General features: G+C 39.5%; 7 protein-coding genes and 2 long non-coding RNA genes across 16 annotated transcripts; 8 read left to right on the top strand and 1 right to left on the bottom strand.

Annotated features, from left to right (window-relative positions):
- The first annotated feature begins 35,624 nt into the window (after positions 1-35,624).
- On the top strand, positions 35,625-60,602 carry YBX3 (Y-box binding protein 3). 2 transcript variants are annotated; one of them, XM_043881115.1, is made up of 10 exons: positions 35,625-36,126; positions 39,971-40,034; positions 41,054-41,087; positions 43,913-44,002; positions 46,049-46,171; positions 49,125-49,328; positions 54,872-54,969; positions 57,355-57,526; positions 58,086-58,185; positions 60,036-60,602. In XM_043881115.1, exons 1-9 carry the CDS (start codon positions 35,847-35,849, stop codon positions 58,149-58,151), a joined length of 1,131 nt encoding a protein of 376 aa, XP_043737050.1. In that variant the 5' UTR covers positions 35,625-35,846; the 3' UTR covers positions 58,152-58,185; positions 60,036-60,602. The 2 variants fall into 2 exon arrangements, with proteins under 2 accessions (XP_043737050.1, XP_043737051.1); XM_043881116.1 differs by lacking the exon at positions 49,125-49,328.
- Positions 60,603-71,321: 10,719 nt separating this feature from the next.
- STYK1 (serine/threonine/tyrosine kinase 1) lies at positions 71,322-121,493 on the top strand. 5 transcript variants are annotated; one of them, XM_043882509.1, is made up of 11 exons: positions 71,322-71,700; positions 100,568-100,669; positions 104,094-104,242; positions 104,914-105,048; positions 107,673-107,939; positions 109,242-109,423; positions 109,909-109,992; positions 113,684-113,892; positions 115,753-115,793; positions 116,680-116,776; positions 118,856-119,032. In XM_043882509.1, the coding sequence occupies exons 3-11, from the start codon at positions 104,179-104,181 to the stop codon at positions 118,866-118,868; spliced, it is 1,092 nt and encodes a 363-aa protein (XP_043738444.1). In that variant the 5' UTR covers positions 71,322-71,700; positions 100,568-100,669; positions 104,094-104,178; the 3' UTR covers positions 118,869-119,032. The 5 variants fall into 5 exon arrangements, with proteins under 5 accessions (XP_043738444.1, XP_043738439.1, XP_043738441.1 ...); XM_043882504.1 differs by lacking the exon at positions 118,856-119,032 and adding an exon at positions 120,407-121,493 and having other exon boundaries at positions 71,323-71,700; XM_043882506.1 differs by lacking the exons at positions 71,322-71,700; positions 118,856-119,032 and adding exons at positions 72,028-72,047; positions 120,407-121,493.
- Positions 121,494-126,236: 4,743 nt separating this feature from the next.
- On the bottom strand, positions 126,237-128,682 carry LOC122680544. Its single transcript, XR_006336715.1, has 2 exons — positions 128,519-128,682; positions 126,237-127,262 (listed from the first exon to the last, which is right to left on the bottom strand). It is a non-coding gene; the product is annotated as an uncharacterized LOC122680544 (long non-coding RNA).
- Positions 128,683-129,026: 344 nt separating this feature from the next.
- LOC122680543 (protein mago nashi homolog) lies at positions 129,027-139,353 on the top strand. Of its 2 annotated transcripts, none has more exons than XM_043882038.1 (5): positions 129,027-129,192; positions 135,092-135,150; positions 135,816-135,926; positions 138,158-138,240; positions 138,997-139,353. In XM_043882038.1, exons 1-5 carry the CDS (start codon positions 129,099-129,101, stop codon positions 139,094-139,096), a joined length of 447 nt encoding a protein of 148 aa, XP_043737973.1. In that variant the 5' UTR covers positions 129,027-129,098; the 3' UTR covers positions 139,097-139,353. The 2 variants fall into 2 exon arrangements, with proteins under 2 accessions (XP_043737973.1, XP_043737975.1); XM_043882040.1 differs by having other exon boundaries at positions 129,143-129,275.
- A 146-nt stretch (positions 139,354-139,499) lies between these two features.
- LOC122680541 (killer cell lectin-like receptor 2) lies at positions 139,500-161,677 on the top strand. Its single transcript, XM_043882036.1, has 9 exons — positions 139,500-142,099; positions 146,830-146,930; positions 148,425-148,541; positions 150,747-150,836; positions 152,380-152,613; positions 155,339-155,481; positions 157,455-157,561; positions 160,906-161,053; positions 161,138-161,677. The coding sequence occupies exons 3-8, from the start codon at positions 148,427-148,429 to the stop codon at positions 161,042-161,044; spliced, it is 828 nt and encodes a 275-aa protein (XP_043737971.1). The 5' UTR covers positions 139,500-142,099; positions 146,830-146,930; positions 148,425-148,426; the 3' UTR covers positions 161,045-161,053; positions 161,138-161,677.
- Positions 144,768-146,080, top strand: LOC122680542 (putative ubiquitin-like protein FUBI-like protein ENSP00000310146). Its single transcript, XM_043882037.1, is given in 3 exon segments — positions 144,768-144,787; positions 145,617-145,954; positions 145,957-146,080. Coding segments are annotated over 3 exon segments (453 nt in total). The 5' UTR covers positions 144,768-144,782; the 3' UTR covers positions 146,067-146,080.
- Positions 161,678-171,174: 9,497 nt separating the features above from the next.
- On the top strand, positions 171,175-217,950 carry LOC122680460 (C-type lectin domain family 7 member A-like). Of its 2 annotated transcripts, XM_043881837.1 has the most exons (9): positions 171,175-171,258; positions 174,832-174,924; positions 200,692-200,784; positions 205,383-205,496; positions 209,919-210,014; positions 211,771-211,920; positions 213,568-213,719; positions 214,658-214,764; positions 217,245-217,950. In XM_043881837.1, the coding sequence occupies exons 2-9, from the start codon at positions 174,834-174,836 to the stop codon at positions 217,360-217,362; spliced, it is 921 nt and encodes a 306-aa protein (XP_043737772.1). In that variant the 5' UTR covers positions 171,175-171,258; positions 174,832-174,833; the 3' UTR covers positions 217,363-217,950. The 2 variants fall into 2 exon arrangements, with proteins under 2 accessions (XP_043737772.1, XP_043737773.1); XM_043881838.1 differs by lacking the exon at positions 205,383-205,496.
- Positions 217,951-234,308: 16,358 nt separating this feature from the next.
- On the top strand, positions 234,309-253,404 carry LOC122680741 (C-type lectin domain family 7 member A-like). The gene is made up of 7 exons (XM_043882405.1): positions 234,309-234,370; positions 240,455-240,568; positions 245,491-245,586; positions 247,342-247,491; positions 249,136-249,287; positions 250,145-250,251; positions 252,736-253,404. Exons 4-7 carry the CDS (start codon positions 247,371-247,373, stop codon positions 252,851-252,853), a joined length of 498 nt encoding a protein of 165 aa, XP_043738340.1. The 5' UTR covers positions 234,309-234,370; positions 240,455-240,568; positions 245,491-245,586; positions 247,342-247,370; the 3' UTR covers positions 252,854-253,404.
- Positions 253,405-284,433: 31,029 nt separating this feature from the next.
- LOC122680475 lies at positions 284,434-288,094 on the top strand. The gene is made up of 3 exons (XR_006336702.1): positions 284,434-284,566; positions 285,422-285,528; positions 288,012-288,094. It is a non-coding gene; the product is annotated as an uncharacterized LOC122680475 (long non-coding RNA).
- Positions 288,095-288,358: the final 264 nt, after the last annotated feature.

Genomic DNA, 288,358 nt, shown 5'->3' with positions numbered 1-288,358 from the left:
TGCAGAAATGAACCTTAAAAAAAAAAAAAAATTTACAAAGCCTCAAAGACCTTTGAAAGAAAAGCATAAACATTACTGAAGTACATAATGAAGGTATAATAAATGGAGTGATAAAACATTTTAAGAATGAGAAGAATAAACATTGGGAAGATATTTTGTTCCTGAATACTTCTATACATTCAGTGAAATCTCAATCCAAAATCAGACAAGAATTGTTCCATGAAATTTACAAATTAATCCTAAAATATATCCGAAAGATTAAGTGAGTGGTCATCATGTCCATTAAGAATAACCATCTCAGTTCAAAGAATTAAGAATTCTAGATATGACATGAAAAGTTTTTTTCCAGTGCATTGCTGAGCCAGCAAAAATCAAAAGAAGTGCTCAGAAATTTAACAAAATAAAGTGGAAGCAATCATGGAGACAAGTAAAGCCTGAAATCAGAGTCTCACTTAAGGGTATCTGTCCAACCGGGGGAATCTTGAGCTTCTATTTTATAGCCCACGAATAAAAGGGGCTGACTCAAAACCAAGCACTCACTCAAGTTCATTGTGAAAAATCAAGGGTCAACCTGGAGATGAGTTAATGGGAATACAACCCTCCACATGCACAGGCACCTGAACTATGAGAAAGCTCCACTCACATTGTACTGGTGAACTGCAAACAAACAAACACAACACAAAACAAATGAAACAAACAAACAAAAAAACTTCCCTCCTCAGAAAAAGGATGGACATATTTATAATAGGTTGCAACCTCAGAAATGAGTGGAGAGAAAAAGTACTCTCCACTGGGAACTCATAATCACAAGTGAAAGTTTCTCAGTTGTGTTGGACTCTTTGCGACCCCACGGACTCTAGCCTGCCAGGCTCCTCTGTCCATGGGATTCTCCAGGCAAGAATACTGGAGTGGGTAGCCATTCCCTTCTCCAGGGGATCTTCCCATCCCAGGAATCGAACCCAGGTCTCCCACACTGCAGGTGGTTTCTTTACTGTCTGATCACCAGGGAAGCCTTAACCACAAACCAGCCTTCAAACACATTTGCTACATTTTGTCCTCAAAACCTCAACCTGAGAATTTATTTAAAGAGATAGCTTTAGTTGCCTCTAAGAAACAAAAAAGAGAACCTCTGTGGAGGAAAGTAACTTGAACACAGATGCCAGAGAATACCCATAGATGAATTGTTTGGAACTGGAAGTTATGGAAGAAATCACACACGCACATATGCAGGCACACAGACACACACACACACCACTGCACAGAAGAACTAAGTTGCCACAAGTAAACAACCAATGTAAATAAAAGGCAATAGTCTAATATTTATTTTTTTGGCTTTTTAGATAATTTATTTATTTTGGCTGCACTAAGTCGTCCTTGCTTTGTGCAGGCTTCTCTCCAGGCGTAGCTAACTGGGACTATTCTCTAGTTGTGGTGCGAGGGCTTCTCATTGTCTTGGCATCTTGAGGGGCATTTGCTGTAGAGCATGAGGACTTCACTAGCTGCAGCTCCCAGGCTCTAGAGTGCGGGCTCAGTAGTTGTGGCACACGGGCTTAGTTGCTCAGCAATATGTGGGATTTTCCTGGATAAGGGATCAAACCCATGTCCCCTGCATTGGCAGGGGGACAGTTATCCAACGTGCCACCAGGGAAGTCCCTGTTTTTGTTTTTTCCTGCTTGCTTGGAAGGATGGAAAGATGATAGAGAAGGGAATGAAGGCAGGAACACCATGATGGACCAAGAAATGTGTATTAACTATGTATCCATTGGGAATGCAGATGCTCCAGGTAAGACATCTTTGCTTTCAAAGAGATGATCATTGCACTAAAGAAATAATAATGCACATGTTAAAATAACATAGAAGTCAGAGATATGAGCCCCAAAGGATGTAGCATGAACTGCTGTGGCCTGCAAGACTCAGAAGAAGCAAGAACTTGATTTGTGCCCAGAAGACATAGGATTTGCACAGTATCAGAGAAGTGGGGGAATTTTTCAGGAAGTAGGAGGATAAAAGGTGAAAATTCTACAAGAGTAGGGACATCTCTTGAACTATCACTGGATACTTCCACAGAAAAGCATGGCCAGAAAATGCTTCTAAAGGAGAAAAATTGGCAACACCCAGGAAATAGACTAGAAGAGAGCAGGAAACCATATTTATACATGTATATACAGAGCTATACATACAGTGCTCCACAGCAAACTAATTAATTAATCACTTAAAGTCAGCCTATAAAATAAGTAAATAATGGAAAATAATCACCAGCTAATTTTTTTTAAAGGCTCTATTATGCAACTTACATCTCAGCTGTGCGGTGTTGGAGTGGTGGTTGTGTAGCACAGGAGCATCTTTGAGGAGATACCCCACATCCAAGCACAGAGGAGAAGCCTCAGCAAGTCAGTAGGAGGGGAAAAATCACATTTAGAACCAAACCGCATACCCACCAGAGACACTCAGAGGGCTCAAACAAACCTTGTGTGCACCAGGACCCAGAGATTCCACAGAGACAGAATTGTGTTTGAGTGTCTCCTGTGGAGGTAGAGGTCAGCAGTGGACTGCCACGGGGGCAGGGGCTCTGGGTGCAGCAGACCTGGGTGTGGCATAGCCCTGTTGGAGGAGGTCACCATTAACCCCACCATAAAGCCACCAGAACTTACACAGGACTGGGGAGACAGACTCTTGGAGGGCACAAATAAAAGCTTGTGTGCACCAGGACCCAGAAGAAAGGAGCTGACCCCACAGGAGACTGACCCAGGCCTGCCTGTGAGTGTCCAGGAATCTCAGGCAGAAGCATGGGTCGGTGGTGGCCTGCTGCAGGGTCGGGGCACTGAGTGTAGCAGTACACGCATGGGACCTTCTGAAGGAGGTCACCATTATCTTCATTACTTCCACCATAGTTTGGCCCCAGGTAAGTAACAGGAAGGGAACACAGCCCCACTTATCAACAGAAAATTGGATTAAAGATTTACTGAGCATTGCCCCGCCTGTCAGAACAAGACCCAGTTTCCCCTTCAGTCAGTCTCTCCCATCAGGAAGATTTCATAAGCCTCTTATCCTTCGCCATGAGAGGGCAGACAGACTGAAAACGACAATCACAGAAAATTAACCAATCTGATCACATGGACCACAGCCTTGTCAAACTCAGTGAAACTATGACCCATGCCGTGTAGGGCCGCCCAAGACAGACGGGTCATGGTGGAGAGTTCTGACAGAATGTGGTCCACTGGAGAAGGGAATGGCAAACCTCTTCAGTATTCTTGCCTTGAGAACCCCATGAACACTATGAAAAGGCAAAAAGATAGGACACTGAAAGATGAACTCCCCAGGTCGGTAGGTGCCCAATATGCTACTGGAGATCAGTGGAGGAATAACTCCAGAAAGAATGAAGAGATGGAGCTGAAGCAAAAACAACACCCAGTTGTGCATGTGATTGGTGATAGAAGTAAAGTCTGATGCTGTAAAGAACAATACTGCATAGGAACCTGGAATGTTAGGTCTATGAATCAAGACAAATTGGAAGTGGTCAAACAGGAGATGGCAAGAGTGAACATTGACATTTTAGGAATCAGTGAACTAAAATTGACTGGAATGGGTGAATTTAACTCCAATGACCATTATATCGACTACTGTGGCCAAGAATCCCTTAGAAGAAATGGAGTAGCCATCATAGTCAATAAAAGAGTCTGAAATGCAGTACTTGGATGCAATCTCAAAAATGACAGAATGACCTCTGTTTGTTTCCAAGGCAAACCATTTGCTATCACAGTAATCCAAGTCTATGCCCCAACCAGTAATGCTGAAGAAGCTGAAGTTGAATGGTGCTATGAAGAACTACAAGACCTTCTAGAACTAACACCCCAAAAAGATGTCCTTTTTATTATACGGGACTGGAATGCAAAAGTAGGAAGTCAAGAAATACCTGCAGTAAAAGGCAAATTTGGTCTTGGAGTACAGAATGAAGCAGGGCAAAGGCTAATAGAGTTTTGCCAAGAGAATACACTGGTCATAGCAAACACCCTCTACCAACAACACAAGAGAAGACTCTACACCGGACATAACCAGATGGCCACCACCAGATGGTCAATTTCAGAATTCATTATATTCTTTGCAGCCAAAGATGGAGAAGCTCTATACAGTCAGCCAAAACAAGACTGGGAGCTGACTGTGGCTCAGATCATGAACTCCTTATTGCCAAATTCAGACGTAAGTTGAAAACATTAGAGAAAACCAGTAGACCATTCAGGTATGACCTAAATCAAATCCCTTACAATTATACAGTGGAATTGACAAATAGATTCAAGGGACTAGCTCTGAAAGACAGAGTGCCTGAAGAACTATGAACAGAGGTTCATGACATTGCACAGGAGGCAGGGATCAAGACCTTCCCTAAGCAAAAGAAATGTAAAAAAGCAAAATGGCTGTCTGAGGAGGCCTTACAAATAGTTGAGGAAAGAAGAGAAGCAAAAGGCAAAGGAGAAAAGGAAAGATATACCCATTTGAAAGCAGAGTTCCAAAGAATAGCAAGGAGAAATAAGAAAGCCTTCCTCAGGGATCAATGCAAAGAAATGGAGGAAACCAATAGAATGGGAAAGACTAGAGATCTCTTCAAGAAAATTGGAGATACCAAGGGAACATTTCATGCAAAGATGGGCACAATAAAGGACAGAAAATGTATGGACCTACCAGAAGATATTAAGAAGAGGTAGCAAAAATACATGGAAGAATTATACAAAAAAGATCTTCACAACCCAGATAATCACGATGGTGTGTTCTCTCACCTAGAGCCAGACATCCTGGAATCCAAAGTCAAGTGGGCCTTAAGAAGCATCACTATGAACAAAGCTAGTGGAGGTGATGGAATTCCAGTTGAGCTATTTCAAACCCTGAAAGATGATGCCATGAAAGTGCTGCACTCAATATACCAGCAAATTTGGACAACTCAGCAGTGGCCACAGGACTGGAAAAGGTCAGTTTTCATTCCAATCCCAAAGAAAGGCAATGCCAAAGAATGCTCAAACTACCGCACAATTACACTCATGTCACCCACTAGCAAAGTAATGCTCAAAATTCTCCAAGCCAGGCTTCAACAGTACATGAACTGTGAACTTCCAGGTGTTCAAGCTGGATTTAGAAAAGGCAGAGGAACCAGAGGTCAAATTGCTAACATTCATTGGATCATCAAAAAAGCAAGAGAGTTCCAGAAAAACATCTACTCTGCTTTATTGACTATGCCAAAGCCTTTGACTGTGTGGATCACAACAAACTGTGGAAAATTCTTAAAGAGATGGGGATACTGGACCACTGGATCTGACTCTTGAGAAACCTGTGTGCAGGTCAAGAAGCAACAGTTAGAACTGGACAGGGACCAACAGACTGGTTCCAAATTAGGAAAGGAGTACGTCAAGGCTGTATATTGTCACCCTGCTTATTTAACATATATGCAGAGTACATCATGTGAAATGCCAGGCTGGATGAAGCACAAGCTGGGATCAAGATTGCCAGGAGAAATATCAATAACCTCAGATATGCAGATGACACCACCCTTATGGCAGAAAGTGAAGAAGAACTAAAGAGCCTCTTGATGAAAGTGAAAGAGGAGAGTGAAAAAGTTGGCTTAAAACTCAACATTCAGAAAACTAAGATCATGGCATCTGGTCCCATCACTTCATGGCAAATAGATGGGGAAACAATGGAAACAGTGCCAGACTTTATTTTTTTGGGCTCCAAAATCACTGCAGATGATGACTGCAGTCATAAAATTAAAAGACACTTGCTGCTTGGAAGAAAAGTTATAATCATCCTACACAGCATATTAAAAAGCATAGACATTACTTCGCCAAGAAAGGTCCATCTAGTCAAAGCTATGGTTTTCCAGTTGTCATGTATGGATGTGAGAGTTGGACTATAAAGAAAGCTGAACACTGAAGAATTGATGCTTTTGAACTGTGGTGTTGGAGAAGACTCTTGAGAGTCCCTTGCACTGAGAGGAGATCCAACAAGTCCATCCTAAAGGAAATCAGTCCTGGGTGTTCTTTGGAAGGACTGATGTTGAAGCTGAAGCTCCAATACTTTGGCCACCTGATGCAAAGTACTTACTCTTTGGAAAAGACCCTGATGCTGGGAGAGATTGAAGGCAGGAGGAGAAGGGGACGACAGAGGATGAGATGGTTGGATGACATCACCGACTCAATGGACATGAGCTTGAGTAAACTCCGGGAGTTGATGATGGACAGGGAGGCCTGGCGTGCTGCAGTTCATGGAGTCGCAAAGAGTGGGACATGACTGAGCGACTGAACTGAACTGATTATCCAACTTTGTAAATTGAAATATGGCCAATTGCCAGAGAATATCGCAATATTCTCTTCCTAGATTTGTCCATTTGGTGATGGGAAGGGAAGTCTGACATGGTGCAGTCCATGGGGTCTCAAAGAGTCGGACATGACTGAGCGACTGAACTGAACAGAACTGAGCCCTGAAATTCAAATTATTTGGGATTCCGCTTTAATATTTGAAAACTGGGGGAGAGAGGAGGGGTGTCCATGAAAGAAGGCAGATCTCATTCACGCTGTGGCAGGATCTTCAGCTCTACAAACACTAATGAAATAATGAGTGTGGTCTTCCCTCCAGCGCTGGGAAGAGGACACACATTGACAGCTGAGATTTATTAATACTAAAGGAACCGGCTCAGGCTGTCATTACCAAAGACATCCACACGGTGGCAGTAACACTGAGTTAAAAGTAAATTCACAGTTGAATTCTAAGAAATGCTTCTTCAATGGCTAGTGTTTACATATTTCTCTTCCCCCGCCTTTATGATGTCACCAAGGCCAGAGAAGCTGGGAGAACAAAGGCAGTATAAACAGCAGAACAGTGACGACGACTCCCACGAGGGGAATGACTAGGAGCTACTGCCTTTGCAATCCTCCAAGTCCTGCGAAGGAGAGTTTTACCATCCTTGTCCTCATTTTACATAAGAAACTAGCAAGAGAGAAATGAATTATCTAAAGTAGCAGAGATAGTAAGTGATCCAGCCAGAATTCAGAATTTTGTGCCTCTGGCCAAAGTCCAGGGTCCCTTCACCACACTTGCAGGGAGAACTGAAGAAAGCCATTTTGATTGACAAAGGGACCTTCCTTCCTAACCACCCTTCAGTGATACAGAAATGAGATGTGGGATCCATTTGTTTATAACAAAGGGGCTCTTAAAAGATTTGATTCCGTTTTAGCAGAGTTCAGTTCAGTCGCTCAGTCCTGTCCGATGACTCTTTGCGACCCCATGGACTGCAGCACGCCAAGCCTCCCTGTCCATCACCAACTCCCGGAGCTTGCTCAAACTTATGTCGATTGAGTCGATGATGCCATCCAACTCATCCTCTGTGGTACCCTTCTCCTGCCTTCAGTCTTTCCCAGCATCAGGGTCTTTTCCAATGAGTCCGTTCTTCACATCAGGTGGCCAACACACTGGAGATTCAGCTTCAGCATCAGTCCTTCCAATGAATATTCAGGACTGATTTCCTTTAGGATTGATTTTTGTTTTAGCACAAGACAGTACAAATAACTTTCCCAGACACTGTTAAATAGTATATTGATCACTATAGTGATTTAAACTTTTATGTTTGAGTCACTCATATTTCTTTCCTGCCACTTTGATGGAGCAGGAACATTTTTGTCATTGCTGTAAATTTAATCAAGGTACTTTGAGTTAGAAGTAAAAGAATTTCATTCAAACTTCACTGGGGTGGGGGGGGGGGGGGGTTGATTTTTCAGCAGAACAAAGGTGTATTTTAAAGAATCCAAAGACGAGTTGTTTCCATTGTTCAATCGGTCAGTAGTGTCTGATTTCTTGCAACCCCATGGACTGCAGCACACCAGGCTTCTCTGTCCTGTCACTACATCCCAGAGTTTGCTCAAACTCATGTCCATTGAGTTGATGATGTCATCCAACTGTCTCATCCTCTGTCTCCCTCTTCTCTTGCCCTCAATCTTTCCCAGCATCAGAGAAGTTTTTTTGTTTGTTTTGGTTTTTTCTGTTGTGTTTGTGTGTGTGTGTGTGTGTGTGTGTGTGTGTTTAGGTGATACAGAAGGTTAAAGTCAAGAACCAGAAAACCATTAGGGGACTTCCCTGGCAGTCCAGTACTTAAGACTTTGACTTCCAATGCAGGGGTGGAGGTTCAATCCCTGGTTGGGGCCCTAAGATCCCATGTGCCCTGCTGCTCAAAATAAAACAGAAGCAGTATTGTAACAAATTCAGCAAAGACTTTAAAAATGGTTCACATTTAAAAAAATCATTTTTAAAAAATGAAAGAAAAAGAAAATCATTAGGAATTATGGCAATCACTCTCGTACTCATTCTCTTTCTCTCTACTTTCTCTGGCTCATGGTTTTCTTGGCATGTCTGGGCTACTGCCTTTTTTTAAATTCATTTATTTTAATTGGAGGATATTTACAATATTGTGATGATTTTTGCCATACGTCAACATGAATCAGCCACGGGTGTACATGTGTCCCGCCCATCCTGAACCCCCATCCCACCTCCCTCTGCATCCTATCCCACTGAGTTGTCTCAGGGCACTGGCTTTGGGTGCCCAGCTTCGTGCACTGAACTTGCACTGGCCATCTATTTTATGTGTGGTAATGTACATGTTTCAATGCTATTCTCTTAAATCATCCCACCCTCTCCTTCTCCCACTAAATCCAAAAGTCTATTCTTTACATCTGTGTCTCCTTTGCTGCCCTACATGTAGGATCATGATTACCATCTTTCTAAATTCCATATGTATGTGTTAATATACAGTATTTGTCTTTCTCTTTCTGACTTACTTCACTCCGTATAATTGGCTTTCCCTTCTCTAGACCCCACAGCTCCTGCACTCACATACGCTCAGCTCCAGTGGCTAGCAGAGACTGGCTCACATCTTTCAGTTCAGATTCCTAACCTCTGAGAAAAAGAATCTAACTTGGTGGGACTATGGCTATGGCGTAACTAAGTACAAATAAGGGTGATGATTATCTAAGAAGGATGCTCTGAGCCAAGCAGCTATCCTAGAAAATGAATGTCATCACTGGCTAAATAACTTTCTGGGGAATCTGAAAGAATATCAGGATGAAATTCTAAACCATTTGGCACTTTCACACTTCCCTCTATGTAGATGGTGATAACTATCAAACCATAATTTGGGACATAGATTTCTATAACTTTTCAAAATACTTAAAGATCAAAGTTAGAAAATTCCGAATTTAAACTTACAATATCTGTACCTCAACCTGCCCATTTCAAGAATGGATTGTAAAAATTAAAATGTACTTTGACCATAGATCAAATAGCAATACACTTAAAATGGCAAAAGTTTCATTTAAATTTGACATACAGAAAGATGTCTGACTAAAGTTGGCATTACTGACTAAAGCTGGAGTCATTGACTAAAGTTGGAGTCATTTACAACAAACACATCTTTCCTGGAAAATGATGTTTAAATAATAAGATGGATCTAACAAGGATATTTAATACCTTGATTAGAACCAAGTTAGTGAAAAAATTTTAAGTCACACTCTTAGGTTGTTACCAACCAACACTTATTCTATTTAGTAAAAGGAAAAGGTACCAATTCATTACAAATGTGCAGTACTATCAAAAGCTAAGTTAAATGCTGTTTATACTCTATATCAATGATTTTCAAACTCTAACGCTCTTCAGAATTGGCTGGATTTCTTGTTAAAACAAGAAAGGCTGTCTGCACCTCCTTCCCCAGTTTCTGACTGTTTAGGTCGGTCTAGGGTCTATACTTTGTAATTTGCATTTCTAAAAGTTCCCAGATGGTGGTGATGCTGCTAGTTTAGGGGTTACTCTTTAAAACCTCTTGCTCTAAACTCAGGAGTGAAGAACCACTTCTCCTTTCCTTTCTCCCTTCTTTTCTTTTCCTTGCCTTCCTTCCTTTCTTTCTCACGTGTCTTTTGGTGTATGTGAACACATGTAAGTCCTCCTCCCTGAGCAGATTTCACCCATCCAAGACAGATGTGTGTCTGTGTGTGCTCAGTGGTGTCTCTGTCTGACTTACTTCATTTAGTGTGATAACCTCTGGGTCCAACCATGTTGCTGCAAATGGCATTATTTCACTCTTTTTTATGGCTGAGTAGTATTTCATTATGTATACATACCACATCTTCTTTTTTTATGGGCTAATTCATTTGGCAACTTTTAAAAAAAAAAAATCAAAACCTTGTTGGCAGACCTAATTAGGGAAAACTAAGATGTGGGGTATTTTTTTTTCATAACATAGTCTCCATCTTTTCCCCACATTGCTTGAATAATTTTTTAGTCCTTCTGCTATTAGATTCTCCTCCCAGGGTAGGGATGGGAATCTGACCCTGAACTTTTATAGCATCATTGCTCATCTTCTCTGACTCTGCTTTATAAAGGAGTCTGTTTTGTAGTATAAGGTATTCTGTGCTGTGTTGTCAATGATTTAAATGATAACAACCCTCCTCGGCTGTTTGATCATCTGCCTTTGAATTGCTATTTTGAATTTTTTTGTATCACTCTTTATTCGATTCTGCTTAGGCACCTGTATATTGTTCCAGGAATTATGTCCCCAAATAATAACAGTAACTTGTACCTTTACTGGGCTTCCCAGGTAGCTCAGCTGGTAGAGAACTCATCTGCAGTGCAGGAGACCCCAGTTCAATTCCTGGGTCAGGAAGTTTCCCTGGAGAAGAGATAGCTACCCACTCCTGTATTCTTGGGCTTCCCTGGTAGCTCAGATGGTAAAGAATCTGCCTGAAATGCAGGAGACCTGGGTTCCATCCCTGGGTTGGGAAGATTCCCTAGAGAAGAAAATGGCTACCTACTCCAGTATTCTAGCCTGGAGAATCCCCATGGACAGAGGAGCCTGGCAGACTACAGTCCATGAGGTCACAGAGTCAGACATGACTGAGCGACTAAGTTACACACATACCTTGACTGTCACGATGTTCACAAGTAATATCACATAAAGCTCTTTATTGCTTCTGGAAGGTAGATCTTTAGAACACCCCTGTACTCTACCCTTGATATTCAGAGACTACTGTGCTGTGTGGAGCAGAGATGCCCTGTCATTACTGACTTAGTTTTATGAGGTTCTCCTAAGTTATTGAAGTCTTGTCACACTCTTTTACAAGCTACTCTTGGAACAATACTGAGAAATGGGTCAGCGCTGTCATGAAGTTTACCAGATTGGAAGAAGAGAAGACCTCCATTTACAGGTTATTTTCTGATGGATTGACAACCAACAACAAAGTCTTTTTTATAAATAGATTTTAGAATCTCTTTTGCCTTTTGGTCAAGAGCATTGTAACTGGCCAGAAAGCATTAATAAAATAAATTTTTTTAGTGATCTTGGAATTTAGTTAAATTGCCACACAGATCACAACTCAGACACATAGTAAGATGGGCAAGTGACACAATATGTCAAATGAACCATGTATTGTTTATATTTATCTGTAATGTGCTGCAGATTTTCATTTGGGTGCTTGGACATGGTAAGATACTCACATGATGCTCCTTTCTTCATCACTCTCATTTTGACCCCTTCCCCACCCTGCCCTGTGACCATAATAATCACAATCATTTACAAAGATGCCATAAGGTGTGCTTCTTCACCTTCTCTTCCTTGGTGCAACCCTGAGGACTACTCCAAGTTCTCCTTGGTTGTGCCTAGCTCTGTGGTTTTCCATAGCAGTTAATAGATGAAGAAATTTTAAATTATTTTAAATATATTTGATTTGTAATGACAGAAAAATATATGTGAGTATGTGATATACATATTATAAACATTGAAAATGTATATTAAAAATAAGAAAGTATAAAAAGTATGTCTTAAAAATTATTTTAACTTTTTTTAGTAGATAACATTTCAAACATTCAGAAAGATTGCAACTGTAAGAAAAACACAAAACTAATCCACATACTTTCACTCAGATTCACTTAATAACATTTTACCCCCATTTGCTTTGTAGCTCTCTCTCTTTTTGCCTGAACTGTTTAAGGGTAAATTACATACATCATGGCCTTTTACCCCTAAACTTCTCAATGTATATTTCCTAAGAATCATGACAATCTCTTAACATGACAATAACCACAGCACACTTATCAACTTCAGCATAAATTCATTTAAATTTTATAGTCATCCTCATCAATTCATTCAGTCTCATACTATTAATTCTTCTCCTGCTTGAATCCAGTTTTTCCATTACAGTTCTGGAAATTCTCACCCAATTCTGTGGCATGATCTTAAAGTACCAAAAACTTGTATTATAGAGTTCTTGTCTGAATCTTTTCCATGATTCTCTCCGAAGATGAAGCATTTTTGCAAAAGCATCAGTATAAAACAATAACTGTCTTTAAATGATCAAAAGACTTCTAAAATGGCCAAGTTCAAGATCTGATAGTGTGAGGCGAGCAGAAGTAATGCAGCTTAGATTAGGAGTAGGCCTTCCTACTTGGTAAGATTATCAGGCCACCTGGATACAACCAATTAGCCAATTAGGACCAATTAGCTTTCACTTAATACTGACCGCTGTTTGTCAATTAAGAAATTAGGAACGGGGCGGAAAACCCCAGGAAAGTCCCACGCGCGCGAAAGTATTGACCAATGAAATTGCTTTGCAAACGTGTAACCAATCCGTTTCTCACCCTATAAATTTGTGTAACAGCTTGGGCTCGGGGCTCTCTGACCCACACCACTGCATTGGTTGCGGCAGAGAGTCCTGGCTCGAGTCAGTAATAAACTTCCCTTTCTGCGAGTTGCATTGTCTTGGAGGCCTTCTCTGTTCCCGCTCGGGGATTAGGACATCGGGCATAACAATAGGAGTTCATTTGATAAGAAAATTCAGTTATTTTTGTGGCATACAAATAATTTAAGACAATAATTAGACAATGAGGGTACTGATATATTCCTCTGAACTTCAATTTCTGGAATACTTACCTATATCAGTAACTTATATCCATTCACATATAACCTAAGATTTATTATCACTTCTTATTTGACAATGTTTCCCATGTGATTTAACATGCCAAATCCAAATAAACCTAATTAGTTTAGCATTTTCTTTACAGAGTGAGAGACAAACCTTTTGAGAATTCCCAGGGGCCCTCTGGGAAATCTCAAAGTTAGTTTGAGGTAAAAAAAACTCCATTTAGATCTGATTTGGGAAGTCATTAAAAAAAAAAATGACAGAAGATTTGAACATTCAATTAAATAGGATCACAGGTCATGAAATAATGCTTAATTATCTATTTAGTGAAAGTGACAATAGAAGATATTAAAGGCAAATATGGACAGTTACATAGCTGTGAACAAAATTTAGCTTTTTTAGTATTAAGAAGACTCATTTTCTAAGGTAATCAAAGATCTAATAAAGACAACAAGAATCACAGGAAATTATTTTGTTAAGACACAGAATCTTTGCTTTCCAGGCTGAGTACCCAAAAGGCAACAAAACAAAAACAAAAAGCTTTCAACATCTTTTAATCAGAGAAAATAGTCTACCAATAAAACTGCCTTTTAAACAGACAACTCTTTAGTTGCTCAGTCGTGTCCAACTCTGTGACCCCTTGGGCTGTAGCCTGCCAGCCTCCTCTGTCCATGAGATTTCCCAGGCAAGAATACTGGAGTGGGTTGCTTCACACCCTTCTCCAGGGGATCTTCCCGACCCAGGGATCAAACCCAGGTCTCCTGCACTGCAGGCAGATTCTTTACCATCTGAACCACCAGGGAAGCCCAGAAACAAATACATATACTAATTTTGTACCAGTGAACTTTTGATATTTTGACCAACACTTTGGCCACCTTATGTGAAGAGCTGTCTCATTGGAAAAGACCCTAATGCTGGGAAAGGTTGAAGGCAAAAGGAGAAGGGGGTGGTGAAGGATGAGATGGTTAGATAGCATCACTGACTCAATGGACATGAATTTGAACAAACTCTAGAAGTTAGTGGAGGACAGAGAAGCCTGGTATGCTGCAGCCCATGGGGTCGAAAAGAGTCGGACATGATTTAGCAACTAAACAACAACAACTTTTGATATTAAGGCTCATTCTTTAAAAACATAATTCCAATCATAGCCAGGTTTACCACACATAAAATTCATTTCCAGGATTCCTTTTCCACAAACCTTCTATGAAGTTTTTCTATCCATTTACGTTTTGTCCTATATTGTCCTTTCTTTTTCTCTAACGGCCAGTCATTCTACTTCTGAACAAAATTTCTTCCTTTTTCTTTTAAAAAAAGTATATTCTTCATAGCTTTCCTTATCCTAAAAACATTCTACTTTCCTAACCACTTTTTGTTATTAATGTTTTCATTTATTTATTTGGCTGCACCAAGTCTTAGCTGTGGCATGTGGGATCTCTAGTTGCAGCATGTGAACTCCTAGTTGAGGCATGTGGGTTCTAATTCCCTGACCAGGGATCAGACCTGGGCCCTCTGCATTGGAAGTGTGGAGTCTTAGCTCCTCGACCACCAGGGAAATACCTCCTGACTTACTTTTTATACACAGTTGTTTTCTTTCACTATTATTACTTCTAGTATTTTTAATTAAATATATCAATTAGCATTCTTAACCCTTAGAAGCCTTACTTTCTAGTGAAAACTGAAAGGTAAGCAATAATGGACTGGTTGTTACACCAGCATTCTATGCACTGGAAAACTTATAAATACTCTTAATAATTTCTAGAAGTGGAGTGGTCTTTTCGGTAAACTATTCAGTATGGCAGAAGATGTGTTTACTATTAGAATCTTTAGTTCTTCTATAATAAGAATCCCAAAGTAGATAAACGTATATTCAATTTTTAACATTTCAGTGTTTTATTTGGAAAGGATGTAGATCTTCAATGACTATCCATCATTTAACTTAACTCAGTGTAACTATGGGCTTCCCAGGTGGCTCAGTGGGGAAAGAACCTGCCTGCAAGGCAGGAGACACCAGAGATGTGGGTTTGATTCCTGGATTGGGACGATCCCCTGGAGGAGGGCACAGCAACCCACTCGAGTATTCTTGCCTGGAGAATCCCATGGACAGAGGAGCCTGTCAGTCTACAGTCCATGGGGTCACAAAGAGTCTGACATGATTGAAGTGACTGAGCGCAGGACAGCACAGCACATTATAACTAGAAGGTTTCAGGCTCATAAACATATTTTGGAAACTATCTTTAAGCAATTATGTTTAGATTACTCATGAAAATTTCACAAGACATTAAACAGCTAACCATCTTCTTATCTTTTTTGCTGACAAATTCTGGAATGGTGATAACATAAGCTTTTTGGACTTTAATAAACCTAAGTAGAATAAAAGTTCTACGTCTGTATTATGATGTTGACAGCTCTGAGTACATGTTTGCTTTAACTAAACAAACAAAACTTAAAGTAGCTTTTATTTATTAAAGATTATCCTTTATCACTTGAACTTGAAAAACATTTGAGTTAGTTTCTATATTTCTGAGAAGACATACTTGATTTGTATAAACACTTTTCTTCAAGCTGATTAAATAGAGCTCCTTTACAAATTCATGTTGGCAAACCCTCTACAGGTAGAAATTTCATCTATCTATCTAAATATATATATATATATATATATATATATATATATATATAACATACAGAAGGATACAAAGATCTTGTAGCTTTAATTTTAAAATTTTAACCACGAGACAGGTCCTTTTATCCCCCCACCCCCCAGCCCGATCAGGATCATCTCCCTGAAGTTTGCATTTCAAACAGATGGCTCTGGATTCCTAGAGAAGACAGGGTCAAAATTTACACCTCAAAGGCACAAAGAAAAGACTTTTTCTCCAAGAAAGAGTTTTGTTTCCAATGTCCTGATCCTTTACAGTATCTGCAAGCTTTCTGAGTTGAATGGGAAAGGTTTGGGGAATGTTTTTAAAAAAGGAGCGAGATTGGTTGGCTTTGAATTGTTTCTAGTGTTGCATTTCTATTATTGTAAAACAAAATACAGTTGTTTCTAATTCCTCAAAGAAATGGGTTGCAACCTGAAAGGTATCAAGAGGCTGATTCAACCATTCAACTTACTTCTTTATATCTGGCAGAAGATTTCCAATAAAGATGGAAATCGAAAGAATCCTATGTTCTAGAGGTAGAGTTGTGTGTCTTTTGACTGTTTTACTAAATCCTTTCACAATAGCTTCAGGATGTTTTCTTTCCTTCTGAATACATTATTCCATTTTAGCTTGGGAAAGAAAACCTTAAAAAGTTTCTATCAAGCTCTGAATATCAGTTTCCATCATCTGATTGTAAAGCTCATTTTATGTTTCACATGATCTTTTCATTTTTGATGTCCAGTATTAGTAACACATAAAACATCTACCACCTTTTGTATCAGATAAGACAACACTGACATAGATGCTGACAGACAATGTAAACAGATGATGCAAACTTACAGTATCAATAAGCACAGTACAGTACTATAGAAAAAATTTAAAATTCTTTCAAATATCTTATTATCTGGTTTAGCCTGGACAAACAGTAAATATTTCTGGCTGTATTGAACTTCTTAACTTTTTTTTTTTCCTTTTAAACCAAGGGCATACTCATAAAGTGACTCACAACCAAAACCAATAAGCCTTTTATGGCCTAACCATGAATACAAGAGTTGTCCCCAAAGAAGGCTGGAAAGTTACCTCTTCCAAGATCCAGAACCACTCCCAAGGATAACCAAAAGAAAGCAAAGGCTTAGACAATTCCCATGAGAGCGGGAAACAGTCAGTAGGATGCCACTGCAAGTGGGGTGCAATCCACGTTTCTATCCAGCCATATTCCTGGGGCCCCAAGCCTTCTGGATGAGCTGCCTACACACACAAGAACTGACCACCTACCTCCCTCTCTTTCTCTTGACCAAGCACTACAGACAGAGATCCAGAAAGCTGACTTTGGTAAGAACTCTTTCCCCTTGTCAGTTTCTGCCGGTTTCCCCAGGATCCCATCTGCAGGCTCCAGAGTGAGTAGCGTTCCCTCTGAATGACCAGAAAGTGTAGGAGAAGAAAAATAATCACCCCACCCCCTCACCCCCCTACCGCCCTTCTGGGTTCTTGGCTGAGAATCCCTATTCTCTAGAGCACCTCATAAACAGATAAGCTTATCCAGGTTTAAAGTTTTCCACTGTGGCTGCTATAATTCAAGATTATCTTTCGTAAGATTAACCTACTTGTTCAAACAAAGACAACTTCTGGGCCAGTAATTTTTATATGTAGAGCTAGCCAGAGACCCAGATGGAGGAGTCCCAGATTCTCTGGACTTGAAGGAACCCCTTTTCTCTTCTTCTTCCTCTTGAAAAAAAAAAAACAATTAAAAAAAATTAATCTAGGACCTCACACTGGACTCAGTCTGGTTTAAAATAGACTCAGTTCAACCCCGGACCCAGTTGGGTTTAACTGGGATCCAAGCCAATTTCAGACGCAGACCAGTAAAAAGAAAGAGTCTGAGAGCCCATAATGCAGAAGTTACAGAGTTTATGCATCTTGGATGGACCTGCCCACAACCACTCTCATGTTAGTGGAGGTCACATTCAATTGACACCTCTTTTTCTGGACTTAAAACCCCTTCAATCCACCTTCTAGTGATCTAATTTCTGTGCCTATGAATCAAATAGCATTAGCTCTACATGCTCAGAAAATGGGTTATTCTTTGTTACCAGGTAAGTTCTCTTCACTTACCGCAAAAGCAGGGAGTAGTGACTAACACACGCAGTGGGCTCAGCACGTACCCATGCCTGCTTACTGCCCTTTGCTCCCGACGGCTATTGTAGGTGTGTGTGTGGGTGGGGGTCTCCTTCAGATTCCACAACTGACATCAGAACTGTTAAAAGATACACCGAGGCAGATTAAAAATGTTCAGAGTTTATCTGGGAAAAATTCAATTCAAATTTGGCAGTGCTAAACCAGAAATGGTTAGGACCTGTCCATCTACAAGGAGCTGGGGAAAAAACTTTTACAGAGAAGACCCGGAAACAAAGCAAGGAAACTGATCGGCTGTAGCTTTAGAGGTTGTCTTCTCAGAAAAGTCTAGGTGGCTGTTTGTGATTGGCTATGTTAGGTTTTAATTTCTTAATCTTGAGGTGCGTCAGGCTTAAGTTTTGGTTTGCTTACATTTATTTGTTGTTATTCAGTCACTAAATCGTGTCCAACTCTTTGCAACCCCATGGACTGCAGCATGCCAGGTTTCCATGTCCTTCACTGTCTCCTGGAGTTTGCTCAAATTCATGTCCATTGAGTCAGTGATGCCATCCAACCATCTCATCCTCTGTCACTCCCTTCTCTTCCTGCCTTCAATCTTTCCATGCATCAGGGTTTTTTTCCAGTGAGTCAGCTCTTTGCATCAGGTGGCCAAAATATTGGAGCCTCAAATTCAGTAAGGCATTAAAGCCACTTCAGTCTAATGGTCTGTATGTTTAGGGACCTTAAGGGGCTTAAGCATAAACATTGGGTCAACAGGTGGGAAGTGATGTGAGTTGCTCACCTGTCAAATCTTCATCCTTAGAGGCACCACCTTCTTCCTTTTCCTCTCACCCCTTGGGTCACCCATCCATGTTTGGGGGAAGAGTGAGAAGGTGGTATATTCTTCCCTGTCCTTTACCCACCCTTGACCTTCACCCATTATCTGGTGAAGGATTAGACTGTAGCTCCCTCCCTTTACAAATACCAGTTTATTTATTATTTCCTAAAAACCAATTCCCAAATAAAGCACAGAAAGTACTCCAGTGATGAGCCTGTTGTTACTTACCCAGTAACAACAAATAACCCATCTTCTTGGCAGACTTGTAGAACTAATGCTGTTTGATTCATAGGCAGAGATTAGATCACTAGAGGGTTGAGTTAAGGGGCTGTGAGACAAGAAAAAGAGGTGCCAATTGGATGTGACCTCCACTAAGATGAGAGTGGTCCCTTTGGGGTTCCCTTGAGAACTTCAAAGCATATGTTAGGTTTTTCATCACAAGCACTCATGGGGAGCTCAGTCATGGAATGTTGATCTTCCTCAAAATCATGATGAAAGAAAAGCAATCGTATTGCTACCCCTTAAACTGTAAACACGTATGTGTGTATGCTCAGTCGCTCAGCCATGTCTGACTCTTTGCGACCTCAGGCTCCTCTGTCCGTGGAATTTTCCAGGCAAGATACTGGAGTGGGTTGCCATTTCCTACTCCAGGGGATCTTCCTGACCCAGGGATCGAACCCACATCTCTCGCAACTCCTGCATTGGCAGGCAGATTCTTTACCACTGGGCCACCTGGGAAGCACAAAGAAAAGTAAACAGCTGTCCTGTAAATGTGTCCGTTCTGGTGAGGAGGGGGATAGACAGACATTTACCGAATACTTTACCTGTGACAGGTATTACTCTAACCCTTGTGTACCTATCTTGTTTAATCATCACAACAGCCTTAGAAAAGCAGTACTACTATTAATCCCATTTTACAGAAAAGGGAACTGAAGCTTCGAGATGTGAATTTTCTTAAGGCTGCACAGCTTGTAAGATTGAAATTCCAGCAAATATGGCTCCAGATTTCTATTCCAGTTTTTTTTTTTTTAATGGCATTATACTTGACTTACGATACTAGTTTATGGTGTACAACATAGGGGTTCAATTTTATAGATTATGAATCATACAAAATTATTATAATATTATTGAATATGTCCCCTGTGCTGCACATTACATACAGATATGGACTTCTTTACAAATTTGTATGTCATTTTTGTGCAGGACCCAAGCCAATCTTTGTTGTTATTTAGTCGCTAAGTGTTGTCCGACTCTTTTCAGACTCCATAGACTGTATTCTGCCAGGCTCCTCTGTAAATGGGATTTCCCAGGCAAGAATACTGGAGTTGGTTGCCATTTCCTTCTCCAGGGGATCTTCGTGGCCCAGGGATCAAATCCAAGTTTCTGCATTGCAGTTGGGTTCTTTACCACTGAGCCACCAGGGAAGTCCAATCTTCTCTGTATCGTATATATACTGCCTAAGTGAGCAACAGACCTCCATCCTTCATACCAAAGATGCTGGAATGTTAGTCTCATTACTGGGTCCAGTCTCTTTTAAGTGGGTGCCTTTGGCCACCATACTGATGGCAGGTTAAGGTCAATGACAGTTTGGTGGGAGCACCAGTTTTACTCCTTATAGAAGCTGGTTCTCAGGGAGAATGGGAGAAAGAGATCTGCCCCTCGTTCTCTGCAACTTTGGAAAGTGCCCCGGACACTCGGAGATTTTAAGTGCCATGTTAACTATCGATCTACTCTAGCATTTGCTTTATGCTGTGCTCAGGCGTGCCTGATCCTTTGCGACCCCAGGAACCGTAACCCGCCAGGCTGCTCTGTCCATGGAATTTTCCAGGCAAGAATATTGGCGTGGGTTGCCATTTCCTACTCCAGAGGATCTTCCTGACCCAGGGATTGAACCTGCATCTCTTGCATCTCCTTCATTGACTGGTGGATTCTTTACCCTCAGTGCCACCTGGGAAGCCCACTCTCACACGATTTGGACCAATCAACTTAAAAGTACCCATATTCCTGAACTTTCCCTCCCTGTTGTGGAAGAAACCAGCTGCTTCTTCTTCCCCCTTTTCACCAGCTTCCTGATTTGGGGGAAGTTTGGAAAGGAGTTGAGCTCAATCAGGCTAAGCTTTGTGCAGGGAACGATGCTCATCTTTGCTCATGCCCACATCTGCGTTGAGTCATTTCCTGTCTTCCCCAGGCTCGTAGGGAAGGCTCCTCTGAAATAAAGTCTCTCCTCTATACTCCCTTACCATAAACACAGTCAGCCTTCCCTAACTTTCTGGCAATACTCTAGGAGGTTTACCTACCACATTCTCAGAATTTAAGTCCCTTGAAACCAGCGCTCCAGCTTCCCTAGTGGCTGATGGAGTAAAGAATCTGCCTGCAATGTGAGAGCTATGAGTTCTATCCCTGGGTCAGGAAGATCCCCTGGAGAAGGAAATGGCAACCAACTCCATTATTCTTGCCTGGAGAATCCCATGGACAGAGGAAGCTTGGGGTTCCTACAGTCCATGGGGTCACAAAGAGTAGGGCACAACTGAGCAACTAACACACACACACAAAACTAGCTCTCAAGTACCTTCAGCCACAGCCACTGAAACATTTCACTTGACCCCATAAGTGTCTTCATCAGGGTGACATCCTCAGACATTCTGTATCTGTTCATTTTCTCAACTCCCTGTCATCTCAATATTAGCTGTATCTAAGGTAGTGGTGGTGGTTGAGTTGATAAGTCATGTTCCACTCTTTTGACCCCATGGACTGTAGCCTGCTAGGCTCCTTTGTCCATGAGATTTTCCAGGCAAGAATACTGGAGTGGGTTACCATTTCCTTCTCCAGGGGACCTTCCTGACCAGGGAGGACTCAGCGAATTGAACTCTGGTCTACTGCATTGCTGGCAGAGTCTTTACAGACTGAGCTATGAGGGCTTCCCTGGCTCACCTGGTTAAGAATACGCCTGCAATGTGGGAGACCTGGGTTCGATCCCTGGGTTGGGAAGATCCCTGGAGAAGGGAACGGCTACCCTCTCCAGTATTCTGGCCTGGAGAATTCCATGGACAGTATCCAAGGCAGATATAGGGAGAAAAGAGAAAGAAAGGTCTTTTCTGTTGGGATGAAAACTGTATCTCCTAAAAACATTCTCAGTGGCTGATAATCACAAGTTAACTGGTCTTTTTCTAGCTCTGTTTCATCCATTCCAATAGGTTAAGCCACACCTCTGATGCCATGTCCTGGTCTGAGGAATAATTTTTACCTTGTGTTCTGAATTTTTACCACACTGTTCCTCCATCTGTGAGAAGTTGCTTATTTTTTTAATAATTCATTCTGAAATGAGTGTCTTGTATCTATACCCCACTAAAACATTTTCTCAAAACAATTATTGAGCAGTGTTGTATTTACCCCAGTTTCCTTCATCTCCTTCTGGAAAATCTTATATGTAGAATTATGCAGTAATTTTCAGTTCTGTCACATTGCAGTCCACTAGACACAAATCACTAGGGACTTCTGAGAGTGCACACCTAACTGTACATGAGAGTCCTAAGCAGGTTGATTAATCATCCTATTTGCCTTGGGTAGAGTCATGTCACAGGATGTGGGGCTTTCAATGCTAAAATCTCAAGATGATTTGGTTTTAGTGTTAGGAGTTATAATCTACCCATGACTCTGATATAGACTGCATGAGGAATTTTGGTAATTCTGATAAAAAAAAAAAAAGCATATGGTATAAGGGTTGCAAAGTCACTCACTCTTGTGTGGAAAAGTAAAGCCACATAATGCATTAGTCAGGGTCCTGGCAAAAAAAAGATACCACGATAAAAGGTAATTAATTGAGGAGGATTTAGCAAAGATACTACTTGGGAACTGTACTCAATATTTTGTAATAACCTATAAGGAGAAAGAATCTGAAAAAATGAGAACGCTTCCAAAAATCATAAGTTAGAGGGGGCAAGGAGAAGCAATGGTTACTAGAACCCAACCCAGGGAGAGCAACTAGAAGAAATTGCCCTCAGACAGGATCTACTGTCTTCGAGGAAGGGACCCAGTCAACCCATAGGGAGGGATCCTTGGAAATAAATATCCCAATTTATTCTCCTCCGTTTCTCTGATCTCCTGCCAGTGCCTCCCAATGGCTGAACACAACTGGAATCCAGAGGTCAAAGAAGTCTGTAGAAGCCATTGATAAAGGCATGAGAAATGTGGTGCTTAGTCGCTCAGTTGTATCAAGACCCTTATCACATACAGCAAAGTTTATTCATGCTTTCTGCTGAGATGAGCATTGTCTAAGCTTGCGAGAATGCCCAAGCCTGGTGCTCCTGTGGCTCTGTGCCACAGTGTCCACAGGAATCTTTGGCAGAGTCGAGAATGCCAAGGAACATGGTGCATGTGTGCTCAGTCATGTCCAACTCTTTGCAAGCCCGTGGTCTGTAGCCCACCAGGCTCCTCTGTCCAAGGGATTCTCCAGGCAAGAATACTGGAGTGGGTTGCCATTTCCTCCTTCAGGTGATCTTCCTGACGCAGGAATCAAACCCACATCTCTTATGTCTCCTACATTGGCCAGAAATTTTTTTTTTTTTAACCACTGTGACACTTGGAAGCCTGCCAAGGAACATGATGCAACCCAAATGTGCCCACCCCACAGACAACCCCAATTGATGGAGTCCCTACAGGGGGCACTAGAGGGAGCAGGTTGAGGTCCCAGTCACAGCAACCTAACATCCCTCTCCCAGGCTTGAGAATCTTCTTTCCTTGGCTTCTGCTTTTGCATATCTCTTTACCAAGATACTAGCTCTTCTCCCCTTATGATGTAAAATACTCAAGAATATTATCTTTAGCCAGTTTAAATTTTCATGATAGAAAGAGAGGTCTTGGATCAGCTTCTGTCTTTGGTCCTATGGAGCTAACAGCCAAAATCTTGGCTTTCTTTTTGGAATAAGGCAGAAGAAAATACCAGAAACTGACCCAGTTCTTCAGAATTCTCCCTGATTCTTTTATTGCAATGTAAATAAATGCAACTTAATTTACATAAATCAAATTGAAAATTTAAATGGTGTTGGGGTACTATAGCAGAAGGGAAGATTGAGATTAATCCTAGCACATAAAAGAGAAACAAGAAAAAAAATACTATAAAAAAGAAAACTAGTATATAAAAAGACAGAAGAACAGTCATAGTCTTGTCCCTTATTTCACTCCTATGTACCTTTTCCTCTTCCTCACTCTGCTTCCATGCACCTAAGTCTTTAAGTTGGATAGAAATGGAGGGACCTGAGAAGATAAAGGTAAGCAAATGGTGATAAGACTTCCTCTACAATTTTCAAACAAACTCACCTCTCTGAACGAATGCTAGATAACTTTCTAGTGCTAGTGGCCTCACACACTGTGTGTGGAAAAGGGCCTGAGGAAGCATCAAGGCAGATTTGAGAAGATACTCTTGGCTTTGGACCTTGAAACACCTGACTCTGAAGCTCTGTTCTGTGATCTACCAGATCTATGACCCTAGACGAGTCACATAACCACTTTAAGTTTTGGTTTCCTCATCTGTAAAATTAGGATCATGAAACTTAATCTTGCAGAGCTGATGTAAGGGTTAGAAATAATAGCTGTGAGACTCAAGTTTAGTACCTAGACCATGATAGCTACCAGATAAGTGATGCCTCCTTTTAATATTTAAGTAACTGTGTCACCCTCAATACTACAGAAAATAACAAATGAGAGAAAGAGCCACGAATTTGATGGACTCAAACATGAACTGGACTAAAGTTAAGGACAAATGAAATTAAAAGAATGGCAACTGGAAAGGGTCAAGTGAAGAGAATAAGAAATCTCTACCTAAGAGCTATTTTCTATCTCTTCTTTCTAGTTTTTGTTTGAGAGGAGGTTGGGAGGGATCCTCTGATGGCAAAACTTACTCTCAATAGGAGTTTGGCCCCCATCTGGAGGCAAAGGCATCAGTAATCACAATCCAGCATTTTCTTGACAGACTTCTGTTTCAAACACCACTATGGCCTATTTATGTAGGCATGTACAGCTTGCTTAAGAGTTTCAGCCAAAAAGGAGGTCAGGAAAGTGCCAGCTAATCTTGAGGGACGAGAATATACTGAGATCAGAAATTAAGGCTAAGGTGTGCCTAGTTATACCTGTTGAACAGCCATAGTAAGTCTCCCCAAGTTACAAAGGGAAGTGATGAATTGAGTTGAGTGATGAATTGACATGAGTGTTACCATCCAGAGCAGACTCCTGCTCCTGTCAAATCCAGGTACTAAAGTACCAGTTAAGACCATCCCTCTGGTGTGGAGAAAACAGAAGCCTTCTATACTGTTGGTGGGAATGTAAAATGGTACAACCATTATGGAGAACAGTATGGAGGTTCCTTAAAAAACTAAAAATAGGCCTACTGTATGATCCAGTAATCCCACTTGTGGGCATATATCTGGAGAAAACCATAATTTGAAAAGATACATGCACATTCATTGCTGCATTATTCACAACATGGAAGCAACCTAAATGTCCATTGACAGAGGAGTGGATAAAGAAGATGTGGCAGATATACACAATGGAATATTGTTGCTGTTTAGTCACTAAGTTGTGTCTCTTGGTGACCCTGTGGACTGTAGCCTACTGGGCTTCTCTGTCCATGGGATTTCCCAGGCAAGAATACTGGAGTAGGTTGCCATTTCCTTTTCCAAAGGATCTTCCCAACCCAGGGATTGAACCCGAGTCTCCTGCATTGGCAGGTGGATTTTTTTTTACTACTGAGTCACCAGGGAAGCCTATAATGGAGTATTACTAGGCCATAAAAAGGACGAAATTATGCCATTTGCGGCAACATGGATAGATCTAGAGATTGTCATACTGAGGAAAGTTCGTCAGACAGAGAAAGACAAATAACACATCAGTTCAGTTTAGTTGCTCAGTCGTGTTTGACTCTTTGTGACCCCATGAACCGCAGCACGCCAGGCCTCCCTGTCCATCACCAACTCCCAGAGTCTACCCAAACCTATGTCCATTCAGTCGGTGATGCCATCCAAACATCTCATCCTCTGTTGTCCCCTTCTCCTCCTGCCTTCAATCTCTCCCAGCATCAGGGTCTTTTCCAAAGAGTAAGTACTTTGCATCAGGTGGCCAAAGTATTGGAGCTTCAGCTTCAACATCAGTCCTTCCGATGAACACCCAGGACCAATCTCCCTTAGGATGGATTGCTTGGATCTCCTTTCAGTCCAAGGGACTCTCAAGAGTCTTCTCCAACACCACAGTTCAAAAGTATCAATTCTTTGGCATTCAGCTTTCTTTATAGTCCAACTCTCACATCCATCCATGACTACTGGAAAAACCATAGCATTGACTAGACAGACCTTTGTTGACAAAGTAATGTCTCTGCTTTTTAATATGCTGTCTAGGTTGGTCATAACTTTCCATCCAAGGAGTAAGCATCTTTTAATTTCATGGCTTCAATCACCATCTGCAGTGATTTTGGAGCCCCCCAAAATAAAGTCAGCCACTGTTTCCACTGTTTCCCCATCTATTTGCCATGAAGTGATGGGACCAGATGCCATGATCTTAGTTTTCTGAATGTTGAGCTTTAGGCCAACTTTTTCACTCTCCTCTTTCACTTTCATCAAGAGGCTCTTTAGTTCTTCTTCACTTTTTGCCATAAGGGTAACATATGATACCACCCATATGGGAATCTAAAAATAAATGGTACAAATGAAACTATTGACCAGGTGGGAAGGGGGGAAGCATAAATTGGGAGATTGGGATTGATATATACATATTACTATATACAAAATAGATAACTGTATAGCACAGGAAGCTCTACTCAATACCCTGTAATGACTTATATGAGAAAATAATCTTAAAAAAGTGGATATATGTACATGTATACCTAATTCACTTTGCTGTATGGCAGAAAGTAACACAACATTGTAAATCAAATAGGCTCCAATAAAAATTATTTTTAAAAATCCCTCTGGCCTTTACACAGTAAGTCAAAACTTCATCCAACCACCAAACAACCACCTGCCTGTAAAGACTGACTTTAGAAACTTTCCAAGCAGGGCTGCTTGAAAGTAATTTGTCTCATGATTGAATTTCTCACCACCTAACAGTTAGATGTTATTAAATTGAGATCCTCCTTGGTACAACTTAACATGGGTTCTCTTAGTTTACTTTCATTAAAGAAATGAAATAACTGGCTAGCATTATTATACATTAATGAAATTAAAAGAAAATGACCTTCTTCTATTTTCATAGGCTCTGACACACCTTCTCAATCTTTTTAAATGGCAGGTTTTATACTTTAGCTTTAGGACAATATTTCATTTTATTACAGTTATAGATTATGCAACTTGAATCTGTTTCTATATAACAAATATCGATACTTTATGGTAATTTTTGCATATATATGTATATATTATATATGTATACATGTGTATTTGTGTATATATATGTATACATATATTTTTCACAATATTATACCCTTGTCATACAGAAGTCCCTTGAAGGGATTTGACTAATCTTTCTCTCTTACAATCTTATTAGGAACTAGTTTCTTCCTTACCTTCCCAAATTTTCTTATTCTCAATTTCTACCTTAAAGTCATGATCTGAGCCACAGTCAGCTCCTTGTCATGGGGTTCTCAAGGCAAGAATACTAAGTGGTTTTCCATTCTCTTCTTCAGTGGACCATGTTACAATTATACAGTGGAAGTGATGAATAGATTCAAGGGATTAGATCTGCTAGACTGAGTGCTTGAAGAACTATGGACAGAGCCTCGTGACATTGTGCAGAAGGCAGTGATCAAGACCATCCCTAAGAAAAAGAAATGCAAAAAGTCAAGATGGTTGTCTGAGTACTTACAAATAGCCAAGAAAAGAAGAGTAGCTAAAGGCAAAGGAGAAAAGGAAAGATATACCCATGTGAATGCAAAGTTCCAAAGAATAGCAAGGAAAGATAAGAAAGCCTTCCTCGGTGGTCAATGCAAAGAAGTAGAGGAAAATAATAGAATGGGAAAGACTAGAGATCTCTTCAAGAAAATTTAGATACAAAGGGAACATTTCATGCAAAGATGGGCTCAATAAAGGACAGAAATAGTAGGGACCTAACAGAAGCAGAAGATATTAAGAAGAGATGGCAAGAATACACAGAAGAACTGTACAAAAAAAATCTTCATGACCCAGATAACCACGATGGTGTGATCACTCACCTAGAGCCAGACATCCTGGAGTGTGAAGTCAAGTGGGCCCTAGGAAGCATCACTATGAACAAAGCTAGTGGAGATGATGGAATTCCAGTTGAGCTATTTCAAATCCTGAAAGATGACACTGTGAAACTGCTGCACTCAGTATGCCAACAAATTTGGAAAACTCAGCAGTGGCCGCAGGACTGGAAAAGGTGTTTTCATTCCAATCCCAAAGAAAGGCAATGCCAAAGAGTGTTCAAACTACCACACAATTGCACTCATCTCACACGCTAGCAAAGTAATGCTAAAAATTCTTCAAGCCAGGCTTCAATAGTATGTGAACCGAAAACTTTCAGATGTTCAAGCTGGATTTAGAAAAGGCAGAGGAACCAGAGATCAAATTGCCAACATCTGTTGGATCATCAAAAAAGCCAGCGAGTTCCAGAAAAACATCTACTTCTGCTTTACTGACTATGCCAAAGCCTTTGACTGTGTGGATCAAAGCAAACTACAGAAAATTCTTCAAGAGATGGGAATACCAGACCACCTTATCTGCCTCCTGAGAAATCTGTATGCAGGTAAAGAAGCAACAGTTAGAACTGGACATGAAACAACAGACTGGTTCCAAATTGGGGAAGGAGTACGTCAAGGCTGTATATTGTCACCCTGCTTATTTAACTTATATGCAGAGTACATCATGTGAAATGCCAGGCTGGATGAAGCACAAGCTGCAATCAAGATTGCTGGGAGAAATATCAATAACCTCAGATATGCAGATGACACCATCCTTATGGCAGAAAGCGAATAGGAACTAAAGAGCCTCTTGATGAAAATGAAAGAGGAGAGTGAAAAAGTTGGCTTAAAACTCAACATTCAAAAAACTAAGATCATGGCATCCAGTCCCATCATTTCATGGCAAACAGATGGGGAAACAATGGAAACAGTGACAGACTTTATTTTCTTGGGCTCCAAAATCATTGCAGATGGTGACTGCAACCATGAAATTAAGAGACGCTTGCTCCTTGGAAGAAAAGCTATGACCAACATAGATAACATATTAAAAGGCAGAGACACTATTTTGCTGACAAAGACCCGTCTAGTCAAAGCTACGGTTTTTCCAGTAGTCTTGTATGGATGTGAGAGCTGAACCATAAAGAAAGCTGAATGCCAAAGAATTGATACTTTTGAACTGTGGTGTTGGAGAAGACTCTTGAGAATCCTTTGGACAACAAGGAGATCCAACCAGTCCATCCTAAAAGACATCAGTCCTGAATATTCATTGGAAGAACTGATGCTGAAGCTAAAACTCCAGTACTTTGGCCACCTGATGTGAAAAACTGACTCTTTTGAAAAGACCCTGATGCTGGGAAAGATTGAGAGCAGTAGGAAAAGCGGACAGAGGATGAGATGGTTGGATGGCACCACCAACTCGATGGACATGAGTTTGAGCAAGGTCTGGGTTTGGTGACGGACAAGGAAGCCTGGTATGCTGCAGTCCATGGGGTCGCAAAGAGTTGGACATGACTGAGTGAGCTGGTACTGATACCCTAAAATTGCCATACTGGGGAAGTATCAAAATCAAACTAAGAAGATGTCTCTAGAAAATGAGTACTAAATGAATCATAACAGTGAGCAATTAGGGATGCTAATAATAAAGATAAAATAGAAGTCTGACTTAGGAGAAGATTTCAGATTAAAGAGGAGAGCAGAAAGAATTTTGAAGAGCAAAAATTGAAAGAGATCTGTTGGCAGTTTTTCCTTTTTTCTTTTGTTCACTGAAGATTTATTTCTCAGAGTTATCATCTCCACCAAAAAACATAAGATATTAGAGTTTCTAGACAAGAATTTAGACTAAATGTCCCATGAGATTTAATTCCTAAACAAGTGAGGACATAAAGGGAAGTAATGAAGAAGAGGAAAATAAACAGAGAAAGATTAAAACAGGAAAAAAGAGAGAGAGAAGTAGTATGCAGAAAAAGACAGAAGGAAACTTTTTCAGGAAAAGGAGACTATGTTTTATTAATTGTTTCAGAGAGTTAGTTCCAAAATGCTAGAAAATAAAATTGCACACAGCTGCTTGGTTTCCTATCGAGGACTCCTAATTGAGAAGACATGAACCTCTTCCAGTGTCCAGAGAGCCCTGCTCAGTTTCCTGTTGCTGAGGTGAAGTCAGAGTGGTTACAGGTTTCTCTGCATTTTTCTTACATTTTACCAGATTCCAATCATTGTGTACTTAATCAAAGAGGAGAGTTGAAATACTTTTACTCTCACCAGACCAGCAGATTTTTTTTAACCAGAATTATATACGTTGTAAAAAGAGCACTGGATAGAGTGTAAGGAGACTCAGGTTTGGGTTCTAGCTTTTCCATTAAATGAGTTTGAGAAAGTTGGTTAATCTGTCTGAGTCTCATTTGTAAAATGGGTGGAGTTGTGTAACTGGTAAGATTTCTTTGCAGTTCTTATTTATCTATCAGATGCTTTTTTCAAGTTCTTCAACCAAAAGTATGCCAATTTGCTAGTCTTTAGAGAAACACTAGTTCAGTTCAGTTCAGTTCAGTTCAGTCCAGTTCAATCGCTCAGTCGTGTCCGACTCTTTGCGACCCCATGAATCGCAGCACACCAGGCCTCCCTGTCCATCACCAGCTCCCGGAATTTATTCAAACTCATGCCCATCGAGTCAGTGATGCCATCCAGCCAGCTCATCTTCTGTCGTCCCCTTCTCCTCCTGCCCCCAAGCCCCCCCAGCATCAGGGTCTTTTCCAATAAGTCAACTCTTCGCATGAGGGGGCCAAAGTACTGGAGGTTCAGCTTCAGCATCAGTCCCTCCAGTGAAACCCTAGGAACTTAGCTAAATAGTGGAGGAAAAAACAATGGAAACAAAACCAGTACAATGAAGACTTTTAGAAACTGGAACTTTTATATAAAATCCAGAGATGCTAAACTAATCAGATGTTTTAAAACCTGCTTTTTATTTAAAGTTATCAGGAATTGCTTCTCCCCTCTCAGTCATCTTAGATCTAGAAGTGCAACACTTTCCAAATCCTAAATCCAGTTTCCCATAGGACAGAGTTAAGCCACAATCAATCTCACATCTACTCTTAGTTCTCATAAAGAAAATGAAGAAGGCCCACAATATATCTTTACTTTGTTATACCCATATACATTAAAGAAGGAGAGTGTATTTTGTAGAGGCAGTGGTGACATGGAATGGATATTATAATTTTACTTAGACACTTTAGAATTTATGACTACCATACAGAATTATGGTTCATGTAAGTCCTTTGGGATACATCATAAGGAAGCTCAAGTGAGTGTTATAGGTAGCATCATCTTAATGGGTTACCACAGACTGATGCTACAGGACATTTTCCATGATGGGCTGCTAGAGAATTAGCAGGCTAAACTTCTAGCTGTCTAGAGGACTTGTGTAACTCTTCTAGAGGCAATACTCTATTTAGCCACTAGACATGTTGAACACTTTAGATGTGGCAAGTACAAATTGAGACATGCTGTAAGTTTAAAATACACACCAGAGTTTGAAGATAGTACCACAAGATAAAAAGAAAATATACCATTAATAACTTTTATATGAATTAAATATTGGAATGATAATATATTTTGGATATATTGGGTTAAGTGAAATGTATTAAAATTAATTTCATCTGTTTATTTTTATGTGTTGTGGCTGCCAGAAATCTTCAAATTACATATGTGGCTCATATTTGGGGCTCAAATTATATTTCAGTTGGACAGTACTGGTCCAGACCATAAACTCCTTGACTACAGGGCCAATCTGGTTTTAATTTGCATGGTATCCTTGGCACCTAATATGACTAATCAATACATGCATTGAATGCATTATTGGTGGATGACAGACTTATAATCAGGGCCCCCATTCCCATGAACATTGCTTGAGAAAATGAAAACATTTGCTCTCTTATTCTCCTACTTTAAAAAAATTTTTCAAACTTTTTATTTTATATTGGAGTATAGTTAACTAATAATGTGATAATTTCACATGTAATAATTTCACTTTCACAGCAAAGTGTCCTTTGCATTTTTATTCCAAATTCTGTATTGACTTATTAATCAACGGGTGTTGATTGATTAATACGTCACTACTTTCCAGTTTTAGATATGCTCATACAGCAATGCTTTCATATCTAAGCTTTAGTCTCTTGAAGGGTTTGCTGTTGTTCAATCACTTAGTCATGTCCAACTCTGCGATCCCACGGACTGCAGCAAGCCAGCCCTCTCTGTCCCTCACCATCTCCCAAAGCTTGTCCAAGTTCATGTCCGTCGTTTTGGTGATGCCATCCAATCATCCCATCCTCTGACACGCTCTTCTCTTTTTTGCCCTCAATCTTTCCCAGCATCAGGGACTTTTCCGATGAGTCAGTTGTTCACATCAGATGACCAAAATACTGGAGTTTCAGCTTCGGCATCAGTCCTCCCAACGAGTATTCAGGGTTGATCTCCCTTAAGATTGACCGATTTAATCTCCTTGCTGTCCAAGGGACTCTCAAGAGTCTTCTCCAGCCCCACAATTCAAAAGCATCAATTCTTAAGTAGTCAGCCTTCTTTATGGTCCAGCTCTCATGTGACCACTGGGGAAGACCATTGCTTGACTATGTGGACCTTTGTCGGCAGAATAATGTCTCTACTTTTCAACATTGTTTAGATTTGTCATAACTTTCCTGCCAAGAAGCAAATGCCTTCTGATTTCATGGCTGCAGTCACCATCTGCAGTGATTTTAGAGCCCAAGAAGAGGTTTAAACTCTCCTTCATCTCTTTAGTCAATTAACTGCACTGTCTTCCTTAGGGTGATGTGCTGGGTGGTCTCTTGTCAACTCAGTATCATCCTCAAGCCCCCTGAAAGGCAGGACTACATTTCCCAGAATCTCTGGAAACTGTCCACGAGAGGCACTAATTTAATATTTAGAAGGCAGAAGAAGATATCTTTTTTTTTTCCCCAGTCAGTTACAGAAAGACTTATGGGCAGGTGGAGGTTCAAAGCTGCTTAAACTTCTTGAGGAATCCCAGCATCTCCTTTGCCGACTGAGATAACTGGTGCAGGTGGACTCATGAAGAAGCCAATGAAGTTTAAACTTCAGGGCTCTTTTCTTGCATGGGCTCTTTCTAAGAGTCTGGAAGTGGCTAGCAATTTTGTGTTCATACTTTTGTTTATTTATTCTCAGAGATAGCTCTCTAAATCATGTAAACTTTAAGTCTCATGAAACCTGGCTCTAGCCCAGAGAGGTTGGGGGCCTCCCAGAGATCCTGTGACTCCAGTGATCTCAGGAAACCTTTTGAGAAGCGCCACATTGGTGGGGCTGGAGTCTGAGATCCGCCACGGATCCCTCCGACTTTCTCTCCCACAGCCCTTCCAGCAGTTGTGGACGTGCTAACTCCCTTCACACTGGAACAGAGTGCCTTTTGTCTTCATGACCAAACCAGTCATGGCTTAAAAATGATTGCTGTCAAACAATCAGATTATGATTCTTTTTCATTGTTCCACTTAATCTCAAATTTCAGACATGATGTTTTCTTTCAGTGTAAATGACAGTGAAAAAAAAATGATTTCACATAAAAAAAACACAGTGTAAGCTTCATATTGATCAACATCAGATACTCATAATGTAGCAATTTGACACATAGTGTGTAGTTCAGTAAGTATGTGCTAATGAGCGAGCGCACAAGTTAATGAAGAAATGGAAGACTCCGTGTGCGTCTACATCAAAGTTGCTCTCTTGTTATGATTATTAAAACAACACAAATCATGTTTGCTCTAATTAATTCTCTCTAGATTTATTTAGCACAGTACCAAGAACTCCCAGCTGCTCACTGCTGTTTTTGGATGAAAATGATGAGTAGTTTGGGGAACCATTCCAGCACAAAATTCTAGGAAATCCCAGGATGCATCTGTAATTAATTTTAGGGTCTTCCAGAGGTTGGAGACCACACCTGTTAGTTATGAATTATTTTCCAAGGGTATATATATATATATAAATATATATATATATATATATATATATAATATTTTAAGGATTTGGCTATTAGATTAGCCAAATTAGATTTGGCTATTAGATCATTTCCCCCCCTTGCAATCCAGTTCTGCATAGCAATGATAATCATCTTGTTAGATAAGAAAGTCAATGGTTAGTCCTCACCAGAATAAAATCATGCATATTATTTAATTGTAATTAAGGCTCCCTCTTTAAAATTAAGAAATAATTTAATCACATTTAGAATTGGACCAGCAATTTTTTTAAACACATCTGCATATAGAAAACATCACTATATGGTCCATATTGTTGTCCAACTAAAATATGAATCTAGCATTTACATCTTTATAATTTTAAAAATATAGGTGAGTTACATTGAAAAGTCAAATATTCCATATTTTGCTTTTTTTCCCCTGTCAAGTTTAACTTTTATGTTTTTTCATGGATAGAGTAAGAAAGTAAAAGGGCAGGATAGTTTTATAATTATTGACAATGAATGTGCTGATGAGTAACTGAGTTTGGAAAGTGTGGTCTTTTGTTCTCATTTAGCAAACATTTCATGTGTTCTACTTCGCCGCTAGGTACTCTGCTAACCAGTGGAAATTGCAGTAAGGAATTATACTTAGTTGCCACCCTCCTTATGTAGCCACATGATACACAATTCCCAGGAGAGGGGGGAAGGTAAATGGTTTAGGAGAATGGAGAACGAAAAGGAGATTTTGTTGGACCAGACACTGGAGTTACATACGATAATCCCATCTACTTTCCAGGGTACCTTGGAGAATCCCTCATAAAGGAGGAAATTGACTCTGGGACATTGAATATCTAGTCCAAGTTGACTCCATTAATTAAGAGCAGCACTCGAGTGTATACCTAGGGCTGTCTGGACCGTGGAGGCGAAGAACACCTAACAGCCCTGTATTCCCGTGGTTCTTGAGTACAGGCCCTTTAGCCTGTGTTTCGCATAATCCAGTTCCATTCTCTTAAAACCAGGTGGACTCCTTAAACTGAAAATATCGTTTATTGGGTGATCTGCTTCTCTGTGGCCCTCCTCTTAGCCCTCGAGGCTAAGAGGCTCGACTGCTTGTTTTCACCAGCTGGCAGAGGCAATTGGAGCAGAAAGTGGGGTGTGGATTTATTCTTCTCCCTCCAAGTTTAGTATTATTCTATGCACATTAACAGCTCGCTGTTTGTTGTCCTGTGTGTGCTTCCTCTCTCAGTCGTGTCCGACTCTGCGACCAGGCTCCTCTGTCCGTGGGGATTCTCCAAGCAAGAATATTGGAGTGGGTTATCATGCCCTCCTCCAGGAGATCTTCCCAACCCAGGGAAAGAACCCAGGTCTCCCGCACTGCAAGCGGATTCTTTACCGTCTGAGCCTCCAGGGAAGCCCTTACATTGCTGTAAACTGACGTTTACATGAATTCACCGAGGGCTGGACTTCAATATCCTCACCTGAGGCTCATACACAAGTCATCCATAACTTTTCTTTCAGGAGGAAGTAGCCAAATAGCCTGAAGACGGTATTATTCCAGTTCTTCATTGCTGTATCAGAAACAGTTTATGGTGCTTCAGAAATGTTGAACGGTTTCACTAGAAAGGACTTAAAAGCGTACATCTGGGGAGAGAGAAGCGCCGCGTCTCCTGGATGCCCCAACGTGCCCCTCCTGGAAGACGTGGCGAGGCAGGGGAGCCCGGCGGCCCCTGCTCCAACCAAGCGGGGCGGCAGCGCGCGCTGCGCGGAAAACTCTGGAGCAGCCAGCCAAGCCCCGGCGCACCCTTGCTTTCCTTCCCTGCGCCCCATCCCGGCCCGAGCGGCGAGGGGGTGGGAAAAAGGGCAGCGGGCGCCTTTAAATGCTAATGAAGTCGATGCCCCAACTCCGGAGCCAACCCTCCCCACCCTTTCCCCTCCCCGGGCCCGCGCGCCGCCTAGAAGAACTCGTGCGGGGCCATTTTTGGGGCAGTAAGACCGAGCGCGGAGCCCCGGAGCGAGCGCGCAGCCCGAGAGCGCGAGCCGCCTCCGCCGCGAGACCCCCCCACCCAGCCCGGCCTCCGGGAGAGCGAGCCCCCGGCCGCCGCGCCCTCCAGCCGCGCCAACCGCCGACCAACCGCCACCGAGGTGCCCGAGGGACAGCGGAGGAGGCGGCATGAGCGAGGCGGGCGAGGCCACCAGCACCACCAGCACCGCCGCCGCCGCTCCCAGCAGCAGCGCCCCCATCACCACCGCCGCCGCCCTCGCGCAGGCTCCGGCGGAGGCGGCCCCCCAGGACCCTGCGCCTAAGAGCCCGGCGGGCGGCGCCGCGCCCCCGGCCCCTGCCCGGGCCGCCCTGGTCGCGGGCAACCCCGGTGGGGACGCGGCCCCGGGCACCGCGGCCCCTGCCTCTTCGGCCGCCGTGGGCAGCGAGGACGCGGAGAAGAAAGTTCTCGGTGAGTCAGGCGGGGAGGATGAGGGGGCCGCTCCGGGCTGGGGCCGGGGCCGCCGAGCACGTGTGGGCAACTCCAGCCGCCTGTCTGGGCGGGACGGAGCGGGGCGGGATCGAGGACGGCACGGGGTCCCCGCGGATATGGGGGTCCCCCCGGAAGTGGGGTTCCCCCACCTCTGGGGCCTGCGGCCGCCCATCCCGCTGGCGCTGCCGGGCCAGGGCGCGGCGCTGCCGGCCGCCCAAGCGCCCCTGGGCTCGCAAGTTGGGGGTCTTAACTGGGGGGTCCCCTAGGAGGGCGCTGTCGCGCAGTCCCGTGGCGAAGCATCCCTGCGTGCGGAGGGGAAAGAAGCGGCAGTCGGGAGAGAAGATCCAGGTTGGGATGGAAGTGGATGTAGGAATGGGACAGGCACCCACGTGGCACGGGAACTTTGGAGTCCTCGCTTAGGATCTGGGCGAGGAGAGCATTTCCTTGGAGGGAGGAGGAAGGCGCCCGGAGTAGACAGGGCAGGGGTGGGGGAGTTGGTGGTGGTGGAAAGGCTTCTTGCTCGGAAGGCTCAGGTGTCCGTCCCAGACGCCCTTCTCACGGGGGCGCGGGAACTAGGCCAGGCTTCTGTCGGCCACATGCTGGCCGAGGGGTGTTGCAATCCCTCTCCGGGAAAACTTGGGTCTCGGTCCCGCGTCCTCCTCCCTCGCCCTGCCCGCTGCTGCAAGAAACACTTGGTGTTTACCAATCACTCTCGTCTTCCCGGATTGTGGGAAAGCGCTTGGTGCAGCAGCTGAAAAAACTTGGTCGGAAGTGAGGGGATGACGTTAGTTCGCAGCCTCGGGTATCTTGGGGACTTGTAACTTAGGAAGGGGAATCGGAAGAGGAGATGTTCAGGTCCCGGGGGCAGAACGTTACAAAGGATGTCTGTAGTCATTGTTGGTTTTGTCACGTATCCCGGCGTCCTCTCATTCAATAACGTTAACGCCCTGTGTGAGGCCTAAGCAGTGGGTGGGGAATAAGGTCTCTAAAGGGTGTGTGGTGTGTGTATCTCATTCCCGCCCCCCCCCCCCCCCGCCTTTTTTTTAAAACCAGGGAAGGTTAAGAAATGGTGTAAGATGCTTCTGAGAAATTTTCAGTATTTTGCATGGGGCATGCTTGGTCTCTGTGAGCCTTGCCTGCCCAATTTTCTAGGAAGAAAATTTTATAGGCAGAAACTTGGAGGAATCATATGAAGAAAGTTTAATACGATCACATTTTCCCTGCCTTGAGAGGCCTGTGTTCATTTTTTTTTTTAAGGGTTAGATTTTACTCAGTTACTGTCAAACGAGTTGCTAAATGTAACATGTGCAGGTTAAGAAATAAAATAGCCTTCATTTCTCTGGGCTAAAAGTTGCTCCAGTCTAGTCCAGGTTGTATTGTGATATTGTTTTCAACAAGTGTTTTCTTGGAACACTTCCCATGCCAAATGTCAACAGAGACAACCTTGGTTTATCCGAAGCAGTGTTAGGATATGTTCTTAATTTGATTTATTTTCATATAAAGGAAATTTCTCAGTTTTTCACTGGATCCCTGTATCTTTCTTGAATCTAAACTGAACTTTAAACTGCAGTAGATATCTTTAAAGATGAAGGAAATAGATAAATTAATTTACTCAGCCACCAACTGCTCTGACAGTCCCAGCACATCCCCGGTGGTGAGGTTGTAGGTCTTGGGTCTTTTCACTGTCACTCCCAAATCTCAACAGCAAGGACAGCCTTCTGCCTGACATTTCAACACTGTCTCTGTCCAGTATGTTCTGCCATCTCCTGTCCTTAGCCAAGCGGACACATGGTACTTACAATGTGCCAGGTGCAGTGCTGACTGAAATGGAATTCTGGTTTGGGATTCTTGCATTCTAGTTCTTAGAAATGGTTCTAAACTTCGGTGTATAGACACAGGCCAGGGGAAGCAGTTGCCGTGGCTGAAGGAAAACTTCCCTCTTAATGAACCTCATGGAAGCTTGTTGGTCTTCCTCCTTTCCCCATCCAGCTCTGTGTATGTGAAGTGAGTTTATGGGCTTAAACCAAGAAGAGAGGATGACTGTGTTTGGCCTTGTGAGGTCACTGGAAATATTTGTGAAATTAGGAAAGTTTTAAAAACTAAAGTGGGAATAAAAATAACCTTCCACCTGGATTGAAGTTATCCTTGAAAATCACTTTCATCTTTCTCTTTATTAGTGTTGCTTTTCTAATCACGATTATGCCTTTGACGGTGCCAGTAGATGTTAATTATATGAAAATGAATCAGAAAGAGTTCCTACCTTTATATTTTGCTTATGTTTTTCTAGATCATTAATTTTGGGGCAAATGAGACAAACAGCATATCATTTGAAATAATGTGAGATTTAAAAGTACATGATTGATCAAAACCAGTCTTCTGTGTACATTTAGATCTAAAATATATATTTTTTTCCCTCTTTGCCCTGTTGCTCTAATTAAAATGCCCTAAAACCGAAGGTATTAATAGTTTAGTCTTTATTGGAGAGAGATCTTCTTTAGTTGGCATAAAAACTGGAGATTGCTCAGTGGATGGTGGGCCGAATGACTTTGAAGGCAGAAAGAGTTTTTCATTTGTGTTTTCTTTTTACAAAGAGAGTTAAACTATTTCCCCAAGCATATTCATGTAGCAAAACTCAGAACTAACCCTGCCCATAGCAAAGTAAGCCCTAATTACTGTTTTCCTCTTGAATTTAAAAGCTGAATCTTTATTATTTTTCCTTGGAAATTAAAAATGTTGTATCTTGTGGTTAATTGTTATTTTCTCCCCTAAGCTTTTTTCTTTATTAAAGATACTCTATTGCCACATTTCCTGTCTCACTGAATTTTGATAATTGCTTTATGCTTCCTGAATTTAGACCTGGGCATTTCATAGAGGTACTGGATTTGGTATTCACAGTTGATTCAGAGGAGTAATCTAAAATCATAAATGCCTAAAATAAACATAAATCTGTGAAGTACAGGTTCCATGACCATACTATTGGTTTAGATTTCTTCTCTTGAGTTCTGTTAAGACCTTACATTGTACAGAAATGGTCCTGTTACATGGGCAAGTAGAGTCAGCAATCACATTGGGAGGGTTATAAGAAAATGCTAATAAGAATTTGGTTTATAGGAAAAACCAAAATCAGTTTGGTTTGATTCCCACCAAATGGAGAGAGCAGGATAAACAATGAAACAGAATCCCAAATTCATCACAGGTTTGAAAAGGCCTGTTGCATCATGTCTCAGGGTGGTAAGAACAGAACTGGCCTGAGCCCGCCTCACTTCTATTATTACTCTGGACTCCTCTGATGGGCCCCCGTCTGGCATCAAGACAAGTTTCTTCAGGTCGCTGTAGATTAGCTATTAACAAGGAGCTACTCTTTCACTATGTGGAGTTTGCCGACTGTTTCAAAGTGTGAAAGTGATGTGTCAGGTCGTCGGGGCTCACCTTGCTAATGTGTCTATAGTCACTTTCATCGAGAGCTGCGTTCAGCACTTAGAACATTTTTCTGCTGTAAAACTTTAAAGAGTATGTTTTCATTTTTTTTCCCTTCAGCAGTGTTTCTCAATTTTAATCACTGCAGAATCATATAGACTTATGACAACACCTTATCTCAGGGCTTCACTGAAATATTTCCCAAGGAAGAAAGGTTTAGTCTTCTGAAGTTCCCTGTGACAACTTCACTTCCTCCATTTTCTTCTCTCGGTAAACTCTGGAGTTAAGCTTTTAATGGTTTCCTCAGGTATATTTAGGCTTTAAATAATGCTATCAAGACCTTAGTGGTATGAGCTTTATCTCTTTGTAGGTCAGATACTAATTTATCTGCTTAATCCTATTTTAGCCACCAAAGTCCTTGGCACTGTCAAATGGTTCAACGTCAGAAATGGATATGGATTTATAAATCGGTATGTGTGTGTGTATCTCTGCATGTTTTATTTAAATATGTCCTCGTCCTGTGGCACCTGCTGTTGGTGTCTTTTCCCATACTTTATTAATGATTTGTGTAAGTTTTCAGATTTTCGAGCCGTGTAAATACTCTCATTTCTAAGCTACTGATCATTAAACATTAATTGGAATGCATTTCTAAAACACGGATAACTAACTTATTTTATATAATCTGGTCATTAAAAGAAAAAACAGTGGCGGTGGGGACAATAGAGACAGGGGAAGGGCCTTAAGATAATTGAGTGGGTATCCACAATTTCACAGATGGAGCAGTGGAATCCTAGACTGGTTAAGCAACTTTCCTCAGGTCACACAACTAGTGAGTAATTGAGCTGGATCTGTAACCCAGGTCTGGTCCAAGTCCTGTGGAGAAACCACAGTGTTTTCTTTAAACCATGGTAACTTCTAACCATATAGGAATGAGAAGACAGCTGCCAGTGGTGAGTGTTCTGATGTTTTTATATGATGCCATCATTTTCTCTAGCCCTCCTAGCTAGGACCCCGCCTCCTTAAAAAAAGAAAAAAATTCCTCTAAATTCTTCCTTGTATGTTTTGGTGGGCAGTGGGGGTGGGGTGGGGGTTTAGGGTAGGGTGGTGGCAGAGAGGGGGTTGTTTTAGGTTTCAGTGTAAGGAGAGCCTAGTTCACAGCTGTGCCCTGTCCTTTTAACTCTCTTGCTTTGCTTTTTGCTGGGAGGGAAACCTCGGGCTCTGGTTACGCATCATGTGATTTAGAGAGAGGAAGCGGGTGTTTCGGCAGGTTGACTGTGTGTGCATGAAGCCAGGCACCACCGTCGTGGAGGAGTGAGGTGGGTCCCTTTGGGGTTTAGAAGTTTTTAAGGAAGATTGACTTGAGGCATCTGAGTTTAGAGGACAGACAGACATCTATGTTGTGTTTTGAAGTCCTAGGCTCTAAACTGTTGTTTTAAGTTTTCCCACTTAACCTAGTCCCTTTAACTGTGAGCTTTTTGTCTTCCAACAGAAATGACACCAAAGAAGATGTCTTTGTACATCAGGTAAGAGGGACGATAACTGTGACCTTTGCTCTCTGAGGAGAGGGGCGTCTGTAATGTGCTATTATTATCCCTTTCCCAAAGTGAAGCCCTGCACGTTGCTATTCTGCTCGAAACTCCTTCTGGGGTTTTATTTTGGCAAGAGGGCCCAGTTGCACATTTTAAGATTAGCACTTAAGCTCTTCTCTTCCATCACATTAACTGTTTTCAGACGGTTTTTATTTTTTGAGCTTAATGAAATAATAATCAGACCACGTGCTAATTTTTAAAGCCTTCGAGTCTTTAGCTAAAGCACTTCTATTTCCATGTTAGCAGCCTGTGCGCCCGACTGTGTTTCCTCCTTGTGTTTGGCTGGGCCCCACCTTACCTTCACCCAGGTGGGTGCTGGTTAAAACCCCCTTCATCAGAGCAGCTTGAACTTGGGTAAATAGCACAGCAAAGCAGATGGCTGGAATGGGTGTATCCAAGACATGGGGGCTTTCCAGGAGGCTCAGGGGTAAAGAATCCACCTGCCAATGCAGGAGACTCGGGTTCAATCCCTGGGTGGGGAAGACCCCTTGGAGAAGGAAATGGCAACCCACTTCAGTATTGTTTCTTGCCTGGGAAATCCTATGAGCAGAGGAGCCTGGTGGGCTACGGTCCGTGGGGTACAGAAGAGTTGGACATGACTTAGCAACTGAACACAAGCAAGATCCAAGATATAAGGAGACTCCAACTCCCAGGCCAGTCCCCTCCTCTGTCCTGCTTAGCGCATGTCCAGATCAAATAGGCCTGTAGTCCCCTGTATTCAAAGGAGATGTAGAAAAAGTGTAAAATATGGAAAACATGGACTTCTGTGTACAGGAAGCTCAGTCTTTTTCTACATTATTGACCTAGGATGTTATTCTGTATCCTGGACTTGCTTGGCAAAAGAGGTTAAAAGCATTACGTGCATTTAGTTTTCTTTTTGTATGGTTAGTTTTCAGTGAATTGTCTCACATATGTGTGGTTCTCAGTGAATAACAACGAAGAAGTACAGAGACAGGTCCGAAAACCAGCACGGTCACCTCCAGGGCTCTGTCGAGCATCTGGTTTTCTGTGTTTTAATGTTATTTAGGATCCTCTGCACCATGGGGTAGAGTTCGGTGACTGGAGAGAGTGCTATCTCAGGAGAAGCTCTCCCCTTGTGGTTTCTATCAGTTACATTCCAGTTGTGCCTGGGTAACTGGAGTGGATTACTTTGTTCAGACACAGTGACTTTTAAAGTCAGAACAGACCAAAAGGGAGTGTTGCTTATAACACCTAGAGGGTAATAGAGTTTTTTGGGGTAAGCACTCTGCCTTCTGGTGACTGCTGGCATAAAGGGACCTCAGGAGGGTCTGTGCCAGCGGCCAGCCTCACTGGCCTGTGAGTGTGTGACCTGATTCCAGCCCCCCGTGAGGCTGGGCGGTGAGTCACCTCGGTGTGCTGAGGCTTGCCCAGTTTAACAGGAAAAAGGGAACGAGCCGGTAGGGAGGGGCTGTTTTTGGACTGGCTGAACAGTTCAGGCGGCCTGCGCGTATATCCTGTCCTGAACTGCCTTTTTCCTCTGTGGGTGAGGTCTCGGCCTACTGGCTCATTCTTTTTTTTTTCCCTCCCTCCTACTCAGGGTAAGGGAAGGGCTAGATTACACATGCCTAATCGCTTTATAAAATAAGGCTGACCTAGTTCCACAGAAACCCGGAGCCCCTTTAACTGTTTAGAGATACCAGCCGACGAAATGGGAATTCATTGCAGGAATTATTTTCTTCCCTCCATTGATTGAAAAAGAGAAGCCTGTTCATAAGCAGGTATTTAGGTACCCATGTTCACTGCAGAATAACGTCATTAGCCTTTCAGTGTTATTTATCAGGGAGCGCATAGGGATGAGCTGACATGTGAATGATGTGATGAGAAAAATTTGAATAAATATCACACAGTTATAGTATAGGGTATACACTACCCCACCCACCTGCCTCCTTCCCTCAGGCTGTATTTTTATAAACTCAGATAAATCACTTATCAGCCTCCAGTTGGTTTCCTCATCTGTAAAATGGGAGAGGAGAAGGTTATCAGCAGTGTTTTGTTCTTGAGGTATTTTCATATATTGTCAGAAATATTTATCCTCCCTTGGATTTTTAAAATTTCTTTGGAGGTTAGCAGTTTCTCTTGTCCACTGAAGTCTCTATCCCCATATTTCTGTGTTTATGTGCATCTGTAAAATTTTATGGAGGTATCCCCCATCCCACAGCCCCCACAATGATAGAAAATAGAGCCTGATCCAAGACACTTCATAGTGTGAGGAAACGCATCTATCCAGTATCTATCCAGCACCTATCCAGTATCACGGTTAGTTCATCAGTATAACTGCACTTTCTATTTGACCCACCGACCAAGATGAATTTTGAAGGATAACATGAAATCAAGAAAGTAATGTGGAACATAGTTGTATAGTGTTTTTTTTGTTTTGCTGTTGTTGTTTTGAAGATGCAGGTTAGTTGGGAGAACAGATCAGGGTTTCCCTGGTGGCTTAGTGGTAAAGAACCCTCCTGCTCATGCAGGAGACAGAGGTTCCATCCCTGGGTCAGGAAGATGCCTAGAGGAAGAAATTGCTACCCACTCCAGTATTTTTTCCTGGGAAACACCATGGACAGAGGAGTGTTGTGCATTGCAGTTCATGAGATCACAAAGAGTCTGACACGACTTAGCGACTAAACAACAACAACGTTAGATTAACAATTTCTTCAGTAGAGCCAATAATCTTGAAAGGGATGAACTCTGTGGCCAGCTTTGACTTATGCTTCATTCAGAATTTTTTTTAATCTTGACAGACTGCCATCAAGAAAAATAACCCACGGAAATACCTGCGCAGTGTAGGAGATGGAGAAACCGTAGAGTTTGATGTGGTTGAAGGAGAGAAGGTGAGAGGAGATTGTGGTTGGGTATCCAGGGTGCTGGCATTATTTTCTCGCTTAGTAAATGGTCTCTCAGTCCTTTATGAGTTAACAGTACTTTGGATTTTTACTATGACAGAAAGAAGTGACTCTTTAAGTAAAAGTATTTCTGATTATTGACTGTCATAGGCATTGTTTGACGCAGTATTAATGGATATTTTAATTTCCATTTTAATAAATGATGAACCCTATTTAATCATGGAAGGAAAAGCTAATTTCTGAAGATTTAAAATGACAAATCTTATTTTAATCTTATTTTAAATCTTATTTTAAAATGACAAATCTAATACCAAATGTATTTTCAAGTGAAATTTAAAATTAAAACAGGGCTTTCCTGGTGGCTTGGTGCTAAAGAATCCACCTGCCAGTGCAGCAGACATGGGTTCGATCCCCGATCTGGGAAGATCCCACGTGCTGCAGAGAAACTGAACCTGTGCACCACGGCTGTTGAGCCTGTGCTCTAGAGCCCTGGAGCCGAAACTGCTGAAGCCCGCACACCCTCTGGAGCTCATGCCCTGTAGCAAAAGAAGCCACGGCAACGAGAAGCCCGTGCACAACTAGAGCTTAGCTGCTGCTTGCTGCAACTAGAGAAAGCTCATGTGCAGTGATGAGGACCCAAGGCAGCCAAAAATAAATACATAAGTAAAATTTTAAAAATTAAGATAGTTTTATAGTATTAAAAATTGATAAAAGCTGTTTTGGGGTGAAAGATACCTTTTTTTTTTTTTAAGAATAAAATCAAATATAATCATTATGTTTTCTCTTTGGCTTGGGTTTTGAAAAGCCAGAGGCATCTTGACAGACCGTATAACCGTTATCTTCAGATGAAGAATAACCCAGGAAACTAAAAGGATCATTTTGATGTGCATCGACAGGTTTTTTATGCTGTGATATGTTTAATTCTAATATTAGTAATGTCTTTTATGCTCTATTTTTTAATTATAAGCTGACTAGTTCACTCCCAGATGATTGTTCTGATATACACACCATTCATTCCATAGTCCCTATTCTTAGCAGCTCTCAAACTGTTTCCTGTTTTAAAAGAGAAACACTTTATTCCATCTCGTATAAAAATTTAAGTGATCTTTACCAATGTGATCCCAGGGTATCTTGCAGATCTTTCAGAGTTCCAAGTTATCTACCAGCAAATGCTGACCTGTAACGACCCCTAATGTCCCCATCCAACTATTAAAATTTTGTTTAGCCAGGTTAATTTTACTTCTGTGTATTTTCAGTATGTGAGGTTATACAAATGGACTTAGAGTGGAGTTTCACCCTTTGAATCTCCTATGCCCGGACTTTTTATATTTTTGAAGCATTACTTTATCTGCTTGTCCATAGAGAATCTGAAGGCTCTGTCTGTTTCAACAATAAGAAGAAGATTTAAAGAGGGACTACTTTCATGGACACTGTGTATGAAAGCAGGAGCTGAGTCGAGGGCCCCTCATTCCTGCCCCTGCCACACTGGGAAGAATTTCCCTCTCACTAGCTCAATGCTGGGCAGACCACATGAGCCCATGAGTGGATTGTCTTGGTACCGCACAGAGTAACAGGTTTCAGTATTTTCCAGGAAGAGAACATTATCTCAGTTATTTCCAGTGAAGAATATTCTTCCTGGTCTAGCATTCCTTTGCTCCAGTTGCTTTATATTTACCAGTTTTATATTTCTTAAAGATAAATATATATACTTATTGCTCTTGAATCAAGAGAGTAAAGCTTGTGGAAGCAAGCAAGCTGTATGTACATCTATTATTTTTTAAACTTTTTATTTTACATTGCAGCATAGTTGATAAACAGTGTTGCGTCAGTGTCAGGTGTCATGCTGTATACATTTAAATCAGGACATCAAGCATCTTGCTCACCTTATTAAAACCAGGGTGTGTTTTTTACGTCACTGGAGGAACTTCTAGTACCTCCTGCCGGTCTTAAATCCTCTGGCTGTCTAAGGCTGTGCTTTTGGTCGTTTGGCTTCTTTCTGACTCCAAGGCCATCTTTGCTTTCTTCCTTTCTCAGGGTGCAGAAGCAGCCAATGTAACTGGCCCGGATGGCGTTCCAGTGGAAGGGAGCCGATATGCTGCTGACCGGCGTCGCTACAGACGCGGCTACTACGGCAGGCGCCGTGGACCGCCCCGCAGTGTACGTTGTCTCTTTCATCATCAGTGACCCAAGAAATGTGCACATCTAAAATTAAGTGTGTATACTTGGAGCACATAAATGCTGTATCTTCTGGAAACACAGTGATTTTTTTGGATGGGAAATTTTTCGTGTTCAGAATTTATCCACACTGGTCTTATGGGACATTTTTGCCATTCAGCAGTTTTATCAGTTTGTTTGCATTTGGCTGCAAGTAATAGCCATTTAATTATCTTGTAACAAGAAGGCTTAATTATGGTGGGCCGTGCCAAAGTTGTCAAAATGGTTTTCTCTTCTTTTGGCTCCTTTATTGGCCAGAACCGAACTGGGTGGGGTAGGGGGAAGGGGCCAGGGACTTCTGTAATTGGCTTACATCTGTTGTTCATCCCTTGGCGCTGACCCTGTTCCTTTCTAAGAAAGTCAGCCTTTCCTTGGCAAGGAAGAATGAGGAACAGCTCTGGAGTAAGTGATGGGCAGTGCTGGCCACTGAAATATTAAGTGATTTGCCTCAATTATGTAGCTGTTATATTTAGCATAGCATTTCCCATTATTTCAAAGTTAAGCAATAATTAACTGTCTGGACTTTTAGTCCTGTAGATTGGTACCAATCTAAGTGAAAGGGTTTACAGCCAAGTCTGGCTGGAGCTTTCTTAGGAGGCTCAGTTTAAAATATTCTCGAGGCATCCAACTTGTGGTCGTGAGGAACCTCTTAGATATGAGTCATTTTTTGATGTTTCTAGAATTAGTACCTGGGATTGATTGGTACTCTGGAATAAAACTCAACATGCTTTGTGAACACAGGATTGTGGCTATGTGCATCATCCAGGGAAAACTTTTGAAAAAAATCTCACCAGAATGAAGTATTTGCAGATTGAGAGTGGTTTATATCTCTACACTTGGACATAATAGTATTTTTCTGCTTACCTAAATGCTTCCTCTCTTCATTGTGTCATCTTAAACATGCAGCCAAATTGTTTTTTTTATCAGATTCCATATGGTATCTTGTTTTTCTTCCTGTATTTCTCTTACCCATGTTTTGCTTATCCTGTTTGATTTTAATAACAAACTGTGTCAGAGACAGTAGGAATAGGCCTACCATAGCATTTACTACATCATGTTAACTCTTTCAGGTTCACCAGATTCATGGAACACTAGTTGTAATTGTCTTGATTTCTAGGTTAACTCAGAAGTACAAGTGGTAAAAAGCCTTTAGTGAAAAAATTTCCTTCAAAGACGGTTCTCCTCAGCTCGAAATTCTGAAGTCATGTATGTGATGTTTAGAAACAAAATTATCAAAATTCTGAAAATAAACATAAATGAAGGTTTTCTGTTGTGATGTCTTGTAGGTCCTGACAGCTTTCTGAGTGTGTTTGGCAATGGTGGTGCCATTGTTCTTATTTTGTAAAACTAATCTTAATGAAAGATTTGGCTATAGAAAACTCAGACACAGAGAAACCTAAAGAGAAAAACAATGTACAGTTTATTCAGTCACACTATTTGGGGGAACATTTTCTATGCTAATATGCCTTTAAATCATTGGGGATTATATCTGATACAGATTTTATGAAATACAGAGTTACTTGGATTTTCTGAAATTAGACTGGTTGAGGCTATACTTGAAGCTTTTCCTCTTTGAGAATTTCATTGCTCATGTGGGCTTGGTTTTCTGGAGGGTTCTAAATCTTAAATACTCTCACCCCCAACATCAGTCATTTAATTTTCTTCATTCTAAATTTGTTCATTTTTTAAAAACTATAGTTACTTCCCTTAAGACTACCTTTGGCATTGCAATCCCCCTTTAAAGTAAGATTTGAAATAAAAAATTCTTTAAGGGATGTTTAGTTATTTACTTATATTTTTTGATATAAAATGTTAGTATGTGAAATGGTAGTTTAAATATAGGAAAAAGATAAAATGATTCAATAGTTCCTTGTGTTAAGAAGGTTTATTATATTCAGAAACTATTTATTACTTGCTATTATGTATTAAAGTGCAATTAAAACTTTAGTCCTAAACAAATAAAGAGAGGTATGCCATAAGTCATTGGTTCTCAAACCTTCTGGTTTTTGGACCCATTTATATGCTTAATTATGGGATCCCATGTATGTTTATATCTATTAATATTTATTGTATTGGAAAGTAAAGCAGAATTTAAAAGATTTAATTTATTTTAAAATAAGCTATTACTTGTAAATACAAATAACTTTTTTTAAAAAAAAAATGAAAGCTATTTTTTAATTGAGTGAAAAGAGTGGTGTTGCTTCAGGTTTTTGCCAATCACTGATGTTGGTTTAATAAAAGACAGCTGGATTCTCACAGCTCCTTCTGCCTTGGGGCTACGAGGGACCACGTGTCACTGTAGCTTATGGGAGATCCAACCCCCCTTCTGCCCCCAACTCAGGAGAGAATGAGATGGGAAAAGACAGCATCCTGCCAGCCTTATGAGAATAGTTTGACCTTGATGACCCCCTAAGAAGGATCTCAGAGACCCCCATCCACACTATGAGAACCCAGCCACTCCAGGAAGCAAACTACTTAGGATCAACCACAGAATATACAAAATATATTTTTCTTGACTTTGCCCCAGTGTTGGGGAGACATATTTGGTGGAGCCAAATATTCTAAACTGTGTAAATGTTTTTTGGGTGGTTAGTCAACTGATACTGACCAATTCTAACTAGATGCAAACTAAATTCTTTAGCAATTAATTGCACTTGCTTTTCCGCTTCTTGGTATTTTATCTGCACAGATCTGCTTTAATCTTAATGTAGCTTATCTCAGGTCATCGCCTGATGATCAGGGGTAAATGCATTTTTGTGAATATACTAGAAGGGATCATTCCTTTTGGGGGGGGGGGAATTTTTTTTCTTTCGTTGATATACTCAGCTTAAATGGTATTCTTTGCTTCTTTCCCTGCCGACACCTCCTCTGAACCTCTGTTTCTTTGCTTCGCTAGTACGCTGGGGAGGAGGAGGAGGAAGGGAGCGGCAGCAGTGAAGGACTGGAGGCCCCCGCCGCTGCCGGGCAGTTCTCTGGGGCCCGGAGTCAGCCGCGCCGCCCCCAGTACCGCCCCCAGTACCGGCGGCGCTTCCCGCCTTACCACGTGGGACAGACCTTTGACCGCCGCTCCCGGGTCTTCCCCCATCCCAGCAGAATGCAGGTAAACCAGCACCTGGGACTTCTCTCCGGCAGTCCTCACCCCTCCGTCCTTCCTCTGCCTCCTCTTCCTCCTCCTCTTCCAATACCAGCGGCCGGAAATCAAACCTTGCTTTTGGCTTCCCGATGCTGATGCTACTTAACCCAAACAGACCTGTCTGCTTTCTGAGAACGTTCCTTCTAGTCTCATTTCTAAAAGCACGACCACATGAACCTTGAGCCTTGCCTATACCCAGGGACCCTGGTGGACAAAGTACAGTCTCAAGTTTATGGAAAAAAAAATGGAAGACATAAAGTAGGGACAAGTGAGGGTGTCTAAGAGCTGAACTCTGAAGTCAGTCAGGCCTGGGTTTGAGTCTTATCTCTGCTGCTTACTGTGAGCTTGTGAGATTAATTTGTCCATCCATTAAATGGGGATAGTTGCCTCCAACTTGGGGCTGTGATGATAAAATCCAAGATAAAGACTGTAGTGTGTGACAACTCAGGATGGAGGGTGTCTATAAAGTCCTTAATTTAGATGAGATAATATTGATGATTAAGGAAACCTCATAGGAAAGTGGAGATGATTGTCCCTTTTTTTCTGTTTTTACTGCAAAATACTGATACAACTATTGTGGACTTGACCTGTAGTTAATAAGCCTTTCACCAACTTTGCAGTTCCCAGGAAACTTGGAAATCTTGGGAGAGGACCTCATTTTTGGTACCACTAGCTTACACCTTCTTCCTCTTAGTGTCCTTGGTTTTTGTTTGTCCACTGAGTGTTTTTACTGAACATTGTGTTCAGTCTGTTCTTTGCTGCCCTTTTCCTATCCTATCATGCATGACTGTGTTCTTCCTACATTGCTTCTTGTTTTTTTTTTCCCCTTCTACTCTTTAACAGCTGTCCCTGACAAATGTGCTAAAAATAGCAAGTAGCCTTACTTATATGGAGACATTGGGTACATGAGGCATAGTAGGTTTCTTTAGGGCAGCACCCTGGGCCTCTAGGAAATGAGGACAGGAAGAGTCAGGGAGACAACGACACACATTTATTTTTAGGGAGTCAGTAGTGCCTTCCTAAAATAATCCTTTTTCATGTTTAGCATATATATATGTAGCATTTTTTTGAGAATATGGTTTTTGAGAATATTGGTTCTTTCAACCAATATTTCAACCAATATTGGTTGAAAGAAAAGTATATTTCACCTTAGGAATAGGAGGTTCAGAGCAAAGGGATGCTTGTGTACTATGCAGAAAAGCAGGTTGAAAACTAATTTTGAAAATGTGTGCATATTCAGGTAACTGCATTTTAGTTGTCTTAACCTGGGTTGAAATTCTTATTTATTTAGTAGCTAAAATAAGAGCCTCAGCCGCTTTTCCTGAGCACCCTTCTAATACATACTATGTTGATTGACAGAAGTCAGCTTAAGTCAACCAACAGCACCAAATGAAGGTTTCTAAAACTTTCCAGGTTGTCTGTGTTCAGTTCAGTTCAGTCGCTCAGTTGTGTCCGACTCTTTGCAACCCCATGAACCGCAGCACTCCAGGCCTCCCTGTCCATCACCAACTCCCGGAGTTCACCCAAACTTATGTCCATTGAGTCAGTGATGTAATGGCTTAAAAATATGGAGAGATCTCTGAAGTGGTAAAGATTGTGGAGATCAAATAGAAAAATCTTTGCCCACACTTGTACAAAACCGTGAAATTTATTGGACACAACAGAAAGAAAATGATAATTTGCCAGCCAGTAGTATTTCCCTTGTGTACCGAGGATGTCGTTATAGCGTGATATAGCCGTGTCCAAATGACTTCCCTTTTTCAAAGATAATAATTCTCGATATTTGGCAAATAAGTCACGGCAGTTACTGAGCTGATATCAACTGTTTGTCATCTTCGAGAAGAGAATTATATGACAGAGGAAAAGGAGCAGCATTGTTTGGCCTCCACCAAGAGACAGATGTTTGAAATCAGTTCTTAGTTTTCCCTACAGCTTTATGGAATTGGCAGTGGCATCCATATTTTTGTTGTTGTTGTTACAAGTGAAGGGATTTGAGTAGTTTAAGAAATTAGCAACTTTTACCTAAGGTCACATGGATGGTAGACTTTGGTTTAAACTCGATCTGTCTAGTCTCCTGTTCTGTCATTCTAGTATATGTTCATCCTTTATATGTGTTCCTTTCTATGTGTGTGTGTGTGTATGTGTGTGAATCGAAGTTCTGAAGAAGAATTCAGAGAAATAAGGGAGGCTCATGTGGTTGGGATGTTACGGGTGAATAGAGGGGTAAGTAGACTAAGGTAGCATCAGGGGGTAGCATCAGGGCAGATTAGGCATGCGTACTGTAGACCATAATAAGAATTGTTGACCTACCCTCAGTGTGATGAAAAACTAGTTAAGGGATCTAAACAGGGGAGGAAACGTATTTGAGAAATCACCAGTTTAAGGAGGCTGGACCACAGGAGGCAGCAGCAGAATTAGGGAGACCAGCTCCCTCATTTGCCCTATGGAGGGGCAGTCAGGGCAGGAATTAAGAGTGCTAGTGGTGGAGGTGTGAGGAGTGGTCACATTTAGGAAGTGACAGCATCTGATGATGGAGTGAACGTGTGGTGTTAGGAGTAAGCAAAGGAAGACCAGGTTTGGGCAGAGAGACAGAAGGCATTTGGAGATCTTCTGGACACATTAAATATCACCTCCAAGGGGAGAGAAGTCAACTTGGCAGAAAAATAAAAGAGGCAAGAGGCAGAGAGTGGCTTGAGTTAAGAGGGTGTGATTTTAGATGAGGTGGGAGACAGTGTCTTTGAGGATGTTTCAAAAGTGACCTAAAAGAGGCAAGGGAACAAGGCGTCCACACAGTGGAAAAGGCATGAAGGGTGGAGGGAATGGCCAGGACAATGCAAAGGCTGAAGGGAGCCGGGAGGGTAGAGGAGACTGTGGCTGCACGTGTGGAGACATCAAAACGTAGGTAAAGGCCTGGGCCAGGGAGAGAGGGACTGGTAAAACGAGTGTAGGTAGAGAACTGAGCCAACGGCTGAGTTTCGGGGTTCAGCAGCAGCGAAGGATTAGGGAGACAAGGAGTCCGGTAGAGGACAATGGGAAGGAGCAGATGGGGAGAGAATGTCCTGGAAGGAAGTGCTGTGTTAAGTGCTATTGAGGAAGGGAGGGAGGGAGACTGACTAGGTTAGTAGGTTTGGTAACTTGGAGGTTAGTGGTATGTGAGGACCAGAGTCTCTGAATTCAAGAAAGAGCTAAGAGGCGGTGTTATAGTCCCCTTTGAGGAGGTTCTGTGCTGGCAGAGGGGGTCTTCCACCTCTCTATGTATGGATGTTGTAGAGGAGCTCGGAGAAATGGGGCCATGGCTGGTGGAGGATGTAGGGTCAGGGCAAGGTTTTTGTTTGATTTGATTATGTTTTTACATTGAATTCTCTCCTGGCCTTCCTTCCTTCACCAACAACCTAAAGTCATTTGGTGGGCAGATCAAATATGCCATACATCTACAGACATCACACACATGTAACTTACGGTGTATGTATGTGCGGTATGTATTTGTGTCTGTGTATTATTTCTGCCTACTGAAATGGCCTGAAATCAGTCACACGTTAATAGCACTGAGTGTGCCTGGCCCCCAATTTTTCATTTAGGAATACCATTCTCCAATAAAAAATAGAAGCCCTTTTGGAGAACTAGCCAATTTCAGAGCCAGACCAGAGAAAGTACAATATGAGCCTAGAACATCTTGTTGTGCCAGAAAACAAGGAAGTGCTCAAAGAATGCTGGAGTCACATCCAGAGGACCCAAGCCAGCTGGACAGGGCTCCCATTGGCCAGTAATGATAGTAACAGATTACAGCTCATTGAATAAAGTAGAAAACCAGGAGTTTTCTATATAAGATATAAACAAATATAAAAGTCTACAGATATAAACAAATATATTTAATTTGATGAAAAATGAAACATTTACAGGCTTTTGAAAGGAGGCTGGACCACAGGAGGCAGCAGCAGAAAATCCTCATACATTGCAAAGGGGAAAAGCGTAAACTTCCCCCAGGGTTCTTCTCAGTGAACACTGTCAATAACAATAGGAATTAAGTAGGAATTGACACCATATGCTGGCCAGCAGGATGCGGTGAGAAGAATCCAGAGCACTGTTGTGGCTTCCTTCCAAGGATGTGTAAGTTTAATCATGTGGAGACCCTAAACAACCCCAACTGAGGAGTATTTTGCAAAATAACTGACTTGTAACATTTGAAAGTATCAAGATCATGAAAGCAAAGTAAAGACTGCAGAACTGTTCCAGTTAAAGAGACAACTAAATTTAAGGTCATGGTTCTAAGTGAGTCTTTTTATTGTAAATGACATTATTGGGACAAGAAATCAAATGGAGTTTGAGGTTTTGAGTCTATACTCTCAACCACCCTGTTACTTTGTGATAATTTAAAGAACACAGTTGGAAAAGATGGATGTTATTTCAGCATGTTTATATGCCTGGATGGAGCTGATGGAGGAGAGGGGGATTGAGAGTTCAAGTGTCCTCACAGGCCAGAGAGAAGGGTTGACTTTGTCTGTGGGCATGGGCCACTTAGTCAGTTGAGTGAGAGAAGAAAAAGCAAATGTAGGTATGGGGTGGTAGATTTGATGGTGAAAGAATAGAGAGATTCTTCTCTGACTGATTCTCTTTTCTTAGTGAAGTACGGAGAAGGAAGGGATATTACCTTTGAGTGGGAAAAAGCAGATTGAGATGTGTCTGTATTATGAAGAAAATCAGAGATTTTGAATGGGTTGGTTTGTTTGTTAGTTTTTTGTTCTTTCTTCCCCTGGAAGTTCTGTAATAAATTAATTCCCCCAGCTTCAAATAAATTTCTAAAGGAAGTATTTTTTTATTATATATTGTTATACTTCAATAAATATGCAAACAGGTTAAAGGAAAAAATTGTACAAAGAAGGAATCAGAGGTGAAGGTGTGGTTAAGAGACATGGGGTGACCTTTGAATGTAGAAACCATTACTGTATCAAAGGGGTACCCCATTTGTAGAATGAGTGGGTTTGAGTTTGAAATTCTCAGACCCCCTGAAGATTCTCATTGCTCTAATATAGTATATCATTCCATTTCCTTTGGCAATAAAGGTTTTCTTTCAGGAGACGAATGGAACATCTTAACATGTTTAATATTTTCACTTTCATGCATTGGAGAAGGAAATGGCAACCCACTCCAGTGTTCTTGCCTGGAGAATCCCAGGGACGGCGGAGCCTGGTGGGCTGCCGTCTATGTTGTCGCACAGAGTCGGACACGACTGAAGCGACTTAGCAGCAGCAGCAGCGGCAATATTGTAAAATAAATTTAGGTGCACGGGGATCAGGAAAAGACTGTCTGTCTAGTGGGACTGAGTCTGTCTTTCTTTCCTATCATTCACACACATTTAATCAGAACACAGTTCACTGATAGAAGTGAGTCCCCAGCTTTGTAATGAAGCCTTTCTTTTTTTCCTTTAAAATTTTTTCTGAATGCAACTGTGTGCTGTCTCTCTCATATCCTGCATTCTGACACTCACTTCAGCTCTCCTCGCCTCCCTCCAGGCCGGTGAGATTGGTGAGATGAAGGATGGGGTCCCAGAAGGAGCGCAACTTCAGGGACCAGTCCATCGGAACCCAACTTACCGCGCAAGGTACCGGAGGTAGGTGACGTTGCCTACTGACCACTGACCAACTGAAGAACTTGCCAGTGACAGTAGGGTGGTTGGGGTTGTTGCAGGTCTGTTTGTTTTGGATTTATTATGTAATGAGAAGATGCGACTGCTTTGACCATATGTCCAAGGTTTGGTGGGGCTCTGCAATATATGTGTTTTTAGATGGCTATGTGACATTTCCCCTGTTCCGTAACAACTAAAATTTCTAGTTATCCCTTTACCAAAGCATTCTTTCTGATTCATTTCTGATAACTTTCACATGATGTAAATTCACACTTAATTTTTATTTTATTATATTTAATGAGATGAGAGCAACAGAAATTAACTGACAAGTTATTCAGTGGTAGCGCTACACATGGAGGAAGAATTGGCTGCCAGCATGTATTTGTGATACAGTAAGTCCCCTACATGCCAATGAGTTCTGTTCCAAGAGCATGCCTATAAGTCCAGCATGCTTCGTTCATAAGTCATAAAAAGTTAGCCTAGGTACCCACGTAACACAATCAGCTAGACAGTACTGTACTATAATAGGTTTATAATACTTTTCATGCAAATAACGTGTACATAAAACACTATTTATTTACAGGGCAGCAATGGAGAAACAGATATAGAGAATAGTCTTTTGGACGTGGGAAGAGAGGAGGAGAGGGTGAGATGTATGGAAAGAGTAACATGGAAACTTACATTACCATATGTAAGATAGACAGCCAACAGGAATTTGCTGTGTGGCTCAGGAAACTCAAACAGGGGCTCTGTAGCAACCTAGAGGGGTGGGGTGGGGAGGGAGATGGGAGGGAGGTTCAAAAGGGAGGGGGATATATGTATACCTATGGCTGATTCATGTTGAGGCTTGATAGAAAACAAGAAAATTCTGTAAAGCAATTATCCTTCAATAAAAAAAATAAAAAAACATTTTTAATCTTATAGTACAGTACCTTAAAAGTACAGTAGTCCAGTCAGTACAACAGTTGGCGCACAGGGGCTAGCAAGAAGTGACCAGGCAAGAAGAGTTACTGACTGGAGAAGGGCGAGGAGGTGGGAGATGGTGGAGCTGAAGGACCGTCAGCAATAGGAGAGGGAGGGCAAGCACATTCGCATCTTTGAAAGTTTGCAACTCATAGGGGACTTGCCCTACTGAATGTTCTGATAATGACGTGGTCTAATGCAGGGGTTGAATCAACTAACTTCAGATCCAGTTGTCTGTGTTTAAATTCCCACCCTGTGACCAGCAGCTCACTGGGTGAGCTGTATCTCCTTCTCATAAGTTTCAGGACTCCTCTTAGACGGAGTCACCAGGTTTATAAAATGGACAATAAGGAATATTCCACAGTTGTCAGTAAGGTTAGATGTACTCTCAGGCATTTAAGATAATCAGAATGTTGCCTGATATATAGTAAGCCCTCGATAAATTGATTATTACTACTGCCAAGGATGTTAAGAGTAGTGAAAGGAGTGTTGTTTTATTTCTGCTTTATCCCTTGTGAAAATCAAATTGGCTAGACTCTCCAAGGTTCATTGTAAGCTTTTTATATTGTAAGCCCTTTGCCCTCTCCTTGAAGAGCTTCATTCGCAAATGACATCCACACCCCCTTGAAGTTTGGCAAAATGGGAATATTGACAGGAGGGTGAGGATATTACTCGAGCTCTCCTGATTGGCAGCATTCTACATTCTTTTTTCTCACAAGATTCCTTGTAATTTTAGATGCTGTCATTCTAATGATTCACTACTAAGGACTTTGGAAATAAAAGAAGCTTCATAAAAATGTCTTAAGGAAAACAGGAAAAAGATCCTGCGGATCCCAATTTTGTCAATCTCTAGCTGTGTGTGACCTTGGGAAGGTTATATTCGACCTTTTTGACCTATAAAAGCAGCAATCCTATGTGGTTCAACCAAATACTCACCTTTAAGCCTCCTGGTTTTCTCACTCTAAATCTTAAACTCACAGAATGAGCCTTGACGTTAAATGAGATAATTAAATGAAAGCATAGAGCACAGGCCTCGGCACACAGTGACCAATGTTCGTTTTCTTGCTGTGTCGAATCCCCTTGGTCTCCCCGTCTTCATGGCAGGCTGTCCACAGAGGGCAGATATCAGGCGCTTTTCTTAATTTTTACCCCCACAGTGCCTGGTAGGATCAGAGCGTATGTTCTGGAGATGTTTGTTCACTGTAAATAGTGTTCAGGTGAAGGAGGAAAATGATTGAAAAATAGTTTTGTTTTTTTTTTAATCTCATCCTTTTGTTCCATTTGCCACATTAGCCTTGCATAATAGGAGTCAGTCTCGATCCCTTGACTTTTTAGACCTTTAAAGAGAAAACCTGCTGTTCTTGAAGGCCCTTTCCAATTGCACATGTTCTCTTTTCTCTGCTCCAGGGGCCCTCCTCGCCCCCGACCTGCCCCAGCTGTTGGAGAGGCTGAAGATAAGGAGAATCAACAAGCGGCCAATGGTCCAAACCAGCCACCTGCTCGCCGTGGATACCAGCGCCCCTATAACTATCGGCGTCGCCCCCGTCCCCCTAACGCTCCTTCACAGGATGGCAAAGAGGTGAGGCCAGCTAGTCAGAGGAGATGCTGCCAGACCACCCTGGACCATGTCAGCCTTTACTATTCTCTTCTAAGAGTGGTTTCATAGTCTGAAAACTGAGGCCAAAAATATGTGTCATATATGTATCTTTATGTATAATAACATTTTCATAAAGGTATTATATACACAGAGAGGGTGAGAGAGAGAAAGAATGCCTTGCCCATATCGCAAACCAAATATTTGTATTCAGCCAGTTAACACTCTAGTCAGAATGGTTAGAGCTCTCCAAACAAAGGACAGCGTTTATAGAGAGGAACCTGCCTCTCAGCATGTGTTGAAAGTGACTGTATATTTTTTATGACTCTCAGCTGTGGAGAGTGATGGGGTTTAGTTGCCGTTTGGAAGCCATTCTTCGGTGGTTCTAATTTTTGACTCCAACTTTAAGAGTAGTTAAGAGTTTGCACAGTGATTTACCTCCGCGGGCAGGAAGATCCCTACTTGTGAGAACTTTCAGTCTTGAACTCTCCGCTGCAGTGGAAGTCGGTTCATTTCTGGTTTGTGGTTTTACTGTGTGTTTCAGACCAAGGCAGGTGAAGCACCATCTGAGAACCCTGCTCCGGCTCCCGAGCAGAGCAGTGCAGAGTAACAGCCGGCTCCCCAGGCACCTTCACCATCCGCAGGTAGGCGGCTCACGCGGAACCGATGTTCTCTTTAAATAGCGCCGACTTCTCAGCGGTGGCACAGATCAGTCTAAACTAATCCTGCAGTTCGTCTGGGCCAGCCTCTTCTCTCCATCAGGATTCTGAGAAAGAGCTGTTTCGGTGGTGAAGTATCTCTGAAGCTGATCTTTGCTTGGTTTCGGAGACATAAACGTGCAGACAGAGTTTATGAGTGTCAAAGTCATTTTTCTAGATAGACAGTTGTCCGCTATTAACACCACTTATTTTTTGAAAGTTTTACTTTTGTGACACCTAGTGGCCAGTTTGAGAATTTTAAAGTGCCTGCGTGCTTGTTCTGTGGCTTCAGCCTCTTTGGACGACCCTGTGGACTGTAGCCCATCCAGCTCCTCTGTCCATGCAATTTCCCAGGCAAGAAACTGGACTGGGTTGCCATTTTGTTCTCCAGGGGATTTTCCCAGCCCCGGGATCGAACCTGCATCTCCTGCTTGACAGGTATATTCTTTACTACTGAGCCACCAGGGAAGCCCAATGTGCCTGACAAGGCTTCATTTTAATAACAGAGGACTGTGATCTGTGGAACAAACAGGAATATTTTTTCTTTCCCACTTCCCTTTGACGCCGGCATTATTTATGTGCAGTGCTTGAGAGCCCTTGGGTTTCCACACCCGGTGCAGGATCTACTCCTCATTTGCTTGAATGCTCTTGGGCAGTTAGATTATCCTCTGCCACAGTTCTGTCTGCTGCGGGTAAAATAGGGATATTGACTGGTCTGGGTATTGCAAAGGCAGACGTAGTGATATTACACATACGAAGTACCGAAGCAGGGTGTGGCAAAGAATAACCTCTCCATCAAGTTAGCTTGTTTTTCTTCATTATTGCTTCCTGCTTTTTTTCTGTCTTCTTGCTAAAAATCTTGGAAATTGTATTTGTATAGGTTGAAATATACTGGAAAGACTGACTCAGCGAGTCTTAAAAGAATATATAAGCCATAGTTGGTTTCAATCTGGGTTTTTCATCTAATAAGTCCTGAGAATTTGATTTTTTTAGTATTTCTTGGTTGTTGCCCTTTTCATGAAATAGATAAGGAAGTAGCTTTTAGTTAAAAGGGTTTTAAACTTATAATAGTAGTGTTATTTTTTCAAAAAATTAATATTTCATAAAATTTTAAGATTTTAAATTTCTACATTTTAAATGCCATCTGCTTTTACATGCAGAGGTTTGGATTTAAATTAGCCTTTCACAAGGTAGACAAGTGCTATGCTGAAAATATTCTGTTTTATCTCTAGGTAGCATGGGCAATTTATCATGGAAATAAATTCCATATTCAAAGTTTCTTGTAGTAATTGACAGGATTATATGTTAATCATTTGGCCATAACCTTTTACTTGGTAACATTATTTCTAGGTATTGTTCCTAAGGAAATAATCCAAAATACGGGGGGAAAATTTCTATTATAATCTAGTATTGGAGGAGTGGTTAAATATTGAGATATATCCGTATTAGGAGATACTGTATAACCACTAAAATGGTTATGAAGAATTATCAGTGTTATAGTATCATTTATTTGAAAAGGCTTCATGATGATAATTTTCTTTTTTATAATTTTGCAGAATTTTTACCATTATGCACTGAGTGTTCTTATTTATAAAAATGTTTTATTAGAAAGTTTCCATTAAATTCATATTTCAGTTTACAAATCTCTAAAAGGTACACATGTACGATTTTGTTTTGAGCTTTTTGAAAGTTATTTTTTGAACTGCATAAAAAACAGGTAATTTGTGCCTTTTTATTCTTTAACCCTTGGTCATCTTGTCGCTCTTAAATAAAAGTCTGATGTGAATATTTTCCAGGTGACTTAATTAATGACCGTTCAAAAAATAAAGCAAAAAGCAGACCACGAACGACCTTATGAACACCAAAGAAACGTCCAAGCAATAAAGTGGAAGATTAATAACCAAGATGTGGACATTAAAATGTTTACTACACTTCTTTACAAAACAGACAACTACACAAGGAAAGTGTCAGCCATTTTTTCCAGCAGCTGAGATCCTGGGAATGCCTGCACATAACAAGAGAGCCACCTCCCTAGTTTCAGCAACCACTAGTTTATATTTTTTTCCTGGTTTTTACTGTTTTGGTAATATGAATTGAAAGAAGAATTATTAATACCGCATGGGGAGACCCCCCCCAACCAAAGAAATCTGAAATATATAGTAAATGCTTTTTTTTTCCTTTTCTGTTCATTTTGGATGCTGGTGCTAAACTTCCAAGTGTCATGATTTAAAAAAGAAATTTTATTCCCTTCTTATTTATTTCTAGGATAAGGGGAGGGTAACATTTTGCTTTCTTATGTAACTCTCTTTGAAAATGTGCAGTACGAAGTTCCGCAAAAATAAAATTTTTACCCTTGAAGGATATATAACTGGAGTATGTTTTTCTATCTGAGCACATGTTTTTGTTTTTTTTTTCCTTTCTTCATTCACTGAATAGTAAGCTCAAAGCCAAGTGTACAGGTAAATTTGTGCTCTTTAGTAAATGTAGCGGCCTGAGCTGAGAGCAGACGAAGTGGGATTCTTTTTGGAATGAACAGATTCACGTGTGAACTCGGCACTAGGCTTGTCTGGTGCTCTCAGCTCCTGAGTCGTCCTTGTTGAGGTGGTTGATGACATTTCAGTCAACAACTTCCTTTAAATTATTGAAGGGGTTAGTAGTGCTAACATCTTTGAACTTCTAACTGAAACGGCTTTCCACACCAACTGCTGTGTCCTAGTTGTCTGCCTGTGTCTTTCCGAAAAGAGGAAGGGGGCCTCTTTGCAGCCTTCCTACAAATTTCTTCCCCCAGGGAGTAGATGGCGCCCCCAAGTGGAGACACACTGCGGCACTACAGTACGTGTCAATTCTATGTAGTCACTTCTCAGATCTGCTGTACCTATCAAATGATTTATTCCCTAAATCAAGTACCTCCTGAGTCTGGGTTTGAGTCAAGCACTGTTCTAGAGGCACAAACCCACAAAAGACCCCCTGAGTTTGTGTGTGAGTGAAGTCTTCTGTTACTGGGTACTGAAAGTTCCGAAAAACTGCAGTTATAAGCACTTTATCATTCTAACACCCTTACCTCTAAACACCATCCATCAGGGTTATAGCTATTCTAGAAAAAAAAAAAAGTAACAAGAAGTGCAAAGAATTGGAGAAAAAAGTCTAAACTTCAGTAGTGTGTATAACTACAACCCTAAAACACACTGGTTGGAGGTACAGAAGACAATACAAACTGGATGTGATATAAGGATGGGCCTACATTGTTTTACAGCACAAAATCAGGGAGTTGAATTTCTTTGCCAAGAGATACGTGGTGCCTGGGTGGAAGCACAGCTAGAAATTAATCAAAGGCTGTCATACCGCAATTAACAAACTATGATTGGTATTAACTTGAAGCTCCAGAGTTTTGCCTGTTTGAAACAGCACTGACTGGGAAAGTAGCCTACCCAACTCAAAATATTTGAGTGCCCGCTCTGTGCCGAGTGATACCAGATCTCTTCACATCACAAATGAACTGCATCCCCATCATTGAGGTTCCTGGGCTTATTGCATAGATGCGGTTTTCAAAAGTACTTTTCCCCTTAGGGGAGTGAAGAGATGTATTTGTAAAGACTAATATTTAGAGATTTTGAAGTAATAACATTCTCTGAATCTTAGAATTTCACACATTAAATCCCAGAGGAGTACTTGGTTGTGGTTGAAAAGAGGAAAACATCTCTTAACTTTGTGTGTTAGTCGCTCAGTCTTGTCTGACTCTGTGACCCCATGGACTGTAGCCCACCAGGCTCTTCTGTCTACGGAATTCTCCAGGCAAGAATACTGGAGTGGGTTGCCGTTTCCTTCTCCAGGGGATCTTTCCGACCCAAGGATCGAACCCAGGTCTCCTGCACTTCAGGCAGGTTCTTTACCATCTGAGCCACCAGCAAAGTCTCTGAATCTTAGAACTGACACTCTAAATCCCAGAGTAGTACTTGGTTGTGGTTGAAAAGAGGAAAACATCTCTTAACTTTACAGGAATGACTATATATATAAAATCATTGTATATAGGCATCATATATTTATGTAATAGGTAATATATATGTATATATAGGCATCAGTGTCTTACTTAATAGGAAATGTCTAAAAAGGAAGCAGGAGCTGATAGAAATCTCTGAAAACGGGGTAATCTTGCCAGAGGAAGTGGTAAAGACTTTTTCACCTTTGTGATTTCCTTAGGGTGAAAGTATTTCATTTTAGCTGATAAGCTAGTTCCAGAATCATCCTGATTTTGGGGATGGGGGATAGGAAGCTCTAAGGGAGCTGAAACCCGCGTGGGTAACGTGAGCTCTCCCCCCGCTCCTGTAGTGTGGGCAGTGTTCCTTTAAGAAGGGTATGACGTAGAAACATGTAATGATGTGGAAGCCTGAGATGAAAAATGGCATTAACATGTCTGCATTCCTCAGGGTAGTTAATTCAGGCCGCTGTAACACACCATCTTACATTCCAGTGGCTTACTACAACACATTTTCTTCTTAAGGATGAGTTTGAGTGGGTGGCTCCCCTGGACAATTTTCTTCCCAGTGGCTTTTTTACCACCTGAACCACAAGGGAAGCCCTTCCCAGTGGCTCCTTAAAGGAATAACATCTCTTCCTGTGCTATGGGTCTGCTGTCCTTAATACCTAGTTTCAACTTGTCCTGCTATCAGCCAGCCAGTAGATGGAACAGTCTTCACTGTTCTGAAGAATTAAAAGGAAGGTCAGTAAAAATAAGATACTAGTGAAGGGGCAGGGGCTCCACGCAATCAAGCACAAATTTTGGCAGAGGGTTGCTGCTAATCAGCAGCAAATGTCTCAAATGATTTTAGCACTTTTCTAGATAACAGAAGATGCAAGAAACTGGGCTCATAAAATCATCTGAAAATATCTAACTATGTGAGTCCTGTTTGCTAGTTTTTCCCAGAACATGGAGAGCCTCATTCCTGGTGTCCACCCTGGACTCCTTTCAGGTGTGTGGAAGGTCAGGGGACTGCTGTGGTCAGGGGCTTCATCCTTGTAGAGCCAGATGGTGAGTGACAGTTTTTGGTTGGCAACATCTACTGTTCTTTCAGGGCTTCCCAGGTGGCTCAGTGGTAAAGAATCTGTCTGCCAATATAGGAGATGCAGATTTGATCCCTGGGTCAGGAAGATCCCCTGGAGGATAAAACGGCAACCCGCTCAAGTGTTTTTGCCTGTAAAGTCCCATGGATAGAGAAGCCTGGTGGGCTAGTCCCTGGGGTCGCAAGGAGTTGGACATGACCGAGCGACTGAGCGTGCACCCATCGTTCTTTCAATGCCTGTGTATGTTAGTCGTGTCCGACTCTCTGCTACCCCATGGACTATATAGACTGCCAGGTTTCTCTGTCCATGGAATTATCCAGGCAAGGATACCAGAGTGGGTCACCATTTCCCCCTCCAGGGGATCTTCTTGACCCAGGGATTGAACCCAGGTCTTCTGCATTGCAGGTGGATGCTTTACCGACTGAACTACTAGGGAAGCCCTTCTTCCAATGCCCAAGACACTTCATTTAGGTGTGAGGCATCGCCACAGCGAGTCTCTTGTGAACTCTGTTTATAGCTTCCATCAACATTGTTCTGCTTTCATGTGCCATGCAAATCTTCTCCATAAGCCTCAGGGCCTGCGAAGCTGTGTACTATCCCCTGCTGCCCTCCTATGGTGAAGAAGGATTGTTTTCAGATAAAGTTGGAAGAATCCATTTGCCTCACTTTTCTGTTAACTTCCCCTAAAACAGCTCTAAAGCAATGTTTGGAGCAATGTCTAGCAGTGTCTTAGGTAGACACAAGGTCTATGGTAGCATTTTTACCTTTGGTTTCTTTTTTTTTCCTGTTTTGTAAAATAACTATACAGTCATATTCACAGTTGCCTTTCCTTTGGCTAAGGTATTAGTTGTGAGGTCTTGGCCAAAGGACACAGACACAGGACTGAACATGGATCTATTTTCATTGGACAAAGCCTTCTTGCTCCCTGTCTCATGTAAATAGATTTCAGGAGGTCCATCCCACCAGTCTTCAAACTGGAATTCCTCAGTCATAGAATCAGACAAAATACACTAAATAACATGTGCTTGAGTGCTGTTATAGGTATTTAGAGGATCTTGTGAAGATTTGTGTGGACTAAACTACAGAATGAAGAAGCCCCTGGTGTATATTTCAGTGTGACTTCCCGTTGTTCAATACTTCAGTTCAGCCACTCAGTCGTGTCTGACTCTTTGCAACCCCATGGACTGCAGCATGCCAGGCTTCCCTGTCCATTACCAACTTCCGGAGCTTGCTCAAGCTCATGTCGATTGAGTCAATCATGCCATCCAAACATCTCATCCTCAGTCATCCCCTTCTCTTCCTGCCTTCAGTCTTGCCCAGCATCAGGGTCTTCTCCAGTGAGTCAGTTCTTTGCATCAAATGGCCAAAGTATTGGAGCTTCAGCTTCAGCCTCAGTCCTTCCAATGAATATTCAGGACTGATTTCCTTTAGGATTGACTGGTTGGATCTCCTTGAAGTTGAAGGGACTTTTTTTTTTTTTTTTCATTTATTTTTATTAGTTGGAGGCTAATTACTTTACAATATTGTAGTGGTTTTTGTCATACATTGACATGAATCAGCCATGGATTTACATGTATTCCCCATCCCGATCCCCCCTCCCACCTCCCTCTCCACCCGATTCCTCTGGGTCTTCCCAGTGTACCAGGCCCGAGCACTTGTCTCATGTGTCCAGCCTGGGCTGGTGATCTGTTTCACCCTAGATAATATACATGTTTCGATGCTGTTCTCTTGAAATATCCCACCCTCATCTTCACCCACAGAGCCGCTATGGAGAACAGTGTGGAGATTTCTTAAAAAACTGGGAATAGAACTGCCATATGACCCAGCAATCCCACTTCTGGGCAAACACACTGAGGAAACCAGATCTGAAAGAGTCACGTGCACCCCAATGTTCATTGAGGCACTGTTTATAATTGCCAGGACATGGAAGCAACCTAGATGCCCATCAGCAGATGAATGGATAAGGAAGCTGTGGTACATATACACCATGGAATATTACTCAGCCATTAAAAAGAATTCATTTGAATCAGTTCTAATGAGATGGATGAAACTGGAGCCCATTATACAAGGTGAAGTAAGCCAGAAAGATAAAGAGCAATACAGTATACTAATGCATATATATGGAATTTAGAAAGATGGTAACGATAACCCTATATGCAAAACAGAAAAAGAGACACAGATATACGAAGGGACTCTTAAGAGTCTTCTCCAATATCACAGTTCAAAAGTACCAATTCTTCGGCACTCAGCTTTCTTTATGGTCCAACTCTCACATCCATATATGACTATCGGAAAAACCATGGTTTTGACTAGACAGACCTTTGTTGGCAAAGTAATGTCTCTGCTTTTTTTTTTTTTTTTTTTTTTATGTCTCTGCTTTTTAATATGCTATCTAGATTGGTCACAGCTTTTCTTCGAAGGAGAAAGTGTCTCTTAATTTTATGAATGCAGCCACCATCTGCAGTGATTTTGGAGCCCAACAAAATAAAGTCTGTCACTGTTTTCATTGTTTCCCCATCTATTTGCCATGAAGTGGTGGGACCAGATGCAATGGTCTTGGTTTTTTGAATACCGAGTTTTAAGCCAGCTTTTTCACTCTCCTCTTTCACTTTCATCAAGAGGCTCTTTAGTTCTTCTTCACTTTCTGCCATAAGGGTGGTATTATCTGCATATCTGAGGTTATTGATATTTCTCCCAGCAATCCTGATTCCAGCTTATGCTTCATCCAGCCCTGCATTTCACATGATGTACTCTGCATATAAGTTAAATAAGCAGGGTGACAATATACAGCCTTGATGTACTCCTTTCCCAATTTGGAACGAGTCTGTTGTTCCATGTCTGGTTGTAACTGTTGCTTCCTGACCTGCATACAGATTGCTCAGGAGGCAGGTCAGGTGGTCTGGTATTCCCATCTCCTTCAGAATTTTCCACAGTTTATTGTGATCCACACAGTCAAAGGCTTTGGTGTAGTCAATAAAGCAGAAGTAGATGTTTTTCTGGAACTCTTGCTTTTTCAATGATCCAATGGACGTTGGCAATGTGATCTCTGGTTCCTCTGCCTTTTCTAAATCCAGCTTGAACATCTGGAAGTTCTCAGTTCACATACTGTTGAAGCCTGGCTTGGAGAATTTTGAGCATTACTTTACTAGCGTGTGAGATGAGTGCAATTGTGAAGTAATTTGAATGTTCTTTGGCATTGCCTTTCTTTGGGATTGGAATGAAAACTCACCTTTTCCAGTCCTGTGGCCACTGCTGAGTTGTCCAAATTTGCTGGCATATTGAATGCAGCACTTTCAGAGCATCATCTTTTAGGATTTGAAATAGCTTACTGGAATTTCATTACTTCCACTAGCTTTGTTCGTAGTGATACTTCCTAAGGCCCACTTGACTTCACATTCCAGGATGTCTGGCTCTAGTTGAGTGATCACACCATCGTGGTTATCTGGGTCATGAAGATCTTTTTTGTATAGTTCTTCTGTATAGTCTTACCACCTCTTCTTAATATCTTCTGCTTCTGTTAGGTCCCTACCATTTCTGTCCTTTATTGTGCTCATCTTTGCATGAAATGTTCCCTTGGTATCAATAATTTTCTTGAAGAGCTCTCTAGTCTTTCCCATTCTATTATTTTTCTCTATTTCTTTGCATTGGCCACTGAGGAAGGCTTTCTTATCTCTCCTTGCTGTTCTTTGGAATTCTGCATTCAGATGGGTATTCTTTTCTCAGTTGTTTGTAAGGCCTCCTCAGACAACCATTTTGTCTTTTTGCATTTCTTTCTCTTGGGGATGGTCTTGATATCTGCCTCCTGTCACAAATGTCACAAACCTCTGTCCATAGTTCTTCAGGCACTCTGTCTATCAAATCTCATCCCTTGAATCTATTTGTCACTTGCACTGTATAATCATAAGGGATTTGATTTAGGTCATAACTGAGTAGTCTAGTGATTTTCCCTACTTTCTTCAATTTAAGTCTGAATTTAGCAATAAGGAGGTCATGATCAGAGCCACAGTCAGCTCTCGGTCTTGTTTTTGCTGACTGTATAGAGCTTCTCCATTGTCAGCTGCAAAGCATATAAGCAATATGATTTCAGTATTGACCATCTGGTGATGTCCATGTGTAGAGTCGTCTCTTGTGTTGTTGGAAGAGGGTGTTTGCTATTACCAGTGTGTTCTCTTGGCAAAAGTGTTAGTCTTTGCCCCGCTTCATTTTGTACTCCAAGGCCAAACTTACCTGTTACTATAAGTATCTCTTGATTTCCTACTTTTGCATTCCAGTCCCCTATGCTGAAAAGGACATCTTTTTTTGGTGTTAGTTTTAGAAAGTCTTCTAGGTACTTCATAGAATCATTCAACTTCAGCTTCTTCAGCATTAGTGGTTGGGACATAGACTTGAATTACTGTGATATTGAATGGTTTGTCTTGGGAATGAATAGAAATCATTCTGTCATTTTTGAGATTGCACCCAAATACTGCATTTCAGACTGTTTTGTTGACTATGACGGCTACTCCATTTCTTCTAAGTGATTCTTGCCTACAGTAGTACATAAATGGTCATCTGAATTAAATCCATTCCAGTCCATTTTAGTTCACTGATTTCTAAAATGTCGATGTTCACTCTTGCCATCTCCTGTTTGACCACTTTCAATTTACCATGATTCGTGGACCTAACATTCCAGGTTCCTATGCACTACTGTTCTTTACAGCATCAGACTGTATTTCCATCACCACTCACATCCACAACTGGGCATTGTGTTCACTCTGGCTCTGTCTCTTCATTCTTTCTGGAGTTATTTCTCCACTCTTCTCCAGTAGCATATGGGACACCTACCAACCTGGGGAGTTCATCTTTCAGTGTCATATCTTTTTGCCTTTTCATACTGTTCATGGGGTTCTCAAGGCAAGAACACTAAAGTGATTTTCCACTCCTTTCTCCAGTGGACCATGTTTTGTCAGAACTCTCCACCATGACCCATCCATCTTGGGTGGCCCTACATGGCATAGCTCATAGTTTCATTGAGATAGACAAGGCTGTGGTCCATGTGATCAGTTTGGTTAGTTTTCTGTGATTGTGGTTTTCATTCTGTCTGCCCTCTGATGGAGAAGGATAAGAGACTTATAGAAGTGTCCTGATGGGAAAGACTGACTTTGGGGGAAACTGGGTCTTGTTCTGAAGGGCAGGGTCTTACCAGTAAATCTTTAGTGTTATTTTCTCTTGATGGGAGGGGCTGTGTTTCCCCTCTCTTGTTTGGCCTGAGGCCAAACTATGGTAGTGGTAATGAGGATAATGTCGACCTTCAAAAGGACTTTTCATGCACTGTTGTATTCAGTGCCTTTGACCCTGCAGCAGGCCACTGTCGACTCACACCTCTGCTGGAGACTCCTGGACACTCACAGGCAAGTCTGGCTCGGCCTCTTGTGTGGACACTGTTCCTTTCTCCTGGCTCCTGGTGGGCACAAGATTTTGTCTGTGCCATCCAAGAGTCTGTGTCCCCAGTCCTGTGAAGTTCTGTAATCAAATCCCACTGGCCTCCAACATCATATTACCTGGGGCTTCTCAGTCCCTTTGGCAGATCCCCAGGTTGGGAAATCTGTTGTTGGTCCTAGAGCTTTCTCAACAGTGTAAGAATTTATTTTGTGTAATTGTTCTGCAGCTTGTGGGTTGTCTGCTCAGTGGCTCTATGTTGGGGGCTAATGGTGACCTCCTCCAAGAGGCCTTATGCCACACACTGTGTGACCCAAGTCTGCTGCAGCCAGAGCCCCTGTCTCCACAGCAGGCCACCGCTGACCCACGTCTCCGCAGGGACAAACACTCAAAGGTCTGGCTCAGTCTCTGTGGGATCCCTGGGTCCTGGTGTGCACAAGGTTTTGTTTGAGCCCTCTGAGCATCTCTGGCAGGTATGGGGTTTGATTCTAAATGTGATTTCATCCCTTCTACCCTCTTGGTGGGCATCTCCTTTGTCCTTGGACGTGGGGTATCTTTTTTTGGTGGGATCCAACATTTTCCTGTCGATGCATGTTCAGCAGCGAGTTGCAACTTTGCAGTTCTCGCAGGAGAAGATGAGTGCACGTCCTTCTTTTCTTTAATATGACAAAACTTTTTATCAATTAAGGTAGAATTTAACTTAAAATCAAACCCAGGTCTCCCGCATTACAGGTGGATTCTTTGCCAGCTGAGCCACCAGGGAAGCCCAAGAATACTGGAGTGGATAGACCTACCCTTCTCCAGAAGATCTTGCTGACCCAGGAATCGAACTGAGGTCTCCTTCATTGCAGGCAGATTCTTTACCAGCTGAGCTACCAGGGAAGCCTGTTCAATACTTAACACTCAATAAATGCTGGCAGAGCAGAAAATGGGCATTCAATAAATGCTAATTGGGATTTCCCTGGTGGTATAGTGGATAAGAATCCGCCTGCCAATGCAGGGGACTGTTCAATCCCTGGTGTGGGATCCCACATGCCTCGGAGCAACAGAATCGGTGGGCCACAGCTACTGAAGCCTGCATGCCTAGAGTCTGCTTTGCCACAAGAGAAGCCACTGCCATGAGAAGCCCATCCACCCCAAAAAGGAGTGGCCCCCACTTACCGCAACTGGAGAAAGTCTGCATGCAGCAACGAAGGCCCAGGGCAGCCAAAAATAAATAAATCAGTGTATTTTAAGCTGATTGAATTAAGGGTGAGGTAGAAATAACCATCTGGTAAGGATGGATGAACTGAAGATTGCTGAAAATGAATAAGAGGGCCATAACTGTGAGTCAGAGGTAATAATGGAAATTATAAGAGAATGAACACTTGGAGAGAAGAGCAAAATAAGAATGATCCAGTCACCTTATTCACATGTAAATGTGTGGAACCAATCACACATGGATACCTCCTGCTTATATCTTTTGTTTAATGAGGATTTTCTATTTAGTATGTATGTTGGTGTTTCCATGTCTGAGCATTATTATTTCCAGAGTTCTCTCTATCTCAGAAAATTTAAAAATTCACCATTTATTGAATTGTTCATTAAGATTAGAGTATACATTTTTTAATCCCCTTTTGTTCTATCTATATATATTTAAAATTTTTTCTAGGTCTTAGAGGTTATAACTTTTGTGACTATGGTGACTCCTTTACAAAAAGGAGATATTTAAACAAAATTCTGTGTATCAGAATGGGTATTCAGCAAGATACGCAGGTGTTGCAGGAATTACAAAAATGAGTATGCCACGGTCTCCACTTTGAGGAGATCAGGGTCCATGGGGAAGCTGAGTAGAAAAGGCCATATAACATAAAGCTCAGATTTGTTCATTTGGCTTTTATTCATCAGATATGACATAAAGGATGGGAAGAAAATTTGACTGATGAGACGTCATTCTTTCATTTTTTTAAATTGAGGTAAAATTCACATAACATAAAATTAACCACCAACCATTCTTAAATGTACACTTCAGTGGCATGCAGTACAGTTCTTCCTATTTTAAAAGACCTCTGAAGGAAATAAAACTATCAATAGCAAAGACTCCAGAGAACTGAAGTACCCCAGTCTTCAAATGCTCGACTTCACACGGTACCCAAATTCTTTCTAAGGATTCCCAGTTTCTGCTTGGTTTGCTAACAATGCTGAGCAAGTAAGCCATCTATACACAATGTGACCTATATTTCTTGAGTAGAACGTGTATTCGGTGCTAGTATCAAGTTTGGAGTTCTCCCAGCTGAGTATATTCTTCAGGGTCTCCTATGATTGTAAATTCCTTGTGGGCCAGTAACCTAAGTAGGTTGCTCATCACTGTATCCCTAGAGGAGAACCCAGCCATAGATTATTTTAAAAGCATTTGTGAATGATTGATTACTTACTCCTGAGATTTTTATGTTCAATTGTTCCCTGTCTATTGCCTCATGGTCAGTATTAACTGGTGCACTCAGTAAAGGTTTGGGGTTGCGATTGTCCCGGAGATCAAGGTCAAATCCTGGCCATTTTGAGTACCGAAGAAGGCAACTGTTATTGAGTCGCACAGAAGGTGGCGCTATTGCGCGTTATCGTGACTACATTTTCACCTGGACAGGCAGGTCTTCTATACCTGACCGTCCAGCAATCGCTTGAGAAGGAAATGAATAGGTTGATCAGCAACAATCCAGCTTTTACAGTTTCGGCAGAGGTTTCCTGCTGGTTCAGGTGTGGTGAGGCCCGGAAACCTCAGTGCCCACAGACTTTTCCTCTTGTGGGGAGCCCGCCCAAACTCCATCCTTTGCCCGCGGCCACGCCCTACGGTGGGAAGGAGGGACTGAAAAGCACTTCCTTGGGGCCGGCACTACTTGCCCTACCCAAAACGAGTTGTTGTTTGTTTTTTTTTTTTTCCCTTCCCTGGCTGAGCCAGTTTCCTCTGAAATACAGAGTGACCGGAGGAGGAACCGGAGGAGGGACAAGGTAGTGGAAACGGTTTGGGGGTATGAAGGGTGAGAGGAGGATGGTAGTGATGCAGTCAGGGGTGGACTTCGCTGTTTTGGGAAGAAAAAGAGGGAGGCGGCCGAAAGGGGGATGGCTGTGAGTGGCTGTTTGTATTTTGTGTGAACAAACAGCAATCACCAGGTGAATGAATCTGTACTTCTTCGGAACAGGCATCTCGCGGGTTTTGGCTTCTGTCTTTTTTTAAGACAGAATTTTGGCGATTTTCAGCAATTTGGGCAAGGAGAGAGACAGCCAGAAAGCGAAGGGATGAGGGGTCTCTGTGTATTCCTGGAGAGGAAGCCATCCAGAGAGGGGAGATAGAAACAGTTAAGTACAGGAATTACTTGTCAAAGGCCAGTAAGGTCGTTCAGCCCGCCTTTGGGCTCAGCTCAGGTCCTCTTCTGCTAAGCACAATTAAGAATGGTAATTATCTCTTGGAGTTGTTGTGATATTTAAATGAGATAATACCTGTAATTATGCTTAAAAATTGTATAGTGTGATATGCTATTCTTTGTTTACCGGAATTTCGGTTTTCTTCTTAATTTGTTTTCTCTTTTTCTTTGTATTGAAGTGTAGTTGATTTAAAGTACTGTATTAGTATCAGATGTGCAGCATAGTGATTGATTTTTTTATAGTATTTTTATAGGTTTCAATTACCTCATTAAAAGTTATTACAAAATAATGGCTATAATTCCCTGTGCCGTGCAGTATGCTTGTCTATTTTATACTGACTAGTTTGTGTCTCTTAATCCTCTACTCCTGTCTTGACCTTTCTCCCTTCTCTTTCCCCACTGGTAACTACTAGTTTGTTTTCATATCTGTGGGTCTGTTTTGTTTTGCTATATACATTCATTTGTTGTATTTTTTATATTCCACAAGTAAGTGTGAATACAGTATTTGTATTTGTCTGACTTATTTCACTGCATAATATTCTCTAGGTTCATCTATGTTGCTGCAAATGGCAGAATTTCATTCTTTTTTATGGCTTAGCAATACTGAGTAAAATTACTCAGCTATATATCTCTGTGTGTGTGTGTGTATTTATTTATTTATACCATGTCTTTTTTATCCACTTATCTGTTAATTGCCACTTGGGTTGCTTCTATTGCAATATACTTTGTATATTGTACTTAATGCTGCCTTGAACATTGGGGTACACGAATCTTTTCAAATTAGTGTGTTTGTGTTTCCAGATAGACACCCAGGAGTGGAACTGCTGGGTAATATGGTGGTTCTAGGGCTTGCCAGGTCTCTCAGTGGTAAAGAATCCACCTGCAAATGGAGAGGTAGGTTTGATCCCTGGATTGGGAAGATCCCCTGGAGAAAGAAATGGAAATCCATTCCACTGTTCTTGCCTGGGAAATCCCATGGACAGAGGGGCCTGGTGGGCTGCAGTTCATGGGGTCACAAAATAGTCAGACATGACTCAGAGACTAAACAGCAAGAGTGTCAGTCTATGTTTAGTTTTTTGAGGAACATCCATATTGTTTCCATAGCAGCTACACCAATTTTTGTTTCTGCCAAGGGTGTACAAGAGTTCCCTTTTTTCTACATCCTTTCCAACATTTGTTATTTACAGCCATTCTGACAAGTGTGCGGTTATAATGATTTTGATTTGCATTTTCCTGCTGATTAGTGTTGTTGGGCATCTTTTCATGTGCCTCTTAGCAATCTGTATGTCTTTGGGAAAATGTCTACTTAGGTCTTCTGACCATTTTTTGATAGGTTACTTTTTAATATTGAGTTATGTGAACTGTTTGTATATTTTGGATATTATTAAGCCTTTGTTAGCTGTATCATTTTTAGACATTTTCTTCCATTCCGTACATTGTCTTTTTGTTTTTTGGTGCTTCCTTTGCTGTGCAAAAGCCTCTAAGTTCAATTAAGTTCCATTTTTTTTTTGCTTTGATTTCTTTTTTTATTTTTATTTTTGCTTTTATTTCCTTTGTCTTAGGAGAATGATACAAGATAATATCATCATAATTTGTGTCAAAGAGTGTTCTACTTATGTTCTCTTTTAGAAGTTTTATGATTTCAGGTCTTACATTTTGGTCTTTAAACCATTCTGAATTTATTCTTGCGTGAGGAAATGTTCTGATCTCACTGCTTAAAGTTGTTGTTATTCAGTGTCTGATTCTTTGTAACCCCCATGGGCTGCAGCAGGCCAGGCCTTCTCATCCCTCACTGTCTCCCACAGTTTGACCAAGTTCATGCCCGCTGAGTCAACGATACCGTACTATTTTGATTACTATAGATTTGCTGTCTAGTCTAAAGTCAGGAAGAGTGATTCTTCCAGGTCTGTTCTTCTTTCTCAAGATTGGTTATTTGGGCTCTTTTGTGTTTCTATAACAATTCCTTAACTATTTGTTCTACTTCCATGAAGAATGATTTGATGGCATCACTGATCAATGGACATGAACCTGGGAAAACTCCAGGAGATGATGAGGCACAAGGAGGCCTGGTGTGCTGTAGTCCCTGGGGTCACAAAGAGTGGGACATGACTTGGTGAACAACAATTGTAAAAAATGCCATTGATATTTTGGCAGAGATTGTATTGAATCTGTAAATTGCCTTGGTTAGTATGGTAATTTTAACAATATAAATTCTTCCAATTCAGGAACATGATATAGCTTTTCATCTGTTTGTGTCATCTTCAGTTTCCTTCATCAGCATCTTATAGTTTTTGGAGTACATTTCTTTTGTCTCCTTAGACAGGTTTATTCCTAGGTGTTTTATTCTTTTTGAAATGATTATAAATGAGTTTTGATCCCCTTCCCTCTCTCTTCTCTCTCTGGAAGCCCTTTAATGCAAATATTGTTGCACTTAATCTTATCCAAGAGACCTCTTAGGTTGATTTTATTTTTTTAAATTTTCTTCCCTTTTTGCTTTTATGATGGAGTGATTTCCATTATTCTATCTTACAGATCACTTATGCATTCTTCCTTACCACTTAATCTGCTATTTATTCTTTCTACTGTGCTTTTTGTTATTGAATTCTCCATTTTTTAGAGGTTTTAAAAGTATTTTCTAGTTAAAATTCTCACTGTGTTCATTTATTCCCTTTCCTAATTTAGTTAACATTCTTATTACTAATGCTTTGAATTCTTTCCCTGGTAATTGCCTACTTCTTTTTTTTTTTTTTTTCAGAGTATTTTTCTTGCTGTTTCAGTTGAGAGCAGTTCCTCTGCCTTTTTGTTTTTTTTTTGGTTTGACTTTCTCTGACCTAAATTCAGGTGAAACAGTTACCTCTGCAGTCTTAAAGGGGTGTTCTTGTGTGGGAGCATTTCTGTGTAGACTATGCCCTATGCCTTTGGTGGGAGAACTGGATTTAGTGTGGATGTAATCACATCTTTCCTCCGGGTGTGCTGGAAGCTGCCATCCTGAGAAGAGGTCAGGCTGGACATGGAGGGTATGTCCATGAGGTATGAGGGGGCACTTCCCCTCCTCCCAGTGGCCATCACTGCTCTATTGTGGATAAGGACTGATTCCAAGTTGCTGAAGCCGAAGCCCTGAGGGCTGGGCCAAGCTGGCTCTCTTTCCTTTTGTTTATTTTCTAAATGTTATTTATTTATGTATTTCGGCTGTGCTGTCCCTCTGTTGCCTCTCAGGCTTTTCTCTGGTTGCAGCGAGCAGGGCTAGGCTTCGCTGTGGTGTTTGGGCTTCTCATTGCGGTGCTTCTCTCATTGAAGAGCAAGGGCTCTAGGGCGCTTGGGCTTCAGTAGTTGCGGCTCGTGAGCTCAGTCACTGGGGCTGCCGGGCTCTAATCACAGGCTCCGCAGAGGTGGCACATGGGCTTAGTTGCTCCACAACATGTGGTATCTTCCTGGACCAGGGACTGAACCCGTGTCTCCTGCATTGGCAGGTGGATTCTTTACCGCTGAGCCACTAGGGAAGCCCCTGTTTCCTGTGAGTGTGTGTTTTCCCCTCTCTTTTTTCTGGGACCCTTGTCCTCCAGGGAGTAGTGCTGAAGCAAGGGGATCCATGGGGTCTGTCCACTCATTCCAGTCAAGGACAGAGATCCGAATTGTCTCTGGTGTGCTGCCTGGGCCGATGCCTGCAGTCCTTTCCCTCATTCTGCTCAGATGTAGCTTTGGGTTAAAGTCCCTTTGTCCCTCACGGCTGATACTGCCCCTCCCTGTTGTGGAGCGTCACCTCAGGGCAGGCAGGGCTCACAGGAACCTGAGGTATTTACTGGGGAGTGAGCTGGGGCGGGGGCTTCCCTGGTGGCTCAGTGGTAAAGAATCCGCCTGCAATGCAGGAGCCTCAGGCTCGATCCCTGAGTTGGGAAGATCCGCTGGAGGAGGGCATAGCAACCCACTCCAGTGTTCTTGCCTGGAGAATCCCATGGACAGAAGAACCTGGCAGGCTCAGTCCCTGGGGTCACGAAGAGTCGGACGTGACTGAAATGACTTGGAGGGCAGGCAGGAGCTGTGGTGGGTTGGCCACCTCAAAGATCTGGGCTGCTTCTGAGGTACTGTTGAATAAGCTCTGACAATGGCTCCTGCTGCCTCACCCAGGCTCTGCCCCACCCAGGTCACCTCTGAGTTTCCCACAGCTGAACTTGCCTCCTGGTCATGGCCACCCATATCTAGTGTCACGCTATGACCCAGGGTAAATGGTGGCTGGCTCGTTCTCTCTGCTTCAGCTGGGGCATGCACCCAGGCTATCTCGGGAAAATTGGGGCCACTGCACCTCCACTCCACCTGTGGGGGCAGGCCAGCACATGTGCATGCCTCATGAGTAAGTCCAGGTTCCTCACTGCTCTCCTGTTAGTCCTGGTGGTCTTCCCACATGCCAAGGGGACTCATCTTCCCCACAGAAGACCCCAGGACTGGGGTGCCCATATGTGGCTTGAACTGCCCACTCCCCAGCATGGCTGTCCACCCGTGTGATCTTCCTTTTCCTCCCAAGTCCTGATCTGATCACTTTTCCTCTCTTCTTACTGGATTAAGTGTGATTCTTTCTTATAGCCTTGGTTGTGCAGGAACTTGGTTTCTGTCAGTCTCTAGTTTTCAGTGAGAATTGTTCCATATGTAGATGAATCTTAGATGTGTTCATAGGGGAGGTGCTCTCCACTTTCTCCTACTCCACCATCTTGATGCCATCTCTTTCTTCCCTTTTGCTGTTTTTTTTTTTTTTTTTTTTTTTAAGATTTTTAAAGATATGGACCATATGTTTAAGTCTTTATTGAGTTTGTTATAATATTGCTTCTGCTTTATGTTTTGACTTTTTGGCCTCGAGGCATGTGGGAGCTTAGTCTCCTGACCAGGGATTGAACACACACCCAATGCATTAGAAAGTGGATTCTTAACCACTGGGCCACCAGGGAAGTTCCTCTTCTTCTTAATTTGTTATTCCTTTTCATAAGTCCCTCAACCTTATTCCCATTTTGTCTCCTTTCTTACCTTTTTATTTCTGTGATTGTGGACTCTTGTTATGAATCCTCTCCTCCTCTGAGCTGTTCACAAATTTGAAACCAAGCTTTCTTCCCACTAGTTACTGACAGTTATTGGTAGTTGTGGTGATAAAGGCATTAAGCTACTGTAATGTGTAACAAACCCACACTGAAATTCACCTGGAAAAAGCCCTGTTTCCAATTGTTAGGGATAGAGCTAGGAGGAAAATAGCCAAAGTCCCCAAATTCTTGTTTTCATGAAGACTTCCATGCCTCTTCTAGCTCCCCACCAGGCTACCTCTCTGTGTCTGCTTCCAGGCTGTGCTAATGAAAGGGCTTGGGCTTCTCTGGTGGCTCAGTGGTAAAGAATCTGCCTGCAGCTCAGGAACCACCGGAGATGTGGGTCTGATCCCTGGGTCAGGAATATCCCTGGAAAGGGGCATGGCAACCCACTCCAGTATTCTTGCCTGGACAATCCCCATGGATAGAAGAGCCTGGCAGGCTACAGTCCATAGGGTCGAAAAGAGTCACACAGGACTGAAGCAACTTGGCATGCATGCACTCAGGCAATAAAAGGGCATAGAGAAGCTGAGTGGGCCATCAAGGGAATTACTATCTGGTTGGAAAGAAACTGGTGACTGTAGGCAAACTGATTAAGTACTGAATAAGTAGGGGAGGTATTCAGTCTTTGTATTAGCCTATCATCTGCAGAAAATAAAAGTAGAAGGGAATAAGTGTACACAAAGGAAAAGGAGATATCACACAGATACCTGTGTAGCGTGGAAAGAGTCTTGTGTAGAATGGAAGGAGTCCAAGGACCTGAAATCTGTTTTAAGCACTGGCACTCGTTTTGTGAGCCAAGAACAAGGTATTACGTCAGTGTGCTTTATTGTTTTATTGTGATTATTATCTTTCTGTCTTAGAAAATGAAGGGTTCAGATAGACTGGCAAATCTTGGGAGCTTCTTCGATTAAAAAAATTAGTCTTTTATTTTTGAATTTCTTGTAAGTTCTCTGAGTTTCCTAACCAGAATGACCATGAGGCGAATAGGTTAGAATTTAGCTGCAGAGACTGTCAGCTCTGGATAAGGAAAAGGAAGTGGGGATGAAGTGAAGGGGTTCCTATCCATGCTTTGACTTCAGCTCAATTTCCTAAAGTTACTGTTATGCTTCTAAGCTCAGGGGGTCTTCTCCACAACTTTCCCCTGCCTACAACTCCAGGTGAACTGGGCAATGTATACTCCAGCTATACCATGCTGTGAAAGTCACTTCTAAAGAGTGAGATTCCAGGAAACCAGGGTTTCCTTGATGCTCATGCTTTTTTTTACCCTCATCAGTCTAAGTTATATCTCAGATTTTAAGTATTAGGTTTGCCCCCTCCACATCTGCTGCTGCTGCTGCTGCTAAGTCGCTTCAGTCGTGTTTGACTCTGTGCCAACCTCACAGACGGCAGCCCACCAGGCTCTGCCGTCCCTGGGATTCTCCAAGCAAGAACACTGGAGTGGGGTGCCATTTCCTTCTCCAATGCATGAAAGTGAAAAGTGAAAGTGAAGTCGCTTAGTCGTGTCCAACCCTTAGCGACCGCATGGACTGCAGCCTACCAGGCTCCTCTGTCCAGGGGATTTTCCAGGCAAGAGAACTGGTGTGGGTTGCCATTGCCTTCTCCGCCACCACACCTAATCTGCACTTAATTTGTTTTCTAATTTATAATAATAACCCTTTCTGGCATTGAGGTAGCCAGTTGCCAACATAACTAATTATTTTTCTTCTTAATTAAAGTATAACTGACCTACAACACTATGTTAGTTCCAGGTGGACAAAATAGTAATTTGATAATTCTATGCATTTCAAAATGATCAATACAATAAGTCTAGTTATCATACAAAGTTATTACAATATTATTGACTATATTCTCCATGTTATATATTTCATCCACATGACTCATTTATTTTATAACAGGAAGTCTCACCTATTTCACCCATCACCTCATCCTCTTCCCCTTTGGCTACTACCTGTTTTTGTCTGTATCTGTGAGTATATTTCTGTTTTGCTAGGTTTAGTCATTTGCTTTCTTTTTTAGATTTCACATATAAGTGAAATCATATGGTATTTGTCTTTCTCTGTATGATTTATTTCACCTACCATGATACCTTCTATATCCATTAATGTTATCATAAATGGTAAGATTTCATTCTTTTCATGACAGAGTAATATTCCATTCTCTGTATCTATCTGTGTATCTATCTCACATATTCTTTATCCATCCACCTATTTAGGCCTTCCTTGATAGCTCAGTTGGTAAAGAATCCACCTGCAGTGCAGGAGACCCCAGTTCAATTCCTGGATCAGGAAGATCCACTGGAGAAGGGATAGGCTACCCACTCCAGTATTCTTGGGCTTTCCTTATAGCTCAGCTGGTAAAGAATCCACCTGCAATGCAGGAGACCTGGGTTCAATCCCTGGGTTGGGAAGATCCCCTGGAGAAGCGAAAGGCTACCCACCCCAGTATTTTGGCCTGGGAGAATCCATGAACTGTATAGTCTATGGGGTCACAAAGGGTCAGACAGGACTGAATGACTTTCACTTTCACTTCCATACACTATTTATGGACACTTAGGCTATTTCCATACCTTGGTTATTATGAACAATGTTGTAATTAATATGTGGTGTGTATATCTTTTTGAATTAGTACTTTTTCCCTCAGAAAAATACCCTGGAGGGGAATTGCTGGATCATATGGTAATTCTATTTTTATTTTTTGAGGAAACTCCATACTATTCTCCATAGTATTTGTACCAGTTTACATTCCCATCAACCATGTAGAAGGGTTTCCTTTTTTGCACACTCCCTCCTTACTGATTCTCTAGATGATCTGTCCATTGATGTAAGCAGGGTGTTAAAGTTCTCCTGTTATTGTTGATGATCAATACCCTAAACTATTGGGTATATATTGCTTATCTCCATTTAGTTTTGTTCTTCTTCTGGTGTTTTATTTTGTTTCTTTATTTGGAGTGTATTCCTCTGTAACCTCATTTTGTCTAATTCTCTGTGTTTATTTATATAAACTAACACAGCATTTGTGTGTTAGTCGCTTAGTCATGCCCAACTCTTTGCGACCCCATGGACTGTAGCCTGCCAGGCTCCTCTGTCCATGGAATTCTCCAGGCAAGAATATTGCAGTGGGTAGCCATTCTCTTCTCCAGGGGATCTTCACAACCTAGGAATTGAACCTGGGTCTTCTGCATTGCCGGCTGATTCTTTACATCTGAGCCACCAGTGAAGCTATGAAAGTGAAGTAAAAGTCATTCAGTCATGTCCTACTCTTTGCGACCCCATGGACTATACAGTCCATAGAATTCTCCAGGCCTGAATATGGAATGGGCAGCCTTTCCCTTCTCCAGGGGATCTTCCCAACCCAGGGACTGAACCCAGGTCTCCCACATTACAGGCAGATTCTTTACCAGCTGAGACACCAGGGAAGCCCGACTCCAAGAATACTGGAGTGGGTGGCCTGTCTCTTCTCCAGCAGATCTTCCCAACCCAGAAATCAAACTGCAGTCTCCTGCCTTGCAGGCCGATTCTTTACCAGCTGAGCTACCAGGGAAGTCCTACCGACCTTGAAAGCCATATATTCTGGGTACTTGTCTTTCTAGTGGTTCAGGAACCCTAAGCTTGGGAGCCTTGTTTGGGACTCGGAACCCCACTGCTTGGTAAGAAATTCTGTAATAGTTACTATCCTCCAGTTTGTGGGGTACCCAGTTAAAGGCGTGGGTCTTGACTTCTCCTACTCTGCTTCTCCTACTCATCATCCTTCTTGTAGCTTTAGTTGTCAAAAACCTTTCCTGCTCTTCCTGAGGTCATTTTTATCTATAGTTGCTCTGTAAATAGTTATAATTTTGGTGTCCCAGTGATAGGAGGTGAGTTCAGGTTCTCTTACTCTGCCCTCTGGGCCTCACCACCTGAATAACACCAGTTTCTGGTTTGTTTGTGTGTGTGGTTTTGTTTTTTTTTTTTTTGGCTATACCATGCAACATGTGGGATCTCCCATAGTCTCCAACCAGGGATCAAACCCGTCCCCACATGCACTGTAAGTGTGGGATCTTAGCCACTAAATTGCTACAGAAATTCCTCAGTAAAACCAATTCTTAACAACTGAGTGATCACAGCATCTTGAATTTTTTATACCTACAGATTTACACTTTTATGGACTAAATTACTGGTAAGAATGATAAATGAGAAGAAATCCTGCTTTCATTTTTTTTCTTATACAGCTGTTAACATCTTTCACCTCCAGTCATAGTAAACTACCCTATTTTTACGCGTGTAACAGTGTGTATATACATAACTTGTATTTTGTCAGTTAACAAAATACATAGAAATATGGTGCTGCTTTCAGAACATTGGTCTAAATTAAAATTATTGTATGTATGTAATTCTGGGTTATGTTAGAATTCTACTAAGAAATTGTAGGGGATGCTAAAGTTTAAGGAAAAAAAGTGCTTCAAAGGGCCATTGTTGTTTAGTTGCTCATTTGTATCCAACTCTGAGACCCCATGGACTGCAGCCTACCAGGCTCCTCTGTCCATGGGATCTGGTATGAATACTGGAGTGAATTGCCATTTCCTTCTCCAGGGAATCTTCCTGACCCAGGGATTGAGTCTGTGTCTCCTGTTTGGTAGGTGGATTCTTTACACTGAACCACATGCACTGTGGCCATAGGAAAATGTCAATAATACATATATAATATTCATATTTGAAGTCAGTTAGCTTCCTGGGGAAAACTTCAAAATTATTAGGTTTCACCAGAGCATCAGTTTTGAATGATTTAACCAAATGTATTGTCTTGTTAGGTACACATGGGCTGTTGTGTTGAACAACTCTGGGAGACACCGTAGATGTTATATTCATATTATGCTGTCACCTGAATGATGAAAAATATTTGCCAAAGATGATAATTTGGAGTTTAGAGAAGATGACTCTAAGCAGGTTTTGGTTTTTTTTTTTCTGATACTAATCAGTTTTCAAGACCCATCGTAGACCAAACCACCCTGAGTTTGTGTCCTTAAGATCAGCTTCTCCAAAGTCACTTTTAAGTCTGATAGGGTTGGCTTAGCCCAGACAGAGCAAGTGTCCACTGCCCCTTGCTTAAGTGTTGTGTGATGTCGCACCAGCCAGAGGCCAAAGTCAGTGCTGCCTCAGACTAGTTAAAGGCTACAGCAGCAGGGAAGGGCTTGTTTATCTGAGTAGAAGTGACAGGCTTGGCTTGTGGTTCAAGGAAGGGGGCGGGGAGCTAAGGGAATGCTGAAAATCTGTCTTGACTGCCTTGCTTTCCATCAGATTTATAAGCAAACACCACAGATCCAACCAGTCTGGTTTGAAGCTGCCCTGCTACCTCCATGGTCTTTCCCCAGGGGTCCCAATCCCTGACCCCTTTAGTGTTCTTTGGGGCTGACCTCTTAGTATGAATCAAAATGAGTTTTGGTGGAGGAATAAATAAGCAGAATATTCACTGGAACATTCTTAAAGCCCTGCAGTGCCAGCAATGAAAATACAACTGGAATGTAAAGTCTCTTCAACCTCAGAAATGTATGCGGTAGATTTCCTGAGGTTAATTCAGACACATATACAACCCAAAGGCTTGACAGGCAGAAGAAACTATGAAACTGTAGGCACATGATGAATTCTAAGAACTACGATCATCTTCCTTATCCTCATCCATACAAAACTGGATAAATAGAGATCCAATACCCAGTCAGCCCTTTTTTTTTTTTTTTCCCCAGTCAGCCTTTTAAAGGGTGGAAAATTGTAATGAAAGAGGACCAGATGAACATTCAAGGTACACAAGGCTAGTCTTAGCTCAAGTGCTAATTAGCTGTTGGAAAACACCTGAACCATGGGCCTGTTTCCTCATCAGCTAGTTACGGAGGCTAGGTTTTTTTGATTGATTTCAAAAGGCTCTTCCGATTGTACATGTTTAGAATTCATTTGTGGGATTCATGTTGCATCTCATAGTGTTCTTGTAAAGCAGACTAAGAAATGGAAGGCAGTGTTGCTCTTTTCAGAGTTTCTTTAGCAGGGAGGTGTGTCTGAAGTGGCCCAGGAGATAGCGCTGGTTTCTTCAATTATAGTATGGGAGGAGAATGATTTTTTGACACTGAGAGTTGAACTTGGCATGTTTGCATCCCTTCTTTTATTTTTATTAATTAATTTTTATTGCAGTAGAGTTGCTTTACAGTTTTTTGTTAGCTTCTACTGCATAGCAAGATGAATCAGCCATATGTAAACATATATTCCTTCTTGAGGCCCAAATAGCTCCCTTAACACTAAATGACCTCAAAGTCTCATCCTGTTTTTCTTGTCCTCACCCATGTTCATTAAGGGTAATAATGGATTCATGATCAGAAAGTCCCACATCCGATTAGATCTCTGATTTATTTTCTGACCCTAGATGAGTCACCTTTGCACTTAGACCTTATTTTCCACATGCGCTATGAAGTTGTTAAAATGGTCATGGGTTGTTCTGAAGTGGCTTTCTTTCATAAAACTGAAGATAACTTTGAAGAACACGCCAAGTTTTCAGGATTGGAAAAAAATGCAGATAAATGAAATGTGATTCTATAGTTATCTGTAAAGCACCTCCTCTTCACCACCACTACCTTGATCTTTCTAGATCTTCTCATCTTGGGCTGCTATTTTTTTTTCTTTTTTTAAAAAAATTCTTTTTAATTGAAAGATCATTGCTTTACAATGTTTTATTGGTTTCTGCCGTACAACAACATGAATTAGACATAAGTATACATATATCCCCTCATTTTTGAACCCCCTCCCACCCCTTCGGGTTGCTATTAAAATTATTTTTAATTGACTGAGGTAACATGGACTGGGAAATAGAGGCAAGCCAATTTAAAGGTATGAGCTTAGATTATCTACAAACAGATGAGCAATAAAGCTTTGATAGTATCAGCAGGCCACAAGTTGTGGGTTTATATATATTCAGATAGTGTGTGAGATAAATCCTTGAGACAAAGTTCACTGAACCCTGGGACAGGACTCTGTGCTGGTTGAAAGTCCCTGTATCTTCATAACTGAGTTATGTGGTTTCATAGTGATATTAGGTGCTGCACTTTTGTGATTTTTATTTCAACATTAAAGAAATTTTGGGTGTCTGGGGAGCAGTGATTTCCATAGGTAAGGTATATAAAAACTTGCAGGATCTTAGTTCCCTGACCAGGGATTGAACCTCAGCCCTTGGCCGTGAAAGCGCTGTGTCCTAACCGCTGAACCTCCAGGGAAGTCCCCAGAATTAATTATTTTAAAATGTACTACAAAGCTGCGGTGATTAAGACCATGCACTATAGGCAAAAGGAGAATCTGGACTTCAGATCCTGGGATCCCTATAGTCCCAGATTTCCTGACTTTCCAACTTGCAGATGGCAGATTGTGGGACTTCTCAGCCTCCATAGCCTTGTGAACCAATTCCTATAACAAATTTCCTCTTATATATATGTGTGTGTGTGTGTATATATATATATATATATATATATGTCCTACTGGTTGTTTCTTTTATATATATGTGTGTGTATATATATATCCTATTATATATGGGATAAATTTCCTCATATATATATATATATATATATATATATCCTATTGGTTGTTTCTCCAGAGAACCCTCATTAATACAATGGATGAAACTTGGAAACTTGCTAAAGCCAAGCACAGAAGGTCACAGATTATATGATTCAATTTGTAAGAGATATCCAAAATAGGCAAATCCGTAAAGATGATGGATTAGTGATTGCTCAGGAGCTCGGGGTGGGGAGGTGGGCGCTGGGCAGGGGCTGCTCTTGGTACAGGTTTTTATTTGTTTGTTTACTTTTGGCTGCACTGGGTCTTCACTGCTGCCCAGGCTTTTCTCTAGTTGTGGCAATCGGGGGGCTACTCTTCATTGCAGTGCACGGGCTTCTAACTGCGGTGCCTTCTCTGGGGAGCGCCGGCTCTCGGGTGCTCAGCTTCAGTAGTTACAGTTCGTGGGCTCAGGATTTGCGGCTCCCGGGCTCGACAGCACAGGCTCAATAGTTGTGGCTCATGGGCTTAGTTATTCCTCTGCACTTGGGATCTTTCTGGACCAGGGATCAAACTGGTGTCTCCTGCATTGGCAGGCGGATTCTTTACCACCGTGCCACCAGGGAAGGCCCTAGAACAGGGTTTTTTTTAAGGGATGTGATGAAAATAGTCTAAAACTAGGTAGCAGTGATGGTTGTACAACTTTGTGAATATACTAAAACCCACTAAATTGTCCACGTTAAAAAGGGTGCATTTTATGCTTTGTAAACTTTATTTCCCAAAAAAACCCCACAAAAACAATATTAAAGGCAATTTTAATTTTTTAAATAATTATTTTTGAGAATCTGTTAGGGGAGCAGTGTGTAGTATAAAGTAAAAGCACTGATTCTAAAACCATACAACCTGGGCTGGAGTTCCAAATCTCTGCTTACTAACTGTGATCCGGAGCAAGTTACCTAACCTCTCTGTGACACAGTTCCTTCATCTTTATGTGAAGTGTTTAGAACAGTGCCTGACAGGTGGTGAGCATTGTATAAGTGTTTGTCGTTTTAACTATATGCCATAAAATGTACCAGGCAGTAGTAGGAAGCACAAACCAGTGTCAAGAAAGCTGTGCTAATTTGTATCAGTTAAGGGTGGAGTCCAAAGCAGATTGCTTCACTTGGTTTATTGTCTGAATTCCGCTCCATGCTCCTTCAGGGAAAGAGCCTGGGTTTATCGGGAAAGGAGGGAGATAACGTGGAATGCCTAAACTGAATCTTCTTACCTGGGGTCTGGAAAAAGGTCCAAAAATACATTGTGTGCTCGGTCGTGTCTGACTCTTTGCTACCCTATGGATGGTAGCCCGCTAGGTTCCTCTGTCTGTGGAGTTTTCCAAGCAAGAATACTGGAGTGGGTTGCCATTTCCTCCTCCAGGGGATCTTCCTGATCCAGGGATCGAACCTAGGTCTCCCACATTGCAGGCGGATTCTTTACCACAATGCTGCCTGGGAAGCTCAAATGGAGGAAACCGGAGCAAGGGATGGTAAACAGTACTTAATGTATTTTTGTTGTTCAATTAAATAAATGTTAGGCAAAAATTCTGAGGCTTTTCCTCTTGAGTGTAGACACAAACCTCATGATTTTTGTTCTCTTGTCTTCTCTTTGTTTTAATCCTTTTTTGCTCTTTTTAAAAATATTTATTTTTTATTTATGTGTTTGGCTGCATCAGGTTATAGTAGAGGCATGCAGGATTTTTAGTTGTGGCATGTGGGATCAAATTTGGGCCCCCTGCATTGGGAGCTCAGAGTCTTAGCCATTGGACCACCAGGCAAGTCCCATCTTTTGTTCTTTCATTTCAAAAAGTAAGATCAAGCAAAATAAGATCAAGGAAAGTTCATGTCACTGCCACATTTTTATTCCCAGGATGAATCAACAACCCAGGAGCAGGTGTTTCAGGCAACATTTGCATCACTTTGCTTTAAACTGCTTTTTGCATCTTTGTGGAGGTACACTTACATTTGTTGATTTTCCTATAGATCTCAATCTATTGACAGCAAACCGAGATTCTAGTAGAAGGACTTGTTTACATAGCCATTTTGAGGGAAAGATGCACAAGTGCTGCTTGGTTGTGTCCAACTCTGCGACTACAAGGACTGTAGCTCGCCAGGCCCTTCTGTCCATGGACTCCTCCAGGCAAAAATACTGGAGTGAGTTGCCATTTCCTACATCAGAGGATCTTCCTGACCCAGGGATCAAACCACAGTCTCCTACAGCCCCTGCATTGCCCCAGGCAAATTTTTCACCACCATGCCTTCTGAGAAGCCCCAGTGATGTATGAAAGGAGAAAAAGTATGACTAGTAAATGATGGGGCAGTGAGCAGACTTGTCTTGAAGTTCTCTGGAATATATAGACAAGGCTTAACAGTTCCCCAGGTCTTACTATAGAAAAGCTTTACCTGTGGGGAGCCAGGATTCTTCAGAAGAGATGGCAATGGGCCTGTGTGTATGTGTGTATATATCTGTATGTATGTACATATGTTTATGTATGCATGTGTACATGTGTGTATATATGAGTATGTATGTGTGTATATGTGTATGTGTGTGTATGTATATGTGTGTGTGTGTGTGTTGGGAGGGGAATAATTCTACCTTGGGTTTCTGAAATCCTTTTATTCTAAAACTTTAAAAGTCCTTTCACATGTTTTATCTCATTTATCAGAATGTCTCTAATTAGATAGTGCAAGGATAATCGTAATCCATGATGTTAGAGATTAGGAATTAAAGCACAGGGAAGTGATAAAATTTGGCCAGAGAGAGAGAGAGAGCAAGAGCGAGAGAGAGGATAATAAACCCAGCAGCCAATCTAGAACTTTATTATTAAATTAGAGCCTGATGGATTACATCTGTATTAAATAAGAAAGGAAGGTGATGAGGGTTTAAGGCAAAGTTCCCGAAATTGGATCCATGTTGGAATTAACTTTTGGAGCTTTAACAGATCCCAGGACTCGGCTCCCATTCCCAAGACTGTTTCTTGATTCTGACTTAACTGATGCATCATCTTGGGCTTTGAAACTTTTACAAAGTTCCTTTGACCACACTGGTTTTAAATTGGGGGTGGTTAGAGTCTGGAAAAGGAAATCTGAAATCTGTTTTATTTACTTTTATTCTAAGTATATGATATTTAAATTTCAAACCATGTAGCAATTTTTAAAAGAGAGCAGGAGAGTTGAAAATTTAACATTTATAAAAAGCAGGTACTTCTCAGAAGGAAAGTGAGAAAATTGTAGTAGAAACCTAGGTAATATTTACTGTAAGGATATTTTTTAAAATATTGGTTTATTTATTTGGCTGTGTCGGACCTCTGGTACAGCATGTAAACTCTTAGTTGTGGCATGTGGATCTAGTTCCCTGACTAGAGATTGAACCCAGACACCCTGCATTGGAAGTGCAGAGCCTTAGCCACTGGACCACCAGGGAAGTCCCTTCTGTAAACCAGGGAAGCCCATATTAAATTTACATTTCAGGAAGTAATTTTATTATTCCTGTGATCCATAGACATATAAGTATTCTAATTGTGGTATTATGTCATTATATTAATACTGCCTAGGATGAAAATCTTATCCAAAAGGAGAAATCACTTGTAGATATCATAATTTGAAGAATAATAGTAGTAATTATTATGGGAATATTTTATTTATATAATTATTACAGGAATAATTAGTAATAAATATTATTTGTTATGTGCTAGGTATTGTTCTAAGTATCATTTAATTCTTACAGTGACTCTTGGAGATAGATAATACTATAAACTCAGTTTAACAGATAAGAAAATGAGATTAAGAGAGATAAGAGAGATTAAGTAATTTGCTCAAGAGAACACAGCTAATTAATGGCAGAAACAGGTATATTGGAGTTTCCCTGCTGGCTTAATGGTAAAGAATACGCCTGCCAATGCAGGAGACAGGGGTTGGGTTGGGAAGATCCCCTGGAGTATGGACTGGCAACCCATTCCAGTATCCTTGCCTGAGAAATCCCACGGACCGAGGAGCCTGGTGGGCTACAGTTCATGGAGCTGCAGAGTCAGACATGACTGAGAAAATAACCAACAACAATATGGGTATATTGTGTTTCAAAATTCACTGGGCTATACTTCTGAGACTTGTAATAGAAATACTGAAAGGTAGCCAAAGCCTAGGGTTATGCCTTTTGGGTCTTTATTGTGGAAGATATAAATGACTTCAAGCAAAGATGCATCTGAAAACAAAGCACCTTTCTCATGCATGTAAGTTCAGAGCAGGAAGCACAGCTGAGGTGGGGCCGCTGTGGGCCTGCACTGAGGCTATATTAAGATAACAAGCCAGTAGAACTGTTCACTGCTATTTAATAAAATACATGCCTACATACTTTCCTCATCCACACCCACATTCGTGACCACACACAGTGGTTCTGCATTTTTTGCTCACTGAATTTATTTTCCAACTATCCTCCATTATCCTGCCAACAAAGGTCTGTCTAGTCAAAGCTATGGTTTTTCCAGTAGTCATGTATGGATGTGAGAGTTGGACTATAAAGAAAGCTGAGCGCCGAAGAATTGATGCATTTGAACTGTGGTGTTGGAGAAGACTCTTGAGAGTCCCTTGGACTGAAAGGAGACCCAACCAGACAATCCTAAAGGAAATCAGTCCTGAATGTTCATTGGAAGGACTGATGCTGAAGCTGAAACTCCAATACTTTGGCTGCCTGATGCGAAGAACTGACTCATTGGAAGACACTGATGATGGGACAGATTGAAGGCAGGAGGAAGAGATGGTTGAATGGCATCACCGACTCAATGGAGATGAGTTTGAGTAAACTCCGGAAGTTGGTGATGGACAGGGAGGCCTGGTGTGCTGCAGTCCATGGGATTGCAAAGAGTCAGACACGACTGAGTGACTGAACTGAACTGATCCTCCAGTAGGTTCCTTGGTGGCTCAGGCTATAAAGAATCCACCTGCAATGCACGAGACCTGGGTTTGACCCCTGGAGAAGGAAAGGGCAATACTAAGGAAGTCATTCAGCACTTTCATTATATGGTGCCTGTGTTAGAGGAAAGGGAATATATCCACATTTATGCCAGTGCTTTGAAGGAAAGTCACACTGTCTTGAGATCATCATGGTGGGGCAGTAGAAATTAGTTCGAGACTGTCAGGTAGAATGTGCTATTTAGGAACACTGAGTTGGGACCTTTGGTCTGAAAAGTAATTATGTCTACATAATTATATAAAAGTAATTATGTATCCAAAAGTAATTATGTATACAAAGTAAACACTCATGAATTCTTGCTGGAAGAGGAAGGTGTAACTATCACTTTTTTTTTTTTCACTTTAGAAGCTTTATTACTCTTACCTTTTTAGCATCAGGTTTTTTTTTTTTTTTTAATCGGAGGCTAATTACTTTACTTTACAATATTGCGGTGGGTTTTGCCATAAAAATTACTGGAGTATAGTTGCTTTACAATGTGTTATTTTCTGCTGCACAGCGAAGTGAATCAGCTAGAGGTATGCCTATATCCCCTCTTTTTTGGATTTCCTTCCCATTTAGGTCACCACAGAGCCCTGAGTTAATGTTAGTTGTGTATTTTATACATAGTAGTATACATAAGTCAGTCTCAATTTCCTGATTCATCCCAGCCCTTTCCCCACCTGGTGTTCATTTGTCTCTATGTCCGTGTCTCTATTTTCTGCTTTGCAGATATATTCATCCGTACTGTTTTTCTAGATTCCACCTATATGCTTTAATAAACAATGCCATTTTTCTGTTTCTGACTTTGCTTTGTGTGACAGTCTCTAGGTCCATATTAGTCTCTGCAAATGGCACAGTTTGTTCCTTTGAAGAACATTTTCTCATTCTCATTAATTCTCACTAGAATCCTCTGAGGTAAGTGCTCATGATAATCTCAGATTAAAGATTAGAAAACCAAGACATTGGAAGATCGAGATAAATCTATCTTGCATTCCTGACCTTGGTGCCTATGTTCCTTCTACTTGTCACAGTTGAATGGAGACAATATACTAACTTTGTTTCCAGACGTTCCAACTTAGCTCTCTCCCAAGTAGAAAATATGATACCATCAGCAAGCAATTCGGACTGTGGTTCCTCAATAGGTTCCTCAATGTATTGGATTTCTTAGGCAAGAATACTGGAGTGGGTTGCCATTCCTGTCTCCAGGGGATCTTCCCTACTCAGGGATTGAACTCAAGTCTCCTGCATTGGCAGATGGGTTCTTTACCATGGAGCCACTGGGGAAGCTCTTCTGATTACCCCATAGGAAATTACAGGCAGATAGAGGACAGGAATGAAAACTGGTGGGGCTACCATGATGTGGGTCACAAGATACAGTTGCAAGCGAGCCTTTGGAATTAGAGAGTTGAGGGGGAGAGACTAGGTGTGTGGACTTCTTAGCTGGCCCACCCCTTTTCTGGTGTCATTCATTTCCTCCTGCTGTCTGTAGTTCTTTACTGCCCCCAGGAGAGAAGCAGGTGTCCTGGTCCCAAAATTAGGATGAGAAGGAATGACAAGGTCAGGCGATATGGTAGGTGAATCACCTACCAACACAGAACTAGAAATTGAAACCTCTGCCTCTGTAATCATAGCACCAGGTCAGTGCTGGTGCTCCCCATCCAACCATCTCATCCTCTGTCATCCCCTTCTCCTCCTGCCTTCAATCTTTCCCAGCATCAGGGTCTTTTCCAATGAGCCAGTTCTTCGCATCAGGTGGCCAGAGTATTGGAGTTTCAGCTTCAACATCAGTCTTTCCAATGAACACCCAGGACTGATCTCCTTTAGGATGGGCTGGTTGGATCTCCTTGCAGTCCAAGGGACTCTCAAGAGTCTTCTCCAACACCATAGTTCAAAAGCATCAATTTTTCTGTGCTCAGCTTTCTTTATAGTCCAACTCTCATATCCATACATGACCACTGGAAAAACCAGAGCCTTGATTAGACGGACCTGTGTTGGCAAATTAATGCCTCTGATTTTTAATATGCTGTATAGGTTGGTTATAACTTTCCTTCCAAGGAGTAAGTGCTTTTTAATTTCATTGCTGCAGTCACCATCTGCAGTGATTTTGAAGCCCAGAAAAATAAAGTCTGACACTGTTTCCACTGTTTCCCAATTTATCTGCATGAAGTGATGGGATTGGATGCCATGATCTCAAATTTCTGAATGTTGAGCTTTAAGCCAACTTTTTCACTCTTCTCTTTCACTTTCCTCAAGAGGCTCTTTAGTTCTTCTTCACTTTCTGCCATAAGGGTGGTGTCATCAGCATATCTGAGGTTATTGATATTTCTCCTGGCAATCTGAATTCCACCTTATGCTTCCTCCAGCCCAGTGTTTCTCATGATGTACAGATAGCTCTGAGAGACTGTTCCAAAGCGGCAGTGGGGGAAAGTCAATATATAAGGTTTTGGTGCAGGGGGAGTTCAATACCATGAAGCACTCATTTTACAAAAGGTTTTTTGTTAGTCATGAGGATCTGATGTCACCATGAAGGGATTTGACGCTTCTCTAGATATGAGGAGATGCAAAGATTGAGATCATAAAATCTGTTCCTAAAAGCATCCAACTATTTAAAGACCTGTCCCACCAGATTCCCTGGAGCACAGAGTGCCTCACTCCACCCTTAACTCCCTCAGGAGTTGTTGAAGGTCAACAGCTATAGCAGCATGGGGTTCAACCTCCATGGAGGCAGATGGCAAATGCCTTTGCTGTTCAGTTGTTGGCAATGTTCTTGGTAAGTGCCAATTTGTAGTTGACATTCGGAAGCCCCTCTTTTAGAAGGACAAACCAAGCAGGGTGAACAGCTAAGTGGGGACTGGTCCTTGGAAATGCAGTGTGAATGGCAGTGGCAGAAGCCAGGCATGTGAAACAAGTTGCCAGCAGCAGATACAGGCATCTTCGATCTCAGGTAGGAGAAAGTGAACACGGATGGGTCAGAGGCAGCTTTGTGCTGAGAGCAGGCAGTGGTTGTGTGTTCTTGGCTTTTCTTTCTTATCACTAACCCTTATTCTGTGCTTGGGGTGCAGCATTAAAGAATCTGCCTGCAGTGCAGAAAATGCTGGTTCAACCCCTGGCTCGGGAAGATCCCCTGGAGAAGGCAACCCACTCCAGTATTCTTGCCTGGGGAATCCCATGGACAGAGGGGCCTGGCCGGCTACAGTCCATGGGATCTCAAAGAGCAGGGCATGATTTAGCATCTGAACAACAGTAATCTCAGGAAGAGAAAATAGCCAGCATATATTTTAAGATATATTATCTTTGAACTTTTGAGGTTTGCATGTAGTAGATGGAGGGTTATGAAATCAGCAATGTTATAAGTAAAATGATAATTATATTAAAAACCTTTTGAATTTATATAACACTTGAAAGGACATAAAATGTGTTCATGTCGGTAATGATATTTAAAATCTGATGCTATTTGATTTCCCTAGGTGTCCCGGGGCTCCCTATCTTGGATTCCATTTCTTCCCCTATGGAGCAAGGTCTTCAGGAGGAGCCAAGATAAAGTTTAGAACTTTCTCATCTCTACTGTATATCACATGTATTTCAGGAATTCTGAAAGAGGTGAAAATTCCTGACATGTAAACGAAGCAAGAAAAGCTGATAACGTTCTGTCTTACTGTCAAAATAATTTGTTTGAATGTGGTCAGGACTTTCAGGCAGCATGATGGAGCGCCCCCCCCCCCCCCCCCTTTTTATGGTCCAAAGGGCATTTCAAGCCCCAGGTCTCTAGGAGGAGGGTGGAGATCAGAAGAGTCATAATCCTTCCTATCTGAGAAGAACCGGAGGGTGAATCATGTGCCGGTAACTCCTCTTCTCTCCGCCTCATCTCCACCAGGAGATATCGCTGGGTAGAGAGGCGGGTTATCTGTGCAAGTCTCTTGGGCTTAAAGAGAGCCGCCACTTCTGTCCATTCGTCCACTCCGGAGCGTGCGTCAGGAGGGTGATGGAGCAAGAGGCTCTCTGATACCTGGCAGGGCGTCTTGAATGATTTGTGTGCTCTGTCCCCTGGGGGTTCTGGCCCCTTCCTGACTCCCTACCTCAACCCCTCCGGGGCTCACAGTGGAAGTCTGAATTCAGGTCCTTCCCCCTAAAACGGAAGATAGAAATAGGCTTGGGCTCAGATCCAGGAAAATGAACAAACAAAGCAAGTGATCCCGAATTCCATCATTTGGTGAGTACTGGAAGCAAATTTGGGCTTCCCCGGTGACTCAGATGGCAAAGAATCTGCCTGCAATGGAAGAGATCCAGATTTGATCCCTGGGTTGGGAAGATCCCCTAGAGAAGGAAATGGCAACCCACTCCAGTACTCTTGCCTGGGAAATTGCTTGGACTGAGGAAGCAAATGCTGATTTATGCTTATTTTCTGAATGCATTCTGAAGACAGACATTCAGACATGCTCCTAGGTAACAGGGAAGAACACAGAGGCAGATTCTGCTCACATGTTCTTTCCAATTTATGGTGTATTTGTTGGTGAAATTTAGTTTCAGCGTTGTGGTTTTCATGATTGCTTTGGATTCTGACATAACCCCTTTGTGACGCTATGTGTCTTGTCCATTTGAGTGACAAGGACATACTTGTAATGAAGCAGCTTAAAGAACACTGGGTTTGTAGTTAAAGGGCTGGGGACTGGGAATTCCCTGGTGTTCCAGTGGCTAGGACTCTGCACTTTCACTGCTGAAGGGGTGCGGGTTCCGTCCTTGGTCTGGGAACTAAGATCCCACAAGCAGCATGGCCAAAAGGAAAAAAAAAAAAAACAACCAACAAACTACATATGAAACCTTTCTTGGAAGTTTACTTACTTTCTCTCTCTCTTTTTTTAAACTCAGGCTAAATCAGAACTTAATCTCTCTGAACCTCAGCTTCCTCCTAGTGTGAAAGTGCCTAGCATGATACATGCACTTTGTACTTCATCAGTATGCTTATTGGTCCTGAAAACAGGAAGGACTGCTCAGTTAAAGTAAGCAGTCAGTAAAGTAGCTCTGGAGTCCTCTAGATTTGAGCAGTTCTTCTCTGTAGTGATTTCAACTTAACATGGTCACTCTATTTATTAAGTGAATTATTTTTGGCTAGACAGCTCGGGGTGAGGGTGATGCAGAAGAGATGGGAGGGCTGAGCGACTGAACCAGAAGACAGAGGTCCCCATCTCAGGGTGTCATCTCTGTATATTTTATCTTCCTCACTTTGGATCTTTTTGTCTTCTGCCCCTTGCCTTCACAGGTGGCACTATTGGTAAGGAACGAACCTGCCAGTGCAGGAGACAAAAGAGATTTAGTTCTATCCCTGAGTTGGGGAAGATCGCCTGGAGGAGGGCATGGCAACCCACTCCAGTATTCTTGCCAGGGAAATCCCATGGATAAAGGAGCCGGGTGGGCTACAGTCTACAGGCTCACAAAGAGTCTGATACAACTGAAGTGACTTAGCCTGCGCACACATCTTCTGCCCCATAGCCCACAGCTGTTAATAACCCCCTTAACCCAGCGCGGCCACTTGTCTATAGGCCACAGGTCACTTGTCTATATGGAAAGAATGTGATTGGCAGATCCACTTGCGTTGAAATGTGGGTGGTAAGCTTGAGGGCGAGGCTGGCATAACAGATTTAACTAACACCTTACAAGATGGGACCAGGTGTCATACAGTCTGTTAAGGAATTTCTCACAACATGTAGGCAGACAGAGTACAGGAGCATGTGTCAAATTTTTAAAGTTCTATTTGCAGATATATTTTGGTAAGAAGAGTTTCTTCTGGACATTCATGGGTGAATTGCTGATTGTATCTGTGACATCCCTGTGCTAACTGAACAGAAATGTCACCAGGGAGAGTTGTGTTATTGTTGCAAATAAACTGTCTTTGTGTGTAATAAAACAGATATGCATTGTACTTGGATTGTAACTATGTATGAGTTGGGAGAACTAATATGAACGTTTAGTTCAATACCAGTTGTGATTATTAACTTTTATTGTCTCTAGACTGCAGTCTTGCAAACATTTGGGGTAGATTTTACTTCCCATTTTATTCTCATTCTCTTCCTATTTGTATCTCCTTCTTCATAGCTCTATTCCTCCCTTTAGATTCTCAGTTCAAGGAGGAAAAAAAAATTTTTTTTTTGGCCATTTCACACAGCATATGGGGTCTTAGTTCCCAGACCAGGGAATGAACTGGTGTCCTCTGCATTAGAAGGTAGATTAAAAAAAAAAAAGTTTAAGTAATTTACTTATTTTTGATTGTGTTGTGTCTTTGTGCTATGTAGGCTTTTCTCTAGTTGCAGCAAGTAGGGGCTATTCCTTAGTTGTGGTGTGTGGGCTTCTTTCTCATGGTGGTGGCTTCTCTTGTTGCAGAGCACAGGTTCTAGGTGTGCGGGCTCAGTAGCTGTGGCTCCCTGACTGTAGAGGACCAGTTCCATGGTTGTGTGCACAGGTTTAGTTGCTCCGAGGCCTGTAGGATCAAATCAGTGTCTCTTGCATTGGCAGGCAGGTTCTTTATCACTGAGCCATGAGGGACGCTCCCTCCCATCTCCCCCACCCCCCATGGTGGAAGGTGGGTTTTTAGCCACTGGACCCCCAGGGAAGTCCCAAACTACACTTTTTAATATGTGAATAGAAAGTCAGAAGCAAACGACAAGAGAAAAAACAAGGATGGATAACCACAAATGAGGCAGTAATGTTGTTTTAATTAGAGTCCTGCCTGGGAGATTTGGCACCATAGGTATGTATAAACTGTAGGCAGGCTATGTACATATTTTCCAATCACCAAATACAGTTATCAGAATTAACAGTTTCACAGCCTCCCTGGACCCTTGATTCCAATGCCCTACATTTAGCAATACATGGCACTGAAGAGAGAACTTGAAATCTTCCAGCTCTTTATTCATTGTCTGAAATACTTTGTATAAAAATGAAGTTAGGGATTTCCTTGGTGGTCTAGTGGCTAAGACTCAGCATTCCCAATGCAAGGGGTCCAGGTTCGATCCCTGTTCAAGGAACTAGAGCCCACATGCCACAACCAAAGATCTTGAGTGCCACAACTAAGACTTGGAGCAGCCAAATAAATAAAGAAATATTAAAAATGAAATTAAATGTTTTGTTTAGGAAAGAAATGAGACACAGTCAAAGAAAACTAGACCAACTTAACCCACTCCAGTATTCATGCCTGGAGAATTCCAGGGACAGTGGAGGGTGGCAGACTACAGTCCATGGGGTCACAAAGAGTCAGACATGACTGAGTGACTAACACTTTCACTTTCAAGGACTATAGGGAAGGTATACTTTTCCACCATAAACCACTGACCACTGTTGTTCAGACAGGGCTGTTTACTAGAGCCCTGGAGCTGGAGTCGTGGATGGGAAGAGAGCCTTTAAAAATAATTTGAGAGGTAATGGCATGAAAGCATAAGGCATATAGGAGTGTTTTATATTCCTAAGGATTTTATAGTCCAATTAAGAGATGAAGCAGTAGCCAACATACTTTTTTCTTTTTATATGACTTCCCTGATGGCTCAGATGGTAAAGCATCTGCCTACCATGCAGGAGACCCAGGTCCGATCCCTGGGTTGGGAAGATCCTCTGGAGAAGGAAATGGCAACCCACTCCAGTACTCTTGCCTGGAAAATCCCATGTACGGAGGAGTGTGGTGGGCTACAGTCCACGGGGTCACAAAGAGTTCGACACGACTGAGTGACTTCGCTTTACTTAGTGAGATATAGTTTGAAGGAGACAGAGTTTGGTCACAGATTTAGAACATTCTTCTAATAGTCAGATGGGTTAGAATTGGACCCACAGGAAGGGTCATCCCAGGAGGTTTGGCATCCAGCTGTAACTCTTCCTAGCTTGACACAGAATGGGCAAGCAAAGTCAGGTGATAACTGAATATTGTTTAGTTCCTGAGTTGTGTCCCACTCTTTGTGGCCCCATGGACTGTAGCCCATTAGGCTCCTCTGTCCATTGGATTCTCCAGGTGCAAATACTGGAATGTGTTGCCATTTCTTTCTTCAGGGGAGCTTCCAGATCCTGGGATTGAACCTGCATCTCTTGCACTGGCAAGCAGATTCTTTACCACTGAACCACCAAGGAATTTATATATTAGTATTCAGAGAGAATTGCAGAGACAAAAATGATGTAGAGAGAAATACTATTGTTACAAGTGAATTAAGAATTTTGTGATCTGAGTGCTTTGGTAGGCTTTGTGTGGTAAAGTTTCCTGTAGGTTTTCATGGATGTATGAGTATTATAGGTGTGCATTCCTTAAAAATTATATACATTTATTTGGTATATTATAGATTTCTCTGGCCAAAGTGTAATCATTGGAAAGAGCTTACTGTACAAACATCTGGAAAGCAATTTATTTATTCATTTAAAAAATATTTGTTGTTTATTTGACTTCACCAGGTCTTAGTTGTGGCACATGGACCTTTTAGTTGTGGCAAGAAACTTAGTTGTGGCATATGGGATCTAGTTCTCTGGCCAGGGATCAAACCTGCACCCCCTGCATTGGAAGGTGAAGTCTTTAGTCCCTGTTGGTAGGAATTTAGAGCTGTGATTCTTTGGATACCCTCTCTAGTCCCACTGATTCATTGCAACCTAAGAAATTTAAACCAACTCAAGACAGTCAAAAAAAAAAAAAGAAGAAGAAAGAAACTGGGTTCTGACCTTGACAGCCACAGAAAGTGGTGCTCTATAGTCTCCATAATTATCCAGATATGAGAAAGATCAGTAGTGGGCTGCTATTATCTTATATATGGCATGTCTGGCCAGCCTCTAGGAGGCATGTACTGTCCAACCTGTTTTAGAACTGATTTTCTCAGAGACAGAACTTTCAGTGGTATCTCCCAATCAAACACAGATTCTAATTATCCTCTCAAGGCCATGGAACTGTAAATGCTATCAATAGCAAATGAGACTGGTACACTGAAAATTCCAAAATATCAATGAAGGAAATGAAGCAAGAACAGAATAAATGGAAAGACATCCAATAGGAAGTAGGAAGACTTAATATTATTAAGACAACAATTTTCCCAAGTTGATATATGCAGTCAATGTAGTCTCTGCCACAATTCCAGATTTTTTTTTTTTAGGGATGGTGAGGTTGATTCTAAATTTCATTTAAAAAGGAACACAAGGGATTGAAAGTATCCAAAACAATCTTCAAAAAGAGAACACTGTAGGACTCAGAGTTAATAATTTGAATTTTTTTGAGGGGGGCCACACTGAGCAGCTGCTTATAAGATCTTAGTTCCTCGACTAGGGATTGAATCCAGACCCTTGGCAATGAAAGTGCTGAGTCCTAACTACTGGACCACCAGGGAATCCCCGCAACTTAATTATTTTAAAACATACTGCAAAGCTTCAGTGAAGACCATGCGATGTTGGCATAAGGAGAATCTGGAGTTCAGACCCTGTAACCCCTGTTTTCTGGCCTCCAGCCTCAGGTTGAATTACGGCCTCAGATTTCCTGGTTTTCAACTTACAGGCAGCAGACTGTAGGACTTCTCAGCCTCCATAGCCTTGTGAGCCAATTCCTATTTTAATTTCCTCTAATATATATACATATACATATAGGTATATATAGGTTCAATCCCTGGGTCAGGATGATCCTCTGGAGAAGGAAATGGCAACCCACTCCAGTATTCTTGCCTGGGAAATTCCCATGGACAGAGGAGCCTGGCGGGCTACAGTCTCTGGGGTCTCAAAGAGTCGGACATGACTTAGCAACTAAACAACAACAGAATATAGGTTTATCTCCTTGCTCCAGTGTCCAATTTCGTCTGATTGCTACTTGTTATTAAGCTGTGTCTTTAAACTCTGTGCTGTGTGTGCTGGACTAAGTCATTCAGTTGTGTCCAACTCCTTGTGACCCCATCGACTATAGCCTGCCAGGCTCCTCTGTCCAAGGGATTCTCCAGGCAAGAATACTGGAGTGGGTTGCCATGCCCTCCTGCAGGCGATCTTCCTGACCCAGAGACTGATCCCACATCTCTTGCGTCTGTCTTCCGCACTGGCAGATAGATTCTTTACCACTAATGTCACCTGGGAAGCCCTTAAACTGTCTAAGGGCTGATCAAATAAAACTAGTGGTGAGAACCTTGCTCTGGAAATGAAATAGAAAGTCACGTTGCATCCAAAGGTGAATGCTCTGTATAAGTGTGACGTCTAAGTGAAAGGGTATGAGCATGGACTTGGGTCTTTGGACACAGGTGTGCGTGGCTATGTGTTGTCATTGGGGGTTTCCACCCTGAGCAACTCCACGTGGGGACACACACACAGAACTTTATGTTTTGTGCTCAAGTATGTGTCAATGGGTGTGTAGTTTGGTTTCTGGGCAGAGCTCACTAGCTGGAGCTGGCTGTCACCTGCCCCTTTCTTCCTCCTGTGTCTGGTAAGAGAGGTACTCACAGAACTGACTTCCCAGAGTCAAACTTGTTTAACTGGCTGCTCCCTGAATAAAAATAATTACCTCTGATAATGCACCAAAAAGGAAGTAAGTAGAAAGAAGAATCAGAATGACATTTTCAAATTATGTTTGGTTGTCTTGGCTGAGCTAACGTTTTATTTTTAGGAACTTGTTCTCGCCACCCTCTCAAGGCTTGCTGTTTCTTGCAGAGTGTTTTCCCTTTTGTGTGATCTTGTGGAATTGTGGGAACTCTCACCTTACCTTTTTGCCTCACAAACTAGATCAGAGGGACTTTGCTATCTTACAATTTGTTATCTTCATAGATCCCTTGCTATTTGCAAACCCACAGATAAGACTTTCCTTTTCTCTCTAAGATGTTTCTCCTGCCTACTCCTCTGTTGACTTAGGCTTCTGTCAACCAGTCACTCACCTGCCTGTCTTCTGAGTTGTAAGGAAATTGTTTAATTTTCATTCCCTCAGACAAACTCATGGAGCTCCAGAAAGAGTGAAAAGAAGATTCAGCTGGCTGGGAGGTTTCTTTGCATACGTGTTTCCAGAACTGAGACACTCTGCCTCAATAAGGTATTAGTGGTTCCCCCCCTCCCCGCCCCAGTTTTATTTGTTTATTTATTTATTTACTTTACAATATTGTATTGGTTTTGCCATACATTGACATGAATCCACCATGGGTGTACATGTGTTCCCCATCCTGAACCCCACTCCCACCTCCCTCCCCATCCCATCCCTCTGGGTCATCCCAGTACACCAGCCTCAACCCCTTGCATTCCTATACACTAACAATGAGAAAACAAAGAGTAATTAAGGAAACAATTCCATTCACCATTGCAACAAAAAGAATAAAATACTTCGGAATAAATCTACCTAAAGAAACAAAATACCTATATATAGAAAACTATAAAACACTGGTGAAAGAAATCAAAGAGGACACAAATAGATGGAGAAATATACCATGTTCATGGATTGGAAGAATCAATATAGTGAAAATGAGTATACTACCCAAAGCAATCTATAGATTCAATGCAATCCCTTAAACTACCAACAGTATTTTTCAGAGAACTAGAACAAATAATTTCACAATTTGTATGGAAATACAAAAAACCTTGAATAGCCAAAGCAATCTTGAGAAAGAAGAATGGAACTAGAGGAAGCAACCTACTTGACTTCAGTCTCTACTACAAAGCCACAGTCATCAAGACAGTATGGTACTGGCACAAAGACAGAAATATACATCAATGGAACAAAATAGAAAGCCCAGAGATAAATCCACACACCTATGGACACTTTGTCTTTGACAAAGGAGGCAAGAATATACAATGGAGAAAAGACAATCTCTTTAACAAGTGGTACTGGGGAAACTGGTCATCCATTTGTAAAAGAATGAAACTACATAACTTTCTAACACCATACACAAAAGTAAACTCAAATGGATTAAAGATCTAAATGTAAGACCAGAAACTATAAAACCCCTAGAAGAAAACATAGGCAAAACACTCACTGACATAAACCACAGCAGGATCCTCTATGACCCACCTCCCAAAATATTGGAAATAAAAGCAAAAATAAATGAATGGGAACTAATTAAAATTAAAAGCTTCTACACAATGAAGGAAACTATAAGCACAGTGAAATGACAGCCTTCGGAATGGGAGAAAATAATAGCAAATGAAGCAATAGACAAAGGATTAATCTCAAAAATATACAAGCAACTCCTACAACTCAATTCCAGAAAAATAAATGACCCAATCAAAAAGTGGGCCAAAGAACTAAACAGACATTTCTCCAAAGAAGACATAAAGATGGCTAACAAACACATGAAAAGACGCTCAACATCACTCATTATCAGAGAAATGCAAATCAAAACCACAATGAGGTACCATTTCACGCCAGTCAGAATGGCTGCTATCCAAAAGTCTACAAGCAGTAAATGCTGGAGAGGGTGTGGAGAAAAGGGAAGCAACCTAGATGTCCATCAGCAGATGAATGGATAAGAAAGCTGTGGTACATGTACACAATGGAATATTACTCAGTCATTAAAAAGAATACATTTGAATCAGTTCTAATCAGGTGAATGAAACTGGAGCCTTTTATACAGAGTGAAGTAAGCCAGAAAGAAAAACACCAATACAGTATACTAATGCATATATATGGAATTTAGAAAGATGGTAACGATAACCCTGTATGTGAGAAAGCAAAAGAGACACAGATGTATAGAACAGTCTTTTGGACTCTGTGGGAGAGGGTGAGGGCGGGATGATATGGGAGAATGGCACTGAAACATGTAAATTATCGTATGTGAAACGAATCGCCAGTCCAGGTTGGATGCATGGTACAGGGTATTAGTGGTTATCAGTATCAATAATAGGGATTCCTAGGTGGCGCTAGAGGTAAAGAACCCGCCTGCCAATGCAGGAGATGTAAGAGACGTGAGTTAGATCCCTGGGCCAGGAAGATCCCCTGGAGGAGGGTGGGGCAACCACTCCGGTATTCTTGCCTGGAGAATGCCATGGACAGAGGAGAGCCAGGAGGGCTTCAATCCATAGGGTCACACAGAGTCAGACATGATTGAAGTGAATTAGCACACATGCAAGCAGTATCAATAATAAAGCAAAACATATGATGTAACAGAAAGGAGCATGAAATGACTAATGTCATATTGTATAATATAGTATTTATCATATAAGCTACAATTCTGAATTTCTAAATTTTACCTTGTAATTAAATCTTTACAGAACTAGATCATCTGTTTAGAGTTAACCTAGGCAGTGGGAAATCACCATATTTGTTTCAGACCAATCAGAATTAAAGAAGTTGGCTTTGCTGGCCACAGAATCAGGTTAACCAAGGGCAAAATTAAGTTTTTACATGTATGCAAGAGTGGTAACCACTAGTTCTCTTCAGAAAGAAAAGACTGGATTTTTGGAACTGTGTGCTGATAATATGGAATTATTATTATGGAGGAGGGCATGGCAACCCACTCCAGTATTCTTGCTTGGAGAATCTCCATGAACAGAGGAGCCTGGCAGGCTACAATCCATGGGGTTGCAAAGAGTTGGACATGACTGAGTGACTAAACACAGCATATGCTGATTGTGTAGAGTACAAACATATAAAGAATCTCTGGCCACGTTAACAAGAAACTTGTAACCATAGTCTCCTTGAAGGAGAATTGGGAACTGGATAGACAGAGAAGGGTGGGGTGGAAAAAAGATTTTCATAGCATACCATTTTGTAGTTTTATTTTTGAATCATATGAATATATTTCCTTTTTGTTTAAAAAAAGAGAAGACAGCTTAGCACTGACACTTTCTTTAACCCATAAGTTAAAGAAACTTAAAGAACCCATAAGTTAAAGAACCCATAAGTTCTTTAACCCATAACTGGTAAGAATGAGGGTCTATGTCTATCTTTATATGAAGAACAGAGGAAGCTTCAGGAGCTGCAAAACTAAATAGTTTTATTGATAGCTGCTATCTGCTCATTAGTAGTGAGAATGCAGTGTAGGGGTATGTTAGAGAAGGAAAGCAAATGTATAACTCATCTCTCTTGAAATCCACCAACTATTTGTTCATGGTCTGAATTAGGTTTGTATAAAAATGAAATTAAGTGTTTTGTTTAAAAAATTAGGAGATACACAGAAAAAGAAAATTAGACCTGCTTAAGGGCTGCTAGGGAGATAAATCTTTCCCACATCTGTTCCCATGGACCACAGTTTTACATTTGTGAACTTGATCATCAGAGCAGGAGTCTAGGGCAGGAGGGAGCCTTTAAAATAATTTGAGAAACAACAGCATGAAAGGATCAGACCAGATCAGGGCTAGATAAGCTGTATAAAAGGAAAATGGCAGGAAGAAACAATTTCTTCCTGCTTGAACATCAGATAGATAGATGAATTGGTGGCTCAGAGTTTCAGGTAGCCAGATACTTGATAACCAGTGATCTGGAGAGGTGTTTTAAAGTTCTGTGTGCTCCATTTTATTTTTTTCAGAACAACTTAGGCCTTGGGAGTCATTCTCAGCGGTGCTCTGTGCATCCTCAAGGGGTCAAGCACTGGAGTGGACCACTGCGTTGTGATGGGAAATGAGAGGGGCGTGATGCGGATGCTGTTGGAATGCAGTCTCAGTGACAAGTTGTGTAGTAAGTACAGATGATACAGAAATCCATCCTCTGATTTTTGATGGAGATTAAGATCTAAAAAGGGCTTCAGAACAGGGCTTCCTAGGTGGCAGCTGAGGTAAACAATCCACCTGCCAAGGCAGGAGACATAAGAGACATGGGTTTGATCCCTGGGTTGGGAAGATTCCCTTGAGAAGGGCATGACAACCCACTCCAGTATTCTTGCCTGGAGAATCCCATGGACAGAGGAGCCTGGTGGGCTACAGTCCATAGGGTCGTACAGAGTCGGACACAACTAAAGTGACTTAGCATGCATGCACAAGATCTGAAGAGATTCTGGAAGAAAGATCATTTGATTTCTAATAAAATGAAGAGAGTGGTGAGAAAGGAATTGGCGCTAAGGATCATTGTCTCTGAAGGAGGTGGGCAGGGTGGGGGAGAGTGGCAATCAGAGATAAAGATGTGCTGCCTTTTCATCTCAGCAGGAAAAATGAGAGAGGAGGCACAGGATATACTTGCTGGGCTGAGAAACAGGGGCATAGGGATTCAGATCAGGGAGCTGATCTCAGTTGTGGTAGAGGGATCAGAAGGAAGAGATAATCATGTCACATACAGTGAGCTGAAGATTCATGGGGAGGGGGAGTCCGGTTAGGCTGCTTCTTCAATCTTTTCTTGCTTGATCTCCTACCTAGTTATCCAGGAACAGCAGTATGAAATCATCATCATCCCTACCTTCCTGGTTGGTACCTTCCTCATCCTCCTCGGCGTCATCCTGTGGCTTTTTATCAGAGGACAGAGAGCCCAACAGCAGTCTCCAGGACCTCGAGGTAAGATTCAAACAGGCTGGGCAGTGACTTGGGAAAGATGGAGATGGTAGGAAAGAAGACCCAAGCTTCAGTGAGCTCAAATCTCAAGGACTCTGATGAGATAGAGGGTATGGGTCCCCTCCTGTGGAGTTGAGAGGAGCAGGCAAGCCTTTCTTAGGGATGTCATGAGTTGAAATTCAATATTCAATATATGAATTTCATATACTCATATAACAAGAAATTTCATAATTTCTTGTTAGCTGAAAGAAGAGAAGGTGAGAGAGGCCTCATGTAACCTCTTTTTGTCTTCTTTGTCCTATTGTACCATCAAATCTTTGGCCATGTGAGTGTCTAAGGACTGGGGAGGAAGCCTGGGGATAAAGCCAAAGGCTTTGTAATGAGCTTTGAAGGATGACATTTTACTCTATAATACATTCCACCCCTACTTTGTGCTTATGGAATTTCTGATGTAAAGGAGTAGCCTTAATAATAGTCTTTTCTTTTTAAATGATTTTTAAAAATTTATTTATTTATGGTTGTGCTGTTCTTCATTGCTGCTCCTAGGCTTTCTCTAGTTTTGGCCAGCGAGGATTACTCTTCATTGTGGTGCACAGACTTACTCTGTGGCTTCTCTTGTTGTGGAACATGGGCTGTAGGGCACTCAGGCTCAGAAGTTGTGGCACATGGGCTTAGTTGCCCTGTGACATATGGAATCTTCCTGGATCAGGGATTGAACCCATATCCCCTCCATTGGTAGGCAAATTCTTAAACACTGGACCACCAGGGAAGTCCCATAATAGTCTCTGAAGCACTAGGTAGGAGATGATAGCATGCTATTCTGGAGTATCACTGAGCATATGATGAAAGACAGTCAGCTTGAATGGAAAACTTAGAGAAGAAAGAAGGGAAAAATTTCCTGACAGGGAAATGAATCTCTAGAGTGGTGGATCCCTTCTCCTTCTCTAAATTGTATCCTAATTTTCTTTGTTGTTGTTGTTGTTGTTGTTGAGTCACTAAATCATGTCCAAATTTTTGTGACCCCATGGACTGCAGCACGCCAGGCTTCCTTGTCCTCTACTATCTCCCCAAGTCTGCTCAAGTTTATGTCCTTTAAGTTGGTGATGCTATCTAACCATTTCATCCTCTGTCAACCCCTTCTCCTTTTGCATTCAATCTTTCCCAGCATCAGGGTCTTTTCCAATGAGTCGGCTGTTCACATCAGGTGGCCAAAGAATTGGAGCTTCAGCTTCAGCAACAGTCCTTCCAAAGAATATTCAGGATTGATTTCTTTAGGATTAATTGGTTTGATCTCCTTGCAGTCCAAGGGACTCTCAAGAGTCTTCTCCAGCACCATAGTTAAAATATATAGCATATGTAAAACAAAAGTCCTGAAATTCCCTCACAATTTCCTCTTCATAGTCTTCCCTGTCATAATAAATGGCAAGCCAAGCTTGCTATGTGTTCAATCTAAAATGAAGTCTAAAAAAAAAAAAAAAAAATCAATAAAATGAAGTCTAAATGAAATCTGAAGGTGTCCTTGCCTCCTCTTTCTCTCCCATTCTGTATCCAATCTATTAGCAAATCCTGTTTAACTGTACCTTCAAAATAGACTCAAGTCACCCTCACCTCTCAGAGAAAATTGTAATACACCATTACCTAGTCTCCCTGCTTCTGCCTGTATCCTTTTATGGTCTGTTCTCCTCAGAGCAGTGGAATGACTCTTTTAAGGCTTAAGCGAGCCCTGTTAATTCTCTGCATGAAATCTCCAGTAGCTTCTTATCTTAGAATGAAAAATAGATTAAATTCTTTCAGTGGCCTTACATGATCAGAGTCTTCTCTGGCCTCATCTCCTGTAACCCTCTTATTGTCTTACTTGGTTCCAGGCTCACTGATTTCAATGTTGTTGTTTAGTCGCTAACTCATGTCCAACTCTTTGCGACTCCATGGACTGTAGCCCATCAGGCTCCTCTGTCTATGGGATTTCCAGGCAAGAATACTGGAGTGGGTTGCCATTTCCTTCTCTAGGGGATCTTCCCCACCCAGGAATCTAACCCAGGTCTCCTGCATTGCAGGCAGATTCTTTACCGACTGAGCTATGAGGGAAGCCCATAACCACTGGACTGCCAGGGAAATCTAAGACCTTCTTGATTGAGACTCTGGGAAATGTGGAATAATTTGATTTTGGGGACAACTTGAGGGAAGAAGAATAACGTTAGCTTAGAGTTGAGTACTTATCCATACCTCTGTTTCACCCTTGAAAGTCACTTTATTGACTCAAATGATAGTTCCCCTGGCAGTTACCACCACCTTTAGGTGTCCGTGGTTTGAAGACCTATTCAGTAGCTTTTTGAATTGTCTCTAGACTCTACTCATACTGAACTGGAATTCTGAGAAAGACTGAACAGAAATGTCTTTACCAATTTTCAGAGGTCCATCTTGAGTTGCCTTAGAAGTAATGGGATTATGACATATATTCTACAAGGTTTGTCTTGATGCTGGTTCATAGAGAAGCACCTGAAGCTACCTCACCTTGACCCAAGAGATAAAATTGCTGAAGGGACTTCTTGGTGGTTTGTTTGTGGTTCTGATTTCCTGGAGTCCCTGGGACCAGGAAAAAGCTGGTTGGTGTCACCTCTTTTCTTTAGGTGTTGCCCATGTACCTCTATCTGGGAACCTAAGCCAGGAAGCAGCAAGACCTGGGGAAACTGTGTTTGTACCACTTGAGGAGACCTCGGTGGAAAGCCTTCTGCGAACTTCTGCACATGCCCTGGCTAAGCTGCAGGTGCCCCGGGAGCAACTCTCTGAAGTTCTGGAGCAAATCCACAGTGGTAGCTATGGGGCCATCTATCGCACCACGATGCACACTGGGAACCCTGCAAAGCCCAAGAGTGTGGTCCTCAAGAGTTTAAAAGGTAAAAGGAGGGGTATTGGACTTATTTTCCTCTTTTAACAGTTTTACTGTGAACCCTCAATGGAGAATGCTAACAGGATTTTCAGACATTGGGATGTTAATCAGGAGATAGTTGTGACCACAGTTGGCCCACAATAAGAAGGGAATAGAAAGTAAAAATTCAAGAACAGAAAAGTTCTTCTTTGGTTCTTTCCCTAGCTCAACCTTGCCTATTAAGGATGTTAAAACTAACTTTTTGCCTATTGGATATTTCTTGGATGAGTATTTTGAGGCTGTTTCTTCATTTTTCTTGACTATTTGATTTCTTTTCCAGATACTTCATTTTCTTTTGGACTGATACTCATGATGTGGACCACTAATGATGGATACATAAAACAGAACAAAGATAGGATTAGCAAGAATCATAATCAAAAGGTCTAGAAGTGATAATATTTTAATGTGTGATACTATTTTTTTTATCATTGCTATTTTTATTGAATGTAATTAAAAGCAGAAGGGACAATAAACAGTTTCTCCAGCAAACAAAAGAAAACAAGCAAACAAAACAGAAGCAAAGTGCTTTAAGAAAGCAATGGAATACAGATCTTTTCTTGGTTTAGAACATTGAGGTTTGGGAGATTGTCACCTCAGCTTAATCTGTGTAATAGTCACACATATTTGTAACCTGAACACCATCCTGGATTCCTTCTTCTTCAAATCTATAGAGCTCTGGCGGAAAGTCATTCTTTAGGCATCAAATGAGAATCATGAAATTTGAACCTATATACATATCAACCGTTAGTTTTCTATTCCTTCAACAAAATATTAATATCTATGTTATAGCCAGGGGCTTCCACGTAGCTCAGCAATAAAGAATCTGTCTGCAATGCAGGAGAAACAGGTTCAGAAAAATCCCCTGGAGAAGGAAATGGCAACCCACTCCAGTATTCTTGCCTGCAGAATCCCATAGACAGAGGAGCCTGGTGGGCTACAGTCCATGAGGTCCCAAAAGAGTCAGATATAACTTAGTGACTAAACAACAAGAAAACAGTATGTGTGATAATATTTTAATGTAAACAGAACAGTTTTCTATTAGGCAGAGGAAAGTCTAACTAGTTCTGAAGAATTGTGGTTCTATGTTACCTTTGATAAAAGAACAGTGACATCGAAGATCATCTAATTGATCCGCTTTCTGTTTACTTTTGGTCTATGCTCATTCCCCTTTGGGATCTTGAAATCTATCATCTGAGGTTGCTTCCTGCCTCATACTCCCCACTTTATTGGTGACACTGCTCATTCCGCATGGTTCTTCTGTCCCCCACAGAACCAACTGGGCTCCAAGAGGTGCAGGATTTCTTAGGGCGAATCCAATTCTATCAGTACTTGGGGAAGCACAAGAACCTGGTACATCTGGAAGGCTGCTGCACAGACAGGCTGCCGCTCTACATGGTATTGGAGGATGTGGCCCAGGGAGACCTGCTCAGCTTTCTCTGGACCTGTCGCCGGGTGAGCGGTGGGGCAGAGGTGTTAGGAAGAAAGGCTTGACCTGGTTGATTAGCTGTGCACATACCAATTAGCCTGACAAATTCTGTTCTTCCTTCATCCTGCTATTCACCTACATTCTTTATTATTTTCCTGGTCCAGTAAATCATGGCACTTCTCTGCATACCTGGGAATCTCTCATACCATCTCTCCTTGAATCTTTTAGCTTTTGTACATTTTTTAGTTTTTAAATTTTTATTTATTTATTTTTGGCTGTGCCACGTGGTTAGTGGGATCTAACTTCCCCGACAAGGGATCAAACCCAGGCCCTTTGCAGTAAAAGTGTGGGTTCCTAACCACTGGACTGCCAAGGGAATTCCCAAGTCCTTATATTTTTGTGTCTTTGCCCTCTCTTCAGTAACTGCATTTAAGAATATTTCTTTCCCTATTTTTTCCTTTAGATCTGTTCATGTCATTTTGATGCAATGCCTTTTTCTTTATCTCTTTAGGATGTGATGACCATGGATGGTCTTCCCTATGACCTCACAGAGAAACAAATATATCACATTGGGAAGCAGGTCCTTTTGGCTTTGGTAAGGCTTGGAGAAGTGACAACAGATGGCAGTGATCTTTTTTGTTAACCTGGTATTTAATGTCATGTTTCTCATATTATGTTCTCAAATGGGGTATATATTATAAATGAAATTGGATGGAAGTTAGGGGGCAGAAACTCAAGCATCGATAAATAGTTTTCAATTTTCTCTTTATGAAATTATTTAGATAATATAATTCAGGATTGGTAATTCTAGGTAGAAAGTGGCCAATTTAGGGTTTCTAGAAGAAACAGGAAGGGTTTTATTTCTTTTATTGTTCATTAAAAAATAATTTTTTTTTGACCACACCATGAGGTATGTGGGATCTTAGTTCCCTGACCAGGGATCAAACCCATGCCCTGGGAAGCACAGAATCTTAACTACTGGACCACCAGGGAAGTCCCAAGAAGGGTTTTAAAAGTTTTCTCAGTCTTAAAGGTAAAAGCACCAGGGCCAAGAGCTATATGTCCACATGTTGTTCACTCAGTCGTGTCCGATTGTTTGCAGCTGTATGGACTGTGGCCGGCCAGGCTCCTCTGTCTTCCACTATCTCCCAGAGTTTGCTCAAATTCATGTCTATTGAGTCGGTGATGCTATCTAGTCACCTCATTCTTTGCTGCCCCCTTCTCATACTTCTCTGTTACCAGATGTAAAAGAGGAAAAGATAAGATAAGCTAGTAGAAGATTTGGGAAGAGAAAACAAATGGGTGAAAGTCTACAGAGCCAGGAGGATGTTTATAATTTATACCTGAAGAACAAGAAATACTAGCTCAGAATGTGTTAGGTAGGAGACTTGCTGTAATGCTGAATGTGACAAGAATTGCAGATACTTGAAAAAGAACAAAGAACAAGTGGAAGAGGAGGAATAAGAAAGGGGTGAAAATGAGATCATTTCTTTATTTTAAACTAACCTAAATAGGGACTTCCCTAGTGGTCTGGTGGTTGACTCTGCACTTCTAATACAAGGGACACGAGTTTGATCCCTGACCAGGGAACTAGGATCCCACATGTCTTGTCAATGTCATCCAGTTGTGGTGGTTCTCAAACACCTTCTTGGCTGTGCTGGAATAATTTTGATACTTCTTAAAAATATGGATTACCAGGCTCCTCTCCCTAGATTTTGGTTAAGTAAACCCGGAGTTAAAACCTTGTGAGTTTATAAAGCTTTCAGGTAGTTCTGATTTGTGTGCATGCTCAGTAGCTCAGTTGTGTCCGACTTTGTGACCCCTTTGTGGACTGTAGCCCTTCAGGATCCCCTGTTCATGGGATTTTTCAGTCAAGAATATTGGAGTGGGTTTTTACTTCTGGACTAAAAAGTATTAGTAGAATTTGTAGTACTTACTATGAATTAGAATACCTGGCTTTGGTCACTTAATGTGGCCTTGTGTAATCATTTAGATTTATCGGAAAGCTACTTCCCTAACTTATCTCATCTAGTTACTTTAGGGACAAAATGAACTGATGTAAAATTGTATATAAATTTACTATCATGACAGTTTTGCCACATATTATTATTGTTGTGCAGTCACTAAGTTGTATCTGACTCTTTGTGACCCCATGGCCTGCAACATGCCAGGCTTCCCCCTCCTTCACTATCTCCCAGAGTTTGCTCAGATTCATGTCCATTGAGTTGGTGATGCTATCTAACCATCTCATCCTCTGCTGCCCTCTTCTCCTTTTGCCTTCAATCTTTCCCAGCATCAGGGTCTTTTCAAATGAGTCAGCTCTTCCCATCAGGTGGCCAAAGTATTGGAGTTTCAGCTTCAACATCAGTCCTTCCAATGAACACCCAGGACTGATGTCCTTTAGGATGGACTGGTTGGATCTCCTTGCAGTCCAAAGGACCCTTAAGGGTCTTCTCCAACACCACAGTTCAAAAGCATCAATTCTTCGGTGCTCAGCTTTCTTTATAGTCCATTTCTCACATCCATACACGAACACTGGAAAAACCATAGCCTTGACTAGATGGACCTTTGTTGGCAGAGTAATGTCTCTGCTTTTTAGTATGCTGTCTACGTTGGTCATAGCTTTCCTTCCAAGGAGTAAGCGTCTTTTAATTTCATGGCTGCAATCACCATCTGCAGTTATTTTGGAGCCCAGAAAAATAAAGTCAGCCATTGTTCTATTGTTTCCCCATCTATTTGCCATGAAATGATGGGACCAGATGCCATGATCTTAGTTTTCTGAATGTTGAGCTTTAAGCCAACTTTTTGACTCTCGTCTTTCACTTTCGTCAAGAGGCTTTTTAGTTCCTCTTCACTTTCTGCCATAAGGGTGGTGTCATCTGCATATCTGAGGTAATTGATATTTCTCCTGACAATCTTGATTCCAGCTTGTGCTTCCTCCAGCCCACCATTTCAGAAAAATGTGAAATCAGGCCAGGGCCAGAGTCAGAATATGAGATTTTATTTTCCAAACCCAGTATGAATATTATTTGGCTTATTTGCTCAGTTTGCTACTCTTGGTTTGTTTGTTTAAAGCAAAGTTAGTATATTTACTAATAAATTTGTCTTCAAAAATGAAAAGGGTAGATCAATGTATCAGAAATGTATGGATCAATGTCAGACCCAGAGAATGTACAACACAAAAAGTGCACCCTTTTGTAAGCTCTGAACTCCAGTTGAAAACAGTGTACCTGTGTAAGGTTTCCCTGGTAGCTCAGCTGGTAAGCAATCTGCCTGCAATGCAGGAGACTCTGGTTCAGTTCCTGAGTTGGGAAGATTCCCTGGAGGAGGGCCTGGCAACCCACTCCAGTATCCTTGCCTGGAGAATCCCATGGACAGAGGAGCCTGGAGGGCTACAGTCCATGGGATCAAAAAGAGTCGGACCCAACTGAGCGACTAAGCATATAGGGCTTCCCAAATGGTACAGTCATAAAGAATCTGCCTACCAATGCAGAAGTTGCAAGAAGAGACTTGGGTTTGATCCCTGTATCAGGAAGATCTCCTGGAGGATGAAATGGCAAACCACTCCAGTATTCTTGCCTGGGAAATCCCATGGAGAGAGGAGCCTGGTGGGCTATAGTCCATGGGGTTGCAGAGTCACAACTGAGCACATAGCCGTAACAAATGTATCACAGTGGTACAAGTTGTTAATAATAGAGGAAACTGAGGGGCAGGAGGCATGAGTGCTCTGGGTTTTCCACTCAACTTTGTTTTCACCCTAAAACAGCTCATAAAAAAAATAATAAAGTTTTGATTTTTTTTAAAAGAATGAATTTCTGGTATCAGTTTGTTGATCTTAAACACAGTGCAAACATGTCTGATTCATTATAAGTATTGTGCTCCTTATGAATTAGAATATTTGGTTCTGGTCACTGCCACTTAGTACCTGTATGGACGTGACATTCTTTTTTTTTTTTTTTTAATTAAACTTTTCATTTTGTATTGCAGCATAACTGATGAGCAATGCTGTGATAGGTTCAGGTGGGCAACAAAGGGACTCAGCCATATAAATACATATTGCTGTATTTAAAATGGATAACCAGCAAGGGCCTACTGTAGAGCCCAGGGAACTCTGCTCAGTGTTATGTGGCAGCCTGGATGGGAGGGAGTTTGGGGGAGAATGGATATGTCATTATTGATGCAGCTTGTTCAGGGTAGAAAATGTCTTTTTGAGGATCTGCTTCACTCTACCTGGGACCCAAGCCATGACCTCAGAGAGCTGATCCATTTTGACCTCACGTTGACAGGAATTTCTCCAGGAGAAGCGTCTGTTCCATGGCGATGTGGCAGCCAGGAATATTCTAATCCAGTGTGACCTCACTGCTAAGCTCTGTGGGCTGGGCCTGGCTTATGAAGTTCTCTCCCGAGGGGCCATCTCCTCCACTCATGTCGTACCTCTCAAGTGGCTTGCCCCGGAACGGCTTCTGCTGAAACCAGCTGGCATCAAAGGAGACGTGTACGGTTTGTTCCTGCCCCGTGGAGTTCCTCCTTTCTTGACTTCAGTGCCTTCTGCCTGTGAACATGACTGGGTCTATTGTCAATTAAGTCTACACATGAAGTCTCTGCTTTGAAGTCAGACAGACTCTCAAGCAAAAATGTGTGTTATGTGGCAGAGCTCATATTTGGCAGCTGTCTGCAATCCTTTTTAGTGCCTCCTGAAGTATTCCCTCTGTGTTAGATTAGAAGCCTTAATTAGGAGAGAAAAAATGAAAAATGAATAGATTATTCACACCAGTATCTGAGGATTTGATTTGGTAGAGTTTTAAGGCAGGTCCACTGAATCAAAAGTTTAAACTAGGAGCTATTAAAATAAAAAGAAATATATGTATACACATACATATATGTATGTGCTGTGCTAAATCACTTCAGTCATACCTGACTGTGACCCCATGGACTGTAGCCTGACAGGCTCCTCTGTCCATGAAATTTTCCAGGCAAGAATACTGGAGTTGGGTAGCTTATTCCTCCTCCAAGGGGTCCTCCTGACTCAGGGATCAAATGCTATCTCTTACATCTCCTGCATTGTCAGGCAGGTTCTTTATCACTGCACTAGAGAAGCCCATGTATACATGTAACTTAAAACATATAAATGGATATTTATTTATCAGTCTTTCAGAGGAAGGCCAAGAGGATACACGTGCTATGCTAAATGAAGTTACATGTTGTATTTCTTATATAAAACAATTGTGATGCAGTTTGACTGCAGACATTTATTGTTAATTTCCCCCCAGTTTTCTACAGTTGTCTCACTCACACAGTTTGACAACACTCTCTTTTTAGTGGCTTGATTTTAGAGAATGCTTTCAAAGCATTCAACCTAGTTTTCAGGAAAATAAGGCTTTTGGCATGTATATTTAATCAACCTACATAGTATTTAATTATGTAGTTATAGTTACATGTATGATTGGCATAAACAGGATTGTAAAGAATTACAATTGACTTTTGGTAACCATATGACTCATCTGCTTGGAGGAGCAGGTAGGTGTAATACAAAATATCTTACCAGCCATGACTGTTAGGAGCTTCAGGGGAAATTTAGAACATCAGTTAATGTGGTGAATCAATTAAGACACTGATTTTTCATTTCATTGCTGTTTCACTGATATCTGCTTTTCAATAGAGGTCTGGAAGTAATAAACTTCCTTGGGAGATACTGCTCATTTCACAATGATGCTGTAGAATAATGAAACATATGTCTCTCAAATCACATTGTTTAGGCAACTACCTACCCCATTTATGTATAAAACTTGCTTCTGTTAATGTTTTACCTAGGTTTGGGCAATTAGATCTACTGAGGAAATAGTAGATAAATGATAAACCCTGCTTGGCCTTGAACTAAGAATAAAAGCTGGAATTTCAGCAGGAAGGAATGGAAAAGATGAAAAAGATACACAGGGGGATTTTTATATATTTGAGTGAATATGTTTGCATTTGCATAAGCACTCATAGCATTTAACAAATAAGAGTAAATATCTATTAATGTGTAAATACCTATGAATGTGTAATATCTATTCATATGTAATATTTAACAAATAATAGTAAATATCTATTAATGTGTAGAAAGGAGACATAAATCAAGCTCTCAAGCAAATTAGATTCTAAGGGGACTGGACAGAAATATTTTCTAATTGCATAACTATTATGCCATTATATAATAATGGCTTATTGTACCAATGGCTTATAGTACCAATCACCCTTGATTCCCATTCACTGCCATTGTCATGGGTTTCTTACTGAAGGTCTCTGGTATTTAAGTGATCTATCTTTATGAAAGGCAGAAATAAAAATGAAGTAAACAGCTTTGTTTCTTTTACAGCTGGTCTTTTGGGATCCTGCTATACGAGATGGTGACTCTAGGTAAGGAGAATCCCCAAAGTAGTGTGCACCCCTATAGAAATATGCAAGGATGTTTATTTGTGTGGTAGATGACATTTGTTGTGAGAAGGGGTTTCAGTACAATTGCTGAAGATCGAACTGAGCTGACACATTTTCAGAATCCAAGCTTGATTTTTGAGATAGTCTTATAAAGTCATGATTCCCTTCCTATCTGTCTCCCTCCTTCCTCTTTCTTTCCCCCAAGACTTTACCAATTTCATGGCACATTTTAAAATCCAACAAGTATTCCAAGGATGATCTCGTGTGTGCTCAGTTGCTCAGTCGTGTCCGACTCTTTGCAACCCCATGGGCTGTTGCCTGCCAGGTTCCTCTGTCCATGGAATTTTTCAGGCAAATTCTTGCTGGAGAGGGTTGCCATTTCCTTCTCCAGGGGATCTTCCCAATCCAGAGATCGAAACCACATCTCTTGAGTTTCCTGAAATGAAAGGTGAATTCTTTACCTCTAGCGCCACCTGGGAGGCCCCTAGGCTGATCGTGCATAAATATAAAAATGCTGTCTTTAGATTTATTAATCCATTTGACTGAGAAACTGCAGCACTTTCTCTTGTTTGAGAAGCAGAGGGCAGATCTTATTTCTCCTTCGCAGCTCTGCTTTATTTTGTTACATTCCTAAAGACTTGACATTTTCCTAAATTATCAGGTCTCCCTCCCCCAACAGCTCCTTTCTCCAAAATTCTCCAAGTTTATACCCTTATCTGATCACCAGGGATCAACTATATTATACCTATTAGGTTTCCTACTTTTGTAGGTGATTAGCCCAGGTGGATGGAGAATAGTGTTAGTTATAGTTTATGTTCTAGAAGACCCTAAAGTTGTCTTACTCGTCTCACTCTTTTCATACCAACAGGGGCACCTCCATATCCTGAGGTCCCTCCTACCAATATCCTACAGCATCTCCAAAGAGGGCAAATCATGGAGAGACCCAGTAGTTGCACACACACCATGTAAGTGGCTTTTAAAATCGTTTTTGCTCTTAATCAGTCATGCCCTTTGTAAAGTGGCTCAGATGATCCTCAGCTGTCCTCTATGTGCTAAGGTACAATCTTAAACCAAACCTATGCAGAAAATACATCTGCTCATATATATGTGTATATGGGTCTTTACATCTGTGTGTGTGTGTGTGTGTGTATACATGCACACACACAAACACACACATACACAATATGGAGGCAGCCACTGAATGCTATATTAGAAATTTAGATTTGCTAACATTGTTAAAGCTTAGTTCCTCTGGAATCTTTCAAAACAGACGAAATCAAATGCAGATACAACACTGTTTTAGCTATATAAATGTCAGTCTCAGAGACTACCAGCTTCAGTTCTAATATAGTTGTCATAAAATCCACAGTTACTCACTGGTTCTTATTTGATATTTAACTTTAAAAAATATTTTCCTGGTTCTAAGCATGTTGGAAGCCCATCAGAAGAAAGACAGTGAGAAGAAATTAGACAGCAGAAGGAAGATATCAAATTGCCAGCAGAAAGGGACAGTTGGTGAACTAACATAGAAGCAGAAAATTAAAAATTACACACAGAATTTCATAAACAACAAAGTACAAAGCAGGTTATTATAGACTATAAGAAAGGCTTCAATTATTTTTAAGAAGGCAGGAGATAATATATTGATATACATTTCTATTTAAATTGCTGTTATTTTGTAAATTCTTCAGTACTGAAAAGGTAACTTTCCAGCACCTGAGTTTCCCACAAATAAAAACAGTAATTATATCAAGCATATTAAAAATGCTAAAAATCATAACTTTATATACTTACACACACATAGTATAGTGATACTGGCTGAGTATACTAGAATGAAATTATTGACAAATATTTCTTGTAGGCTTTATATGTGTGTGTGTGTGTGTGTGTGTGTGTGGCTGTACTTGATACTGGGGATAGGCAGAGACATTTAAATGAAAAAGTACCTTATCTTGAAGCATGTAATATTTGGATAAGGAATACCTGAAAGAACATGAAAATCAACAGAAAGTGTGAAGGAATGAGTAGACTGGTTAAAAGCTCAGATTCATGTCATAGTCAAAAAAACACATGTTCAGTCTTAGTCTTATATGTTACATTGTTTACTTAACTTAAAATAGGTAAAATGATAGTCCTGCCTCAAAGTAATTGTGAGGCTGCAATGAAATAATGCATGTTGAGTTTCCCTTCCATGCCTTTTGGGCTTCCCTGATGGCTCAGTGGGTAAAGAATCTTCCTGCAATGCAGGAGACACAGGAGACTCAGGTTGGGTCCTTGGGTCCAAAAGATCCCCTGGAGGAGGAAATGGCAACCCACTCTAGTATTCTTGCCTAGAAAATCCCATGGACAGAGGAGCTTGGTGGGCTACAATCTTTGGGATTGCAAAGTCAGACATGACTGAATAGTCGACTAAGCCACCATGCCTTTTACAATAAGTATGTTCTTGGTAAATGTTATCAGTATTAGTAGAGTAATATAACATCTTATACAAAATCTAATGGTACAACATTAAAGAGTGTGGGAAACACAGTGTGTGCTGAGGTTATAAGGGAAGGAATTTAAAATTCCTACTTATACTATAAGGAAAGAATAACCAGGGAGAGGATATTAATGCCTTGGGCAGAGCATAAGCAAAGAAAAAACTGGGTGTTACTAACCATGTCTGGGGCATAGCTAGATGTTGTCTTAGGAGGAGGAGAGGGCTCCTGTTAAGCAAGGCCTATGTGGTAAGAAGCTGGGGAGTAGAATGCCAACTTTATAAGATAAACAGTAGGAAACTGCTGTAGGTTCTTGAGTAGGAATGAGACTTGATAAAGAGTGTTTGATAACAGACTGTTACACATTTTCTAGAAATTGGATTGCAACAAAGACAGATTAAAGGTGGTAAATACATCTATCTAGATTAAGGCCATTTCCTGGAGAAGCTAAATAATAAAGGGAGAAAATGACCTGGATTAATGGAAAGAACTGTCTGATTACAGTATCTGAAATTAATATGACTCATGTTATTCCATATCTTCTTATTTTCCCCTGTTGTGATGTAGCTCATACTGGTAGACAAGTTATAGCAATGGTCTGGAATGATGCAAGTTCATAATATGCAGGATGAAAACACTTAACTTCTGAAGGAGTTTTTGATAATAGAAAAAACAACAAAACTGTTTTGTCATACTGGTGGTGCAGCAGAAACCAACATGACATTGACCCCATGGACTGTAGCTCGACAGACTCCTCTCACCATGGCATTCTTCAGGCAAGAATACTGAGTGGGTAGCCACGCCCTCCTTCAGGGGATCTTCCCAACCCAGAGATCGAATCCAGGTCTCCTGTACTGGATTCTTCACCATCTGCGCCATGCTACTGCTGCTAGGTCACTTCAGTCATGTCCGACTCTTCGCGACCCCATGGACTGCAGCCTACCAGGCTCCTCCCTCCATGGGATTTTCCAGGCAAGAATACTGGAGTGGGGTGCCATTGCCTTCTCCATCTGTGCCATGAGGGAAGCCCATAAAGCAACTATATCCCAATTAAAAAAAAAAAAAAGGAAAAGAATAAGGTGATAAATAGATGAAATAGAAGATTCTAGTATTATGCTGAATAAGGGAACTCATGTGAATTCACATTCATGTAAAAAAATAATTTACATTCATGTAAAAAAAAAAAAAGATTCTTTGTTGACTGAGCCACTAGGGAAACCCATAGTATAACCATTGACTAGTATTAACTAGTATATTATTCATATGACTAGTATAACTATTCTCTACACTTATGTGTATTCAATGTTTTCCATATAAAAGTTACAGTAGGAAAAAAAACCATCAGTCATTCCTATTATAAAAAAGGTTAAGATATTAAGAGATTTAGTATTTAGGAAGGTGAGAAGGAATAGTATTCTCTGGGAAGAGTATGGGACAGGGTGACGAATAGATTACAGAATTGTAGGGTTCTTTTGTTAAGATTTTTTTTTCCATTTATTTTTATTAGTTGAGGGCTAATTACTTTACAATATTGTAGTGGTTTTTGCCATACATTGACATGAATCAGCCATGGATTTGCATGTCTTCCCCATCCCGAACCCCACCTGCCCCACCTCCCTCTCCACCCGATCCCTCTGAGTCTTCCCAGTGCACCAGGCTCGAGCACTTGTCTCATGCATCCAACCTGGGCTGGTGATCTGTTTCACCCTTGATAATATACATGTTTCAATGCTGTTCTCTCGAAACATCCCACCCTCGCCTTCTCCCACAGAGTCCAAAAGTCTGTTCTGTACATCTGTGTCTCTTTTTCTATTTTGCATATAGGGTTATCATTACCATCTTTCTAAATTCCATATATATGCATTAGTATACTGTATCGATCTTTATCTTTCTGGCTTACTTCACTCTGTATAATGGGCTCCAGTTTCATCCATCTCATTAGAACTGATTCAAATGAATTCTTTTTAAATGCTGAGTAATATTCCATGGTGTATATGTACCACAGCTTCCTTATCCATTCGTCTGCTGATGGACATCTAGGTTGCTTGTAAGCGAAGAAGCATGATTTTCAAACATTTGCCTTGTCAAGGAAGTCAGTTTCTCTTGTTCCCCTTTCAGGTATGGTCTTATGAAGTCCTGTTGGCGTTGGAGTGAGGACAGCCGCCCCTCACTTCGAAAGCTACGCGCATGTCTCGAAACTGCTGCTCAAAGTGCAGACGACAAGGCTGTGTTGCAAGTCCCGGAGTTGGTGGTACCTGAACTGTACGCAGCTGTGGCGGGTATCAGCGTGGAGAGTGTCTCCTACTGCACCAGCATCTTCTGAAGGTCCTGGGACAACACCCACTTTGGGGAGATTGTATACTCTTGAAACCAGTTCCTCCAAGAGCAAAGACTTTTTAGTGGGAGTTAAAGGGAGAAATGGGACATGGATCTTGAATTTTCTCCTACACATTTCCCTAGAAACCTGAAATGATGCTGGATGAGGCTGCCCTCACCATGTACCCTTGAGATGGAGAAATGCAGTTTCATTTCTGCTGTCCCAATTCTGAAGACACAGGGTAGATGGGTTGGACAGTGTCGATGCAAGGGAGGTTTTTACAAATTTGCAATCTTTGTTGCCATATGGCATAGATAAGTTGGTCCCTCCTACCACAGGCTGGTTTCCTTTGAAACGTGCTTTTATCTAGACTATAGTTAAGGTCCAGAAAATTGGAATCAAATGAGGGAAGAGAAAGTTGATAAAGAAATTGATGAGAAGAAATGAAAGGTTCTATTTTCTCAGGAATATAGATGAGGACCAAGGTCCATCCTTCACAGAGAAGGGAGAGGAAGGTCATATAGTTTTCCATTTCTGGTCCATTCATGCAGGGATGAAAGAGAACCATTAAGGAAGATTTCTGAGCTCACCCTAAGATATAAGCTCACCCTATATGGAGAGATACAGTCCCCTTTTATCTAATTCTGAGATAGGTAAATCCTGTTGGTACTATTCTAAGTAGAAGCTGGAGGGGTGATTTCATGATTAAGAACATTGGTTATGTACCATCCATCAGGCTCACTTTCTGGTCCCTGTTAGATTAGAGAAATCAACCCTGAATATTTATTGGAAGGACCAATGCTGAAGCTGAAGCCCCAGTACCTTGGCCACTTGTGAAGAGCTGACTCATTGGAAAAGACCCTGATGCTGGGAAAGGTTGAGGGCAGGAGAAAGGGGCGACAGAGGATGAGATGGTTGGATGGTATCGCTGACTCAATGGCCATGAGTTTGAGCAAACTCTGAGAGATAGTGAAGAACAGGGAAGCCTGGCGTGCTGCAGTTCACGGGATCACAAAGAGTTGGGCACGACTAAGTGACTGCACAATGACAGATAAGACTATGGGGACTGAGCTCAGAGAGTCCAGTAGGGTTGATGATGAATAGACTGCGTATGTGTTTAATAAATGGGAAATGTGGAAACCAGCGAGAGTGCTTACTAGCTCAGGATGTCTTTAAGGAGTGCTAGAAAAAGCTGTAACCTGAGATAGAAGGATGGTAGGTTCTGATTTTCAATCATTCAATGATGTACTGTGAAACTTATTTCATTAAATTAATATTTATTGAGTCAAAGTATACATTTTGGGTTATACAGTTGTCAAAATCTTGACAATAAGGAGGATGAAAGTAAATAAATGTGAATTAATGTCAACAGGAAAATTCAAGAGACAATCTACATTGTCAGAAAAGATTCCTCATGTGTAGAAAGGGGATAATACCTACTTCACAGGGTTGTTGTGAGAATGGAATGAAAGGGTGTTATTTCTACCACATGTGGTGTACACTATATGACAATAAATATTAATTTCCTTACCTACCCCTTTACTATCCTAGGTTCTCCTTCATATATTTTTCATTTAACATCTGTGGTGACCAAGAAGAGAACCTTAGTCTGTCGGTTACATTGCAAGGCAGGACATACTTAAAGATGATGATATAGTACAAAATTGTTGTTGTTGTTTAGTTGCACCTGACTCTTGTGACTCCATGGACTGTAGCACCCTCAAGATCCTCTGTCTATGGGATTTCCCAGGCAAGAATACTGGAATGGGTTCCTTCCCCAGGGGATCTTCCCAACCCAGGGGCAAACCCACATCTCCTGCATTAGCAGGCGAATTCTATATCACTGAACCACTGGGGAAGCCTATAGTACAAATACCATGACTGAAATGAGGAAGTCATTATTTTTGTGTGAGTGTCTGGATGACTACAGTCACCTCCCACTATTTCAACATACTGGAACTATCATGACGATGACAATTCAGCTGAACACATGGTCTATGATTTTAAAGAATACATTGGGTACTCTTGAAGAGACATTCAAGACTGCAACAGGAAAGCTGACTGGCAGTTTAAAAAGTTTGCATAATCCTGATGGAGTCACCCAACTGCATGACAATTCTTGCACCTGTAGGAATACTGCAATGACCAGTCAGAATTTTAATACGTGGTAAGTAGCAATAGGGAGAAGGGAGGTAGAATGGCTCAGCATAAAACATTGAAATCCTATGGAATGTCATTGTTCTCAGCTGTTCCCTTATGTCTAATTTACAAAATATTTATTCAGTTATTTTCAAAGAATTGAGTGTTAAGGGCACCTGTGCCAGACACTGTGCTAGATGCTGGATTAAAAAAACAGTGTTAGATTAGAGTCTAGAAAGCAAGGGATGTTATATACATGTTTGTATGCATTAACGTGTGGTGTGGAGATGGTGAAGGACAGGGAGGCCCAGTGTGCTGCAGTCCATGGGGTCACAAACAGTCGGACCCGACTTGGTGACTGAACAACAAGAATGTGTATTTGTGAATTACAGACTGTGGTAAGTGCTGTGAAGAAAACGTACAGTGTGAGCGGAAGGGAGTAAAAAGTGGGGACCTTGTTGAAAAAAGTGGCATTTAAATTGAGACCTTAGGAATGGGTGAGTAAACCTGACAGTGAAGAGAAGAGCTTTCCAGGAGAAGGATTATTTATGTGAAAATACTGAGGCAAGAAAAAAAAGCAAAAAAAAAAAAAAGAAAAAAAGCAGTTTGAGGAACTGCAAGGAGGCACAGTGAGGCAGGAGGGGAGTGGTGCTGATGAAATGGAGCGTTGCTCTTTCAGACTATATTTTTTTTCCCCAAGGGAAATAATGAATTTGCCTTTAGCAACAATATTCAAAATAGTACTTGATACTCATCCATCAAGGGTAATTTAGAAATAATAAAAATCAACTCTACCAAAATTCTAGGAATAAGTTAGATGATCCAGGAGACAATACTTCACAAAATACCCACCATGTACAAAAATAGACTCAATGGAAAAGTATAGTTTTTTTTTTTCAAGTTTATTAAATTTTTTATTTTATTTTATTTTTTTTTAATTAGTTGGAGGCTAATTACTTCACAACATTTCAGTGGGTTTTGTCATAAAAAGTATAGTTTTAAAAATATGTAAGAGGAACAAAATATTAATTCTGCAAATAGTTTTTCATTGTATACCACATACAAAGCTCAAAGTTAGTCTCCATGGAGAAAATAAAGACAAACCTGAATGACTCAAGTCCTCAAGTCACTTATTTAGTAGTAAATTGGTGCCTCCATTTTTTGTTTATTACATATCTTTATTAGGAAAAATATTTTGAACACTTGTTCTAATCAAAGTATATTTATATAGAAACATAAAATATACACAGTATAAAATAAATGCAATATAAATTTAAAAGGGTAAGATAAAGGTAAAATAAATTTATTTTAAAAATATTTTGCTAATTATTTCACACTTTATGTTAATGTTTGTTTCGGCAGAAGGCAAAGAAACAGACAATTGCTATTTTCAACTTGATTTGTTTTTCTGGATATAGATCTGGAAAACTGGATATAGTAATTGTTTATTCAAAGGAAACTTGATTTTTCCCTCAATTGACCAGGCTTTATCCAAAAGGAGAATTATATTTCTGGCATCTCTGACTTATTTCCAAGGTAATGAATAGAAAAGAGAATTATAATGTTTACCATTTAATCAAGTTGAATCTGGGTTAGGATTTGTTTTATTGTTTTGATTTCCTCCTCTCCCAGTCTTTCGTTTCCAATTTATCTTTTATGGTTAAAAAACAATTCTAACATAGCTAGGAACTGAGCAAATGCCAACCTGGAAATCATGTCCCATTGAAACCTGACAATGTAATTTAGAATAATCTGAACCAGAGTTCTCAAATCATGTTCGTTCACAACACTTTCTAGGTATTTTATGCCTGAAGAACCCCATGGACAGAGGAGTCTGGAGTCCACAGAGGTTGCAAACAGTTGGACATGACTGAGCACTTAGATTAAAGTTGAATAATAATATTTTTCACCATTTTAAATAAAAAGTAAATCAGTTCAGTTCAGTCGCTCAGTCATGTCCGACTCTTTGCGACCCCGTAGACTGCAGCACGCCAGGCCTCCCTGTCCATCCAACTCCCGCAGTCTACTCCAACTCATGTCCATTAAGTCAGTGATGCCATCCAACCATCTCATCCTCTGTCATCCCCTTCTTTTCCTGCCTTCAATCTTTCCCAGAATCAGGATCTTTTCAAATGAGTCAGTTCTTTGCATCAGGCGGCCAAAGTATTGGAGTTTCAGCTTCCTCATCAGTCCTTCCAATGAATATTCAGGACTGATTTCCTTTAGGATTGACTGGTTGGTAAATGGAAAAAGTAAATAGAATCTTCTGAATCTTAACCTTAACCAGCCAACTCATTGGAAAAGACCCTGATGCTGGGAAAGATTGAAGGCAGAAGGAGAAGAGGGCAACAGAGGATGAGATGGCTCAATGGCATCACTGATGCAATGGACATGAACTTGGGCAAACTGCAGAAGATGGTGAGGGACAGGGAAACCTGGCATGAGTCCATGGGGACTCGAAGAGTCAGACATGATGGGACAACTGAACAACAGCTGTTACTAAATTTTTGCTCCACCATGACTCATTTAAAAAATAAATGTGTCAAATACAATAGAAGGCTGAGAAAATAAGCCATTATGCTTAATTTAGCAGACTGGCTTTACTTGTTTTTGAAATAAGAGTCAGAGGTTATGCTATGTGTTAGAAGCATATAATACTGTCATATGCATGAAAAATCATTAGTTTAAAAAAAAAAGAAAAATCATTAGTTTGAATAATGGAATTGAATATATCACATCTTAATAATCAAGCAACACCTTCAAGTGCTCACTATATGTGAACATGTTTGAAAAACAATGATGTGGAAGTTGTGGTGTTTCTGCACAATGATTGTTCTCTTATTTTAAAAATGTAACGCCACTGAGTGCTCTAAAAGACATACATGGTTGACAGAGAGAAGTTACTACAGAAGAGAAGAGAGAAAGGTGGTGGATGGAACAAAGACTGAAATAGACCATAGTCATTCTTACATTTAAAAACATTTCAATCACCTTAGAATACTGTTTTAGACCATATAATATTCTGGATTTACTACTTTGATTCTTTTAATGGGATGAGTTAGCCTTAAAAGCTTTATTTATTTATTTTTGTAAATACAAAACCAAAACTATTCAAAAGCTACTGATAAAAGAATGAGGACAAAAAACTACCCTTTCCAGTATTTATCACAGGAAAGTCAGAACATATCTCTGGAGATTGTAAGTAGGAATGATTTAATAATTTTGAATAGTGGGGCAAAAGGCAAAAAAGGTATGAGGACAGAGCAGACCTAAGAGATCAAAGGAAGAGAGAATTTTAGACACTGGAAAAAGTGGAACATTTTAAAAGACTAAATTAACACTTATAAGAAATAATCATTTCTGACCACAGCCCTCTGACTTGATTTGTCACCATGAAGCTGAAAACAAAAAACATAAAAACTCTAGTGGGAAATCATTATTTTAGAAATATATATTGTGTATTTGATTAAATCATTAAGCCTTAATTTCAACTGGAGTTGGAAAATAAAATGTTTATTTCTTAATTACTTCACATAGGTTTTTGAAGCTGATCACAGAGAGATTACATTAGCAAAGGCAGAAATAGTTCTTTATTTGACTTAATTTCAGGAGGCCAAACATTTATTTTCATAAATAAACTGTGCTATTACTAGTAAGTATGCTCTAGTTTGAAGGCTACAGCCACTGAAATGGAAATTTCTGTGTTCCAAAAATATTTTCACTATTTCCAGCCTGTGCAGAAGCCTATGAACTGGCTCTTATATATTGTCCAGGGTAGCCACTAGTTCACACAACTTAAATAAGATTTAAAAATAAAAAATTCAGTTCCTCAGTCTCACTAGCCCAAGTGCTCAATAGCCATTCAGAACATTTTAATAGCTCTGAAGTAAAACATCCAAGACCACAATACACAAATGCTTTATCACGTTCCAATTTTTATCATGATACAAGAGATACACAACACGACTTTTTCTGTGGTGGTTGTAGCTAATTATAAGAATGATTTAATTAACTGTATTTTCACATTTCATCTTAATAACAGAGTTAGAGAGGATTAGTCTTGAGCTCAGATTTCTGTTTAGGGGATAAAGTCAGTCAAGGGTTACAGATAAAAATCTTAACACTGTGCATTGCATAAGCTCTACTGACACAGTCACAGATCTGGTGTCTGTAGCTGTCTCTAGGTAAGCATGAACTCTGCCACGTGTGCCAACAACTGGAAGGAAAAGCATTAGGGAATCCAAAGATTGCCTGGGGCTTCCTACAAAAAACAAACCAAATGGATTACTGACTATATTTCCAGAGACACAATAGAATATTGTGGTCAAGTTTCTGTAGATCATTTTTGTGATAAGCACAGTGACTGATGCATCCAAGTTTGCCTGGGAAGTTCCATGTTTTAAGACTGAAAGTCCCACATCCGAAGAAACTCCTTGGTCTGGACAAAACTGGAGAAGTCAGTCACCCAAGAGGTGAGGGGTGGTGCTATGTTCCTTGTATATTTTCTATAACAGCAGCCTGTATTGGAATCAAATAATTTTTCTATATTAACATTTATACAGTGGTTAATATGGGTTTCCATATTGACAGTTATACAACTGCTAATACTTCACATAACCTGCTCAGTCTGTTTTTCTGGTTATTCCACGTCCATGAACTTTGTGTTCTAATGACACCGAATTTCTTGGCTTTCCCAAGTCATGCATTTTAACACCACTGTGCCTTTGCTCAGGCTGTTTGCTTTTCCATCTCTCTGAACATATACTGAATTTATCCAACAAGGTCCAATTCAAATAGCATCTTGTCACAAATCTTCCCTGATATTTCCCCTTTCTTCCACTTCCCCTCTTCCCTAATAAAGTGACTTGAGTCCTCTACAATATTACCAGCATTAAACAAACAAAAAAACCTTTTTTATAGCATTTGCTTCCATGGACTAATATGTGTCTACATGTTCATTTTCTAGACCACAAGCACAAAGGACTATTTTTACTACCAGTGCCCAGCCATTTCTGGCACATAGGAAATGCCCATTTTAACTCACCATATGTTGTTTCATAAATTTTAAATCTTATTTCACATACATTATCTCATCTGGTCCTTTCAACGATTTTTTGAACCAGACAAAGTTGATCGTAGTCTATTCATTTGGTTGACCAATAAAAAGGCTTAAAGATAGTGTCTTAAACGAAGTTAGGTAGAGATAAGTAATGGGCATAAATCCCAGTCGGCTGACTGCCACTCTCTTTATCAAATCCCACTGAAGGTTAAAGGGTATTCAACAAGCAGGATTATTCTGTGTCGATAAAAGAAAGGTAATCAATATATCCAAAAAGAAAAAAACAAAAAAACAGGCTTTGTGTAAAGCTCAGCTTGTCTTTCCCCCTCCTCCAAAACCCACCCCAGATGAGCTCCACTTCATTTCCCCAGTGTAATTCTATAGCTTAAGAAAAGTGGGTTAAACCACTTCATACGTGATCACACTGCCGAAACTCCAGTAACCGAAAAAGTTTTATTATTGAAAGAAATTCCTTTCGTATCATGACTGTCAAGAGATTTTGCTTCAATGTGCTCTTCAAACTTCCAGACCGCCTGACTGATGGATTCTTTCTACTTTGTCTCGTTCTGGCTTCTATATGTCAGAAAACGAGCAATCATGGTCCACAGGGGACCATGTTAGAAATCTAGCAAGAGAAATGACTGTACTGCAGATCTGCATTCTGAGCTGTTATCTTGACTCATCCCACTAACCTGGGGAACAAGGCCACACCCACCTCACGGGATGCCGTGAGACCCCAAAAGTCAGGGCGACTTTTAATTTAGAACTTAAAGCAACTCCACTCCAGTACTCTTGCCTGGAAAATCCCATGGGCAGAGGAGCCTGGTAGGCTGCAGTCCATGGGGTCGCGAAGAATCGGCCATGACTGAGCGACTTCACTTTTCACTTTTATGCATTGGAGAAGGAAATGGCAACCCACTCCGGTGTTCTTGCCTGGAGAATCCCAGGGATGGGGTCGCACAGAGTCGGACACGACTGAAGTGACTTAGTAGCAGTAGAGCAACTCCGAACTCAGTTCGGAGCCCATAACAAACGCTTTCATATTTCAGCACTTGTGCTTTCCCAATATAATATGATCTAACTAATTTTGAAAATAATATGACCCGAGTAAAGCAAAGTTCAGATCTTTGCAACCCTGCCCCACCACACCCCGGCTCCCCACCCGCTTTTCTCTCCGGCCGACGCAGGCTGAAGGGGCGCGCCCGCTGTGACGTGTAATCCTGGGCGACTGACGTCACTGCCAGGCGCCGGGAGGCACGTCGGTCGGTCCTTCGGCGGGCTTTTCGGGGACAAAGATGTCTATGGCCAGCGATTTCTACCTGCGTTACTACGTAGGGCACAAGGGCAAGTTTGGACACGAGTTTCTGGAGTTTGAGTTTCGGCCGGACGGTGAGCGGAGGAGCGGCGGCTGCAGCAACTGGGAGAGATGCTGAGCAGGGGGAAGCGAGGCGAGAGGAGGCGAAGGAGGCAGGGTGGGTGGGTGAGCCTTCCCGGGCTCGCGAGTGTACAGTTGGGTCCAGGAGCTTAAAAATGTAGGAAGCGTGCATTGGTTTGGGGGGATAAAAGAGAATCGGTGTCAGTTATTTCAGAAAAGCTTATGCTGCCAGATCCTAAAGTTCAAGCTATAGTAATCAGAATCCCAGAATCAGTTCACCGGAAGGGACCTTAAAGGCCTTCTAGTTAATCAACCTAAACTTGGACATTTTTTTTGAGAACATCCCCATTACGCGGTGGACCCATGGACGCTTAAAATCTTCCTGTAAATAGTAAATTTCAGACGGCCCATTTATCCGCTTTACTCATTTAGGCTCTGTATGGAAGGCAACAAGTCGAGAAAAGCAAATGAGTCCTGCTCTGAAGGCGGGAAGCCCAACATGTAGAAAAACGAGTGTAATGATGTCTTTCGGGTGCTTAAATACAGTTGTTCGCTATTGGATGCAGGATGTATTAAGACTATAAAAAGGGGGCGTGGTTAGTGCTGCTTGAAAGAGACGGAAATCTTTTTCGAGAAGGCAACAACTGAGATGAGTATTGGAATGAGAGGACTTATTTTCTTGGTCTCTGGGAAAAAAGGAGTCAGACTCCCGAGTGCCCTATGACCGGGGCGGGGGAGTGAGGTGAAACTGCCAGTTACCCAAGGAATGTGCAGCAAATTCTACGTTTTGACAGCTCTGATTTTCTTTAGATAGTTGTACTGTGTATTGAACTGTTATTGTAACAACAGTAGTCCAACTGCATAGACTGTTTTTTTGAATGCATATTATGTGCTGGGCAACACGTAAAAACAAAAATTGAGGGTACAGTAGTGCATAAGACTTTTTCATTCCCCTCAAGGAGTTATATCTTGGTGGATGGCATAAAACTAAGCGTAAAGTGGTATGCATATTATGTGTTGTGTTCATGCTTTGGACGAAGTTCTGGGAGGGCATGAAAGAAAAATTAGGGGAGGATCACATACTCGGAAAAGGGAAGAATATAAAACTTGTCAGGTAGAAGTCAGGGTGACTACGTTCTGCAATTATTTAGAAACCTTAATCACACCTAATATTCCTGGATCCCCTCAGGTCGTTTCTAAATTTAGTTCAGGAGCCAAATTTACTTGAATTCTCTTTATCTTTCTTTATATGATACTGACTTCGGGGTCTTGGCTTGTGAACAGCTTTTAGCTGGTCCATGTCAATTTTAGCCAGTCATGTGGATTAAGCAGTCTTTTTTTAATCTTCAGTTCAGTCTGTCCAACTCTTGGCGACCCCATGGACTGCAGCAGACCAGGCTTCCCTGTCCATCACCAACTCCTGGAAGCAAAGTTCAAGCTCATGTCCATTGAGACAGTGATGCCATCCAACCATCTCATCCTCTGTTGGCCACTTCTCCTGCCTTCAATCTTTCCCAGCATCAGGGTCTCTTCCAATGAATATTCAGGACTGATTTCCTTTAGGATGGACTGGTTGGATCTCCTTGAAGTCCGAGGGACTCTCAAGAGTCTTCTCCCAACACCACAATTCAAAAGCATCAATTCTTCTACACTCAACTTACTTTATAGTGCAACTCTCACATCCATACATAACTACTGGAAAAACCATAGCTTTGACTAGAGGAACTTTTGTCAGCAAAGTAATGTGTCTGCTTTATAATGTGCTGTCTAGGTTGGTCATAAATTTTCTTCCAAGGAGCAAGCGTCTTTTAATTTCATCACTGCAGTCACCATCTGCAGTGATTTTGGAGCCCAAGAAAAAAAAGTCTCTCACTGTTTCCATTGTTTCCCCATCTATTTGCCATGAAGTTGAAAGGTTGTTGCTGAACGATAAGACGCCGGATTCTTGGCCTCCGGAGGAGACATATTCAATCCGGGGCCAGAGACGAGGATGGATCGCTCAGAGCTTTTGTGTAATAAAGTTTTATTAAAGTATAAAGGAGATAGAGAAAGCTTCTGACATAGGCATCAGAAGGGGGCAGAAAGAGTGCTCACCTGCTAGTCTTCAGCTGAATGTTATATAGTCACTAGCAGTCTGTTAATGAAAAGAAACGAATGTCTTAAAACTCAGAATGGTACCAGATAATTCATCTCAGGCCATAAAACGATGGACTTGAATCTTGTAGAAGGGCAGATTACCACACAGATAGTTTCATTTACATAGATTAGGGGAACAATATCTGAGTATAACATACAGGTTTGTCAAGTAGGTTCTGAGCCATTTGGCAGAACTTGAAGACAGAGTCTGGAGTACATTAACATAGCTTATGACAAACATTTCCATAAGAAAAAATGTATTGGTTAACTCAAGGTTTGAGAATAGTTAGCTTCAGGTGAAACTAGGTGTCATGGCAACACAGCATTTTAAGAGAAACCTCCTTTTAAATTTGTATAGAGAAGGAAAAAAAATATTGCCAGTTTGTTTCCTCTTGCCCTTAAGAGAGATAAAAATGTCTGGCACTTGCAGCCTGTTTCCTCCATTTGGAGACCCCTGGCCTTCCTGCCTGTTACCCTCTCAAAGTGATGGGACCAGGTGCCATGATCTTAGTTTTTGAATGTTGACTTTTAAGTCAACTTTTTCACTCTCCTCTTTCACGTTTATCAAAAGGCTCTTTAGTTCTTTGCTTTTCTGCCCTAAGGGTGGTGTTATCTGCATATCTAAGGTTATTGATATTTCTTCCGGCAATCTTGATTCCAGTTTGTGCTTTCCAGCCTGGCGTTTCGCATGATGTACTCTACATAGAAGTTAAATAAGCAGGGTGACAATGTACAACCTTGACTTACTCCTTTCCCAGTTTGGAACCGGTATGTTGTTCCTTCTCTGGTTCTAACTATTGCTCCTTGACCTGCATACAGATTTCTCAGAAGGCAGGTAAGGTGGTCTGGTATTCCCATGTTTTGAGGAATTTTCCACAATTGTTGTGATCCACACTGTCAAAGGCTTTGGCGTAGTCAATAAAGCAGAAGTAGATGTTCACGTACAGTTGAAGCCTGGCTTAGAGAATTTTGAGCATTACTTGGCTAGCGTGTGAGATGAGTGCAATTGTGCAGTAGTTTGAACATTCTGTGGCATTGCTTTTCCTTGGGATTGGAATGAAAGCTGACCTTTTCCAGTCCTGTGGCCACTGCTGAGTTTTCCAAATTTGCTGACATATTGAGTGCAGCACTTTCACAGCATCATCTTTTAGGATTTGAAGTAGCTCAGCTGGAATTCCATCACCTCCACTAGCTTTGTTCATTGTGCTGCTTCATAAGACCCACTTGACTTTGCATTCCAGGATGTCTGGCTCTAGGTGAGTGATCACACCATTGTGGTTATCTGGGTCATGAAGAAATTTTTTATATAGTTCTTCTGTGTATTCTTGCCATCTCTTAATATCTTCTGTTTCTGTTAGGTCCATACCATATCTGTCCTCGATTGTGCCCATCTTTGCATGAAATGTTTCCTTGGTATCTCTAATTTTCTTGAAGAGATCTCTAGTCTTTCCTATTCTATTTTCCTGTACTTCTTTGCAGTGATCACTGAGTCAGACTTTCTTATCTCTCCTTGCTATTCTTTGGAACTCTGCATTCAAATGGGCATATCGTTCCTCTTCTCCTCTGTCTTTAGTTTCTCTTCTTTTCTCAGCTATTTGTAAGGCGCCTCCTTTACAATGTCACAAACCTCTGTCCATAGTTCTTCAGGCACTCTGACTATCAGATCTATTCCCTTGAATCCATTTCTCACTTCCACTGTATAATTGTAGGGATTTGACTTAGGTCATACCTGAATGGTCTAGTAGTTTTCCCTACTTTATTCAATTGAAGTCAGCTCCCAGTCTTGTTTTTGCTGACTCTATAGAGCTTCTCTTGTTTGGCTGCAAAGAATATAATCAATCTGATTTTGGTGTCGACCATCTGGTGATGTCCATGTGTGGAGTCTTCTCTTGTGTTGTTGGAAGACGATGTTTGTTATGACCAGTGTGTTCTCTTGGCAGAACTCTGTTAGCCTTTGCCCTGCTTCATTTTGTACTCCAAGGCCAAACTTGCCTGTTACTTCCTACTTTTGCATTCCAGTCCCCTATGATGAAAGGGACATCTTGTTTGGGTGTTAGTTCTAGAAGGTCTTGTAGGTCTTCATAGAACCATTCAACGTCAGGTTCTTCAGCATTAGTGGTTGGGGCATAGAATTGGATTGCTGTGATATTGAATGGTTTGCCTGGAAACGAACAGAAATCATTCTGTCATTTTTGAAATTGTACCCAAGTACTTCATTTTGGACTCTTTTGTTGACTATGAGGGCTACTCCATTTCTTCTGAGCGATTCTTGCCTACAGTAGTACACACACTGGTCATCTGAATTAAATCCATCCATTCCAGTCCATTTTAGTTCACTGATTTCTAAAATGTCGATGTTCACTCTTGCCATCTCCTGTTTGACCACTTTCAATTTACCATGATTCATGGACCTAACATTCCAGGTTCCTATGCACTACTGTTCTTTACAGCATCGGACTTTACTTCCATCACCAGTCACATCCACAGCTGGGCATTGTTTTCATTTTGGCTCTGTCTCTTCATTCTTTCTGGAGTTATTTCTCCACTCTTCTCCAGTAGCATATTGGGCACCTACAGACCTGGGGAGTTCATCTTTCAGTGTCATATCTTTTTGCCTTTTCATACTGTTCATGGGGTTCTCGAGACAAGAATACTGAAGTGGTTTGCCATTCCCTTCCCCAGTGGACCACATTTTGTCCGAACTCTCCACCATGACCTGTCTGTCTTGGGTGGCCCTACACAGCATGGTTCATAGTTTCATTGAGTTAGATAAGGCTGTGGTCCATGTGATCAGTTTGATTAGTTTTCTGTGATTGTGGTTTTCATTCTGTCTGCCCTCTGATGGATAAGGATAAGAGGCTTCTTAATCTTCAATTGAGTATTTTCAGGGAAGTTTCATTTCAGAACAGTAGTTCTCATCTGCCACTTCTGTTCCACAACCTTTCTATCAGTAATAATGAGACCCAAAGACAGCAGTTCCTAAGAGATTCACCTTATTAAGATAATATATCATTTTAGAGGATCTGGATCATGTTACAGCTGTACCTAGGCAACTGACCAGCCATGAGGAGAAGCATACATCAGGGAATATATAAACATTCAATGTAAATCAGATAACAAACTAGCCAGTTTTTATTCAGAAGCAGCATGTAGTTTGTATTGCTTCTTAATTACAGTTCTGAAATAGTAGCATTATCATACTACATTGAATTGAAGGAAAATAAATGAGAACATTTTGGAGTCATGAGGAAGGCATGTTTATTGGAACGAAGTAGATTTAAGTTGAATCTTGTGTGACTCTGAGCAAGTTTCTTAACTCTCTGTTTTTCTTAACTGTGAATAGGCGAGAAAATTTTTAGGATTGTTTTACAGATTAGATTAAATGCTCTGGGTAACTCAGCACCAGTAAGACATTAGTAAGACAATAAGACAATAAAGTAAGATAAACTTTAGAAGAAACGTTAGTTCTTTTTTCAGATTCCCTGTTTAAATCTTGATGTTGCTTAAGAAAATGACTTTTGAAAATGACCCTCCTATTGTATGAAATTGTATTGAAGGCATGGAGTATAAACAGTTGATTTGCTTCAGCTTCAGCCAGCTCAACAGCAAGTGCATATCCAGCATTGATCTTATGCCAGGAGGGAGGAAATATTAATAAATGTAGTAGTATAATATAGCTTTTACCTTCAAAATTGCTTATGATGTCATTTCTTTCTTTATTATTATTTTTTAGCAGTTTTTGCTGTTATAAATTGAATTTTTTTCTACTTCCTACAGGAAAACTTAGGTATGCCAACAACAGCAATTATAAAAATGATGTCATGATCAGAAAGGAGGTACGTTCTTTTCAGATGTCTAATTTTTTGTGTTAACCCTGTTTTCCTCGTGTTTGTGTTTTTACTTACATATTTAAAGTACATGTAAGGCTTTAAAGTACAGAGAAGAGGCTGATTTATAGATTGAAAAAGGATTCTTTAACATCTATAACATCTTTAGCATCTATAACAGCAAAAGAATCAATCTGAATATATTAAGTTGTAGTCCCACATTTGAGCATATCAGTTAATTCACTTTATAATTAACCTGGTCTTTTTACTCTGCTCATTATTTAAAATTAATTGACAATCATGTTTTAAACACAGTATGCATTTTAAATGAAAGTTTCAAATGTTAGGTATAAGAAAGTGTTCACCGCACTGTGATATGTATTTGCACTTGTCATTGTTCACCTCATAAATTTTCTGTTAACCACTCAGAGATATTTGATACAAGGGTTTAAGGAGAGAATAATGATATGAAGAGGGAGAAGTATGTTTTAAAGGAAAGGGTAAGAGAGTGAAGAAAAATCAGTAAGAAGGATGAATAATTCTCTCCTTTTAGAATCAGAATTAAATTTTTCTGTAATTCTATTTGAATACTCAGGGTTTGTAACTTCATTTTATTATTTCTGTCTAAGTTGTGTCAAGATGTAGACCCTGACATTTTTATTACTTGTTTTCAGGCTTATGTACACAAGAGTGTAATGGAAGAACTGAAGAGAATTATTGATGACAGTGAAATTACAAAAGAAGACGATGCTTTGTGGCCTCCTCCTGACAGGGTTGGCCGACAGGTTTGTATTTAATAATTCTTTAAGTTCATAAATTATAAAAATTATTAATAGAATTGTGTTTCTCCTTATTTATCTAGAATAGATCCTCATTGAATCTTGGATTTTTTTCATCTAGTAGGCACCTGGTAAATGGCTTATAATTGTATTTCACTTTGCATCAATTTGTGAGCTACCTCCTAGTAATAAAGGAGTCGGTTTAGACATCTTTCTGAACAGTCTTCTCCGCAGCCACCGCAGCTTACCTTCGGGTGTTTTCACAGTGTTAGGATTAATTTCCATTATAGGTTAAGTACTTTTATTAGGAATAATGAGTTCTTGCCTGCATGTGTGCTCAGCCCTGTCTGACTCTTTTCGATCCCATGGACTGTAACCCACCAGGCTCCTCTGTCCGTGGGATTTTCCAGGCAAGAATACTGGAGTGGGTTGCCATTTCCTCCTCCAGGGGACCTTCCCAACCCAGGGATCAAAGCCAAAGCCGTGTCCCTTGCATCTCCTGCACTGGCAGGCGGATTCTTTACCACTGGCACCACCTGGGAAGCCCAATGAGTTCTTAGTAAATAATAAAAATAGGTAGAAAAAAGCGCAAGTGTTTGTTAAATTTGAGAATTAGGATTCTCACTATGTAAAATTCACTTTCTCCAGATATATAACTTTGAAAATTCTTATTTGCCTCTTTATACCCCAGAGAGAGATTTGATTGGTTTCTTTGTTCAAACTGACCATTGCCTTTGCCTGTCATATTCCCTTCAGAAAAATTGATATTTCTCAAAGGGCTGCTGAAGAGCTCTGAAGGCCTGATTTCACTCTGTAGAAAGACAGTTTGATTTCTGAATTGGGTCTTTTCAACTGCTGGAAGAATGAGATATGACTGCAGGAGGAAGAAACACTTAATTTCGCTTTTGTGTGTTCCTGAGGATTATACTGTGTAACCACTTCTTTGACTAGAAGAAAATGTGGAGAATAGATGCTGGTGCTCTGTAGCAGTAACTTAACACTTCTGTTTAAAGAAACGTTATTTAGGAAAGCAAAGGTAATAGTTAACAGTATTTATTATATTCACTGTGAACACTTTTAAGAAGTAAATTTAAATCCCCATTCATTTTAGACATATATATATATTGGCATTAAAAATCAGAAACAACAGCAGCAAACCTTTTATTATCTCTTAGACTCAAGGAGAGAGCAGTGTTTTCGTCTACCCACTTGATCATGTGTTCGTGTGTTTTGGATAATGGGGAGGATTACTTATGCCCTTGAAGTTGTCTGTTGTATCTTTAAGTCAAAGATTTTCATTGCTTGAGAGTCTTAGTTAATTATCCATTCTGTGTGTGTGCCATAAAGGGGCATAATTAGATCTTTTCTGATCAAATACAGAACTGAGAGTGTCTTTAATGGCGTCCGTTAATTTAATTAACATTAATTATTAATTGTCCGTTAATACAGACAGAGCCTCTTAATTTTTCATTTTAGATTTGCAGACAAAATATGGAGAAAAATTTATGCTTAATTTTGTACACTGGAAGCATAAATCTGTTTTATGCTGTTTTGTTTTATTAGTTCTTAATTGTAATTGTTTTGTGAAGTCAGAAAAGTATGAATCTTTCAGTCTTATCCAAGATTTAAATATTAGTACCATCACGTATTAGTGGTTGTAAATACAAACAGTTTTTTTTTCGTCTGCTTTTGAGTCTTGGGCTTCACATTTGTAAAATCAGGCAATAAAGCTGACCTGAGAAAGACAGGCTTTATTAGCCCAGTTTTGGGGATTACAGAGAATATGTTTCCAAAGTCCCTATCAGCAGGCCTGATACACAGTAGGTGCTAAATAGTGCTATTATTAACATTATGCAGTTTATTTGTAGAGCATGGTAGAAAGGATAAATGTATTTGTATCTGTTATATTAAAAATAGGTTTAAACCCATATAATTAGTTTTTATTGACATCCTAAGAAACATTTCTGTGTGACTCTGAAGTCTGTCATTCATTTGATAGGATCTTCTTTATGAGATCTGTGGAAAGCAGTTCTTGATTCATCCTAATACTGGGGACCTCTGAGAAGTTGATGAGATTTTTACTTTACAGACATAGTTTGTAATTAAAAAATTGTTTCTTTTTTATTTTTACCCCCTCCTCTATTATGGCTAGAAAACTTGCAGCTAAAATCGGGACCTCTTGGTTTTAAGAGGTGAATTTTTACATTAACGGCATTTCTCTGTTTTATTTTTTTCAGGAGCTTGAAATTGTAATTGCAGATGAACACATTTCTTTTACCACATCAAAAATAGGTTCTCTTATTGATGTCAATCAGTCAAAGTGAGTATTAAAAGCATTAATAAAAGTTAAAGCATTTTGACTAAATTTACATGATTTATTAGAGAGGCTCATTTTAGAACCATAGCCAGTTTGATGAGATTACTTTAATTGTATCCTGTAGCAATTTATTATGTATATGTAATCCTCATTTTTATATTAGTAAAGACTTGTTATCAAAGAAGTTAACAGTGTATTTTACTGATTGCCAAAAAATCTGAGTCTGGATGCAGCCCTACAGAATTTAAAAGAAATCCTTCTTGGATTTCTCAGCCTTATTAGTTCCATATGACATCATTTGCCTCCTTGGGTTTAATACATGAAAGAAATGGAGAAAACCCCGGTATGGCTTAAGTATGGCTGTAGCCATATGTGGCTTCCCAAGCTCTGTGTGTGATGGATACCTCTTAGCATCATCTGAAAAATCTCTCTGCCTCCTATTTCTTTCCACTCTTCCCCCTCAAAATGTTCTTCTAGTGTTATTTTCCTACCAGCGTAACTTGTAATAACTTATTTGTTTGCTTAACTAGTTTCAGTGTAAAAGAGAGAGAGGAATTTCAGAGAAAAGTTCAGAGAAAAGATAGAGATAGAAATTGTCCTGTACATTAGTTCTATTAATAGTTATCAGAAAATCCTTTCTCCTCAGTTCCTTTAATTGTTTTTGATTTTTGGTCTCTGTTTTGTTTTAAGAATTAATTTATATTATTATGTTGTTTCATTCTTGGAATAAAAAACTAACTTTTATCTTTTAAATTTTAGGGATCCTGAAGGCCTTCGAGTATTTTACTATTTGGTACAGGACCTGAAGTGTTTAGTGTTTAGTCTTATTGGATTACATTTCAAGATTAAACCAATCTAAACTGTATGTTTTTTGAAACTGGGTTTATATTTAATTAAGGGGTGAGTGAGGGAGGATTTGTTCATTTATAATATTGGGGTTTTTATGAATGTGAAGCAAAGTTTTGTATGCAAATAGGAAAGAAGACAATATCTAAGCAGGCTTAATGGTTATCTTCACTTGAGTCCAGGTGGATTGGGCAGCCACCGCACACATTAAACTCTGTAAATAAAAGCCACCTGTTGAAATTTTGCTCCAATAAAACATCAAAGCCTGGATGGAGAGTGCTTTTGGTCTTTCAGGAGGTCAGATCTCTGATTCATTTTAAAGGTGAAAATTGTTCTAGAAGGTGTATCCTGTGACAGAGGGTCTTTTATGTAGAAACATGTAGCCAGATTCCCATCTGTTTAAAAGCAATTGTAGATCTCCCCTTGTTTCTGCCACACCTGACGGAATTTAATTTTTTGGTGCTCATAGAAGTTGTTTATAGAAGCTTTTGGATTTTTTATGTTTGTCACAAACTCCTTAGGGGTTATTCACATTTAAATGTTTTTGTGTGAGCAGTGATTTCCTCAGGGTTACAAAGGTAAAGTCAGTATCCAAAGTTAGACATATCTTATTATGCGCCTATTTCCATATTTCACAATACACATATTTTGTATATCTGTGGGAAATAAATGAGTTCTCGGCTCTAAAAATTATTTAAAATTTAGACTTCCATGTGTGTGTTTGTGTGTGTCTGTATTTATATCCTAACTCCTAATGAACACAAGTCCCAGTCATATTTCCCAGTTCCCTTCAACCTTTCTGATAGACTTGCTTACTTTGCCTGTTAGTAACCCATACCCTGGTATTCTGTTACTTTTCCATCTGCACCTTCACTCTGAAAGTATGCAGTCCTGGCAGTCATCATCCACTTTGCCCAAAGATCAGTCAGGTCCCCTCTAAGGACCTTAGGGTGGAAGAACTGGGGTCTGACGGCTAGCCAGGGCTCTGGCGCAGCTAGACTAGAGCAACTCTGGTAAACCTCTGTGCGATAATAGAGGTGCTCTCTATGTGAACAGTCCGTAGGGTAGCCGATGGATACTGCACGTGGCTACTGAGTAGTTGAGATGTGGCTAACATAACTGAATTTAGAGTCATTTTAATTAAAAGTAATATTTTCCAGCATTTTATTATGAAAAATTTCAAACATAGAAAACCCATATATGACAATTTAGAATCTATAACATTTTTCCTGTACTGTAATAAGTCTAAGTCATGTCCTCTTGTTGGATTTTTCACTTACAGATGAAATAACAGGCATAATTGGTGCCAATAGACCTTTTTTTTTAGTGCCATTTAATTTTTAATAGATTGAGATAGCCAAATGAGGCTTGTGGCTGCCCTTTGGATGGTGTATCTCTGGAGCACGGCTTGGCAGCTTGTTGACTGTGGAGTGCATTAAAATGCGTATCCTTTTCTGGTTTGCCATGGAAAGTCACCTGACCTCCAAATCACTGCTGTGAAAGGCTATGCTGTCATTCCCTTCAGGTTGCTTATATGAAAACAAGCATTTCTATTCAAGCTGTAGACCCTGATGAATGTGCAATATAAAACCATGTTACACTGGATGTCAACCTCAAGGAGAAAAGGAGAAAAGTCCTGTGGGCCCACAATTTTTGGTTGCTCCTGAAAATAACCATTCTGTGGGTCCTGTTGAATAAGGTAATTCACTCAGGACTGAGCAAGACTGGGGAGAAAGAATCCTTGGATGAGAAAGTCTTTAATGTGTTAACTGTCCTCATTCATAACTTCCCCCAGGCTTCCCTGCTTGCTCAGTGGTAAAGAATCCACCTGTCAATGCAGGAGGTGCAGGTTTGACCCCTAGGTTGGGAAGATCCCCTGGAGAAAGAAATGGCAACCCACTCCAGCATTCTTGCCTGGAAATTCCCATGAACAGAGGAGCCTGCAGGCTACTAGCCATAGGATCGCAAAGAATCAGACATGACTAAGGTGCCTTACCACACATGCAGCATTATACGACAATGAGTTAGATTAAAAATCCAAAAAAAAAAAAAAGTTAAATGAATGACGAGGGTGAGCTACAGTCCAAACTGTAATGCAGTAGCAAGAACACTGAAGAATTAAAGTTCTTCATTATGGCACTGCTTCACGGAACTATTTTCCCTTTCAACTTGTGAATAGACTCTATCCTTTAGTGGCTCAGAATCTGAATAGTTATCCAAAATCCTTTCTTTTTTTTTTTTTTTTTTGGCCATGATTTTTTCATGCCTACTTAATTTCGTGAGGTGTTCCTCTCATTCTGTTAGCAGCTGGAGGAAGGAAAATTTCTGTTTCGTTCATGGCTGGAGCCTAGTTGGGACAATAGAAGATGTTAACTCAGAATAGCTTTTACTGTAAAGATAAGAAGGACAAATTAAAGTAGCTGGTTAGGGAAACAGGAAACTTCAAACAAGATGTTCTTTTGAGTTTTTACTGTAAGAGCCAGGAAATTTCACATGACTCAGTGGCATAAAGTTTAGGCATTAGGAGAAATAACCATGGAAGAGGGAACATGGCCAGGTGAAGTTACACCTCCCAACAGAGTGATGCAGAACATCTTTCCCTGGGAACTGGTGGTTATTCCTGAAACCTTCACTTTAGGCTGGGACAGGAAGAACAGCCTGCTGCTGTGAAAAGATAAGCCATTGAGGTTTGAAGGTGTGACTAGCAGCTCTGTGCTAAGCCTCTAGCTGACGAAATTAATATTGTCAGGAAGGGATGGGTAAAACGTGTGGTTTCCTAAATAACACCTTTAAGCAGCCAGGAAGTAAATAAATGAATGCTTTATGTATTCATGCTGTGTGTGTTATGTGTGTTTTGCACAAAAGCAAATTCGGAAGACAGTGTACAAGAACATTCAAAATGTTCTTTCTTTGTTTATTTTTTTTTATCGTTTTGTTTTCTTAAGGAGTGGGTGTAATGAAGTTTGGTGCTTCCATCTTGTGCTTCTTTGATCGAAGGACAATGCGAGGAGTTTCAGTGAGTCCCACGTGAAGTTACTGCTGTTATCTTGTGATGCTGTTTCTCTTCTTATTTAGGAAGAAATTTGCCTTTCTCAGAAATCAGAGCTTAGTAATAAAAATAAACTGGAGCTTAGAGGGAACAGCTACACAATTTGTCTTTCTAGTTATTAACCTCATTCTGTCTCTACAAAACTATGAAGCATCCAGATTTTGTAGTCAGTTCCTCTTTTCTTTAACCACCTTGTTCATCAATGGCACATGTAGGCATCATACGTCTTCCATGTGCTACAGTTACAATAACAAATGGGACCAATGTGATACTCAAGGTATGGAGTTTATATAGAGGAAATTAAGTATGGGTATGTAAGTAAAATAATGTTCTACCCTTGTCTAGTCTCCATGAGAGTTGTCCCCTCTCTTACTGGCTATAAGCATGTAAAACAAAAGAAAACAAAAAAGCTCAACATCACCAATATCTCCATGGGGTGGTAAGATACAAAATAACCAGATCTTAAGTCACAATGCTTATTTTCTAGAGGAAGTGGAATGCTGCCATGTTTCCCAGCTCCTCCACTGTGTTAAAACGCACTTGCCCCCCCCCCCCCCCCCCAATCCACATACTTTCTTCTAAGCATCTGCATTCCAAACTTGACATGTTGAGAAAGAGAACCTGGTTCAGTGCGTCAGCATTTCTGGATTGCACTCCCGGCTTTTTGACTATTTATAGACTCCTTGAACAGAGAGAAAAAAAAGAACATTCACTTATTTTTGAAGCCTAAAAAATCCTACCTGTAGAGCTAATCTAACTGAATTTTTCCGGGTCTATGAAGTAAGTGACATTCATATTGAACCTGTGAGGAAACAGGCTTGGAAGAGTGTCATGTTCAAATTTTTACAGCTAGAAAGAATTTGAATCTTGGACTTCAAATGATAACATTTAATATTTAATGTTCATTACCATTAGATCTGGTTAGCACTTTATATACCCTACAGCCTTGGGAGGCAAATATCACTACTTTACTTTTGGTGAGTCTGAGGTTTAAAGAAGTGAAGTGACTTGCCTCAAGTCACCCATGGAAGAGAGGGGCTGATATTTCAAGCCAGATCTACTCAGTTCCAGCGGCAAGAGATTTGTTGAAAATCCAGGCCCTTCTGAATTCAAAGTCCATCTGGGCTCTGTATTCAGTCAGACCTGATTTTAAACATTGTCAAGAATTAGCATGGCAAATAGATGGGGAAACAGTGGGAACAGTGATGGACTTTATTTTCTTGGGCTCCAAAATCACTGCAGATGGTGACTGCAGCCATGAAATTAAAAGATGCTTACTCCTTGGAAGAAAAATTATGACCAACCTAGACAGCATATTAAAAAACAGAGACATTACTTTGCCAACAAAGGTCCCTCTAGTCAAGGCTATGGTTTTTCCAGTGGTCATGTATAGATGTGAGAGTTGTACTGTAAAGACAGCTGAGCACTGAAGAACTGATGCTTTTGAACTATGGTGTTGGAGAAGACTCTTGAGAGTCCCTTGGACTGCAAGGAGATCCAACCAGTCCATTTCCTAAAGGAAATGTCCATTTAGTCCATTTTCTAAACCATGATTTCCTAAAGGAAGTCAGTCCTGAATATTCATTGGAAGGACTGATGCTGAAGTTGAAACTTCAATACTTTGGCCACCTGATGCAAAGAACTGACTCATTTGAAAAAACCCTGATGCTGGGAAAGTGAGGGTGGGAGGAGAAGAGGACGACAGAGGATGAGATGGTTTCATGGCATCACTGACTCAATGGACATGAGTTTGAGTAGACTGCAGGAGTTGGTGATGGACAGGGAGGCCTGGTGTGCTGCAGTCCATGGGGTCGCAAAGAGTTGGATACAACTGAGCGACTGAACTGAACTGCCACATTTTGACAACATGACTATTTCTCCCAGCCTACTCCCTATGTTCTCTCATCACACTTCATTCATTCTTTTGTTTCTGGCATTGGGATCGAGGGCTCAGGACCTTTCTGTTTTGAGATTGACAAAGCCAGGGCAGGGTGAGGGTAAAGAGAAGAAAATGCCTAGCAATAAGTCTTCCTAAAGTGTCCAGACTCCACCCACGAAACTTTGCTTGTGTGATTGGATTAAATTAGTCTCTGGGAGGTAATTTTGTTGACTGCTTGCCCACGATGATAAGTGGCAGACTCAGTGGTGATTCCAAGATTAAGGGTTGCATGGGAGAACAGGAGAGGGCCAGCTGAGGACCAGACAACAGGCAGTATAATCTAGGGGGTGTTAGTGGTCAGAACATTCAGTCGACTGTGTTTATCAAGTAGTCTGGTAAGACCTGGGAGGTGAAGAATGGGGATGCCTTCTAAAGAAAGGTGATGGTTTGGTTGTGGCTGAAAGAGAAGGGTAAGCAAGGAATGTGGTTAGAGCCTGGTGAAGTAGGGCTGGGTTTGTCTCTGCATAATCAATTTCACCTTATGTTTTCTACCTCACTCCTCTTTCCCCGCACTCTATATTCACCATTATCACCTGATTTGGAGAGCAATATAAATTGATATCATAGAAATGTACACCTGAAGACTGACAGCATGTGCATCAAATGAAAGTGAACTTCACTGAGAGACTTGGGGGTATTCTGGGAAGATCTGACTCATAGAAACAGACTTACAGAAATTAATTTCCTTTTGCTGAAAGATCATATGCCTTCATGAGGTAAGATTCATAGATGAAACTCAAATAGGAGAATAGTTCATCAGTATCTTTTAAAAATATCAAATGTTATCATTTTCATACAACTAGTGTTGTATAAAAAGAATAACTTTTCTGGGGGCATTTGGTAATACATATCAAAGCTCTTTAATGTACATACCCCTTGACTTCATATTTTGTTTAAAATGTTTTCCTAAGAAAATATTCAAAAGTACAGGCTAAACATTTTTTGTATTCACAAAAAGTTGAAAACAACCTAAATGTCCAGCAATACAGGATTTCCTGAATAAATTATGGTATAATCTATATGGATAATAATTATACAATTGTTTTTAAGATCACATTTTAGATGAATAGTTTTAAATGAGGAAACACTTAGTAGAAAACAAGAGATCAAAAGTACTGTGTGTGGAATGACACCAACTCTGCTGCTGCTGCTGCTAAGTCGCTTCAGTCGTGTCTGACTCTGTGTGACCCCAGAGAAGGCAGCCCACCAGGCTCCCCCATCCCTGGGATTCTCCAGGCAAGAACACTGGAGTGGGTTGCCATTTCCTTCTCCAATTCATGAAAGTGAAAAGTGAAAGTGAAGTCGCTCAGTCGTGTCCGACTCTTAGCGACCCCATGGACTGCAGCCTACCAGGCTCCTCCGTCCATGGGATTTTCCAGGCAAGAGTACTGGAGTGGGGTGCCATTGCCTTCTCCGGACACCAACTCTGATAGCAAAAAAAGACATACAGATAAAAAACTAGAGGCATATACACCAAAATTTTATAGTGGAATTACGTTTTAAAATACTTTCTAAACCTCTTTCTCGACTCCATCTTCGCGGTAGCGGCAGCGTTGTCCGAGATCTAGTCGCCAACATGCAGCTCTTTGGCCGCGCCCAGGAGCTACACACTCTCGAGGTGACCGGCCAGGAGACGGTCGCCCCGATCAAGGCTCATGTAGCTTCGTTGGAGGGCATCGCTCCAGAAGATCAAGTCCTGCTCCTGGCTGGCACGCCCCTAGAGGATGAGGCTACTCTGGGCCAGTGTGGCGTGGAGGCTCTGAGCACTCTGGAAGTAGCCGGCCGCATGCTTGGAGGTAAAGTCCACGGTTCCCTGGCCCGTGCTGGGAAAGTGAGAGGTCAGACTCCCAAGGTGGCCAAGCAAGAGAAAAAGAAGAATACCGGCAGAGGCGTAAGCAGTACAACCGGCGCTTTGTCAATGTTGTGCCCACCTTTGGCAAGAAGAAGGGCCCTAATGCTAACTCCCAAGTCCTCTGTAATCTTGGCTTTCTCTAATAAAGCCACTTAACACCCCCCCCCCAAATACTTTCTAAAATACGTTTACCTGCAATAAACATAAATGGAAAAAGAAATCTTTTATTTTTGTGTGTGTTTTTTAAAAATTATTTATTTATTTTAATTGGAGGATAATTACAATACTGTGATGTATGGCCTCTGCCATCCATCAACAGGAATCAGACATAGGCCTACATGTGACCCCTCTCTCCTGAATTCCTCTCCCGAATCCCTCGCTAACCCATCCCCCCCAGGTTGTCATAGAGCACCAGCTTTGGGTTCCCTGAGTTATACATCAAACTCCCACTGGCTATCTATTTTACATGTAGTTGTGTGTATGTTTCAATGCTGAAATCTTTTATTTTCAAATAGCAATCTCTAAGAGAAAGTTTCTAAGAGACAAGTTATTTATTTCTTGTGTACATGTATCTATATTTATGCACATACATTTTAATCAGTTGTTTTTGCTAGTAGTTTCTAAGGATGCAAGTTTTTGTTAAAAGAGTTACTTTTTGTTTCCGCCAAAGCCATGTTAGTTTGTTTTTTCTGTCCTTCAATACAGATTTTGAATGTTATTTTACATAGGACCGAAGTGGTTGGTTAGTTGAAATGGGTGAAGATATATTCATGACCATTTTCCTTTCTCGTCAACATCAGCTTTTATCATACAATTTCCTTTCATCACTTTGGTCAAGAGGAGGGGCAGAAAATTTTGAGTTAGAGCATGATTCAAAGTCAATTCGTGTCTGCCTCCATCTTACAGCCTCTCACACACCCAAAGAATAGGGGATTGTAAAGGCCAACTTCTCTCACCTTTTTCTGGTCAGTTTTCTCCATCTGCATCACTGGACAGCGCTGACACAGGTAACGTTTGCTTTTTATTGTCTCAGATATTTGTAGCTGAGTATCTATTAGTCCTACTGATTTTAAAAAAAGATTCTAGAGAAAAAAGATTCTTGGAATATGATAGTTTATTATAAATGACTTGGCAGGAATATAGGAGGGATAGGAAAGCTTTTTATTTTTTTAAATTGATTCAGTTAGAACTGCATTCACTCTAAAGAGATGAAAACTGTAGTTCAGCATTTATGGAAAATTATTTTCTTTTTAAAAAATTGGTTATGATTTTTTGCTTTGTGTTAACAAAATAAAGAGGGATTTGGGAAGTCAACAACTTTTTATTTAGGTCTAATGATTTACATATTGCCTTAATCAATCTTGAAGAGTTCTGTAGTAGAAATAACCCTTTCTCCTTAAGAAATTGGGAAAATGTGAGTAATAAAGTTTAGATACTAAAGAAAAGAATTAAAGAATATAGTTACATGTGCTATTTGTTTTCCATATTTACTGTTTATTAGCATCTTTTCACACTGACTAATATACAAACAAGGTACATCATAAATATCTACAGTTTAAAGTTTCTTTTTATATTGATATCAATTGATAGATAGAATCCTTTATGGGCATTAACTAAAGACTGCCTGTTAACAAATTTTATTTTCACGTAGGCTTCTCTGGCAACTAGAAGATTATTTCTTTAAGTTTAATATGCACAGAATCATTTGGGATTAAAAATTCAAGTGTCTGGGGTCTAATGTAAGAGATTTTTATTTGGCACATCTCCCACGAGGCACTGGAATCTGATATGTTAACCAATGTGCAGTGTTAACCCTCAATAATTTTTTTTTGCAGTTGGTATATGGCATATACTTTGGTAGCATCATGTTATAGTTGAAAAGAACAACACAGTATATTTATCTACTCAGGTCAAGAAATAATTATCACAAACTGATATTCCAATCCTTCTAAGAACATTTTACTATCAATAATGTAGATCTGAATACATAATATATAAGTATATGTATATACATATACACATACATTTTAAGCCAAGATTATTTGTTTTTCAAAATCTCAAAAAGATATAATTTTTGTTTTTTGAATTAATAGTTTTAAAAGTATCTCAGTAATTTGTGATGGTATCACTTTGCCTAACACTTGTATATAGGCATGTTGAACATTTTGAGCTAAATGGAATAGGACCTAGCCTATTTAATCTATCAGTAAATTAAAAAAAAATTCTTCCCATATTTTCTAATAATCATGGCTATAGTTACTAGGAGTATAAATGACTTTAGCAAAAATATTGAAATTTTCTCATTTCTTATATAAATCAGGCTCAGTCTACATACTTTAGGCCCTTGAAGGAATTACTGAGCACACATCCACATGCGTGCACACACATGCATAATCTTCTTAATCCTAGTATATCTTTAGAAAATGACATTTTAATTTTTCTTTGGAATGAAATCATTCAGTTGAAAGTTTTGATGCAAAACGTATATTTGTTTACTCTAGAGATGAGTGATCAAGAAGTGACTTATTCCAACCTGAGATTTCTTCAGTCACCTTCAGCGTCACAAAACAGATTAAGACCTGGTGGTACTCAAAGACCTGACAAGACTGAGGAAAAAGGTACACATTTGAAACATCTAGATTCACCTGACTCTTATGTGCTTGCTAAGTCACTTCAGTCGCGTCCAACTCTCTGTGACCCCATGGCACCTCTGTGACCTGTGACCACCAGGCTCCTCTGTCCATGGCATTTCCCAGGGAAGAATACCAGAGTGGGTTGCCATTTTCTCCTCCAGGGGATCTTCCCGACCCAGGGATTGAACCTGTATCTCCTATGGCTCCTGCACTGTCCGCGGAAATTTTTACCTCTGAGCCACCGGGGGAAGCCCTCTTATAGACTGTCAAACTTTTGATGTTAGAAATAAAAAGTTCTATCCATATTCTAGGTGTTCAGTTGATAATAAGAAATGATAATGATCTTTAATGACCTTCTTAAAAAAATTGTGAGAATGGAGAAATTGATATATTCTTTTAAACTTGAGAAGGTAATAGAGTGTTTTTATTCAAATTCGGTCAAGCCAAATTCACAAGGACTCTTTTTAAGTTCCCCAACTAATCGAATCTTCACCCCCTGCATTGGAAGTACAGAGTCCTCACCACTGGACAGCCAGGAAAGTCCCTTGTGAGGGCTTCCAAAGTAAAAGACAGACTAGAGTCTCAAGAAAACATTGCAGTTCCTAAAGAAATATCTTACAGAATGTGAAGACATGAGAAATATGCATTAGAAGCAGTGTTCTTACTCAGAAAAAGGTATTTTTGGTGTCTTAAATGTTTACCAAACTTTAATGGCAATGAAAAAACAAAAATATTCAAATCAAAAGGGCATTCAAACTTTTCCATTCTCTCTCTGTACCTTCAAACAGTGTCACAAGCTCCAAACTGAAAATGATTTTTACTGATTTAATGTAATGCCCATCAGAGATACAAATTTCAGATATATATACAAATATGTATACACATACATATGTATGTATATATATATAGAGAGAGAGGATCTTGAAAGTAGGAAAATAAATAGAGCATTGCTAAAGAAAGAAGTTTTTAAGATAAATGGAGAAAAATTGATTTCTAGAAAGTTCTTTAAGAGACGGAGCCCAGTAACATTTGCAGCTTCAGAATACTCACTCTTGGCTACAAATTTCTCATGAATATTGCCTGCTTTTTCCTTCTTCTTCATGATTAGTTGTGATCACACAAATATGCCTGTCACTGTGGATCCTCACAAATGAGTATTGTGTTTTTTGCCATCTGTACTTTTGTGGACAGAGGAGCCTGGCAGGCTACAGTCCATAGGGTTGCAAAGAGTCATGCATCATTGAACACCCCTCACCCCCAACACACAAACACCTGTCTGTGCTTTTCTAAGGGATGCACCACACACACATACCTGTCTGTGCATTTATAAGGGATGCATTTTAAAAATCCTCCAATACTCTTCTTGTGGTGTTGGATTTCTGCAATGGGTGAATGTAAGTAAAAAACTTCTTTAAAACTTTAATTGTTTTAAAACTATAGTTACTAGATGGCAAATTAAAAACCTTTTGTATGATGTATTTCTGTAAAACATTTTTAAATTTTTATGTGTCTAGTTTTGCCTGTGCTGGGTCTTGGGTTGCTGCTTTTGGGCTTTCTCTAGTTGCAGTGAGCGGGGGCTACTCTTTGTTGCCGTGAACTGGCTTTTCATTGTGGAAACTTCTTTTGTTGAAGAGCACAAGGGCTTCCCAGGTGGCACAGTGGTCAAGAATCCTCCTGCCAATGTAGGAGACTGGGGTTCGATCCCTGGGTTGGGAAAATCCCCTGGACCAGGAAATGGCAACACACTCCAGAACTCTTGCCTGAGAAATCCTATCGACAGAGGAGCCTGGTGGGCTACAGCCCGTGGGGTCGCAAAGAGTCAGAATACTGACACGCACACACATGCATGTGAGTGCACACACATGTGCGCATGCGCGCACACACACACACACACACACACACACACACACACAGGTTCTAGGGCGCGAGGCCTTCAGTAGTTGTAGCACACAGGCTCCATGGTTGTGGTGCATGGGCTTAGTTGCCTGGCAGCATGTGGAATCTTCCTGGACCAGGGATTGAACTGGTACCGCCTGCATTGCAAGGCAGATTCTAAACCACTGGACCACCAGGGGAGTTCCTGAAAATTTTTAGAGAAGATTGTTTCTATGTTTCAAATGGTGTCCAGGTTAAGATGAGTAGTGGGCCGACCTCTGTCCCCAACGACCACTTTCTTCCTTCTTTATTTAGAGTCTTCAGTGCCCTGGCGTGGCATTGCGGTGACTCTTGGGATCCTCTGTTTACTTCTCTTGATGACAATCACCGTGCTGGGTATAAAGAGTAAGTAACTGAAATACATCCAAGTCTGAGTAATAGAAACAACCACTCATTGTGTAGGTCCCAAGCATGCTCTATCAATTGTTCCATGGCTATAATCAGAGAATGTTCCAGGGAGTTCTTTCTTAGTGATGTTTTCCCCAGATATAATCACAGTGTGATTTTCATTTTGTTTATCTATTCCTGTATCTCTGAAGCTGTAATGAGCTGTCCATTCTGTATAAGGCATGTTAACATTTTTTATGATATAGGACTTAGCACAGAAAACCCCCTTTTCCATGGGGGACACCATCTCAGACCCCCAGTGGTGCCTGAAATCACAGATAGCACTGAACCCTGTACATACTATGGGTTTTTCCTATTCATACACACCTACGATAAAATTTGTAATTTAAGCACAGTAAGCGAATATCTGAATTGCCAGCATCACTACTCTTGTGATTTCAGACCATTATTAAGTGAAGTAAGGGTTGAATACAAGCACTGCATACCCCGACAGTCATCTGATGAAGGTTACCAAGTGACTGATGAGAGTGGGATATACTTGACCAAAGGAATGATTCCCCCTCCTGGGGGACACAAGAGGGAGGGCGCGAGTTTCCATCACACTATGCAGAACTGCATGCAATTTAAAACCTATGAATTACTTATTTCTGGAATTTTCCATTTAATATTTTCAGGTTGTGGTTGACGGGGTAACTCAAACTGCAGAAAGCAAAACCAAGGTTAAAGGGGAACTATTGTAATATTCCACCTTCTAAATTTACATTACTTTGAATCTGAGATACAAATTCTTTGAGAAACAGCTGTTTGAAAGTGAATTACGACTTTCTCTTAATTTTTTAAAAAATCTATAATAAGGAAATGATTTAGTAAAATGAGTGAGTCTATGCATGGATGTTAGATGATCTTGAATGTGGCCTTTAGCTTTCATTTGAGTTCCTTGACATCTTTAGGGAAAAGTACTAATATGTTACACTCAGATAAAACTATGTATTTGGGTCTTCCTCTCTTTTTTCTTATGGATATTCTGTCTATTCCAATGATATTGGTGCTATTTCTTCATGCTGTTCAGTGTAGATTTTCTTTTATTTATTTATTTTTTTCACTTATTTTTATTAGTTGGAGGCTAATTACTTTACAATATTGTAGTGGGTTTTGTCATACATTGACATGAATCAGCCATAGTGTAGATTTTCATACTCAGAAGATGTGTTGCTAAGTGTTGGTCAGTTTCTCCTTTGGTGCCTATTTGTAGATGACATGCTAACTTAAAAAGAAATTGAACTGAATGCTTAGATGTTACCATCATAATTTTATTTAGAAATCATGATTTATTTATTCTACACTTAGGTGGCCCATAGTGAGAAATCTGATGTTTCAATTTATATGGGCATGTTGTAGAGGTGTTAGTTTCTAAATGTAAAATTACTAATTAAAGGAATGAAATAGATTGGTTGTCAAAGTGAGATTTCTTTTCTCCTGTCCTAATAACAGTGAAGCTTTATAAGTACTTTAAAAATTATACCTATGCTGTTAATTTTAGTTTTCCAGTATATTCAAGAAAAACATCAACAGGAGGAAATTCTAGGGAACCTCAGTCAGAAGTATGATGTTATACAAAGTGACAACTACTTAAAGAAGCAACTTTTGACAAAGAAGACTTCAGAATGTGATAGACTAAATGAAACTCTTCAGCAAATAAAGACAGACTTACCCTTTACAGAAAAGAAGGGATGCAATCAAGAAAACAAGTCTTCAGAGTCTTTGCCAAATACAGGTATGGAGGAAATCTTGAATTGAAGATCACACAATTTTTCATTAATTATTCCTCCTCCAAAAGTTTTGAGGCTTAATACAGGCTTATGTTATGTGCTAGGGATCCAGGTCTTCTAGACAACTTTTAATTTGTGCCTGTTAGATGTAGCATGGTTATTTGAGTTTGCTTATTTCAAATATAGGATTGAAACCCCAGGAATCATGTTTGGATGAATAGTCTTATATTTCCCAAACCCAATTGCAGTTCTTGCCTTCTTATGCTCCCAGAAGGTGAAATAGTATTATATCAGGGCCCCTGAAAATTTGGATTGCTTTGGACCTGCAGGCAAATTAGACATTTCAATTTTGTTGCTGACATGAAATATGGAGACTATTAGTAAAAATACATTTAGGCTAAAATAAGTGCAAGTCCTTTTATTTGTATGCTGTTTTAAAGATAACTCTGTGTTTGTGTTTCCATTCTGCACTGACTTCAGATATTTAATCTATTTATGATCAATATGTACTTCCTCCAGTGGGCTTCCCCTGTGGCTCAGCGGTAAAGAACCTGCTTGCAATGCAGGAGACGTGGGTTCAATCCCTGGGTGAGGAAGATCCCCTAGAGGAGGGCATGACAACACACTCCAGTATTCTTGCCTAGAGAATCCCATGGACTGAGGATTCAGGCAGTCTGCAGTTCATAGGATCGAAAAGAGTCAGACAAGACTGAAGTGACTGAGCACGCATATGCATATTCCTTCTAATACATCTGCAAGACGTGCCAGAATGTTGATGTTTGTGTGACATTGTGTGATGATACTATTCAAAACATCTAAGAAATAAGAATATTAAATCTCATACAATAATAAACTTTGTTATGCATAATGATGGAATGAATTGGCCTGATTAATCAACTTCTAAATATTTTGTTTAGTGTTTATCATACAAAGAGATTTTGCATATTTGATATCATTTAGGTATGGTAGTTAGTAGAAATGTACTTTTTCTAGAACTGAAGAATTAATAATATTTTATTTTTTTGTTTCTTTTATTTTTTTACTACCTATAAAAAATTTAGATTTCATGCTGTAGAAAGGTTCACATCTTGTTTTTTTCTCTTCTGTGGCCATTTTTCCATAGTCTTTTTTTTTTAAATTATTTACTTTTGGCTGTGCTGTGGTTTTGTTGCTGCATGGGCTTTTCACTAGTTGTGACGAGTCAGGGCTACTCTCTAGTTGCAGTACATAGACTTATTGCGGCGCCTTCTCTTGTTGTGGAACATGTGCTTAGGGCACACTGGCTTCAGTAGTCATGGCACAGAGGCTCAATAGTTGCAGCTCCCAGGTTCTAGAGCACAGGCTTGATGGTCACGGCACATGGGCTTAGTTGCTCCATGGAATATGGGATCTTCCCAGATTAGGGATTGAACCTGGGTCTCCTGCATTGGCAGGCAAATTCTTTACCACTGAGCCACCAAAAAGCCTCTTCCATAGTTTTAAATACTCCTCACAAACATGTCTGTTAGTGTTGTATGTTATTGCATTATATTTGTGACAATTTAAATGTTTTCTTTATTAGACTGTTAGATTGTTTTCAATGTTTGTCTTCTATAAATAATCATAAATGTACTTTGAGGGATTAATAATAGTTTGATTTGGTATATTGTAAAAGATGAGGACAAGAAAAATTTCCAAAGAATAATTTTAATTTTATTTAGAAGGCATTTCAGAATCTCTAAACATATAAAGTTAATTTTATTATTATAAAAACAGCTTTTCTGAGGTATTATTAATATGCAAAAAACTGCATATAATTAATGTATGCAACTTGATGAGCTGGGACATATGTATATATGGGTAAAACCATCCACAATTAGAGTAATAGGCATATCTATCACCTTCAAAAGTTTTCCTATGTCCCTTTCTGCTCTGTGGTAAGAACACTTAGCATGAGGTCTGCCTTTTTAACAAGTTTTTAATTGTTCGATTCATCATTAGCTACAGGCACCATGTTGTACTGCAGATCTCTAGAATTTATTCACCCTGGGTAACTGAAACTGTGTACCCATGAAACAACAGCCCTTTCCCTTCCCCCAGTTACCCCTTTTCTACTTTCTGTTTGACTACATTTTACATCTCATACAAGTGGAATCATGCAATATTTGCCCTTTGTCATTGGCTTATTTCATTTAGCATAATTATCCTCAAGTTTCATCCATGCAGTTACTGATGGCAAGATTTCATTCTTAAGGCTGAGTAATATTCTCTTTATTTTTTTATATTTATGAACTCTATATTTAGTTTTGGCAATAGACTAAAAAGTAAACATGACATTGTTAGTTGTTGTGTTTCTTGATACAGGGCAATAAAAACAATGTTGATTCTGTAAAAGTAGTCACCTTTGGTTAATCAAGAATGTGCTTCTCAATTGTTCTCTATCTCTGTTTTCATAACCTCAGAAGTCCAGTGCTGGAAAATTAATATTCCCTTTGGAATAGATCACGTTTTCTTCATCCATCAACGGGCATTTGGATTGTTTCCATTTCTCGACTATTGTGAATAGTGCTGCAAAGACTATGGGAATGCAGAGTTCCCTCGGCATTCCTGACTTCTGATGAAATTCACATTATCATTATTGATAGCTGTTAAGATTTTTTGAGTTATGGAGGGCTGATAAATATCTTCCTCTGCTTAACAAAATACCAGATGAAAAGACGTTTAATGCTTCACCTTATGTATTATATAAAGGCAAACTCAAGGAAGTCTCCTGGTGGTGTTGGGGAGTAAACTGTTACCACTTTACTGCTGAAACTAAGACCTGGATGGGATGTAAACAGACTTGCCAAAGTCACAATTCATCTCTTTTGAAGATAGATGATGCAGAAGAAAAGGTATCACGGATTGTTATATGTACTTTTATCCTCTAGGCCAAGATACTGAGAAAATGGGGGAGTTTAGAAAAAGGAACCTTCAGTTATTCCTTGTGTCATGACTGTCAAGTGAACAAAAATTGTATAGTTAAGAGTCTCAAAAAAAGTCAAACAAAACAGATTTTTCTAGTGAAATATCTTTGGTCTTTCCTTCTGTTAAGCTAATTACTTAAAAGTGAGAACTGAAGAACATGAAGACTGTAACACAGAGAGCCTCCTTGAGGGTAGGAGTGGCAGTTGCTTCTTGGAGATCAAAACTGATGGGCTGAGTGTGGCATTCATCACAATCCCTAATAAATATTTCCCTCTTGGTGAATGCTATTCTCAAATACCTTCTTGTTTCCACAAAAAAGATAAAAAATTAAAGAGCAGAAGAACTTGCCTGCTAATAGGAATGTGATCTTGCTATTTTATAAGCATTCAATACATATTATCTATCATGAGGGGCATGATTATTTCCAAAATGGAAACCCCCTTGAAGATGCAATTTGGGTCTTTGCAATCATCTCCCTTATTTAGGACTCTGAAGAAAAAGCATGCCTTTCCTTTGATGAAGTACTTAACCCTTCAGTAAATGGCAACCTGGAGCCAGCAGTTATTATTTTCCTATAAGGTGGTAACTGAAAACCCAAAGGCAGTGTAGTTTAGTAGTTACTATTAGGAATCCAGGAGCCAGACTGCCTGGTACTGAATTCAGTTCTGCCACTTACTAGCTGGGTGACCCTAGGCAAATTACTTAACCACTCTGGGCCTCAGTTTTCCCAAATGGAAAATGTAGATAATAATGAGAAATATAAAAGTGGCGGTAGTTTTACAAATTAGCTTTATGGTAATTTTCATTGCATCTGTAGGCAACATTCTGGAGGAGGTAATGGCAACCCACTCCAGTATTCTTGCCAGGATAATCCCATGGACAGAGGAGTCTGGCAGGCTACAGTCTGGGGTCTCAAAAGTTGGACACAACTGAGTGACTGAGCATGCACGCATGTAGGTAGCACTTACTTGGTCAGTATTTGTATATATTATGTCAATATGTATATCTCTCAAAAAGAATTGTAAAAAGAGAAAATACAGTGACAATAATATTGCATTTATCTTTTAAATTTATGGCAAATAAAAACTATCCACACACACAAAATGTGTTTTTACAGAGAAACGGTTGCAACTATCAGTCTGAAATCTCTACTTATTATCTAGATAAAACAAAATTTCTATGCAAATCTAGCAGATGTTTTAAGTCATAACATGAAAGAATTATGATGTCAAGCCATAAAATAGTTTTTTATGTTTGTTGCACTAAAATAATTAAAATTATATTTAGAAATATATTCAGTCATTTAATCAGACATTATGTACTATGTCATTTTGATATATTACATTTGGGGGCATAGTAAATATTTCCAAATATGGCCCTGTTTCCCTCCACCCCTTCCAATTACTGAACTACAGCACGTCTTTTTTTTTTCTTTCTAATGAAGTTGAAGGCTCTAATGCACACAACCCCATGAACATTTGTTATTTTAATAATTTGTTTAGAAGATTTCTTCTTTCACTTGGAATATGTAATGATTATTTTTCTTAACCCTTAAGTTTTCTCTGGAGCATGACTTTGAATTGTTTCGTAAAATGTCATGTATTATTTAACAACTCTTCTATTGTTAGATATTTAGATTTAAACTTTTCCACATTTTAAATAACCTATTAGACTGGCAGCCATTTGTAACAGAAATAAACTATTAGATGAAAATTACTTTGGAAAATGAAAATACAGAGGTTGAAGGGAGAGACAGTCTTTTAGGAAGGAGGGATGAAGGATCAAGTAGAAATTAGCAGACCACTGGTAGTAGAAACAACTGGATCTTTTACCTGACCTTATTTTCATTCATTTAATAGATGGGAATTTAGTCCCATGATATGTTTTGTTTCCTTTTTAGAACCTCCTTCAACCCCAGGCTTGTCAAAATTCCTACTGGATTGGATTATCATTTAGCCAAACGGAAAATAGGTGGAAATGGATTGACAATGGCATACCTTCTAGACTGTAAGTTTCTGGGATGCATTCAAATTCTAATATTGGTTTTGGGTTGGAATGATTATTTCTAAAAAGAATCTTCATGTAGCTCAACTCATTTTCAGGTAGAAGTCATTAGTAAGAAGGAGAATGATTCAAAAAGTGTTTCAGGAAGTATAGTTAAAAAGGAAGAGGAGCATCATACAGAGTTAATATAAAATTATGATGCTAAACAGATGTTCAGAAGTATGTGTTATGAAGCCCGCAGACTAAAACAGAATCATAAAGTAAGGCGATGTGATGTGATTGGACCATTCTGAGTTAGCCATAGTGATCCCTTCCACAACCACAAATAAGTATTTTGAGTATCCTCAAAATTCACTTGAAACTCCTTTGTATTCATGGTGGTGGTGATGGTTTAGTCACTAAGTCGTGTCTGACTTTTGCAGCCCCATGGACTGTAGCCCACATAGCTCCTCTGTCCATGGGACTTCAAGCAAGAATACTGGAGTGGATTGCCATTCCTTTCTCCAGGGGTTGTTCCCAACCCAGGGATTGAACCTGTGTCTCCTGCATCCCCTGCTTTGCATGCAGATTCTTTACCCTTGAGCCATTGGGAAGCCTTTGTATTAGTAGTTTATATTAATTATAAATAAACATAAATGTAAATATAAACATACACACATGCGTGTGTATACACATACATACACCCACATCCTCCCTATAGTCCTTCTATTAAGTGCAGTACTTTGTGAACTCTTGAGTTCACATTTAGTTATAATCTGCTATTCAATGATTTTTAAAAAAATCTGAACTGTTACATTTTTTATTTCTAAGAGTTCTCTTACATTTTCAAATCTGCTTGCTAGTTACTCATGTATTCAAACTGTCTTGAATCTTATTTCTTTAAAGATCATCCTCAATTTATATTTGGTACCTGATCATTTTAATATTTGAAGTTTTGTGGGTCCAACCTATCACATCTTTTGTTCATGATGTCATTTTCTTTGTAGTGTTTAGTGATTTTTTTTTTTTTTTGAGCCTCTGGAAATTATTTGAGGATTGAGATGAAGGTGGCTTCCTCAAGGAAAAAATTTGCCTTTGTTGGCTGTCTTAGGGCATTGTGAATCTGAGCAGTTTTTAATTCTAAATTTGGGCTCTGCAAGTAGTGTGATTCTGGGCTGCAAATCTACAAGAGATGTCATTCAGGACGCAACATTAATGTAATAGTCTGTGAGTACAGTTTCAGGTGAACACTTTCAGGGCCAAAATAAGATGCTCACACTGCATAACTAATCAAATCCATGTTAAACACATAGCGCTATGCAGGGGGAAAGAAATGGGATAGCCTATCACACTTGGATGGGATGGGATAGCTTGTCACAGTTAGGAGAAGGGGCAAGTGTGTGAAAAGATGCCCTGGATCCTAAGTTACACACTCTTCATCTGACCTGGCTATGTGGTATCATACTTCCCTGATAATGGTGGAAGGGCCAGGCTTGAGATTTTGAGTAAGGGGGCCAACAGACAGAAGGTTCTTGTGGCCAGCACATACCTTTTCTCTACTAGGTGGATACAGGAGCAAGCATGCCTGGTTAGAGCTGCAGCTTTGCAATTAACCTGAGGGGCAGCTATGGATTCTACTGCAGTTCTTCAGGCAGGGGGCCAGAATGAGTGTCCCCCATGGGTGACAAACTTAAGACTGAATGTAGAGTGTCTACGTTCGTCATGTATATTTTATGTATGATGTTTTATGTCTGCTTGATTCTTCCTTTCCTATGTTCAGCACACATGGGTTCTACTTCCTCTTTGTCTTTGTGCTCAGTTGCTCAGTTGTGTCCAACCCTTGGACTGTAGCCCACCAGGTTCCTCTGTCCATGGAATTTTCCAGGTCAGAATACTGGAGTGGGTTGCCATTTCCTTCTCCAGGGGATCTTCCCAACCCAGGGATTGAACCTACATCTCCATTGGCAGGTGAATTCTTTACTGCCAAGCAAAGTCCTCTGCTTACTATATCTAACAAATCACACAGGTTACTAACTTACTTAACACATCTGGTACTTTCTGCTTTCTTTTCTGCTTGTGCCTCACAAGCTATTTAGTTTCATTTATATTCCTTAATTGTTTCTCTTTTTACCTATAGCATGTTCAAGTATTCCTAGGTAATACAGCAAATGCAAATTGCATGAGGGGTGGTTTGTGATTTTGGATTGTTGGGTGGGATTATTCCTTTTCTCTTCTGCTTAAATTCAAGGTTCAAGACAGTCCTAAGGTGGTTTATATTGGAAATATACCACTTTTGTCTCAACCCTTTTGGTAGCTTGTTTTCTATGCATTGGGTTGGCCAAAAAGTTGGTTCAGGTTTTCCTGTAAGATGTTATGAACTTTTTTGACCAACCCAGTAGAATTTTCATCTTGCAGAATTCATTCTTTAGCCTGCTACTTCTAAGGGAAAGACTGGTTTCAGTGCTTCGCTTACTGTTCTGGGTTTCCATCTTTGCTTAACCCTCACAGCCTGAGCACAAATCTACCTCTTGCCAGTCCATCAACTTGCTCAAGAGGTTTTAAAATTTTTTTTCAGCATTTTACACTATCTTCAACAGGAAGATAGTTCTTCCCTAGTCAACCACTTTGCTGAAATAGAGATCCTGTTTTGGATACTTTTTCAGTGAAATTTTAATGTTTTACTTAATAACTATTAGCTATGGGGGTAAGAGCCCCATAGCTAACTGGGAGAGAGGGAAAGAAAAGATATAAAACATCCATTCAACAACTTCATCTCTGCCTATATTCCAATTCTACTTTTTCTTCTTAAATTATATTCACATGCTACCCTGTTACCTGTATCATAGAAATTCAGTTCCTCTCCTTTTAAATATCTCATTTTAATTGAAATAATTAACATAAGAAAGCAGGTTAACATGTCATGATCTCAACTAGCAATATTGCTCTATGGTCAAAAATTCCCAGGGTGAAACAAAATGTGAGGTTATAGATGTGATCAAGAAGATGTTATTCTATTTAATGGGCTAAGAGCAATAGAAAATCTTTTAGTTTATTTATTTATTTGGCTGAGCCAACTCTTAGTTTCAAATATACAGGATCTTTCGTTGTTGCAGGTGAACTCTTAGTTGTGGCTTGTTGGTGTGTGGAATCTAGTTTCCTGACCAAGGATCAAACCCAGGCCCCTTGCATTGGGAGCGTGGAGTCTTAGTCACTGGATCAGTATGGAAGTCCCGAAAATCTTTTAGTGATGAACTTATCATTAATATTTCCATAGGCCAGATATTTAGAAAACAGACTTAAAAATATGATTTATGTTGTTGTAAGCTGCAGAATTAAACAGTTGACCATGTATGTTTTCTGTCCTACAGTAATTTGACAATAATGGATTCTCATTTTTGGAAAAGTGAATGTGCATTTTTAACCTCAACAAGAATAGAAACTATTAATTGCTCTAAAACCTATAATTGTATCTGCAAGAAGAGAATTGATTGCTTCAATAAACGCTAAGAAGAAAAGGTGAAATGTAATTTTGTAAAATTTTTGTTATTGGTTTTCTATAGTAATTTGTGGTTAATTATAAATTAATGTTTTTGACTGCAGGACTTAGTTTACTGTAGAAACAGAGATGAGATGGAAGAGGAAGAGAAAACGCTCTTTTGGACTGTGATCGAAGACATCAGATGCCGTGTGTCTTCTTGGGGAAGAGAGAATCATTTTGTCTTTGGAGAGCAGTTACCCCTCTCTTTTAATGGCCTTGAGGAATTGCTTTCTGTTTTCCTGAAACACCCACAGAATCAATTAGACAACTTTGATAAATAGCTTGAGTTTTTTCCTTATCAATAGGATAAATCATTTCAATAGACTCTGGCTTTGAGAGATCATAATTAATAACTAAAAAGTGGTTATCCTTCCTCCCACCCCATCTAGATACTTAACTCTCATTAAGAATAATTTTGCTATAATTTCAAACTTACTGAATAGTTGAAACAGTAGTACAAGGAACTATCATGTAACCTTTACCCATGGTTACCATTTGTTTAAATTTTACTGTATATGCATTTTATAGTTTCTTTCTCTCTGTCTCTTTCCTTGCTGATTCATTTGATAATAAATTTAGGACATTATGCCCCTTTGTCTAAATATTTCGCAAGAACAAGGATTTTGTCCTCTATAATCATAGAACAATTGTCAAAATCAGGAAATTTAGCACTGGTACAGTACTGTGAGGGAAGCCTGGTGTGCTGCAGTCCATGGGGTAGCAAAGAGTTGGACATGACTGAGCGACTGAACAACCAATAGCAGACTTCCAATTGATACACAGTCCTCCCCATCAGCTCTAGATGTGGCCCTTCATAATTTGAAATACAGTGTTACAGTGATGAATTCCACCATCACTTCTTATACAAAGTGGTAGTGGAAAAGGAAGAAGAAAAAAGACATAATTTCTTATCATATAACTATAAAAAATATAGCTATAAAAAGAGCTGTAAAAAATAGCTACCAATCCCATTGTCTCTGTAATTGGTTATGAAGTCGTAGTTAAATTTATCACTTTCTATTCCTACCACTCATTTTTCTCATGAAGCTGATGCCTCAACTAATTGTGCAGCTGATTGGTGCTGTGATGGTGGCTCAGAAGAGCTCTGGTGCTGAAAGGTTGTTGCTGAACCACGAAAGATGCTGGGATTCTTGGCCTCCGGGGGAGAAGAATTCAATCTGGGTCCAGAGATGAGGCTTGATCACTCAGAGCTTTTGTGTAATAAAGTTTTATTAAAGTATAAAAGAGGTAGAGAAATCTTCTGACATAGACATCAGAAGGGGGCAGAAAGCGTGCTCCCCTGCTAGTCTTTAGCTTGATGTTATATAGCTACTAGCAGTCTGCTAATTAAAGAAAGGAAATGTCTCAAAACTCAGAGAATGGCACCAGGCCCCTCACCCACACATGGATTATTGAGATAAAATTGGCACCAGGTGAGTCATCCTGGGCCATAAAACAATTGACATGAATCTTGAAGAAAGGCAGATTTTGATACAAATATATAGTTTCATTAACATAGATTAGGAGAACAATGTATTGAAGGAGGAAACAGAACAGGTTCCATCTTGAAAGCAGGACTCCATCTTGGGCCAGACTGTGGACTTTGAGCTATATGCCCAGTATTTATGGAAATGATATACCAACAGGAAAACAAGGACCCGGGAAAGAAGAGCCCCAGTGCTCTCCATCACCTAAAAGAATACCCTAATTATCTGTGTAACCAAATAGAATCATACATTCTATTATGCTTATTGGGGTATGACCACAGGCCTGTTGATAATTGTCCACTGTTAACCACCTAGGCTTAAGGCATATGAATCACAGGTTAACTTTGAGTGTATCTTTCTTTTCCTTTGTTCAGAGTAGTTTCAGGGAATTTGGGGAAGTGGGTTTGGGCATACATACTTAGGGTATATAAGGTTTTCACAAAAACTGGTCGGGGTCCTTGGCTAAGAGGAGACTCTGCCTTGGACCTGCCAGTGTAATAAATTGCACTCCACTATCTTCAGTGTCCTTCAGAGTGAGTTTGTTTCCCTGAATGCGTGGCTACAACAGTACGAATATAGCATACTGGTTTGTCAAGTCGGTTCTGATCCTTTAGGCGGAACCGACTTGAAGACAGTTCAGTTCAGTCGCTCAGTCGTGTCTGATTCTTTGCGACCCCATGAACCGCAGCACCTCAGGCCTCCCTGTTCATCACCAACTCCCGGAGTCCACCCAAAGCCATATCCATTGAGTCAGTGATGCCATCCAACCATCTCATCCTCTGTTGTCCCCTTCTCCCCCTGCCCTCAATCTTTCCCAGCATCAGGGTCTTTTCCAATGAGTCAGCTCTTCCCATCAGGTGGCAAAAGTATTGGAGTTTCAGCTTCAACATCAGTCCTTCCAATGAACACCCAGGACTTATCTCCTTTAGGTTGGACTGGTTGAATATCCTTGAAGTCCAAGGGACACTCAAGAGTCTTCTCCAATGCCACAGTTCAAAAGCATCAATTCTTCTGCTCTCAGCTTTCTTTATATCTTGAAGACAGAGTCTGGGGTAAATATATAACACATTAACATAGCTTAAGACAAACATTTCCATAAGAAAAATCCATTGGTTAGCTCAAGCTCTGAGAAAAGTTAAGCTCAGGTGGAACCAGGTGTCATTAGGAAAACACAGAATTTTTAAGAGAAACCTCTTTTTAAACGTGTATAGAGAAGGGGAAAACAATGTAACACTAATTTGTTTCCTCCAGCCATTTAAGGGAGAGATAAAAAATGTCTGACACTTGCAGCCTATTTTCTCCATTTGGAGACCCCTGGCCTTCCCACCTGTTACTGTCTCAGTACCACAGTCCTTTATGTCTCACCACAGAGAGGAATTCAGTGAGAGGCAAAGTGGTAGATAAGAATTGATTTATTAGAATAGGACTCTTGACATGTTTACAAGCAGGTGGGTGAGAAATGCCATGCCAAGAGAACTTAGTGGGGTACAGTTTAATAATAAAAGGAAACTGGGCATGGGGAGAGGAACATCCTTGTCTTTCTTGAGTAGTCCTCCTGCTTCCATCATCAGCTCCTTCATCAGATTGGCCAAGGGAGCTTTCTTGTCCCTACATGGTCAAGCTAGGTTCACAAATTATTGTTGTTCATGTGTGCACAGAACATGTCCTAGGGATCATTAACTTTCTGAGCTCACAGGGCAGGATGTGGGTCTCATACCACCATTGTTTTATTGTTTGGGGGCATGTCTTGTGCTTTTGTTGCATGGCTTTGTTGCTAATCAAACTTGCTTGATTTTGTGGTTAAACAAACACAATTTTGCTTACAAAAAAGGTCTTCATGACCCAGATAACCACGATGGTGGATCACTCACCTAGAGCCAGACATCCTGGAATGCGAAGTCAAGTGGACTTTAGGAAGCATCACTACGAACAAAGCTAGTGGAGGTGATGGAATTCCAGTTGAGCTATTTCAAATCCTAAAAGATGATGCTGTGAAAGTGCTGCACTCAATATGCTAGCACATTTGGAAAACCCAGCAGTGGCCACAGGACTGGAAAAGGTCAGTTTTCATTCTAATACCAGAGAAAAGCAATGCCAACGAATGCTCAAACTACCACACAATGGCACTAATCTCACATGCTAGCAAAGTAATGCTGAAAATTCTCCAAGCCAGGCTTCGACAGTATGTGAACCAGGAACTTGCAGATGTTCAAGCTGGTTTTAGAAAAGGCAGAAGAACCAGAGATCACATTGCCAATGTCCGCTGGATCATTGAAAAAGCAAGAGAGCTCCAGAAAAACATCTACTTCTGCTTTATTGACTACACTAAAGCCTTTGACTGTGTGGATCACAACAAACTGTGGAAAATTCTTCAAGAGATGGGAATACCAGACCACCTGACTTGCCTCCTGAGCAATCTGTATGCAGGTCAAGAAGCAACAGTTGGAACTGGACATGGAACAACAGACTGGATCCAAATCAGGAAAGGAGTACATCAAGGCTGTATATTGTCACTCTGTTTATTTAACTTAAATGTGGAGTGCATCATGCGAACTGCCAGGCTGGATGAAGCACAAGCTGGAATCAAGATTGCCAGGAGAAATATCAATAACCTCAGATATGCAGATGACACCACCCTTATGGCAGAAAATGAAGAACTAAAGAGCCTCTTGATGAAAGTGAAAGTGGAGAGTGAAAAAATTGGCTTAAAACTCAACATTCAGAAAACTAACATTGTGACACCTGGTCCCATCACTTCATGGCAAATAGATGGGGAAACAGTGGAAACAATGAGAGACTATTTTGGGGGGGCTCCAAAATCACTGTAGATGGTGACTGCAGCCATGAAATTTAAAGACGCTTGCTCCTTGGAAGAAAAGTTATGACCAACCTAGACAACTTATTAAAAAGCAGAGACTTTTTTTTTTTTTTTTGCCAACAAAGGTCCGTCTAGTCAAGACTATGGTTTTTCCAGTGGTCATGTGTTGATGTGAGAGTTGGAGTATAAAGAAAGTTGAGCACCGAAGAATTGATGCTTTTGAACTGTGGTGTTGGAGGAGACTCCTGAGAGTTCCTTGGACTACAAGGAGATCCAACCAGTTCATCCTAAAGGAGATCAGTCCTGAATATTCATTGGAAGGACTGATGTTGAAGCTGAAATGCCAATACTTTGACCACCTGATGCGAAGAGTTGACTCATTTGACTCATTTGAAAAGACTCTGATGCTGGGAAAGATCGAAGGCAGGAGACGAAGGGGACAACAGAGGTTGATGGCATCACCGACTCAATGGACATGAGTTTGAGTAAACTCCAGGAGTTGGTGATGGACAGGGAAGCCTGGCGTGTTGCAGTCCATGGGGTCGCAAGGAGTCGGACACAGCTGATTGACTGAACCGAACTGAACTGAAACATGATTTTCCCAGTCCTAGGTTACTCAGCAGTAAGAATCCACCTGCCAATGCAGGAGACAGAATTCAATCCCTGGGTCAGGAAGATGCCCTGGAGAAGAAAATGGCAACCCACTCTAGTATTATATCCTGGGAAATCCCAAGGACAGAGAAGCCTAGAGGGCTAACAGTTTATGGGATGGCAAAAGAATTGGACACAACTTAGTGACTAAAAAATAACAAAACCCTGCTTTCTTGAGTAATCATTAACTTACAGAGGTCTCACATATTTTTTCTACTTATAGTCCCCTAGGGGCATTAACAAATTGATCACTTACTTTGTCCCTTTATTCTGTCCCTATCAGCTGGGATTCCTTATCTAGTGTAATGATCCCTTCCAACTGTTTCTGTCCTTCTGTACAGATAGGCTTTATTTAATTAGACTATCTTCATTATGTCTTCTGTTACCTCAGGATCTCTGGGCTATTGTATTTATATAACTACCCATGACAGCAAGAAGATCAAACAAATCAATCTTAAGGGAGATCAACCCTGAATAGTCATTGGAAGGACTGATGCTGAAGCTGAAGCTCCAGAATTTTGGTCACCTGATGCAAAGAGCCAACCCATTCAAAAAGTCCCAATGCTGTGAAAGATTGAAGGCAGAAGGAGAAGAGGGCATCAGAGGATGAGATGGCTGGACTGCAGCAGCAATGCAATGAACATGAACTTGGGCAAACTCCAGGAGATGGTGAGGGACTGGGAGGCCTGACGTGCTGCAGTCCACGGGGTCACAAAGAGTCAGACACGACTGGGCAACTGAACAACAGCAGCACCTGCCAAACTAGGCATAGAAGGGAGGTAGGACTCGACTGCCCTGAAGGACATCTGCTTATTACAAGTGTTCAGGCTCTGAATAATTTCTCCATCTTGTGCTTCCTGACCTATTACAGAAATGAGGAACCTCTTATTAGACGGAAGCATGACATTGTTACATAAAATTTAAATATGAATATAAGGATGGCAATGAACAACAAGGTTGGAATACACACCTTTGGGCCTATTTGTGTTCAGACCTATCCTTTGCTCTTTCCTCCTCAGCTTCTTACTGTGGGGAAACGAACACCTCCAAGCTGCATTTCCCAGTGTCTTTAACCAGACAAACCCTGAGACAAAACTTAAATGCTTTCAGTGCTGATGCTGAAGGTCCAATACTTTGACTACCTAGTGCAAAGAGCTGACTCATTGGAAAAGATCCCGCAGTGCTGGGAAAGATGGAGGGCAGGAGGAGAAGGGAGCGACCAGAGGGGATGGTTGGATGGCATCACTGACTTAACAGACGTGAGTCTGAGCAAACTCCAGGAGATAGTGAAGGACAGGAAAGTCTGATGTGCTGCAGTCTATGGGGTTACAGAGTTTGACAGGAGTTAGCAACTGAAAAACAACAGTCAATGCTGCCGTACCGCATAGGGCTCAGTTCGGGGCCCTGTGACGACCTAGACGGGTGGGGTGGGGCCGTGGGAGGGAGGCTCCAGCGGGAGGGGACATAAGTGTACATATAGCTAATTCACTTTGCTGTACAGCAGAAACCAACACAACACTATAAAGCAAGTATACCCCCTTCAAAAAAAATGCTTTATAGGACAATGAGACTGAGGGAAAGAGGAAGTGAGGTGAAGGAGGAAGTGAGGTGAAGGAGGAAGTGAGGTGAAGGAGGATGGGAAGTAAATACAAAGTGATACATAACTGAGCTGCCACTGCTTCACAAATGGACCAAACAAGGTCATGTGACCTTGAGGAACTCGGCTCTAAATAAACACTGGAAGTGTAACCCTAGTTTAGGGCGGAGTAGAAGCTTCTGGATATGGCTAAACTCTTGAGTGTCCTTATTGAGTTCTAGGTAGTTTCTTAGCATCTTTGTCACCTTTTTGGTCAGTAAGTAAGTAAGTGAAAGTTGCTCAGTTGTGTCCGACTCTTTGCGATCCCTTGGACTATGGACTACACAGTCCATGGAATTTTCCAGACCAGAATACTGGAGTGGGTAGCCTTTCCCTCCCCCGGGGATCTTCCCAACCCAGCAATCGAACCCAGATCTCCCACATTGCAGGTGGATTCTTTATCAGCTGAGCTACAAGGGAAGCCCAGTACCTTGAATAAAATTTCCTCTATTTTATTTATTTATTTTTTTTCAGTGGAAGATTTCCTCTATTTTAAAACAGAGAGATTTGTTTTCCTTGCTGGGCTTTGACTGGTACAATATATTTTCTTACTTTCTTACTATAACCATCCTGTGAGATAATAACACCTTGGAGATGTTGCAGGTTTGCTCCAACCACTATAATCAAATCAGTATTGCAATAAAGTGAATGTTGCCATAAAGTAAGTCACACAGTATTTGTTTTTTTGTTTGTTTCCCAGTGCATACAAAAGTTATATTTACATTATCTTGTAGTCTATTAAGTGAGCAATAGCATTATGTCTTAAAAAAAAAAAAAACCACACAATGTGCATATCAGAAAAAAATTAATAAAAAAAGTTTAAAAAATAAAATTAATGTGTATATCTTATTTAGAAAATGCTTCATTGCTAAAATATGCTAGCCATTTAATGAGCCTCCAATGAGCTGTAATCTTTTTGCTGCTGGAGGGTCTTGCCTTGATATTTGATTATGGCTTTCTGATCAGGGTGGTGGTTGCTGAAGTTTGGGGGTGACTGTGGCAATTTCTTAAAATAAGACTTGTGTTACATGTGTGTGCTCAGTCATGTCCAGCTTTTTGGGATGTCATGGACAGTAGCCTACCAGGCTCCTCTGTTCATGGAATTTTTCAGGCAAGAATATTGGAGTGGGTTGCCATTTCCTCCTCCGGGGGATCTTCTTAAATCAGGGATCAAATTCACATCTCCTGCATGTCCTATATTGCAGGCAGATTCTTTACCGCTGAGTCATCAGGGAAGCAGAAGTGAAGTTTGCCACATCAATTGACTCTTCCTTTCAGGAACAATTTCTCTGTAGCATGCCATATTTTCAGAAAGCATTTTACCCACAGTAGAACTATTTTTCAAAATTGGAGTCAATCCTCTCAAATACTGCTGCTGTTTTACCAACTAAGTTTATGTAATATTCTAAAGCCTCTATTGTCATGTCAATAATTTTCACTGAATCTTCACCAGGATTAGATTCCATTTCAGGAAACCACTTCCTTTGCTCATCTTTAAGAAGCAACTCTTCATCCTTTAAAGTTTTATCATGAGAGATTGCAGCAATTCAACCATATTGTCAGGCTCCACTTCTCTTGCTATTTCCACCACATCTGCCATTACTTCCTCCACTAAAATCTTGAACCTCTCAAAGTCATCCATGAGAGCTGAGACCACTTTTTCCAAATACCCATGTATGTTGATACTTCAACCTCTTCTTGTGAATCACAAATGTTCTTAATGGCATTTAGGATGGTGAAGATTTTCCCCTCTCTCCTTTCTTCTCTTTCTTCCTTCATTTCACTATCTACTGATATATGGTATGATTTCCCCCCCTACATTTTTCAATCAAAATTCTTTACTTCACAAGTACTATTTTTTGGCTTGCTTGGTCTAGGTGATGAGAGAGGCCAGTTCAGTTCAGTTCAGTCACTCAATCATGTCCAACTTTTTGTAAACCCATGGGTTGTAGCACACCAGGCTTCCCTGTCCATCACCAACTCCTGGAGATTACTCAAACTCATGTCCATTGAGTCGGTGATGCCATCGAACCATCTCATCCTCTGTCATCCCATTCTCCTCCCGCCTTCAATCTTCCAATGAGTGTGTTCTTTACATCAGGTGGCCAAAGTATTGGAGCTTCAGCTTCAGCATCATTCTTTTCAATGAATATTCAGGATTGATTTCCTTTAGGATGGACTTGGATCTCCTTGCAGTCCAAGGGACTCTCAAGAGTCTTCTCCAACACCACAGTTCAGAAGCATCAATTCTTCGGTGCTCAGCTTTCTTTATAGTCCAACTCTCATATCCATACATGACTACTGGAAAAACCATAGCCTTGACTAGACGGACCTTTGTTGGCAAAGTAATGTTTCTACTTTTTAGTATGCTGTCTAGGTTAGTCATAGCTTTTCTTCCAAGGAACATCTTTTAATTTCATGGCTGCAGTCACTATCTACAGTGATTTTGGAGCCTCCCAAAATAAAGTCTCTCACTGTTTCCCCATCTATTTGCCATGAAGTGATGGGACCAGATGCTACAACCTTAGTTTTCTGAATGTTGAGTTTTAAGACAATTTTTTCATGCTCCTCTTTCACTTTCATTAAGAGGCTCTTTTGTTCGTCTTTGCTTTCTGCCATAAGGATGGTGTTATCTGCATATCTGAGGTAACTGATATTTCTCCCAGCAATCTTGATTCCAGCTTGTGCTTCATCCAGCCTGGCATTTCGCATGATGTCCTCTGCATTTAAATTAAATAAGCAGGGTGACAGTACACAGCCTTGTTGTACTCCTTTCCTGATTTGGAACCAGTCTGTTGTTCCATGTCCAGCTCCAACTGTTGCTTCTTGACCTACATACAGATCGCTCAGGAGGCAGGTCAGGTGGTTTGGTATTCCCATCTCTTGAAGAATTTCCTACAGTTTGTTGTGATCCACACAGTCAAAGGCTTTGGTGTAGTCAATAAAGCAGAAGTAGATGTTTTTCTTGCTTTTTCAATGATCCAGTGGATGTTGGCAATGTGATCTCTGGTTCTTCTGCCTTTTCTAAAACCAGCTTGAACATCTGCAAGTTCCTGGTTCACATACTGTTGAAGCCTGGCTTGGAGAATTTTGAGAATTACTTTGCTAGCATGTGAGATTAGTGCCATTGTGTGGTAGTTTGAGCATTCTTCGGCGTTGCTTTTTTCTGGGATTGGAATGAAAACTGACCTTTTCCAGTCCTGTGGCCACTGCTGAGTTTTCCAGATTTGTTGGCATATTGAGTGCAGCACTTTCACAGCATCATCTTTAAGGATTTGAAACAGTTCAACTGGAATTCTATCACTTCCACTAGTTTTGTTCATAATGATGCTTCCCAAGGCCCATTTGACACATTCCAGGATGTCTAGCTCTAGGTGGAAAGGTAAGGGTCCTTTAAAATATGTGGACATGTGTAAGAATTCTGACAAGAACAGAAACTTTCAGAATGTCTCAAATGTCAAGATTTCCTATTCTACTGCTGAGAATATTTTCAGTTGTTCTGGACATCAGATCTTTTCCTCCCGTTCAGCCTTTAGAAGGGACAGTGAACCCCTCCCAACTCTATTTCTGAACAAACTGGGGAACTTACAGGTAAGATCAAAGCTAATGTGTGTCATCAGCTACTGTTTCTGGAGAGTTTTTTAGCATCCATAATCCTATCTGATGGGGCTTGATATGTGAAAGTCTGAGATGGTAAAGAATCCGTCTGCAATGCAGGAGACATGGGTTTGATCCCTGGGTCAGGAAGATCCCCTGGAGAAGGGAACGGCTATCTACTCCAGTATTCTGGCCTGAAGAATTCAATAGACAGAGGAGCCTGGAGGGCAACCCTCCATGGTTTGCAGAGTTGAATATGACTGAGCAACTTTCACAGAGCAAACTCAGAGTAATGAGACTTTAGGAAAGGAGAGCGAACCTCCTGAATATAGCATTTTCAAGTAGAACTATATTGAATTAAAAGGAGGTCATTGAATGAAACAATTTTTATTCTGGTAATGAAATAATGCTGAATCCTCCAAATTTCTTTGTTAAGAAACTAAATAAAGTGAATTGTAAAGACTAAGAAAAGGTTTAGAAAAGGTATGTTTACCTTTCATTTTTTTTAAGAATCATTTTTTTGTGAACGTTTTGTATCACCATTTTAGTTAGCTTTTACTCTTAGTTATAAACTATAATAATCTAGATAGGAAATATTTTGTTTTCTGGTAGTATACAAATAAATGATTATGTGAAATCTTTTTTCTTTATAAGTTGAAAATTTTCTGAAGATAAACACTTTGTATTTAAGTTTAGAAACAAAGTCATTCCAGGAGATCAAATTATTGTGTCATAAACACCTTTACAGAGAATTAATTGCTCTTTCTTTACAGTTTTCCTAGTTTATAATTGCCTCCTGCCTTAGAGTATTCATTTGTTCCTTTATCCATCTGTTCACCAATGCTTACTTAACACTTACTGTGTGCAAGGCACACATGATACTTGATGCTGAAAATTTAAAGGTATTTAAGTCACAGACCCTTCTCCTTGAAACTCAAACTTCAGGGGACAGAAATAGCTATAAATAATTAAAATGCAATGTGAAAACAGAAGTACTTGGATCATAATTAAGGATATCTGAGAACTCACAGGAAGGATGGAGTTAACTCTGCTCAGGCACAGGGAAGACTTTTCAAAGAAAGGCATTCAGTCAAGTTTGGAGGAAGACTGTATTTTGCCAGTTGGAGGAGAAGGAGCATAACAAAGTGATTATAGCCCAGATACGTTATTTCCACAGACTCCTCATGCTGCTGGAAGATAGGATGCTGGGCATTGCTGGAGAAGCTGTGAATAGGGGCTATCAGCATCATATTTAGCCAGAGCTGGCAAACGAAGAGCAGTTTGTCTTTTATTTTTTTAACTGTGCTGGGTCTTCCCTGCTGTCAGCGGGCATTTCTCTAGCTGCCATGCACAGGCTTCTCAGTACCATGGCTTCTCCTTGCAGAGCACAGGCTCTGTAGCACATGGGCTTCATAGCTGAGGCTCAGGGCTTAGCTGTCCCACAGCACATGTAATCTTCCCGGAACAGGGATTGAACCTGTGTCCCCTGCATTGGCAGGCAAATTTGTAACCACTAGACCACCAGGGAAGTCCCTAAGAGCAGTTTTTAAAGAATCAATAAGAGAATGAATATTATACAGAGATCAAAAAATACCCTAAGATTTCTGTTCAGTCCCAAACTGTTTTTCTCTTCTTTTTTTCATTACCAGTCCCTTCTAGGACTCACCCTTCTTTTCTTTTCAATATAGAGTTGTTACAATCTATGGAATCCCTTAGTATCATTAATCCAGACATATCCTTCAGGTGAAATCTTTCTAATTCAAACTTTTGTTTTTCCTAAAGGCAAAAATTATCCAGAGTTTTCTGCTTTTAAGTTTATATTTTAAAAAAGGCTTTTTAATTGAATTTGTTACAATATTGTTTCTGTTTTTTGTTTTGGTTTTCTGGCTGAAAGGCACATGGGATCCTAGCTTCCTGACCAGGGGTCAAACTTGCACCCTCTGCTTTGGAAGGTAAAATCTTAACCACTGGGTTTCCAGGGAAGTCCCTTAAGTTGATTTTTTATACTGATAATTGCAGTAGGTAAACTAGCTCGAGACAAGTAATGTAGTAAAAGGTCTTCTAAATTCATTCTATACTGTGATATGTATAGCTCTTAGCTCTTTTTCTGAAAATTAAAATGCCTTTTTGGATTCATTGTTGTTGTTGTGTAGACACTAAGTCATGTTTGACTCGTTTGCAACCCCATGGACTGTTGTCTGCCAGGCTCCTCTGTCCATGGGATTTCCCAGGCAAGAACACTGGAGTGGTTTACCATTTCCTTCTCCAGGAATCTTCTTGACCCAGTGATCGAACTTGTGACTCTTGCATGCGGGTGGATTCTTTACCACTGAACCACCTGGATATTACCTTTACATTAATTTGAGGGTATAAATAGTTAGACCTCAAAAATGTGTTGATGTCCGTTAAATCTTGTGTTAGTCCTAGCCTAGAGGGCCAAAGACTGTTGATCAGTCCATGAGCCCTTCTGAATCACCTTTTCTCTTTTTCTTCACACAAGTTACTTTCCCAGCTTCTGTTGTTGCTAGAATGGCTATGTAGCCCACCTTTGGCTACTAAAACTTAAGGCAAAGTTGTCTAGCTTTCTGGAATAGCTGCATTAGCTCTACTCTTTTTTGTCTGAATAATTTACCTGAATAAGTTACTGAATAAGTAATTCTGAATAAGTTACCTAGAGCTGTGACAACTCTATTGTAGCCATGAGGTTGTCAACACGCCCAAGAACAGCTTCAAAAGCTTTACAGAGCCAGTGGCATTGATGATGTTGTAGACCTGTCTTGATTTCTGGATATTTTATTGTATATGTCCAGACACATGTCTAAGAGCCACCTACTCGTGGTTGTTGGCAGTTTCAATGGGTTCCTCATTACACAGAAGAAGGAACTCACACTGAATTAAAAATATAAGTAGGTTGTTTGACAAGTGAGGATGGACTTAGGAAAAACCAGATGGGGAAATCAGAATAGTTCTGGATTTATTATCACTATATCTATAAAATGTGTTCTTAAAATCTAGCATTACAGTATACAGAAGATGTGCTATGCTACAGAATAAGATAGCTTAAGATGAAAACAAACCAAGACAAAACAAAACAGGAAACCCGTGTGATTTGTGGTTTAAAAATAAAAGGATCTCAGGCAGCCAAAGCTGCAACTTCTCAGCCTTTCTTCTGGCAGCTCTACTTTTATGTATTATGACCTATTGCTTTAATCTGTTTCTGAACACAGTAGGAAAGTCTCTTCAAGATGATGTCTATACATACTTCGGTCTGAACACCTTATACTTTTGTCCCCCCACCCCAATTCTCTGTTCATCATGGGCACATCAGCCTCCCTCAAGCCTACAAAAGACCACCAATGGTGTGAAATTCCAACACACACTTTACTTTTTTAGGCATTCAAAGGAGTTCTCATAAAAGAGGAGGAAGGTCCCCTCAAATATAATTTTTATAAAGAATGATTTCTCATATGCTGTATGAGAAGTGTGAATTGCTATAATTTTTTCCTTGAACGTATGAGAAAGTTCTCTTTCAACCACATCTCATCTCCATGTTTCTCTACCCTTCAGACATGACGGAGAAGTATGTTTATACTGATGTGAAATCTTTTGGCCAAATGAAGAAAATACAATCCAGAACTGCTGACAGGAAAAATGAGGGTGGTAAGCATCTATATTTACAGAATCATACATCACAGGTTTGAACATGATCTTATACATTAAAAAATCCACTAAATTTGTAAATGTCTCTCTATAACTTACCTGCCAAGTGCTTAAACTGTGTTTGAACACTTACTTGGAAATGAAACTCATTTTTTCCCCCCAGGGTAGTAGTCAATCACAAATTGTAACTGCTCCTAGAATATTTTTGCTTTACTCTGAATCAGAATATTTCTTCTTGAGTCTGGAACGCACAAACACTACTTAGAAGCCTTTTCATGGAGAAGTGATTATCATAAAAGCTTGATGACTTCTTATGTTGAGTCCAGGATTTCAATGCAACAGGGTTTTATTTCTTCCTGTGGGTCCATGAATTAATTACAGTGCAGAAAGCATGGCAGGATCATCTTGTTTTATTAGTGATAGATGTAGAGTCAAGGTATATTTGCTGTTTAAGAGGTTTTTGTTTTTAAAGATGATAAATGCTATTGCTAGGGAATTGTGTATAGGCATTATACTGTAATGATTGGGTCTTTATCACCATTTTTTAATTTTATTTTTAAAAAATTAACTAACTAATTTTTGGCTGCACTGGGTCTTTATTGCTGCACAAAGGCTTTCTCTAGTTGCAGAAAGTGGGGCTACTCGCTAGTTGCCTTTAAGGACTTCTCATTGTGGTGGCTTCTCTTGTTGCAGAGCAGGGCTCTAGGCTTGCAGGCTTCATTTGCTGCCGCACAGACTTCATTCAGCAGCTGTGGCTCTCCATGGGCTTAGCTGCCCCATGGCATGTGGGATCTTAGTTCCTGGACCAGGAATGTCCACTGCACTGGTAGGCGGATTCTGGACTGCCAGGGAAGTCTCCTTATCCTCATTTTTTTAATGGTTCTCTTCTGACTGTCCTTCTCAATAATCCAAGTGACTACTCTGTGCTGGGCTGTTTTCCACAGGTGGCCATACCAGTGGAAGAACTGAAAGAAAATGTCTTGGTCCTTATGGCTTCAAATAGCTTCATCAAACTCCTTATTTAAAAATCCGTAATTTTAAGTTATTTTGCTCTTGTAGTTATCACAGTTGCAAAAATATATATAAAAAGAGAAAAACATATGCTTTAATTTGTTGTGAGTAACATTAGGAAAGGCGGCTTAGGACTTAGGACAAATGTGAATTCTATCATTCTACTGTAATGCTTTATTAAATGTTAAATTTATACACTTTAGCCATTTATTCATAGATGTTGTAGGAAGTCATTATTTTTTGACATATATTTGCATATATAAAAATTAAGAGAGCTTTCCCTGGAAGTCCAGTGGTTAAGACTGTGCACTGCCAATATAGGGGACAGAAGTTTGATCCCTGCTTGGGGAACTAAGATCCCACATGGCCAAAAAATTTTCTTTTGAAAAAGTGAAAAGACAACCTATAGAATGGGAGAAAATGTTTGCAAGTCATATATCTGAAGTGATGTGGATTCATAATAAATAATGAACTCTTACACTTTAACAATAAGAAGATCAGTTACCCAATTAAAAAAAAATTAAGGGCAGACATGCTCGTTAAGCAACTTGAGGCAGAGACAGAAGCACATGCATGGTAGGCTTCCATGAAGGTTTTTTCTTTTCCTTTTTTAAAGAATGGATATTTATTTATTTATTGGCAGCATTGCAGAGTGTGGAATCTTAGTTCCCCAACCTAGGATTGAACCTGTGCCCTCTGAAGTGGAAGCCCAGAGTCCCAACCACTGGACTGCCAGAACAGTCCCATCTGGGAAGATTTTCTTAAATTTATCTTTTTTTTAACGTCTTTATTGGGCAGCATGCCCCATTATGCTGAAGTTTTCTCCAATAATTTTATGCTTCTGTAATCTTGCTTTGACCTAGATACATAATATTAGTTTTGTTTGAACACTGTTGCAATAACACCTTTAACTTATACGTTAATTGCTTTCATCAGGCTTATCGTTCCAATTCCCTCTTACTTTCATTTAATCACAGCTGCTGACTGCAGGTCGGCCACATTCTGGGTGCTGTGCTGTATGTCAGCGATACCAAGGAGATACTGTGTTTTTGTTGCTGTTTATCACAAAGCCTTCTCCCTCTAGACTAAAATAAATCCTCAGGAATGGAAATTACGATCAAATACCTATTGCAGAGCATTTGAAACCTCAGAGGAGGTCAGTGTGGAAGGAGACTACAAGTAGTGGGGAAAATGACAGAAAATGGAAATGAGGAAGTGATCAGATAATGAGGTAAGTTTGAATGTGCATCCTAAGTTCAAAAGGAAGTATTAGAAGCTTTTAATGGAGAAGAGAAAGAACCCGGGCTCTTTGGGATTTAGCTGATTTCATGGTTTGAAGAAGGAAAAATTAAGTTTGGAGAAGGGATATCTAATTGTTATCTGTGAATAAGGAAGCATTTAAGACAAAGTTCATCAATATCCTGGAAAAGACAAAAGTATGATGACGGTAAAAAGATCAGGGATGTGGAGTGGAGAGATGAATAGACAGAACACACAAGATTTTTAGGGCACTGAAAACATGCTTTATGATATTATGATGGATATATGTTATTTTACATTTGTCCAAACCCATAGAATGTATTAATATAACACCAAAAGTGAACTCTTAGGTAAACTATGGACTGAGTCAATGCAGATTAATTGATTATAACAAGTGATAGCAAGTGTACAACTCTGGTAGGAGATGCTGATAATAGGGGAGGCTATCTATGCATGTGTCAGGGTAGGGATTCCTTGAGAAATCTCTGTAACTCCTCCCTCAAGATTGCTGTGATCCACAGCCAGGCAACAAGAAGGTGGGATGAACTGAGAGAGTAGGACTGGCATACCTACACCATCATATGTAAAATAGATGACTAGTGGGAACCTGCTGCATAAAACAGGGAGCTCAGTTTGGTGCTGTGATGACCTAGAGGTCGGGGAGAGCAAGAGGGAGGATTAAGAGGGAGGGGATATACGTATACTTATGGCTGATTCACACTGTATAGCAGAAACCAATGCAACATTGTAAAGCAATTATCTTCCAATTAAAAATAAATTTTAAGTTTTAAAAAAAGTTTTAGAATAAAAGAAGATTGCTGTGATCCAAAAAGTCTAAAAGAATAAAGTCTTAAAAAAATCCTTTTAAAGATAATGTACATAGAGGTCAACTTGAAGGAACTATTTGGGGACAGTTGGTGACACTTTGAGCATTAATGATAGTAATATTATAATAGACAAATATATAAATTAATAAAATTGTTTTACAAGGTCATGTGTTCAAAATGATAATCAAAAGAAAAGTTTGTCAGCATAGAGAGTTGTAATCTGAAATGAGAACTCTAACAGATTATATTTCAGAAATGTATTTCAACAAGTTAATAATTTCATTAAATATGTTAATATAGCTAAATGATTTTGTATATGCTTATCATAATATATGTTTATGAAGTATAGAGAAGTATTTGTTTTAACTGTGTAAGTAAAGATGGGAAAATATTGGAAATTATGTGAGCCCAGAAAAAGCAGAATCCAAAGGAGGATGATCATACACAATAAGAAAGTAGAAAGAGGAAAAGAGAGTTCAATTTCGTGCTTTACAATGATGATTTAACCACATGTTTTAAAAAGGGACTAACTTCAAGAGTTTGATTCCTCTTTTCCTAGGGCTTAGACTTTCTAAAGGGCCCTAAAATTTAAATGCTACAAGAATGGATACACAATTTTTAATAGTGCTAACAGATAACAGCAATATAATAAAAGGATAGCATAATGCATAATTAAATGTTAGCTAAACTAAGACTTAAAACATGTATCATTTGTAATGGAGATATTAGGTTAAGAAATACAAAACCTATATGAAAGGTGAGAATTCCAAATGTTATACTTTTGTAATAAATGAAGTTTAAAACCAACTTAGTGGCCTGCAGCTTGAGTTCAGCTGTAGGTGAAGATGGTGCAAAAAGCAAAGAAACTCAATCTAAAAATCAGTTGTTTGACAAACTATTTCCTGAAGTATTTTGCTTTTTGGTCCATGGGCATTACTGCAAACTAGAAAAGTATCCAAGGACCTAATAATGCAACTATTGGAAAGTACAATTATAACCTTAGAGAAGTATAAAAATTATAGGAATAACACACGAAATGAAGTTTAAAAACTACTGCTTTATTTTAAAATAGATTTAAGTACAAGAATAGCAATAGGTTTTATAATAATTTTACTTGTATTTGCTTCTTGAGGTGTTCAAAAGAGTTAGATACTTTAATTGAAATTTAAAATTTTATAGGACTTGAGTACTTAAGTAGAAATTAATGTTGAAATGTTTCAGTAGGTTTCAAATTGCCTTTATTAGTGAACAAACAGTGAGTCACGGATAAGCTGGGTGACTGACTCAGTTTCTTAGGAAGCTGCCTTCAAGGTCCGGGTCAGGGGTGGGGCCTCAGGCTGAGGCTTGACTAGGGAGCTCCCACCTCCAAGCTCACTCCTCACTCACATGGGTGTTGGCTGGTCTCAGGTCATCATTGACTATTGACTGGAGACCCAAATTCTTAGTCATGTGGGTCTTTTCATAGGGCTGTTCAGATCACAGGGGCTTCCCTCATAGCTCAGCTGGTAAAGAGTCTAAATGCAGGAGACCCGGGTTTGATTCTTGGTTTGGAAAGATCCCTTGGAGAGGGAAATGGCAACCCACTCCATTCTTGCCTGGAGAATTCCATGGACAGAGGATCCTGGCAGGTTACAGTCCATGGGATTGCAAGAGTCAGACACGACTGATCGACTAAATCACCACCGCCATTCACATCACAGCAGTTTGCTTCCTATGGGGGTGGGGTAGAGACTGGAGAAAGAAAGAGAGAGAGATGGAAATGCATTCGCTCTCTTGGGAAGAGGATTCCAAAATGGTATGGATACTAAGGGGTGGGGAATTGTGATTGGGGGCCACTGTAGAGGTTGCCTGTACTATGAGATATGCATTTATGCATTTTATAAAATAGGGATGATTCAAATCACAAATCTTAGTAAATTTTATTTTCCATTTGCAAAAGCCTTTGGTCACGTTTGCAGTGATCAGTTTGCTTTTGTGTATCACTGTTAAACTATGACCTTGAGGTCATGCCTTGTGACTCATATCTGTCTTCAGTAGGCGATAGACTGTGAAGTGCTCCAGAAATTCAGGTCGAACAAGATGAATTAATAAGTATCATTTGAAACAGATTATAAGCTTTATTTTATATGGTTGCTGAGGATAATTAGAAATTCAAATAGCAAGAGCACTTTTTGAAAACCTGTAAACCGATAATAGCTGTCACCATAATTTTGCTGTTTCCAAAGGGGCACTTCCTCTTCTGCTTTTGTAATTTTGTATTATGGCCACCAGATGGCATCGTCGTACAAATCAAGTTCTGAAATTAAGCTGCTTCAATTTGAAAATGTCTTGCTCATAAGAATAAAGAAATAAAATACATTCTCATAAGCTGCTGCTCGGAATGTTAGTAGACTAGTATTGCAAATAGATTTGGCAAAATATATCTGTAATACTACAGATATATTTAAAATATATATATTTTATAAATATAAACATATATATATAAATTTATAAAATATAAATATATTTAAAAATGCTATCACTTTTGAATTAGTGATTCCACTTTACAGATCTGTCTTCAAAAAATAATACATGTGAACAAGATGCTATACAATTAGATTTTTTTTTTTAATCTCAGTATTATTTGACTTGCCAAATACTAGGAAAATCTTGTATCCAACAATAGGAGGAAGGTTAAATAAATATGATATTACCCTACAATTGAAAAATACAAAATTTAAAAATTATTTTTATGAAGTATTCAATAATGTAAGAAATGCTCCTGATATAATGTTAGTTGAAAAATCAGAAAATAACGTGTAACTCCTCCTATGCACAAAATATACACAGAAAATATGTAAAGGAAACATATTGGCATGATTTTATAAGGAGATTTTAAGGTTTTTTTCTTCATATTTTCCTTGTTCCAATTTTCAGTAATGAGTAGCCGGAAATAGCATCGTATTTTTTAATAAGCAGAAATCAAGTGTGAGAACAAAGAAGGGGATAAAAATTTTTGTGCTAATCATAATTAAAAATTCTGTCCTCTACTATGTTAAACCATAAAAATATTCTTTTATCTAATGATTAGTGTTTTTTATATGTCAGACATCACACTGGGTGATGTTTATACAAAAGAAAATAAGACACAATTTTTGTCTTTACTGAACATACAGTCAACTTGGAGAGAGAGAGACATATAAACAGATACTATATAAAATAATATGACAGGTGCAATGAATAAGACTACTAATGGTCTGATACGTTTTCTTTCTCTCATTCGTTAGACTCAATTCTCCCAGGTTTTTTTTTTTTTTTTTTCCCCCCGCATCACCCGGGGCTTGCAGGATCCTAGTTCCCAGTCCAGAGATGTATTGAACCCAGACCCTCTCAGTGAAACTGCAGAGTCCTAAACCCTGGACCAGGGAATTCCCTCAGTTCTCCATTTTGGTCTCCAATATTTGATTTGTGACTGTGATTTACTGAACTTTACACATATTTTTCATTAAGAATTTCCAAGAACAGCCATGAAACACAAGTAAATAATATTTACATTATCTATCCAATGGTTATGAGTACCATTCTGTTGGCAAAGATATTATCTACCTGTGAGAAATGGATTGTTGCTGCTGTGATTAAGGTGGAGGATGATACAGAACAACTGCTATGAAAAACTTGCTTGTCTGAGGTTACCAGCATTTCGATTGTGAGGCTGAGATGAGTTTTAGTAACAGATTTTCAAAGCTTTTCCCTCTTCTCTGGTTTAACACAACAGAGTGTATGTGTGAAGAAGGAAAACACGTGGGCAGCTCTTTTTGGAGAGGCATTACCCTTTAACAAAAACCCTGCATTTTGGGTTGCTTTTCTTCTCTCTAGAGGGATGTGAGTATGGAGTAGCACTGGGGTGTGAAGTTCTGAGCCCCACAGGCCACTAAAGTATTGCTGGACTGTGGGCCTGAGAGTGTGTTAGGGAGATTGCGGGGTGAGGTGGGAGGGGGTGGGGGTGAGGGTGGAGGGGGGTGGATCTTTCTCCCTATGAATAACAGGTCTGATCCATGGCCTTTCGCTTGCTAAACATTTAAGATGCCGTACTGATAAGGGAGATATTGGACAATTGTTTTGAAGGAAGAATAGTGAATGCAAATGCTCTCAACAAAGCATAGCTTTCCTTATGTTCAGTGAAAAAAAAATGCACAACATGAGTGTTGTGAGTTGAGTTTTATTTGGGCCAAATGAGCACTACAGCCCAAGAGACAGCATGGCAGATAGTTCTGAGAAAATGCTCCAAAGAAGTGGGGAGTAAGATCGGTATATATACATAGCTATCTATCTATCTATGTATATATATATTAGTGAAGGGGGGATTTGTGTAGTTAAGCACACGTTTTGGCAGAGGTTTGCTACTAGTCACAAGAAGGTTGCTGCTATTCATGAGGAGCAATATCTCCTTTAATGATTTTAGTGCTCTTCTAGATATCAGAAGATGCAAAAAATTGGGCTCATAAACTCTTCTAAAAATATCTAACTATGTGAAGACCTATTCTGCCAATTTTTCTCAGAGCACAGAGGGCTCACTCCTGATCTCCACCTTGGACCCCTTTCAGAGTCTGTTCAGGGTCAGGACCGCAGGGGCCAGTGACTTCATCCTTGTCAGAACCAGATGGTGAACGACAGTTTTTAGCCGGCACTAATTTAGGCTGCAAACCGTGCCGGAGCTTGGTGGTTCTCTCCTCACCCCACATTGTTCTCTAGAAACTCCCCGCCTGCCTACTTTTAGACCCCTGAACTAGCCACTTCCTCTCTCTTCATTCATTTCCCGATATCATTGTGAGCTCATACTGGTCATCTGGAGGCAAAAATCTAGTCTGCCCAGTTTGTTCCTGTCTCTCATAATTAAATTTTGTGCATGATAGCTTTTGAATGTAAAAAGCAAAATGATTCTGTGGAAAGTCCAGTATTTTTGTTTTGGTTTTTGGAATTTCATGAAACATTTTCTGTTATTAACAGAAATGTGGCATGAGAATGTGCACATAATTCTCATTACCTTAATGTACACATTATTCTTTATCTGTAAAAGCAAAAGTGAAGTGAAAGTGTAGGTCACTTAGTCATGACCGACTCTTTGTGACCCCATGGACTGTAGCCCACCAGGCTCCTCTGTCCATGGGATTTCTCAGACAGGAATACTGGAGTGGGTTGCCATTTCCTTCTCTAGGGGATCTTCCCAACTCAGGGATGGAACCTGGGTCCCTTGCATTGCAGGCAGAGTCTTTTACCATCTGAGCCACAAGGGAGCTCTTTAAAAGTAAATATAAATATTCTACATAAAGTCACAGATATGCATCTGTGTGCCCTTTTGTGAGTCACTTAATGCTCCTACATCTGAGTTTCTTCATCAGTAAAATGAAGAAAACAGTCTATTATCCAGTTTGTTGAGGAATAGATGAAGTGGCTTAAGTGGAACAGCAACAATAACAAAAATACCCCCAACCCCCCAAACTATGCTTGACACATGGATTTTCTTTTTTTTTTTTTTTGTCATTTTAACCATTTTATTTTATTTTATTTTATTTTTCTTTATTTTCCATTAGTTGGAGGCTAATTACCTCACAACATTCCAGTGGGTTTTGTCATACGTTGACACGAATCAGCCATGGAGTTACATGTATTCCCCATCCCGATCCCCCCTCCCACCTCCCTCTCCACCCGATTCCTCTGGGTCTTCCCAGTGCACCAGGCCCGAGCACTTGTCTCATGCATCCCACCTGGGCTGGTGATCTGTTTCACTATGGATAATATACATGCTGTTCTCTCGAAACATCCCACCCTCGCCTTCTCCCACAGAGTCAAAAGTCTGTTCTGTACATCTGTATCTCTTTTTCTGTTTTGCATATAGGGTTATCATTACCATCTTTCTAAATTCCATATATAACACATGGATTTTCTAAATGCTAGTTTGCTTCACTTAGTAAACAATAGACGATAGATGACAACAAAAAGAATTGGCCCATACTTACTCATCTCTGAACAAAGGAAAAAACTACTCTAAAAACACAATAGGGGCTTCCCAGGTGGCTCAGTGTTAAAGAATTCACCTGCCAATGCAGGAGATGCAGGAGGCACAGGTTGGATCCCCGGGTTGGGAAGATCCCCTGGAGAAGGAAATGGCAACCCACTGCAGTATTCTTGCCTGGAGAATCCCATGGAGAGAGGAGCCGGGTGGGCTACAGTCCATAGGGTCACAAAGAGTCAGACAGGACTGAGCACGTACACACAAAACAACAACTTCTGGATCAAACACTCCATTTGCAATCATCAGACGCTTTAATATAATATCAGATTCTCATGTGTATGTTTCTTACTGTTAACTGTACTGGAATCCATTCTCGAGATGCCAAATTTAAAGTGAGCCAGGGATTTAAAGGTAGATCTCAAATCAGTAATATTTAAAAGTTTTACCTTTTGTTTCATTGTTTCTAGACCTTGCATGAAAGTGAGGAAAGAGAGGAAGTACTTGTCAGGGTCACCCTGCCTTGCACAGTGAAATGTACATCACCCTGAGCCTTGCAGTACCCTGAGCTCCTTGAGTTTGAGATTTCCTGTGTGGTTTTAGCTCACATAGTGAGGTACCTCCAGCTACTTTTCTTCCTCTGCTGAGCTAGATATGTTGACAACCTCTCAGGAAGTGTCTGGGTCTATTTTTATGTTTCATTTTCATAGAGCATTTTGCTATGTCTTTTAGAATGTACTTTTAATTGTCCTTGTGATAGTGGGGGGTCAGATTGAGACAAACAACAGGTGATCTAAAACTCACTTATGTGTTATTTAATTATCATTTGAATTTTACTATTGGTTCAAATACACTTTGATAAAGTAATGTCCAACAATGACATTCCCTGAACTTTAACTAATTCATAACCAGAGAAAGTGGGCTAAGAAGGGTGAGGTGCTGGTAGGAAACTAGGTGAGCATGAAAAATTGCAAATGTAAATTCACTAAGAGGAGAAGTCACTAGGATGTATGACTGAACAGTGAGTTCAGGGCTTCATCTCTACTTAGGCTGAATTGAATCTCTCTAGCATCATGCTTGATCTTGGTGCATTGCTATCAAGTGAGGAGTAATGCTTTATTAGTCTGGACCTGGAGTTTACCTTTTTCAGGTATCAAAACTTGAGATGAAGGCAAAAACATAGAGTTGCAATTCAGCCTGGTTGTTATTCTTTAAAAACATAATGGGAAGTGGCATAAATGATTCAACATATTCGCTCCCATTTTGTATCTAGGTTAAGAAAGACTTTTATCTTTAGGTACATCCTAACTTCTGAACTATGATTAACTTCTGAGTTATTCAGCCTTTTGGCTTCTCATTTTTTTGTTTCTCCTACACATGGGCTTAAAGGGAGGGACTGCTAATAGCTGTGACTCATTTGCTTCCAATGTTAGTATCAGTGGATTTCAAACTTTAGCTTGCATCAGAACCATCTGGAGAATTTGTGAAAATACAGAATGTTGAGCTCCATCTCAAGAGTTTATGATTCAGTGATTCTGGGGTGTGGCCATGGAATTTGCATTTTTAACAGTTCTCAGGTGATACAATGCTTCTGGTCCCAGGGACCATGCTAAAGGACCTCTGCTCTTGTTTATGTTTAATTATTTCACAGTGTAAGTATTAATTATGATTTTGTTGTTGCGTAGTTGCTAAATCCTGTGCTACTCATTTGCAACCCATTAATTACATTAACCAATGCCCTCTGAGTGCATCAGTCTGAGAATTCCTTTCTTGGAATTGCATTCTTTGAAAAGAGAAATTGCTGTATATTTCTTCAGACAAGGTTCCAACTAGCATTTCCATTTCAAAGTTATGTTTCCTGATTGTTATTTCCCTGATACAGTCTGCTCTCAGAATGAAAGTTTCTATATCTTTTCTCTTATTAAAGTTCATTCTTTTATTCTGTAGTAGAATTTTCCTTCTTCTCTTGTTCACATGGAAATTATTGTTAAAACTATTGTTAGTTGCTCAGTTCTGTCTGACTCTTTGCGACCCATAGACTGCAGCTGGCCAGGCTCCTTTGTTCATGGAATTCTCCAGACAAGAATATTGGAGTGGGTAGCCATTCTCTTCTCTAGGGGATCTTCCCAACCCAGGGATTGAATCCAGATTTTCTGCATTAGCAGGCAGATTCTTTACTGTCTGAGCCACCAGGGAACTTGTAAACAAGAAATTCAGTTCACTTCCATCTTGGTCAGGTGTCAGAATTATCCCTTTGTGATTCCAACCCCACACAAGGTATCCAAGTTTCCCACCTTCTCTTGAGGAGAGCTTAAAAGTGTTCAGAACTGTAAGTTGCCCAAAGAAATTAGATAGGTGGTAGGAAATGCATGATCTCGGACAATTGGGTCATTTCTTACTTTCTGTTCCATTATGTTGAAAGGATCTCTTATTAGTTCCATTCCCATTTCATTTTGTGCTCTGCTTTTCTGCTTTTTCCTTCCACAGTTCTTAGAGGAAAATACCAAGCTCAACAAGTACCTCCACTTCAGCCTCCTAGGGGATTTTGCAAAGTAGTGTCAGCTTTGTCCCAGGCTGAGCAAGAAAGAGTGCTTCTCAGGGTGAGTGAAAGGGAGGGAAAACTTGGAGGACTAGAAAACAACCCAAGTAATAGCCCTATAACTCTGTTTCTATATTTATAAGTTCCCTCATATATATATTAATTAGTTCATATATTCTTTTTTTATGCAATAGACATTTATTGAGTTCTGTGTGCCTTTAATTAACACTGTTCACCAACATTTTAGAAATGGAGACCTGATTGAAATAAAAGAGGCTTTTATTTGGGGTCTGTTAGAACTGCAGTCTGGGAGACACAGATTCAAGAGGTACTTGAATCGTGTTCTGATGGACTACCAAATGCAGGAAGCCTATAAACGCAAAACTCCAAGGCCACAGTTAGTTACATAAGCTGTTTGTCAAGAATTATAATTGGAGTTGGCAAGGAGTAAGGGTGCTTGTTAAGCAAGGAATGGTTGAGGCCTGAAATGGTGGCATAGTTACCAGGGGGGACCTTGAGACCTTAATGTTGCAGCTGGTGGATGTTGTTCTAAATATGCCTGATAGTGGCCTTGGGTTTGATTCAGCTTGGAGAAAATACAAGTTCTCAGAAGTGCAGAGTCATGTCTGAAACCAGATCGTCAATGGTTGCTGAGTCTATTTTTTATGCCTGAACTGTGATTACTCCATTATAATTTCCACTTATCATCAGTACTAACCACCATTTTAAAAGGGATTAGTTCCCCTCTCTTGTACTATTTTCTATTTAAGTTAGAATGGTGTGTATTTAACCATACATTAAATGTGTATATTGTAAATTAAATATTTAAATGTATACTATTTTAATATTTGTGGCAAGTGTGTTTAACATATGTATGTTATGTTAGTGTTAGTGGCTCAGTAATGTCTAACTCTTGTGACCCCATGAACTATAGCCCACCAGGCTTCTCTTTCTATGGAATCCTCCAGGCAAGAATACTGGAATGGGTTGCCAGTCCCTTCTCCAGGGGATCTTCCCCATCTGGGGATTGAACCCAGGTCTCCTGTATTGGAGGCAGATTCCTAACTGTCTGAGCCACCAGGGAAGCCCTATATATGTCATAGGTTTTTCTTTTACTCTCTAATCAAAGACAACAGAGAATTGATGATCCACAGTACAAATGTAGTTTTATTTTATAATCACCAAAAATTAAAATACATTTTTCTTTTGCTTTAAAATTCTACATTTTATTGAACATATTTCTGGAGTTTCTTAACAACATTCGGCAGTTATTGTATGTACTCTTCTCCAGAGTCTACTTGATCACAAATATAACACTTGAATTTTCTAAAAAAGTTTGTTCAACATCCTTAAATGCATGACAGTATATAATTAAAAATCTGGATTATAATTAAAATTATTAGAAGTCAATACAATGCATAAAATTACAAAGAAAAAATTCTCTGTCTATAATCACTTAAAGATTCTTTTAAACTCCCTTCTAGCTGTTACTTATTTTCCTGTTTAATTAAACTGACAATTAAAAAAAAAATTATAGATTCTTTACAAAAAACTTAACGTTTCAGATAAATACAAAGAATAAAGCTTTAAAAATACAAAATATTAGAAATAATCGTTATGAATACACAGCTATAAACATATGACTGTAGGCACATTCCACATGGTTGATTGTCAGTAGATAAAGGAAATTAATACTGAGTTCTGTAATCATAATTTCCAGATTTGTGTAGTATCAATTATTTATTTATGTCAATTTAAGATCACCATCAATTATTTCACATTAATTTTCTATGCATGATTTCCTTAATTTGATTCAAATTTTTGTTAAGGGAGCCACAGTGACTCAGCAAAGTTGCCACTAATTTTTTTATTGTTTTATAAGTGTCTGTATATAAAGGATATACATACAGCCTATAATTCACTTACTAGAATGCCATCATTGAAAAGCCATCCAAAAATGCAATTATTTTCACAGTGTTTTTTTTTTTATCTTAGCAGAGCAATCCAATAATGCTAATTCAGAAATACATTTTTAAAGAAACTGAGCTAGTTGACTGAAAAAAATCATCTTACATACTCTTCTGCTTAGAACATAGAAGGCCACATCAAAAAGTCTTTCTCACTCTGACAAGGAAAATCTAGATCATCTACAAAATGTTAACTTTATTTGAGCTTGTCAGAGTGACACAGTCACAAAGTAAACGGTGCCAAAGAGGGACAAGCTCTCCCTCCCCCCACAAATCCACCCCGAGGAAAGATAGAACTCATAAAGAGCTTAATCTGTGTCAGGGGAGAAACAGTGGCTGCCATAAAAGTGGATAAGATAAAAATAGCAGATATTTTAACAAACTCTTAAATTTTTTTTTTTTTTTAATTTGGCTGCACAAGGTCTTTGTTGTGGCATGCAAACTCTAGGTCAAGTCATGTGGGATCTAGTTCTTTGACCGGGGATTGAAGCCAGGCTCCCTGCATAGACAGCATGGAGTCTTAGCCACTGTACCACCAGGGAAGTCCCTTTAACAAACTCTAAAAGGATGAATGTGGGCTATCTTGACAGTTTAGAATCCCGAGGATCCTTAACATAAAGGGAGTCCACTCTTTTTCACCAGGTCTTTTCAACAGACCTCCAGTGGGAGCTCATGAGACAGACTGGGGCAGAGTAGGAGACCCAGGCAAGCCCCTTAGTGATGGAGAGGCATGAAACATCACCATTTCCCAGATCTTTTTCTCACATGAAGCAAAACTTTGAGACATTGAGGGAGGGCTGGGAAACTCCTACTCCCAGGAATGGCTGTTGGGGAAAGAATAGTAGCAAAAACTGTCTTCCATTTTAGAAGAGGTAAGATAAGCCTCCCTATCTCCCTCCTGGTCTCAGAAAATGAAGTGATGCCAGGAGATGGCTAAAAGCAAAGTCTCTTTGTAGCTGATCAAAGGAAAGCCTTTGACTGTGTGGATCACAATAAACTGTGAAAAATTCTTAAAGAGATGGGAATACCAGACCACCTGACCTGCCTCCTGAGAAATCTATATGCAGGTCAGGAAGCAACAGTTAGAACTGGACATGGAACAACAGACTGGTTCCAAATAGGAAAAGGAGTACGTCAAGGCTGTATATTGTCACCCACTTATTTAACTTATATGCAGAGTACATCATGAGAAACACTGGGCTGGAGGAAGCACAAGCTGTAATCAAGATTGCCGGGACAAATATCATAACCTCAGATAGGCAGATGACACCACCCTTATGGCAGAAAATGAAGAACTAAAGAGCCTCTTGATGAAAGTGAAAGAGAAGAGTCAAAAAGTTGGCTTAAAACTCAACATTCAGAAAACTAAGTCATAGCATCCAGTCCCATCACTTAATGGCAAAGAGATGGGGAAACAGTGGAAACAGTGGCTGACTTTATTTTTCTGGGCTCCAGAATCACTGCTGATGGTGACTGCAGCCATGAAATTAAAAGACACTTACTCCTTGGAAGGAAAGTTATGACCAACCTAGACAGCATGTTAAAAAGCAGAGACATTACTTTGCCAACAAAGGTCTGTCTAGTCAAGGCTATGGTTTTCCCAGTGGTCATTATGGATGTGAGAGTTGGACTGTGAAGAAAGCTGAGCACAGAAGAATTAATGCTTTTGAACTGTGGTGTTGGTGAAGACTCTTGAGAGTCCCTTGGACTGCAAGGAGATTCAACCAGCCCATCCTAAAGGACATTGGTCCTGGGTGTTCATTGGAAGGACCAATATTGAAGCTGAAACTCCAATACTTTGGCCACCTGATGCAAAGAGCTGACTCACTGGAAAAGACACTGATGCTGGGAAAGATTGAGTGCAGGAGGAGAAAGGGACAACAGAGGATGAGATGGTTGGATGACATCACTGACTCAGTGGACATGGGTTTGGGTGGTCTCCGGGAGTTGGTGATGGACAGGGAGGCCTGGCGTGCTGCGGTTCATGGGGTTACAGAGTCGGACATGACTGAGCGACTGAACTGAACTGGACTGAAAGGAAAGGAAACCACAATTGCTCCCACCACAAGCCTTGCACCAAGTCACAAACAGCAGTTTCTACTGCTCAAGGCAGAGCAGGCAACTCATCACTGGTCCTAGACAAAAAGATGATGCTGCCAAGGAAAGACTAGAATAAAATTATCTTTAATCCTGAGAGAAAAGCAGAGAACTCTCTAGGGCCAAGGATTCCACATACTATATGTAAAACCAGGTTCTGCCATGCCTACAGAAGAGAGGGAAACTCTTTCCTGCCTAAGACCCTGACAGATACAAGAAAGAGCTTGACTACTGAGGAGGAGAGGCAGGAATGCTGAGAAAGCCACACTCCCAAGGCTAAGGCAGACAGTACCTGTCTGAGACTGAGACTAGATCAAGAGAACTTCGAATTTCTCCTGTCTCCCACACTGTCATACTTGATGTTACAAGCTATAGAAGCTTACCACTGGAGGATGGCAAGAGTTTGGAGAGAGACCCCCTTCAGATCTGCTGAAATTGTAGACTTGAATCAAAATACTCAGAACACATGTACACCCACCCACTACAATATTGTAAAGTGATTAGCCTCCAATTAAAATAAATAAGATTAAAAAAAAAACACTCAGAAAAAACCTTCAGTCACCAAGACCCCACAGTAAGCATTAGGTTGCAGCACCGTATTGCTGAAAATGGTCATTATGGATGACCATGTAACAAAGATGACCTTAGAAACAATGAACTATAAACCAGCCCAAGGTCCCACACTATTAGTCTTACAGAAGAGGTATCTTTTTTCTGGCCAAACATACAATGTTTGCCATTTAATAAAAATTATTTGACACACATATGCAAAAAAGGAAGAAAATGACCCACTGCCAAAAGTTAAAATGGTGGTGGTTAGTTGGTAAGTCATGTCTGACTCGTGTGACGCCATGTAGTCTGCCTGGCTCCTCTGTCCATGGGATTTTCCAGGCAAGAATACTGGAGTGGGTTGCCATTTCTTCTCCATGGGATCTTCCCAATCCAGGAATCGATCCCAGGTCTCCTGCAATGCAGGAGATTCTTTACTGACTGAGCTGCAAGGGAAGCACACAGCTGAAATAAACTCAGGTATGCTCAAGATGTTGGAATTAGCATCATGAAACTTTTTGAGAATAACTTTTAACTTGTCCAAACACTAGTGGAAACTTAGGAAAGCATACATGAGTATATGGGGAAATTTTATCTGAGAGATGGAGATTATATAAAAAAGAGTCAAATGGAAATATCAGATGGGAGAAACTATGATATCAGAAATAAATCATCCCTTCCATGGGCTTGTCAGAAAACTGGACACATGAGAGAGAGAAAAAAAATCCTAGTAAACCTGAAGATAGATCAACAGAAATATCCCAAGTGAGTCACAAAGAATAAAAAAAGAGTGAAACTTGACAGATCATCCAAGAGCTTTGAGACAGTAAGAATCATGGATTTCCCACCTGAAAGTATGCAAGCTGGAAGGTGATAAAGTGACATTCTTTGTAGTACTGAAAGAAAATTTCATTAACTACTATAGGGATAAAGACACATATTACATAATGTTGACGGAATCAGCATATTAAAATGCCTAAAAATTCAAAGTGCATATATACCCAATAAAAGAATTTGAAAATATATAAAGTAAAAATTGATATAATTGAAAGGGGAAATAGACAAATCCTCAATTTCATTTGGACACTTTGCCATACTTCTATCAGCAATTTTTCAGGATATTTAGGCAAAAAAAAAAAAAGCAGTAAGGATTTAGAAAATCTGAAAGAGCATTTTGCAACCAAAGTGCATATCAGACATACATAGTCTGATAGTCTACTCAACAATAGAAAAAGCATATTCTTTTCATGTGCACATGGAGCATGGAACATTCACCAGCATTCACCACAAAAAAAAAAAAAAAATTAAAGAAAAAAAATTACAGACCCTGTCCTGGTTAGATCAAAATTTCTTAACAAAATATTAGCAAATCCAATCCAGCAATATAAAAATTACTAACACATCATGACCTACTGGGATTTGTCCCAGGAATTCAATTTTGTTTCAACATTTGAAAACCAGTTAATGTAATTCTCAATTTCAACACAGTATAAAAGAATAACTATGTTGCTGTTATTTAGTCACTAAGTTGTGTCCAACTCTTTAAGACCCCATGGATTGTAGTGTGCCAGGCTCCACTGTCCCTGGTATTCTCTAGGTAAGAGTACAGGAGTGGGTTGCCATTTCCTTCTCAGGGAATCTTCCCAACCTAGGGATCAAACCCTCGACTCCTGCATTGCAGGCAGATTCTTTATTGCTGAGCCACCAGGGAAGCCCCCACACAGAAAAATACATGAGGAAATTCAACTTTCATTCTTGATAAAAGGTCTTAGAAAGTTGTGAACCAAAGATAACTTGCTAGCAATCACACCTAAAGAAAAACAAAACAAAACAAAACTGTATCTCACATCATACTTAAAGGTGAAAGACTGAATCCTTTACTCCTAAGATTGAAAACAAAGCCAGGATACACACTCTCCCTACCTTTTTTAAAGTTATATTGGTTCCAGCCCATGTAGTTGATCAAGAATAAGAAATACAATGCATAGACTAGAAAAAAATGAAAGACAAATTTTTTTATTTGCAGAGCTTCTGATTGTACATAGTTTACTCAAAGAATCTACAAAAGAGCTATGACAAGTAATAAGTAATTGTATGAAATGTATAGGTTATATAGTCCATGTATAACTATATTTCTATATGAGTGTGGTAGGCAGCCTCTAAAGTGGCCTTTTGTGATTCCTGTCTTCTATTTTTGCCCTTCTGTAACTACACAAGTGTTGATTTGTGGTTCTCTTCTAAGTATGCTGTTGCTGCTACTGTTTCCTACATTGTCAGGCAGATTCTTTAGCATTGAGCCACCTGGGACACAGACAGACAGAGATTCACTCGGTTGTGTCTGACTTTTTCTGACCCCACAGACTGTAGCCTGCCAGGCTCCTCTGTCTATGGGATTCTCCAGGGAAGAATACTGGAGTGGGTTACCATGCCCTTCTTCGAGGGGTCTTTCTGACCCAGGAATCAAACCTGGGTCTTCCATGCAGATTCTTTACCGTCTGAGCCACCAGGGAAGCCTCACTTGGGAAACGTGGTAAAAATAACAATATGTTACTTCTTTGGTTAGACTTCCACATATTTTTAAATATGTGTGCATTTCTCTTTAGAGAAATTTATTTTTTCCCTTAATGCAGCAGTTAAGGAGAGAAGAACATGTACTCCTGATGCTTAGGTGAAGCACCAGTCTCCAGATCTCAGGCTAGCAGTTTGATCACAGAGCTCAGACATCTCCAGCCACACAAGATGGTAAATACATGCTGGTGGGATCCTGAAGAACAAAGCTTGAATGGTAAAAGTCAGTGAGTTCATCTTCAGTTAGACAATTTAGGCTGTTTTCCATTCTGCTTGCTCAGCCAAGAAGCATTTGCTTCTTTTTTAATTGGAGTAGAGTTGCTTTACACGTCTGTGTCAGTTCCTTCTGTACAGCAAAATGAGTCATCCATATGTGTACATATCCTCTCCTTTTTTGGGTTTCCTTCTCATTTACATCACCACGGTGCACTGAGTAGAGTTTTCTGTGCTAAACTTTAGATTCTCATTAGTTATCTATTTGTACATAATATCGATAGTGTCTATATGTCCATCCCAATCTCCCAGTTCATCCTCCCTCCCCCTTTCTCTGCCTCAGCGTCCATACATTTGTTCTCCACTTCTGTGTCTCTATTTATGCTTTGCAAATAAATCTATCAGTACCATTTTCAAGATTCCACATATATGCCTTAATATATGGTATTTGTTTTTCTCTTTCTGACTTACTGTACTCTATGATAATCTCTAGGTCCATTCACACTCTGCAAATGACACGATGTCATTCCTTTTAATGGCTTCCATTAATATAATGGCTTCCATTAATAATAAATTCCATTTAGTTCCTTCCATTATATACATATACATACACCATGTCTTTTTCATCCGTGTCTCTGCTGATGGACATTTAGGTTTTTTTCCCCATGTCAAGGCTATTGTAAGTAGTGCTGCAATAGGCTTCCGTCTTGGGCGCGCTCTCTCTCTCACTCACTCACCTTGAGGGAAGCCAGCTGCCATGTTGTGAGCTGCCCAATGGAGAGGCTCATGTGATAAGCAACTGATGGTGTGTTTATATAAATCTCAATTAGCAATGGTTAAATAATTTGAATAGATACTTTACCAAAGAAGATCTACAGATGACAAAAAGATGGTTAGAAAAATGATTGGTTATTAGTGAATGCAAATTAAAGCCACAACAAGGTACATGCACCTATCATAATGGCTAAAATTTAAAATATGAACAATGCCAAGTGCTGGTGAAGGTGTGGGATATCTGAAAATCCTCATGCAAATGTGAAATGCTACAGCCACTTTAGAAAACAGACATTTCTAATGAAGTTCAATATACACTTACCATATGACCCAGAAATGAATACCTAGGTATTCACACTAGGGGCTTCCCAGGTGGCTCAGTGGTAAAGAATCCACCTGCCAATGCAGGAGATGTGGGTTTGATCTCCTGGTTGGGAAGATGCCCTGGAGAAGGAAATGGCAACCTGCTCCAGTATTCTTGCCTGGGAAATCCCATGGACAGAGGAGCCTGGTGGGCTACTGTCCATAGGGTCGCAAAAGAGTCAGACACAACTGAGTGACTAAACAATAACAACAAATTCACACTGGAGAAATGAAAACAGACATCCACACAAAACCCTATACCATTAATGTTATGACTTTATCATTATCACCAGAAACAGTTCATATGTTCACCAACTTGTGAAGGAATGGCAATAGAACAATTGTTAAATGAATAATGATTTATACAATGGAATAATCTCAGCCATAAGAAGGAATGAAATACTGATGTATACAACAATATTCATAAGTCTCAATAGCATTGTGAAAAGAGAAAGAAGTCATAATAAAAAACCTAAACATCATTATGAATTCACTCATATTGCAGAAAAGGGAAAGCTTATAGAGAAAAAAATCAGATTAGTAGTTGTCAGGGACAAGGTTGATGTGATGGGACTGTCTACAAAGGGGCATGAGGCAACTTTTTGGGAGATAGAAATTTTCTCTATCTCTGTTATGCATGTGGGTACAAACTACATATGTGTTAAAACACATCAAACTATACTCTTGAAAAGGATGACAATCATTGCATGTAAATTTTAAATGAATATGATATTTATTTAGGGAGATGCTTGAACCTTTATATTAAAAGCTTTATGAAATTCCTAGGTTTAACTTTGATCTCAAATAAATAAAAATCTAAGTTGATAAGAGACCCTATTTCGGTAGAAAGAGTCAAAGATTATTTGTCTATTAGATAATGCCACATAAATGTATTCAGTGTTTATAATGTGCATTATCCTTTGAATTGCAAGAATATATTAATGAGAAAGTCAGGTAAGACTCACACCTCTTGGGTGATAGAATCTAATGAGACTATTAAGCAATAATTCTAATGCATACTTTTTTTTTTTTTTTTTTTTACATTTTTAGCCTCAGTGTGCAGCATGTGGGATCTTAGTTCCCCAACCAGGCATTGAACTCACACACCCTGAACTGGAAGTGTGAGGTCTTAACCACTGGACAACCAAGGAAGTCCCCTGTATTCTATTTTTATTATGGGAAATATTTGGAGGAATGGGAGCATGTAAAAAGATTATAACCTAACTTTGTTGTTGTTCAGTTGCTCAGTCATGTCTGATTCTTTGCAACCCCATGAACTGCAGACCACCAGGCCTCCCTGTCCTTCTCCATCTCCCGGAGCTTGCTCAAGCTCATGTCCATTGAGTTGGTGATGCCATCCAACCATCTCATCCTCTGTCACTCTGTTCTTCTTTTGCCCTCAGTGTTTCCCAGCATCAGGGTCTTTTCAAATGAGTTGGCTCTTCCCGACAGGTGGCCAAAGTATCAGATCTTCAGCTTCAGCATTCGTCCTTTCAATGAATATTCAGGATTGATTTCCTTTACGACTGACTGGTTTGATCTTGCAATCCAAGGGACTCTCCAACACCACAGTTCAAAAACATCAATTCTTCAGTGCTCAGACTTCTTTATGGTCCAACTCTTACATCCATACACGACTACTGGAAAAACCATAGCTTTGACTAGATGGACTTTGTCAGCAAAGTAATGTCTCTGCATTTTAATATGCTCTCTAGGTTGGTCATAGCTTTTCTTCCAAGGAGCAAGCATCTTAACTTCATGGCTGCACTCACCATCTACAGTGATTTTGGAGCCCAAGAAAATAAAGTCTGTCACTATTTCCATTGTTTTCCCATCTATTTGCCATGATGTGATGGGACCAGATGCCATGATCTTCATTTTTTGAATGTTGAGTCTTAAGCCAACTTTTTCACTCTCCTCTTTCACCTTCATTAAGAGGTTCTTTGGTTCCTCTTTGCTTTCTGCCATAAGGGTGGTGTCATCTGCATATCTGAGGTTATTGATATTTCTCCCAGCAGTCTTGATTCCAGCTTGTGTTTCATCCAGCCCAACATTTTGCAGGATGTTCTCTAATAGAAGCTAAATAAGCAGGGTGACAATATACAGCCTTGATGTACTCCTTTCTCAATTTGGAACCAGTCTTTTTTTCCATATCTGGTTCTAACTGTTGCTTCTTGACCTGCATATAGGTTTCTCAAGAGGCAGGTAAGGTGGTCTGGCACTCCCATCTCTAAGAATTTTCCAGCTTCTTGTGATCCACACAGTCAAAAGCTTTAGCATAGTCAATGAAGCAGAAGTAGATGTTTTCCTAGAATTCTCTTGCTCTTTCTATGATTCAGTGGATGTCAGCGATTTGATCTCTAGTTACTCTGACTTTTCTAAGTCCAGCTTGAACATCTGGAAATTCTCTCTTTACATACTGTTGAAGCCTAGCTTGGAGAATTTTGAGCATTACTTTGCTTGTATGTGAAATGAGTGCAATTGTGTGGTAATTTGAACATTCTTCAGCATTGCCTTTCTTTGCAATTGGAATGAAAACTGACTTTTTCCAGTCCTGTGGCCACTGCTGAGTTTTCCAATTTGATGACATATTGGGTTTAGCACTTTAACAGCAGCATCTTTTAGGAATCAACAAAAGCTTTCTTAAATAAGTCATTTAATTTTTTCATCTGAAACCTTACAGATACATAACGTTTAGCCCACTATAATTTGGAAAGACAGAAGGTGAGAGTGATAGAACTGGTCAGAGAGGGCAAGGGATTGGCTTAAGTCAAATGGTGGTTTCAGTGGAGTGAATACATTAGAGTATAAAATTAGAAAATAAAAAGAGAGGATAGCTAGAGTTATAGGAAGGTACCTAAGAAATAACTTAAGAAATAAAGTACAACTCACATATTTGAAATGCCTTAAACTATTCAAATGTATTTTTATCTCTTTCTCAATAATTTTGATTTATCTCTTCTTTGTTGTTCAGTTGGTAAGTACACTCTGACTCCTTTGAGACTCCATGGATTGTAGCCTGCCAGGCTCCTCTGTCCATGGGATTTCCCAGGAAAGAATACTGGAGTGGGTTGCTATTTCCTTCTCCAGGGAATCTTCCCAACCCAAGTGTTGGACTCGTGTCTCCTGCCTTGGCAGGTGGATTCTTATCCCCTGAGCCATCAGGGAAGCCCAATTCATATATATTTTATCTCTTTTTCATAATTTATCATTTGTTTATGAATACCAAATAATTTCATTGATTAACAAAATGGTAAACACATAGAAGTTTCTCTAAATGTATTTATTCAATTATTGATATCGTGAATAATAAGACATGCTTTCTATTCTCATGGAGTTAACAATCTATTATATATTTAGACTCATGATCTCCTGTAGTATCTTTCAGAATTTTATTGAAGTGTTTCCTTCTCAAGTGAGGTCTTCCATTATTATCCCCAAACTATCACCTCTTTTCCAATATGTTTTTCTTAGTTTTTAAAAATCACAATTTAGTATAGTATGCCCTTGACTTACTGGTTTACTGTCCACCACCTCACTGTAATATGAATCCCATGAGCCAAGAGGTAATTTACTTGATATATTTGTTGACTGCTCTGTCCTCAGAATTTAGAGCATAGCCTGGCATAAAATTACGTGATCAGTAAATGCACATTAAATGAGCTAATTAAGGAATGTGTTGCTTTCATGGAAAAACACAAATAATTTTAAGAGCTTCTGTACAAATTACACCTTTTAAGTTAGAGATCCCTTAAAAGGTGCATCCAATCCTTAAAATAAAATTGGCCAGAATTCTGAAAAAAAAAATGTCAAATTTTCTACCTTCTCATGCATCTATTATCATAGCTCAGCCATAGTGGGTCTCAGATTCAAATGTGCTAGTTGAACACAGGACCTTATTATCTGATATTGTGCACGCTTTAAATATCCTCATCCTTTAACCTCTTGTGTGAAGGAAGAACAGCATGAATGTGACTCTAAGGGGAGGCTTCCTGTGTGGGAGACATCACAGAGCAGTGAGACTCTTCCTACTCTGCTCATAAGGTCACTTTGCTAACTTTTTGGTTCATGAGACAGACTCCTTGCCAGAACTTGGAATACCAAACCATGAGGCATAAACCACACAGAGGTGAGATGATCTCAGGATAACTGGCCATAAGTACAGTTTAATAATTTATCCTATGCTCTTGGGAATTAAGCTTCATTGCATGTTTTGTAGTAGATTTTGTAGATAGTTTTCTGTAAAGTATACATCTTGAACAATGATTACATTGATGATAATGGCAGGATATTTGAGTTTTCTTTTTCTATTGTCATTTAATGAAATTTGGTCTACGAGTTACACAGATACATATACAAACACCAGCAAGAGACAAATGGTGCCTAGGAAACTTTTGGAATAAGTCACATATTCTTATCATTAATTAAATTTTTTACCAGAAACATATGAATATAGTCATGTATCTTGTGCACTTATAATTATTACTTGAATTTGTTTTTCCATGTATGTATGTAAAGCTCAGTAGATTTTTCTGTGCCTCTATTTACACTTTTATAAAATGGGGATATATAACTTTATAGTTTCTATTATACAGAATTGTTGTGAGGATTAAATAAATGAATGCATATAAATACCTGGAATAGTACCTGGGACATTGTGAGTTGTTCGTTATTGTTATTATTATCACATTGCTGAAGAGATTATAGTCACTGACTATGTCTAAAAATGACAGTCAACTCCCAGAAATTTAATGAAATGGATGAGCGCAAAGGCCTGCACACATTTGGAGAGCTGAATATCAGATTTCCATACAGAGCACATTTTAATAATTATTTATTGAGGAATTCTTTTTCATTGTTATTATTGTTTAGCTCTAAATACATACAGATCAGCATGTTCTGGACAGGATGTTTGACTTGATTTATAAAAATATCAGTTCAATGTGATCAACTCTTTGGTTATAAACAATGATAATAAACAGTATAGATGTCTAGATTCAACAGCATCGAAACGTGTATATTATCTAGGGTGAAACAGATCACCAGCCCAGGCTGGATGCATGAGACAAGTGCTTGGGCCTGGTGCACTGGGAAGACCCAGAGGAATCGGGTGGAGAGGGAGATGGGAGTGGGAATCGGAATGGGGAATACATGTAAATCCATGGCTGATTCATGTCAATGTATGACAAAAACCACTACAATATTGTAAAGTAATCAGCCTCCAACTAATAAAAATAAATGGAAACAAAAAAACAAAAACCGACAACTCAGAAGTTACTATTGTTGCCTTAATTTCTTAGCAATATGCCCAACTTTCTTTTTTCAACACTTTTATTCAATTGTTAAGTTGAGGTTGCAGAATGCTACATTGAAACATTGAAGATGTTGATTTTCAGTACACATATAGCAGTAAGTACTTAGTAAATTCTTATCCATAAAGCATGATATTATATGGTTATTAATTGTTATAGTCTTTTATTAAGATATCATTTTAGAATTATTGATATCTTTTAAAAAATGTTTATTAACCTCCATTTCAGTTATAACACAGACTGTTATTTTATCCACTTGTTATGATGAGAATGGAATTTGTTCTACTTTATTTCCCAGGAAATGATGGAGAGAAGACAGAGTATGTGAAGTTAACACGTGTTGCTCCTGATCCGCGGACAGGTGAGAGACCTGAAATATTTCAAGAAGAAGGTAAATATTTGCATATATATTTAGACTTCATAAGATCTTTACTTTGGAGTTTCTGTTTACAGAAGCTGTCATACGTGTGTGTGTGTGTGTGTGTGTGTGTGTGTGTGTGTGTGTGTGTTTGTATTCTTATTATCCTGGTTTAAATGGAAAAGTCCTATTATTCTCCAAAATTTAATTCTGGAGGATATGAAGAGAGGAAAGTTAAGTGTGAAATTGACAGTGTTAGCATTAATCAATATCTGTTTTGAAGCCTGTCTTCCTCGGACTCATTTCTATTCCATTCATAATATAATTAATCACATGCCTATTGCAAAAGAACTGCCACAAGGCCAGGTTAAGTAATATATCATCAGTACTTAGAATAGTGTCTGGTATATATGCTCAATAAATATATTTCAAATGAACTTTCATTCATTAAGATCATCATTCATTTCTTCATTCAACGATTATTTTTTGCATGGAACCATGTGTTAAGCATTATGATAGGATTCATGCTGCATAGATAAAAGAGAGAAATTATACCTTTAAGGATCTTACTGTGCAGCAAGAGAGATGGCAAGTATACAGCTCTGAACAAATGGTATATAAGAATATAAATGAGGTGATGAGAGATCAAAGGAGGATGCAGTTTTGGGTTAAGAATAAAAGTGGATTAAACAGAAAAGACTCCTTGATTGGGATAAGTCTGATGGAGAAGGAAGTGGAGGAATGTTCCAGGTGAAGATAAGGCATAGACATGTGGGGGTGACGGAACAGTAACCAGCAGGATTTGGATGGACTGAGGAGACTGAAGGCAGGGAGGCCAACCTCTTACAAGGGATCTGGGAAAGAAAGCGGTGTTCAGAATACAGCTGTGGCATTAGGGATGGGAATGGGAGAACTTAGCAGAGAGACTTAATGGGGTAGAATCATCAGGTTTCTTAAATTGTAGGATGAGGGGAGTAAAAGGACAGAGAAATCAAGATGATCTCTAGGCTTTTGACTTGGGAGACTTGGTCAATTATGGTGCCATTCGACAGGATATGAAAGGCAGATGGAGGGGCCTCAAGGTGAGGAGGATAGCTTTGGACAATGTGTTTTCAATACTTGTGATGAATGTGTGAGCCTGCAGATTAGAAAACCAATAGTGTCTAAGCATAGAAATTTGGAAGTCATCAGAGTCCAACATGACTGAGTGACCAACACACACACACACAGGATGTAAGATTTCCTCTTCTTGGGCTCTAAAATCACTGCAGATGGTGACTGCAGCCATGAAATTAGAAGATGATTGCTTCTTGGCAGAAGAGTTATAACAAACATGAACACTGTGTTAAAAAGCTAAAGACATCTCTTTGTTGACAAAGGTCCATATAGTGAAGGCTATAGTCTTTCTAATAGTCATGTATGGATGTGAGAGTTGGACCATAAAGAAGGCTGAGTGCCAAAGAAATGATGCTTTTGAACTGTGGTGTTGGAGAAGACTGTTGAGAATATCTTGGACAGCAAGGAGATCCAACCAGTCCATCCTAAAGGAAATCAGTCCTGAATAGTCATTGGAAGGACTGATGCTGAAGCTGAAACTCCAATACTTTGGCCACCTGATGGGAAGAACTGACTAATTTGAAAAGACCCTGGTGCTGGGAAAGATTGAAGGCAAAAGGAGAAGAGGGGAACAGAGGATGAGGTGGTTGGATGGCATCACTGATTCAATTGATGTGAACTTGAGCAAACTCTGGGAGATGGTGAGGGACAGAGAAGCCTGGTGTGCTGCAGTCCATGGGGTTGTGAAGGACTGGACATGACTTGGCAACTGAACAACAAAAGGGATGTAAGTGACAGATGAAGCCATGACAGCAGACATCACTCATCAGCATAGTGCAGGGAACACTGCTCAATAGTCTATAATAACCTAAATGGGGAAGGAATCTAAGAAAGAATAGATACATGTACATGCATAACTGAGTCACTTTGCTGTATGCTTGAAACTAACACTTTTATTAATCAACTATACTCCAATATAAAATAAAAATTTAAAAAAAATTATGCAGGTGAAGAGAAGGGGCCAAAGACAGATACTGAATACAAATCAATTGAGGATTACACACACAGGGCTTCCCTGGTGGCTCAGCAGTGAAGAATCTGCCTGCCAATGGAGGAGACACAGTTTTGATCCTTGATGTGGGAAGATCCCACGTAGCAACTAAGGCGGTGCATCACAGCTACTGAGCCTGTGCTCTCAAGCCCACGAGCCACAGCTACTGAAGCCCGTGTACCTAGAGCCCCTGCTCTACAAGAGGAACCACTGCAATGAGAAGCCTGTGCGCCGCAACTAGAGAGTAGCCCATGCTCGCTGCAGCTAGAGAGAAGCCCATGCAGCAATGAAGACCAAACACTGCCAAAAAAAAAAAAAAAAAAAAAAACTAAAGAAAAAAGATTGCACACACAAACACAAAAACAACTCGGAAGTGACATCAAGAAAACTGTGAGTGATAACAGGAAAGGTAAGGAGGAATATCCTTTCTCCTCTTATCTCAGATGCAGGACTTCCTAGCTTCACAAAATAAATGGTGGATTGTCTCTCACTCTGACTTCATGCTACTTTTGTGTTTTTATTGTTTATAAGAATTTATGTAATATTAGGATAATTTGTTCTTTTAACTTTTAGGACTTGCTTTTAAAACAGTATGAAACTATTGCTTTCTTTGTGAGAATATTTTAGACTCATTTTCATTAATGGCTATGGGCAGGTATGAGATTCAAAATATTCACAACCAGCATGGCACAAGCTCAACCAACCTGAAAATACACCAGTCTGTAAACATCTGCTGTATCCTAGTATCTGTTAAACGTAAAGAATTTTTCTTCAGGAATAAGTTTTGGTAAATTAAATGTTTCATTGAATATGCTCATTTCATCTAAATTTTCAAATAAATTGTAACCCTTCAGCACTCTGTATCTTTCTTTCCTGAGTTATTTCTTACCATTTTCTACTAAACTATAATTTTTAAAAACTTATTCAATTATTACCCACCTTTCCTTCATGCCCCCCCACCCCATGTTGGTAATATTAGTTCCATAAGAATAGGGATTTTTTTTTTTTAAACATGCTTTATTTCTGATGCTTAGAAGAGTAGCTGGACCACATTGTGTGCTCATAAATATTTGCTTAAAAGAATAAGGCTTTTATCTTTGAATTCTCTTCTATTTTTGGTCTTTTCTCCATTCCTTATATGATTAATTCCTACCTTCTTTCTTTTTATCCATGTAGTCAGGAATTTCATTACTCTTTTAAAAGAACCAGTTTCAAATGTGTAGATCCTGTTTTATGTTTATTTACTTTCTATTGAATGAAATTTTGCTTATCGTTTATTTTCTCCTAGTATCTTAAATTGAACTCATTTACATATATCCTTTATTAACATATACCATTTATTTTTAAACACAAATATTTTAATCTTAATTTGCCATGTATTTTTCTACTTGGAAACAGATATATTCCCATTTTAGAAAAAAACTACTGTCACTTCCAATATCTGAGGTAAATCACCTTTGTTACTTTGGCATATTTTTCTTTTGCACTTTTTTTCCCTTTGCTTGATTAGAAATAGTTCTGTATTCAGTCTAGAGACTGGATTTTTTTTTTTCTTTACTTAAAATGTGATCTCAATACAATTTCTGCATTATTACCTTTGGACTAGTGTAGAGCTTCTACACTGTATGTATAGTGATATTGTGACTGGAGATTTATACACATAGTCATTTAAAAGTGTCCTTCAATGATGTCACTAAATATATAAATATTTCAAGTTATTTTGAAAAGAATGTCATGGTTTTGGGGCCCTTTTACACTTAAAAAATTCGAAGAACTTAACTAAGTATAAATTAACAATGCTAGAATATTTCCTTTCTTGATGTGGTCAACTGGAGGAATGCCCTGGACTTTGGAGAATGAAACAAGAGGACAGTAAAAAATTAAAAGCAAAAACAAATACAATTAGTTGTGTTTTATTTAAAAGTAAAGGTTAAGTGCTTACTGAGATGTGGAACTGCTGATTATATATTTTTGGAGCAGTACTAGGTCTCAGAAATTTTCTGGGCAAAGCATAGTTACAGTCATCTTGGAATTCTCATTATAGCCCTTTATTCCTCCTCTATTTAATAGAAACTTACTACACGCAAGGTCCTCAGCACATTATACATATTAATCCACTAAGTTCTCATAGCTATTTAATGACTTACAGCCTGTCATTATCTTCATTTTATTAAAAAAAAGTCATAAAGAATTTAAATAAGTTGCCTAACCTAAGTTCCATAAATAAGTAATAGAACCAGGGTTAAACCTGGAAATCTTGGTTCTGGAACCCATGCTCTAAAATGCATGCTGAATCTCTTTTTATCTTAACCAGAGATGTTGCCAGATTCTAAAATCTGGGTAAGCAATCCTGAGGGTTGGTGGGGATGTGGAGGTGCAATCTGCTCCTGATTGTCTGAGGAACAATGTTTCTTGATACAACACATCTCACCCTGGTCTCTGTATTTTTTTCTCTGGGATAATGATTATTCCTGCAATTGTCTCAATATGCTAATTAATGCTGAGGACATTTTCTTCTATAAAGCAACACAGAATAACAGGTTAAAAAGGCCTTACAGGAATGCAGGATTTCATTCTCAGCCTCAGATCCAAACAACTCAACAAATACAAAGAATTCCTGAACATGACAGAAATAAAGGTATGTGTGAGATTTTAAATTTCCATCATGCTCTGAATGTTAGACCATTGGGAATTTTTCATTATCTTCTAGGAGACCATAGAGAACACCAGAACTATTATTGTACCTAAATTTTAATGTGTCTTCTATGAGAAAAAATGCTCTTTAATCCTATTTATTCAAACTATGCAGTGTAGAAGTAATTATCTGGATGACCTCATTGGAGATTTTGAGGGCAGTGTGGAAGAGAGAATAGCTTATTTCTTGCAGAAAGCTCAGGGTTTTTCTGACTTTCAGGGATCCAACAGGTAGGTATTCTAAACTAAACTTGAGATTATTTCTCTTAGAAAAATACCTGTTTTCCTCTAAAATAGCACCTCACTTCAAGCTATCATCACAAGAAGTTGGGGGCAAAGCTCAATGCATTTTGTAGTCAGAACTGGGTTGTAGTATATTCCATCAATAATTAGCAATGTAATGGTAGACTTAAAAAACAAACAATGTGAGAGTTACAAGTTAAGTTTTATTTGAGGCAAAATGAGGACAGTAGCCCAGGAGACAGCACCTCAGATAACTCAGAAATTTCTCCAAAGAGACAGAAGGAAGGTCAGTATATATATGATTTTTGTGAAGGGAGAGTACATGCAATCAGGCACATATTTTCCCAGAAGATTTCTGCTAATCTCATGAGGAACAGTCATCACCATGAAGGATTTTAGTGCTTTTCTACATAGGAGGAGCTAGAAGAATTGGGCTTATAAAATCAGCTTCTAAAAATACCTGACTATCTGAAGACCTGTTTTGCCAGTTTTCCCTCCCCATCCCCCGCCCCCTCCACACCAGAGTACAGGGTTGCCTCATTTTTGCTCTCCACCCTGAACTCCTTTCAGGGAGTGTTGAAAGTCAGCAGCTGCAGCTCTACATGATTTATTCCTTGCAGAGGTAGATGCCAGCAAGTGCCAATTTGTAACTGACCTAACAGTTGGCCAGTTACCTAATTACGAGTATCTACACCTCAGTTTCCTCATCTGTAAGATAAGAATAGTAACAATCTTAGAGTGATTGTTGGGACTAAATGAGATTATAAGAGCCATTACCACATGATAATCTTTCAATTTTTGAGAGTTATTACTAATTAAATATGCAATTATATGTAAAGAATACTCCAAATAATACTTTCTTCCCCAAACTACACAATTTTCTTCTTGAGGTATGGAAAAGAAGAAATTTCTACCAGGACAATTTCCACATAATCAATTTCTCAGTTTGTCCCTGAGTGATTCACTCAACTAATTAAAAATATTTTTCAGTAGTATGTGTCTACTTTGAGTCACTGTGCTAAAGGAAGACCAGTCAGAGGACTTCTGTGATAGTTCAGACTAGATGTGACTGTGACTTGCCTAAGCAAAATGAAAGCAGGACATAAGATCAGGGTTGCCTTCAAATTTCTACCTGCTTTTTTCTTCAGAGGACTTTCTAGGACTTATAGTGTGTTTGCTATTTCTTCCCTTCTCCATTGCCATAGTCTGGAATTTCTCCTTTAGCCTGTTTTTCTTTTTGAAGATTTTTTGTTTTTTTTGGAAGTGTACCCCTTTTAAAGTCTTTTATTGAATTTGTTACAATATTGCTTCTGTTTTATGTTCTGGTTGTTTGGCTGTGAAGCATGTGGGATCTTAGCTCCCTGACTAGGGATCAAACCTGCAGCCCCTGTATTGGAAGGCGAAGTCTTAACCACTGGACCACCAGGGAGTCCTTCCCTTAGCCTCTTTTTTAAAAAATTAATTTATTTTTTTATTGAAGGATAATTGCTTTACAGAATTTTGCTGTTCTCTGTCAAACCTCAAAGTAAATCAGCCATAGGTATACATATATCCCCTCCCTTTTGAACCTCCCTCCGATCTGCCTCCCCATCCCACCCCTCTAGGTTGATACAGAGCCCCTGTTTCAGTTTTCTGAGCCATAGAGCAAATTCCCATTGGCTATCTATTTTATAAATAGTAATATAAATTTCCATGTTACTCTTTCCATACATTTCACCCTATCCTCCCCTCTCCCCATATCCATAAGTCTATTCCCTATGTATCTCCACTGTTTCCCTGTAAATAAATTCTTTCAGTACCATTTTTCTAGATTCCACATATATGTGTTAGAATATGGTATTTATCTTTTTCTTTCTGACTCACTTCAGTATGTATTATAGGTTCTAGGTTCATCCACCTCATTAGAACTGTCTCAAATGCATTCCTTTTTATGGCTGATTAATATTCCATTGTGTATATATACCTCCACTTCTTTATCCTTTCATCTGTTGATGTGCATCTAGGTTGCTTCCATGTTCTAACTACTGTAAATAGCACTGCAATAAACATGTGTCTCTTTCAATTTTGGTTTCCTCAGGGTATATGCTTAGGAGTGGGATTGCCGATTCATATGGTGGTTTTATTCCTAGTTTATTAAGGAATTTCCATACAGTCTTCCATAGTGGCTGTATCAATTTAACATTCCCATCAACTGCGCAAGAGTGTTCTCTCTTCTCCACACCCTCTTCAGCACTTACTGTTTGTAGACTTTTTGATGAGGGCCATTCTGACTGGTGTGAGGTGATATCTCATTGTAGTTTGATTTTCACTTCTCTAATAATGAGCAAAGTTGAGCATCTTTTCATGTTTGTTAGCCATCTGTATGTCTTCTTTGGAGAAATGTCTGTTTAGGTGATCTTCCCACTTTTTGATTGGATTGTTTGTTTTTCTGGTATTGAGTTGTATGAGTTACTTGTATATTTTGGAAATTAATCTTTTGTCAGTTATTTCATTTTCTATTATTGTCTCCCATTCTGAGGGCTTTCTTTTCACCTTGCTTATAGTTTCCTTTGCTGTGCAAAAGCTTTTAAGTTGAATCAGGTCCCTCTTGTTTACTTTTATTTTTATTTCTGTTACTGTAGGAGGTAAATCATAGAGGATCTTGCTTTGATTTATGTCATCAAGTGTTCTGCTTATGTTTTATAGTTTTATAGTTTCTGGTCTTACATTTAGGTCTTTAATCCATTTTGAGTTTATCTTTCTGTATGGTGTTAGGAAGTGTTCTAATTTCATTCTTTTGCTTGTAGCTGTCCATTTTTCCCAGCACCATTTATTGAAGAGGCTGTCTTTTCCCCAGTGCATATTCTTGCCTCTTTTGTCAAAAATAAGGTACCCATAGATGTATGGGTTTATTTCTGAGTTTTCTATCTTGTTCCATTGGTCTATATTTCTGTTTTTGTGCCATTACCATAGTGTCTTGATGACTATAGCTTTATAGTATAACCTGAAGTCAGGAAGCTTGATTCCTCCAGCTCCATTCTTCTTTCTCAAGATTGCTTTGGCTGTTTGGCATCTTTTGTGTTTCCATATGAATTGTGAAATTTTTTGTTCTAGTTCTGTGAAAAATGCCATTGGTAATTTGATAGAGATTGCATTGAATCTGTAGATTGTATTTGGTAGTATGGTCATTTTCACAATATTGATTCTTCTTACCCAGGAATATGGAATATCTCTCCATCTGTTTATGTCATCTTTGATTTTTTTTTTTATCAGTGTCTTATAATTTTCTGTGTACAGTTCTTTCATCTCCTTAGGTAAGTTTATTCCTAGATATTTAAATCTTTTTGTTGCAATGGTGAATTGGATTGATTCCTTAGTTGTTCTTTCTGATTTTTCATTGTTAGTATATAGAAATGCAAGTGATTTCTTCCCTTAGTCTTTCAGTTGAATCTTGACTAGGTCTTAATTGACTATAGTAATTAGTATTTCTTAGTTCTATGTTTATTGACTCAGAGACACTCTCTTACGACATGCCTCCTCTGAATACCAACTAGGAAGGGATCCAGTAGTCATCTAAATTTTAAAATCAATATTGTTATTATTGGTATTTTTCTTTTCTACCCTAGAAGTAATAAGACTTAAGAGCAAGTAGGAAATGGAAACCTACTGCAGTATTCTTGCCTGGAATATTCCATGGACAGAGGAGCCTGGAGGACTACAGTTCATGGGGTCACAAAGACATGACTGAACACACACGCACAGTTCCAAATAAGGGAAATATCATGCATATTGTAAGATAAGAATGAATGGATTGGTGATTTTAAAAAAGTAAATGTCACTTTGGAAAGAAATGGAAAAATTACATCCCTTCCCCTCATTTCCCTTACATCTCCAAATAATGTTTAAATTGGGAGCACCAATGATTTAAAAACAGAGGCAAATACTTCTAATAGATGGTAAGCTTTTTTTTTTTTTTAATAAGTGAAATGATACCCCTGTGAACTGAGTGGGTTACAATAGCTATTTCATGACAGTGCTAATTCATTCTTAACCTGTATGCTTTTGTGAGACAAAAGCTCAGATGATATTAACTAGATTGTAGCCTTGCGACACTTTATCTTCACTTTACACATTCTTTTGACAGCATTCCAAGCAGCATCTTCTGGATGTATTGTGGCAATAACACTAGGAATTATATGTGTCATCCTTTTGGGAATATCAGCATTTTTTGCTTCTAAGTGTAAGTATTCTACAAAAACTTCATTCCCTTTTTATTTATTTATTTTTTAATTGGAGTATAATTGCTTTACAGAATTTTGTTGTTTTCTGTCAAACCTCAACATGAATCAGCCATAGGTATAATACAAACGTCCCCTCCGTTTTGAACCTCCCTCCCAAATCCCTCACCCCCGCCCTCCCGCCCCTGCCCCAGCTTGATACAGAGGCCCTGTTTGAGTTTCTTAGCCATTCAGCAAATTCCCATTGGCTATCTTTTTTACATAGGTAATGTAAGTTTCCATGTTACTCTTTCCATACATCTCACCCCTCTCCTCATGTCCATAAGTCTATTCTCTATGTCTGTTTCTCCACTGTTACCCTGTAAGTAAATTCTTCAGTACCATTTTTCTAGATTCTGTACAGGTGTGTTAGAATATGATAATATGATATATATCTCTCTCTTTCTGATGTACTTCACTCTGTGTAATAAGTTCTAGATTCATCCACCTCAGAACTGACTCAAACCCATTCCTTTTTATGGCTGAGTAATATTTCACTGTGTATATATACCAAAACTCCTTTATCCATTCATCTGTTGATACACATCTAGGTTACTTCCATGTTCTAGTTATTGTAAATAGTGCTGCAATGAGCAATGGGATACATGTGTCTTTTTCAATTTTGATTTCCTTAGGGTATATGCCTAGGAGTGGGATTGCTGGGTTTTACGGTGTTTTTATTCCTCATTTTTTTAAGGAATCTCCATACCATCTTCCATAGTGGTTGTATCAATTTACATTCCCACCAACAGTGCCAGAGGGTTCCCTTTCCTCCACACCTTCTCCAGCATTTATTGTTTGTAGACTTTTTGATGGCAGCCATTCTGACCAGTGTGAGGTGATATTTCATTGTGGGTTTGATTTGCATTTCTTTGATAATGAGTGATGTTGAGCATCTTTTCATGTGTTTGTTAGCCATCTGTATGTCTTCTTTGGAGAAATGTCTGTTTAGGTCTTTTTCCCATGTTTTGATTGGGTTGAGAAACTTCATTCTTTATGTTAAATTTTATCTAAACATTTTGTCTTTTCCTAAAAGCAGAGCCAAGGGTAAATCGAATGAGATAATCAAACTCTGACATCAGAAACATTCTTATTTCCAGATGTTTCTCAGGACTTGAGAAAATAATATTCATGAGTCCAAAGAAGAAATTCTTTTTAAGATTAAATTTAATCTTTAGTTTTTAATAGTTGTTTATGTGGAATATAACTGACATCCAATATTGTGTTAGTTTCAGGTGATATTTGCATGGCTTCCCAGGTGGCACTTGTGTCAAAGAACCTGCCTGTCAATGCAGGAGACAAAAGAGACATGGGTTCGATCCTTGGGTCAGGAAGATCCCCTGGAGGAGGAAATGGCAACCCTCTCCAGTATTCTTGCCTGAAGAATCCCGTGGACAGAGGAGCCTGGCAGGCTCATGGGGTCACAAAGAGTCAGACACAACTGAGTGACTAAACAACAACACAGCCTTTTCAGATTGCTGTTTAGTCTTGAGAAGGGGACTAAAGTCAAGAATGAACTATCTTGACATTTGATGATTTCACTCTCTCATAGAGTTTCTAAAATATGAGAAACAAAATTGAAATTATGGGAGAAGATTTTTAATTTTTTTCTGATTTTAAATATTATATATATTTTCTTCATTTTGAAAATGAAAATTTTAGTGTAACAAGTTTATATTTTACCTGTTAAACTAAGTGTCTTCTGCTGATGATTTTCAGATTTTCAAAATTCTTTTAATTATCAGAACATGTTGGATAATGGCACTCAGGAATATGATCAGAACTTGTTGGATAATGGCACACAGGAACATGAGAAATCCAGGACTCCTATGAAAAATAAATGCTTTTCAAAGGATCGGTTAAACTCAGGTATGTAGTAACGTACAAGAACTCATAATTAAAAGTTGGTATAATGAGTTATTGCCAGGCAATCTCCATTGTATTATTAAAGTCATGATCTACAAAAGTGAAGTATGGTAGAGGTATTTTTCATTCAAGAAGATACAATTTCTTGCCACATGGTCTGCTTGCATTTTTGAACTGGAGAGAATCAAAATTTAGTAGTTTCTGTTTATTGGTCTGTCAGTTAACTGACTTTGCAAATAAGAAGTAAAATAATTTTTGAGTTTCTTTCAGAGTCATATCAATCAGCAAAGGAAATCTTTCAGTACATTTAATTTATATGTTATGCATAAGATATAGTATAATTGCTTAGTAGTTTCCTACTTCTTTATAAGACAGTATTTTCCCCTAATCCTTTGTGAAATGATACTGTCTTATGGCACTTCCCAGGTGGCTCAGCAGTAAAGAATCTGCCTGCTAATGCGGGAGATGCATGTTTGATTGTTTGGTCAGGAAGATCTGGAGAAGGAAATGGTCACCCATTCCAGTATTCTTGCCTGGGAAATCCCATGGACCCAGGAGCCTGACAGGCTTATTGGGGTTGCATGGGGTTGCAAAAACAGTCGGGTAAAGCTTAAGGGACCAAATAGCAACAACTGTCCTATGTATCACTTTGCTAAGTCAAGTCCCTTGAAACATATCCCAACTCCTGACTTGTTTGTATAGGTAAAATTCACCTTGCAAGCAATCCCACGCTATCTCTCAAAGTCATGGATAACCTGAAAATTCAGAGAGCTTCCCTGAAGTTTCTCCAGGCCAACAGTGAATTCAATAAGACTCTTTTCTATATCCATCTACCAGTTGTGATAAGCACTCCGGTGGGACTTTAATCTTCTGTCTGTTTTGCATATCACCAGCAACTCTTTGCTTAAAATATTCTTGCTAGAATATAATTTAGTTACTTTGGTTTTGTCTTCTATGAAAATAAAGATGCTTTTTTAGTAACTATATTTTTTTTCTTGCATTTTCAGATGGCAAAATTTGATGGGTTGGAGAAAGGAGAAATGGATTATTTTCTTTATTTAAACTAATAATTGCTGTTGTGGTTTAGTCGCTAAGTCGTGTCCAACTGTTTGCAACCCCATGGACTGTATCCCACCAGGTTCCTCTGTCGATGGGTTTTCCCAGGCAAGAATACTGCAGTGGGTTGCCATTTCCTCATCCAGGGGAACTTCTTGACCCAGGGGTCGACCCCATGTCTCTTTTGTCTCCTGCATTGGCGTGCGAATTCTTTACCACTGACCCACCGGGGAAGCCCAAACTAATAATCGCTGTACTTTGATGAAGCCAGAGAGTTCCTGGAGGAAAAACATTGTTAGTATTGATACAAAAATTAAATATTAAAAGCAATACAGTTTTTACGCTCCTAAATATTTCCTACTTCTGCATTCCTGTCCTGGTGCCCATGGCATCTTGCAGAAAACTTTGCAGAAAAAGAAAAGTACCCTTTCCCTCTCAATGACAGATAACGTTATTTTGCCTTTTGAGTTAGCAATGATGTCCTCAGAGCTCATGGAAAGTAATAAGACCTGTAGAGCTGGGATGGATGTCTGGAGCAAATCTTCCCAGGAAAAGAATTAGACAAACTTAAAAACTTTTTTTTTTTTTTTTAAGAAAATTACAGGGAAGAATACAAAAACAAATGGTCTTGCTGTGAAGAGAAATGCTACTATTTTTCTGATATACTTAAAACCTTCGAAGAGAGTCGGAAATTCTGCTCCAACCAGGGCTCCCATCTGTTGAAGATAGAAGATGAGGATGAACAGGTAATGAGTTCTGAAGTTGGAAATTTTCCCCATATTTTTTTGTACGCAAGAGAAAATTGCTAATAATTTTTTAAAGAACATCTGAAAATTGTGTGTCTGTTAAATGACAATGACTTGTCTTTTCAAGTCAAATAGAAACCTTTGTAGTAAATAAAAAGAAATCCTTGTTGGTGGGAATTAGTGTCTTAGTTTTAGCTCTGTCTCAGAAAAAACATTAAGTTCTGGTAACGATGCTCTGTGTCTGCTCTAGGAAGCAAACTGAGGTTTCTGAACAAAAAGGCATCTCTCATGAAACCATCATGGGAGTTGCCCTCTTTTTCATGTTGCTCTGTTTTGAAGTCCTTTTATAATAATGGATCTTTTAATATGTTGATACTTTTGGCACATATTGGAGTGGGTAGCCCTTCCCTTCTCCAGGGGATCTTCCCAACGCAGGGATCAAACCCACGTCTCTTGTGTTTCCTTCCACCAGGGCAGCCCAAGGAATGATTAGGCAACAATAAACAACCCTAGTTGAAAATGTAAAGAAAATGTTATGGTAAAAATCAAATTATAGTTGTTTGTGTTCACATTCTTTTTTTTTAATTTTTTTTTATTTTATTTTTTTTATTCTTTGAATCAGCCATGAATTTACATGTATTCCCAATCCCGATCCCCCCTCCCACCTCCCTCTGTATCGGGGTGTAGCCAATTAACACACAATGTTGTGGCAGTTTCAGATGAACAGCAAAGGGACTCAGCCATAACTCTACACGTGCACTCTCCCCCAAACTTCCCTGTCACTCAGGCTGCCACATGACATTGAGCTGAGTTCCATGTTCTAGGTCCTTCCTGGTTATCCATTTTAAATATGGCAGTGTGCGTTCATGTTATTTTCATTTTTTATTGCTAAAAAAGAGACTAGGGATTAAATTACATGTAGGGTTCTTCCTCCACAGGAATTTATTCAGTCTTTGGTGTCTTATTTTTCTTGGATTGGATTATCTCGAAAAGGAATTGTCAGCCCCTGGAAGTGGGAAGATGGTTCTTTGCTAGAAAATAAACTGTAAGTATCCAAAATATTTGAAAGCTTCAGCTTACTTGTTAACTATGGAAATGAATTGCATAGATAAGTTTCACTAAGCCAGATTTTCTGACCACGAGAGCAATTCTAAGACTAATTTTAATTTTGTAAAATATCCTTGGCATTAGAAAAAACACTGCTGACTTCCATGCTTCTGTACTTGTATTCATGTGGTTTCCTCAACCAGTAATACTTTCAGTTAAAATTTGTTTTCTCTTTGAAGTCATTCTTGATCTCCTGCTTTGAAATTAGTTCCCCTTCTATGCTCCTAAATAGTATTTTGTTTTCTTTTACCATCTCACATCCAATCTAGAATATTGTTTCTCATCTTTTGTTAATCCACAGCACAAAACACATAATACTTGATGGTTGCTTAGCAATTTAAAAATTATCAATATGGATATTAATGAATTTTCTAGGCATAAATAGAGGGTAGCTGGAAATGTAGGATTTCAGTGACTAGTTGCTGTTGTTGTTTTAGTAGCTAGGTTGTTGTGACTCTGACATCCCATAGACTGTAGACCGCCAGTCTCCTCTGTCCATGGGATTTCCCACGCAAGAATATTGGAGTGGCTTGCCATTCCCACCCCACCCCCACCACCCAGGGGATCTACCCCATCCAGGTATCGAACCCATTTCTCCTGCATTGGCAGGCAGATTCTTTACTGTTTGACCACCAGGGAAGCCCTCAATGACTACTTCCATCATCTAAATCAAATATCTTCACTGTTTATCTAGATTTCTTCACTGTCTAGCAAAGCCCATTTCATATTACAAATAGTATACACCATTAAGAAGCAATCTGAAAATGAATTGTATTGGACTCTGTGTCCTATGTTTTTCCTCATTTTTCATGATGAGTTTTCTATCATAATCTTTAAGATTATATATATATATATGTATATATATATATATATATATATATTTTCTCCACAGATACTATTAATACATAAATTAAAAGGTCTTAATAACTATTAATGACAGAGATGGGCTGAGGACCAGGTCACCTACTTCTGAATTTGGTCCTTTTTACACTACACTAGTGTTTAAAATGCTTTTTTATTTGCTATAATAAACATTTGTTCCAAATTTGCAGTTAATCACATGAGATACACTCTTTTATATTTCTGCACAGTTGCACATAGTTTATCCTTTGCCTGGATTTCACTCTTCATCTGGTTATATCCTAATCATTAATTTATTTTATTTTTGGTTGCTTGGTAGCTCAGTCAGTAAAGAATCTGCCTGCAATGCAGGAGACCAGGGTTTGATCTCTGGGTCACGAAGATCTGCTGGAGAAGGAAATGGCAACCCACTCCAGTATTCTTGCCTGGAAAATCCTATGGACAGAGGAGCCTGGCGGGCTACAGTTCATGGGGTCGGAAGAGTTGGACATGGCTTAGCGACTAAACCACCACCACTGTAGTTGCTTTACGATGCTGTGTTAGTTTCTACTGCACAGAGAAGTCAGTCAGCTATGTATACACACGTAAATCTCACATCAACACAAATTCCCTCCTTTTTGGATTTCTTTTCCATTTAGGTTACCACAGAGCATTGAGGAGGGTTCCCTGTGCTATACAGGAAGTTCTTATTAGTGACCTATTTTATACATAGTAGGAAGAGTGTATATATGTCAATACCAACCTCCCAATTCATCCCACCCAGCCCCGTTTCCCCTTTGGTGTCCAAATGTTTGTTCTCTACATCTGTGTCTCTATTTCTACCTTCACCAATTTTTCCAGATTCTGTATATGTGTGTTAATGTACAATATTTGTGTTTTTTTCTTTCGGACTTTCTTCATTCTGTATGACAGTCTCTAGGTCTATTCACGTCTCTACAAATGACCCAAGTCATTCTTTTTTATAGCTGAGTAATATTCTATGGTATATATGTACTATATCTTGTTTATCCTTTCCTCTGTTGATGGACATTTAGGTTATTTCCACTCTTGTTTATTGTAAATAATGCTGCAATGAACATTGGGTACATGCATCTTTTTAATTATGTTTTTTTCTGGGTCACTAATTTGAGATAATTATATCATTTATTTATTTGTGCACACTTTGATTTAATCACTCATAAACTATGCATCACATTCTATGTAGGGGTTCTGCACTAAGTGGCATGTCTTCCTTAAGACTCAGCTAAAATCTTCCCACATCAAAACTGCGTTCCCTGGCAAACTCTTTCCCCCTTATCTGAGTTAGAAGCCACTCCTCTGTGCCAAATAATGTATCCTTCCCTCTCTTTGTGTAAATTCCTTGAGGACAGAAATAGATTTACTCTGAATCTGTATTTCAGAATCTTAGCATTATGATAATACTTTAGAAATGTTTGTTAAGTGAATAAACAGAGAGATAGCTAAACATATAATCCCTCCTTGTCTATAGTAGTATATCTACTGGAAATATGATTTATGAATATTAGACTCAATTTTTCTTTTTCCCCTCTTTAACAGAAATCTGCAGAATTCAAACATAAACAACAACAACTGTGCATATGTTGCAGCAAACAAAGTAGCTGCCTCAGTGTGCACCAAGCGGTTTTTCTTTATTTGTGAGAAGAATTATACTTAGTGTTGATCTCAAACTGGCAGAAGAGAAATGATGTAGTCGACATCCTGGTGCATCTACTTTTTACCTGCAACATGCAAGTAAATATCGTGTGCTCCTGACACTGGTCTGTTTGTTAAGTGAAATGCGTATGTAAGATAACTTGTAAATTTGATGTAGTTATTTTGAATGTCGGAGCTTCATCTGCATGGGGAGGAGGTTGACAAGCACCTTCTTTGACTTGATTTCAAGTGGAATTAATTTTGATGAAAAGATGAAGAGTTAATTCAGAAACTATTAGTGATTTTCTTTTCCCCTCTATTTTGATTGGATTTTCCTGCAACATATGGTATCCCTCATATATACTGTGAAGAAATAGCCTATACACTGAGCTACTTTTTAACTGATGTTCAGGAAATCAAAATGAAACATGATATGACTATGTACATCCATTTTTATTTTTCTGAGAAGTATATTTGTACTTTCAGAGAGGATGAGTCATTTCTGCACTTCTACTTTATCACTTTTAAAATTCAAGATTTTCACAATTAATGTAAGAATTCATAGTTGAAAAATAAAAAAAATATAAAAAATAAAAGCACATTGAATAAAAACTGATTCCATAATCCTTTCTCCTAATTTTTTTACCTTTTCAGTTACACTAATAACATTTTGGATTGTATCTTTCCAGACAGTTTTGGCTAGTGTTTTGCTGTAGAAAATGTTACATGAAACTTTATTACATATACACCTCCGTGAATGGATTTGAATATTCTATAAGGTAGAAATAGAGAAGAGAAACTTCCATGTCAAATAGTATGCATCTTCTAAATCCTCAAGTATAGATACTTTCTACAAAAGCTGTTAATTAGTATCCACATATACAATACATTATGCCTTTCTTCATACCCTTACTAATATATTGTATTATCAATTTTTAATAGGCACAGATGTTCTTTTATTGTTTTAACTAACTCTTTCAATATTACCTGTGAGATGGAGCACCTGTTCTGTTACTTATTTGTCAATTATTCCATGAGTGGCTATTTTATTTTCTTTATTTATTATTTTTCTATTTGTTTGTCTTCCTTCTTTTCTTTACTGATTATAGAAAATACTTATGTCTTTTTGTATTTTCACTCAGCATATTTTTATTACCTTTCAACTTAGTTTTTCATGGTTTTTATCATATGTATAATATATAAGACAATATTTTTCTTTATGACACTTAGGATTCATGCTTCACTTAAGGAGGTCTTTTCTTCTAAAACTTAAAATAATCTTTTATCTTTATATTATTTTAGGGAACTTTTAATTTCTGGAATAGTTGAGGGTTTCTATGTACTGAAATGAGCAGTTACTTGAATTTTAATTAACATTAAATTTATTGAAGTACTTGTCTCTTTGAAAACTAATATATCAAGCTGACAATTTAGTGTAGAGAACTCAAATATTTTTTCTTTCTTTTCAAACTTTTTATTTTATAATGAAGTATAGCCAATTAACAATGTGACAGTTTCAGGTGGAGAGCAAAGGGACTCAGCCACACATATGCACGTATCCAGTTCAGTTCAGTTCTGTCGCTCAGTTGTGTCCAACTCTTTGTGACCCCATGGACTGCAGCATGCCAGGCTTCCCTGTCCATCACCAACATCTGGAGTTTACTCAAACTCATCTCCATACAGTCAGTTATGACATCCAACCATCTCATCCTCTGACATCCTCTTCTCCTCCTGCCCTCAATCTTTCCCAGCAGCAGGGTCTTTTCAAATGAGTCAGCTCTTCACATCAGATGGCCAAAGTATTGGAGCTTCAGCTTTAACATCATTCCTTCCAAAGAACACCCAGGACTGATCTTCTTTAGGATAGACTGGTTGGATCTTCTTGCAGTCCAAAGGACACTTAAAGGTCTTCTCCAACACCACAGTTCAAAAGCATCAATTCTCCGGCACTCAACTGTCTTTCCAATCCAACTCTCACATCCATACATGACTACTGAAAGAGCCATAGCCTTGTCTAGACAAACCTTTGTTGGCAAAGTAATGTCCCTGCTTTCTAATCTGCTATCTAGATTGGCCATAACTCTCCTTCCAAGGAGGAAGTGTCTTTTAATTTCATGGCTGCAGTCATCATCTGCAGTGATTTTGGACCCCAGGAAAATAAAGTCAGCCACTGTTTCCATTGTTTCCATTTCCATTGTTTCCATCTATTTGCCATGAAGTGATGGGATCGGATGCCATGATCTTAGTTTTCTGAATGTTGAGTTTTAAGCCAACTTTTCCACTCTCCTCTTTCGCTTTGATCAAGAGGCTCTTTAGTTCTTCACTTTGTGCCATTAGGGTGGTATCATCTGCAAATGTGAGGTTACATGTATCCATTCTCCTCCAAGTGCCCTCCCCCTTAGGCTGCCATATAACATTTAGCAGAGTTTCCTGTGCTATATAGTAGGTCCTGTTGGTTATCCATTTTAAATATAGCAGTGTGTACATGCCAATCCCAAACTCTCTAACTATCCCTGTAGAATTCAAATATTTTAAAGCAGAGTCTCTCACAGAAGACCAATTAGCAGCTGCTTACAGACAACACATTAAGACAAAAATCCCAGAAGACAGGGCAGAGGCTCAAGTACTCCACTGGTTCACAGAGATGGAGGATTGCATAGAAGGATGAGAAGAATGGTCACAGTCTGACCACTTGTCCCTCCCCCAGGTCAGCACTGCAGAGGGTCTTCTTGAACCTACAGCTTCTCCCAGTAGGTAAAAGAGAGCCCCGGGTGGATATCCAGCTCCCCAGCATTGTGGGTCACTTCCTGGGTGACTCCTCTGGGTCTTGCATCAAGAAGATGCAAGAATCTGTGGGGCTTCAGCATGGACACCAGATTGGAACAGAGAAAGGACATGGAGCTTAGTGCTGGAGCAAGCAGCACTTGCATCTCGGCAGACCATACTTCTCCTCACAGTGGTGCCTGAGTGGAGATCCCAGCCAGCAGCTGAGTCCATTTGTACAGGGGCTTCCCTGGTGGCTCAGATGGTAAGGAATCTGCCTGCAATGCAGGAGACCTGGATTCGATCCCTGGGTTGGGAAGATCCCCTGGAGGCGGGCATGTGTTCTTGTCTGGAGAATCCCCATAGACAAAGGATCCTGGTGGGCTAGAGTCCATCGGGTCACCAAGAGTAGGACACAACTGAGTGACTAAGCACACATACACACACACACACACATACACACACACACACACACACACACACCAAACTCTGGGATAATGTCTGATGACCTGAAGTGGAACTGATGTAATAACAAGAGATATAAAGTGCACAATAAATGCAATGTGCTTGAATCATTTTGAAACCATCCCCTCCACCCCAGTCCATGAAAAAATTGTCTTCATGAAACTGGCCCCTGGTGCCAAAAAGGTTCGGGACCACTGTAATTTGCAGATATAAGGTGACGCTCTGTCTGCCAGAGAACTCCCTGTTTAGTTCTGCCCAGTTTGGGCCTCTAAACAACAAAGATATTGGAAGGACTGATGCTGAAGCTGAAACTCCAGTCCTTTGACCATCTGATGCGAAGAGCTGACTCATTGGAAAAGATTCTGATTCTGGGAAAGATTGAAGGCAGGAGGAGAAGGGGATGACAGAGGATGAGATGGTTGGATGGCATCACTGACTCACTGGACATGAGTTGAGCGAACTCCAGGAGTTGGTGATGCATAGGGAAGCCTGGAGTCCTGCAGCCCCTGGGGTGCAAAGTGTCGGACATGACTGAGTGACTGAATAACAACAAATGAAAAGATGTGCAGGCCTGTTCTGCAATATCTCTCAGATTGCATAGCCTCCCTACTGTTGAATACAGCCCCCAGGCCCACCCAACCAGGAAACATAACCATAGCATCTGGGAAGTTGTGTAGTTCAAGCTCTGGTCTGCCTACAGTGGCAACTGGGGAGCCAGTCCAGCCAGTAGAGCTGAGCTGATGGCCCTGTCTGACCAGGATGATTAGTGCAAAATTCTGCCTAACCTGGGTCTCCAGCTGGCCAGCTGACCCTTTCTTTGAGCCTTATTTGTCCCCCTGCTTGAACAGGAAGTTGGGTTTGTGGCTCTACATATTGCAAAGAGTAGCTTTGAGTCCCACTCAACAATGCCTGACCAAAGCATCCGGTAGTCTGCATAGCCCACCCTACAGCCTGGTTTGAAGTAAATGCCTGAGCATAGAGCACAGCCCATCTGAACTGAGCAGCTCTGCCCATTTGCTTCATCTGTCAGGGGCGCCCAGTCAACAGTCTTTCCCAATGTGGGTTCCCAGCCAAGAAGCTGTACCAGTATAGAAGCTGTTGTTCTATGGCTCTGACTGGATTGGAAACAGATTCAAAGATGGTCTGTGGCTGAAGATAGCCTCTAGCTCCAGCCAACAAGGGAGCCTAATCAGAACATCTGGCTTACCCCATAGCCCATCTTATGATAACAGTATAGCTTATCCAATATAGCTTACCCAATAGGCCATCTTATGATAATAATTATGCAAAGAGCCTAGGCAATGTTTCTGCCCCCCTGCAGAGCTGAGTCTGTGGCCCCATCTGGGTTAGGAGTTTGGTGGGCAGCTCTAGCAGATGTAGATATTAAGTTATTGAGCTGCAATGCTATTGTCCTCAATTGAGGTCCTGCCCAGGCAGGCAAGCAAATTTACAGAATTCCCTGGCCCAAATAGAAACCCCAGTGGCAAGCCTTGCCTGACTAAGAATGTTGCCAGTTGACCCATCCAGAACACCAAGCTGAGCTGACTGGTGTAGGATCATCTTTTCCAAATGAAACATGTAAAGTCTGGATGAGAAGATGGCTTGCTCAAGTGTGCAGATACCAAGGATAATGGATGATAAAGAATCAGGTAAACATGACATCAATAAGGGAAACTAGTATAGCTACAATAACTGACCCTAAAGAAATGAAGATCTATGAACCATCTGATAAAGAATTAAAAAATAATCCTCTCAAAGAAATTTTGTGACCTACAATAACACACGGATCGACAACCAACAAAATTAGGAAAACTGCATTAAAAAAAACAGGAAATTCAACAGAGAAATAGAACTCATTAAAAAGAATTCCCAAACAGAAGTTCTAGAATTTAATAATACAGTGAGTAATCTGAAGAAATCAATAAAGAACTTCAATTTCACCTGACAAAACAAACAGCAGAAAATAATCAGTAAACTGGAAGATAGGTCATTTGAAATTATCCAGACAGAGGAGCAAAAATAAAATAAAAGAAGTAAAGAAAGCCTATGGGACTTTTGATTCCTAGATGGCTTGCAATTCAGGAGACACAAGTTTGGACCCCAGGATCGAGAAGATCCCCTGGAGAAGGAAATGGCAACCCACTTCTATATTCTTGCCTGGGAAAACCCATGGACAGAGGAGCCTGGCGGGCTACAGTCCATGGAGTCTCGAAAGAGTCAGAGAATACTTAGCAACTGAAAAACAACAACAAAAACAAGACACATTATAAATAAATTGCCAAAAGTTGAATACAAAGAAAGAATTTTGAAGGAAACCAAAAGAAAAATAACTCATCACATGAAGGAAAACCCCCACAAGACAACAGGTGGATTTCTCAAAAGAAATTTTGCATGCCTTGAGAGATTGGGATGACATGCAAACTGTTGAAATAAAAATTGTCAAGGATACTGTACCTGACAAAGCTGTTCTCCAGAAATGAGGGAAAGATAAAGACTTTCCTAAACAAAGAAAATCGGAAGGAATTCTTCATTTCTTGACTTGCCTTAAGAGAAATCCTAAAAGAGGTTCTTCAAGAAGAAAATAAAAACGTGTCTCCAGCTTCACCAGGGTCTTCCTAATGCCCCGGTTCCAACTTAGATCTCATTCTTGCCCTGTTCATGCCCTCACTTTAAAGGTGTGCATCCTTTGAGGTTGACAGTTCAATTTGTATTGTGATTCAGCTAGAAGCAGGTTGAAATTCTGAATTTAAGTTTTAGCCATCTCAGCTCTCCAGGAGATATGGGTCACCTTCAAGGCTCACATAGAGGCGTTCAGGTTATTGAAGTGATGCTTAAGTGACTGCACCATTTTACTGTCCCTGCTACAATGCACAAGGATTCCAATTTTTCCACATCCTTGTCAACACCTACTATTAATATTTTGTTTTTAAATAGATAAAGCAGAAAAATTGCCAGCAGGAGCAGTAACTGGAGAAGGCAAATAAAGACCTCAATCTTCTGTTATTAAAGACAAAACTGTAAGCAGAAATGCTCCCAAATTATTTAAATTTTGATGTATCAATATGTTAGTTATCTCTTTGCCTTTTCATACTGTTCATAGGGGTGTCTTTGGCTACCTGATGCAAAGAGCTGGCTGATTGGGAAAGACCTGATGCTGGGAAAGATTGAGGGCAAGAGGAGTAGGGGGCGACAAAGGATGAGATGGTTGGATGGCATCACTGACTCAACGGACATGAGTTTGAGCAAACTTTAGGAGATTGTGAAGGACAGGGAAATCTGGCCTGCTGAAGTTCATGGGATTGCAAAGAGCTGGAATTGACTCAGTGACTGAACAATCACGACCAACAACATGTTATTGAACAAAAATGTCACATGGAGACATTTTAAAGACATTTGGGCATGACTGAGCGACTGAACTGAACGGAACTGAAGTTGCACTATACAGTCGGTCCTTTATATATTTGAAATATACCTATTTCAAATGAGCAGTATGTTCATTAAAATTTTTTTTCTTATTGTGATTGAAGTCAGATAATATAAAACATACTATTTTAACCATATTTAAGTGTTCAGTTCAGTAGCACTAAGTATATTTACATTGTCGTGCAGCTCCCCATCATCCATCTCCCGGATTTTCACCTTCCTAACGAGAAACTGTCCCCATTAAACACTAACTTTCCATTCCCCATCCCCATCCCTTATCCTCCAGCCCTGGCATCAACTAGTGTATCAGTACTTTCTGACTGTATGAATTGGTCTATGGTAGGTAACTTGTGTAAGTGGAATCAAACAATATTTTTCTGTACTAATGTAAATTGGCTTCCCTGATGGCTCAGTCATTTAAGCATCTGCCTGCAATGTGGGAGACCTGGGTTCAATCCCTGGGTTGGGAAAATCCCCTGTAGGAGGGAATGGCAACACACTCCAGTATCCTGGCCTGGAGAGTTCCATGGACAGAGGAGCCTGGCAGGTTAGAGTCCATGGGGTTGCAAAGAGTCAGACATGACTGAGCGATTTTCACTTTCATTTTCAGTGTATATTAAAATGCATTTTTAAGGCTAACTAAATATTTGTCCTACAAGAGGATTGTACCTTTTTATTTACCCCTTCATGCTATAGACAATACAGTGTGTACATGTTAATCTTAAACTCCCACTCTATCAACTTCTTCTATTCTCCCCACTGGTAGAATACCCACTGGTATTCTTTCTCTAAGTCTGTGAGTCTGTTTTTGCTTTGTAAATAAGTTCATTTGTACCATTTTTTGGTTTTTTAAAGATTTCACATATAAGTGTACAGATGAACCTATTTCTGGGGCAGGAATAGAGACACAGATGTAGAGAATGGGCAGGGTGGGGAGAATTGGAAGATTAGAATCGACACATATACACTATCATGTAAGACAGCTAGTGGGAACCTGCTCTAAAGCACAGGTTGCTCAGCTCGGTGCTCTGTAATAATCAAGATGGGTGGGGGTGGGGTGGGGTGGGAGGAAGGTCCAAGAAGGAGGGAACATGTGTATACATATAGCTGATTTGCTTCGCTGTGCAGAAGAAACTTATGACTATACAGTGGAAGTGAGAAATAGATTCAAGGGACTAGATCTGTTAGACAAAGTGCCTGATGAACTATGGATGGAGGTTCGTGACACTGTACAAGAGACAGGAATCAAGACCATCCCCAAGGAAAAGAAATGCAAAAAAGCAGAATCGCTGTCTGAGGAGGCCTTACAAATAGCTGTGAAAAGAAGGAAAGTGAAAAGCAAAGGAAAAGGAAAGATACACCCATTTGAATGCAGAGTTCCAAAGAATAGCAAGGAGAGATAAGAAAGCCTTCCTCAGTGATCAGTGCAATGGAATAGAGGAAAACAATAGAATGGGAAAGACTAGAGATCTCTTCAAGAAATTTAGAGATACCAAGGGAACATTTCATGCAAAGATGGGCTCAATAAAGGACAGAAATACTATGGACCTAACAGAAGCAGAAGATATTAAGAAGAGGTGGCAAGAAAACACAGAAAGACTGTACAAAAAAGATCTTCACAACCCAGATAATCATGATGGTATGATCACTCACCTAGAGCCAGACATCCTGATTTGAAGAGAAGTGGGCTTTAGGAAGCATCACTACGAACAAAGCTAGTGGAGGTGATGGAATTCCAGTTGAGCTATTTCAAATTCTGAAAGACAATGCTGTGAAAGTGCTTCACTCAATATGCTGGCAAATTTGGAAAACTCAGCAGTGGCCACAGGACTGGAGAAGGTCAGTTTTCATTCCAGTCCCAAAGAAAGGCAATGCCAAAGAATGCCCAAACTACTGCACAATTGCACTCATCTCACACACTAGTAAAGTAATGCTTAAAATTCTCCAAGCCAGGTTTCAGCAATACGTGAACTATGAAATTGACATGTTCAATCTGGTTTTAGAAAAGGCAGAGGAACCAGAGATCAAATTGCCAACTTCCGCTGGATCATCGAAAAAGCAAGAGAGTTCCAGAAAAACATCTATTTCTGCTTTATTGACTATGCCAAAGCCTTTGACTGTGTGGATCACAATAAACTGTGGAAAATTCTGAAAGAGATGGGAATACCAGACAACCTGACCCGCCTCTTGAGAAACCTGTATGCAGGTCAGGAAGCAACGGTTAGAACTGAACATGGACCAACAGTCTGTTTCCAAATAGGAAAAGGAGTACGTCAAGGCTGTATATTGTCACCCTGCTTATTTATATGCAGAGTACATCATGAGAAACGCTGGACTGAAAGAAGCACAGGCTGGAATCAAGATTGCCGAGAGAAATATCAATAACCTCAGCTATGCAGATGACACCACCCTATGGCAGAAAGTGAAGAAGAACTAAAGAACCTCTTGGTGAAAATGAAAGAAGAGAGTGAAAAAGTTGGCTTCAAGCTCAACATTCAGAAAACTAAGATCATGGCATCCGGTTCCATCACTTCACGGAAAATAGATGGGGAATCAGTGGAAACAGTGGCTGACTTTATTTTTTTGGGGGGGCTCCAAAATCACTGCAGATGGTGACTGCAGCAATGAAATTAAAAGATGCTTACTCATTGGAAGGAAAGTTATGACCAACCTGGATAGCATATTAAAAAGCAGAGACATTACTTTGCCAACAAAGGTCTTAGTGAAGGCTATGGTTTTTCCAGTGGTCATGTATGGATGTGAGAGTTGGACTGTGAAGAAAGCTGAGTGCCGAAGAATTGATGCTTTTGATCTGCGGTGTTGGAGAAGACTCTTGAGAATCCCTTGGACTGCAAGGAGATCCAACCAGTCCATCCTAAAGGAGATCAGTCCTGGGTGTTCACTGGAAGGACTGATGTTGAAGCTGAAACTCCAATACTTTGGCCACCTGGTGCAAAGAGCTGACTCATTGGAAAAGGCCCTGATGCTGGGAGAGATTAGGGCGGGAGGAGAAGGGGACGATAGAGGTTGAGATGTTTGGATGGCATCACTGACTCGATGGGCATGGGTTTGGGTGGACTCCGGGAGTTGGTGATGGACAGGGAAGCCTGGCGTGCTGCAGTTCATGGGGTCACAAAGAGTGGGACATGACTGAGCAACTGAGCTGAACTGAACAGAGGAAACTAACACAATATTGTAAAGCAATTATATTGCAATAAAAATGTTTTTAAATACCACCTAGTAGATTCCTTAAGCCTCCCAACAGACTACACTTGTGTGGAAGATATTCCCAATGCTGCTGAAGGGGATGAGGCTTCCAAAGTTAGCTGCCCCACTCACCGTTGCTACAGAGAAAGTCATAAGCGTGAACTGCAGTCAGCTCTTACCACCCACACCACTGGATGACATCACTGCACTGAAAGCATAGAAATCATATATATTCTCCCCTAGAATACATGTTCAAAGTCAATTTACTGTCTTAATTATACTTTACCAATAAGACTGCTATTTAGTCACAAGACAAATAGTTATCAAATGCATTTCTGTTCAGTGACACATTTTAGGATTGGAGAATTTGACATAGAAGGTGTAAATTGAGATATACCACAGCCAAGTAGAATAATTACATCCATGAGCCTCGAAGTTCATGGCACATAAATATGTCTAAAAACTAAGCTTTGCCTTTATGAGAAAGTCCTCATGCATGGAGAATTTCTAGAACGCTTTCCTTGTTGTCTTTATTTATGTCAGAAGCCTCCTCCCCAAAAGCAACCCATTAGATCCTAGCAAAGAAAAATAGGTCAAAGACAAACTTACAAGAAAAAAAGGTAGAATTTTTTGAATGTGCTATCTTTATTTAGAGGAGAGAAGACAGTTTTGCTTTGGAGGCGATGGGGGAAGGAAACATAAACCATGGAAAAGTGCTTTTGAAAGGATTTCAAACCGTGTAGCTGACATAGAAGTGGGTTTTGGTTCTTACTATACATTTCTAAGAAGAATTTTAAGGCATCGGACATAGGGGTCCTTTGATGCACAGATCAGTGTGGTTGATAAACAAAATGACACTTTTGTTCCTGTCTAACACATACTTTAGGGTTAAATGGGGCATTGAACTACTCATTGAATTAAACAAATAATTATTTATAAATACATGCTCTGACAATTTTGGCTATAACTAGAGTAGATGATTTTTTACTTTGATGCCTTAAAAGGACTACATTCAAAACCACTCAACATTTTGAGCCTGTCCCTTTGTTTCTGTCTTAATTTTTATTTATTATTTAAATGGAAAATCTGCGTCTTTAGATAATTTAAAGAGAAGACTAGAAATAACTAGAAATCTATTATTATCAAATTGGCCAGCCCAATCATGTATGTATTTATATTACTGCAGTCTGTCAAGAAATGTGGTTATCAAGATGTTTGTTAAAGATATAAGTTGCTTATGCACATTTTGGCATTTACTTATTTTTACAGTTTTTATACCACTTATATATATAACAATTAGGGATTTACCTTCATTCTTTAAAAAGAGAAATATATGAATCATGTCAGGTAGAACATGAATATTTCCTTTTCTGTTTTTATTAATGTAACCTCTTATTTTGCTGTTAATCATTTTCTAATCTCATGAGATCCTGAGATGGCCATTTTATTTCAGATTTATGGTAACTGCTAAAGTTCAGATTTGAATTGATCTACAAATATCCTCAAAATTTGGGGCTTTACTTCATTGTGACTCTTGTCTGACAGAGTGTGGAGTAAACGAGGTCCTGCCACCAGTGGAAACTTTCTGTGTGGGAATACTGAATGCCGTTTGATCATTGGCCATCTTTTTCTGACATGGTCTCTCTAAGGCCAGTCATACATTTCTACAAGGACTTCCTATTCTCAAAGCAGAAGTGAAAGGCCAGCAGAGCAAGCTCATCCTAGCTGTGTTCCTGACCACGCTTGTCCTCCTGTTGGTGAAATCTCAAGGCACAAACACAGGTACTGTCAGGCACTGTGGGTGTGCCTTTACTGTTGCGCTGTTGAACAAAGAAGGATAAAGCAGGTAAAGGAGAATTTGATAGTGGGAGACGATGTAGAAAGTTACAAGGATTTTGTATCATTACAAGAAAGAATTTACTTTGGGGTCCATGTTAATTAATATCTAATGTTAACCCTGTTTGACCCTATGGGTCAAAATATTTAATATGCAGAATATGAGTTTTAAATATACTCAAATGTTCTGGGGAATATTTAACTCTTATTTAGGTAATATAAATTTGTGGTTTTTTTCTCTCACCTCTAGGGTTGGTAGCCAACTGGTTAGCAATGAATTCTGTGAAGCTTGAACTCCTTTATCCTAAAGTTAAATGTAATAGACAAAGTTCAAGTGTTTGGATAATATGATTATTTTTCCATTAAAATATACCCAGGTTTATAAAACAAATTATTTTCTTATTATTTGGGTAGACAGTTATTCAATTATAAGGTAACTAAATAAAAATCAGTGAGCTAGGAAAATATGTCCTTGAAGAAGGATTTACTTTGTAATTTGGCACTGTGATAGAAAGAATATTTATTGAAAAACAATTGGTAGTATATTCATACATCTTATCATCATTTGAAGATTGTTCAAATCAAGTTTCCTCAAATTATAAAGAAATAAAAAGGTGAAATACTATGATATTAATATTTTAAGAACTGAGAATAAGATCTGTTTAGGAAGACCAGTTATCTGGTTCTTTCTACTAGGTTACCAAAAACATTATTTTTTGAAAAACGTTTTTCCTCTTTAGTCCTTATTTATGTATATTTCTAGGTAAAAGACATTATTATGTATTTTTTGTGGAAGTGTTTATATAAGTTAAGTGTAGGCAAAGGATCATATTTTTGTAATAATATAAATTATTGATATAGTACACATATTTGAACTAAATATATATTATATATAAAATATATACTTTAATATGTACTTAGATATATTTATTCATTTGAACTAAATACTTTTGTTTACAACAAACTGTGAAAGAATCTTAAAGAGATGGGAATATCAGATCACCTTACCTGCCTCCTGAGAAACCTGTACACAGGTCAAGAAGCAACAATTAGAACTGGATATGGAACAATGGACAGATTCCAAATTGGGGAAGGAGTACATCAAGGCTGTATATTGTCACCCTGCTTATTTAACTTCTATGCAGAATACATCATGTGAAATGCCGGGCTGGATGAAGCACAAGCTGGAGTCAAGACTTTGGGGAAAAATCTCAATAACCTCAGATATGCAGATGACAGCATCCTTATGGCAGAAAGGAAAGAGGAACGAAGGAGCCTCTTGATGAAGGTGAAAAAAGGAGAGTGCAACAGCTGGTTTAAAACTCAACATTCAAAAAACGAGGATCATGGCATCTGGTCCCATCACTTCATGGCAAATAGATGGGGAAACAATGGAAATAGTGACAGACTTTCTTTTCTTGGGCTCCAAAATCACTGCAGCCCTGAAATTAAAAGATGCTTGCTCCTAGACAGCATATTAAAAAGCAGAGACATTACTTTGCTGACAAATGTCCTTCTAGTCAAAGCTACGGTTTTTCCAGTAGTCAAGTATGGATGTGAGAGTTGGACCATAAAGAAAGCTGAGCGCTGAAGAATTGGTGCTTTTGAACTGTGATTTAGAATGACAAATTATGCCTCAGTTGTTTGATGTTACTTCCTAAAATGCCTTTTCTTGAATCCCACAATTCCTGCCTTTTTCTCAAACTGAGATTGTCAAATTGGAGTGTGTGTGTCTGTCCTAAAGGGGGATTACTCTATTCAGTTTCAGACTATGGTTGCCATTTGGGCATGATACAGGCTCTAAGTGACCAAATACAAATTTGCAAGAGAAGCTATAATTCTAGATATTTATGTGAGAATGAAATATACCATTTCCTAAATTGTTGTAATGAACTGAATTCGTTTTTAATAGTAAAAGCTTAACATAACATGCCCATGAACTGTAATGGCCTGTGAATTAATCATGTAGAGACTCTGTTGTAAGTCATCACAAAGAGAAATTTTAAAAGTTTTTTTTTCTGTTATTTTCAGGTCAGTAGTTACTTGGCATCACTTATTTCTGATTATCATGCTGATCATTCATTTAGCTCTATTATTTCATGATAAATGTTGCCATTTTTCAATGCTATTAAAATGCTTTATTCAATGCTGCAAAGGATTCTTGCTGTGTTCTTTTCCTTCAGAAGCCCTCAGAAATGAGCCAGGAGAAAGTGATATACATGGAGCCAAAATTCCTGTATTCAGAGAAAAAGGAGGACAAAAGATATCAGAGTCACAAAAGGAAAGGTAAAGTTTCTTTTTCATTTGTTTTCTTATTTTCTGAAAATATTACGATGTGAAACAAGAAAAAATGAAATCATAATTGTGTCCTTATATATTTGATATTCCATGCCTGGTTCTTTATATACTGAGGTGTGCATACGTGCTACGGTGCTTCAGTCATGCCTGACTCTTTGAGACCCTGTGGACTGTTGCCTGCCAGGCTCCTCTGTCCATGGGATTCTCCAAGCAAGAATTCTGAAGTGGGTTGCCATGCCCTTCTCCAGAGGATCTTTCCCACCCAGGGATCGAACCCACACCTCCTGCAGCTCCCGCATTGCAGGTAGATTCTTTACCACTGAGCCACCAGAAAGGAAAAGAAAGGGAAGTCGTTCAGTCGTGCCCACATCTTTGTGACCCCATGGACTGTAGCCTGCACCAAGCTCCTGCGTCCATGGGATTTTCTAGGCAAGAATACTGGAGTGGGCTGCCATTTCCTTCTCCAGGGTATCTTCCCGACCCAGGGATCAAACCCAGGTCTCCCACATTGTAGACAGATACTTTTACCGTCTGAGCCACCAGGGAAACCCTTATGTGTTGCTGCTAGTCATTCAGTCACATCTGATTCTTTGTGACTCCATGAGCTGCAGCATGCCAGGCTCCTCTGTCCATGGGATTTCCCAGGAAAGAATACTGGAGTGGGTTGCTATTTCCTTCTCCAGGGAATCTTCCCAACCCAAGTGTTGGACTCGTGTCTCCTACCTTGACAGGTGGATTCTTAACCCCTGAGCCATCAGGGAAGCCCAATTCATATATAGTTTATCTCTTTTCCACAATTTATCATTTGTTTATGAATATCAAATAATTTCATTGATTAACAAAATGGTAAACACATAGAAGTTTCTCTAAATGTATTTATTCAATTATTGATATCATGAATAATAAGACATGCTTTCTATTCTCATGGAGTTAACAATCTATTATATATTTAGACTCATGATCTCCTGTAGTATCTTTCAGAATTTTATTGAAGTGTTTCCTTCTCAAGCGAGGTCTTCCATTATTATCCCCAAACTATCACCTCTTTTCCAATATGTTTTTCTTAGTTTTTAAAAATCACAATTTAACATAGTATGCCCTTGACTTACTGGTTTACTGTCCTCCACTTCACTGTAATATGAATCCCATGAGTCAAGAAGTTATTTACTTGATATATTTGTTGACTGCTCTGTTTTCAGAATTTAGAGCATAGCCTGGCATAAAATTACATGATCAGTAAATGCATATTAAATGAGTTAATTAATGAAAGTGTTGCTTTTGTGGGAAAACACAAATAATCTTAAGGTCTTCTATAAAATTATACCTTTTGAGTTAGAGAGCCCTTAAAAGGTGCATCCAATCCTTAAAATAAAATTGGCCAGAATTCTGAAAAAAAAATGTCAAATTTTCTACCTTCTCATGCATCTATTATCATAGCTCAGCCATAGTGGGTCTCAGATTCAAATGTGCTAGTTGAACACAGGACCTTATTATCTGATACTGGGCAGACTTTAAATTTTCTCATCCTTTAACCTCTTGTGTGAAGGAAGAACAGCATGAATGTGACTCTAAGGGGAGGCTTCCTGTGTGGGAGACATCACAGAGCAGTTAGACTCTTTTTCTGCTCATAAGGTCACTTTGCTATCTTTTTGGTTCATGAGACAGACTCCTTGCCAGAATTTGAATACCAAACCATGAAGCATAAACAATGCAGAGGTGAGATGATCTCAGGATAACTGGCCATAAGTACAATTTAATAATTTATCCTATGCTCTTGGGAATTAAGCTTCATTGCATGTTTTGTAGTAGATAAATTTTCTGTAAAGTATACATCTTGAACAATGATTACATTGATGATAATGGCAGGATATTTGAGTTTTCTTTTTCTTTTGTCGTTTAATGAATTTGGTCTACGAGTTACACGGATACATATACAAACACCAGCAAGAGACAAATGGTGCCTAGGAAACTTTTGGAATAAGTCTACATATTCTTATTATTAATTAAATTTTCTACCAGAAACATATGAATATAGTCATGTATCTTGTGCACTTATAATTATTACTTGAGTTTGTTTTTCCATGTATGTAAGTAAAGCTCAGTAGATTTTTCTGTGCCTCTGTTTGCACTTCTATAAAATGGATATATAACTTTATAGTTTCTGTTACACAGAATTGTTGTGAGGATTAAATAAATGAATGCATATAAATACCTGGAATAGTACCTGGAACACTGTGAGTTGCTCATTATTATTGTTATTATTATTACATTGCTGAAGAGATTATAGTCACTGACTATGTCTAAAAATGACAGTCAACTCCCAGAAATTTAATGAAATGGATGAGCGCAAAGGCCTGCACACATTTGGAGAGCTGGATATCAGATTCACCCACAGAGCACATTTTAATAATTGTTTTTTGAGGAATTCTTTTTCATTGTTATTATTGTTTAGCTCTAAATACATACAGATCAACATGTTCTGGACAGGACGTTTGACTTGATTTATAAAAATATCAGTTCAATGTAATCAACTCTTTGGTTATAAACAATGATAATAAACAGTATAGATGTCTAGATTCAACTTAAAAAATGACAACTCAGAAGTTACTATTGTTGCCTTAATTTCTTAGCGATATGCCCAGCTTTCTTTTTTCAACACCATTATTCAATTGGTAAGTTGAAGTTGCAGAATGTTACATTTATAAAGAAGCATTGAAAATGTTGATTTTCAGTACACATATAGCAGTAAGTACTTAGTAAATTCTTGTCCATAAAGCATGACATTATATGGTTGTTAATTGTTCTAGTATTTTATTAAGATATCATTTAAAAATTATTGATATCTTTAAAAAATATTTATTAACCTTCATTTCAATTATAATACAGACTGTTATTTTATCCAGTTATTATAAGGAGAATGGATTTTGTTCCACTTTATTTCCCAGAAAACGATGGAGAGAAGACAGAGTATATGACGCTTGCACTTGTTGCTCCTGATCGGCGGACAGGTGAGAGACCTGAAGTATTTCAAGAAGAAGGTAAATATTTGCATATATATTTAGACTTCATAAGATCTTTACTTTGGAGTTTCTGTTTACAGGAGCTGTCATACGTGTATGTGTGTGTGTTTGTATTCTTATTATCCTGGTTTAAATGGAAAAGTCCTATTATTCTCCAAAATATAATCCTGGAGGATATGAAGAGAGGAAGGTTAAGAGTGAAACTGACAGTGTTAGCTTTAATAATATCTGTTTTGAAGCCTGTCTTCCTCGGACTCATTTCTATTCCATTCATAATATAATTAATCACATGCCTATTGCAAAAGAACTGCCACAAGGCCAGGTTAAGTAATATATCATCAGTACTTAGAATAGTGTCTGGTATATATGCTCAATAAATATATTTCAAATGAACTTTCATTCATTAATATCATCATTCGTTTCTTCATTCAATGATTATTTTTTGCATGGAACCATGTGTTAAGCATTATGATAGGATTCATGCTGCATAGGTAAAAGAGAGAAATTATGCCTTTAAGGATCTTACTGTGCAGCAAGAGAGATGGCAAGTATACAGCTCTGAACAAATGCTATATAAGAATATAAATGAGGTGATGAGAGATCAAAGAAGCATACAGTTTTGGGTTAAGAATAACAGTGGATAAAACAGAAAAGACTCCTTGATTGGGATAAGTCTGATGGAGAAGGAAGTGGAGGAATGTTCCAGGTGAAGATAAGGCACAGACATGTTGGGGTAATGGAACAGTAACCAGCAGGATTTGGATGGACTGAGGAGACTGAAGGCAGGGAGGCCAACCTCTTACAAGGGATCTGGGAAAGAAAGCGGTGTTCAGAATACAGCTGTGGCATTAGGGATGGGAATGGGAGAACTTAGCAGAGAGACTTAATGGGGTAGAATCATCAGGTTTCTTAAATTGTAGGATGAGGGGAGTAAAAGGACAGAGAAATCAAGATGATCTCTAGGCTTTTGACTTGGGAGACTTGGTCAATTATGGTGCCATTCGACAGGATATGAAAGGCAGGTGGAGGGGCCTCAAGGTGAGGAGGATAGCTTTGGACAATGTGTTTTCAATACTTGTGATGAATGTGTGAGCCTGCAGATTAGAAAACCAATAGTGTCTAAGCATAGAAATTTGGAAGTCATCAAAGAGTCCAACACGACTGAGTGACCAACACACACACACACAGGATGTAAGGTTTGCTCTTCTTGGGCTCTAAAATCACTGCAGATGGTGACTGCAGCCATGAAATTAGAAGACGATTGCTTCTTGGCAGAAAAGTTATGACACATGTGAACAGTGTGTTAAAAAGCAAAGACATCTCTTTGCTGACAAATGTCCATATAGTGAAGGCTATAGTCTTTGCATTGGTCATGTATGGATGTGAGAGTTAGACTGTAAAGAAGGCTGAGTACCAAAGAACTGATGTTTTCAAACTGCGGTGTTGGAAAAGACTCTTGAGAATCCTTGGACAGCAAGGAGATCCAACCAGTCCATCCTAAAGGAAATCAGTCCTGAATAGTCATTGGAAGGACTGATGCTGAAGCTGAAACTCCAATACTTTGGCCACCTGATGGGAAGAACTGACTCATTTGAAAAGACCCTGGTGCTGGGAAAGATTGAAGGCAATAGGAGAAGAGGGGAACAGAGGACGAGATGGTTGGATGGCATCGCTGATTCAATTGATGTGAACTTGAGCAAACTCTGGGAGATGGAGAGGGACAGGGAAGCCTGGTGTGCTGCAGTCCATGGGGTTGTGAAGAACTGGTTATGACTTGGCAAGTGAACAACAAAAGGGATGTAAGTGACAGATGAAGCCATGACAGCAGACATCACTCATCAGCGTAGTGCAGGGAACACTGCTCAATAGTCTATAGTCTATTGTTCAATAGTCTATAATAACCTAAATGGGGAAAGAATTTGAGAAAGAATAGATACAGGTACATGCATAACTGAGTCACTTTGCTGTACACTTGAAACTAACACAGTTTTGTTAATCAACTATACTCCAATATAAAATAAAAATTTTTTAAAAAATTATGCAGATGAAGAGAAGGGGCTGAAGACAGATACTGAATACAAATCAATTGAGGATTACACACACAGGGCTTCCCTGGTGGCTCAGCAGTGAAGAATCTGCCTGCCAATGGAGGAGACACAGTTTTGATCCTTGATGTGGGAAGATCCCACGTAGCAACTAAGGCGGTGCTTCACAGCTACTGAGCCTGTGCTCTCACGCCCACGAGCCATAACTACTGAAGCCTGTGTACCTAAAGCCCTTGCTTTACAAGAGGAACCAATGCAATGAGAAGCCTGTGCGCCGCAACTAGAGAGTAGCCCATGCTCGCTGCAGCTAGAGAGAAGACCATGCAGCAATGAAGAGCAAACAATGCCCCCCAAAAAAAATTAATGAAAAAAATATTGCAGATGCAAACACAAAAACAACTTGCAAGTGACATCAAGAAAACTGTGAGAAGATGGGTAGGGTGAGGAAAGTGGGTAGGCTTCAGGTTTCTTCTTTAGGACCCCACTAGGGCGCTACAGGCCCCCCTGCATAAGAAAGGTAGGGTAAGGAAGATGCCTCATGACCTGCAACCAAGACATCCTGCGCAGGCTACTCAACAAGCCTCCATACCCACATGGGGACAAATTAAGTCGCTTTGCCATCAAGCACAGAGAATAGTTTCTCTACAGGGATCTTCAGCCTTCCTTAAAAGGTTTTCATAGCTATGCTTTCTTCACTTTCTTGCCAAAACTCTCCAGCAGAACACTCAGAAGCTCGCGACTGAGATCCATCTGGCTGTCTTTAAAAATAAAAAAGGGGGAGCGCCGGCACATGAGATCCCACCCATGACAAGGTCATGAGGAGAAGACCTGACAGGCAAGGCGGATCGGGACTTCAGGGATTTCGAAAAGCTGCCCCGGTGCTCACCTTAAAGATGATCTCTGTCTTTCTGATGCTTGCTATATTAGACTACTCCCTAATTTCTGTGACACGGGTAGAAGGCCTTCCCCGATCTCTCTCCAAACAGAATCAACTTAGAACTTTAATGAATATGTCCCCCGGATGGTGGTATCCTATAAGATTATCCAGGATGAAAGGAGTGTTTCAATTTAGACCCCTTTGCTGGCATTCTAGCCTGCTTGGCAAATGCGTATTAATGTACACGACTACTCACAACACCTTAATCATAAATAGCATAAAGAACCTGATCACATAAAGGCCCTAATAGGCACAGAGCCCTTCAGGGGTGAGGAAGCCCTATTAGAGAACATAAAATATTATTCTAAAAGCGGTTATAGTTAAAGATTTAGAAAAATAAGAGTTCAGAATTGTTCATTTTAACCAGGAATGCTAAACAGGGGCTGCCTCATCAGAGCTGCAGAGTCTTTGTGTGGTAAACCTTTTAGATAAATTTAACTGATAACTTCTGCAAAAGGACTGACCTTTGTGTTCATTAAAGAATAGATTACGGGTGAATGAATGAATGAATCGGGTGGAGATGGAGGTGGGAGGGGGGATCGGGATGGGGAATATGTGTAACTCTATGGCTGATTCATATCAATGTATGACAAAACCCACTGAAATGTTGTGAAGTAATTAGCCTCCAACTAATAAAAAAATAAAAATAATAATAATAAAAAAAAGAATAGATTACAGAAAACAGCTTTGCAATCACCTAGGTCATAAAATGTCAATAGGCCCCATGGCCAGAAGATAAAGTACAAGACTCTCACAAAGAATATGCAGAAAACACCCTGGTTTCATGAAGGATAAGCTGATGTAATATTAAACTATCTTCCCCCTAAAAATGTACTAACTTAGAATATAAAAGCTATGGTAAAAAATAAAGATTTGCCAGACCAAAAAAAAAAGAAAACTGTGAGTGTTAACAGGAAGGGGGGATATCCTATTTCCTCTTATCTCACATGCAGGACTTTCTAGCTTCACAGAATAAATGGTGGATTGTCTCTCACTCTGACTCCATGCTACTTTTGTGTTTTTATTGTTTATAAGAATTTAATAATAATTTATTAATAATTTAATAATAAATTAGTAATATTAGGATAATCTGTTCTTTTAACTTTTAGGACTTGCTTTTAAAACAGTGTGAAACTATTGCTTTCTTTGTGAGAATATTTTAGACTCATTTTCATTAACAGTTGTGGGCAGGGATGAGATTCAAAATATTCACAACCAGCATGGCACAAGCTCAACCAACCTGAAAATACACCAGTCTGTAAACATCTGTTGTATCCTAGTATCTGTTAAACATAAAGAATTTTTCTTTAGGAATAAGTTTTGGTAAATTATATATTTCATTGAATATGCTCATTTCATCTAAATTTTCAAATAAATTGTAACCCTTTAGCACTCTGTATCTTTCTTTCCTGAGTTATTTCTTACCATTTTCTACTAAACTATAATTTTTAAAAACTTATTTAATTATTACTCACCTTTCTTTCACACTGCTCCACCGCGCCCCCCCCCCCCCCCCCCGCCACCTCGTTGGTAATATTGGTTCCATAAGAATAAGGATTTTTGTCTTTTTTTTTTTTTTTAACCTGCTTTATTTCTGATGCTTAGAATAGTAGCTGGACCACATTGTGTGCTCATAAATATTTGCTTAAATAAATAAGGTTTTCATTATCTTTGAATTCTCTTCTATTTTTGGTCTTTTCTCCATTCCTTATATGATTAATTCCTACCTTCTTTCTTTTTATCCATGTAGTCAGGAATTTCATTAATCTTTTAAAAGAACCAGTTTTGAATGTGTAGATCCTGTTTTATGTTTATTTACTTTCTATTGAATGAATTTTGCTTATCATTTATTTTCTCCTAGTATCTTAAATTGAACTCATTTACATATACCCTTTATTAACATATACCCTTTATTTTTAAACACTAATATTTTAACCTTAATTTGCCATGTATTTTTCTACTTGGAAACAGATATATTCCCATTTTAGAAAAAAACTACTGTCACTTCCAATATCTGAGGTAAATCACGTTTGTTACTTTGGCATATTTTTCTTTTGCACATTTTTTCCCTTTGCTTGATTAGAAATAGTTCTGTATTCAATCTAGAGACTGGATTTTTTTTTTTTTTAACTTAAACTGTGATCTCAATACAAATTTCTGCATTATTACTTTTGGACTAGTGTAGAGCTTCTACACTGTATGTATAGTGATATTGTGACTAGAGATCTATACACATGATATAGTCATTTAAAAGTGTCCTTCAATGATGTCACTAAATATATAAATATTTCAAGTTATTTTGAAAAGAATGTCATGGTTTCGAGGTCCTTTTAACTTAAAAAATTCGAAGAACTTAACCAAATATAAATTAAAATGCTAGAATATTTCCTTTCTTGATGTGGTCATTTGGAGAAATGCCCTGGACTTTGGAGAATGAAACAAAAGGATAGTAAAAAATTAAAAGCAAAACCAAGTACAATTAGTTGTGTTTTATTGAAAAGTAAAGGTTAAGTGCTTACTGAGATGTGGAACCGATGATTATATATTTTTGGAGCAGTACAATGATATCCCTCTTGACTAGGTCTCAGAAATTTTCTGGGCAAAGCATAGTTACAGTCATCTTGGAATTCTCATTATAGCCCTTAACTCCTCTATTTAATAGAAACTTACAACAGGCAGGGTCCTCAGCACATTATACATATTAATCCATTAAATTCTCATAGCTAATCAATGAATTAAAGCCTGTCATTATCTTCATTTTGTATTAAAAAAAGATATAAAGAATTTAAATAACTTGCCTAACCTAAGTCACATAAATAAGTGATAGAATCAGGGTTAAACCTGGAAATCTTGGTTCTGGAACCCATGCTCTAAAATGCATGCTGAGTCTCTTTGTATCTTGACCAGAGATGTTGCCAGATTCTAAAATCTGGGTAAGCAAACCTGAGGGTGGGTGGGGCTGTGGGGGTGCAATCTGTGCTCCTGATTGTTTGGGGAACAATGTATCTTGATACCAACACATCTCACCCTGGTCTCTGTATTTTTTTCTCTGGGATAATGATTATTACTGTAATTGTCTCAATATGCTAATTAATGCTGAGGACATTTTTTTCTATAAAGCAACACAGAATAACAGGTTAAAAAGGCCTTACAGGAATGCAGGATTTCATTCTCAGCCTGAGATCCAAACAACTCAACAGATACAAAGAATTCCTGAACATGACAGAAATAAAGGTATGTGTGAGATTTTAAATTTCCATCATGCTCTGAATGTTAGACCATTGGGAGTTTTTCATGCTCTTTTAGGAAACCATAGAGAACACCAGAACTATTATTGTACCCTAAATTTTAATGTGTCTTCTATGAGAAAAAATGCTCTTTAATCCTATTTATTCAAACTATGCAATGTAGAAGTAATTATCTGGATGACCTCATTGGAGATTTTGAGGGCAGTGTGGAAGAGAGAATAGCTTATTTCTTGCAGAAAGCTCAGGGTTTTTCTGACTTTCAGGGATCTAACAGGTAGGTATTCTAGACTAAACTGAGATTATTTCTCTTAGAAAAATACCTGTTTTCCTCTAAAATAGCACCTCACTTCAAGCTATCATCACAAGAAGTTGGGGGCAAAGCTCAATGCATTTTGTAGTCAGAACTGGGTTGTAGTATATTCCATCAATAATTAGCAATGTAATGGTAGACTTAAAAAACACACAATGTGAGAGTTACAAGTTAAGTTTTATTTGAGGCATAATAAGGACAGTAGCCCAGGAGACAGCACCTCAGATAACTCAGAAATTTCTCCAAAGAGACAGAAGGAAGGTCAGTATATATATGATTTTTGTGAAGGGAGAGTAAATGCAATCAGGCACATATTTTCCCAGAAGGTTTCTGCTAATCTCATGAAGATTTTGCTAGTCATGAGGAACAGTCATCACCATGAAGGATTTTAGTGCTTTTCTACATAGGAGGAGCTAGAAGAATTGGGCTTATAAAATCAGCTTCTAAAAACACCTGACTATCTGAAGACCTGTTATTTACCAGTTCACCCTCCCCCACACCCAACACCCCCACCCCTGAGCACAGAGTTCCTCATTTCTGCTCTCCACCCTGAACTCCTTTCAGGGAGTGTTGAAAGTCAGCAGCTGCAGCTGTATAAGATTTAATCCTTGTAGAGGTAGATGCCAGCAAGTACCAATTTGTAGCTGACCTATCAATAGGGTGTCATCACTCACCTAGAGCCAGACATCCTGGAATGTGAAGTCAAGTGGGCCTTAGAAAGCATCACTACGAACAAAGCTAGTGGAGGTGATGGATTTCCAGTTGAGCTATTTCAAATCCTGAAAGATGATGCCGTGAAAGTGCTGCACTCAATATGCCAGCAAATTTGGAAAACTCAGCAGTGGCCACAGGACTGGAAAAGGTCAGTTTTCATTCCAACCCCAAAGAATGCTCAAACTACCACACAATTGCGCTCATCTCACACGCCAGTAAAGTAATGCTCAAAATTCTCCAAGCCAGGCTTCAGCAATACGTGAACCGTGAACTTCGAGATGTTCAAGCTGGTTTTAGAAAAGGCAGAGGAAGCAGAGATCAAATTGCGAATATCGGCTGGATCATCGAAAAAGCGAGAGAGTTCCAGAACAACATCTATTTCTGCTTTATTGACTATGCCAAAGCCTTCGACTGTGTGGATCACAATAAACTGTGGAAAATTTTTAAAGAGATGGGAATACCAGACCACCTGACCCACTTCTTGAGAAACCTGTATGCAGGTCAGGAAGCAAGAGTTAGAACTGAACATGGACCAACAGTCTGGTTCCAAACAGAAAAAGGAGTACGTCAAGCTGCATATTGTCACCCTGCTTATTTAACTTATATGCAGAGTACATCTTGAGAAACACTGGGCTGGAAGAAGCACAAGCTGGAATCAAGATTGCCAGGAGAAATATCAATAACCTCAGATATGCAGATGACACCACCCTTATGGAAGAAAGTGAAGAGGAACTAAAAAGCCTCTTGATAAAAGTGAAAGAGGAGAGTGAAAAAGTTGGCTTAAGGCTCAACATTCAGAAACCTAAGATCATGGCATCTGGTCCCATCACTTCATGGGAAATAGATGGGGAAACAGTGGAAGCAGTGTCAGACTTTATTTTTGGGGGCTCCAAAATCACTGCAGATGGTGATTTCAGCCATGAAATTAAAAGACACTTACTCCTTGGAATGAGAGTTATGATCAACCTAGATAGCAGAGACATTACTTTGCCAACAAAGGTCCGTCTAGTCAAGGCTATGGTTTTTCCAGTGGTCATGTATGGATGTGAGAGTTGGACTGTGAAGAAAGCTGAGTGCCAAAGAATTGATGCTTTTGAACTATGGTGTTGGAGAAGACTGTTGAGAGTCCCTTGGACAGCAAGGAGATCCAACCAGTCCATCCTAAAGGAGATCAGTCCTGGGTGTTCATTGGAAGGACTGATGTCGAAGCTGGGATGGTCTTAATCCCTGTCTCCTGTACAATGTCATGAACCTCTGTCCGTATTTCATCAGGCACTCTGTCTATCAGATTTAGTCCCTTAAATCTATTTCTCACTTTCACAATAATCATAAGGGATTTGACTTAGGTCATTCCTGAATGGTCTAGAGGTTTTCCCTACTTTCTTCAATTTAAGTCTGAATTTGGCAGTAAGGAGTTCATGATCTGAGCCACAGTCAGCTCCTGGTCTTGTTTTTGCTGAATGTATAGAGCTTCTCCATCTTTGGTTGCAAAGAACATAATTAATCTGATTTTGGTGTTGACCATCTGGTGATGTCCATGTGTAGAGTCTTCTCTTGTGTTGTTGGAAGAGGGTGTTTGCTATATGTTAGAATATGGTATTTATCTTTCTCTTTCTGACTCACTTCAGTATGTATAATAGGTTCTAGGTTCACCCACCCCATTATAACTGTCTCAAATGTGTTCCTTTTTATGGCTGAGGAATATTCCATTGTGTATATATACCACTACTTCTTTATCCATTCATCTGTCAGTGGACATCTAGGTTGCTTCCATGTTCTAACTACTGTAAATAGCACTGCAATGAACATGTGTCTCATTCAATTTTGGCTTCCTCAGGGTATATGCCTATGAGTGGGATTCCTGGATCATATGGTGGTTTTATTCCTAGTTTATTAAGGAAGTTCCATACAGTCTTCCATAGTGGCTGCATCAATTTACATTCCCCCAACAGTGCAAGAGTGTTCTCTCTTCTCCACACCCTCTTCAGCACTTACTGTTTGTAGGCTTTTTGATGAGGGCCATTCTGACTGGTGTGAGGTGATATCTCTTTGTAGTTTTGATTTTCATTTCTCTAATAATGAGCAAAGTTGAGCATCTTTTCATGTGTTTGTTAGCCATCTGTATGTCTTCTTTGGAGAAATGTCTGTTTAGATGATCTTTCCACTTTTTTACTGGGTTGTTCGTTTTTCTGGTATTGAGTTGTATGAGTTACTTGTATATTTTGGGAATTAATCCTTTGTCAGTTATTTCATTTTCTATTATTTTCTCCCATTCTGAGGGTTTTCTTTTCACCTTGCTTATAGTTTCCTTTGCTGTGCAAAAGCTTTTAAGTTGAATCAGGTCCCTCTTGTTTACTTTTATTTTTATTTCTGTTACTGTAGGAGGTGGATCATAGAGGATCTTGCTTTGATTTATGTCATCGAGTGTTCTGCTTATGTTTTCCTCTAAGAGTTTTATAGTTTCTGGTCTTACATTTAGGTCTTTAATCCATTTTGAGTTTATCTTTCTGTATGGTGTTAGGAAGTGTTCTAATTTCACTCTTTTGCTTGTAGCTGTCCATTTTCCCCAGCACCATTTATTGAACAGGCTGTCTTTGCCCCAGTGCATATTCTTGCCTCCTTTGTCAAAAATAAGGTACCCATAGGTGTATGGGTTTATTTCTGAGTTTTCTATCTTGTTCCATTGGTCTATATCTCTGTTTTTGTGCCATTACCATACTGTCTTGATGACTATAGCTTTGTAGTATAACCTGAAGTCAGGAAGCTTGCTTCCTCCAGCTCCATTCTTCTTTCTCAAGACTGCTTTGGCTGTTTGGCGTCTTTTGTGTTTCCATATGAATTGTGAAATTTTTTATTCTAGTTCTGTGAAAAATGCCATTGGTAATTTGATAGGGATTGCATTGAATCTGTAGATTGCATTTGGTAGCATGGTCATTTTCACAATATTGATTCTTCCTACCCAGGAACATGGGCTCTCTCTCCATCTGTTTATGTCATCTTTGATTTCTTTTATCAGTGTCTTATAATTTTCTGTGTACAGTTCTTTCATCTCCTTAGGTAAGTTTATTCCTAGATATTTAAATCTTTTTGTTGCAATGGTGAGTGGGATTGATTCCTTAGTTGTTCTTTCTGATTTTTCATTGTTAGTATATAGAAATGCAAGCGATTTCTTCCCTTAGTCTTTCAGTTGAATCTTGACTAGGTCTTAATTGACTGTAGTAATTAGTATTTCTTAGTTCTATGTTTACTGACTCAGAGACACTCTCTTACGACATGCCTCCTCTGAATACCAACTAGGAAGGGATCCAGCAGTCATCTAAATTTTAAAATCAATATTGTTATTATTGGTATTTTTCTTTTCTACTGTAGAAGTAATAAGACTTAAGAGGAAGTAGGAAATGGAAACCTACTGCAGTATTCTTGTCTGGAATATTCCATGGACAGAGGAGCCTGGAGGACTACAGTTCATGGGGTCACAAAGACATGACTGAACACACATGCACAGTTCCAAATAAGGGAAATATCATGCATATTGTAAGATAAGAACGAACAGATTGGTGATTTTAAAAAAGTAAATGTCACTTTGGAAAGAAATGGAAAAATTACATCCCTTCCCCTCATTTCCCTTACATCTCCAAATAATGTTTAAATTGGGAGCACCAATGATTTAAAAACAGAGGCAAACACTTCTAATAGATGGTAAGCTTTTTTAAAAAAATAAGTGAAATGATACCCCTGTGAACTGAGTGGGTTACAATAGCTATTTCATGACAGTGCTAATTCATTCTTAACCTGTATGCTTTTGTGAGACAAAAGCTCAGATGATTTTAACTAGATTGTAGCCTTGTGACACTTTATCTTCACTTTACACATTCTTTTGACAGCATTCCAAGCAGCATCTTCTGGATGTATTGTGGCAATAACACTAGGAATTATATGTGTCATCCTTTTGGGAATATCAGCATTTTTTGCTTCTAAGTGTAAGTATTCTACAAAAACTTCATTCCCTTTTTATTTATTTATTTTTTAATTGGAGTATAATTGCTTTACAGAATTTTCTTGTTTTCTGTCAAACCTCAACATGAATCAGCCATAGGTATAATACAAACATCCCCTCCGTTTTGAACCTCCCTCCCAAATCCCTCACCCCCGCCCTCCCGCCCCTGCCCCAGCTTGATACAGAGGCCCTGTTTGAGTTTCTTAGCCATTCAGCAAATTCCCATTGGCTATCTTTTTTACATAGGTAATGTAAGTTTCCATGTTACTCTTTCCATACATCTCACCCCTCTCCTCATGTCCATAAGTCTATTCTCTATGTCTGTTTCTCCACTGTTACCCTGTAAGTAAATTCTTCAGTACCATTTTTCTAGATTCTGTACAGGTGTGTTAGAATATGATAATATGATATATATCTCTCTCTTTCTGACGTACTTCACTCTGTGTAATAAGTTCTAGGTTCATCCACCTCAGAACTGACTCAAACCCATTCCTTTTTATGGCTGAGTAGTATTTCCTTGTGTATATATACCAAAACTCCTTTATCCATTCATCTGTTGATACACATCTAGGTTACTTCCATGTTCTAGTTATTGTAAATAGTGCTGCAATGAGCAATGGGATACATGTGTCTTTTTCAATTTTGATTTCCTTAGGGTATATGCCTAGGAGTGGGATTGCTGGGTTTTACGGTGTTTTTATTCCTCATTTTTTAAGGAATCTCCATACCATCTTCCATAGTGGTTGTATCAATTTACATTCCCACCAACAGTGCCAGAGGGTTCCCTTTCCTCCACACCTTCTCCAGCATTTATTGTTTGTAGACTTTTTGATGGCAGCCATTCTGACCAGTGTGAGGTGATATTTCATTGTGGGTTTGATTTGCATTTCTTTGATAATGAGTGATGTTGAGCATCTTTTCATGTGTTTGTTAGCCATCTGTATGTCTTCTTTGGAGAAATGTCTGTTTAGGTCTTTTTCCCATGTTTTGATTGGGTTGAGAAACTTCATTCTTTATGTTAAATTTTATCTAAACATTTTGTCTTTTCCTAAAAGCAGAGCCAAGGGTAAATCGAATGAGATAATCAAACTCTGACATCAGAAACATTCTTATTTCCAGATGTTTCTCAGGACTTGAGAAAATAATATTCATGAGTCCAAAGAAGAAATTCTTTTTAAGATTAAATTTAATTTTTAGTTTTTAATAGTTGTTTATGTGGAATATAACTGACATCCAATATTGTGTTAGTTTCAGGTGATATTTGCATGGCTTCCCAGGTGGCACTTGTGTCAAAGAACCTGCCTGTCAATGCAGGAGACAAAAGAGACATGGGTTCGATCCTTGGGTCAGGAAGATCCCCTGGAGGAGGAAATGGCAACCCTCTCCAGTATTCTTGCCTGAAGAATCCCGTGGACAGAGGAGCCTGGCAGGCTCATGGGGTCCCAATGAGTCAGACACAACTGAGTGACTAAACAACAACACAGCCTTTTCAGATTGCTGTTTAGTCTTGAGAAGGGGACTAAAGTCAAGAATGAACTATCTTGACATTTGATGATTTCACTCTCTCATAGAGTTTCTAAAATATGAGAAACAAAATTGAAATTATGGGAGAAGATTTTTAATTTTTTTCTGATTTTAAATATTATATATATTTTCTTCATTTTGAAAATGAAAATTTTAGTGTAACAAGTTTATATTTTACCTGTTAAACTAAGTGTCTTCTGCTGATGATTTTCAGATTTTCAAAATTCTTTTAATTATCAGAACATGTTGGATAATGGCACTCAGGAATATGATCAGAACTTGTTGGATAATGGCACACAGGAACATGAGAAATCCAGGACTCCTATGAAAAATAAATGCTTTTCAAAGGATCGGTTAAACTCAGGTATGTAGTAACGTACAAGAACTCATAATTAAAAGTTGGTATAATGAGTTATTGCCAGGCAATCTCCATTGTATTATTAAAGTCATGATCTACAAAAGTGAAGTATGGTAGAGGTATTTTTCATTCAAGAAGATACAATTTCTTGCCACATGGTCTGCCTGCATTTTTGAACTGGAGAGAATCAAAATTTAGTAGTTTCTGTTTATTGGTCTGTCAGTTAACTGACTTTGCAAATAAGAAGTAAAATAATTTTTGAGTCTTTCAGAGTCATATCAATCAGCAAAAGAAATCTTTCAGTACATTTAATTTATATGTTATGCAGAAGATATAGTATAATTGCTTAGTAGTTTCCTACTTCTTTATAAGACAGTATTTTCCCCTAATCCTTTGTGAAATGATACTGTCTTATGGCACTTCCCAGGTGGCTCAGCGGTAAAGAATCTGCCTGCCAATGCGGGAGATGCATGTTTGATTGTTTGGTCAGGAAGATCTGGAGAAGGAAATGGTCACCCATTCCAGTATTCTTGCCTGGGAAATCCCATGGACCCAGGAGCCTGACAGGCTTATTGGGGTTGCATGGGGTTGCAAAAACAGTCGGGTAAAGCTTAAGGGACCAAATAGCAACAACTGTCCTATGTATCACTTTGCTAAGTCAAGTCCCTTGAAACATATCCCAACTCCTGACTTGTTCGTATAGGTAAAATTCACCTTGCAAGCAATCCCACGCTATCTCTCAAAGTCATGGATAACCTGAAAATTCAGAGAGCTTCCCTGAAGTTTCTCCAGGCCAACAGTGAATTCAATAAGACTCTTTTCTATATCCATCTACCAGTTGTGATATGCACTCTGGTGGGACTTTAATCTTCTGTCTGTTTTGCATATCACTAGCAACTCTTTGCTTAAAATATTCTTGCTAGAATATAATTTAGTTACTTTGGTTTTGTCTTCTATGAAAATAAAGATGCTTTTTTAGTAACTACATTTTTTTTCTTGCATTTTCAGATGGCAAAATTTGATGGGTTGGAGAAAGGAGAAATGGATTATTTTCTTTATTTAAACTAATAATTGCTGTTGTGGTTTAGTCGCTAAGTCGTGTCCAACTGTTTGCAACCTCATGGACTGTATCCCACCAGGTTCCTCTGTCCATGGGTTTTCGCAGGCAAGAATACTGCAGTGGATTGCCATTTCCTCATCCAGGGGAACTTCTTGACCCAGGGGTCGAATCCATGTCTCTTTTGTCTCCTGCATTGGCGTGCGAATTCTTTACCACTGACCCACCGGGGAAGCCCAAACTAATAATCGCTGTACTTTGATGAAGCCAGAGAGTTCCTGGAGGAAAAACATTGTTAGTATTGATACAAAAATTAAATATTAAAAGCAATACAGTTTTTATGCTCCTAAATATTTCCTACTTCTGCATTCCTGTCCTGGTGCCCATGGCATCTTGCAGAAAACTTTGCAGAAAAAGAAAAGTACCCTTTCCCTCTCAACGACAGATAACGTTATTTTGCCTTTTGAGTTAGCAATGATGTCCTCAGAGCTCATGGAAAGTAATAAGACCTGTAGAGCTGGGATGGATGTCTGGAGCAAATCTTCCCAGGAAAAGAATTAGACAAACTTAAAAACTTTTTTTTTTTTTTTAAGAAAATTACAGGGAAGAATACAAAAACAAATGGTCTTGCTGTGAAGAGAAATGCTACTATTTTTCTGATATACTTAAAACCTTCGAAGAGAGTCGGAAATTCTGCTCCAACCAGGGCTCCCATCTGTTGAAGATAGAAGATGAGGATGAACAGGTGATGAGTTCTGAAGTTGGAAATTTTCCCCATATTTTTTTGTATGCAAGAGAAAATTGCTAATAATTTTTTAAAGAACATTTGAAAATTGTGTGTTTGTTAAAATGACAATGACTTGTCTTTTCAAGTCAAATAGAAACCTTTGTAGTAAATAAAAAGAAATCCTTGCTGGTGGGAATTAGTGTCTCAGTTTTAGCTCTGTCTCAGAAAAAACATTAAGTTCTGGTAACGATGCTCTGTGTCTGCTCTAGGAAGCAAACTGAGGTTTCTGAACAAAAAGGCGTCTCTCATGAAACCATCATGGGAGTTGCCCTTTTTTTCATGTTGCTCTGTTTTGAAGTTCTTTTATAATAATGGATCTTTTAATATGTTGATACTTTTGGCACATATTGGAGTGGGTAGCCCTTCCCTTCTCCAGGGGATCTTCCCAACGCAGGGATCAAACCCACGTCTCTTGTGTTTCCTTCCACCAGGGCAGCCCAAGGAATGATTAGGCAACAATAAACAACCCTAGTTGAAAATGTAAAGAAAATGTTATGGTAAAAATCAAATTATAGTTGTTTGTGTTCACATTCTTTTCTTTTTATTTTGTATCGGGGTGTAGCCAATTAACACACAATGTTGTGGCAGTTTCAGATGAACAGCAAAGGGACTCAGCCATAACTCTACACGTATGCACTCTCCCCCAGACTTCCCTCTCACTCAGGCTGCCACATGACATTGAGCAGAGTTCCATGTTCTAGGTCCTTCTTGGTTATCCATTTTAAATATGGCAGTGTGCGTTCATGTTATTTTCATTTTTTATTGCTAAAAAAGAGACTAGGGATTAAATTACATGTAGGGTTCTTCCTCCACAGGAATTTATTCAGTCTTTGGTGTCTTATTTTTCTTGGATTGGATTATCTCGAAAAGGAATTGTCAGCCCCTGGAAGTGGGAAGATGGTTCTTTGCTAGAAAATAAACTGTAAGTATCCAAAATATTTGAAAGCTTCAGCTTACTTGTTAACTCTGGAAATAAATTGCATAGATAAGTTTCACTAAGCAAGGTTTCTGACCACGAGAGCAATTCTAAGACTAATTTTAATTTTGTAAAATATCCTTGGCATTAGAAAAAACACTGCTGACTTCCATGCTTCTGTACTTGTATTCATGTGGTTTCCTCAACCAGTAATACTTTCAGTTAAAATTTGTTTTCTCTTTGAAGTCATTCTTGATCTCCTGCTTTGAAATTAGTTCCCCTTCTATGCTCCTAAATAGTATTTTGTTTTCTTTTACCATCTCACATCCAATCTAGAATATTGTTTCTCATCTTTTGTTAATCCACAGCACAAAACACATAATACTTGATGGTTGCTTAGCAATTTAAAAATTATCAATATGGATATTAATGAATTTTCTAGGCATAAATAGAGGGTAGCTGGAAATGTAGGGTTTCAGTCACTAGTTGCTGTTGTTGTTGTTTTAGTAGCTAGGTTGTTGTGACTCTGACATCCCATAGACTGTAGACCGCCAGTCTCCTCTGTCCATGGGATTTCCCACGCAAGAATATTGGAGTGGCTTGCCATTCCCACCCCACCCCCACCACCCAGGGGATATACCCCATCCAGGTATCAAACCCATTTCTCCTGCATTGGCAGGCAGATTCTTTACTGTTTGACCACCAGGGAAGCCCTCAATGACTACTTCCATCATCTAAATCAAATATCTTCACTGTTTATCTAGATTTCTTCACTGTCTAGCAAAGCCCATTTCATATTACAAATAGTATACACCATTAAGAAGCAATCTGAAAATGAATTGTATTGGACTCTGTGTCCTATGTTTTTCCTCATTTTTCATGATGAGTTTTCTATCATAATCTTTAAGATTATATATATATATATATATGTATATATATATATATATTTTCTCCACAGATACTATTAATACATAAATTAAAAGGTCTTAATAACTATTAATGACAGAGATGGGCTGAGGACCAGGTCACCTACTTCTGAATTTGGTCCTTTTTACACTACACTAGTGTTTAAAATGCTTTTTTATTTGCTATAATAAACATTTGTTCCAAATTTGCAGTTAATCACATGAGATACACTAGTTTATATTTCTGCACAGTTGCACATAGTTTATCCTTTGCCTGGATTTCACTCTTCATCTGGTTATATCCTAATCATTAATTTATTTTATTTTTAGTTGCTTGGTAGCTCAGTCAGTAAAGAATCTGCCTGCAATGCATGAGACCAGGGTTTGATCTCCGGGTCAGGAAGATCTGCTGGAGAAGGAAATGGCAACCCACTCCAGTATTCTTGCCTGGAAAATCCTATGGACAGAGGAGCCTGGCGGGCTACAGTTCATGGGGTCGGAAGAGTTGGACATGGCTTAGCGACTAAACCACCACCACTGTAGTTGCTTTACGATGCTGTGTTAGTTTCTACTGCACAGAGAAGTCAGTCAGCTATGTATATACACGTAAATCTCACATCAACACAAATTCCCTCCTTTTTGGATTTCTTTTCCATTTAGGTCACCACGGAGCATGGAGGAGGGTTCCCTGTGTTATACAGGAGGTTCTTATTAGTGACCTATTTTATACATAGTAGGAAGAGTGTATATATGTCAATACCAACCTCCCAATTCATCCCACCCAGCCCCGTTTCCCCTTTGGTGTCCAAATGTTTGTTCTCTACATCTGTGTCTCTATTTCTACCTTCACCAATTTTTCCAGATTCTGTATATGTGTGTTAATGTACAATATTTGTGTTTTTTTCTTTCGGACTTTCTTCATTCTGTATGACAGTCTCTAGGTCTATTCACGTCTCTACAAATGACCCAAGTCATTCTTTTTTATAGCTGAGTAATATTCTATGGTATATATGTACTATATCTTGTTTATCCTTTCCTCTGTTGATGGACATTTAGGTTATTTCCACTCTTGTTTATTGTAAATAATGCTGCAATGAACATTGGGTACATGCATCTTTTTAATTATGTTTTTTTCTGGGTCACTAATTTATGAGATAATTATATCATTTATTTATTTGTGCACACTTTGATTTAATCACTCATAAACTATGCATCACATTCTATGTAGGGGTTCTGCACTAAGTGGCATGTCTTCCTTAAGACTCAGCTAAAATCTTCCCACATCAAAACTGTGTTCCCTGGCAAACTCTTTCCCCCTTATCTGAGTTAGAAGCCACTCCTCTGTGCCAAATAATGTATCCTTCCCTCTCTTTGTGTAAATTCCTTGAGGACAGAAATAGATTTACTCTGAATCTGTATTTCAGAATCTTAGCAATATGATAATACTTTAGAAATGTTTGTTAAGTGAATAAACAGAGAGATAGCTAAACATATAATCCCTCCTTGTCTATAGTAGTATATCTACTGGAGATATGATTTATGTCTGAATATTAGACTCAATTTTTCTTTTTCCCCTCTTTAACAGAAATCTGCAGAATTCAAACATAAACAACAACAACTGTGCATATGTTGCAGCAAACAAAGTAGCTGCCTCAGTGTGCACCAAGCGGTTTTTCTTTATTTGTGAGAAGAATTATGCTTAGTGTTGATCTCAAACTGGCAGAAGAGAAATGATGTAGTCGACATCCTGGTGCATCTACTTTTTACCTGCAACATGCAAGTAAATATCGTGTGCTCCTGACACTGGTCTGTTTGTTAAGTGAAATGCGTATGTAAGATAACTTGTAAATTTGATGTAGTTATTTTGAATGTCGGAGCTTCATCTGCATGGGGAGGAGGTTGACAAGCACCTTCTTTGACTTGATTTCAAGTGGAATTAATTTTGATGAAAAGATGAAGAGTTAATTCAGAAACTATTAGTGATTTTCTTTTCCCCTCTATTTTGATTGGATTTTCCTGCAACATATGGTATCCCTCATATATACTGTGAAGAAATAGCCTATACACTGAGCTACTTTTTAACTGATGTTCAGGAAATCAAAATGAAACATGATATGACTATGTACATCCATTTTTATTTTTCTGAGAAGTATATTTGTACTTTCAGAGAGGATGAGTCATTTCTGCACTTCTACTTTATCACTTTTAAAATTCAAGATTTTCACAATTAATGTAAGAATTCATAGTTGAAAAATAAAAAAATATAAAAAATAAAAGCACATTGAATAAAAACTGATTCCATAATCCTTTCTTCTAATTTTTTTACCTTTTCAGTTACACTATTAACATTTTGGATTGTATCTTTCCAGACAGTTTTGGCTAGTGTTTTGCTGTAGAAAATGTTACATGAAACTTTATTACATATACACCTCCGTGAATGGATTTGAATATTCTATAAGGTAGAAATAGAGAAGAGAAACTTCCATGTCAAATAGTATGCATCTTCTAAATCCTCAAGTATAGATACTTTCTACAAAAGCTGTTAATTAGTATCCACATATACAATACATTATGCCTTTCTTCATACCCTTACTAATATATTGTATTATCAATTTTTAATAGGCACAGATGTTCTTTTATTGTTTTAACTAACTCTTTCAATATTACCTGTGAGATGGAGCACCTGTTCTGTTACTTATTTGTCAATTATTCCATGAGTGGCTATTTTATTTTCTTTATTTATTATTTTTCTATTTGTTTGTCTTCCTCCTTTTCTTTACTGATTATAGAAAATACTTATGTCTTTTTGTATTTTCACTCAGCATATTTTTATTACCTTTCAACTTAGTTTTTCATGGTTTTTATCATATGTATAATATATAAGACAATATTTTTCTTTATGACACTTAGGATTCATGCTTCATTTAAGGAGGTCTTTTCTTCTAAAACTTAAAATAATCTTTTATCTTTATATTATTTTAGGGAACTTTTAATTTCTGGAATAGTTGAGGGTTTCTATGTACTGAAGTGAGCAGTTACTTGAATTTTAATTAACATTAAATTTATTGAAGTACTTGTCTCTTTGAAAACTAATATATCAAGCTGACAATTTAGTGTAGAGAACTCAAATATTTTTTCTTTCTTTTCAAACTTTTTATTTTATAATGAAGTATAGCCAATTAACAATGTGACAGTTTCAGGTGGAGAGCAAAGGGACTCAGTCACACATATGCACGTATCCAGTTCAGTTCAGTTCTGTCGCTCAGTTGTGTCCAACTCTTTGTGACCCCATGGACTGCAGCATGCCAGGCTTCCCTGTCCATCACCAACATCTGGAGTTTACTCAAACTCATCTCCATACAGTCAGTTATGACATCCAACCATCTCATCCTCTGACATCCTCTTCTCCTCCTGCCCTCAATCTTTCCCAGCAGCAGGCTCTTTTCAAATGAGTCAGCTCTTCACATCAGATGGCCAAAGTATTGGAGCTTCAGCTTTAACATCATTCCTTCCAAAGAACACCCAGGACTGATCTTTAGGATAGACTGGTTGGATCTTCTTGCAGTCCAAAGGACACTTAAGGGTCTTCTCCAACACCACAGTTCAAAGGCATCAGTTCTCCGGCACTCAACTGTCTTTCCAATCCAACTCTCACATCCATACATGACTACTGGAAGAGCCATAGCCTTGTCTAGACAAACCTTTGTTGGCAAAGTAATGTCCCTGCTTTCTAATCTGCTATCTAGATTGGCCATAACTCTCCTTCCAAGGAGGAAGTGTCTTTTAATTTCATGGCTGCAGTCATCATCTGCAGTGATTTTGGACCCCAGGAAAATAAAGTCAGCCACTGTTTCCATTGTTTCCATTTCCATTGTTTCCATCTATTTGCCATGAAGTGATGGGATCGGATGCCATGATCTTAGTTTTCTGAATGTTGAGTTTTAAGCCAACTTTTCCACTCTCCTCTTTCACTTTCATCAAGAGGCTCTTTAGTTCTTCACTTTGTGCCATTAGGGTGGTGTCATCTGCAAATGTGAGGTTACATGTATCCATTCTCCTCCAACTGCCCTCCCCCTTAGGCTGCCATACAACATTTAGCAGAGTTTCCTGTGCTATATAGTAGGTCCTGTTGGTTATCCATTTTAAATATAGCAGTGTGTACATGCCAATCCCAAACTCTCTAACCATCCCTGTAGAATTAAAATATTTTAAAGCAGAGTCTCTCACAGAAGACCAATTAGCAGCTGCTTACGGACAACACATTACGTCAAAAATCCCAGAAGACAGGGCAGAGGCTCAAGTACTCCACTGGTTCACAGAGATGGAGGATTGCATAGAAGGATGAGAAGAATGGTCACAGTCTGACCACGTGTCCCTTCCCCAGGTCAGCACTGCAGAGGGTCTTCTTGAACCTACAGCTTCTCCCAGTGGGTAAAAGAGAGCCCCGGGTGGACATCCAGCTCCCCAGCATTGTGGGTGACTTCCTGGGTGACTCCTCTGGGTCTTGCATCAAGAAGATGCAAGAATCTGTGGGGCTTCAGCATGGACACCAGATTGGAACAGAGAAAGGACATGGAGCTTAGTGCTGGAGCAAGCAGCACTTGCATCTCGGCAGACCATACTTCTCCTCACAGTGGTGCCTGAGTAGAGATCCCAGCCAGCAGCTGAGTCCATTTGTACAGGGGCTTCCCTGGTGGCTCAGATGATAAGGAATCTGCCTGCAATGCAGGAGACCTGGATTCGATCCCTGGGTTGGGAAGATCCCCTGGAGGCGGGCATGTGTTCTTGTCTGGAGAATCCCCATAGACAAAGGATCCTGGTGGGCTAGAGTCCATGGGGTCACCAAGAGTCGGACACAACTGAGCGACTAAGTACACATACACACACACACACACACACACACACACACACACACACCAAACTCTGGGATAATGTCTGATGACCTGAAGTGGAACTGATGTAGTAACGAGAGATATAAAGTGCACAATAAATGCAATGTGCTTGAATCATTTTGAAACCATCCCCTCCACCCCAGTCCATGAAAAAATTGTCTTCATGAAACTGGCCCCTGGTGCCAAAAAGGTTCGGGACCACCATAATTTGCAGATATAAGATGAGGCTCTGTCTGCCAGAGAACTCCCTGTTTAGTTCTGCCTAATTTGGGCCTCTAAACAACAAAGATATTGGAAGGGCTGATGCTGAAGCTGAAACTCCAGTCCTTTGACCATCTGATGCGAAGAGCTGACTCATTGGAAAAGACTCTGATTCTGGGAAAGATTGAAGGCAGGAGGAGAAGGGGATGACAGAGGATGAGATGGTTGGATGGCATCACTGACTCAGTGGACATGAGTTGAGCGAACTCCAGGAGTTGGTGATTCATAGGGAAGCCTGGAGTCCTGCAGCCCCTGGGGTGCAAAGTGTCGGATATGACTGAGTGACTGAACAACAACAAATGAAAAGATGTGCAGGCTTGTTCTACAATCTCTCTCAGATTGCATAGCCTCCCTACTGTTGAATACAGCCCCCAGGCCCACCCAACCAGGAAACATAACCATAGCATCTGGGAAGTTGTGTAGTTCAAGCTCTAGTCTGCCTGCAGTGGCAACTGGGGAGCCAGTCCAGCCAGTAGAGCTGAGCTGATGGCCCTGTCAGACCAGGATGATTAGTGCAAAATTCTGCCTAACCTGGGTCTCCAGCTGGCCAGCTGACCCTTTCTTTGAGCCTTATTTGTCCCCCTGCTTGAACAGGAAGTTGGGTTTGTGGCTCTACATATTGCAAAGAGTAGCTTTGAGTCCCACTCAACAATGCCTGACCAAAGCATCCGGCAGTCTGCATAGCCCACCCTACAGCCTGGTTTGAAGTAAATGCCTGAGCATAGAGCACAGCCCATCTGAACTGAGCAGCTCTGCCCATTTGCTTCATCTGTCAGGGGCACCCAGTCAACAGTCCTTCCCAATGTGGGTTCCCAGCCAAGAAGCTGTACCAGCATAGAAGCTGTTGTTCTATGGCTCTGACTGGATTGGAAACAGATTCAAAGATGGTCTGTGGCTGAAGATAGCCTCTAGCTCCAGCCAACCAGGAAGCCTAATCAGAACATCTGGCTTATCCCACAGCCCATCTTATGATAACAGTATAGCTTATCCAATATAGCTTACCCAATAGCCCATCTTATGATAATAATTATGCAAAGAGCCTAGGCAATGTTTCTGCCCACCTGCAGAGCTGAGTCTGTGGCCCCATCTGGGTTAGGAGTTTGGTGGGCAGCTCTAGCAGATGTAGGTACTAAGTTATTGAGCTGCAATGCTATTGTCCTCAATTGAGGTCCTGCCCAGGCAGGCAAGCAAATTTATAGAATTCCCTGGCCCAAACAGAAACCCCAGTGGCAAGCCTTGCCTGACTAAGAATGTTGCCAGTTGACCCATCCAGAACACCAAGCTGAGCTGACTGATGTAGGATGATCTTTTCCAAATGAAACATGTAAAGTCTGGATGAGAAGATGGCTTGCTCAAGTGTGCAGATACCAAGGATAATGGATGATAAAGAATCAGGTAAACATGACATCAATAAGGGAAACTAGTATAGCTCCAATACCTGACCCAAAAGAAATGAAGATCTATGAACCATCTGATAAAGTATTAAAAAATAATCCTCTCAAAGAAATTTTGTGACCTACAATAACACACGGATCGACAACTAACAAAATTAGGAAAACTGCATTAAAAAAACAGGAAATTCAACAGAGAACTAGAACTCATTAAAAAGAATTCCCAAACAGAAGTTCTAGAATTTAATAATACAGTGAGTAATCTGAAGAAATCAATAAAGAACTTCAACTTCACCTGACAAAACAAACAGCAGAAAGTAATCAGTAAACTGGAAGATAGGTCATTTGAAATTATCCAGACAGAGGAGCAAAAATAAAATAAAAGAAGTAAAGAAAGCCTATGGGACTTTTGATTCCTAGATGGCTTGCAATTCAGGAGACACAAGTTTGACCCCAGGATCGAGAAGATCCCCTGGAGAAGGAAATGGCAACCCACTTCTATATTCTTGCCTGGGAAAACCCATGGACAGAGGAGCCTGGCGGGCTACAGTCCATGGAATCTCAAAAGAGTCAGAGAATACTTAGCAACTGAACAACAACAACAAAAACAAGACACATTATAAATAAATTGCCAAAAGTTGAATACAAAGAAAGAATTTCGAAGGAAACCAAAAGAAAAATAACTCATCACATGAAGGAAAACCCCCACAAGACAACAGGTGGATTTCTCAAAAGAAATTTTGCATGCCTTGAGAGATTGGGATGACATGCAAACTGTTGCAATAAAAATTGTCAAGGATACTGTACCTGACAAAGCTGTTCTCCAGAAATGAGGGAAAGATAAAGACTTTCCTAAACAAAGAAAATAGGAAGGAATTCTTCATTTCTTGACTTGCCTTAAGAGAAATCCTAAAAGAGGTTCTTCAAGAAGAAAATAAAAACGTGTCTCCAGCTTCACCAGGGTCATCCTAATGCCCTGGTTCCAACTTAGATCTCATTCTTGCCCCGCTCATGCCCTCACTTTAAAGGTGTGCACCCTTTGAGGTTGACAGTTCAATTTGTATTGTGATTCAGCTAGAAGCATGTTGAAATTCTGAATTTAATTTTTAGCCATCTCAGCTCTCCAGGAGATATGGGTCTCCTTCAAGGCTCACATAGAGGCGTTCAGGTTATTGAAGTGATGCTTAAGTGACTGCACCATTTTACTGTCCCTGCAACAGTGCACAAGAATTCCAATGATTCCACATCCTTGTCAACACCTACTATTAATATTTTGTTTTTAAATAGATAAAGCAGAAAAATTGCCAGCAGGAGCAGTAACTGGAGAAGGCAAATAAAGACCTCAGTCTTCTGTTGTTAAAGACAAAACTGCAAGCAGAAATGCTCCCAAATTATTTAAATTTTGATGTATCAATATGTTAGTTATCTCTTTGCCTTTTCATACTGTTCATGGGGGTGTCTTTGGCTACCTGATGCAAAGAGCTGGCTGATTGGGAAAGACCTGATGCTGGGAAAGATTGAGGGCAAGAGGAGTAGGGGGCGACAAAGGATGAGAAGGTTGAATGGCATCACTGACTCAACGGACATGAGTTTGAGCAAACTTTAGGAGATGGTGAAGGACAGGGAAATCTGGCCTGCTGAAGTTCATGGGATTGCAAAGAGCTGGAATTGACTTAGTGACTGAACAATCACGACCAACAACATGTTATTGAACAAAAATGTTCACATGGAGACATTTTAAAGACATTTGGGCATGACTGAGCGACTGAACTGAACGGAACTGAAGTTGCACTATACAGTCGGTCCTTTATATATTTGAAATATACCTATTTCAAATGAGCAGTATGTTCATTAAAATTTTTTTTCTTATTGTGATTGAAGTCATATAATATAAAACATACTATTTTAACCATATTTAAATGTACAGTTCAGTAGCACTAAGTATATTTACAGTGTCGTGCAGCTCCCCATCATCCATCTCCCGGATTTTCACCTTCCTAAAGAGAAACTGTCCCCATTAAACACTAACTTTCCATTCCCCCTCCCCATCCCTTATCCTCCAGCCCTGGCATCTACTAGTGTATCAGTACTTTCTGACTGTATGAATTGGTCTATGGTAGGTAACTTGTGTAAGTGGAATCAAACAATATTTGTCTGTACTAATGTAAATTGGCTTCCCTGATGGCTCAGTCATTTAAGCATCTGCCTGCAATGTGGGAGACCTGGGTTCAATCTCTGGGTTGGGAAAATCCCCTGTAGGAGGCAATGGCAACACACTCCAGTATCCTGGCCTGGAGAGTTCCATGGACAGAGGAGCCTGGCAGGTTACAGTCCATGGGGTTGCAAAGAGTCAGACATGACTGAGCGATTTTCACTTTCATTTTCAATGTATATTAAAATGCATTTTTAAGGCTAACTGAATATTTGTCCTACAAGCGGATTGTACCTTTTTATTTACCCCTTCATGCTATAGACAATACAGTGTGTACATGTTAATCTTAAACTCCCACTCTATCAACTTCTTCTATTCTCCCCACTGGTAGAATACCCACTGGTATTCTTTCTCTAAGTCTGTGAGTCTGTTTTTGCTTTGTAAATAAGTTCATTTGTACCATTTTTTGTTTTTTTAAAGATTTCACATATAAGTGTACAGATGAACCTATTTCTGGGGCAGGAATAGAGACACAGACGTAGAGAACGGACGTGTTGACATAGTGGGAGATGCAGAGGGTGGGGAGAATTGGAAGATTAGAATCAACATATATACACTATCATGTAAGACAGCTAGTGGGAACCTGCTCTAAAGCACAGGTTGCTCAGCTCAGTGCTCTGTAATAATCAAGATGGGTGGGGGTGGGGTGGGGTGGGAGGAAGGCCCAAGAAGGAGGGAACGTATATACACATATAGCTGATTTGATTCGGTGTACAGAAGAAACTTATGACTATACAGTGGAAGTGAGAAATAGATTTAAGGGACTAGATCTGATAGACAAAGTGCCTGATGAACTATGGATGGAGGTTCGTGACACTGTACAAGAGACAGGAATCAAGACCATCCCCAAGGAAAAGAAATGCAAAAAAGCAGAATCGCTGTCTGAGGAGGCCTTACAAATAGCTGTGAAAAGAAGGAAAATGAAAAGCAAAGGAAAAGGAAAGATACACCCATTTGAATGCAGAGTTCCAAAGAATAGCAAGGAGAGATAAGAAAGCCTTCCTCAGTGATCAGTGCAATGAAATAGAGGAAAACAATAGAATGGGAAAGACTAGAGATCTCTTCAAGAAATTTAGAGATACCAAGGGAACATTTCATGCAAAGATGGGCTCAATAAAGGACAGAAATACTATGGACCTAACAGAAGCAGAAGATATTAAGAAGAGGTGGCAAGAAAACACAGAAAGACTGTACAAAAAAGATCTTCACAACCCAGATAATCATGAAGGTATGATCACTCACCTAGAGCCAGACATCCTGATTTGAAGAGAAGTGGGCTTTAGGAAGCATCACTACGAACAAAGCTAGTGGAGGTGATGGAATTCCAGTTGAGCTATTTCAAATTCTGAAAGACAATGCTGTGAAAGTGCTTCACTCAATAAGCTGGCAAATTTGGAAAACTCAGCAGTGGCCACAGGACTGGAGAAGGTCAGTTTTCATTCCAGTCCCAAAGAAAGGCAATGCCAAAGAATGCCCAAACTACTGCACAATTGCACTCATCTCACACACTAGTAAAGTAATGCTTAAAATTCTCCAAGCCAGGTTTTAGCAATATGTGAACTACGAAATTGAGATGTTCAATCTGGTTTTAGAAAAGGCAGAGGAACCAGAGATCAAATTGCCAACTTCTGCTGGATCATCGAAAAAGCAGGAGAGTTCCAGAAAAACATCTATTTCTGCTTTATTGACTATGCCAAAGCCTTTGACTGTGTGGATCACAATAAACTGTGGAAAATTCTGAAAGAGATGGGAATACCAGACAACCTGACCCGCCTCTTGAGAAACCTGTATGTAGGTCAGGAAGCAACGGTTAGACCTGAACATGGACCAACAGTCTGTTTCCAAATAGGAAAAGGAGTACGTCAAGGCTGTATATTGTCACCCTGCTTATTTATATGCAGAGTACATCATGAGAAACGCTGGACTGAAAGAAGCACAGGCTGGAATCAAGATTGCCGAGAGAAATATCAATAACCTCAGCTATGCAGATGACACCACCCTATGGCAGAAAGTGAAGAAGAACTAAAGAACCTCTTGGTGAAAGTGAAAGAAGAGAGTGAAAAAGTTGGCTTCAAGCTCAACATTCAGAAAACTAAGATCATGGAATCTGGTCCCATCACTTCATGGAAAATAGATGGGGAATCAGTGGAAACAGTGGCTGACTTTATTTTTTTGGGGGGGCTCCAAAATCACTGCAGATGGTGACTGCAGCAATGAAATTAAAAGATGCTTACTCCTTGGAAGGAAAGTTATGACCAACCTGGATAGCATATTAAAAAGCAGAGACATTACTTTGCCAACAAAGGTCTTAGTGAAGGCTATGGTTTTTCCAGTGGTCATGTATGGATGTGAGAGTTGGACTGTGAAGAAAGCTGAGTGCCGAAGAATTGATGCTTTTGATCTGCGGTGTTGGAGAAGACTCTTGAGAATCCCTTGGACTGCAAGGAGATCCAACCAGTCCATCCTAAAGGAGATCAGTCCTGGGTGTTCACTGGAAGGACTGATATTGAAGCTGAAACTCCAATACTTTGGCCACCTGGTGCAAAGAGCTGACTCATTGGAAAAGGCCCTGATGCTGGGAAAGATTAGGGCGGGAGGAGAAGGGGACGATAGAGGTTGAGATGTTTGGATGGCATCACCGACTCAATGGGCATGGGTTTGGGTGGACTCCGGGAGTTGGTGATGGACAGGGAAGCCTGGCGTGCTGCAGTTCATGGGGTCACAAAGAGTGGGACATGACTGAGCAACCGAGCTGAACTGAACAGAGAAAACTAACACAATATTGTAAAGCAATTATATTGCAATAAAAATGTTTTTAAATACCACCTAGTAGATTCCTTAAGCCTCCCAACAGACTACACTTGTGTGGAAGATATTCCCAATGCTGCTGAAGGGGATGAGGCTTCCAAAGTTAGCTGCCCCACTCACCGTTGCTACAGAGAAAGTCATAAGTGTGAACTGCAGTCAGCTCTTACCACCCACACCACTGGATGACATCACTGCACTGAAAGCATAGAAATCATATGTATTGTCCCCTAGAATACATGTTCAAAGTCAATTTACTGTCTTAATTATACTTTACCAATAAGACTGCTATTTAGTCACAAAACAAGTAGTTATCAAATGCATTTCTATTCAATGACACATTTTAGGATTGGAGAATTTGACATAGAAGGTGTAAATTGAGATATACCACAGCCAAGTAGAATAATTACATCCATGAGCCTCGAAGTTCATGGCACACAAATATGTCTAAAAACTAAGCTTTGCCTTTATGAGAAAGTCCTCATGCATGGAGAATTTCTAGAACGCTTTCCTTGTTGTCTTTATTTATGTCAGAACCCTCCTCTCCAAAAGCAACCCATTAGATCCTAGCAAAGAAAAATAGGTCAAAGACAAACCTACAAGAAAAAAAGGTAGAAATTTTCGAATGTGCTACCATTATTTAGAGGAGAGAAGACAGTTTTGCTTTGGAGGCGATGGGGGAAGGAAACATAAACCATGGAAAAGTGCTTTTGAAAGGACTTCAAACCATGTAGCTGACATAGAAGTGGGTTTTGGTTATTACTATACATTTCTAAGAAGAATTTTAAGGCATCGGACATAGGGGTCCTTTCATGCACAGATCAATGTGGTTGATAAACAAAATGACACTTTTGTTCCTGTCTAACACATACTTTAGGGTTAAATGGGGCATTGAATTACTCATTGAATTAAACAAATAATTATTTATAAATACATGCTCTGACAATTTTGGCTATAACTAGAATAGATGATTTTTCACTTTGATGCCTTAAAAGGGCTACATTCAAAACCACTCAACATTTTGAGCCTGTCCCTTTGTTTCTGTCTTAATTTTTATTTATTATTTAAATGGAAAATCTGCGTCTTTAGATAATTTAAAGAGAAGACTAGAAATAACTAGAAATCTATTATTATCAAATTGGCCAGCCCAATCATGTATGTATTTATATTACTGCAGTCTGTCAAGAAATGTGGTTATCAAGATGTTTGTTAAAGATATAAGTTGCTTATGCACATTTTGGCATTTACTTATTTTTACAGTTTTTATACCACTTATATATATAACAATTAGGGATTTACCTTCATTCTTTAAAAAGAGAAATATATGAATCATGTCAGGTAGAACGTGAATATTTCCTTTTCTGTTTTTATTAATGTAACCTCTTATTTTGCTGTTAATCATTTTCTAATCTCATGAGATCCTGAGATGACCATTTTATTTCAGATTTATGGTAACTGCTAAAGTTCAGATTTGAATTGATCTACAAATGTCCTCAAAATTTGGGGCTTTAGTTCACTGTGACTCTTGTCTGACAGAGTGTGGAGTAAACGAGATCCTGCCACCAGTGGAAACTTTCTGTGTGGGAATACTGAATGCCGTTTGATCATTGGTCATCTTTTTCTGACATGGTCTTTCTAAGGCCAGTCATACATTTCTACAAGGACTTCCTATTCTCAAAGCAGAAGTGAAAGGCCAGCAGAGCGAGCTCATCTTAGCTGTGTTCCTGACCAAGCTTGTCCTCCTGTTGGTGAAATCTCAAGGCACAAACACAGGTACTGTCAGACACTGTGGGTGTGCCTTTACTGTTGCGCTGTTGAACAAAGAAGGATAAAGCAGGTAAAGGAGAATTTGATAGTGGGAGACGATGTAGAAAGTTACAAGGATTTTGTATCATTACAAGAAAGAATTTACTTTGGGGTCCATGTTAATTAATATCTAATGTTAACCCTGTTTGACCCTATGGGTCAAAATATTTAATAAGCAGAATATGAGTTTTAAATATACTCAAATGTTCTGGGGAATATTTAACTCTTATTTAGGTAATATAAATTTGTGGTTTTTTTCTCTCACCTCTAGGGTTGGTAGCCAACTGGTTAGCAATGAATTCTGTGAAGCTTGAACTCCTTTATCCTAAAGTTAAATGTAATAGACAAAGTTCAAGTGTTTGGATAATATGATTATTTTTCCATTAAAATATACCCAGGTTTATAAAACAAATTATTTTCTTGTTATTTGGGTAGACAGTTATTCAATTATAAAGTAACTAAATAAAAATCAGTGAGCTAGGAAAATATGTCCTTGAAGAAGGATTTACTTTGTAATTTGGCTCTGTGATAGAAAGAATATTTATTGAAAAACAATTGGTAGTATATTCATACATCTTATCATCATTTGAAGATTGTTCAAATCAAGTTTCCTCAAATTATAAAGAAATTAAAAGGTGAAATACTATAATATTAATATTTTAAGAACTGAGAATAAAATCTGTTTAGGAAGACCAGTTATCTGGTTCTTTCTACTAGGTTACCAAAAACATTATTTTTTGAAAAATGTTTTTCCTCTTTAGTCTTTATTTATGTATATTTCTAGGTAAAGGACATCATTATGTATTTTTTGTGGAAGTGTTTATATAAGTTAAGTGTAGGCAAAGGATCATATTTTTGTAATAATATAAATTATTGATATAGTACACATATTTGAACTAAATATATATTAATATAAAATATATACTTTAATATGTACTTATATATATTTATTCATTTGAACTAAATACTTTTGTTTACAACAAACTGTGAAAGAATCTTAAAGAGATGAGAATATCAGATCACCTTACCTGCCTCCTGAGAAACCTGTACACAGGTCAAGAAGCAACAATTAGAACTGGATATGGAACAATGGACAGATTCCAAATTGGGGAAGGAGTACATCAAGGCTGTATATTGTCACCCTGCTTATTTAACTTCTATGCAGAGTACATCATGTGAAATGCCGGGCTGGATGAAGCACAAGCTGGAGTCAAGACTTTGGGGAAAAATCTCAATAACCTCAGATATGCAGATGACACCATCCTATTGGCAGAAAGGAAAGAGGAACTAAGGAGCCTCTTGATGAAGGTGAAAAAGGAGTGTGAAACAGCTGGTTTAAAACTCAACATTCAAAAAAAGAGGATCATGGCATCTGGTCCCATCACTTCATGGCAAATAGATGGGGAAACAATGGAAATAGTGACAGACTTTCTTTTCTTGGGCTCCAAAATCACTGCAGCCCTGAAATTAAAAGATGCTTGCTCCTAGACAGCATATTAAAAAGCAGAGACATTACTTTGCTGACAAATGTCCTTCTAGTCAAAGCTACGGTTTTTCGAGTAGTCAAGTATGGATGTGAGAGTTGGACCATAAAGAAAGCTGAGCGCTGAAGAATTGATGCTTTTGAACTGTGATTTAGAATGACAAATTATGCCTCAGTTGTTTGATGTTACTTCCTAAAATGCCTTTTCTTGAATCCCACAATTTCTGCCTTTTTCTCAAACTGAGATTGTCAAATTGGAGTGTGTGTGTCTGTCCTAAAGGGGGATTACTCTATTCAGTTTCAGACTATGGTTGCCATTTGGGCATGATACAGGCTCTAAGTGACCAAATACAAATTTGCAAGAGAAGCTATAATTCTAGATATTTATGTGAGAATGAAATATACCATTTCCTAAATTGTTGTAATGAACTGAATTCGTTTTTAATAGTAAAAGCTTAACATAACATGCCCATGAACTGTAATGGCCTGTGAATTAATCATGTAGAGACTCTGTTGTAAGTCATCACAAAGAGAAATTTTAAAAGTTTTTTTTTTCTGTTATTTTCAGGTCAGTAGTTACTTGGCATCACTTATTTCTGATTATCATGCTGATCATTCATTTAGCTCTATTATTTCATGATAAATGTTGCCATTTTTCAATGCCATTAAAATGCCTTATTCAATGCTGCAAAGGATTCTTGCTGTGTTCTTTTCCTTCAGAAGCCCTCAGAAATGAGCCAGGAGAAAGTGGTATACATGGAGCCAAAATTCCTGTATTCAGAGAAAAAGGAGGACAAAAGATATCAGAGTCACCAAAGGAAAGGTAAAGTTTCTTTTTCATTTGTTTTCTTGTTTTCTGAAAATATTATGATGTTAAACAAGAAAAAATGAAATCATAATTGTGTCCTTATATATTTGATATTACATGCCTGGTTCTTTATATACTGAGGTGTGCATACGTGCTATGGTGCTTCAGTCATGCCTGACTCTTTGAGACCCTATGGACTGTTGCCTGCACCAAGCTCCTGCATCCATGGGATTTTCTAGGCAAGAATACTGGAGTGGGCTGCCATTTCCTTCTCCAGGGAATCTTCCCGACCCAGGCATCAAACCCAGGTCTCCCACATTGTAGACAGACACTTTTACGGTCTGAGCTACCAGGGAAACCCTTATGTGTTGCTGTTAGTCATTCAGTCATATCTGATTCTTTGTGACTCCATGAGCAGCAGCATGCCAGGCTCCTCTGTCCATGGGATTTCCCAGGAAAGAATACCGGAGTGGGTTGCTGTTTCCTTCTCCAGGGGATCTTCCCAACCCAAGTGTTGAACTCGTGTCTCCTGCTTTGACAGGTGGATTCTTAACCCCTGAGCCATCAGGGAAGCCCAATTCATATATAGTTTATCTCTTTTCCACAATTTATCATTTGTTTATGAATATCAAATAATTTCATTGATTAACAAAATGGTAAACACATAGAAGTTTCTCTAAATGTATTTATTCAATTATTGATATCATGAATAATAAGACATGCTTTCTATTCTCATGGAGTTAACAATCTATTATATATTTAGACTCATGATCTCCTGTAGTATCTTTCAGAATTTTATTGAAGTGTTTCCTTCTCAAGTGAGGTCTTCCATTATTATCCCCAAACTATCACCTCTTTTCCAATATGTTTTTCTTAGTTTTTAAAAATCACAATTTAACATAGTATGCACTTGACTTACTGGTTTACTGTCCTCCACTTCACTGTAATATGAATCCCATGAGTCAAGAAGTTATTTACTTGATATATTTGTTGACTGCTCTGTTTTCAGAATTTAGAGCATAGCCTGGCATAAAATTACATGATCAGTAAATGCATATTAAATGAGTTAATTAATGAAAGTGTTGCTTTTGTGGGAAAACACAAATAATCTTAAGGTCTTCTATAAAATTATACCTTTTGAGTTAGAGATCCCTTAAAAGGTGCATCCAATCCTTAAAATAAAATTGGCCAGAATTCTGAAAAAAATGTCAAATTTTCTACCTTCTCATGCATCTATTATCATAGCTCAGCAATAGTTGGTCTCAGATTCAAATGTGCTAGTTGAACACAGGACCTTATTATCTGATACTGGGCAGACTTTAAATTTTCTCATCCTTTAACCTCTTGTGTGAAGGAAGAACAGCATGAATGTGACTCTAAGGGGAGGCTTCCTGTGTGGGAGACATCACAGAGCAGTTAGACTCTTTTTCTGCTCATAAGGTCACTTTGCTATCTTTTTGGTTCATGAGACAGACTCCTTGCCAGAATTTGAATACCAAACCATGAAGCATAAACAATGCAGAGGTGAGATGATCTCAGGATAACTGGCCATAAGTACAATTTAATAATTTATCCTATGCTCTTGGGAATTAAGCTTCATTGCATGTTTTGTAGTAGATAAATTTTCTGTAAAGTATACATCTTGAACAATGATTACACTGATGATAATTGCAGGATATTTGAGTTTTTTTTTCTTTTGTCGTTTAATGAATTTGGTCTACGAGTTACACGGATACATATACAAACACCAGCAAGAGACAAATGGTGCCTAGGAAACTTTTGGAATAAGTCTACATATTCTTATTATTAATTAAATTTTCTACCAGAAACATATGAATATAGTCATGTATCTTGTGCACTTATAATTATTACTTGAGTTTGTTTTTCCATGTATGTAAGTAAAGCTCAGTAGATTTTTCTGTGCCTCTGTTTGCACTTCTATAAAATGGATATATAACTTTATAGTTTCTGTTACACAGAATTGTTGTGAGGATTAAATAAATGAATGCATATAAATACCTGGAATAGTACCTGGAACACTGTGAGTTGCTCATTATTATTGTTATTATTATTACATTGCTGAAGAGATTATAGTCACTGACTATGTCTAAAAATGACAGTCAACTCCCAGAAATTTAATGAAATGGATGAGCACAAAGGCCTGCACACATTTGGAGAGCTGGATATCAGATTCACCCACAGAGCACATTTTAATAATTGTTTTTTGAGGAATTCTTTTTCATTGTTATTATTGTTTAGCTCTAAATACATACAGATCAACATGTTCTGGACAGGACGTTTGACTTGATTTATAAAAATATCAGTTCAATGTAATCAACTCTTTGGTTATAAACAATGATAATAAACAGTATAGATGTCTAGATTCAACTTAAAAAATGACAACTCAGAAGTTACTATTGTTGCCTTAATTTCTTAGCGATATGCCCAGCTTTCTTTTTTCAACACCATTATTCAATTGGTAAGTTGAAGTTGCAGAATGTTACATTTATAAAGAAGCATTGGAAATGTTGATTTTCAGTACACATATAGCAGTAAGTACTTAGTAAATTCTTGTCCATAAAGCATGACATTATATGGTTGTTAATTGTTCTAGTATTTTATTAAGATATCATTTAAAAATTATTGATATCTTTAAAAAATATTTATTAACCTTCATTTCAATTATAATACAGACTGTTATTTTATCCAGTTATTATAAGGAGAATGGATTTTGTTCCACTTTATTTCCCAGAAAACGATGGAGAGAAGACAGAGTATATGACGCTTGCACTTGTTGCTCCTGATCGGCGGACAGGTGAGAGACCTGAAGTATTTCAAGAAGAAGGTAAATATTTGCATATATATTTAGACTTCATAAGATCTTTACTTTGGAGTTTCTGTTTACAGAAGCTGTCATACGTGTATGTGTGTGTGTTTGTATTCTTATTATCCTGGTTTAAATGGAAAAGTCCTATTATTCTCCAAAATATAATCCTGGAGGATATGAAGAGAGGAAGGTTAAGAGTGAAACTGACAGTGTTAGCTTTAATAATATCTGTTTTGAAGCCTGTCTTCCTCGGACTCATTTCTATTCCATTCATAATATAATTAATCACATGCCTATTGCAAAAGAACTGCCACAAGGCCAGGTTAAGTAATATATCATCAGTACTTAGAATAGTGTCTGGTATATATGCTCAATAAATATATTTCAAATGAACTTTCATTCATTAATATCATCATTCGTTTCTTCATTCAATGATTATTTTTTGCATGGAACCATGTGTTAAGCATTATGATAGGATTCATGCTGCATAGATAAAAGAGAGAAATTATGCCTTCAAGGATCTTACTGTGCAGCAAGAGAGATGGCAAGTATACAGCTCTGAACAAATGGTATATAAGAATATAAATGAGGTGATGAGAGATCAAAGGAGGATGCAGTTTTGGGTTAAGAATAAAAGTGGATTAAACAGAAAAGACTCCTTGATTGGGATAAGTCTGATGGAGAAGGAAGTGGAGGAATGTTCCAGGTGAAGATAAGGCACAGACATGTTGGGGTAATGGAACAGTAACCAGCGGGATTTGGATGGACTGAGGAGACTGAAGGCAGGGAGGCCAACCTCTTACAAGGGATCTGGGAAAGAAAGCGGTGTTCAGAATACAGCTGTGGCATTAGGGATGGGAATGGGAGAACTTAGCAGAGAGACTTAATGGGGTAGAATAATCAGGTTTCTTCAATTGTAGGATGAGGGGAGTAAAAGGACAGAGAAATCAAGATGATCTCTAGGCTTTCGACTTGGGAGACTTGGTCAATTATGGTGCCATTCGACAGGATATGAAAGGCAGGTGGAGGGGCCTCAAGGTGAGGAGGATAGCTTTGGACAATGTGTTTTCAATACTTGTGATGAATGTGTGAGCCTGCAGATTAGAAAACCAATAGTGTCTAAGTGTAGAAATTTGGAAATCATCAAAGAGTCCAACACGACTGAGTGACCAACACACACACACACAGGATGTAAGGTTTGCTCTTCTTGGGCTCTAAAATCACTGCAGATGGTGACTGCAGCCATGAAATTAGAAGACGATTGCTTCTTGGCAGAAAAGTTATGACACATGTGAACAGTGTGTTAAAAAGCAAAGACATCTCTTTGTTGACAAATGTCCATATAGTGAAGGCTATAGTCTTTGCATTGGTCATGTATGGATGTGAGAGTTAGACTGTAAAGAAGGCTGAGTACCAAAGAACTGATGTTTTCAAACTGCGGTGTTGGAAAAGACTCTTGAGAATCCTTGGACAGCAAGGAGATCCAACCAGTCCATCCTAAAGGAAATCAGTCCTGAATAGTCATTGGAAGGACTGATGCTGAAGCTGAAACTCCAATACTTTGGCCACCTGATGGGAAGAACTGACTCATTTGAAAAGACCCTGGTGCTGGGAAAGATTGAAGGCAATAGGAGAAGAGGGGAACAGAGGACGAGATGGTTGGATGGCATCACTGATTCAATTGATGTGAACTTGAGCAAACTCTGGGAGATGGAGAGGGACAGGGAAGCCTGGTGTGCTGCAGTCCATGGGGTTGTGAAGAACTGGTTATGACTTGGCAAGTGAACAACAAAAGGGATGTAAGTGACAGATGAAGCCATGACAGCAGACATCACTCATCAGCGTAGTGCAGGGGACACTGCTCAATAGTCTATAGTCTATTGTTCAATAGTCTATAATAACCTAAATGGGGAAAGAATTTGAGAAAGAATAGATACAGGTACATGCATAACTGAGTCACTTTGCTGTACACTTGAAACTAACACAGTTTTGTTAATCAACTATACTCCAATATAAAATAAAAATTTTTTAAAAAATTATGCAGATGAAGAGAAGGGGCTGAAGACAGATACTGAATACAAATCAATTGAGGATTACACACACAGGGCTTCCCTGGTGGCTCAGCAGTGAAGAATCTGCCTGCCAATGGAGGAGACACAGTTTTGATCCTTGATGTGGGAAGATCCCACGTAGCAACTAAGGCGGTGCTTCACAGCTACTGAGCCTGTGCTCTCACGCCCACGAGCCACAACTACTGAAGCCTGTGTACCTAAAGCCCTTGCTTTACAAGAGGAACCAATGCAATGAGAAGCCTGTGCGCCGCAACTAGAGAGTAGCCCATGCTCGCTGCAGCTAGAGAGAAGACCATGCAGCAATGAAGAGCAAACAATGCCCCCCAAAAAAAAATTAATGAAAAAAATATTGCAGATGCAAACACAAAAACAACTTGCAAGTGACATCAAGAAAACTGTGAGAAGATAGGTAGGGTGAGGAAAGTGGGTAGGCTTCAGGTTTCTTCTTTAGGACCCCACTAGGGCGCTACAGGCCCCCCTGCATAAGAAAGGTAGGGTAAGGAAGATGCCTCATGACCTGCAACCAAGACATCCTGCGCGGGCTACTCAACAAGCCTCCATACCCACATGGGGACAAATTAAGTCGCTTTGCCATCAAGCACAGAGAATAGTTTCTCTACAGGGATCTTCAGCCTCCCTTAAAAGGTTTTCATAGCTATGCTTTCTTCACTTTCTTGCCAAAACTCTCCAGCAGAACACTCAGAAGCTCGCGACTGAGATCCATCTGGCTGTCTTTAAAAATAAAAAAGGGGGAGAGCCGGCACATGAGATCCCACCCATGACAAGGTCATGAGGAGAAGACCTGACAGGCAAGGCGGATCGGGACTTCAGGGATTTCGAAAAGCTGCCCCGGTGCTCACCTTAAAGATGATCTCTGTCTTTCTGATGCTTGCTATATTAGACTACTCCCTAATTTCTGTGACACGGGTAGAAGGCCTTCCCCGATCTCTCTCCAAACAGAATCAACTTAGAACTTTAATGAATATGTCCCCCGGATGGTGGTATCCTATAAGATTATCCAGGATGAAAGGAGTGTTTCAATTTAGACCCCTTTGCTGGCATTCTAGCCTGCTTGGCAAATGCGTATTAATGTACACGACTACTCACAACACCTTAATCGTAAATAGCATAAAGAACCTGATCACATAAAGGCCCTAATAGGCACAGAGCCCTTCAGGGGTGAGGAAGCCCTATTAGAGAACATAAAATATTATTCTAAAAGCAGTTATAGTTAAAGATTTAGAAAAATAAGAGTTCAGAATTGTTCATTTTAACCAGGAATGCTAAACAGGGGCTGCCTCATCAGAGCTGCAGAGTCTTTGTGTGGTAAACCTTTTAGATAAATTTAACTGATAACTTCTGCAAAAGGACTGACCTTTGTGTTCATTAAAGAATAGATTACGGGTGAATGAATGAATGAATCGGGTGGAGATGGAGGTGGGAGGGGGGGATCGGGATGGGGAATATGTGTAACTCTATGGCTGATTCATATCAATGTATGACAAAACCCACTGAAATGTTGTGAAGTAATTAGCCTCCAACTAATAAAAAAATAAAAATAATAATAATAAAAAAAAGAATAGATTACAGAAAACAGCTTTGCAATCACCTAGGTCATAAAATGTCAATAGGCCCCATGGCCAGAAGATAAAGTACAAGACTCTCACAAAGAATATGCAGAAAACACCCTGGTTTCATGAAGGATAAGCTGATGTAATATTAAACTATCTTCCCCCTAAAAATGTACTAACTTAGAATATAAAAGCTATGGTAAAAAATAAAGATTTGCCAGACCAAAAAAAAAAGAAAACTGTGAGTGTTAACAGGAAGGGGGGATATCCTATTTCCTCTTATCTCACATGTAGGACTTTCTAGCTTCACAGAATAAATGGTGGATTGTCTCTCACTCTGACTCCATGCTACTTTTGTGTTTTTATTGTTTATAAGAATTTAATAATAATTTATTAATAATTTAATAATAAATTAGTAATATTAGGATAATCTGTTCTTTTAACTTTTAGGACTTGCTTTTAAAACAGTGTGAAACTATTGCTTTCTTTGTGAGAATATTTTAGACTCATTTTCATTAATGGCTATGGGCAGGTATGAGATTCAAAATATTCACAACCAGCATGGCACAAGCTCAACCAACCTGAAAATACACCAGTCTGTAAACATCTGTTGTATCCTAGTATCTGTTAAACATAAAGAATTTTTCTTTAGGAATAAGTTTTGGTAAATTATATATTTCATTGAATATGCTCATTTCATCTAAATTTTCAAATAAATTGTAACCCTTTAGCACTCTGTATCTTTCTTTCCTGAGTTATTTCTTACCATTTTCTACTAAACTATAATTTTTAAAAACTTATTTAATTATTACTCACCTTTCTTTCACACTGCTCCACCGCGCCCCCCACCCCCCTGCCACCTCGTTGGTAATATTGGTTCCATAAGAATAAGGATTTTTGTCTTTTTTTTTTTTTTAACCTGCTTTATTTCTGATGCTTAGAATAGTAGCTGGACCACATTGTGTGCTCATAAATATTTGCTTAAATAAATAAGGTTTTCATTATCTTTGAATTCTCTTCTATTTTTGGTCTTTTCTCCATTCCTTATATGATTAATTCCTACCTTCTTTCTTTTTATCCATGTAGTCAGGAATTTCATTAATCTTTTAAAAGAACCAGTTTTGAATGTGTAGATCCTGTTTTATGTTTATTTACTTTCTATTGAATGAATTTTGCTTATCATTTATTTTCTCCTAGTATCTTAAATTGAACTCATTTACATATACCCTTTATTAACATATACCCTTTATTTTTAAACACTAATATTTTAACCTTAATTTGCCATGTATTTTTCTACTTGGAAACAGATATATTCCCATTTTAGAAAAAAATTACTGTCAATTCCAATATCTGAGGTAAATCACCTTTGTTACTTTGGCATATTTTTCTTTTGCACATTTTTTCCCTTTGCTTGATTAGAAATAGTTCTGTATTCAATCTAGAGACTGGATTTTTTTTTTTTTAACTTAAACTGTGATCTCAATACAAATTTCTGCATTATTACTTTTGGACTAGTGTAGAGCTTCTACACTGTATGTATAGTGATATTGTGACTAGAGATCTATACACATGATATAGTCATTTAAAAGTGCCCTTCAATGATGTCACTAAATATATAAATATTTCAAGTTATTTTGAAAAGAATGTCATGGTTTCGAGGTCCTTTTAACTTAAAAAATTCGAAGAACTTAACCAAATATAAATTACAATGCTAGAATATTTCCTTTCTTGATGTGGTCAATTGGAGAAATGCCCTGGACTTTGGAGAATGAAACAAAAGGATAGTAAAAAATTAAAAGCAAAACCAAGTACAATTAGTTGTGTTTTATTGAAAAGTAAAGGTTAAGTGCTTACTGAGATGTGGAACCGATGATTATATATTTTTGGAGCAGTACAATGATATCCCTCTTGACTAGGTCTCAGAAATTTTCTGGGCAAAGCATAGTTACAGTCATCTTGGAATTCTCATTATAGCCCTCAACTCCTCTATTTAATAGAAACTTACAACAGGCAGGGTCCTCAGCACATTATACATATTAATCCAATAAATTCTCATAGCTAATCAATGAATTAAAGCCTGTCATTATCTTCATTTTGTATTAAAAAAAGATATAAAGAATTTAAATAACTTGCCTAACCTAAGTCACATAAATAAGTGATAGAATCAGGGTTAAACCTGGAAATCTTGGTTCTGGAACCCATGCTCTAAAATGCATGCTGAGTCTCTTTGTATCTTAACCAGAGATGTTGCCAGATTCTAAAATCTGGGTAAGCAAACCTGAGGGTGGGTGGGGCTGTGGGGGTGCAATCTGTGCTCCTGATTGTTTGGGGAACAATGTATCTTGATACCAACACATCTCACCCTGGTCTCTGTATTTTTTTCTCTGGGATAATGACTATTACTGTAATTGTCTCAATATGCTAATTAATGCTGAGGACATTTTTTTCTATAAAGCAACACAGAATAACAGGTTAAAAAGGCCTTACAGGAATGCAGGATTTCATTCTCAGCCTGAGATCCAAACAACTCAACAGATACAAAGAATTCCTGAACATGACAGAAATAAAGGTATGTGTGAGATTTTAAATTTCCATCATGCTCTGAATGTTAGACCATTGGGAGTTTTTCATGCTCTTTTAGGAAACCATAGAGAACACCAGAACTATTATTGTACCCTAAATTTTAATGTGTCTTCTATGAGAAAAAATGCTCTTTAATCCTATTTATTCAAACTATGCAATGTGGAAATAATTATCTGGATGACCTCATTGGATATTTTGAGGGCAGTGTGGAAGAGAGAATGGCTTATTTCTTGCAGAAAGCTCAGGGTTTTTCTGACTTTCAGGGATCTAACAGGTAGGTATTCTAGACTAAACTGAGATTATTTCTCTTAGAAAAATACCTGTTTTCCTCTAAAATAGCACCTCACTTCAAGCTATCATCACAAGAAGTTGGGGGCAAAGCTCAATGCATTTTGTAGTCAGAACTGGGTTGTAGTATATTCCATCAATAATTAGCAATGTAATGGTAGACTTAAAAAACACACAATGTGAGAGTTACAAGTTAAGTTTTATTTGAGGCAAAATGAGGACAGTAGCCCAGGAGACAGCACCTCAGATAACTCAGAAATTTCTCCAAAGAGACAGAAGGAAGGTCAGTATATATATGATTTTTGTGAAGGGAGAGTAAATGCAATCAGGCACATATTTTCCCAGAAGGTTTCTGCTAATCTCATGAAGATTTTGCTAGTCATGAGGAACAGTCATCACCATGAAGGATTTTAGTGCTTTTCTACATAGGAGGAGCTAGAAGAATTGGGCTTATAAAATCAGCTTCTAAAAACACCTGACTATCTGAAGACCTGTTATTTACCAGTTCACCCTCCCCCACACCCAACACCCCCACCCCTGAGCACAGAGTTCCTCATTTCTGCTCTCCACCCTGAACTCCTTTCAGGGAGTGTTAAAGTCAGCAGCTGAAGCTGTATAAGATTTAATCCTTGTAGAGGTAGATGCCAGCAAGTACCAATTTGTAGCTGACCTATCAATAGGGTGTCATCACTCACCTAGAGCCAGACATCCTGGAATGTGAAGTCAAGTGGGCCTTAGAAAGCATCACTACGAACAAAGCTAGTGGAGGTGATGGATTTCCAGCTGAGCTATTTCAAATCCTGAAAGATGATGCCGTGAAAGTGCTGCACTCAATATGCCAGCAAATTTGGAAAACTCAGCAGTGGCCACAGGACTGGAAAAGGTCAGTTTTCATTCCAACCCCAAAGAATGCTCAAACTACTACACAATTGCACTCATCTCACACGCCAGTAAAGTAATGCTCAAAATTCTCCAAGCCAGGCTTCAGCAATACGTGAACCGTGAACTTCGAGATGTTCAAGCTGGTTTTAGAAAAGGCAGAGGAAGCAGAGATCAAATTGCGAATATCGGCTGGATCATCGAAAAAGCGAGAGTTCCAGAAAAACATCTATTTCTGCTTTATTGACTATGCCAAAGCCTTTGACTGTGTGGATCACAATAAACTGTGGAAAATTTTTAAAGAGATGGGAATACCAGACCACCTGACCCACTTCTTGAGAAACCTGTATGCAGGTCAGGAAGCAAGAGTTAGAACTGAACATGGACCAACAGTCTGGTTCCAAACAGAAAAAGGAGTACGTCAAGCTGCATATTGTCACCCTGCTTATTTAACTTATATGCAGAGTACATCTTGAGAAACACTGGGCTGGAAGAAGCACAAGCTGGAATCAAGATTGCCAGGAGAAATATCAATAACCTCAGATATGCAGATGACACCACCCTTATGGAAGAAAGTGAAGAGGAACTAAAAAGCCTCTTGATAAAAGTGAAAGAGGAGAGTGAAAAAGTTGGCTTAAGGCTCAACATTCAGAAACCTAAGATCATGGCATCTGGTCCCATCACTTCATGGGAAATAGATGGGGAAACAGTGGAAGCAGTGTCAGACTTTATTTTTGGGGGCTCCAAAATCACTGCAGATGGTGATTTCAGCCATGAAATTAAAAGACACTTACTCCTTGGAATGAGAGTTATGATCAACCTAGATAGCAGAGACATTACTTTGCCAACAAAGGTCCGTCTAGTCAAGGCTATGGTTTTTCCAGTGGTCATGTATGGATGTGAGAGTTGGACTGTGAAGAAAGCTGAGTGCCAAAGAATTGATGCTTTTGAACTATGGTGTTGGAGAAGACTGTTGAGAGTCCCTTGGACAGCAAGGAGATCCAACCAGTCCATCCTAAAGGAGATCAGTCCTGGGTGTTCATTGGAAGGACTGATGTCGAAGCTGGGATGGTCTTAATCCCTGTCTCCTGTACAATGTCATGAACCTCTGTCCGTATTTCATCAGGCACTCTGTCTATCAGATTTAGTCCCTTAAATCTATTTCTCACTTTCACAATAATCATAAGGGATTTGACTTAGGTCATTCCTGAATGGTCTAGAGGTTTTCCCTACTTTCTTCAATTTAAGTCTGAATTTGGCAATAAGGAGTTCATGATCTGAGCCACAGTCAGCTCCCAGTCTTGTTTTTGCTGACTGTATAGAGCTTCTCCATCTTTGGTTGCAAAGAACATAATTAATCTGATTTTGGTGTTGACCATCTGGTGATGTCCATGTGTAGAGTCTTCTCTTGTGTTGTTGGAAGAGGGTGTTTGCTATATGTTAGAATATGGTATTTATCTTTCTCTTTCTGACTCACTTCAGTATGTATAATAGGTTCTAGGTTCACCCACCCCATTATAACTGTCTCAAATGTGTTCCTTTTTATGGCTGAGGAATATTCCATTGTGTATATATACCACTACTTCTTTATCCATTCATCTGTCAGTGGACATCTAGGTTGCTTCCATGTTCTAACTACTGTAAATTGCACTGCAATGAACATGTGTCTCATTCAATTTTGGCTTCCTCAGGGTATATGCCTATGAGTGGGATTCCTGGATCATATGGTGGTTTTATTCCTAGTTTATTAAGGAAGTTCCATACAGTCTTCCATAGTGGCTGTATCAATTTACATTCCCCCAACAGTGCAAGAGTGTTCTCTCTTCTCCACACCCTCTTCAGCACTTACTTTTTGTAGACTTTTTGATGAGGGCCATTCTGACTGGTGTGAGGTGATATCTCTTTGTAGTTTTGATTTTCATTTCTCTAATAATGAGCAAAGTTGAGCATCTTTTCATGTGTTTGTTAGCCATCTGTATGTCTTCTTTGGAGAAATGTCTGTTTAGATGATCTTTCCACTTTTTTACTGGGTTGTTTGTTTTTCTGGTATTGAGTTGTATGAGTTACTTGTATATTTTGGGAATTAATCCTTTGTCAGTTATTTCATTTTCTATTATTTTCTCCCATTCTGAGGGTTTTCTTTTCACCTTGCTTATAGTTTCCTTTGCTGTGCAAAAGCTTTTAAGTTGAATCAGGTCCCTCTTGTTTACTTTTATTTTTATTTCTGTTACTGTAGGAGGTGGATCATAGAGGATCTTGCTTTGATTTATGTCATCGAGTGTTCTGCTTATGTTTTCCTCTAAGAGTTTTATAGTTTCTGGTCTTACATTTAGGTCTTTAATCCATTTTGAGTTTATCTTTCTGTATGGTGTTAGGAAGTGTTCTAATTTCATTCTTTTGCTTGTAGCTGTCCATTTTCCCCAGCACCATTTATTGAACAGGCTGTCATTGCCCCAGTGCATATTCTTGCCTCCTTTGTCAAAAATAAGGTACCCATAGATGTATGGGTTTATTTCTGAGTTTTCTCTCTTGTTCCATTGGTCTATATTTCTGTTTTTGTGCCATTACCATAGTGTCTTGATGACTATAGCTTTGTAGTATAACCTGAAGTCAGGAAGCTTGATTCCTCCAGCTCCATTCTTCTTTCTCAAGACTGCTTTGGCTGTTTGGTGTCTTTTGTGTTTCCATATGAACTGTGAAATTTTTTATTCTAGTTCTGTGAAAAATGCCATTGGTAATTTGATAGAGATTGCATTGAATCTGTAGATTGTATTTGGTAGTATGGTCATTTTCACAATATTGATTCTTCCTACCCAGGAACATGGGCTCTCTCTCCATCTGTTTATGTCATCTTTGATTTCTTTTATCAGTGTCTTATAATTTTCTGTGTACAGTTCTTTCATCTCCTTAGGTAAGTTTATTCCTAGATATTTAATTCTTTTTGTTGCAATGGTGAGTGGGATTGATTCCTTAGTTGTTCTTTCTGATTTTTCATTGTTAGTATATAGAAATGCAAGTGATTTCTTCCCTTAGTCTTTCAGTTGAATCTTGACTAGGTCTTAATTGACTATAGTAATTAGTATTTCTTAGTTCTATGTTTATTGACTCAGAGACACTCTCTTACGACATGCCTCCTCTGAATACCAACTAGGAAGGGATCCAGTAGTCATCTAAATTTTAAAATCAATATTGTTATTATTGGTATTTTTCTTTTCTACTGTAGAAGTAATAAGACTTAAGAGGAAGCAGGAAATGGAAACCTACTGCAGTATTCTTGTCTGGAATATTCCATGGACAGAGGAGCCTGGAGGACTACAGTTCATGGGGTTACAAAGACAATACTGAACACACATGCACAGTTCCAAATAAGGGAAATATCATGCATATTGTAAGATAAGAATGAATGGATTGGTGATTTTAAAAAAGTAAATGTCACTTTGGAAAGAAATGGAAAAATTACATCCCTTCCCCTCATTTCCCTTACATCTCCAAATAATGTTTAAATTGGGAGCACCAATGATTGAAAAACAGAGGCAAATACTTCTAAGAGATGGTAAGCTTTTTTTTTTTTTTTTAATAAGTGAAATGATACCCCTGTGAACTGAGTGGGTTACAATAGCTATTTCATGACAGTGCTAATTCATTCTTAACCTGTATGCTTTTGTGAGACAAAAGCTCAGATGATATTAACTAGATTGTAGCCTTGCGACACTTTATCTTCACTTTACACATTCTTTTGACAGCATTCCAAGCAGCATCTTCTGGATGTATTGTGGCAATAACACTAGGAATTATATGTGTCATCCTTTTGGGAATATCAGCATTTTTTGCTTCTAAGTGTAAGTATTCTACAAAAACTTCATTCCCTTTTTATTTATTTATTTTTTAATTGGAGTATAATTGCTTTACAGAATTTTCTTGTTTTCTGTCAAACCTCAACATGAATCAGCTATAGGTATAATACAAACATTCCCTCCGTTTTGAACCTCCCTCCCAAATCCCTCACCCCCGCCCTCCCGCCCCTGCCCCAGCTTGATACAGAGGCCCTGTTTGAGTTTCTTAGCCATTCAGCAAATTCCCATTGGCTATCTTTTTTACATAGGTAATGTAAGTTTCCATGTTACTCTTTCCATACATCTCACCCCTCTCCTCATGTCCATAAGTCTATTCTCTATGTCTGTTTCTCCACTGTTACCCTGTAAGTAAATTCTTCAGTACCATTTTTCTAGATTCTGTACAGGTGTGTTAGAATATGATAATATGATATATATCTCTCTCTTTCTGACGTACTTCACTCTGTGTAATAAGTTCTAGGTTCATCCACCTCAGAACTGACTCAAACCCATTCCTTTTTATGGCTGAGTAATATTTCACTGTGTATATATACCAAAACTCCTTTATCCATTCATCTGTTGATACACATCTAGGTTACTTCCATGTTCTAGTTATTGTAAATAGTGCTGCAATGAGCAATGGGATACATGTGTCTTTTTCAATTTTGATTTCCTTAGGGTATATGCCTAGGAGTGGGATTGCTGGGTTTTACGGTGTTTTTATTCCTCATTTTTTAAGGAATCTCCATACCATCTTCCATAGTGGTTGTATCAATTTACATTCCCACCAACAGTGCCACAGGGTTCCCTTTCCTCCACACCTTCTCCAGCATTTATTGTTTGTAGACTTTTTGATGGCAGCCATTCTGGCCAGTGTGAGGTGATATTTCATTGTGGGTTTGATTTGCATTTCTTTGATAATGAGTGATGTTGAGCATCTTTTCATGTGTTTGTTAGCCATCTGTATGTCTTCTTTGGAGAAATGTCTGTTTAGGTCTTTTTCCCATGTTTTGATTGGGTTGAGAAACTTCATTCTTTATGTTAAATTTTATCTAAACATTTTGTCTTTTCCTAAAAGCAGAGCCAAGGGTAAATCAAATGAGATAATCAAACTCTGACATCAGAAACATTCTTATTTCCAGATGTTTCTCAGGACTTGAGAAAATAATATTCATGAGTCCAAAGAAGAAATTCTTTTTAAGATTAAATTTAATTTTTAGTTTTTAATAGTTGTTTATGTGGAATATAACTGACATCCAATATTGTGTTAGTTTCAGGTGATATTTGCATGGCTTCCCAGGTGGCACTTGTGTCAAAGAACCTGCCTGTCAATGCAGGAGACAAAAGAGACATGGGTTCGATCCTTGGGTCAGGAAGATCCCCTGGAGGAGGAAATGGCAACCCTCTCCAGTATTCTTGCCTGAAGAATCCCGTGGACAGAGGAGCCTGGCAGGCTCATGGGGTCCCAACGAGTCAGACACAACTGAGTGACTAAACAACAACACAGCCTTTTCAGATTGCTGTTTAGTCTTGAGAAGGGGACTAAAGTCAAGAATGAACTATCTTGACATTTGATGATTTCACTCTCTCATAGAGTTTCTAAAATATGAGAAACAAAATTGAAATTATGGGAGAAGATTTTTAATTTTTTTCTGATTTTAAATATTATATATATTTTCTTCATTTTGAAAATGAAAATTTTAGTGTAACAAGTTTATATTTTACCTGTTAAACTAAGTGTCTTCTGCTGATGATTTTCAGATTTTCAAAATTCTTTTAATTATCAGAACATGTTGGATAATGGCACTCAGGAATATGATCAGAACTTGTTGGATAATGGCACACAGGAACATGAGAAATCCAGGACTCCTATGAAAAATAAATGCTTTTCAAAGGATCGGTTAAACTCAGGTATGTAGTAACGTACAAGAACTCATAATTAAAAGTTGGTATAATGAGTTATTGCCAGGCAATCTCCATTGTATTATTAAAGTCATGATCTACAAAAGTGAAGTATGGTAGAGGTATTTTTCATTCAAGAAGATACAATTTCTTGCCACATGGTCTGCTTGCATTTTTGAACTGGAGAGAATCAAAATTTAGTAGTTTCTCTTTATTGGTCTGTCAGTTAACTGACTTTGCAAATAAGAAGTAAAATAATTTTTGAGTTTCTTTCAGAGTCATATCAATCAGCAAAGGAAATCTTTCAGTACATTTAATTTATATGTTATGCAGAAGATATAGTATAATTGCTTAGTAGTTTCCTACTTCTTTATAAGACAGTATTTTCCCCCAATCCTTTGTGAAATGATACTGTCTTATGGCACTTCCCAGGTGGCTCAGCGGTAAAGAATCTGCCTGCCAATGCGGGAGATGCATGTTTGATTGTTTGGTCAGGAAGATCTGGAGAAGGAAATGGTCACCCATTCCAGTATTCTTGCCTGGGAAATCCCATGGACCCAGGAGCCTGACAGGCTTATTGGGGTTGCATGGGGTTGCAAAAACAGTCGGGTAAAGCTTAAGGGACCAAATAGCAACAACTGTCCTATGTATCACTTTGCTAAGTCAAGTCCCTTGAAACATATCCCAACTCCTGACTTGTTTGTATAGGTAAAATTCACCTTGCAAGCAATCCCACGCTATCTCTCAAAGTCATGGATAACCTGAAAATTCAGAGAGCTTCCCTGAAGTTTCTCCAGGCCAACAGTGAATTCAATAAGACTCTTTTCTATATCCATCTACCAGTTGTGATAAGCACTCTGGTGGGACTTTAATCTTCTGTCTGTTTTGCATATCACCAGCAACTCTTTGCTTAAAATATTCTTGCTAGAATATAATTTAGTTACTTTGGTTTTGTCTTCTATGAAAATAAAGATGCTTTTTTAGTAACTATATTTTTTTTCTTGCATTTTCAGATGGCAAAATTTGATGGGTTGGAGAAAGGAGAAATGGATTATTTTCTTTATTTAAACTAATAATTGCTGTTGTGGTTTAGTCGCTAAGTCGTGTCCAACTGTTTGCAACCTCATGGACTGTATCCCACCAGGTTCCTCTGTCCATGGGTTTTCGCAGGCAAGAATACTGCAGTGGGTTGCCATTTCCTCATCCAGGGGAACTTCTTGACCCAGGGGTCGACCCCATGTCTCTTTTGTCTCCTGCATTGGCGTGCGAATTCTTTACCACTGACCCACCGGGGAAGCCCAAACTAATAATCGCTGTACTTTGATGAAGCCAGAGAGTTCCTGGAGGAAAAACATTGTTAGTATTGATACAAAAATTAAATATTAAAAGCAATACAGTTGTTACGCTCCTAAATATTTCCTACTTCTGCATTCCTGTCCTGGTGCCCATGGCATCTTGCAGAAAACTTTGCAGAAAAAGAAAAGTACCCTTTCCCTCTCAAGGACAGATAACGTTATTTTGCCTTTTGAGTTAGCAATGATGTCCTCAGAGCTCATGGAAAGTAATAAGACCTGTAGAGCTGGGATGGATGTCTGGAGCAAATCTTCCCAGGAAAAGAATTAGACAAACTTAAAAACTTTTTTTTTTTAAGAAAATTACAGAGAAGAATACAAAAACAAATGGTCTTGCTGTGAAGAGAAATGCTACTATTTTTCTGATATACTTAAAACCTTCGAAGAGAGTCGGAAATTCTGCTCCAACCAGGGGTCCCATCTGTTGAAGATAGAAGATGAGGATGAACAGGTAATGTGTTCTGAAGTTGGAAATTTTTCCCATATTTTTTTGTACGCAAGAGAAAATTGCTAATAATTTTTTAAAGAACATCTGAAAATTGTGTGTTTGTTAAAATGACAATGACTTGTCTTTTCAAGTCAAATAGAAACCTTTGTAGTAAATAAAAAGAAATCCTTGTTGGTGGGAATTAGTGTCTCAGTTTTAGCTCTGTCTCAGAAAAAACATTAAGTTCTGGTAACGATGCTCTGTGTCTGCTCTAGGAAGCAAACTGAGGTTTCTGAACAAAAAGGCGTCTCTCATGAAACCATCATGGGAGTTGCCCTTTTTTTCATGTTGCTCTGTTTTGAAGTCCTTTTATAATAATGGATCTTTTAATATGTTGATACTTTTGGCACATATTGGAGTGGGTAGCCCTTCCCTTCTCCAGGGGATCTTCCCAACGCAGGGATCAAACCCACGTCTCTTGTGTTTCCTTCCACCAGGGAAGCCCAAGGAATGATTAGGCAACAATAAACAACCCTAGTTGAAAATGTAAAGAAAATGTTATGGTAAAAATCAAATTATAGTTGTTTGTGTTCGCATTCTTTTCTTTTTATTTTGTATCGGGGTGTAGCCAATTAACACACAATGTTGTGGCAGTTTCAGATGAACAGCAAAGGGACTCAGCCATAACTCTACACGTGCACTCTCCCCCAAACTTCCCTCTCACTCAGGCTGCCACATGACATTGAGCAGAGTTCCATGTTCTAGGTCCTTCCTGGTTATCCATTTTAAATATGGCAGTGTGCGTTCATGTTATTTTCATTTTTTATTGCTAAAAAAGAGACTAGGGATTAAATTACATGTAGGGTTCTTCCTCCACAGGAATTTATTCAGTCTTTGGTGTCTTATTTTTCTTGGATTGGATTATCTCGAAAAGGAATTGTCAGCCCCTGGAAGTGGGAAGATGGTTCTTTGCTAGAAAATAAACTGTAAGTATCCAAAATATTTGAAAGCTTCAGCTTACTTGTTAACTATGGAAATGAATTGCATAGATAAGTTTCACTAAGCCAGATTTTCTGACCACGAGAGCAATTCTAAGACTAATTTTAATTTTGTAAAATATCCTTGGCATTAGAAAAAACACTGCTGATTTCCATGCTTCTGTACTTGTATTCATGTGGTTTCCTCAACCAGTAATACTTTCAGTTAAAATTTGTTTTCTCTTTGAAGTCATTCTTGATCTCCTGCTTTGAAATTAGTTCCCCTTCTATGCTCCTAAATAGTATTTTGTTTTCTTTTACCATCTCACATCCAATCTAGAATATTGTTTCTCATCTTTTGTTAATCCACAGCACAAAACACATAATACTTGATGGTTGCTTAGCAATTTAAAAATTATCAATATGGATATTAATGAATTTTCTAGGCATAAATAGAGGGTAGCTGGAAATGTAGGGTTTCAGTCACTAGTTGCTGTTGTTGTTGTTTTAGTAGCTAGGTTGTTGTGACTCTGACATCCCATAGACTGTAGACCGCCAGTCTCCTCTGTCCATGGGATTTCCCACGCAAGAATATTGGAGTGGCTTGCCATTCCCACCCCACCCCCACCACCCAGGGGATCTACCCCATCCAGGTATCGAACCCATTTCTCCTGCATTGGCAGGCAGATTCTTTACTGTTTGACCACCAGGGAAGCCCTCAATGACTACTTCCATCATCTAAATCAAATATCTTCACTGTTTATCTAGATTTCTTCACTGTCTAGCAAAGCCCATTTCATATTACAAATAGTATACACCATTAAGAAGCAATCTGAAAATGAATTGTATTGGACTCTGTGTCCTATGTTTTTCCTCATTTTTCATGATGAGTTTTCTATCATAATCTTTAAGATTATATATATATATATATATGTATATATATATATATATTTTCTCCACAGATACTATTAATACATAAATTAAAAGGTCTTAATAACTATTAATGACAGAGATGGGCTGAGGACCAGGTCACCTACTTCTGAATTTGGTCCTTTTTATACTACACTAGTGTTTAAAATGCTTTTTTATTTGCTATAATAAACATTTGTTCCAAATTTGCAGTTAATCACATGAGATACACTAGTTTATATTTCTGCACAGTTGCACATAGTTTATCCTTTGCCTGGATTTCACTCTTCATCTGGTTATATCCTAATCATTAATTTATTTTATTTTTGGTTGCTTGGTAGCTCAGTCAGTAAAGAATCTGCCTGCAATGCAGGAGACCAGGGTTTGATCTCTGGGTCATGAAGATCTCCCGGAGAAGGAAATGGCAACCCACTCCAGTATTCTTGCCTGGAAAATCCTATGGACAGAGGAGCCTGGCGGGCTACAGTTCATGGGGTCGGAAGAGTTGGACATGGCTTAGCGACTAAACCACCACCACTGTAGTTGCTTTACGATGCTGTGTTAGTTTCTACTGCACAGAGAAATCAGTCAGCTATGTATATACACGTAAATCTCACATCAACACAAATTCCCTCCTTTTTGGATTTCTTTTCCATTTAGGTCACCACGGAGCATTGAGGAGGGTTCCCTGTGCTATACAGGAAGTTCTTATTAGTGACCTATTTTATACATAGTAGGAAGAGTGTATATATGTCAATCCCAACCTCCCAATTCATCCCACCCAGCCCCGTTTCCCCTTTGGTGTCCAAATGTTTGTTCTCTACATCTGTGTCTCTATTTCTACCTTCACCAATTTTTCCAGATTCTGTATATGTGTGTTAATGTACAATATTTGTGTTTTTTTCTTTCGGACTTTCTTCATTCTGTATGACAGTCTCTAGGTCTATTCACGTCTCTACAAATGACCCAAGTCATTCTTTTTTATAGCTGAGTAATATTCTGTGGTATATATGTACTATATCTTGTTTATCCTTTCCTCTGTTGATGGACATTTAGGTTATTTCCACTCTTGTTTATTGTAAATAATGCTGCAATGAACATTGGGTACATGCATCTTTTTAATTATGTTTTTTTCTGGGTCACTAATTTGAGATAATTATATCATTTATTTATTTGTGCACACTTTGATTTAATCACTCATAAACTATGCATCACATTCTATGTAGGGGTTCTGCACTAAGTGGCATGTCTTCCTTAAGACTCAGCTAAAATCTTCCCACATCAAAACTGTGTTCCCTGGCAAACTCTTTCCCCCTTATCTGAGTTAGAAGCCACTCCTCTGTGCCAAATAATGTATCCTTCCCTCTCTTTGTGTAAATTCCTTGAGGACAGAAATAGATTTACTCTGAATCTGTATTTCAGAATCTTAGCAATATGATAATACTTTAGAAATGTTTGTTAAGTGAATAAACAGAGAGATAGCTAAACATATAATCCCTCCTTGTCTATAGTAGTATATCTACTGGAGATATGATTTATGTCTGAATATTAGACTCAATTTTTCTTTTTCCCCTCTTTAACAGAAATCTGCAGAATTCAAACATAAACAACAACAACTGTGCATATGTTGCAGCAAACAAAGTAGCTGCCTCAGTGTGCACCAAGCAGTTTTTCTTTATTTGTGAGAAGAATTATACTTAGTGTTGATCTCAAACTGACAGAAGAGAAATGATGTAGTCGACATCCTGGTGCATCTACTTTTTACCTGCAACATGCAAGTAAATATCGTGTGCTCCTGACACTGGTCTGTTTGTTAAGTGAAATGCGTATGTAAGATAACTTGTAAATTTGATGTAGATATTTTGAATGTCGGAGCTTCATCTGCATGGGGAGGAGGTTGACAAGCACCTTCTTTGACTTGATTTCAAGT

The sequence above is a fragment of the Cervus elaphus genome, chromosome 22 (genome assembly GCF_910594005.1).
Source record: "Cervus elaphus chromosome 22, mCerEla1.1, whole genome shotgun sequence".
In the NCBI taxonomy this organism is placed as follows: domain Eukaryota; kingdom Metazoa; phylum Chordata; class Mammalia; order Artiodactyla; family Cervidae; genus Cervus; species Cervus elaphus.
Note: the sequence above shows the minus strand (reverse complement) of the source record. Positions and strands in the feature narration are given on the sequence as shown.

What these genes read in the sequence shown, in the direction of transcription:
- YBX3 (XM_043881115.1), top strand. Translation starts at nt 35,847, where the DNA reads ATGAGCGAGGCGGGCGAGGCCACCAGCACCACCAGCACCGCCGCCGCC. An exon ending in GGATATGGATTTATAAATCG is followed by an intron (nt 40,035 to 41,053) that starts GTATGTGTGTGT and finishes GTCTTCCAACAG; the next exon opens with AAATGACACCAAAGAAGATG. An exon ending in CTTCACAGGATGGCAAAGAG is followed by an intron (nt 57,527 to 58,085) that starts GTGAGGCCAGCT and finishes TGTGTGTTTCAG; the next exon opens with ACCAAGGCAGGTGAAGCACC.
- STYK1 (XM_043882504.1), top strand. Translation starts at nt 104,179, where the DNA reads ATGGGAAATGAGAGGGGCGTGATGCGGATGCTGTTGGAATGCAGTCTC. An exon ending in GGTCCTCAAGAGTTTAAAAG is followed by an intron (nt 107,940 to 109,241) that starts GTAAAAGGAGGG and finishes TGTCCCCCACAG; the next exon opens with AACCAACTGGGCTCCAAGAG. An exon ending in AGTAGTTGCACACACACCAT is followed by an intron (nt 116,777 to 120,406) that starts GTAAGTGGCTTT and finishes TTCCCCTTTCAG; the next exon opens with GTATGGTCTTATGAAGTCCT.
- LOC122680543 (XM_043882038.1), top strand. Translation starts at nt 129,099, where the DNA reads ATGTCTATGGCCAGCGATTTCTACCTGCGTTACTACGTAGGGCACAAG. An exon ending in GTTTGAGTTTCGGCCGGACG is followed by an intron (nt 129,193 to 135,091) that starts GTGAGCGGAGGA and finishes TACTTCCTACAG; the next exon opens with GAAAACTTAGGTATGCCAAC. An exon ending in ATGTCATGATCAGAAAGGAG is followed by an intron (nt 135,151 to 135,815) that starts GTACGTTCTTTT and finishes ACTTGTTTTCAG; the next exon opens with GCTTATGTACACAAGAGTGT.
- LOC122680541 (XM_043882036.1), top strand. Translation starts at nt 148,427, where the DNA reads ATGAGTGATCAAGAAGTGACTTATTCCAACCTGAGATTTCTTCAGTCA. An exon ending in TAGATGATGCAGAAGAAAAG is followed by an intron (nt 155,482 to 157,454) that starts GTATCACGGATT and finishes TTTCCTTTTTAG; the next exon opens with AACCTCCTTCAACCCCAGGC. An exon ending in AATGGCATACCTTCTAGACT is followed by an intron (nt 157,562 to 160,905) that starts GTAAGTTTCTGG and finishes TCTGTCCTACAG; the next exon opens with TAATTTGACAATAATGGATT.
- LOC122680460 (XM_043881837.1), top strand. Translation starts at nt 174,834, where the DNA reads ATGACGGAGAAGTATGTTTATACTGATGTGAAATCTTTTGGCCAAATG. An exon ending in TGAACATGACAGAAATAAAG is followed by an intron (nt 205,497 to 209,918) that starts GTATGTGTGAGA and finishes TTCTTTTGACAG; the next exon opens with CATTCCAAGCAGCATCTTCT. An exon ending in AGCATTTTTTGCTTCTAAGT is followed by an intron (nt 210,015 to 211,770) that starts GTAAGTATTCTA and finishes GATGATTTTCAG; the next exon opens with ATTTTCAAAATTCTTTTAAT.
- LOC122680741 (XM_043882405.1), top strand. Translation starts at nt 247,371, where the DNA reads ATGTTGGATAATGGCACTCAGGAATATGATCAGAACTTGTTGGATAAT. An exon ending in TAGAAGATGAGGATGAACAG is followed by an intron (nt 249,288 to 250,144) that starts GTGATGAGTTCT and finishes CTTCCTCCACAG; the next exon opens with GAATTTATTCAGTCTTTGGT. An exon ending in TCTTTGCTAGAAAATAAACT is followed by an intron (nt 250,252 to 252,735) that starts GTAAGTATCCAA and finishes CCTCTTTAACAG; the next exon opens with AAATCTGCAGAATTCAAACA.